Source organism: Nymphalis io, chromosome 3, assembly GCF_905147045.1.
Source record: "Nymphalis io chromosome 3, ilAglIoxx1.1, whole genome shotgun sequence".
In the NCBI taxonomy this organism is placed as follows: domain Eukaryota; kingdom Metazoa; phylum Arthropoda; class Insecta; order Lepidoptera; family Nymphalidae; genus Nymphalis; species Nymphalis io.
This window is the reverse complement of record NC_065890.1, coordinates 6438403-6711908: the sequence shown is the minus strand read 5'-3', so window position 1 is coordinate 6711908 and position 273506 is coordinate 6438403. Positions and strand designations below refer to the sequence as shown.

The following is a 273506-nucleotide window of genomic DNA, read 5'->3' as shown; positions in this document are numbered from 1 at the left end:
TCCTTAAAATAGAAAGACAATGATGTTATTAGAATTGCCACAAAACGTAAGGAACGTATTTGTGTCATATCGTGTAGAGACCGTGTATGTGTCATACATTTCTGAGAACATTATTTTTGTTCCTTTGAATAAAATGTAATTGCTCGTTACGACGAAATGAGTTACATAAGAGGGTCCTTGTTTTTGTTCCTCCAACAATTTTATAGCTCTTTTCGGCGAAGTGACGAACTTAAAATATAATACTATACTAGAGCTCTTGTTCCACGCTTAATCGTTAATAGGTTACTACAATGTTAGTTTTTTTTTATAGTAAAGGAAGGCGGACGAGCATATGGGCCACCTGATGGTAAGTGGTCACCAACGCCCTTAGACATTGGCATTGTAAGAAATGTTAACCATCGCTTACACCACCAATGCGCCACCAACCTTGGGAACTAAGATGCTATGTCCCTTGTGCCTGTAATTACACTGGCTCACTCACCCTTCAAACCGGAACACAACAATACCAAGTACTGCTGTTTTGCGGTAGAATATCTAATGAGTGGGTGGTACCTACCCAGACGATCTTGCACAAAGCTCTACCACCAGTAAAGTTTATGGTTTGAACAGCCAGAATAAGAAAAACTATGCAGAAAACAGTGGAGGGTTTACTTGGTGGTTTGTTCTAGCCCGTATGGGTACCACCCACTCATCACATATTGTACCGCCAAACAGCAATACAATATGTATTGTTATATTCCGGTAGGAAGGGCAAGGAAGCTAGTGTATCTACAGGCACAAGGAACATAACATATTAGTTCTCAAGGGTAGTGACTCTTTGGCGGTGTAAGGTATGGTTAAGATTTCTTACATTAATGAATTTTAAACACACGTAATACTAGTTTCAATAAAAAAAACATTTAGCGTTATTTATCCCAAGAAATGTTAGACATAAAAGGTCAAACAAAAACGGTGACTTCCGGAAACGGTAGTAAAAAAAAATGAAATACTTGTATTTAAACAATTAGTTAGAAAGTTAACTGTTTTGATTTAAAAGTTCGTGCAAATCAAATAATGTAATAGATTTAGATAAAACTTTTTGAGTTCTAGACTTAAGTATATAAATCTGTGTAGTAAATTTTACGAAATACGAGTAAATCTTCGTGACTCCGACCGCGTAAACTTTTGCGTTTTTGACAATTTAGCAAAAATATTGCGAAATAATGCGAAATTCACGTCGCTGCAACCGATCCAAGGCCTCCTGTAGGTACATAGCGGAGCGATCCCAAAAGTGCGAGCTATATTTAACGCAAGCCGCACCTACGTTTTGTACAACAGAAGCAATTATTTTGGCGTGAAAAAACGCCGCACCTTGTTCAGAACCCCGAGCTTCCGTGAAGCTATTTTGATAACAGCCTCGATAAATGGATCAATTCGTTATTTAAGATCCATTCCATCACCTTACAAAGTACTAAAGTGATAGCTATTGGTCGATAATTTCCACTCTTCTCCAGGCACATATCCTATAGAATGAGAAAGCTGAAACAGGCGCGTTGACACAGAAATCAGCTCCACTGAGCATTTCTTCAGCACTATAGCTAGTATTCCATCGGGATCACTAGCTTTCCGTAGATCAAGTGATTGCAGCTCTGCACGCATATCACGCTGCCTGATTTTAATATCAGGCATTGTGTTGCCACACGGAGCTATTTTTGGCGGCAGCGCTCTACAATCATCGATCAAAGAGTTGTCGACACAGAGATTTGCCAGAAGATCGGCTTTCTCCGGCGGACTGTGAACTAGCGATCCGTCCGGATTTTTGAGCGGTGGCAGCGAAGGTTGGTAGAAATTGCATAGACGCCAGAAACTACGGGAGCCCGTAGGATGCGAAACAAGGTGATGGCCAATCCGCACAATGAGTTGAACATCCGCTCTTATATATGTATGACTTTTTACAGTACTTGGAGTCTTTGTTGTAGGTTGCTTTCAGTGAGTCAATGTTAGATGCCTTACTAACGCAGCCATTGATCCACGCGCGATATGCTGCTTAGATGACACAGCATCGGCACAGTCGCAAGCGAACCAACTGTTACGCGTACCCCTACAAATGAGATAAAATTAGGAATGTAGTATTCCATCCCCAACAGAACCTCATCAGCAATATCAGCGGCGCTAGCTGTCGTCCCAGTCTGCTGACTTATATTGTCAAACGCGACGTTTACATACTTGTGCTGTGGTGGCACCTTTGCCTGTAACAGTTTGGTAGATATGCTCATGCTGTGATCCGAAGAACCAAAAGGAACCCGAACTTCAACCCGATATTCTACTGGGTGTGTAGTCAATAGAATATAAGTTCAGTAGAGGAGGTGCTTAACCCTCAATATCTGGGATCCTGGTGGTCTGATCAAACAGTTCGTCAGTGGGTCGTCAGGCGTGTGAACGAAAGCATGAGCGTCCTCCCAGCATGGTCAGTTTTCAAGGTGTGTACGTAATTCATGGTGAGCATTGAAGTCCCCCAAAAGCACCAATTCCGCGTTAAGAATCTCGAAAGATCTCGAAACGCAGTTGTAAGCAGTCACGTTACGAGTTATTTACCTTGCATATGATGGTAACAAGCCAGGCGGATGATAAATATCTTACCACCAGATGAGTAGATGGTCGCTCAGATATCCCTAAGTCGCCTCTTATGACGCCCATGGGAGAAAGAGAGGCAGTGAATTGTAATCTTTCTCCGTCACTGCACGAATAAACTGACCTGAATTTTCACGTACCTAATTTGTGTTTATAATTCATCTCGTGCTCGGCGGTATTAGAAACATGCATGTGTCTAATTTCACTGAAATGTTGTCACGTGTATACGTCAATACATGTTACAGCAGCGTAGTGAAATAAGCTCCAAACCTTCTGCTTTAAATGGAGAGGAGGCCTTACAGTAACAGTAACAGCCTGTTAATGTCCCACTGCTGGGCTAAGGCCTCCTCTCCCTTTTGAGGAGAAGGTTTGGAGCTTATTCCACCACGCTGCTCCAATGCGGGTTGGTAGAATACACATGTGGCAGAATTTCAATGAAATTAGACACATGCAGGTTTCCTCACGATGTTTTCCTTCACCGTTAAGCACGAGATGAATTATAAACACAAATTAAGCACATGAAAATTCAGTGGTGCTTGCCCGGGTTTGAACCCACGATCATCGGTTAAGATTCACGCGTTCTTACCACTAGGCCATCTAGGCCTTAGCAGGGGAACAATTACAGGCTTTTACTTTATATACTAGATATAAATAGTACAAAAATTGGGTTTCTTGAATATCCAAGGAGCCAAGGTTGGCAACAATGTAAACTGTATTAGCATACTTATGTGTTTTTATGATATTTTGGGGCAGACGGACAAAACTTGAAAAATAACAAAAATTTTATGACTCATGCTAGCGCCAATTAAAACTTAACTGTTTGTTGTTAAGGTGTTTAAATTTATTTTATTTAAAATAGCTTTATACGTGTTTTTGAAATAGTCTTTGTATTATTTAAACTTCTATGTATTATTAATAAATACACAAAAAAATCATTAATAGATATAATATATATAAGATGAGTATATAATATATATATAAGAATTTACTTTGTCTTTTAATTGTAAATAGGGATTAAAGTTCAAAGATTAAAGAATGAAGGTCCGATGACACTGCGTTTTTGAGTCACGGTTCTTAGAATTTATAAAAAAGAAAAATGGGTATTAAAATTAATTTTAATTTTTAGAAATTAATTTAAGCGAATATATGTGATCGATTGATTTTATGTAACACCAATATATCATTCTATAATTTGTAGATGTAGATTTTTTTAATTAATAATCAGTACAATAATTCTACATATATGTCTTAAGATTTTTTTTTAAATAAAACATCTTTTAATTGTACCTATGTAGAATATAATACTTAGTCTGCTCCACCGATTTATTATTTTTTATAAAAATTAGGAACTCAACTCCAAGAGCCCAGATCACCTCACAGTTTATAAATGTTTCTAATAGGTACTTCTAATTTATATAAAAAGGAACGATGCTTATTTTTTTCGCGTACATTTCAATTTATCACTCATCCGATTGAGTTGCAAATTGTGAAGTTGTTGATACATAAGTGACGGTTACTAGTATAATACCATCAAACAATAGACAGTGCATGAGTCAGATGAAATTCGCAGAAAACTGTTTGTATCCACCAACTCACATTAGGCCATAAGTCAGATATTTGCTGGCTTTTACCTTATTAACATCACATAGTACTACACTGTTTTGCCAAATTTTACATTATTAATATTTCTAATACTAACGTGAAATTTGTTTTTGCGCAATGAGACAGGCTCACTCTACAATATTTTTCATAGGTTTTGTATGCATTAGAATTTTTTGAAATTAGCTTTCTTTCATTGCAGCTAAAAGTACAGATAGTGAAAAAAAAAACTATTATATTAAAATTTTGAAAAAATTGCTTTCCGAATTTGTACTAAATTCTGGCGATATCAAAATTTTTCATAAATTTATTCATCTGTTCATCTCAACAGCATATAAAAATATCCATAATTACTGATGTCGTGCTTGCTTGAATATGGTTAAGCATTAGACTACTACCTAATTGTTACATACAATAAAACTGTATAATTATAATTGAAACAATACAATTATCTCACACAACTTTCTAACAAAAGTTTAAATTATAGTCTTCTATGTTATCACCAATTCCTAAAGTCCATTATTGTTTGACCTTTAACGTCTTATGTTGAAATTATTCAAGGTGCGACAAATTTGTCGCAGAAGGAGGCCGTGGAGTGACAGCGCAAGACATTGATTGATTGAAGCAATAGACATTGTAAAAAATATTAACCATCCCTTACATTGCCAATGCGCCACCAACCTTTGAAACTAAAATGTTATATCCCTATACTGCAAGTACACTGACTCACGCACCTATCAAACTGGAACACAACAATATTGTTGTAGTGAAGTAATGCTGCTTGGCGGTAGAATAAGTGTTGAGTGGGTGCTACCTACCTAGACAGGTTTACCACCAAATAAAGATATGTATCATCATTGGCATTAAATTATATAATAAACAGCACTGACTTTAAAAGATCCACGAAATATTATTGATCTAGTTGTCACATGACTTTCAATGTTGAAAATGGAAACCAAGTTCAGTTTCAGTAGATAGGCTAGGCTATAATTTTCAATTCAAATGGTCAATAACCATTTGATTTTGAATGATATTTTCAATAACTAACTAACTTGATATTACAAACGTATATATAAATGTATATATATATAACGTATACATATGACATTGTATACATTCGAGACACATTCGGACTGATTACGTCAGTTATAAGAAAAAATTGACAAATTATAAAATTCAAATAAAAGTTTTTTATATAAAGTTTTAAATATAAAATTTTATATAAAATTCAAATAAAAGTTTTTTATTTGAATTTTAATTGAGATCTTGAACAAAAAAGTACAATAAAAAGCGTCGGATAAACAGGAAAAAGGGATTACTATATCAATAAAAAATAAACGGGCTAAAATACTGTCAGAAAGAGGATAATATGCGAATTATTTATACATTACTATGATGATAATCTATTAGTTTTATTAATACCATATCTAAAAAATACCGGAGGGCGAAAAAGTTTAATTATTATCAAATATATTTTTCTACTGATCTATTGCAAAACTCAATCATCACATTATGCGGTATCATGGTATACTGCTTATCAGTGCCTGACAGAACCGTATGAATTGACACCAAATTAAATAATTGTACATAAATCAAACAAACAAACATCGTGAAGAAATCTGCATTTCGGATTAAAATCTGCTATAATTATGTTTCTTCCAATCCGATTTGCAACGTGGTGGATTAAGTTCCAAGCCATCTCCTCAAAAGGATCCGTGGGACATTTACAGACTGTTACTGAACTGTAGTGTACGTCAATTGACACACATTGACAATTAATCAATGATTGCAATGGAGTAAATAACTCTATGCAACATTAGTTTTTTTTGTATTTTACTAATCATTGTTTTTTTATTATACCCATTTATAAAAAATATAAATAAGTTTAACAGATTCTTGATATGAGATATAAATAATACAAATAATATGAGAGGTATTGCTTTATTTACTTCCATTATAGCCATAAAGGTTGTAAACCTTTAAATGCTTGAGCTAGAACACGTATAAAATAATATCCTAATAGTCACAATCACAGGAAGGTATATTATTTTAGAAGAAAAATGAACTCAACATTAAGAAGACTTAGTATTACAGTAAACATCTATAATATCAAGAATAATTCTAACATAAATAAATAGTAAATATATGACGAAGCGTGAGATTTCCCACGTAGCATAATGTTCTACATCACACAGATCCTTTTTATTATTAAAACTTTAAGTTTATATCATGTATCTACTTAGGCTAAAGTATCTAGGCGGCTACTAAAACCACAATACCTACTATTGTACTAAAACTCTATGGTTATATAATTTTATTGCACGATCTACCTGATGAACTAACACTAAAGTAAGCGACATCGATACAAATAAAGCTATACACCTAACAAGAATATCACAATATTGCTACTTAGTACTCGAAGATGAAGATGAGGCAACAACTACAAATTTATCCGCAAACCGATCTTATGTAACAGCGATTCGCGTATCCTTGCACACGCATGACTGCATCACACTATACCGTTGCGACTTATGAAGTAATATTAACGGCATAAATAAATAACGTAGGTAGTACCTATATATGAAATAACATCTGACATACTTTTTGTTATCTGTTGCTTGTAACAATAGTCATACATTTAAGTCGATTCATCTGAAAATTACATGCTAATGAATTGCATTAACATAACTATCGAGATCGAGATAACTCGTTAACAACAGCGATTAATAAGAAGAAGAAGAATATTTTAAATAATTTGTAAATACTAACCATTACTCGTTACTTTCTAGTCGCTACCAGATATCAATTCTTATTGATTAGGCAAGAATTTCATAGTAAATAGATGTTTATTTTAAGTTTATTAAGTGATAATATAATGTAAGACATAATATGACATCGATTGTCTACAACGCGACGTCAGTATTACTTAGAAGTTATGTAAGAAATTAGATAATTCAAAAAATAAAAGGTTACATATGAAAATTTTATTTATGACAAAGTTAATGTCACTAACAGTCTATTTTAAATATTTTGCCGAATTACGACGATTGCATTTATATGCATTTTTAATGGTTACTTGAAGAGATATCAAGACAAAACTACTAATGTCGGTTTAAAGTCATGAATATTTTAATATAATAAGTGAAAAAGTAGACTGTAGAAGCGTCTATAGTAAAAAAACTCTTATTAAATAGAAGTAATACATCACAGTTAATAAACTTTAAAAAAAGTCAACAGTTTTGTATAGTCTCGATTACAACCGAAGATTTCTAGAAATTTCACTAAAGACGTGACGCCGTGTTACGCCATGTTTTAGCACGTGGTTACAGGTTCTACACTAGACTAGGCTAGGCTAGACTAGACTAGTGTGCGTTTGTGCTTTGTTCTATGTAGGCAGCAGCGGATGTGCTAATTCTTCGCGACTGTGCTGCTGCGGGGAACACGCGACGGCATTCGCTCCACCATTCGCTAATAAAGCGTCTCTGACACCTGCTTCACATTGCTCATCCATCTGAAACATTTATAACATACCATTAATATCAATTGTAATATGTTTGCCAGAATATGGTAATACTAATACATATAGGATGGAAATTTATTAACACTTATCAGCATATTCTACCGATTTACCGGTGTAGAAATAATAATGTTATGTTTTGTCACATAAATAGCCATTAACATTATAATATAATTTGTTTAGAAGAAAATCAAAAAGGCTTTTCTTGGACAAAGTGATTAGTAATTCTTTAAATGAATCAGGAATAAATGTATTATTGCCTTACAATGAACATTTTTTTATATAAAACTTTTTCATAGGTACATAAAGCTTATATTTATATCTGGAGTTAGTAACCAGTACTTCACTATTTGTTCTGAATAAATGTAATTTTTTTTGGTAAAAAATCAACCTAAAACAGAATTAAGGTTTTTTTGGTCTGATTATTTTTCATGTTATAAATAAAGAAACAATACCTCACAAATTAAAATCATCGCTTGGTTTCAATGTTCTGAAAATAATAAAAAGCATCCACAGTTTTGTTGCAACCATCACGCAACGTTAATTCTAAATCTATTTTAGAGAAATGATTATATATGCAAAGATGTTTATACAAGTAAACGGATTAATTGCCGTTAAACTAACCGATTATATTCAGTTAATTATAACTTAATCTAATAGCTGTAATATTAATTAAAGAGGATTAAGTTAGTATTTTTTTATTTTAACGGTAATATATATAACACTTAATATTCCAAACATCCTTTCAAGTTAATATTAGTAATTGTTCCGTATTTTTGTTTCTTCTTCATCTGCGTTGAATCCTTTTCTCTAACAGTATTGCGACAACAATCCGGACTGCCTATCCGGACAGGGCGATAGAGCCAAGTCGGCCTGTCCGGGTAGACTGTCCGGATCATAGCGACCAGTTTTCCGGCTCTTCAAGTTTTTTTTTTCTTGGTTACTAGAATGAATCCTAAACATCAATGCAAAATAATAATTAATACATAAAATAAAACATACATAAAAGGGAAATTAGACAAACCGCTGCCTTGCTAAAGAGCGCGTGACAATATTAATTATGCTGCTGACTTCGTTTTGCAAGTTTTATGTTGTAATGTAATTCAGTATTTATTACATTTGCACCCACACTTATCACCCAACCATTTAAAACGTATATATTTTAGTTATCATATTATATTATGAAATTTAAAATTAGTATATAAATCAGATCGCCTTGCAAATAGGTTATTGGGTAGGATATTATTTCATATCAATATTAAATTAATAGAATAACGAATGTACGTAATCTAAACAGAAGCATCTTATTCAAGGTGTTCGGTTCATCCAATCTAAACCACATTCAGGTCGGGGTTAAGTGTAACAATATTTGTATTCACAATATTAAGGGTATAACTACAACACAGTGAAAATAATAAAATAAATTTAATACAAATATATATATATTTTTAATTAGACATATGAAGATATACCATATTTTATATATTTTTTGCAAAATCTAATTATTTTTATAGTTACATATTCCAACGAATGACCATATTTGATCGCCGTGGTATGCATAATATAAAGATATCTAAACTGGTCAATTGAATAATGTATAAGATCGTTAGTTACAGCATTCCTCTTAAAATTAAAATTACACAAAAACTTCAGTGCGTCTTCTCTAAATTACACGGCTCTACGTCTTATAGTATAAGGTGTGTGATTATTGTTCGGCCTGGTAGTTTTAGGCCCTTTTTTTAGTTACTAACCTGCGCGACCGAATTTAGCTTGTTTTTTTTGTGAAAATTGCGTCTTTTCAGGAAAAATACATATAATATAAATAAGCTTAAAAAGCTTATATAGAATTATACATGTAAAATAGGTATTTAAATAAATCATTAAGTAACAGCGGTAGTCTAAAATAAAAAATATTGCTTTAGTAGTTAATTTTTACACGCAAATAGCCATATCAACTTTTCTTCAAAATGTACATTATTCAAGTGGCTTTAATAAGCACTTGAATCGTCTTTTTATCAGATTATAATAAATGACCGACTCGGAATGTATAATCTACCGAAAAGAACTGGCAAGAAAAATATTATATTGATTATTTTCAGAGAATCCGTGACAATCATTGTACAAACATGAGAAGGTAAACTGAAAACATCAAGTTTCCGAATCCGCAATATCAATAAATCCTACGGCAAGGCATTCGTTTCCATACTATAATATCGCAGATTTACCAATTCATAAAATTAAACCTTATCTTTAATTTTATTAATAAATAAGGCGAATTACTCAATACAAGATTAATTAGATGATAAAAAAACATAAAGTTAATTTTCATTGCTTATTTTTAAATTTAATTTTTTTAACCAACCTATATTATTAAATTGGTGGAAAAAAGTAAGTACTGAGCTCGGTTCTTATTCTCGAGTCAAAGGTAGTGGAAGTATAAATTTTTTAAAAATCAATATAATTACATAAATCATTCTTAATTCCCTACATAATAATTGTAAGCGTGCGTTATTAGAATGTGATAAATATTTAGATTTATGTATATTACTCATAGGTAAACGTATACTTACGACTGGATTGTCTGTTAAGTCGGTGGTTCCTTCGCGTTTGCCTTGCAAGTAATACGTCATAAGTTGCCCTTTTCCTTTGACGGCCACAAGTCCACGCTGTTCGAAATAGTAGCCAAAACTTTGTAGGATATGACAAGTTTCTTCCGTCACCTAAGAAAAAATAATTCATTGCTTTTTATAGACCAAATCAAATACATATATATAATAAATAGTTAATTATTTTTAATTTAATAAACAAACTATTTCAATGCAATGAAATAAAGAAAAAAATACGATAAATATCACTGAATGTCGATTTATTAAAATAAGGATGCCGAACTTTTAATTTAAAATAAAAATTACATGAGCATTTAATAATAAATTTATTAAGCATTTAAAAATAAATGTCTTACGCATAAGTTATCAATTTAAAATATCTACAGTCAGTTTGAAAGCGAATCGTAAACAAAATAAACCTTTTATGTAAACATCACTAATGTCAAAAATTCATATTTACTTATTAATACAATACTATCATAAAAAATACTCATAAGGAGTCAATTTAATATTTCCAAGATTTATATACGAATAATTCTCAATATACCTTTTATTTTTAAAATATACATACATAAAATGTCGTTAAATTTTTTAAATAATATATTTCAATAACTATTTAAAAAATATATTTGAATTTAAATTTAAAACAGTCGAAATAACCCAGTGGTTAGAAGACCGAAATGTTAACCGAAAATTGCGGGTGCAAACGCGGGCAAGTATAACCGAGAGGCATACTTAGCTCAGCAGTGGGACATTTAAAAACCAGACTAGATTAACTTTTTTTAATAAATTTACGATTAGATAAATACTTTATAGTAACATTGACAATTTTTTTAACGTATTTTTAAATGTTAGATAATGTTTTTTTCTAATTCATTATTTTACGCATATTGTAGTGTCTTCAAACTATCAAAGCATAGTTCAATTCAATGAAATAAAATAATGTATTCACTTTAAGATTAATTGTAATAAGTATTTCATTGATTACAAAACGATGCACTTATTTAAAATATTAATTTATACTTATTTACTTTAAACTGAAACTGGTTAATGTAATGTACATATATAAGAATCATTGCTACCGATGTTTTTTTTACAAATTTCCTAACAAACTAGCTGTATAATTGTAGACTTATATTGTAAAGCTGAAAGGATTGTTTGTTTGAACACCCTAATCTCAAAGACTCTGTCAAGACTCAGTCGACTGGACGTTAATTGACTAAGATTTTAATGTATATAAGTTCATACTTCGACCCAAGGGAGCGGCGTAGCACCGTTTACGCGGGTAAAGTCGCGCAAAGAAGCAAGTCTGTAATAGTTCTGCTAACGTTCGCCACGATACCTCCCGCTATGACCTTTTCTTTCCCATTGTGTTTGGGAAATTAAATATATCTGATAAAATACACAACATATAAACATACTTAATTAACTTATAAAAACTATTACGAAATGTTAGTGTTGTGCCAATCGTATTTGTTGTTTGCACATGAAGTCGGATAAACAAACAAGTAAGCATATCTTTATTTTAATCTTATTATTATTAAGAAAATTTTAATATTTAAAATTTAATCTATAATTATTACTTAATACAGATATAATATAAGTCCGTTATTATAAATGAAAATTTATGGTGATGTTTGAAAAAAAAACTAGACAAAAAAAACCTAGCCATGCAATGCACTTTCCAGTAATGGAATAGGCATCGCTAGCATACACATTTTCATCTCCAATGGCTCTCAATAATGAAATGAAGATATTACGACTACGATACGCAACTACGACTTTTGTATCACTGTTATTAAACTCATTTCTTTCAGTTTTACCTTTAAAATTTAGCCTATAGAGAGGGTAGAGGCTGACTGATGATATCATTAACTAATTTAAGTATTCATAGAAAATATTATATGTTATATTATAAAATCCCAAAAATTACTTAGCAACCCATATAACGATATGATATTGATGGTTGTTAAAGACAACCAGTTCAGTGGACAAAACCGAATTCCCTTATACGTCATTACACTGTCCATGTATTTATACCGCATAAAAAATAAACAGAGAAATTTGGCAGAAAAGAAAGTAAAAATACATTGAATATATATTTTTAATAACATTGTACATAGTCATTCGAAATTTTACATAGGATACATGACAAATGTTATTAAAAGTCAGTCAAAGGCAAAAGTCAAAAAACTTTATTTAATATAATAGTCCGACAAAGATATTTTTTTTGGCGCGTGGCCAAAATCGGAACTAATATCGACATCTTGATAAATGTCATATCTTAGACATCGCTGCAACAGACAAGTGATATCATATCTTTTAGGAAATCCTAAATTCCTATCCATAATATAATAACTAATGAACTACATTTTATGAAATATATTGTGTTGTTGAAACAGTATGTATAATTTGTGTTATTCGGGTGTTTTTACGTAGATACTTACGAAAAATGCATCAACCGGTAAAATTGTTACACCAGGGAAGAATAGAAAAACAAGGAAAGACAAAATACTGTTAGGTAGATAATTTTGATATCGATGCATGAAGACTTCGACAATGATTACAAAACATAATTATAGCAAAATAACCTGAAATACACTGTGTGGTTTTTAGACTATGCACCATTACCTGGACATAATACCTAATATTCTATTATATGTATTTACTATAATAGATATTTGGTTTGATATTAGGTATTCAATATCAAGAATGATGATAAATTATAAGGCCTCTTTTTAATTCAATTTTAATATTATTCCCAATTTCCTTCAATTAGATAGAACTCAATAATAAGAATTGATGTATTAGCTAAAATTAAGGAAATTTTATTAACTGGTATATCTTAAATTACAACCTATCAGACGTCAGTATCATTGGATTGTCACAAAATCCTGACAGAAGAACTTAGGTTCTGATCAGACTGTTATAAGTTAATCTACCACCAGTTCAAAAAAAAAACATAACTGACCTGAAAAGAACACGTGAAGGAAACTGCGGAATTTTTATTTATATTCTCTATAACAATTGTATTGACAATGTAATTATGCATATTACTATTTGTTACGGCCTAGACGCGATCGCGACCAAGGATCATCATCATCATCATCATCTAAGAAGTCATTAATTTTATAATATCCTTTAACACAACACGTTCCTTATGGATTTTTTTGAATTTTGAAATTAAATAATTTTTAACGTTTTCTGGGATTCTGACGTTAAAACGTGTACATTGCCCAATAAACATGTTTTAACTCTGGGTAATAATAGTAGTTCCTACCTTATGCTCAGTATGTATGTCATAATTTCTACAAAAATCTATATTTTTTTGTTTACGAACATACATCATATATGTCAATAATTTAATTTATTTAATTTAGTGGTGGTAGGGCTTTGTGCAAGCTCGTCTGGGTAGGTACCACCCACTTATCAGATATTCTACCGCAAAACAGCAATACTTGATGTTGTTGTGTTCCGGTTTGAAGGGTGAGTGAGCCAGTGTAATTACAGGCACAAGGGACATAAAATCTTAGTTCCCAAGGTTGGTGGCGCATTGGCTATAAGCGATGGTTGACATTTCTTACAATGCCAATGTCTAAGAGCGTTGGTGACCACTTACCATCAGGTAGCCCATATGCTCGTCCGCCTTCCTATTCTATATAAAAAAAAAAGTTTCTTAAACAAACCTAATTTAATAACATCGATACCTGTATGCAGCCCGCCTTGCCCGTGCTCTCCATACGCGAGGCCACGTTGACGGTGTTGCCCCAGATGTCGTAGTGCGGCTTCCTGGCGCCGATGACGCCGGCTGTGATGGGCCCGTGGTTGACGCCCATGCGCAGAACGAAGTGGTTGAACGACTGCTCGTTGATGGCCGCCAGCACTCGTTGCAACTCGAGCGCGAACTCCACCAAGCACGCCAAGTGCGCCCATCGGACCAGAACCCCGTCGGAAGGCTAAGCGGTGTCAATAAAGTAACATACGCTTAAAATACCGTCGGACATCGGAATTGTTTAAACGTTTATGTTACAGTTTTACTTTTTTTATAGACAATATTAAATAACGTTTTATCTAGTATTCGACTAAGTAATCGAAGTATCATTATACGCATCTGTAAAATGCAAATATAGCTTAATAATTAACTGGTTTCATTATTAAGCGTTTGAAAACACAACTAAAATAAATGAGCATAAGTTTGACTCAAAATAATAGTCACAGATTGAGACGAAAATAAACCATGGGTTTTCTTTGACTTATTTCTCTCTCGATCTCGATTTTAGTTTGATTGATATATGCGAGGTGAAAGAAACACTCACGATCATATAAACATACACAGCCATATACACTTCGACCAACAAAGTTTTTTCGAATAAAACAGATTCAACCCTATAGGAATTTCAATTGATAGTGTAAATTCAAATGGGAATAGTTTCATAGTTCCATTTATACCAACATCGATTATTTCTATACAGTTCATTATTATTACTCTAATTTAAGGCTTACATATTTCGAGTAAAATTGAATGTCAAAATAATAATGGAGTTAAAATTGTATATATTTATGTTTGTGAAATAAATTACGGGAGTAGGTAGTATGCACATAATACCTACATTATTAAGCAGTACCAATCGACATTTGTTTCCTAAAAATATATTGATCCTGAAAATTGATTATAGAGTACATATTTTTAATAGATGATAAAATAAGTCAAAGAAAACCCATGGTTTAATTTTGCCTCAATCTATTATTTTGAGTCAAAATTATCTTTATTTATTTTAAAATTTTGTATTCAAACGCTTAATAATGACACCAGGTAATTATTAAGCTATATTTGCTAAAACACATTTTACGTCACTCGTGTCCGTCGTTACCGATTTATTAGGCTATTAACTGCATTAGTCGGATCTCCAAAGACGTAAATATCAATAATAATCTAATCAATATTTTAATTATCATTCTACAGCTCAAAAGGAAGGAAGAAAGGAGCTCAAATTATACGAATAATACCATTTACAGCACGGAGCTGTTATTATTTCATGATTTTAATTGACTCATCAGATCATATTATTTTACATTATTATCTTATTAAAAATACAAAAAAGAAGTTTTTTTTAATGATTTTTATTATATACCCACCTGCATCTGTCGAGTCGGATTTAGGCCTGACGCAGCCATGTAAGTAGAGCTTATTGTTTTTATTTTTATGATGTCTTTGCTGAATTTGGCGTCTTCTAGCAGCTGAAACGTAAATTATATTTGATAAAAATATAATTTCAAAGTACTATTGCAAAGTAAGCATTTTAATGACTACAATTTATCATTTTAAGCCAATACTCACGAGATCGAAGTCCGATATAACTTCGTTGAGAAATCGTAAACATTCTAGGCCTTGGTTATTAACCGTCTCTTCCGAGTAAAACTCTGCAACGAGCAAAACACCGGAATTAGAAAATAGTGGCGGTCATCGATCGCGCCGGCGCTCCGGCTCGGCTAACATATCGACCTGTGAAGTTGGGCATGGAGGCGAACAGCACGCCGACCTCGGCGTAGCTCTGGCTGTACAGGTCGGCGTGGTGGTGGCGCGCACCCATGAAGTGGCGTGCCACGTGCGGCGGCAGCACGTTGTGCACCAGCGCCTGGTTTCGGCGCCGCAGGTCTCCCGCCTGCTCCGCCTGCGCGCGCATGCGCTCCCCGCGCGAGTGCCGCGCGCGCTCCAGCGCCTCGCTCTGCCGACAACGACGCGCTATTAATAGCCGAGACGCGACGCGAACATGGTATGAACGATCCCTGTACTCACGAATCTGTTGAACACGAGCAATGCGATCGAGACGATAAGCAGCATCAGAATGTGTCGCCCGGTGTGGATCTGAGCGCTGAAAGAATTTATATTTCCATGTAAAATTAAAATTTTATTCTCTGTAGAATACTTATATCCGCCAATAAAAAAGTATCTTTAAATTATAATTATTTTAAAAAGAGAAGGCTCTCACAGGACATCGTAGAGCGCCTCGTCGTAGTCGGAGGTGGCGTTGTAGGGCAGGCGGAAGGGGTCGCGGTCGAGCGTGGGGCGCGAGGTGAGCAGCGCGGGGTGCAGCGCGGCGGGCAGCGCGTGCGCGGCGGCCAGCGCGCCCAGCAGCGCCGCGCGCGCGCCGCCGCCCAGCGGGGACACCCACAGCGCGCCGCACAGCGCGCCCGCGCCCACCTGCGGCAGCTCGGGCTGGTCACTATCTTTTCGAAGAAGTCGTTCGACGCCGTCGAATATGTATGAGAACGATCGAAACCTTTGTATTATTCAGTTTCGTTTCGTAACACAGCGAGTGATTGATGACACATCGTTTGCACGGTTTCGACGGTTCATAGTAAAATAAATTCTCTTCGTTGAAAACGTATACAAAGGATATATTTAGACGACTGGACTTTTCGAGCGAATAGAATTATTCTCACTGCTGTATGTTTAACTTTTTTAACAGTGAGGTATAAATTTACTGAAATTACTTATAATCCATATAACTTACGTGATAATAATATGATGGATGTATACAGCGTCGCGCTCCGCTATGAGCGGGTGCGTCGTCTCGTAATTCGTCTTCCAATAACGTCTCGTAACTACCGCAAATTATCTGTATTGGAAATAATTTGATGTATAATGAATATTTAAAGATAAAAATACCAAAATTCTAACAAATCAATCGCTACCTTTATAGGACGATATGGTCCACATTTTATAATCACTTGATTAGTAATTATATCTATAAACTAAAATGACAATAATATTCGAATTTTATATAATATAGACAGAGAATTTGATTTTCCTATAAAGACACATAAATAAAAATGTATTCTTGTCTTACCTTTTGAATTTACATAGATGATATGGTTTATTAAAGAGCAATTTACAAACAAGCGTGTAACGGTTGAGTTTTTCAGGAAGTTTTCAATTATAGGCTACCTATATTTATTCTTATACAATACTTTTTCAATGTTTCAATGTCGATATTGTATCATACCCCAACACGTTTTCATTTCGCACTAGCTATATTTTATAACAATTATGATATCGATCTTTAAATGAGATGGATGAATAGTTTGGCGCAACAGCCAGCGAACATCTCCAATAACGTTTCCATAACACAATTATAATCTTGTTTGACGCGAATATTTCATATTTTCCAAAGTTCCTTAACTCCAAACGTTACGTGTTTGTTTTCTCATAATGTTTCTTTCCTTTGTGTTTATAATTCATCTCGAGCTCGCTGTTGAAGGAAAACATCATGTGGAAATCTACATGTAGCGGTTGAAAATATGCCACGTGTATTCACCATCCCGCATCGGAGCATAGTTCCCCTCAAAAAGGCAAGGACCCCAGTAGGCAGGCAGAGCAGTAGAACATTTACTGGCTGTTACTTACTACTTACTTTTTACTTATAATACTTCTTCTTTCAAGCGCGACTACCTTTTGCGCTTATCACAAACGTATGATTGTAAACGATAATTTTAGTTAGAATTATTTTAATCCAATGTGTTACTGGTTCGCGGATTTCGAGTAATGAAAGACAGATGATACACAAATAATACTATGAACGTGGAAACTACTAGCGTAGAAAACTAATGCAAACTCTAAGAAGAAAAACCATACACCATGACATACCAACATAGATCGTTTCTGTTAGTTTACATTCGCGATATTTTTGTAAAAATACATAATACTTAGTACTAATAACATCATTGGGAATTTAATGAAAATATATTATATTTAGGAAAAATCTTCCTCAAGTCGACGCCTAAGGATATAAATATATAAAATATAAATATAAAATTAAGACTGTTGTTTTATCCGTAATAAAATTAAGTTACAGTATTATTATAACAAATTTAATTTAGCTTGTTAGTAAAGTTTATGTTTTCAAGTGAGTGCTGCTACAAGCTGGGCGAAAAACTGAAAAGGCATTACAATTTGTAATTTATTATGTAAAAAACAACCAATATGGACTACCTATTGTGATAATACATTTTACTAAACTTTTACTGTGTTTTCTTCATAAATGTTTATTTAAAATATGTATATGTTATGTATATATTATGTACGATTAGTATATTATAAAACAATCATTAGAATAAACCTACAACGAAACGGGATTACCTCACCTCACGTCTTTATTTTCTGAAGTGTAGTTCTATTCTTAATAGTAAACCGTAATATTTATTTGCAGAAAATATTTTTAATTAATATATTATTAATTAACATTAAAAATTATAACGGTGTGATAAATATTATATGGCAGAAACTGTAAACCGTTGTTTACAGTTTCGTCGTTTGTCGTTTCGTTTGTTGTTGTTTTGTTTCCTAGTTATATAATATAACTAGGAAAGTATTAAAGCGATTCGATAAAAAAAGTTTCGATGTTACCCAAGTCCCGTCATATAAATATAACTATCATATAAATATAACTAAGTTTAAGCAATCTCAATCAGTGTTCATGTTATTAATAAATAAAATCTATGAATATCATATATTACTGATAATTTTTCCTTATTTTTACACAGGGAACCTCTTGGGGACCTCTCGGTAGAAAAAAAGTGGATGTATATCGTCCAAATCGATCTAACGATAGGTGAACATATAATATAACCTCCTTTTTTGAAGCTAGTTAAAAATAGGAAGTTAAGGCAGATAAAATAAACAATTTATATAATACTCACCAAAGGGGCAATGTTCGCAGCAACAAACATTGCTATGTTAAACACTCCACAAGTCAATTTCCAGTAAGGTGATATTGTTTTTTTCTGGAAATAAATATTTTATGAAATTTACGTGGATAGTAAGCTCAATTTTATGAGATTAATACTATCTGTCATAACAATGAAGCACACGAAATTAGAAACTCCATACGGTTGTCCAAAAACACTACGCGATATTAGATATATATATTATATAATGTTACTATTATTCATCCACGGCTTCGCACGCGTTGTGCTACATACAATTTTTTCGATTAGTACAAAAATAGCACACCCAACTCACACATAAAAAAATTAAAGTATCATTTAAACGTTAAAAATAGAGAATAATGGTTTTCTTATACATATTTCATATTATCAAAGATAAGCAGTTGATAATAATATGAAATCTGCTTTCCTTCTCTTCCTTTCGTAAAAAAGTTGTTGTTACGTTTAAACAACGCAAAACTTACATCGCCGTAAGTATAAAAATGTAAACACTTAGACTAAATAGTTTAGCCGGTACTTACGCCTATACATCGAAGAAACGTACCTTGTACTGTACATATCTGTAGCAGGCGTAGTAGACGACGTTGATGAGGCCGGTCTCGAGTACGAGCGCCAGGTAGACGGCGTGCAGAGACCAGGTATGCGGTACGGCGAAACTGGCCAACGCCACGACCGTAGGCAGCAGCAGCAGCGGCGGGGCCACGGCCGTGAGCGGGCACGGGTCGCGGCGCCGCGCGAAGCCTGCCTCAGCGTCGCTCGCCTTGAACGTCAGGCACAGCGTCGTGGCGTCGGCGAGCTCTCTGCGCACGGGAATTGATACCTTCAAATCCTTGCCCGAACGCCACGCTTCGCGAACTTCGACCTCTTACTAGTATGGTACAATGATAGATGGCAAAGACCGCCAATACAGTTTAAGGGATATTTTGTAGATAAATCATGTCACAGATAAATCGTTAGATATTTTGGAAAGTAAATGACATACACGTACAATTTGACAAATAATTACGACTCATGTGTTCTATTTATTCTACTGTAACTGTAGTGGTGAACTTTCAAAAGCAGATGAACAAAGCCAAGTAACCTTTTAGAACGCAAGAAACATGCTGATTATTTTTTCTCTGTGTTTTTTGTCTATTTTTGCCATTCAAAATATAAGATACGATAAAATGAAATAATCGTAATTTATACTTACTTGTCGTCATCTCTATTGACGAGTTCTTCCTCTAACATAGCGAGAATTTTCACGTCTTCATTGTCCTTGCTCTCATCTTGCGGTGATAGAACCTACGAATAATGTACGAAGCGTATCTATGTAATCGAAAAGCAACAAATTAATATGAACGCTCGTGGTCGATAGCTCAGTCTGGTGCTCGAATGTTTCTAACAAGCTTTATAACTTAGATGAATGATTTTTTCTTTCGATAAGCAATGGTTATAAACGGATAAGTAGAAATGTAAACTAATGCGGACCGCGGACCTAGTGGCCTAGTGTCCTATATTCGGCTGCAGCCGGAAGGGGCCGGGTGGCCGGGGGTAGAACGAGTGCACTCACAGAATCCTCGTCGTCGTCTTTGAGGTCGGAAAGCGCGTCGGCATCCCCTCCCTCGCCCGCCTCTCCCTCCGTAGCACTTTTATCTTCGCTGCCCTGATACTAAAAAGTTTTCTTTTCTCTATAATCTAAGTATATTTCAGAATTTAAAAATAATATTGAAGAACAATTTCTAAATTTAACACAGGAAAATTTTAAATTAGAAGTTCATTATATAAGTATAGTTATATGATATCTATCAATAAACGTTTAGTGAGCCAGTCTTTTTACTAACAAGCATATCGAGTGTTGCCATTCAATCGTGATAAGCCATGCTTCATCTTTTCTTCTGACCACAACACTTAAATCGATATTTGGTATATATTTCAATATGCACATTGTGTTTTGAAACTTATTAAATATCTCATGAATAAAAATATAACGCTCTCCATGCTCCATTATTTTAATTAATCAATATTTAAAATAGCAGATAACTGAAATCGACGACAAACATTAGATCAACATAAAATAATATTATCTAGTGAAACTAGATACAGGTGTAGTTTGGTAAAATCAACTAACTAGTATTTAAGACAACAATACACTTATTGGTATTATTTCGATATAGACAACAGACGAACAGAAAGGACACATACCTATTTATTTTTAATAAATAATTAATTAATTAAATGGGGACGAAGTAATTAAAAAAATGTAAATGCTACGCTTTACTCTACTATTATGTAAATAAGGTTAACCAAATGACCTATTTCATCTCCTAAAGCTTTCTACGAAATTGATTTGCTTCGTATTTTTATGGGTTTTTTGTCAATTCAACTTCGGCAATCATCAATTCAACATATTTAGGCTGACTAAAACAGCATAGTTAATTAAAACAATCATTGTTTTCATTAAATCGTATTTAGTAATAAGAATTTTTAAATGTTATAATTATATACATATGTTAAATTAATAAATATGCTTATCTATTTTATACATATAATAAATGCTCATCGCTGTGTGTACATGGAAGATATATGAGTAAAACTCTTATCGGGGGTCTTTATCAAGACAATAGAACCCAAAACAATGATTGTTAGAATTTTTGTCTGCTTGTCTGTGCGTTTGTGCACGCTAATCTTAGAAGCGTCTTAACTGTTCTGGTTGCGATTTTCACTAATATATTGTGGCAAACTTTACTAAAAATTGAGTTTTTGTTTTATTTCAATCTGCTAATGAATAAAAAAGTTATGTCCATTTAAAGAATCACGTTGAACATTTATTCGATAAAAATGCTTTAAAATAATTGTTTAGTTAAATTGGCTAAAACTTTAGCTACCTATAAATGATAATCTATGAAATGATGATGATTGAAAGTTTATAGGCACAAAACAAAGTTAAAAATGGACAGTCAGATATTTAGATTATTCCAATGTAAGTTGAGCTCAGGTCTATATTATCAATCATATTCAATACGGTTCAGCTTATGGTGGAACTATAGCATTGAGTTATTTACTTCAAAACCACTGTCGGTATTCGTTTTTAATATATTTTGTTAGGTTAGGATAGTAGCTTATTAAAAAAAACTGTACATATTACGGATTAAAAAATATATATCACAATACATATATGTAATACACATTTCCTTTGTTTTTCGACACTATATATTTAACTAACTATTGCCCACGGCTTCGATCACGCGTAAGTATATAGGTAAAGGATAAAAGTGATTTTAAAGTAAGAAGCTTGAATTTACATTCTGATTAATTGTGTTTATTAGCGTGTCATTAATTCAGAGAGAGATCATAAACAGTGTTTAATGTTTTTTATAGCTTTGACATATTTCAACAAGTAGTTGAGTAGGTTGTTTGAAAATACTCATACATACATAAGTATTTGTTTTCGGTTTGTAACTTTGTAAGTTAAAGTTTGTAGGTTAGGTAAGTATTTCGTTACGTCAACGCATTTCTTTCACAGTTTTGTTAAATGTATACTGAGTCGGTTAGTCGATAATAAGTAGTTTTAGTTTTAAAAGGACACAATTTCCTGTGAATATATTCACAGGTTACAGTCACAATAAATAAAGAACAGGGAAAGACATTGAAATATGTCGGAATAGATTTAAGGGAATTTTGTTTTTCTCATGGCCAATTGTATGTTGCCCTATCTACTAGATACGGGTGCGGCGAAAACCAATAAATACTAATATCCTACATAAATAAAACTAAAAATATTATATATACTGAAACATTTAGTCTTCGATTTCTTTAAGTTATACGCCGGTGTAACCACCGGCACAGCTAGTGGATAATATGAGTGTGAGTCATATAGTGTGATACACATACTTGAGTGAATTTATATATTTTGGGATACAAAGGATTGTTGTTTAAATGTAGATAAGTAAAAGATCGACTGACCGGCTTGAGAACGCGAACAATGAAGTAGGTCTTGACACCCGCTTGCCGCAACATTTCCTCCCGGCGTTCACCGTGCGCCGGCTCTACTTCGAACTCGTCGTTCAGAAAACTCAAAGTCACCTCCGATACGTGCACACGCCTGAAAAACATTCACTATATGATCGTAGACCTTTGAATGTCGTTCCCTTTTGTAATATTTATAGAATATATTTTATACTAATAAATAATTGCTGAAGTATCCATTATATTATAACGTCATTATTGCCGCTGTTCAATTTTTATGTATTTTTATATAGAACAAAAATACCAATTCAATTTTTAATCAATGTTTCTACAATATGTACTCTTTATATAATTATTTTAACGATATTAATATTAGAAACACTATATAACTTCTAATATTGCATTAAATAAAATATTTAAAGAAATAAGTTTTACAATTTTGAGTACGGTACACGATATAAGCAAAATATGCGTAAAATTACAAATATTTAATCAATTATTTATTTGGTAATCATTCAAACAAATTCATGCATTTTATAATTTCGGTTTAAAATTTCTGATAATTATATGTCATTTTTCTAATATTTATCTCAACGAGCATGTATATTGAATAAAATGGAATGTTATCAATGATTTAGGTCTGTGTTTATATCCAAATGTAATATATAATTGAACATTAAATGATTTTCATTAACGAATTCTGCGACGTGGAATATCACCATAAATCTTCAATATAGCGCGGAGAATTCGTAACGGAAACTCGTCAACTAGTCCCGCTATGGCGTTTATAGATGACTGTGCAGAGAGATAACAGGTCAAGGACGTAGTTACGTATTATTTCGACCAATCGGCAATATGAAAGATGCCGAGAGCTGTCGTTAGTTAAATTTACTAAAGCATGCGCGCTATCACTTACAAATCATGTACTATCATTAACTATTTTTCTTTTCCTTATATTTCTGAAATGAATATGTAAAGCTTAGGAAAAAAACATTTGTTTTTTATTTAATACACGAATTCGTCATCACTCACACATTGGGATTTTAAGAAATATTAACCACTATGTAGTGGTCGTCCGTTGGTCCAAATTCGACCATCATTCATTATTAATGAAAATATAAGATCTATTAATTCGAAACTTGAGAAAAATTAGGCTCAGCTGGACGATACCTTGTCATTATTATTTTTTTTTTATTTGACATGATGAGTGTTATCATTGGCAGTATGAACATAAACGAATGTTTTATTTTATTTAATATAATGTATTTGTTACACATATTTATAACACTTTAGCTTTCTACTCTACTTCACACCGTAAACGCATTAATAACAATGCACAACGAATCATGGGATATAAGATCCCTTTTGCTGGACAAACCGGTAGAAATACAAAGTTAAGTTTTTCTTTATAGTTTTAGAGTAAACGGTGAGTACCACCTAACTACACAAAGCGGCATCAACATATTATAAAAATAAAAAATATATATTTGATTCAACGTAATCTCATTATATTAATAATAATTTTAAAAACGAACCCAGCCATTCCACTGCTTTCCATTTTGTTTGCAAGTTCCACATCTCGCGAATACACATCGAACTGCCACTGCCGTTGTCCTAACACACCCGCTAGCACAGCACCCGTATGGATGCCAACTCGCATGTCGACGGGTGAATTAGTTTTTTGTTGAACATATCTATTTCAGAAGTAGTATTCAAGTTAAGAAAACTTTTCTTATTTTTAATAAAAACATTAAAATTAAGTACCGTCAATTAATGTGTTAGATATGTCTAGAAGACTGTTTTTTTATGGTATTGTATGTATACAAATTATTCATATATTTTAATGAAAATAATATGCGTATATCATTATTAACAAAACAAACTACAAATACCCAGTAGGTGAAATTGTTTTCTGGTATAGACCATACATAACACAAGAATGAACGGACTGTAATGAAACTCGGGCAATAAAAGGGTTTCCATTAAATAGTCAAAATTGCTAGGTACCTGTTTTACGCGAGGAAAGTGTACGGTTATTTAAACTAGATAAAGGCTATTATGTTAGTATTGCCCCTAATAGGTCGTTTAAATAAACTATATTGTTTTTGAGGATTGTATTATATTGAGCGACCAAACTATCGTTAATGAAATAATGTAATAACTACAAATCAATTTCACAAAGTTATTAGTTAATATTAATTATACTTACTTAATTGCTTTAACCATTGATAATCCCATGTGCACACAGAGGACGGCATGGTCCGGTCGCTCCACGGGAGCGCCGCTAATACAATAGTAACAATCGCCCAGAATTTTAATTCGCAACTGCTGATATTTCTATGAAAAAAAATATATGTCTTCGAATTATATACATATATTTTATACATATTTTAAGATAAAATAAGAACACTCACCTCAGCAAGGCGATCAAATCTTGCAAAGAGTTCGTTTAATATAGCAACCAGATCTTGCGCTGAATAAGTTGAAGATATTGCTGTAAACCCCACAATGTCAGCGTACAGGATGCTGGTATGACGTTAACGGCAGATTAGTAAGCAATCATATAAAAACTGTACATAACTTTAACAAATTTTCTATTTAATAACATACCTAACATTTTCATGTCGTGACATGTAGATCTTTTTAAATTGTGTATCTATAAGGCCTAAATCCTGTCGCATTTGCACAGCAACGTGTTCTGGTAGTACCGACAGTAACAATCTTTCCTAAAACAAAAGTGATTGATTGTTTTGATTTTTGGTTTACCTCTAGTACAAAAGTTTCAGGAAACACACCCATAAGATAAACTTATCTCAATACAACATTTGAGCTAAGTCGTTGGAGTCGTTTCCGCAATACACGAAATAAATGTACATACATATATACAAAAAGTCGCCGTATAAACTTACTTGTTCTTTGCTTTGTTGTTCAATTGTTAATTTATCTCGCAAACTTCGTTTAGTCTCTCGAAAAGAGCGACGCTGTTGTTTTTCGCTTACAGTATAAGCGGTGCCTCCCAACAACGTAGCCCCTAATAAGAGGCAGCCGTTCGCTATTTGCTGCCAAAGAATTGTACTTCGTTAAAAAATAATCACGCAACAAATTCACATAATCTTCTAAGAAAAGTTAAGTACCTGTAAGTAAAAATCATCGGCGAGTCTACTTTCCGCTGTGGAAGCATTGTAATACTGGACCGCTAAATATGCGGCGAATGATGATATGCTATAAAATACCAGAATCGTGAAATGAAATGGTAATGTTGCAAATGTGAAATATTGCAGCACAACTGCCCAACCAAGTAACTCGTTGTAGGAATCCCCAAGGCGTCGCGAGGCACTCACTAAAAGTTGCATCCACAAAACGAACCAAGCTACATGGTTCAGTGCGGATCGAGCGCGGCTAATAAAAGCGTATATAGCGGCCAATAACAGGTTGGCTACAAGAGCTACTGCCATTAACGCATAAGCGTAATGGAGGTCTCGTTCTCCAGGTACAAGAGCCGCGAATGTTTGAAATAGAACACCGATCACGAGTAGCCGGAGTATGGCACGTTGTCGTTGTCGTCGTGTGTATGCTAAATACAATTTCTCTTCGGATAAATCGGAAAAGCTCCATGGTGGCACGCAACAATACCATAAGAGGCTCTTGTGTAATACTTGCCCTTCCACAGGTTGCTCCATAGCTCTAGCGCTCTACCATGTTAAAATAATTGATAAATGACAATCATTTTTATTATACAACTTTTCTACACTTCCACGTTATTTTAATATATTGATTTCTTCAATTTATTCACTCAGTGAAATTATAGGTAACATTTTTTATTAATTAAAATATGAACTTATATTTTTATTAAGCCATTCATAGAAAGCTTATAAAAAAACCTATTATATACTTTTAAAGTGTTAGCGATCAAGTAAAATCAAATTTTAATAGTAATATTTAGAAGTATGTAACGCTATCGCGAATAAAGCTATTGTAGACATATCGTAGCTCACAAAACATCAAGCGGAGACTTTCCGTTAGCAGCGGCCTGATCGAGGACGCCTGTGTAATGAATAAATTACACGCTGAAACATTGTTCCGATATCCGTTCATTAACTCGGCCGTCTACTAAACATAACTCACTCGAGGTTTTCTCCAAAGCAATACGTAATACCTACTAATTTCAATATTGACAATCGTTTTGACTTGAGCATACATACATACCTACATAAATAAAAGAGTGACCGTGAAAACCATAACAGACGATATTTATTTAACATATTTCTGCCATTGCTAATGCCTATGTTACAAATTAAATTTATTATTCAAGCAAATCTTATATATTTTTAATTTATTGAACGTATGTTACCATATCAACAAATCATTTAATTTTCAGTGTTCATTTGTACTGATTACATTTAAATATTTCATAATATAATTTAATTAGCTCCATCATCATCATTCATATTATTATGGATGTATAAATTACACGTTATATTATTTTCATTTAATTACATTCACATATCATATTTTACAACATAATCTAGATTATTTTCTTAATGGAGACTTAATTTTATAGTCATATGAAAACTTGTAAAGTTACTTATAAAATAAATACAATACACATTTTTTGTATAAATTATGCATTACAAATGGTTATTTGATATACAAGCAGAAATTAATAAAATGTTTCTTTATTGCATTAATTAAAAACCAAATAACTCTAATTAAAAAAATCTGTTCCCTTTGTATGTTCGCAAGTGCCTTTAAGAGTCACAACATACAAAGTATTATTTTCATATTCAAATATCTGAAGTCATATTAGTCTACCTTACAGAAACTGTCTTTACACGGCCAATATTTCAATTTAACTTAATATTTTAATTATTTTTCAATAGGAACAATTTTCATTGTAAATGCTGATGAGCTCAAAGTAATTTAATTAAGTTTTTGTAAATGCAATAGATTTTTGTAGAGCTCTTTAAAATTTAAGAAACAAAAGAAAAAACTAGCTCTGCTTTGTTCGTTTATTCATATAGAAATTTCGTTCGGAATTATCGTTTATTCTATGTAGAAAGAACTATTTCGTTTCGTTCTTCTATTTGAGCTTTTGTAAAATAGGTGCTTAGATTGGCAATGTCCATGATGCTATTAGTAAATACATGACATTAAAATAACAATTTAAAATTCAACCCTTTTTAAATTATTGATATTAATTATTTTTTATGTTTACGTTGAAATATTTCCCGCCGAAATCGTTGTTTCAGTGATGTAAGAAGGCAATCTCGGTAAAAGACTCTTGTCATGCTATTGACCCATTAATTCTTAGACCACTTCACGCAGTATACAATAGATCGAAATCGATAGTTTTTATGTGTAACGGTGTTTTAGAGACTTAATGTGATTTAATGATAATATTATACTTGGGAATATTGAGCGATAAGGGATATAAACGAGGACGCGGGCGGTAGGGATCGCGGCAGCGCAAGACGGTATGCGCACGTGCTCGCGCGCGACTGCCGCGCCAGCCGCCGCCCTCCGCAGCAGCCGTGCACCTCGCCCGCCCGACCCGCCTTGCCGGCCCTGCCGATACCGCCCTGTCGCCCTGCCGCCCTGTCGCCCAGAGCAGCTCTTGTCCGATTCATTACATCGATTCAAGCAATTGATATTTAAAAAACGCTTAGAAATATTCAGTGATAATAGTGTATATACTACTTTGACTGTTTTAAAATGTATGAAGGTTGTTATGATCAGGGTTATATAACCATAACCCTGATCATAACAACCTTCTATTCTATAAATAACGAAGAACATTCGTAAAATTCCAAAAATAATAGGTACTACGTATAAATTACATGTCATAATCATGTGAAGAAAAGTCCTCATTTATTTCTGAACGGATGTTTAGCTTCTAAAACATAGTATTTCTAAGCACTAAAACCCTCTACAGCAATGACCGCTTTTAATAGCAGTGATTAAGATTATCTTTATGAATAGCATACTATTATTTAAAATCGTGTTTATGTGCAAGATTTTGTCCAATACTGCCAGTAAATAATTAATGCTTACAGTTTGCCTTTCCTTTAAAAATATTTGAAATATTCTGTTTTAAATAAGTTTCTAATAAACTTTAAAAGGGGTTCATACAGCACAATATTATTATAATTATTAAGTACATCTAACTTAACTTTATAAGAAATTTTTAATTATTATCTTTGCGATTCAAAGGGGAAATGTCGCTAGCATTCTTGCCACTATTTCACGTGTGACGCGGTCATGATTTATGTAGTAGCAATTTTTAATTTTTATTCACATATATTTAAGGCTTTAATTTATTAAAATAATATAATTATTAGTATTTAGTATTTTAAAAGATTATATTTTTTCTGTAGTGTTTTTCAAAAATTGTAGTACTTGTATAAACTCGTCTGAGTAGACCATCTATCATTCATTCTAATTACTAAAAAAATAGACATTTTATTAAAAAAAGACACAGGTGCATTGCGGTTTTAGATCAAGTGCTAATGGTTTAATATTTCTTGTAAAAAATCTGCAAAAAAGCAATCAGAACCACGTATACGTGCAAACGGATTTTTAATAGCGGTTTTTTAATCCTTTAAGTCCCTATTAAAAAATTTTAATAAACCGTCACTAAATTTTTAAAGGACTATCTTGAAATAAGGTATGCGACATAGAAATCACATCAAACACAGCACTACAAATATATTACAGTTTATGTCACTGACGCCACTACCCAAGACGATAGACAATATTACATCCAGACTAAAGACGCGATGAATTTAAAAATATATTACTTATGTATTTTGGTCTTGGATTATAGAATTTTGATAATGGAAAGATAAAATTTGTGTTTTTGTTTTAAGGGACTGATCTGAAACGGATCACATCCAATAGGATGGCTTATTTACCTTCTGCCCACTGTAACAAATAAAAAAAATTTTGCCAATAGACAATATTGTAAAATGTCAAAAATCATTTAAGCTCTGACGTATTTTATGAAATTGACATGACATACATATAATAATAAAATTGTTTTATGTTTTGTTGTTTAATATCGTGAATTGAACAAATTTACAAAATGAGATTTTAAAAAGAATTAAGATGACAAGACTTTTTTGTAGTGACAATTTGTAATAATTTCTGTTCTGTCATTTTTAAAACGACGTAACAATGGAAACCGTTTTTATGAAACCAGTGCAACCACACGTGTTTAAAGCTTTGAAAGATGTTGATATACCGACTTTGGTTAAGTGCTCCTCTGATGAAATAAGACCTATAATACCATGTCTTGTTCGTATGGCTCTGATAGCTCCACTGGACGTAACAAAATACTGTGCGGAGGCAAAGAAAGACATACTGACTCTGTTATCAGGCATTGACTTGGTAAATTTTATAGTGTCTCTCCTCTCCATCGAATTTCATGCACTTGAAGTAGATCTAAAAAAAGAACAGCAAATGCGGTAAGCTGATTGAATAAAACTGAAATAATGGTTACAAAATTTTATATTGAAAAATAAATTAAGAATGGTTGAAACATTTATAATTCTTTTCAGACAAAAAAGTGGTTCACAAAGTACAGAATCTTTTTTAATTCAAAATATTGTTAATGGCATAGCAAATGATTTTGAGCAGTCAGACTCAGCAAGGAGAGTTCGTCTTGTTCTGTCGGAGTTGTTACAAATGCAAGCACAATTATCTGAGTATAACCAAAATAAAAACTCTAATGTTGAATCTTCTGTGAAGCCATCAGAACTCTTTGATAATGAAGTTTACCTTGAAGAAATTACAGATGTCATTTGTATTAGTCTTGCAGAATTGCCAAATTTGCTGAATATTTGTGAAATTGTTGAAGTTTTATTATATGTTAATAAAGGCCCTATAATTATTTCTTGGGTTGTAGCAAATATGCCAGATACTTTACTAGAAGGTAAGTAAGCAAAGGTTTAAATAAAGGTTTTCATTATGACAGCACAAGGATACATCCTAATAAAAACCATTTGTTAACATTAAAATTATTTACAAATTATAATTATATTTTAGTGGCTGACTCACTTGTGATTAATGCTGAGAGAAGTGAGGAAGGTGGTATTCGAGCCAAGGCTCTTTCTACATTATGTGATGCCTGTCCATATATTGCTGCAGCTGTAAGAGCAAAAGCCGTTTCTTCTTCACGATTACCATCTTTAGTAATCAATCTAACTTTAACCCATCATTCAGAAGACCTGGTAATATTAATAACAATTAAATTTAATTTGGTAAAAAAGTTAAATGTCTAAATGTCTTGCTTTTTTTAGGTTTCTTTTATATCTGGACTTTTATTAGGTTCAGACCAAACTTCGAGAGCATGGTTTGCAACATTTTTGCGTAATTCTCATAAGAGGGGAAAAGGTGATGGTAACACCACATTGGTGAAATTACGTCAAGAATTGTTAAATAGACTTAAAGAAGCAGCTGCCGGAGTAGATGCTTCTGCCTTACTGAGATTGTATTGTGCTCTCAGAGGCATAGCAGGAATTAAATTTCAAGATGATGAAGTATCTGGATTATTAAGATTAGTCACCCAAAAGCCTCCTCCAACTCCTGCGGGAGTACGATTTGTTTCTTTAAGTCTTTGTATGATTTTGGCTTGTCCATCTCTTATGGGTTAGTATGTTGTTTCAATACTACATAAATTTTAAATGTTTCATTTTGCTAATAACACAGTTTTATACATGTTACAGCTGCTCCTGAACATGAAAAAAAGGCTATTGAGTGGGTACAATGGCTTGTTAAAGAGGAAGCATATTTTGAAAGGTGCTTCCTTTTTTATATATTTCTGCTATTATGTTGTTAACATTTTACAACCAAGATCGAGTCAATATTTTAATTATTTGGAATAAAAAATATATATTGTAATTTTCAGTAATTCTGGAGTTACTGCTTCGTTTGGAGAAATGTTACTTTTGATTGCAATTCATTTTCACTCTGGACAATTAGCAGCTGTAGGTGAATTGGTATGTGCAACTCTTGGAATGCGTGTGCCCGTTCGCCCTAATGGTTTAGCTCGTATAAAACAAGCATTTACGCAAGAAATATTTACAGAACAGGTATAAAAAACTAAAACATAATGGAGTATATTTAAAGTTTCAATCACAATCAAATATTATTCAATTATTTCAGGTTGTAACTGCACATGCTGTAAAAGTACCAGTTACGGCTAATTTAAACAGTAATATCTCCGGATATTTGCCTGTGCATTGCATCCACCAATTGCTTAAATCTCGAGCCTTTTCTAAACACAAAGTGCCCATAAAGAACTGGATATACAGTCAAATTTGTAATTGTATAGCTCCTCTACATCCCGTTATGCCGGCACTTGTAGAAGTTTATGTTAACTCTATTCTTGTTATTAATAACAAAGGAACCAATGAATACTTTAATAAGCCTATAACAGAAGAAGAAATTCGAAGAGTATTTAGAAATTCAATTTTTGGTGTTAACTTTGATTCCCATAATAAGCAATTTACCCCTATGGAGACTGATGGAGAATTATCTGTTGAAATAAATATAGAAAAACCAACATTAGCATCACAATTGTTACTGATATATTATCTTCTGCTTTATGAGGATGTAAGATTAGCAAACTCTGCAACGCTTATTGCTAATGGTAGAAGAATAAAAAGTTATTCAACTGCTTTTCTTTCTGAATTGCCTATTAAATATTTATTGCATCAAGCTCAAAAAGATCAGATGAGCTATGGTGGGCTTTTCAGTCCATTACTTCGTTTGTTGGCTACACACTTTCCACAACTATCTCTTGTGGACGACTGGATGGATGACCAAGTTTTTGGAGATACATGTCGTCATCAAATTGCCATAAACATTTCAGATACATCAATAGATGAAGCATTTCAATGCATAGAGGAAAATCCGTACAAAACAGGAAAAATCCTAAAAGCTATGCTTAATAAAAATCCTACCGATATTTGGCCATTTGCAGAAATATTTGTCAGATATATAAGAAGTGTGCTTGGTGATCAAGTTCCAAGACATATTCAGGAATTATACCGTGAGGTTTGGCTTAGACTCAACACAGTTTTACCAAGGTGCTTATGGATTATGACTATCAATGCATTGCTTGATATCAATAATGGCAATATAAAAAATGTTACAATAACACAAGAAAATGTTTTGGTAGACCCTTTGCAAGTTTTACGTTGCGACATTAGAGTATTTAGATGTGGACCTATATTAAAAATAATACTCCGAATTTTAGAGGCAAGTTTAGCAGCTTCTAGAAGTCAATTAAGTCGTCATTTATTGGACAAGCCACTTCTTGAAAAAAGTGGTCAACTAACCTCAGATTCGGAAAGAGAAGAGTTAAAAAATGCTCTAGTCGCTGCCCAGGAAAGTGCTGCACTTCAAATTTTATTAGAAGCCTGCTTAGAAACAGATGAAGACCAAACTAAGCCAGAACTTATGTGGTCATTAAGAGAGGTCAGAAGCATAATTTGTTCTTTTTTACATCAAATATTTATAGCAGAACCATCATTGGCCAAACTCGTACATTTTCAAGGATACCCACGAGAATTAATACAAGTTACAGTACAAGGTATACCCTCTATGCACATTTGCCTTGACTTCATACCAGAATTGTTAAGTCAAGCTTCACTTGAAAAGCAAATATTTGCAGTGGATTTAGTGTCACATTTGTCAATACAGTATGCATTACCAAAAGCGATGTCAATTGCAAGATTATGTGTGAACACGCTTTCTACACTGCTATCTGTCTTGCCGAGTGATTTGCGTCTCGAACTATTCCAGCCGGTTTTAAAATCATTTGTTAGAATTTGTACAGCATTCCCTTCCCTCCTAGAAGATATCACATCCTTATTACTGCAACTGGGAAGAATATGTGAATCTCAAGTTTCATTGGGTCACTGTTGGAATGACACGAACATATTAGGCGAAGGTGCTTACGTAGCTTCTGACGTTCAAAGTGACAGCAAAGTTTTAGTAGCAGAAGTCCTATGTCGAGACATTAAAGTAACTATGTCAGAAATAATACAGAAGGCTCTTTTAAACGATAAGCTTTATTAGAAGTATTGCAAGATCCTATTATATTAGTATGAAATTAACTATATATTGAAATGATTATTCTGTTAATATAATCATCATAGAAGGGTAATATTTTATAAAAGTTAGTTTTAAAGACATAGATCCCCCATAGTATATACCTAATTATGTTTACGGTAGAATTTTGGTTGTTATTGTGCAAAATATAACGTAAACATTAAATCAATATAAATATGTAGTTTTCTTGGTTGTAATTAGCAGAAAATTAATATTTTTTATGGCATTTTCTGAAAACAAAATATTTAATAATAGCTATTACTTTATGTTTTAAAAATTTACGTTTCTTTTTTTAAACATATAATTTAAATGTTTGTAAATTTAAAAAGTAGTTATACTTTCTTTAAAATCTAATAGATGATATTTATTCAAACAATAATTCTTATAAGCGACAAACAGCAAACAGGGTAAGTACCACCCACTCATCAGATATTCTACCGCAAAACAGTACTTAATATTGTTGTGTTCCGGTTTAATGGGTGAGTGAGCCAGTGTAATTACAGGCACAAGGGACATAAAATCTTAGTTCCCAATGTTGGTGGTGCATTGGACATGTAAGCGATGGTTGACATTTCTTAAAATGCCAATGTCTAAGGGCGTTGGTGACCACTTACCATCAGGTGGCCTATATGCTCGTCCGCCTTCCTATTCTATAAAAAAAAAAAAGACTGCATGTTCGAAATAAAACTAATAACATAATTTTCTACTTTAACAATTTTTTGATAAATAATAATTAAGGAATATAAAGAGAAGCCAATGTTCAATACTTTAATAAACAATATGTAACATATTCATGGGCTCTACTGGATTTTGTGTTTCAAGCTGTCTGTACATCCAAGCACACTGATTGCGAGCTACTGTATTTCCAATATCATTATAGAGTTGAGCCTGAAATTTATAATGTTTATTTTATAATCTATAATAGTAAATACACATAAAAGAATTAAGTAGTTTTATCTTTATAACTACCTGTAAGTACCACGTATGTAGGAGACGCGCTTGTGCCCCAACTTTAGCGAAGTTCTCCTTAACCGTATCAAGTGCGTCACAGCACGCTTGCAGCACGTGCGTGCGCGCCTCGCCGGCCGGCGGCGCCGTGGCTACGCGGCACTTGGTGTACAGCAGCAGACCTACACACAGACAAAACATAAAAAAATATATATATACAAAAGTGACTGGCTCCTCCTTTTTGAGAAGCTTTAAATTAAAAATCTCCACGCTGATCCAATGTGGAATGATAAATACAAGTGTGGAAGATTTACATTCGACGCATGTAGGTTTTCTCAAGATGGTTACTGTCACCGCCGAGCGTGAGATAAATTATAAACATAATTCATACATGTAATTTCAGCGGTGATTACTTGGGGTTTGATGCCTCAACCATCGATTAAGATTTACGGGTTCACCACGGCCATGTGGGCTCCAAAAACAATAATTATTAATATTGTAGGCATCCGGAAATTTATACTACATTCACACTGCTTTATTTTCGCTAAACCGAGTTCTCTGCTGTAAATCAGCAGCACGGTACATAATACGCGAAAAAATTTAAACGTGATGACGACATACTCATTAGTTTTAAATTTAATAATCCATCTATTAAACTATTACTAAGTATATCTCAAAACAGTCTTTAATCTGCCCAAACATAAACAATAACTCCATAAATAAAATTGATTAATATTATTATCATCAACGGCATACTCGAGAACCGAATAATAGACGATTACTACGCACAATGCTAATAATTTTAAATTTACATAAACGATATTAGTGAAAATATGTAATAAGAAAGATACCTCTGCCCATATCGTAAGCGCTTCCGTGTTCCATAACAAGGGGTAATACTTTTCTCACAAGAAGCAAGGCGTTTTTCGTACATCCCATATGAAGTTGCACATTGGCTATATGCATTTCTGCCGTAGCGGCGAGAAAATGTAAATTGTATTTCCTTGCCAGCGACAAGGCTTCGTTCAACAGCATGATGTTCGTGGAACGAACGCTGCTAAAAGTATGCTGCACTTCAGACATCATTATCATCGCTTTTATTCGCAGAGACATGTAATGCAAACTATCGTCCTCTGTTTTGCAGTAATCTAAAATGTCGTGGAGAGTCTCTAGGGAACCTGTTGCATCTCCTTTTAAGAAGTACATCTCCGCTCTCAATAGCTGACTTTCCCATCGATCATAAGATGCTAGCTGTCGTATACTTTGATCTGCCTCTTCCCATTTATCTGAAAAATAGTTCAATAATAATTTTTTTTGCCAGATACTCGATACGATGAACTCGACTGGCGAATGTTATGTATTCGTCAAATATGTTTCGGCATCAGGATTCGATTTAGTAAAGCTTTGGGCAGTTAATGTGTAAATGCCAAAATTCTTGACCTAAATATTTTCATACAGTATCTTTTTACCCTTTTATAGAACAAATTTAAATATCTAGTAATAAAATTTTCCTCGGATAGTTAGTTAAAATCCCTGGTTGGGACGAAAAATGCACTAACGAAGTTAAAAAATGAATTGAGCTAAAAAATATATTTTTGAATTTCGCCGTAGTTGGTATCGAAACTTTGGACATAAAATTATTAAACTGGATAATATTTAAGTAGAATAGTCAATCAATCAATCAATCAATCAACAGCCAATCGTTGTCCACTGCTGAACATAGGCCTCTCCCAAGGTGCGCCAAAGCTCCCTGTCCTCCGCCTTCCGCATCCAGTTGGTGCCCGCCACCTTCTTAAGGTCGTCGGTCCACCTGGCTGGAGGGCGCCCTACGCTGCGCTTGCCGATTCGCGGTCTCCACTCTAGGACTCGTCTGCTCCAACGGCCATCGGTTCTACGACATACCAGCCCGCTGCCACTTTAGCCTGCTAATTTTGCAAGCTATGTCGGTGACTCCGGTTCTTTTCCGGATAATCTCATTTCTGATCTTATCCTTCAAAGATACTCCGAGCATAGCTCGCTCCATAGCACGCTGAGCGACTTTGAATTTGTGGACTAGTCCCGCAGTTAGTGTCCGCGTTTCGGCACCGTACCGTTGTCATGGCAGGTAAGACGCATTGGTTGAAGACTTTCGTCTTCAAAACATTGCGGTATAGACGACGACGACTTGACGAAGGTTGCCAAATGCTGCCCATCCCAAGCGAATTCTTCGATCGGGCTTCCTTCTCGAAGTTGTTCCTACCGACTTGTATTATCTGTCCTAGGTAGGTATATTCACTAACAACTTCGAGAGGTTTCCCCTCGACGTATATCGGTCCCGGTACGACATGCCTATTGAACATGACCTTGGTCTTGTCCAAGTTTATACCGAGACCGACACACCGGGAAGACTCGCCTATGCTACGCAGCATTTCGGTGAGTTGTTCCAGCGACTCTGCTATGATGACGATATCGTCGGCAAATCGAAGGTGTGAGATGTACTCGCCGTTTACATTGACTCCATACCTAGTCCAATCCAGCGTCAGGTGAACAGTTTCGGAGATATTACATCCACCTGTCTCACCCCTCTGCGCAGTTGGATCGCCTTCGTCTTACAGTCCTGGATGTGGACAGTCATTGTAGCGGCGTTGTACAGACATCTCAGTACCTCGATATATCTCCAGTCGATATGACATCTCTGCAATGAGTCGAGCACTGCCCAGGTTTCGATGGAGTCGAAGGCTTTCTCGTAGTCCACAAATGCCATACACAGCGGCTGATTGTACTCTTCGGTCTTCTGCACAATCTGTCGAACAGTATGGATGTGGTCCACGGTGCTGTAGCCTGATCGAAAGCCGCCTTGCTCTGGGGGCTGGAACTCGTCAAGTCGTCTGACGAGACGGTTCGTGACGACTCTTGAGAACAGCTTATACACGTGACTCAGGAGGGAGATTGGTCTGTAGTTTTTCAAGAGGGTTTTATCACCTTTCTTGAAAAACAGTACCACCTCACTCCCGCTCCACGTTTCCGGGGTCTTGCCATGTTGGATGATGGAATTAAAGAGGCTTGCTAGCTCTTTCAGGACCGGAGTCCCGCCTGCCTTAAGCAACTCTGTTGTGCTTCCGTCATTTCCCGGAGCTTTGTTGTTTTTAAGCTGTTCTAGAGCCGCCCTAATCTCGCCTTGGTCAACGACCGGGAACTCCTCGGAGCAATGGCGCATAAGAGGGGCGCGCTGGTCATCAATGCTGATTTCCACGGGTTTATCCGATTTTGAAGAGAACAACTGCCCATAAAACCTCTCTACTTCTCCGACAATCTCAGGCCTAGAGGTAACGACCCCGCCATTTTCAGTTTTAGTTTTTGTCAGACGCGGCCTCCCAAACTTGCGAGCGAACACTTTCGATCCCCGATTTTGCTCAATCGCAGCCTTGATGGCACGGGTATTGGAGCGCCGGAGATCGCGTCGCGTCAGCGTTTTTATTGTTCGGTTTAAGGCCTTATCTGACAAAAACGATGGTAGTTCTCGTCGTTTTCTCATGAGCTCGAGTGTCTCAGCAGAGAGTTTTGGTGCGTTGTCTCTTCTCTGTGGCGGAAAACACTTGCGGGATGTGTTTTGCAGTATTTTGACCAGCGTGTCGGTTTTCTCATCAATGCTGCTTACGGTTTCCAAAAAAGAGGTGAATTGATTTTGAAGTTCCATTTGGAACTTTTCGGAGCCTTGAGCAGCTTGGAGCATGGTAGGTCGGAGAGAAGACCTCATCATTCTCGATCTTTCGGCTTTGAAGTCGATATTTAGAGTGCCTCGAACCAAGCGGTGATCACTTCCGGTATTAAACCTGTTGATCACCGAAACATCTCTAAATATGTGCCTTTTATTCGAAATGATAAAATCTATCTCGTTCCTTGTCACGTTATCGGGGCTTCCCCAGGTCCACCTCCTGTGAGGCTTCTTTTGAAAGAAAGAATTCATCAAAAAGAGCCCCTGCGCTTCGAGAAAGTTTACCAGCATTTGCCCCCTGTGATTTCTGCAGCCCAAGCCATAAGGTCCGACTTTCGATTCACCGCTATCTTGTACTCCCACTTTAGCATTAAAGTCTCCCATAACAACATTGTAGTGGGCCTTCGAGGTGTCGTTGAGGGCCTTTGCGATGTCCTCGTACATCGCTTCGACCACATCATCAGAGTATGTCGAAGTTGGCGCATATACCTGTACGACCTTCAGGGAGTACCTGTCGGAAAGTTTTAGGACAAGGTATGCTACCCGGTTCGACACACTACTGATTTCCACAATGCTGCTAATGAGATCCTTTTTGACTAGAAAATCGACACCACCCTGGGAGAGGTTATCACCTTCGCGGAAGTAGAGTAAGTTACCGGACTCTAGAGTTATCGTGTCCTCCCCGTCTTCGGACTTCAGATAACCCCAGTATATGCCAGTTTATATGACTTAACTCTACTTCTAATTCGGCGAGGTGATGGTCCAGCCTCATCGAGCGTCCATTGTACGTTGCCATGTGAAGTCGTTTTATATGGTAGCCTGCCGTGAACCGGTGATTCTTAGCACCCCCTGCCCTGCCGATACCGCGACCTTGGTCGGGCCTAGCGGGCTTGCCGGTAACTGGGGGCCTTTTTTTGGGCGCATCTGCCATTAAGGAAGGTTTGCCCATACTCGCCGCGCTGGGCAGGCGTGTTGGCAAGCGCAGTATGGGGGGTAAGATGTTTATGGGGGGGGACGCTGCTGCCCATCTTCCCTTTTCCCCGTCCCTCAGTCGCCTCTTATGACACCCACGGGATGAGATTGGGGGAGTACTATTCTAAGCCGGTACTCCACGGTGGTATGGTATAGTAGAATAGTATTACATTATAAATAAAGATATTATATTAATTAAGAGCTGCTTGTAGAGCAAAATAACGTAAATATAAGGTTTGTTTATGTATAGTGTAATCTATAATCGGAGCACACAAGCGATGGTATGCAAGTGGCGTACCCGCTCGCAGCGCGGCGGCGGCCCGGCAGGTGGCGGCGGCGGCGAGCACCTGCGGCGCCACGAACAGCGAGGCCAGCGCCGCCGCCAGCGCGCCGCGCCCGCGCCAGCCCGCCGCGCACAGCGCGCCCGCCGCCGCCGCGCCGCCCTCCGACTGCCACACGCTGCCGTTGCCCACGTTGCACTCTGAACAGACGACGGTTATTCCTTTAATGACTATTTTGTATTGAATTTCAACTATTTTCCCACAAAGTTTGGAACGCTTTTGAGAAGATACTACACTTGAGTTACATTGGTTGCTGATTAATACATAATAAAATAAAAAGTTAATTATATAAATAAAAACAAAATAAATTAAATTTGTCAATAATGGTTATTTAGAAACTATGTCACTCGTATAATTTACGTTGAGGTAATTGATAAAACTTGGGTCTAAACCATGGATATTCGAGAACCAAATATTCAATCGAAATCATGTAAAGTTGTTCTCGAAGGATAATGATGATTAATAAAATATATTTATTATAATCATATACTTTAGTACTTAATTATATAAAAGAAGAATAAAAACAATAAAAATCTTACTTGTATTCAAATTTAAGAGTAACTGACAATTTATTGATGCCATTTCGGTTTTTCCATAGAGACCCCACAGTGCGGCTGTGTTCGCTAGACCCGCCATAGTTAAATCGGTCATAGAATGGCGATAATTAATGAAATCACCTTTGGTAATAATCTGTAAGCGACAAATTATTTTTTATCATCATTAAGATTTAATTTAAAATATTGGTTACACCTTACACAACTAAAATACCCTTGAAACCTAAGAAAAAGAAAAGAAGTTTTCACCTGGAAGACTTCGGCAGGCTTGACGGCATTAACGGCTGCGTGTTGCGCCATGAGCTGCATGGCGGAGGCATCAGCGCGTGGAGGGCGAGGAACGCGCGACAAGAGCGCGGCGCGACGCGCCCGTCCGCCGGCCAGCGAGCCCCACGCGGCTGCGTGAGCCAAGCACGCGCTATCCGCCGCCTCCTGTGCAGTCGCCAGCGCCTCACGAACGCCTTCCATTGCCACCGACCTGAGCGGGAAGTGATAATATACCATATTATTATTATTATGAAAACCAAATCTCCTAATACAACTTTAGAGCTAAGTTTCTAGTACAAAACTATTACGATGTTCAAAATTCTAAGTGATTCGAAATTATAAATAAGAACTAACCAGTAAAAAATCTATGAAACATAATTAATCACTTTAAAAAATATTGATAATATATTATTAAGTATTACTTACTTATGACCAAATTGTGTATGCATTGCTGCTCTATTTAGTGCTGCGTAGCGGAAGTTCTTATTTCTATCATTTATCATGCTTCCATTTCCACACATATTAAAGACAGCACGATCAAAACAGTTATATAGGGAATCTTGAGCACCACAAAACTCTTTCATCCTTATACAATTTAAAAAGCTAAGGAAATGCTGAAATAATGAATAATTCTTTTATTCCATATTAAATATAAAAATAAAACACATATTACAAAAACCAACGATCCAGCCTTTTTTTAATTAAAGAAATATAAAATAGGTATATTTCATTTTATCTACTTACAATATCTGGATATTCAGGTATATCATTCATTATCTGCATAATAACTTTTTGAAGCTGTTTCGCCGGCATTGCTTTTTTTTCATTTATTTGCATTAAATTAGCTTGTTGAGCTGTGAAGAGTTCTGCTTGTTTTCTAGACCACTGACATTCTTCAAAACTGCTATTAAATATATTATTATAGTAAAATAGTAATTTGCGCTTCACAAAAAAAATTAAATTATAAAATTAAACAATTTAAAGTAATCTTGTTACTAATAAAGAAAAAATCGTAACAATAAAATATTACTTGTTCTCTCGCCAGCACTCTCTAATTAAATATCTTATTAATTACTAACTTATCCCTCTCAATAATGTTCATTTTCATAAGCAATTCTTGAGGTTTTGATTCCTCTGGTATAACTGGAGATGTGGCTGTCCCTACTGTTGGCACCTCTACATTGTTGAGTTTCTAAAATTTATAACAAAATACTCATTCTAAAAGTCTTTTAACTTTTTATTTTGCTTAATAATACCAATTAAAATAATAACACTTATTTAATTATATTGTCAGTTTATATTCTTTAGTCAGTCAGTATGCCTTACATGAAATTAATATTTTTTAAGAGATTTATGATTTTCCTATTTCTTAGAATACAATATAATGATATAATTCCTAGGAAGGTTTATACATTAATTCTAGTATAAATAGTTGATTTAAATGATTAGACTAACCTCTTTACTTAAAGATCTCATCATTAATCCAGGTCTTCCTTTTTGATAATAAACACAAAAGGATTTATACAGTGAAGCAACTTGAACAAAAGTAAGCTTATTCAAGTACAACATTATCCTACGTAGGTAGAAACCTATAAGAAAAGTTTTTTGGTATAAATTCATATATTATTCATAATATTTATTTAAAGAATAGAATTGAATAAGTAGTGATGAAATAGAATAGTGACAAATTAACAACAACATACCTAAAACACTGCATCTTGTTATGACACAAGGAATTGTTTCACTTTGTTCAATCATTAACTTATCAATGGTTGAAGTAACACAATCCATAAGAGCATTAATTCCATTAACATATATATTTTGGAGCCGGACACAAAAATTCTGAAGATGAACACTTAATAAGTTGTATCTTCCATCAGTCAGAAGTGCTTCCAACTCCTTAAATTCCATATCAGGGCACTAAAAATTGTTTTTAATTAAAATTTGTCTTTCTTCCTTGTACAATACTTGACTTTTGAAAAAATATTTTACCTGAATTAATTTAAGTGCCAGAATGCAAAAATCTTTTCGATATTTAGGCGCCATTGTGCAGTCGATCATATCTTTTGCTAAAAATATATTCAGTAAAGTACTAGTCTAAAGGTAAAACTTAAAAGTTACAAATTTGAAATGATTCATACCCTCCATTTTTAGTAATCCATATTCTCTAATGAAAGCAACGACAGCAATTTTGTGAGGTGTTATATTGTCCACATTACCTTTGATATTTATTAATTTTATAAAATCAATATTTTCATTTCCTAAATCCATAATGTAAAGTGAAAAATATAATATAATAGCTTTTTTTCGTTCTTTCTTTCTACTAGTTGAAGAATCAAAGTATGGATCGATCTTGGTATTTTAACCTTTAGGTTCACTCAAAAAACGAATGTACCTTAGCAATAAGCAGTAATTATTAATACATTTATTATTTTTAATTCGATAACCATTTAAAACTCTACGTTTCAATTCAAATATTTGCCATAATATTGTGACATTTGATTTTGATGTCATGACAGATAACTTATGTAACTAGCTTATATTATCTATGTATTTTACATAAAGCTATAGACAACACCCATCAATAACTAAAATTTAAGCAACTGCCCCAGAATGTTTTGTAATATTACGATGTATAGGAATTGAATAATTTACATCTGCAATAAAAAATATATAATGTGCTTAACAAGTTTACTTTTGGGTTTGTCTTTTATGTATCACGTAAAAAAAATTAAAATACCAAACTTATTTAACCAGTATCTTAATAAAACTTATAAATAAAATTTATTAAATCCTTATAGTTTTTGCAAAAATAAACCAAAACATATTTCCTTGTTTTAAATTTGTACAACTTCTGTTGAAAATAACCTTAATTCATTTTTCCTCTATGTCAAATGTAAACTTTTAAACGAGTTGAATCGGAAATATGGCCTCTGTATTCAGATTTTTGTTTTTAAAATAACATGGCCTTTTGATCTTGTTTTCACGAGCTTAATATTAAAACATGATAGTTTTCGTACTTTTATAAAAAAAAAATATTAGTTTTACGTTGACTTTTATAAAATGGGAAGAGTTTTCGTTTTATATATTAGTGCATTGTTTCAGTTGTTTATATTAGTTAAAGGTTCAAGTGTGACGGTTTACCAAGGCGATAGTTTACCACAACATGGACGATGTGAACCGATCACAATACAATTTTGTCAACAGTTAAGATATAATCAAACAATTTTTCCGAACTTGCTTAACCACGCCAAACAAGAAGATGCTGGCCTTGATGTCCATCAATACACACCACTTGTAAAAGTTAACTGTTCACCTGATCTAAAATTCTTTTTATGTTCGGTGTATGCTCCTGTTTGTACTATTTTAAATGAAACAATACCGCCTTGTCGTCATTTGTGTGAATCGGCTAGACATAACTGCGAGGAACTATTAACACATTTTGGATTGAATTGGCCAAAAGATTTGGACTGTTTAAGGTTCCCAGTCGTAACTGATGAAAATGTTGTTTGTGTAGGAGATAATAATGTTACTCATGAATCTAGAAAGACTTCTGTGTCTAAACTTCCTAAGGTTGACTATAAAACTAACTATGAAAGAGATCCCACAAAATTGCATGGAGCCAAAAACATAGGTTTTGTTTGCCCTGTGCAATTTAAAATACCGGAAAGTTTAGACTTAGAATACTCTCTAAAAGTTGGGGATAAAACTGAATACAATTGTGGAGCTCCTTGCAATGGAATGTTTTTCAGTGAAGATGAAAAAATATTCGCCAGATTATGGATTGGTATTTGGGCTACACTGTGTGCAATAAGTTGTTTATTTACTGTTATGACATTTTTAATAGATACAGACCGATTTCGATATCCAGAGAGGCCAATAATTTTCCTATCAGTTTGCTATCTTATGGTTGCTGCTGCATATGTGATGGGCTGGAGTGCTAAAGACAGTGTTTGTTGTCAAGGTCCATTTCCTTCAACCATTAGTGGTACAAGATTACCAAATGTCTCCGTTATCACTCAAGGAACTAAACATGAACCATGTACAATTCTTTTCATGGTAGTTTATTTCTTTAGTATGGCTTCAAGTATCTGGTGGGTAATATTAACTCTTACATGGTTTCTGGCTGCGGGTCTCAAATGGGGACATGAAGCTATTGAAGCAAACTCACAGTATTTTCATTTGGCTGCTTGGGCAGTACCCGCCATCAAAACAATATCAATTTTAGCTATGGGCAAAGTGGATGGTAAGTTCTGGTGTGTCATCACAGTTGAAAGTAAACAAATACTATTTATTTCCTAAAAATAATTTAAATATATTTTTATTTGCAGGTGATATTTTGTCAGGGGTGTGTTATGTGGGACTGTGGGATGCTGAAGCTCTTAGAGGATTTGTGTTAGCGCCATTATGTGCATATTTAGTTTTGGGCACAATATTTTTGTTTGCTGGTTTTGTTTCACTTTTCCGAATAAGAACTGTTATGAAACATGATGGAACCAAAACTGACAAACTAGAAAAATTAATGATAAGAATTGGTATTTTTGGAGTACTATACACAGTTCCAGCTCTTATAGTAATTGCTTGTTTATTTTATGAACAAGCTCATTTTGATAGTTGGATGGGAACTTGGCATCGTGATATGTGCTCTACTCCACTATACTCCATACCATGTCCATTTACACATCAAGAAACTGAAAGACCTAAATTTGAAATGTTTATGATAAAGTATCTTATGACAATGATTGTTGGAATCACATCAAGTTTTTGGATTTGGTCTGGAAAGACTTTAGTATCTTGGCACCAGTTTTTCGATAGAATAAAAGGCAGAAGAACTGAAGCATATGTATGATAAATAATGATTCTTCATTGGTTTTAAAGAAAGTTTTAAAACATTTAATTGCAAATGTTGACTACAATTATTAAGTATAATACATTCTATACATAAAATAATGAAGATAGCAATTATTAAAACCAATGCAACTTACATATTGACAAAGAAAGAAACTTTTCAGGTTTAGCTTCTTTTAACTTTCTAGTAATAAAAGAAATCTCAAGATTGTCAAGGCTGATAGTGTAAATATGTTCATGAACTCCTAGTTGTATAAAAGCTAATTTTAATATGTTTTTGGTTGAGAAATCTGAATACATAATTATTAACTCCAGGAATATAAAGCTATATCTTTACATTTCAAACATACATCTTAAAATAAAAATATTTATGTGTCTATTAAAACTATGTATTGCTAGTTGAAGTTCTATAATTCTTACATATCATTTTTTTTGTCAATCAATATGATAATCATGTGTTCGAGTTTTGAAATAGTATTAATAATCATGATTTTTTAATTACTTTATGCTCGCCATATTCTTTACATTAATTATACAAAACATGGAAAGGTTGAATTTTATAAAAAGTTTTTGAAATAAATAAGGTAAATAAATAAGCACAAATTCTGATTGGTAAATTTGTAAAACTAATTAAGCTTAAGCCATATGTGTTATAACTTTAATGATATATGTACTTAAATCTCAAATTTAATAATAAGGCTGATAATGTATATACACCGAAATGAACTCTTAGATTGTTATAATAGTAACAAGTAGCACTATGCCTCATAGATGTAAGTGTTTAATAAACAGTATTTTTATACATAATATTAGTTTTTTTTTGTTTAATAAAAAAAATATAGATGCAATGTTAATAATAATAAATAAGAGTAGGTTTTATTATGTAAAATAAAAAACAGATATGTTAAAGGACACCCATTTGGAACATAATTTCTTTTATCTTCTACCAGTAATAGACTAACAATTAAACTTATATAAAATTTAAATTTTTAATTAAAAAAATTATAAATTATTTAAAAATAATGAAATATTTGTTGGGTATTTGTGTAGAACTGTACAGTTGTCTGCTGCACGTATAGTGTGCTAAATTATAAATTAAAACAATTATACTATTACAAGTCGGAGGTATTTGTCACAATCAACAGACTGAGATAAGGCAACCTATGTCTACATCATTTTTTAAGTTGAAAAGTAAACTGAATTTAAATATTTTGTTATAAAATAGACAAAATGTTTCCCACAATAACACAATTTAATCTTTTATAATATTATTTATGGTTACTTATGGTTACTTACTGGTGGTAGGGCTTTGTGCAAGCCCGTCTGGGTAGGTACCACCCACTCATCAGATATTCTACCGCAAAACAGCAATACTTGATATTGTTGTGTTCCGGTTTGAAGTGTGAGTGAGCCAGTGTAATTACAGGCACAAGGGACATAAAATCTTAGTTCCTAAGGTTGGTGGCGCATTGGATATGTAAGCGATGGTTGACATTTCTTACAATGCCAATGTCTAAGAGCGTTGGTGACCACTTACCATCAGGTGGCCCATATGCTCATCCGCCTTCCTATTCTATAAAAAAAAAAAAAAAATGCAAACGTGAGTTTGTTATGCTTTGCACATTTGAACAACTTAACCAATCATCAAGAAATTTTGCATACATGCTGGCGGGGTTGCAGAGAAAGACATAAGGTACTTAACACCTGCCCCCTCCTAGTCTTACACACAAAACTAAAAGGGAGCTTTTAATATAAAGTATAGTTACTTATGTATTTTGTGAAAAAAACTACTTTTATGCTACATGACTAAATCAGTAGGGTTTTTGGGATAATTTAATATTTAGTAGATATGAATATGTATTTTCTTTTTTTTTTTAAATAATTCATATTAAATTAGTATTTGTCTCTTAATAGGTAGGGTTAGGTTATCTACATTGCACCTGTAATAAAACAAAAATTGAAATACTTAAAATTTATAATAAAGAACAAAATAATTTATTCAAATTTAAAACTAGATACTTTCATGTATAATAAAAGCACTTCTCATAACATATTCTTTCACTCTCTTATTATAGAATTATAATTAATTGTTTATTACATAAACTCAACACAGCTTATTTAAGCTCTTGTGTATTTTCCCCAAATATGCAACATAAATACAGATGCAATGAACAACAGAGACATAACCAATACTGGAACTGGACCCCTGAAAATAAAACCATTTATTAGGCCTTATTGTCTGTATACAAAAAAGTTATAATAAAATATAAATATCATCCTGTTACTTACACTTTGACGCCGGGAGAATCATCAGTGTAGAAACGCCACATTCCACCGGATCCAGCGCCAGTGGTACGATTTCGGGCCGCTGTAGTGGTTGTAGTGGACTTACGTTGCCTCACAGTACCACCACTGGAAGATCGAGGAGCTGCGCTTGCCTTGCTCGGAGAACGACTTCCTGATCCCACCGATGTAGAACTTGGTGCGGCTGGCTAAAATTAATTATTTCAATATGAAAACAATATTTTTATTAAGTTTTTAAATTAAGCTTATCTTAATTTATTTACCATTTTGAAGTTTAAACTAGTGAATAATAAAACTTTTCACAATAATCTAGGAATCTAGTTTTATGTCGACTACAATGCAATGTAAAAGTCAGGCCTTACGGAAATAATAAATGCCACTAAGTTCGAGTTGGCGATCAACTCTGCAACGCGTATAATGAAGTTGACACGTCGACGTCGTGTGGTAATGTTGCCAAATTAATGTCGCAATGTACAAAAAATTAATAGAATAAATATATATTTTTATTAAATTAATTATGTACATCACCGCTTTTGAGACTAGTAAACCACTTTCAGCTTATTAACCTTAATAACATAGATAGCTCCGCTTTACGTTACTCAAAAAGTTTTTCGGTTATGACGATGATGATTTCTTCCGAAGTAATTTTTTTCGTTCTAAATTATAAATTGCAATGCTATATGATATTTTCATCTTACTAAAAGTGGCATACAAAACTTGTTAAAAAAAGTCAATTTAATTAATTTGCTATTATAATACATAATTTGATTTTACTACGGGTAAGACTGTTTTCTTTGTAAAATCGGATTAACAATTACTAAAAAGTTCAGATGTGTTTGAAATCGATTCTTTATTAAATAAATGAATAAATAATGTCCCCCGGACTGATTTTGGCCACGGCGGACAATGTCAAGATTAACGAACAGAGCAGGACAAAATAGTGCACAAGTTTGTGGTCTAACACAGATGTACTCTTTTTAATTTTGACAGCAGCACTGACACTGAAGATGATGACTGTCACTATCAGTTGTCACTTGTAATTGACATCCTGATTCCTGATACATGGATTACATATTATAGTGCTAAAATTTGCCAGAATAGCATGGTTAAAAAGTGCATTTGTTTATTTCGTTCGTTTAATTCTTTTTTTTCGATTTCTAAAAGTAACAATATGAATCAAAATAAGTGCTACTTTAGGTATATTAAAAATGACGGCAAAGTCGATATTTCATTTCTTTTAAATAATAAAGATAATGTACGACAGTTTAACCTGAGTAGAAAATCTTCAGAAACTTTGGAAACGTTATGTATTCGTATTGCTACAAACGTACAAAAGGTTATTAATAAGAAATCAAAGAATAAAGGCCTCAATAAAGATCAAGAAATAGAGGTAAACATTTATGATAATAAAAAGAATCCAATTTCTAAAGATGCGACCTGTTCTGACCTATTTTCTTATCAAGAACCGATTTTAAAAATTTCGGAGAATTTTTATGATATTGTTCTAAATGCACCATGGGTTATTCATTTTAATTTACCAAAAATTATATTAATGGGATTTCCAGTTTTTCCGGAAAATTTCGAAACTCATTATACAGATATTGAACTCAGCATTTTTAATTGGTACCGAGGTAAAGCATACAATGAAAAAGGAAATGAAGTGAGTGATATACATATTGAATGGGAATTTATTACTAACAGCTTCTATTATACACCAACAAAAGAAGATGTTGGTATGAAATTAAAACTGGCATGTACACCAGGTAATATTTAATTATGTATAAAAGATATGTTTTTAATTTTTGCCAAAACTAGATATAAATGTTATACATATATTTTACAGTAAATACAAGTAATACAGGACCTATAGTGGAAAGTGTCACTAAAACTAGTGTGGAAGCTGGACCTGGCCCTTGTCCATTTGAAAGTCGACAAGTTTTCACAGTAAATAAATTAAAAGAGAAGAGGTAATTTAAATGATTTGTAATTTAAAATAACCATTTTTAATTATGTTTCTGTAAGTGTGAAGTATTATAAGTATATAATAAGTAAAAATCTTTTTCAGTTTTCGCTGTGTTTCATATAACATTTTAGCAGATTTATATTGTGACTCTGACTTCAGCCGAACTGTTTTACACCCATATTGCCCACCATATGCTTTACAAATTGACTATAGAAAACAGCTTATCTTAAAAGAGTTAATAGGTAAGTTAAATAGTAAGAAGTGGACATCAACAATCAATAAATCATATGAAGTTAACTCAAACAAATTTTTTAAAGAAAGAGCTAAAGAAAAATATATTGAATTCAATCATATTAAAAAATTGTTCTATTTGGTAATATATATAAACCTAAATAACCTGCATTAATATTAAGCCATTCAATTTAAGAAGAAGTAAAGATAAACAAACCTTAGATTTACATATAATATATTAAATTTGCTAATACAGTAGAACCTCGATTATCTAAGTGGGACAGAGACTGGTTTGGATATTCAAAATATTGATTTTGTTTTGAGACGAGATCAACAAGACCTTTCTAAATAAAAGCGATATATACAAATATATTAAAAATTTACATACATATTAATGTTGAAATGCTTTTTATATATTTTTTACAAATATTCAATTTTGAAGCACTTAATACCCATAGCCGTCTTGAACCATTTGAGACCTGTCTCAAAAGCGGCAAGTGCCTCCGCATACAAAGATTTATGCCAACATTCAAATAATTGAGCTTTTTCAGTTAATTGAGAATTTGGATAAACTATGTTATCATTTGGATAATCCAGGTTCTCCTGTGACTGCTATACCCTACAAACTATTCTTGATCAATATTTATTTATTAATGTTACAACACTATTTAATGACACTATTTATATCCTTATCTCAATTCAATGTCAAAGTTGTTTGTCTTCACTCCTTCAATTGTAATAATAGGTTATAGGCAATTGTGGTTAATGCTTGCAATGTACATATTTTTTTACTTTTTTTACATAGTTATTAGCAATGAAAACACAAAAGTTGTTGTTTAGCAATTAAATTAAACAAAAGCACAGACACTTAGTCCGTGGACATTAAACGAAAATAATAAACTTTCTTAAAGCAGTAAAATAATGCAAAACATCATTTTCTTGTAAAGATGTGATTGTATTGAAGTTTGAATTTTGATTATATTTTTAGGTTATAATGCTGATATAATTTGTCTTCAAGAAGTAGATTTAAAAGTTTTTAATAGCACTTTAAAACCATTATTGTGGTGTGAGGGATTAGAAGGATTGTTTTATAAAAAAGGGAAGGCTGTTGCTGAAGGTTTGGCATGCTTCTATAGAAAAGACCGATTCAAGTAATTTTTTATTTATGTAATACTTTACTACTACTATTGCATTTCAATAGAGATTACAAGAAAGTACTAACCTATGATCAACCTATGATTTAAAACTTAGAATTACTAGATATATATGTGGACTATAAAGTAAAATACTAAATTATACATAATATGTAATACAAAAACAGATTATAACTAGTAAAGAGATGTTTTATAAATGTAAAGCTCCATACACACATATTGTGTATGGAGCTAAGTATTATTAATAAAGTGCTATTATATCCATTTACTGGGAATCCAAAGCAGTCAAACAAAAAGTCTAACTATATTTAAAGTATCTGTTCCTACTAAAGATGCTTATAATAAAAATGAAAGGCACAATTATTTGCATTGATAAAATTTCATCATAGCAAGCTTGAAGAAGTTGACATGAAATACAATAATTAATATTATAATATTTAAAGTAATTATTTCTTGCAATTTTGATTAGATTGAGCCCCGCACTAACTTATTGCTATACACTGGTTTTTATTCAAAAAATTAAATGACTTTGTAATTTTTCAGGCTTATAGGTGAAAACAATATATTTTTAGCAACAGCCCTAAAAACTGAAACATGTTTAAAAGGAATCTGGGAAGGAATTAAAGACAATGGACCTTTATTGGAGAGAATATTGGATAGATCAACTGTAGCAAGTGCATCTATATTTCAATCTATTGAAAATCCAGATGAAATTATTTTAGTTGGCAATACACATTTATATTTTCATCCTGATGCAGATCATATAAGATTACTTCAGGGTGGAATTATTATATACTGGTTGGGAGATTTACAGAAAAAATTAAAAGAACAGGTATATTTGTTACAGTAAGGTTGAAATTTCATGTCTTATTTATAGTCTGAAAAACAAAACAGCTTCAACACATTTATGATTTGATTAATATGAATTTATCTGTGAATGTGAAACATTGCATATGAAGTTTTGTGTTGCCCAAATTAAGTCAATTTTGTGTCAGATTATGAATAAATTGGTTTATACATGTACTCCTAGGGGTTAATGTTTTGTACCAATTGTATATCTGTCAAATTCAAAAAATGTCTTAAAACAATTCTTAGCATTTTCATAATAAGTCTATAATACTACCAGGTCTTACTTACCCTTTTTTTTAAATATTCTGTTTTGTTTATATTTATCAGAGGAAAGCAATCAATAGAAAAGGTTCCTTATTTATGGATACAATTATATACAATTTCATTACATTCATTGTTCTATTACCTTTCTTTTTTAGTATCCAGAAAAAAGGATCAGTCTCATTTTAAGTGGTGATTTTAATAGTGTTCCATCGTGTGGCATTTATCAATTGTACACAACGGGTGAGGCACCTAGCAATTTACCTGACTGGAAATCAAGTAAGATTTTAATATACTACCTAATTACAAGGTTAATGCTCTGCCTGCATTCTTAATGCCTTTAGAATATGACATTTTATAAAAGTATTCTGCAAGATTATATTAATTAATAATAGCAAAACAATCACATGAATAAATTTGAAAGGTATAACATGTACCTTTTAAAGTTTAAGAAAGTAAGGGTCAAACCTATGCAAAATTAAATTATAAAAAGTTAGGTATTCTTTATCATTTTAGTAACTAAATAACGCAATGCTCTAGTACTAGTAAATTTATGGGTAAAGCAAATTTTGAATTAGTTATCTACACATTAAAACAATATAAACTTTATCATCTTTAAAACATGCAACACTGGCAACACTTCATGATGCTAACAATAACTCATGTCATAAAATTCTACTAAATTTAAATTTTCATTATGTAGTTAAGATATTAAAATTTTATAAATATTAGATTTACAGATTTTATATATAATAAATTAATTAAATAATCATTTCAGATTCAAAGGAAACCATTACGGGATTAAGTTTGTCACAAGAAATTTTACTGGATAGTGCTTGTGGAACACCTCAGTACACAAATTTTACTGACGGTTTTGCTGATTGCTTGGATTATATTTTTTATGAAAAGAACAATTTGAAAGTAGAACAGGTTTGTCAAATATTTACCCCGTAAATATTATCTTACATATCTAACATATATAATATAATTTAAAAAAAACTATTGTACTAATCATTTCTTTTTAAATGCGTTACATTCAATTTGATTGTTAAACGAAAAAACAAATATGCAGAGAGTTAAAGTCAACATAATTTGTAAAAATGAAAAAGTATTAATGAATGTTTTTTTTTTTTGTAGGTCATACCATTTCCCAGTATAGAAGAGCTGAAGACACATACTGCATTACCTAGCATTGTTTTCCCATCAGATCATATTTCTATTGTAGCAGACTTACAATTTATGTAGAATATAAATATATTTTAATGTACACAACTACAATTTTTTTTACTTTATGTCACTATACATATGATAAAAAGACAAAACAATGGCATAGAGGTTTTGTTTTATAGAATAAAAGTACATATTTGTCAAAAAACAAAAGAGTAATTTCATTTAAAATTAGTTACAATTAGCAATAGTTTTTTTTTCATATATACCGGGAAAGCAAATGACTCCTCTCCACCAGATGGTAAGTGGTAGTGGAGTCCAAACGCGATAATAGCCAGTACAGTCGGGAAGAATGTTCTGTACTAGCCGCCCCCGTTTTGTCGGCCCGCATGAAGCCGCTTCACGCCTCCTTTGAAGGAACCCAAGTTGTAAGAGTGGAACACGTGTGGTGGTAAAGAATTCAATTTTTTAGTGGTGTGACAAAGAAAAGAGTTGCCAAATTTCTTCGTCCGCGATGGAATTGATGTTACAGCTTAACGGTAACATCGAGAGCCAGCACGCGTAGACTTGTGAAGGAAAGGGGAAGCAGGAATAGGAGAAAATAATTCCTCAGAGCACTCGCCGTGATACATTCTATAGAAAGCACTTAGCGCTACTATCTCTCGACGTTTGTAAAGGCTCGAGGGTGTTAGCCACTTTTACGTCGATCAATCAATCTGCCGACTGATAGTGCCAAACGCGACGTTTGCATACTGCTGGTGGCGGCAGCTTGACTTACTTGTTGTAAGAAACAACATTGCTGGCCATGCTGTCTCAAGATGGTGGTTGAAGCGTTGAGGTTAGTGTGGAGGCCACGGATGATAGCGAACTCGACCTCAAACAGCGTAGGTGTGGTGTAGGTTATTTCTTACATGACGCGCTACCATAATAGACAGTAAATAAAGGACGTGAAGTGAGCGGCGCTTTGCCGCGACAAAGACGATCAAAGTTTGGAGGTGTGTTTCCCCAAAAAAAAAAACCGCCTAAAGGGAAAATGCACTGATCCGGACGGAAAGGCCCCCAACCCCCCCGGATGTGACCGCCGGCACCCAACCGGCACGACGGTCCACACCGAGATTATGCGTAGCATGATGAGGCTGCCACGCGAGCTGATTACGAACGCTTTGGCCCCTGTCTATGCCACTGGCGGCCAGTGGAACAACCGTTTCTACGGGTGTCTCTGTCCGGCAGGTCAATATAATGTCCACCGGCATTGGTTCAACAGCTGTCTCCACTGGACCATTGGTCACAGCATCCCCGAGCGCGCATTGGCGCGACATATAATGATATGTCGCGCCAATGCGCGCTCGGGCTCTGGCTGTACGCCGGCTGATTTCGAAACGCGGCAACAAGCAGCCACTTCATGAGACATCCTACCACCAGATGAGCAGGTGGTCGCTCAGATATCCCTAAGTCGCCTCTTACGACACCCATGGGAGAGAGAAGGAATTGTATTCTTTCTCCGTCACTGCACGAATCAAATGTATGTAGTATGTCTTGAATTATAATTTTCAGATGATCTTTTCGTAAAAGAGTAATAGATTTTTGATTTTGGTTTATTAGTGCCATTAATTTAGTACTAGTACCTCTATACCTTTGATACCTGCTAAAATTAAAAAAATATATTGATTGTTTTACCTGAGAATTTCCTACTTCTAACCTTTAAATGCCAATAAAAAGATTCTTAACACTTTAAACTCAAAATGTGTATTGTTTTAAATACTTATGACAAATGTCCCAGAGTTAGCGCCATTGTCGAAAGCTAGTATATATTTTTTATAAGAATAAGTAATAATAATTTAGAAAAAAATGCTGAAATATCAATAATAAGGTAATAAGCCATAACCTAATTATTGTTATTTGAGTATTGTGACTCGGCCCCATATTTGAAATAATTACCTACAAGCGCACGGTACGTAAACAAAATTTTAATTTCATAATTCTTTCTAGATCTGATTGTAAATATTATATTTTTTATTTGAAAAAATTAACTTCTTTGTAAATGAAATAAGAAGTGTTCAATAAAAATACATGTTGTGTTTTTAGGTTTTTAATTAGTTGATTTAATAAAAAAAGTCTTATGAAAGCTATGGCGTCGGCGTATTTAAATTTTAAACTAATCTAAGCTAGTATTTGTCACTTATTACGCAGATCAACCAATTAGTGCACTTTTGGCATGGCATAGACTACCTAACCAAAGCAAGTAGACAGAAGGTCAGAAAATAATTTTCGGCCTATTATTTAATATCATTGGTCGAGATCCTGAATAATCTACAATTTTACAATACTCGTGAAAAAATAGCGATTTCGAAGCATCGAAATTTAAATTAATGTGCTTTTTTAAAATAAAGTTAAATAAATCAAGAACTGTTTATAGTGCGTAATATAGCAGAACAATTAGAAAATCGCATTCAATTTGTAAATTTACGGATTGTTTACCTTTATTCTTACTCCGATTGGAATAGGTTTAATGGGCGCCGTTTTAGTATACACAGGACAGCTTAGACGTCCCAGTTTAGACGTATTTAAGTCTTCAATTTGCGGACGCTAGTAATTCTTTTTACATGTATAATATCATTGCTAGGTATTAATATTGACACCTATTCGATATCTTATAATAAGCCTTCATTGTCTTGTCTGTGCTTTATTGCTGTTTTGGTGTCAATGAAATAATGACACCTGTCAGAAGCTTACTAATAAATGGCAAATGCAGGTATTTATTACTGCACATATAGATGCCTACCTGTTGTATTGTTTTACTTGACTTACTTTCATGTCTTTTGTGCCCTGTGATTATTAAACGCAGTTAGTTTTCATATTTGTTTTTGTAAATCTAAGATTTAAACATGTTGAAATTGTGTAATAAACCAAATTTTAAGTCATCTAATCAAAAGTATGTTAAGAATACGTTTTTTGGTAAGTTAAATGTATTTTATTGGTGTCCGCTTTTGCTTACAAATAACTGTAAACAATGATTTGTGTGATGTTGCTATGTAAACAGGTATTGCAACTGGTATGGAAGTTTCCGTTATTATTACACGTATGAGTATATATGTATATGCCGTTATTAAAAGTTTTATGTTTTCTTTGTTAGGTGGCAATGCTCAAATCGGCAAGCCAATTCATAATACGCCATCCGTAAAATTTCCTCAAGTTGCGTCTCTCAAGCTGCCTACAAATGTTGTTAACATAAATGAAGCTGAAATGGCTAGATTTTCTCCTTTGAGGGAAAGAGATTTATTAGGACCTGTCATAAATACTTATAACATAAAGCATGAGATGCCTGTATTTGATATAACTCTACAGTATGATCCACATATTAATAAATATGACTGCAGAGGTGCTGTTAGTTTGTCTTCATCTATGCAGAGTAATGTCCCAAGTCCATTCAGCGGTAACCACACTCATTTGAACATGCCAGGATCACAGTGGGGTCAAGGGTATAAGTATTTATCAGACCACCTGCAAAATGCCCATTACCTTACTTTAAGAAATGAATATCGTGGAAAATTGTACACTAAAGGTATAGTTTCAATATTAATTTATATAAAGAGCAAAGTTTTAAAATATTTATATTTTTAAGTTGTTAATTTATATTAGTTTATTTATAATTAGTAAATATTTGTACAGAACACCTTAAACAGTCTCCATATAGTAATAATATCCCAACTTTCCTTCATATTACCTTTATAAGTATGCTTTTCAATTTGATCTATGAACAAAGAACATAGTTTTTTTTTATTATTAGAAAATAATTCATGTTTAACAACAAATATTGTCATGACATTTAAAATAATTTTAACAAGATATTAATTGCTTAACTGAAGTTTTTTTTGCCATTATTGATTCCACAGGATAAATAAGAGAGATTTTAATCTTGCACAATATTTGCTAACAGCTTAATTGCTTATTTAATATTCATAAGATAATGTTAATTTCATTATGTATATTTGTCCAAAGCATAGTTATAACAATTGGAGCAAGGAACATGAGTACAGAAAACAGTCCTCCATTGAGTGCTAAAGAAAAATTAAAAAAAGCAGTCAAAGATTATGGTTCAACAGTTATAGTATTTCATGTAACAATATCTCTTCTATCTCTGGGTGGATGTTACATCCTTGTTTCTAGGTATGTGGTGTTGTGACTATTGGCTTATGAAATCATACTATTAATTTATGGCCTTACTTATTAAGAGTGGGTGATTAGTTAAACAATGCTGTGTCTGTTCTTTCCAATATCAAATCCCTAATGACAGAATGAAAGAAATCATTGTTTTACTAACTGCCTCTAAACAATGTTGACATGTTGACATATAACAAACTAGAACTAAAAAATAGAAAGTAAAAATAATTGCTTATTTTGCCATTTTAAATGTAATCAAAACCTTGCTGTTATTTTGTATTAATTTCACATTTTATTTCTTTTCATGGGAGTTTACAATAATGTTGTCGTTTTATACTTTCAGTATTTGCATGTATGTATTATTTATGTGTTTGTATATTTCTATAAGCATTCATTTTGAATTACATTATCTTTGTTCTAGTTTTCCATTGATTATATATGTGGATATCATATTATGTAGTATAACTGAAAATACACTATATAAAAGTTTTATTAGAATTACATAAACTAAATTTTTTTAACCATTTCAATATTTTCAACTCCACTCTTTTTTTATGTTTCAGTGGAGTAGATGTTATGGCAATTCTGAAGTATTTTAATATTGGTGAAGGAGCACTACTAAACGCAGTTACATCAAATGCAGGAACTTTCGTAATAGCATATGGAGTCCACAAAATATTTGCACCTGCAAGAATAGCTATGACATTAACAGCAACACCATTTATTGTTCGTTATTTAAGAAATATTGGGTTTTTAAAGCGCAATGATGGACTAGGTGGCGGGAAATAGAAATATTTATGAAAAAATATGTTTTTTATTTCACTTTTAAATTATATAATATTCAACAAAAAAATACACACAATAGTTTTTTTTTCCTCAGTAGGTAAATCTCAGACCAATTCAATTATAAATAATAATATGTAGGTAAATATAAATTTACCCTGTATATCCCTATGATTATCAAAATATGAGCCAAAGAAATTGTTGTACTAACATTTTTCATTGTAAAATAGAATTTTACTAATGAATCTGATAAATGTAATTTGTAATATGTTAGTGTTTATTTATATATATATTATTAACAAAGGTATGAAGACTTATACCATACCTTTGTACTCTTAGTATTATTTTTACTTCTTACAAATATTTCATTAGTAGGAAAATTTCAGCTTTGGCCATTTTCATATATTTTATGAGGGAGATAATACAATAAATATTTTAAAGTTTATATAATAAATAAAATAATTATAGATTTATCATATAATCAAAATAAATCATGCTCTTTGAATTACATATTTGGATAAGCAGTTTTAGATATATTAGATGTTGAAAGAAAAGAACTCGAGCAAAATATCTCCATGTGGCTTGCAATGCTACCTGTGTATAATAAGAAAATTATTGCATAATACATTAGGGCGAATAGATTGCTAAGCGTGGGATAAGACTCGGATATAAATTATTATTGTTTACATAAATATTCATTCTCAACACAAAAGCTTAAATAATGTCCTCATAATGACAATGATGAGAGATGAGACCATTTATTAATTAAGAATTTAAAAAATCCTACGCAATGAGATACGATCTCTACAGAGTACAGACAATATTTTAAGAGTTTTAATAAAAACTATAATCTGTAATAATCCTTATCGACAATAGTGTTTTCTATATCTATCTAAATTTAAAAAACGCGAGAATTAGCGCGATTCTTAAGTGATGAAGGTGATAGATGACAGATTCTGTCAAAAAAAAACACATCGTTAATGCTCATTATCAAGAATGCTTTAGTGTGTCATATATGAAAGGCTGCTTAATTAGGTCTAAAAAACTAACCAGATGCATTTAATATTTTGATCGATATGAAATTTAACCGCTAACACTACAATAAAAATTCTCAAAGTAGGTATTTCATACAATTTCTCAAACTTAAAAAAAGATCTAGTTTTAAATTAGCTTTTTAAATCCGAAGACTACTTTTACTTTTATAAACGTAATTTTAACAAATACAATGCTAATTGTTGATGCTGTGGATTTGTTTAATTTCTGTTGACTGACACAGCTTTAATCCAGTCTTCTTTGCTATTTATTGTATTTGTCAATCGAATGGTAATCAAACCATTAGATACTTTTGGCCCAATTGTTTTTTTTAATACTTACGTATAACAAAATATTCATAGCACATATATTATATATTATTACAATATCAAAATAGGCCATTATGACCTACATTAAAATCGCACTTGCTTGTAATGATTCCGTACAAGAAAATAAGAAGCATCCGAATTAGGAAGATGAGCTTATTTTCTTATGATCTCAAAAAATCATATTTAAAATATAAAAAATACTGGTGAAAGAATTTTTACGATATCTACAAAAATGATTTTTTTACAATTTTTTAAAGTTCTTAAATTATTTTCTGGAGCGATCGATCGACGCGTGACGTCACATTGCCCAACGTCGCTCGCTCGCCCACACATTTTCGCCTGTATTTCCGCGTTATTCTTTATCTATTTTATTTATATTTCGGTTAGTTTAAAAAAAATCATTCATACATATATTACCATAGAAAACTAATTCAACAAATAGAACTCGGGAAAAATACTTTTTCCATATATATGTTATCAACAAAAACATGTAGATATTTTCGTGATGAGCATTTTAATTTAAGTACTATAGTAGTAAAATTTATCGTATTCATAAGTTTTTAGTTTGAGGATCAAACAATTAATTTTTACAGGCTAGTTATAGGTATTCGTTTAATATTAACATAATTCAGAATGTTCGTAATACGGCCTTGATACTTTGAATACCGATAATGTTGTCATAAGAGTTTGTATCGATGAAAAATGCATTGTGAACAACGCCGTATCGCCAATGGTATTCGTTGAAAAAATCCTTAATGACTGGATCCATTGAAATTAATTTTTACCATATTATGTTTCTTTGAAAGTCAAATATGTAGTCTAATATAGTACGTATGATACAAATGAAATCAAATAATTATTTATTCAAATAGGCTGATAAGGACACTTTTGAATCACCATGTTACAGTATTGAATTAAATGTAAGGCTACAACCGGTGATCTTCTAGTTTACCTGATCGATGGGCTGAAGCTGTTGAATCTAAGAGGCCACCTCTTGGACTCAACTACAACAAAATTAACAGTTAGTCTGGATATAGAAAAAGCCTTTGATTGGGCTTCCTAGGAATTAATGCAATAGATCACCAATTTTGCCAGATCGGACCATCAAGGTCATTGTCGACGGTGCATGCTCTTACTTAAAATTCGTCAATTCTGGTGTTCCATAAGGCTTTGAGTTATCACCTACTCTGCTTCTCCTGCATATTAATGACATGTGCAAATTAGAAATATTCAATGTTGGCAGATGACAGTACAAACAGTACAGACAGTATAAGTAGGCGTCTACAACGCCTTATACACCGGCCGCGCTAATATTTGTCGGGAACACGTCGATGAGTATAAACTTGTGTCTGAAATCACAAGTGCTTATTAACCACTGTCAAAGATTGGGACTAACCAAACTTTACAACCTATTTCCTACCTCGCAAATGCGGAACCATATTTCCCAGCGACTTTTTTGACCCGTTAAGAAACCTTCAAGAAAAGAGCCTACTCATTGCTTAAAGGTCGGCAACGCACCTGCAAGTACTTCGGTGTTGCAGGTGTCCTTGGACAGTTGTAATCACTTTCCATCAAGTGAGCCTCTTGCTTGTTTGCCCCCCTTTTATATAAAAAAGGTTTCTTCCAGTAACAGTTATTTCATTACAAGTAAGCTCCACAAATCGCTATGTGACCAATGCCATAGTATGTTTGCATCCTTCAAATTCGAGATTGTTAATTTAATTTGCACTTTCATCGCAAGCAAATTAACAATAATATGCCGTGACTCTGTATCGTAACTATCGCGCCCCGAATTGTGTTTGTAAAATTAAAATGTAGGAAATGTATATTATGTTCTATATCGATATTATCTTCTATCGAAAACGGAAAGCACCAGTATATCTACATGAACAGTACAGACTTTTTCACGATCACAGTTATGATCAATCATTACATTAACAAAAGATTAAAATAAACAATAATAATAAGCTCACTAATATATTTCGCGTGATTTGTGAGAATCCGCAATCATAAGATCGACTTTCGGTAGATTATTTGTTAGCCTACGTGAAATTTTTTTTTTTCAGCCTTTTGCCGTCCACTGCTGGACGAAAGCCTCCCCCATAGAACGCCAACCATCCCGATCTTGGGCAGTCCGCATCCATCCCGAACCTGCCACCTTTTTTAAATCGTCGGCCCATCTTGTCACAGGGCGTCCTACACTACGATTGCCTAAGCGTGGTCTCCACTCCAACACGTGTCGGCTCCATCGGCCATCAATGCGCCTGGAGACATGACCAGCCCACTTCCACTTCAGCGAGGTAATTCTAAGCGCGATGTCGGTGACTTTAGTTCTCTGGCGAATGTCCTCATTTCGGATTCTATCTGCCAGAGAAACCCCAAGTATCGCACGTTCCATAGCTCGCTGAGCGACCCTAAATTTGTGGACCAGACCTACGGTAAGTGTCCACGTTTCGGCACCGTAAGTCATTACAGTTAGCACGCACTGATTAAAGACCCTGGTCTAAGCGACTGTGGGATCGACGATTCAAAAATATGACGTAACCTCCCGAATGCCGCCCAGCCCAAACGTATTCTTCTTTTAGCCTCCTTCTCAAAGTTGTGCCGGCCAAGTTGTATAGTTTGGCCCAGGTAGATATATTCCTGCACAACTTCAAGTGGAGAGCCATTTACGACCACTGGTCTCGGGGATACATGACGGTTTGCCATAATTTTGGTCTTTTCAATGTTCATCCCGAGACCTACTTGTCTTGAAGAATCGCTCAGGCTGTTTAGCATCTCTTTCAAATCCTGCAGAGTCTCCGCCATGATGACAATGTCGTCGGCAAATCGCAGATGTGTAATGTGTTGGCCATTTATATTAATGCCGCCTCCGTTCCAATCGAGCGTCTTGAAGACGTCCTCCAATGCATTGGTAAAGAGTTTCGGTGATATTACATCTCCCTGTCTTACCCCGCGATGCAATTGGATTGGTCTTGTGCTCTGATCTTGTACTTGGACGGTCATGGTTGCGGCTTCGTACAAACACTTCACCACCTGGACATACCGACAGTCAATTAGGCATCTCTGCATGGATTCCAGAACAGCCCAGGTCTCAGGTGAAAATACTGCTCTTATTTTAGCATCAAATAATATATTAATAATCGTTCTAATATTATTATAAGTGAAAGAACATATTTGGGGCGTCAAAGTACAGAGGGATAAAATAAATACGAAATTATCAACGCGCGTATCGCAAAAGAGTCGCCCGTGATAACGAATGGGCGAAGTGACTTCACCGTCAAAACTCGGACGGAGCAGGAATTATACGAGAGCGCCCAAATTGATTTGCTTATAAAAAAAAGATTACATGATATAATCATAATTTTTCACACATGTTATTATAATCATTTAAAGATTATTTTAGATTTTTAAATTTACATCTTCCTAATTCCGAATCCTGGGATGAAACAAATGTTTGTTCCTAGCAACACTGGTTACTATTCATTGTATGATTTCTTCATTGGCGTAACTTTCAACTCGTAATTCGTATATGTTAGAGCATTTGTGCATCGAAAATTGTTTTAATTTCTTTTTAATTAGACAGGAAATACAATACTTATGAAATTGTAAAACTAGTAGTTTAAAAATTAGCAGTTTTTGCAGCACACACAATAAGGCATAGTGTCGCAATTCATATTTTTACATTAACTACTTCATGCGCTGTTGCTTAGTCGCGATTTACTAGTTACTAGCAACGTCTGTCTTTATAAAAATCCAAAACGTTTTAGATTAGCTGTATCTTTTTTAAGCACCGGTGGTCCGTATATACTTTTTTATTTGTCTAAGAAAAATATACTAAAAAGCGTTTAGTTGTTTAGTTAAATTAGATAAAATAATGACAGCACCTAATATTTGCGTAGGAGACACTAATTTATTAATAAATTCCAACTTAGACCAATGGTAAATAAATAATAAATTTTAAATTTCTATTGGATGATTACATTTAATTACCTACTTATATATAACCCGACAAAAAAAATAATTTGAAATTGAGCATTGTGATACTGCTAGACGTCAATAACATTAAATATGATAAGAATGTCAAATGCGGGTAAACATGTAATATAATTGTTTATACTTACTGATAATACCTATATGTATACATTACTTACATTCTTAACTGTAGTATTTCATTCATTAAAATTCAAGTTAGTAGGTCTTACCAGTAATTATTTCTACTTAGCTATGTTTTGACGTATTTCTCTCTTGAATATTTTTACATTACAATGTTTTATTTTATTATTATTATATATAAGTATCACGGGTGCTAATAGGTAAGTTTAGGTTAAAAAAAATTGATACACCAGTTTTTTTTTTTGTCTTCTTAAAGTACGTATCTAGTGATGATTTGGGATTTTGTATGATATATATGTACCTAATACTATACAGTTATATCCAACTAGATATATAAATTACCTTTAAACTACATATTTTTAATTGCATCAAAATATTTATAGAATTCATTTTTAATCATTACAATAAATATTTTGCATTCGTCAACATTCAACAATTTTCAAATATTAAAACCTATTTTACAGCAGTATTTCGAGTGCAAATGAAAAGTACTTATTTGATTTTACAAAAACCGACGATGTTGATGGTTGGCAGGAACAATCAGATACGGTTCGCAGTGTTGGAATGTCGAAAGCAGCATTCGTGATACATAAAAATTCTGAATTTAGAAGAGCAATATTTTTTGCCTTACTAAATCCACAGCCAAACGGCGCAGGATTTGCGGGTATACGAGCTCTTGGTTCATATGACCTATCAGGATGTACAAAATTAAGCCTTCTTTGTCGAGGTCAAGGTCAATTCAATGGGTTTAAAGTAGTGTTGCGTCACAAAGGGTTAAATAATGAGCCCAATTTTTCGTTCGAACAATATTTTCAGGTTTGTATAATTTTATAGCGACATATTAATAATTCCAGAAAGCGTTTTATGAATATTTTAAATATATTATGTAAAACAACATTATTTGAAAATTTCAGGCTCCCAAAGACGAATTTGCTGTACGCACATTACCATTCTCGGAATTCAAAGCTTATTATAGAGGTAAACGTGTTAATAACAACGAGACATTGGATATATCACAAGTGACCAGTATTGGTATACAGATGTACGGTGGAGTTTATCAAACCATCAAACAAAAAGGACCAGCAACTTTAGAAATTGATTGGATAAAAGCTGAATAATTTTATCAATTTGAAAGAATAATTGATAAATCACTCGTTATTAAGTGTCATATTATGATTAATGTAGTAAATATTTTTTTTTATTAAAGCAATGTTTTTTAACTAATGACTTGCGTTTCTTTTATCTAATTAAAAATTTAAACCTTTATTTAGTTTCTGTAATTTATGTAATCAAATCATTATATTTTTTGAATTAGACGTAGTAATTGTCCATGTGATTATCTATTTACACCATAACTGACTAGGATCTATGCACAAAGCTCTTATACCATTAATGATTTTTAAAGAGTATAAATAAATCACTGAGACTAGAATCGAGTGCGATAACAACACAAGAACAATATTTACTTATTTCTGTTATAATATAATGAGAGCTTATATGATATTAAGCACTCAATAATATGCTTAGTATGTTATATAAATAATTTAGTTAACTGATACTTAATCAGTTTAAATTCAATTTAACTTTATCCCATTAGGTGATAAATATTTATACTATAATATTTATTATAATATTTTTTACAGCAATAGATAGGAACCCACGATGAAAATAAAAAACTTAAAAATTTGATGAAATCACATATAATGTGTTATTATATTGCCTAAAATACAGAACACCACTAGATATCCTAAATAAAAATGTTAACTCAATAGTCTTTATTATATTTAAATTGCTTTGCAGTAAATGCTAAAATTGTACGTAGTTTATCGTTGTCGAGTTGGTAGAAGCAAGGTGAGCGCGGTCATTGCGTCAGGAAACAAAGAGTGATAATTGACAAGAGGCACATATGCTGCAGTAATGACGCGACCTGCAAACCATCGCCCGTGTAGGGAGTTGACCGACGCAACGGCAGTTGCTATAGTTGGACATTTGCAATATACATTGCCTTGGGGCGAGGCTTTGTCAACATACACATGTAATACACCTCCATGTTTATTACATTCACTGATAACATCATCTCTGATTTCAATGTCCCAACTTGGATTTGTTTCTCTGTAAAAAAAGATAAAGAATAGTTAAATTACTTCATATAATAAAAAAGAAATTGATGTTTGTTCCTTTTTTATTTCTGTGATCATTAAGGATGATTAATCAATCAAATGATTGATCCCTTATGTCAAATATATATTAATTTAAGTCATTAGTAAAATATTAAAATTTTGTAAAGCAATAATAACTTAAATACATACGTGGCTGGGTCAAACATGTTATTGAGCATGAAGCATTGAGTTGCAATTGGTGGAGCTACTTGTGGTTGTGGTGCAACTAGTGTTGAGCCTGCTCCCATGAGCACAGAAGCAGCAGCAGGAGGAATCTATTAAAAAATTACAGCATTAAAAAAATAAAATACTGAGAAGTTCTTGTTTTAATTACTCATTGATTAATCAATAATTAAATTTAGGTAAATAATGTAGAACTATAAATAATGTTAACATAAAAAATATTATACTTATTTAATTGAATAAATCTTCACCAATATTCAAAATACCTATATGTTTTCTTTTATAAACATTCACAACTTACTTGTAACCCAGTGCCTTCGGCAAGTTTGAACATGAGTTGCAAGCGTCCCGTTGCACCAAGATCGACACCAGCTCGGTCTAACTCATCAGCATCAAAGCGTGTACTAGAACCTCCATCCGTTCGTTCTGTTACATTACCCACTTTCATAGGTCTGCCTGCTAACTCAAATCCATTTAGTTGTTCCATTGCCTTCTTTGCATCAGCTGCATGATGAAACTGAAAAAAAAAACCTGACATTTATTTCCTTGAAACATTCATAATAAACACAATTATATAATTAATAAGTAGGTTACTGTTAGAAATCCATAGCCCTTGCTTTTCCCAGTGTCAGGATCAGTCATTAATTGGATGTGATCTATTTTTCCAAAAGGTTCGAATATTCCTCTTAACATATCTTCAGTGATATTAAAATGTAAGGAACCAACATACAATCTTGTTGGGCCATTGCTAGTTTTTGGTGCTAAGTTCGGCAATGTGTTTCCTACTCTATTTTTCTCAGCCTGTGTATGTTGAACAATTATGGGAACACCAAGTAATTTTTGCCCTGTCAATCCAAGTGCCTAAAATAAAAACAATTATAAATTAGAGGAAATTCATATCACCATGAATAAATTAACAAATATTTATTTAAAATAATAATTACCAATGGAACAGATTCAGCATCCTTAAATTCGATATATGCTATTCCCTTAAATCTTCTGGTTTTGTTACATGTAATAAGTCTGACATCTCTTACTTTACCAACAGATGAGAAAAATTCTTCTAAATCCTTGGCTCGAATACGTTGAGATAATTGCATGCAAAACACTGTGCGTAAATCTCTCTCTTCAGGTGGCAAGTCATCAAGTTTAGGTTCTACACCTCTTGATTTAGACCTGTATTCTGTTCTTTCTTTCTCATCACTACGCTCCTTTTTGTTTGTCCGGCGGTCTCTACTTCTGTCTCGTTCTCGACTGCGCTCTTTATCCTTACTATTACGTCTTTTTTCTTTTTCTCTCTCACGTTCCTTTTCCTTATCGCGATCTTTATCTTTGTTACTACGGTCTTTATCGCGATCACGACGTTCTCGTTCTCGATCTCTATCTCTATCACGATCTCTGTCCTTCTTGTCGTCTCTGTCCCTTGAACGGCGCGAATCCTTATCCTTATCACGTGATTTTTTCCCATCTTTTGATCGGCTTCTTCTATAAAATTGTAAATTTTTACACTTAATTTCAAATACTGACACATTTTTTTTTATTCTTGATCTTAATGATATAATCAACTCTTACCTTCGACTGCTTTCCTTTTCTTTGTCTCTGTGTTTATCAGAATACTTGTCCGACCGATGTTTTGAAGAGGACGTGTTATCCTGTCACACAAAGCACAAGGTAGAAGCAGCGCCACAGCAACACACGCCGAGTGAATAAATAAAAATGGCATTAGTTTATTGAATAAATTGTATGAAATAATCTGTGAGTTTTCATTAATGACATAGAATTAAATATTGTCATTTGATGAAAATCACAAATGTGGTTTGTTTCCTATACTACAGACGACTGCTTTCACAATCTTTGTTCATCCTAGAGGTGGTTGTTCAAGTCGGTCCCTGGTCTACACTTACCCTTTGGAAAACCACTGACTAATGATGTACACAGCGCTAACATCACACAGGGATACTTCTGTAAAAGATTTACGACCCATCAGCGCATGGTCTGTTTCAATTTTTAAATACTGACTTGCAATGCATTTTCTATTAAAATGTTATGTTTAAATATATTTTATAAATTAATATAAGATGAAAAAATTAAGTATATAGTCGATACCTCATTTCAGTCAGGTCGGTGAAGTATGCTGGACAATTACCACAAAGTTCTATAAATACAAGAAATGATTCGCAGGTTTAATTTTGTTTTAAAAGTTTTCAGTGCCTACATAACTGTTTAAAGATGCCATTTCTACTCCATTTTGGACATCTTTAATCAGTTTAACCCATAGAGTTAAAATGTATAAAGCACCAGATGCTTAATATTTCTCATAAAAAGTTTATAAGTAATGACTTATTATCATAGGTCTACAAATTAACTATGAGTTTATGTACCATATCATGTGTTAACTAAATAATTAGTAATGAAAATTGTAATATTACTAGAAATAAATGCCATTTGGAAAATAGCATTTTTCAGATAGGAAAATTTATATGAGAGAAAGTAATTTTAGTTACAATAACAAAATGTATATTTTTATATGCACCTAATAATATATCTATAGAAAATAAGTATATTTTTGAAACACTTGATAAAGTTTACAAGTTACGATATTATTTTGTATAATATGTTATAGAAATTTAATCAATCTATTATTATAATTACTTTTACTACATTACAAAACTTAGAAGAAAAAAAATCATAAGGATAAAAAAGATCTATTTCCTTACCGATTTATTATACGGCGCTTCTAACATGGCCTCAACGTCTAAATCTTCAGCCATCCTGAAATAAAAATAGCTAATTAATTACATGAGTTTTCTATTTAAGGTCAAACAATCTAATAAAAAGCACATACGTTAAAGTTTATCGTTATTTTGTTCTGTTTAATAACTTTATCTCTGGAAATATTATATCAAGAACAAAATTGATTACAACAATTTAGACTTTTGAAAACCTCATTTAGGCTTATAGATGAACAATACAATGATAAATTAATGTAAATATAATTATTACAAACAAATAACAAAACCCAAGAAATGAGTTTCTGAAATAATGCCATGTTGATGTCAAAATTAGAATTACAAAATGGCGTACACATTGCTGGATTATTCTATTGCTACAATTATTTTATTTATACATCAATGAATTTAAAAACATTTTACCTTAGAGTATAATTATCCGCTGTTAGTTGGACTAAATTGTTATATTTGAATGTATTACTTTGAGCAATAATCTGTAAAAAAGGTTAGAAACGCTTTCCTTAAAAAAATATTAGGTATAGGTACGCGTTGACGGATGACAGTGTGTTGACAACTTGACACTACAATCTATCTATAATTATACATAAGTGCCTTATAGTAACATAGTCATAGACACAGAGAACATAATCAAAGACTACTAACTACTTTTTATAAGAATACGTAGGTCATGTTTTATATTATCAAATACATTTAATTACTAATGAAAGACTCAATAATTACTAATGAAAACTAAATTTTATAATACACGTGCAGCACAAAAAAAAAACGATTTTTCATAAACTAGGATAAATTTTATGGCATAAATGATATCTATTTCTTATAAAATCGTGTTATGTATAAATAGCTACTTTGATGGTACTGATTAATTAATTTATATTATTTTAATGTATAAAGTAATATAAATTAAATAAAAAAATCATCATAAAATAGATTAACAATATAATACCATTTAGAAGTTTTCTTAAGTTTTAAAAGTTCTTTTTATATCTCATCCGATTATTTTTCCGATAATATGACTGTGTATAACATATGCACAAGTGTATAATGTAAATTACCATTAAGAAGGTAGTACGAATATCCAGTTTTTTAAATATATATAGAGAATAAATAATAGTTGATAGGCTTAAGTATAGTAACAAAACATAAAACACATTATTATAATAAAAATTTACTGTTGAAATCAAAACAATATATATTTCAAAATCTTCAACTTATTTAAAAACGTAAGAGTGGCGTATTTATTTTATTTATTTAATAACATTTTTTATCTGTGTTAAGTATTCTGTAATTTGTTGTCTCGTTAATCGTTAGACGTTACTCACATTGTGACATTTCACATAATAATTCAGTAATCATTAATTAATTATCAGCTTTCGGAACATTATTAAGAAATTGATTAAATCTATCCCACTTTGATATTCTAAGTAAATATAGTGTTTTTTATTCTTAGCATTACCAACTATTTAAAAAACATTTGCACTATCATACGAATAAATATTTACAACACTACAATTGCTTAATATTTTAGGTGAACCACATTGATTCAAATATTTGTTTTATAAAAAACTCCTAAACCAGTCTTGGTATTGCCTTTGGTTTGAAAATAATACAATGACTACGGCCGCTAGACCCACTTTTGATCCTGCTAGAGGTGGGCAGGGTCGCGGCGAGAAGGATTTAAGTGCAATATCTCGTCAATATTCAAGTAGAGATCTTCCTAGCCATACAAAACTAAAATACAGGTATGTTATATAAAGTCTAATAATATTAGGAAATATTTTATTTAAGTTAGATTTCGATTACTCTTTTCGAACGAATTTATTATTATAAAGGGAGCAAGGTCAAGGAACTACAGAAGAGCTACGTTCAAGAGATTTTCGTAAAGAGCTTGATGAAAGAGAAAAAGAAGTGAAAGGCGCAAATACAAGAAGACAAACAGAACCATCTGTAAAACGGCTAAAAATTGATCAGGTACCAGCTGCCAGCTTAGATGCTGATGACCCTCTAGAAGGAGACTCAACTGATTCTGATGACTCTGATGATGACACAGCTGCTTTGCTAGCTGAACTGAATAAAATTAAAAAGGAGCGAGCAATTGAACAGGCCAAAAAGGTAAGGAACAATATATATGTTTCAATTGATTTTGTCTACATATTATAGCAGTTATTTACATTCCCTGTCCATCCTTATTCCACTTATATTACCTTATGTTAGCTCTCTTATGATGTCATGGCCCCTCTTTGCTGCTGTACTTATACTAATCCCATGTGTGTGCATTGTACCTATACTATTATTATAAGAATAACAAATATATATTGTTTAGATATTTTACTCCAATAATTATCAATTTCTATGTTTCGCATCTATGGATGCCTTGTGACAATTCATTACATTGCCAAGCCAAGAACCTCTTTCCACCAGCCTACTACACACAGTGTAGTTATGTGATATATTTATTGTGCTCCTACAGTTTACAGTATTTTTTTCAGTCTCAAAATATAATGATATTATGAAATCCCAAATTAGTAAGTGTATGCAAGCAGGCATCAGGGTGCTAGGACATATGTGTAGAACAAAGTCAGAGCCTTTAAGACATCATAGGGCAAAAACTTACATACATATAGTTTTAATGAGTTACAAATATCAATGTAGGGATAGGAATACATAGGTATCCCGAATAACAAATTTTTGGGCCTCCTCTTTTACTTAAGGCACCTGTTTCTTATAAATATTATATGAATACATTAATTCCAGGAAGCTGAAAAGAAACAGGAAGAGGAAAGAATAAGAATGGAAAACATTTTGTCTGGCAACCCACTTTTGAACTATTCTGCGGCAGGCCAAAAAAATGACTTAAAGGTGAAAATTTATTTGTATAGATACATGTCAATATTGCTTACTATTCAGTTCTATTCTATTTACTCATTACATACATTCATATAATATTCAGAAAAAATAACTCAAGAGTTTTAAATTTTTTGTTATTCAACCTGATTTTGGTTGAAGTCGAGATGGCCTAGTGGTTAGAACGCGTAAATCTTAACTGATGATCGTGGGTTCAAACCCGGGCAAGTACCACTGAATTTTCATGTGCTTAATTTGTGTTTATAATTCATCTCATGCTTGACGGTGAAGGAAAATCATGAGGAAACCTGCATGTGTCTAATTTCATTGAAATTATGCCACATGTGTATTCTATATAAATGAATAAGCTCCAAACCTTCTCCTCAAAAGGGAGAGGAGGCCTTAGCCCAGCAGTTGGACATTAACAGGCTGTTACTATTTCAATCTAATTTTACATCATTTGATGTATTAATAGTTTGTTAATTACATGTGTAGAAATTTGTAAAGGTATATTTTATTGTATGGCATTTTATTTTAGTTTTTTTAATATTGTTTTTTTTTTGTATTTTGTCATAAACAGGTGAAACGCAGATGGGACGATGACGTCGTTTTCAAAAATTGTGCGCGCTCCGAACCTGAAAAAAAGGCAAATTCATTTATAAATGACTCCTTACGATCAGAATTTCACAAAAAATTTATGGAAAAGTATGTTAAATGAGTAGAATAATTATTGATTTATATAGATTCTAGTAATTAAGTCATTGCACACATCCACTTGTGTACATAAAGGTTTTTATTTGTAAAAATACTGACATTAAAATGTATTACACATCTTTTTTCAATTGTTTTTTTTATAAAAATCGATTTTTTTATGTAACAAAATAACAGTATGTAAATAAATGTAAATTATTAAAAACAAATAAAAAGCAAGTTAGTGTGTTAAGGAAGTATAATATGAAGTAATATTACTGAACAGTTACATGAAATCATTCTTTTGTTTTGATGAGGTTCGTAAATTGAAAATGAGAAAAAAAACTTTAATAGTTATATTTACTTCTAAACAGATTTGCCTGGTCTTTTGGGGCTCTAACTTTATTGTTAAAATCGTTATATAAAGCTATTGAGGAACATTAAACAAAAAAGGATGGATTAACAATCTGCTTTATAAATCCTATCCTATCTAATGTATCCTATATTATACAACTTTATTGGTCAAAAAAACTATATTAAGCACAATCTTAATACATCCAGATTAATTCAGTAAGAGCCTGTAAATGTCCCACTGCTGGGCTAGGGCCTTCTCCCCCTTTTTGAGAAGGTTTTGGAGCTTATTCCACTATGCTGCTCCAATGCAGGTTGGTGGAATACACATGTGGCAGAATTTCAGTGAAATTAGGCCTCTGCCTCGAATCTCGCGGGCAGCGGGGCGGCGGCGGCGGCGGCGCGGGAGCGGCAGGATCTTACGCGTATAATCAAATGGACCGGCCCTCGAATACAGCGGTGCAGGAGCGGCGCGGGGGCGGGCAACGAGCGGTGCACTCCAGTCAAGCGGTGACCGCCCGCGTTGCGCGTCTGCATTGTAGGTATAGGGTCCGTTCACACAGACCGGCTCGGAGAGGAGAGCAGATTTTTATCACGTTGGAAACAGTGTTTTGAGTGATTGTAGTAAAGTTTATTTTTGCATTTGCACCTTTTTTGTCATTAAAAATGCCTGAACGCGCTTCGTGTGAAGTAATAAAAGGAGCCGACCGGCTCCGCTTGCGTGCTCTTTCTCGCTCGCACCCGCTTTCAGATCTCTTCCAGCCGGTCGATGTGAAATAGTTGGCGGCTCCGCTCCGGCCAATTCCAAGCGTATACGACCCGGTCTGTGTGAAAAGAAAAAAGCAGGCCGATGCTCTCCGAGCCGGTCTGTGTGAACGGACCCATAGTGTTGTACATTTTTTTTGTGACGTATCAAAATGTCTTCGGACGTGCAAGAGCTAATTATTTCGGCAATCTTTGAGAGGACACCCATATGGAACAGCAAAGATGTGAACCATAAAAATAGAAGAATAATTAACCAATTATTAGTCGTAGAATTTGTCGGGATTTTGTCTCTGTTCTTCATAATTTCGATAAAACTCGCCATTTATTTTCCTTGCCCTATAGTAGGGATCCACTTCTTCTTTTGCCCACAATAAATCGAGCGTTAGGAATAAATTTGAATCAAAAAGATGTCGCCGTTTTTCAGACATTTCGTTCGCGAATAAAAACAAATATCTCGACAACACAACCATGAACACAACACTACACCGCTATAGTGCCGCGCGATCTGCCCGCTGGTTTGGAGAACAGGTATGCGTTGCCCGCCCCGCTGCCGCGCCGCCGCCGCCGCCGCCCCGCTGCCCGCAAAATTCGAGGCAGAGGCCTACGACACATGCAGGATTCCTCACGATGTTTTCCTTCAGCGTCAAGCACGAGATGAATTATAATGACAAGTTAAGCACATGAAATTTCAGTGGTGCTTGCCCGGGTTAAACTCACGATCATCGGTTTAGTTCACGCGCTCTTACTATTGGGCCATCTCGGCTGCCAGATTAATTATTAATTTATAAATTACTTGATTAATTTCATAGTAAGCAATATAGTTTTACTTGAATAGCTCAATATCTTAACAGATGTGGGAATAGCATTTTAGGCGTATAAACATGCATGAGAGAAACCATAAAATGTAATGTATGTGCATGTTCTGTGATTTACATAACGTTCTTGATAGTGTGTGACATGAAGGGTTGGAAGTTTCCTACTAGTTTATTTTTTTTAATAATCGGAATGTTGCTTCTGCTAACTACTCACTCTGTAGAATATCAGATTGAGGTGCAGGCACCAGGGTTCTTCGAATCACAGCATTATATATACCAAAGTGCCACAGGCCAAGCTGCCGCCACCAGCGGTATGCAAACGTCGTGTTTGGCACTATACGTCAGCAGATTGGGAGGGTATGCGTGATTACTATGCATTACCCGATGAATGACCCGACAGCTATCGTCCCTGCTGTGTCATCTAAGCAGGCGGCATATCGCGCGTGGATCAATGGCTGTGTTAGTAAGTGAAAACACTGAAAGCAACCTACAACAAAAATTCCAACTCCTGTATGTTGTGTATACGGAACGTATGCAAAGCGCATTATGTAGACTGGCCATCACCTTGTTTCGTATCCTACGGGCTCCCGTAGCTTCCGACGTCTTTTTTTACGCTGGAAAAACGCATTACGCCACGGGATCGTTTTCGTATGCTACCGTGAAGCGCTGACGGCCGGCCCGCTTGTGCGGGCCTCCATTCTCTAGGGAGGGTTCCCAGGGTATCAATCAATCAATCTGTGCAAAACAAATTCTTCCAACCTTCGCTGCCACAGTTCGCAGGAGACAGCCAATCTGGCAAAATAAAGGCTAATAATTGAGATTTTACTTATGAGTAATATAAAAAGAACGATTGTCAGCCGGGATAACAAGACCTTTAAAGACCTTTTAAGTAAAGTAAAAGTAACAGCCTGTAAATGTCCCACTGCTGGGCTAAGGCCTCCTCTCCCTTTTTGAGGAGAAGGTTTGGAGCTTATTCCACCACGCTGCTCCAATGCGGGTTGGTGGAATACACACGTGGCAGTATTTCGATGAAATTAGACACGTGCAGGTTTCCTCACGATGTTTTCCTTCACCGAAAAGCACGAGATGAATTTAAGTAATTTACTTTTTATAAAAATTGGCCCCGATCGGCAAATCATTAAATCGTGCGGTTTCGGCAAGCCAGGCATAACATGTATTTACTTAATAAAATTGGGAAAGGTTAAGACTCAATTATTATTACAGAATGTTCAGATTGTATGCAATTTAACAATGTTGTATCATTCGTTTGCTTCTAATCAGCTGCTTCCTACGCCTACGATGCCTTACTAATTGTGTAATGCTCCGAGTAAATTAAAACGAAATGAAGGTAAAACACATTTTTTGTCATTTAAGTAACATTAAATAAATATTAATGGTATAGTAGATATAGAAAAAAATGTATATTCGTTAATTTAGGCTGGTATCTAGTAATACGTTCTCCCTTTTAGAAATTATCAATTACTCTTTCATAAATTTCACTGAAATTCGTATGAAAATGTGCTAAAATATATTAATTTAATCTCTCTTTGTTCTTTCCTTATCACTGAAATTTATCTTGTCTCAATTATAGCTTATATTTAAAGGTTTAATTTTTTCGGAAGTCCACAAAATCTATTAATCTGTTTTATAGAGTTTCTCATTATGTCTAGATTGTGGTTTATATAGGATAGAGGATATAGGCTATATAGTAAGTTGTATTATTATGTTACGTACCTTGTAAAAAAATCGTCTATAACTTTTTATAAATATTACACACCTAATATTTCAAAATTATGAACAGAAATTTTAACTTGACTTTATCTACTTATATTAAATCAATTATATGTAATTTTAAGAAATTTAAAATAATTAAATTATACATACATAATAAATAATGAGGTTCTTTTTTACCGTTGCAAATTTTAAATGAAAAAAATTGTTGTTTGTTTTTGATCATGACTTTCCCTATCTAGACAGGCATTTTTTTCTTTTAAATATATCTTTGATTTTTAACGTAGGTACGATTAAAATGTTCAAAGAACATTATAAAATATAATTTAAAGATATTAATTTAAAGGGCGCCATTAGCTAAACCTAGGTGTATAGTTGGTTTGCGGATCTGACTAGCATTTCTGTAGATTATTTTTAATCGGTAATCGTGTAATCGAATTTAGAAACCGATCAACTGTAGATACAGGAATGCGCTCGACTGTTCGGCTGCCGCTGCGATGTTTACATTATTTCATACGTTGTATGGTATAGAAGGTGAGGGAGGGGAGTCTGTGGCGAGCGCGGCGGTCGGCGGCCCACCTTGAGTGGGCAGGTTCAGTCATCAGTGGCTGCGGTTAGGTCCCGTCTCTAGCGTATTTGCGTCTTGTGCCGGTTTACTCGCCAGTTCAATAAGTGCGTTCACAGCGTTCACTAGAAGCTAAAGCCAGCGAATATGATTAGACTGAAGACAGCGTTGTTATACGCGAGTTACATTATATTATTTGTCATCGGTTCGGATGCTGCTCTGTCTGGACTTTATATCGATAATGGTGTCGATCAAACTGTGATACATCATTCCATGACGCGACATGAACGGCAAGCCGTTGAACACGAAATCTTAGAGCTTTTGGGTCTAGGTGAGAGACCCCGGCGATCACAAGCCCCTCCTTTAGATCGCTCGGCACCGAGTTTCCTACTTGATGTATACAAACAACTAGCGGAGGAACATGAGCAGGCCAGACCTACTCGCAGTTCCGAAATGGCTCTCAGTGGTGAGGAACAACAAGCTATCGATGAAAGTGATCTAATTATGACATTCCAGAGTAAAAGTAAGTATCTCGACTGTTTTACTAATAGTTTTAATAAAAACGCATTCTTTGTTTATAATATGTATTGTTAATAAACATTATTATACAACATTGCAAATATTATACTTATTTGCAATGTTGTATATGTATATATATGCGTAATGAGTGTTTTCTCAGAAGGTTATTTATGTTTAACTTTATCAGTGGGTAAACAGTACTCCAGTGAGTTTATATCGTGTATTCGTTAAAATTAATTAGATAGGGTGTTTAAATTATAATAAATAATTACTATAAAATGTCATAGACTGAATTTTGCCGTATTGTCGTATAAATACATGTATCTAAAGTATAAAAAAATTCTTTTCCTTAAATTTTAAGAAATGAGAACATGTGTTAGTTCAGAAACTAAATTGTCACATTAGATATATTTTAAAATTTAAATAATTATTAATGAATATTAAAATGTTAATATAAAATAACATGTTTTACCAACATACAACTTAAGTTTTCAATAATTTTTAATTACATAAAAAAGATACCCCAGGTAGGTATTGGTTTGATGAATTTGAACGAACCCTGACTTCTTGACACAATAAATAAATTAAATTTTTTAAATGATTTCTTAATATAGGATTAAAGTTAAAGTTGCAATCATATAAAGTTTTCTAGTTAAAACAAAATTTCATAACTCTGTCGTTTTTATTTGTGTGATTGGGCTTATACATATATATTTAAAATAAAACTTAGTTGCTTCCTACTTTGACCAAGAAAGCTCAAATCAGGGCTATTCGATATTAATAAATACATTTTTAGAGACAATAATATGGCGTTACATGTCTTATTAATAAATATTGGTTACCGTAGGTAAATAACTTCGTTTTCGTTTTAATTTTCACGGAACTCAATTATAAAAAAATCTTGAAACATACTTGCTACCTTTTGAGTAAAAAATACTTACCTAGTATTCATGATACAATTAAAATTTAAGTCGAAACTAAGCCGTTCCTTGAAAAAGTAACACCAATTCACTTAGTCCATTGTCATTTGTCAATATTCATGGCATTTTTGAGCATTAACATACATTTAAGAGTGCGTAATCCTAACATTAAAACTGGACCCTGCAGGTAAAAATGAGTCATTCTTGAAATGCTCCGCATACCGTTAGCGAGGGTTAACGATACACATTGTTTTTTGAAACATTTATATTTTATGAAATTAAATGTAATATTTAACGTACTAAATATTTGAACTGGCGGATATTATTTTTTTGTCGTTTGCGTTTTAGCCTGCTGTGCCAGTGATAATGTCCAATTGTGTAGGTAAATATATTTATTAGGTACATAATTTTTTTTTACATATTTCGATGATATAATTACAAATGTTAAATGTAAATAACATTAATATATAGTATAACATTTATTTGGTAGCCCTATAGTTTGGTAGTACTATACTTTACTATTGATATCGACATTGGTCCAGTATATTATTTTATATTATCTACAGGATTCAAACATTCATCGTCTCCCTAATTGGTCCTTATTGTTCTATTAACATGTTAAATGGCCTTGTAAGAAATACAGTTTTGATACTTCTTTGTTCGCCTTTACTTCAAAAGTTATTTTATAATTTTACCTTGTCATGGTCATGTCTACTTATTTTAATTTCTAGTTTTTATTTATTTAACTAAAATAAGTAGCGAAACTACCAAATCTCATACTTAGTGGACACTATTGTCCATATCTACTGTACATATTTCGTAAGAAATATTATATTTGGGAATAAGATATTATGTTTCTTCTGCCTGTAGTTACAAAGTACTGCTTTTTGGCGAAATAATGTTATGAGTGGGTAGAAAATTTGTCATTGATCATTTGGCTTGCACAAAGCTTCACCACGAAATAAAATTTATATAATTTTATACATTAGTTAGTACTTCTGTTCTTTTGATTTTTTTTTAACAAACTTATGCTTATAGATATGTACAATATATTAACGCTCTGAAAGCAAACAAATTGGTGTGAAAATGAATATAGACTTAATAAAAAATCTACAAATTACACTTATATCGCAACGAGAAAAAGAAAAAGAAGAAATCTTTGCGAATTGTAAATAATTTTAATGCACTTACTCAAGTTACGCCTAATTGACGTGATAATGATGACCTCCTGACCGATTTCGGCAACGTGGCATTCTTAACGGAGATCAAATAAACGGGAAATATTAAGGTATACAGTGCGTATACAAATGCAAAAAAAACTTATAATCCGATTGGACGGCAATTCGATACTATATACGTATCTTAACTGTAGATGTTTAATGTTTATCTTACATGGAATAAAAGTTAATAAAAGAAAAGTAAAATGCTGTTCATAGATTACTGCTTGGCTAAGGTTTCTTTTCATCTTGTGTAGCTTTCTTACAATGCCGAGCACGAGATGTATTATGAATCATAAGAAAGATGATGATGAAGATGAACGGACCATCTCGATGTCGATATGACCCATAATGCAAATGTAATAAGGATTTGCATGAATTTTATATGAAAGTACATATGGTATCGTAGTAGGTTGGAAAGACAAAGGAACAAAATAATCATATTCTAAAAACTGCGTGTTATATTATCTGAATTAATATTCATTGAAATGTAATCTAAGTATATAATGAGTAATTATTATATAAATTTAAACAAAAAAATGTATTAAAAATATCGTTGATCTTATGTTAAATATCCTGTTTAAATAATGATTAAATTAATCAAAATTAAATGGAGAACGTTTATAGTAATTTATGCCAAATTCTTTAACGTAAACATGTACACGTGCATACAGAGTCAAGTTACATCAAGCTTGGTAGAGGACACGCCACCTGCGACGAAGTATTTAGTAATTAGCATATTATTAGTATTTTCTCGTAGTGATGTTGACAAATCGATATCTTTGGTTGGCAAAGCATTATCTTGGTACTGGTAATGTAAATTTTTCAATCATTCAATCTTAACTGGAACGTCCAATAACAAAAAAATAAAGAAAATATCAGATTTTTAGTTACTGTTAAACTTAATATTATATGAGAAATAAGTTTAATGTTTAAACGATATCTAAAAACAATATCATTACATATTATAAAACAATGTTACCACCCACGTTTGTGTGTCTGTCTGCCTGAGCGTGATAAACTCAAAAACAACTTAATGGATTTTCATATGGTTTTCACTAATGGACGGATTAATTCATGAGGAAGGTTTAAGTATATAATTTAAAAAGATTTTGAGAAAAAATGCTGAAATATGATGATAAATGTTAGAAAAAATAAGTAACCATTAGATTTATTTAATAGGTATTACGAAATGAACGTTCTATGTAGACCCTTATTTTCCTCGTGAGAAGCCAGGACGGGTAGCTAGATAATTATAACAAGACGGAGCCACACGGACGGAGTGTTAATTTATAAATCCGCATTGGGTTAGTGTAGATAATAAGGCCCAAACTTTAATTAAAGGATGGAAATGTTTTACTTTGAGAAATTTAAGGAAGAAGCATCGTACTGTTAATGGTGTACAGACTTTACTTTAAAACAATTCCAGAACATCACCTGGGTGCATTACGACACGGACATGGAAGACATGTCTGGTTTGATGTAGCGAGTGCTCCGGGGGACGCCTCTTCTCTCCTCACGGCAGAATTACGCTTGCATCAAGCTCCTGTACATACAGAAGACCCGACGGCATTGTACACTGTTGTCGCGCATCGAGTTATAAGTGTTGATAATCTGGGGTAAAATTGGACATTATAAAAAGTAATCCAGTAATTCACATACTTCAGAATAGTAACTGAATAACTTGTTATAAGATATTACATTATCAAACTTTGATCTACCTATAGTAACATTATAAATGCGATCTCTGAAATCTGTTACCTCATCACGTTCATTTAACCGATTGAAATTTGAAATTGAGCTCTCCTAGAACTTGGACAGACGTAAGAATATAAAAGATGGGATTTTTTGGAAATAAAAACAGCGACGAAGTCACATGAAACAGAGTCAAGTCCTAAGGCAAAAAATTCAATTATAATTTTTTCATACACTATTGTGCTTAATTCAGTGAAACTAGAACGTGTCTAATAAAATAATCTGTTGATTTTCAGAGGCATTGAAATGGAACGTATCGCTGCAGTGAACACTAGTATAGGAGCTGAAGGCTGGTTGGAGCTTAATGTAACGGGAGCGTTGGCAACTTGGCTTGGCGCACCTGCTGATAACCGCGGTTTCTTTATAACCTTACACCCGCATTCGCAACCAGGTTAATATTTAACGTTGTTTTGTCATATGTATGGTATAGGCTAAGGTATTACTTAGTCCATTGTGCTTTGGGTTCGTAACTACCAGGTCCAATTGTACGTCTGCCTTTCTAAATTGAATTAAGAATGGTTAAAGTATTTAGAAAATAAATATCTCTTCATGAAACTTATGTCATTTGCTTTTCGTAACATATGTATTGATATAATATTTAAAAAGAACACTGTTCTTACAGAACGAAATGTGAAACCAGAAGAAATAGGATTAGATGAGACCCACGGTGCTAACTCTGAGGGAAAGCAACCTTTTATGGTAGCATTTTTCAAGCATGGTCCCAAGCTTGGTAGCTCTGATACTGGCGCTAGACGAAAACGCGAGGCAAGACGTTGGCGGAATAATGGATATTCTGAAAACTATTTGAGGAATCCTTTAACAGGCTAGTAACATAACTAAGCTGTAAAATTATTTAATTCCTTTTTTAAGTTTTGATATGGTCTAAGACATTAAATTCTATGAATTTCTTTTATTATTTTTTGAAAGTAGTTTTGTAGCAACTAGCACTTAGCATTATATTGAAAACGCCTCAAAAATATTTCATAATTCGAAAATTTTGATCTATTGTGAAAAAAATGTCAACTACATTTGTTTTTTCGATACACTATGTTTTTATCTTATTTCTGACATATACTCATCGATACTCTCAAATACTACTAAAGTAAAGTATTTATGTGTAGGTACAATATACATATATATTTTGTTCATTAAATTGTTAAATAAATTAATATAAAAAGTATGTACATATTGCTAAAAATATAATAACATGCAACAATATAGGATTCGTATTAAACGGAAATGAATATTTCATGTTTAGGCCAAGGAAAAACAATTAAGTCGAAACTAAAGTGCCCTAATTAAATAAAAAAAGTTTCACTCAGTTAACACTCTCTGTTTTGCACATTTTTACTTGCAATTAGCAATATTTTCTATTTTTCAGAAACAAACCGAATAAGACGTTTATTGAAATTCCAGATACGTCGCATTGGACAACCAGAAGCTGCGAAATACAAACACTTTACGTTAGCTTTAAGGACTTAGAATGGCAGGTGAGATAAAAATACAAAGGTCTTTACATATTAACTAACTAACTAATAGCTTCATTAATAATTACTACAAATATATAATATTAATTACCTTAATATATAAATATTGGGATAAATAATAATAAATAAATATTGGGAAATTACGATGTCACAAGCAGTTCAATATAAGCAATATATTACATACGTATAATTGATAGTAAGTATAAATTAAAACACTATCAAGAAAAGATCTGAATTGTGCTAAAAATGCTGTACATAATTTTAATTGTGGACATGGGGTTCCTTTCTTTCATGTATTACAAAATACTTACTTGTAAACTTACCGCAGTAAAATACCAAATGTTATACGTTCATTTATTGTATCTCTAATATGTCTTTATATATAATATATATAGACAGAAGAAGTTTAAACTTCGTCCATATATATATTTTGGAATATATTTAAATGTATTGAACAAATATTTTTACTTACGTGTGATTTTTTTTTATATTTATAATAAGTGTATACAGGCCACTGTATACTATTTTGTATCGAGGACAAAAAAGTTTTAATTTGTTTATTTAATAATAAATCATGCTCGCGTTCATGTTCATACTGATTTCAAAGTCAAGGAAGGGGAAAGCAGATGTAGAATGAATCTCCGCTATCATTTATTGTATTATGATAGAAATAACTAGTATAAAATGATTAATTTATACAAACACTGTTTAGATTATAAGAGTGTCTATATAAAAGGGGTAAAAAGTCAGATTAAAAATAGGATTTAAAGTAGTTTTAGTCTTATTTTAAAATTGTTTAATAATCTGTATATTGTTTTTTTTTTTAGGATTGGATCATCGCGCCTGATGGTTATGGAGCTTTTTATTGCAGCGGCGAATGCAATTTTCCACTAAACGCACATAAAAATGCAACGAATCATGCAATAGTACAGACATTGGTCCATCTTTTAAATCCCACTCAGGTTTGACTAATCAATTAATTACTTTTTCAAGGATTTAGGATTAGGATTTGAAATAACTAAAACAAATAATTTTACATCGCTAGGCGGCAATTACGCTATTGACAATAATTGACATTATAACACCGTTTGGGGGCGCTTACAACGCGGAGCGCCCCATGTTGGACACTCGTTAGGACGTGGTATGTAATGCGTATATCCACTACTTGAATTAACGTTTCAGTTGGGTGGCTATATATAATGCATTCGACAATTGTTGAAACAATTATGAACATTGATTTTGTCTTAATTATTAAATTTAATACGATCACATGATAAATCGGATACATATGATGTCATATCCATTATATACATTTTTAGATTTTACTTCAAATGAAAACAACAATCGCTGTGCCTTTGGACCCGCTGCCGCTCTCTCGAGCTGATACCATACTGTATGTTTAAATATAATTACGACTTGTTTTCAGGTTCCAAAGCCGTCATGTGCTCCAATCAAGCTTTCTCCAATTTCAGTGCTTTACTACACAGATGATTCAAATGTTATATTGCGCAAATACAAAAATATGGTAGTAAAGAGTTGTGGGTGTCATTAATTTACAAGAACAAGATATTTTTTAATTAATGTACAAGAATTGGTGATTTTATATGTTGACGGCCAAAACTAGTCGTGATGTTTTAACAAATTGAATTAGGTAGCTTATTATAGATTATCAGGTTTTAATCAAACATTTATTTTTAAATTATACTTCTACTCGCACAATAATTAAATGAAGTCAAGTAGCTTTTAAATTTGATAATTATATCGAAGTAATCATATTAAACACATTTGCAATTAATAATGAGGGATTTTTTCATTAGTTGATAGTATTGAATGTTGCAAGATAAAATTATTTAACTAAAAAATTTTTAATCTGCAAAAATAAATACTCAATGATATCATTACTCTGTCCGATTATTTGATAGAGTATTTAATTTTTCAAGTGTCATAAATCATTTAAATGTACGAATAAGCTCATCTTTGTCCGTATGTTATACCAATTTACACCAGTGGTTCTCAATCTTTTTGATATCAAGGACTATACTATGATACTAAACTTTTATATTTTTATGAGTTGAACATTTTTAAATTCAAGAATCAAAAAGGGAGCACTATTTTTAATATGGAATAATAATAATAAAAAAATCATATCACGTCTAATTATTAATTTTCATATAAGAAATTGTACCATATACGTTTTTTTAGAAAGGCCCGTAAAAAAATATAAAATTTCTTTTGTGCTTAATTTTCATGCGTAACAGCTTCACGGAGAATCGATGTTTTGCGGAATATGGTTTGAGAGCCACTGACGTGTAATATAAAAACGTGACCTTTTTGGAGTCCGTGAACACTTGTTAAGACAAGTCCGCAATGAACATGTATATTGCACATTCACAGAAGTATCGTATGAAATATATAAGTCAATTATTATCCTATTCTATTAATGACAACTTTAATACTTTTTATATATTTTCTTATTATATATGATAATTATGTATTGTAAAATATATTGTATTTAAGATAAAAGTACAAATAAATATGATTTGAATTTCATCAACGATACAAAGCATTAGTAATAATAATCTTGTAACATTTATATAATATGTTATATATGTTAAAATATTGTATTTATTTGCATTCACGACAATAAATAAGGCCTTTCGACTGATGGTGACTGATGCTTTAATATTTACGTAAAAATTCGTGACAATTTTAAAAAGCATTAATACTAATCGAGTGAAAAATATCTTTCTAACTTTTTAATTATCATTTTAATGATAGTAATCAGTGTTCATGATTTTAATTTAAGTATTGTCCGATTTTATTTTTAAATTTTCGCATCACAATCAATAAATAATTAGTTAATAGGTTTTTTAAGGATAAAGATGTATTTATGTAAAAGATCTGAATGAACGGCTAATAAAAATAAGAAATTGAATTTTCGTTTTATTGACTTTGTTATAAATTTAATAATAGCAACTATATTTACATATTTTTAAGTGCTAAGGTTCATACCAATCTTAAAAAAACTACTAACTACTAAAAGGAAATTAAATCATGCTTTTTTTCTAAATTAACCAAAAAAAAATGGAAATGCTCTGGGTAATATGAAATTAAAAACAATTGGAATAAGATATATTCCTGCGCTAAAATGGAGCCTATATTTTAAGTTAGTTATTTACATTTAATTCCATGCAGCAGTTTTTGCGTGATGCGGGTACAAACATACAAACAGACAGACAAAAAATCCTGAAAACTTGCTTTAAAAGCCCACCAGTATTAGTTTTTTTTCCAATATCTTTAATGTACAGACAAAAAGTTTTTGCTGCGAATTATTTAAAATTATACCTAGGTTTACTGGTGGTAGGGCTTTGTGCAAGCTCGTCTGGGTAGGTACCACCCACTCATCAGATATTCTACCGCAAAACAGCAATACTTGATATTGTTGTGTTCCGGTTTGAAGGGTGAGTGAGCCAGTGTAATTACAGGCACAAGGGACATAAAATCTTAGTTCCCAAGGTTGGTGGCGCATTGGATATGTAAGCGATGGTTGTCATTTCTTACAATGCCAATGTCTAAGAGCGTTGGTGACCACTTACCATCAGGTGGCCCATATGCTCGTCCGCCTTCCTATTCTATAAAAAAAAAAAAATAGGTACCTCTAGCAATTCTGCTGTTGTCCATGTTTCTATTTTAACAACTTTATTTTACCATACAGTTACTATAAGACATAACAAGCATAGTTTTTTTATATTTATTAACGTTGTTTTAATCATAATAGTCAAATAATTTATTCCTCTGATATATGCTTCCGTGCCTTATGTTACCTGGATTTCTTAATATTATTTGCACTTTTGTTTCGAGTTAAAAATTCATAAAATAAGCAGCTGGTGGTAGAGCTTTGTGCAAGCTCGTCTGGGTAGGTACCACCCACTCATCAGATATTCTACCGCAAAACAGCAGTACTTGGTATTGTTGTGTTCCGGTTTGAAGGGTGAGTGAGCCAGTGTAATTACAGGCACAAGGGACATAACATCTTAGTTCCCAAGGTTGGTGGCGCATTGGTGATGTAAGCGATGGTTAACATTTCTTACAATGCCAATGTCTAAGGGCGTTTGGTGACCACTTAGCATCCGGTGGCCCATATGCTCGTCCGCCTTCCTATTCTATACAAAAAAAAAAAGCTGTACTCATGTTACTCGTGTACATTGGCGACTTATACAATTGAACACGTAATGTTACAACTTATATATTAAGATAAATATATAAACATATCCACCCAGGAGCGTAGCTTGTCCTTGATGGGCCCTGTATCAAAATTTGTTGGGGGGCCCTTCTTCCTAACTGCGGTGAAGCCCTTTTTTTCCAACATGAATATGGGGGGTATGTGGAACTCACCGGCGTGGAGTGTGCTGGAATATCCAGTAAAAGACCATCGGTACCCTCTTCGTCTTTTCAGGGAGCGTCACGGGGTAGCTTGCGCATGCTACCGTGATACCCCAACGGTTTTTATTTGTGGGTGGGTTCCCGGATGTAGGGAATTCATTCATTAGAAACAGAATCATACAGCCAAATAAATTAAGAATTAAGAAACGGTAGCGGTAACGGAAAAGAGAATTTACTTCGAAAAATAGAACTGCCTATATTATAATATGTACGAGTGCGGTAACTGTTAACCGATTGCGATCTAATCTAGCAAAGATTATGAACGATGAAAGAAAAACGAGCTATATTATTCGTCTTATTATTCAATTGCCCCCGATATATCGTTACGGTAAGCAAACAACAAATTATAATCACTTAACTGGTAAACAACGTATCTTGATTCTTATTTGGTTATATTTTAGTTATAATAATATATATATTTATATAATTATGTCATCAGTAAGAATTATATTCTTAATAATGAATTCACTTGTATGTTTATATTAGAAGCTATATTATAGCTTATAAGGTATTTTTTTTATTATTATCTCTATTATCTTATTTGATATTTGCTTTGTTGTAGGTTAATTATTAATTGAAAGCACAAATAATTTGTTAACGAAACTCAGGTTTAATGTTTGTGCCTTAAGTTACGAAATAGTAAATACCAAACCTATGTGTTTTTTTTCAATCTATATAATACCTATAATTAGTATGTGAACTTTATATTTTGAATTTAAATAAAAATATATATATTATTTTTGAATATTTTTTGAGCGCCATTGAAATAGTAAAACACAATATTTTATACTTAAATCTACAATGCAAAATAAATTTTATGAAATTATTATTTATTTTTAGTTTGAAAAGTACGTATATTTTGTTTACTTTAGTTTCGAAGAAGTCAATCGGCTGGTTGGCGATTATCGGTATTTGATAACGATTGAATCGTCATCTTTGTCGCAATATCTATGATTCCACGTATCATATACGATTGCAAGCGTTTAGTCGTAGAATTGTTTGGCCTACACATTAATCAATAGTATATCGTATAGGAAATAGCGTTATGTTTAACAAAACGCAACTATTAGAATAGATATGAGGATGTTAAAGTTATAACTAGATTTATCACATTGTATAGTGCGTATTTGTGTATGTGTGTGTGAAACTTGCGGATACGACTTTAGTGGGGGAGGAGCGGAAAGTCGAGTCAACAGCTTCAAGGGCGCTGCAGCCTCCCGCGAGTAGTACTGATCATAGGAGCTTCGCAGCCGCCTTCATTCAACCGTCGCCGTTCAGCTACATCGCACGTTCCATATTTTTCTCTTAAATAAACAATGCATTCCGTTACGATAGACATTCTCCACCTGTTATAAGTTTATTTATTTGTGAAAAATCACCGGCTTGAGTTACGGTTAAACGATGTGGTCTTTGATTTTAGTATCTATAATTGTGTTTGCAGTGCCGGGCACTATGGGTGCACTTCAAACAAGTGATGATCAGGAACTAATTTTTCGTAAGTGTTGTCCTAAAGGCCAAAGCTTAATTAAAGAGTCTGAAACTAATGAAACACTAAGTGAAAGCTACGAATGTGTTGATGGTGAAAACTTAAAGAAAAGTTATGAAATTTTTAGTGAACCTCTTTATGTTAGCAGTCACGTCGTTATCAAGAATGGTCTTCCTGTAGATTGTGATGAGTTACAAGCGGTTCAGATAAATATATCTGAAACTGAAATTCTACCCTGGGAAAATGATTGCTATGACAGACTCGTAGCTGAATTCGTTAATGGAACTCTAAAACAAAATATCCCTAAGACAGTGGCTATTACTTGTAATCGGAGTGAGGTAGCAGTCTTAAGTGATACAAAGTTAAAAATACATGAATTTCGCAAATGTTGTCCACGGGGACAACGTTTTGATACAACGTACCATGAATGTAGGGCCAGTGTTCCTCGAAGTGATGAAGATTGGTTAGTACAACAACTCAATGAAAGTTCCGGTCACATATATGAAATTGAAAATGGGCTTCGTTGTAAATTTGACGAATACGCTGTGGAGTTACGTGAAAGTGCTTACTTATTATCAATTGAGGGAAGTACATTATTTGCTTTAAGTAGAAGTGGAGAAAAAGATGGCAGATCAATGCCAGGTGAATGGTGTATGGAACAAGAATACGAGACTGATAGCTTTATAGCCCAAGTCTGTACCCGAAATTGTGATACTTTCAGTGCTTATTGCGTACGGAAATGTTGTCCTCTAGGACAACATTTTAAGCTCCGCCGGTGTGGCAGTTTTGCTAGTACTTGTGTGCCAAACGAAGATCAAGAAGTATTATTTAATATTTCCACTTACACAGATCCATTACAAAAAGATTATGAAGATTTATTTGGTAAGTGTTATTTGAACAAAGTAAAATATAAGATAATTAAACAAAAACAAATGTTGTCATATAAAAACAAACACCCCTCGGAAGATGATAAGAGATCATGGAAATATTATATATGTATACTTTATATTAATAATATCTAGAGATTTTGATTAAAATAACTTAGTTGTATTTCATTCCCAAATGGCGTATGGCAACCCGTACTCTCTACGGGCTAATAACTATATTGAAAAGAAAATTAACAATTTAATAAGTATAATAGAAAATTAACATAGCCAAGTCAAATATTAAACGAAAATACTCGAGTTAACTTATATTTTAAATTGTTTTCCCTTTTCTATTAAAAAATGTTTTAAGTTTAAATGTGCGAATTTAAAGTAATATAATATGTTTGATAATAAATAACTACCTATACATATTATAAGTTATAAAAATTGACGATCTGTATTCTGTATTAGGAAATATAAGTATATATTAGACAATATGTTATATTTCAAACACTTTAATTCTGTTAGTAGGTAATAAAAATACATTAACAAACAAAAATATGTAACATAGCCGTACATCCGTTGTTATGACTGAAGCTTTTATTCCAAAATATTACAGTCGCGAATGGCGACCTAACTTACAAATACGAACACCTAACCTTATACCCGCGGTCTAGTTTATTAATGCAATTTTCAAAACAAAACAGTTATATCCTAATGAATCCAATAAGTAGTATACTGCATCAGTTTACAAAAGTCGTAGTATGAGTATGAAACCTCGAAGAATTGTAACTATATTTGAAGTAAATTATTTATTGTAAGAAATTTATTTATACCTTCGCAGTAGAGTAACAACTTATAATACGTATTATGTACTTATAGGTTAATGTTAACCATTTTTTTAAATATCAGCTATATTAAGTTTAGGAAAAAATAAATACGGATAGTATTCTATTTGACTGTCAATCAGAATCTATAGAGATTCTAAATTTGCTTTCTTCTGTTCTCGTTCGTAAAACTATTGCTATATATCAATGATAGGCTTTAATAAAAAATTAACTAACAGCCGATTTAGGGATCTAAAACGGCTGTCGTTGGACAGACATATCCGGCCGTTTTTGAATATATTATCAAATATACGCTTGCTGAAATAATAATACTTAATTTTATGCTCTTGTATATTATATTGTGACACTTGTTTAAGTACAAGTATTACCTGTTAAGATTTTCCATTGCATTTAAAAAAAGTACAAAGTGTATTTATTCAAGGAAAAAATGTTATAAAGTTATAATTTAAAGTAGAAAAAAATATTTAATTTGTTATATGAAGTTGACGATGATGATTAATTTCCTTCGTCTTTGCGGCTAAGCGAAGTCGAGCATGCCACATTGTACTAAGTTTCCTTTACTAATAAAATAATAAAGGAAAATATTTTTAGTTTTTCGGTAAAAACGAGACGAAATAATTTTACTGGTTACAATTTAATAATTAGCAGTTTTTTTTTAAAAAAAAGCTATTTAAAACATTTTTTACAATAAATAATCTTTGTAACTAGAAACCTTTTCTATTAAAAATGAGCAAAATTTCAACTTCGATCGTGTGGAACCGGATTCAAATTCAAATGCAAGATCCACACTTATTAACATGAAGTTAAATATTATATAATTTCGTTTTAGATGTGTTAGGAATGAGAATAGGCTTGCAATGTCCCGCGGGAAGATTCGGCCTCAATACGTCACTTCCTCAAGACCAACATCGTCTGACTCGAGACTCTTACCTGGAGACGCCCACCGCTCTTACGAACAACTATTGTCTAGAGGTGTTTGATCGGCGGGAATGCCCTGGCAACAATGATGTCATCGTTAGCGGCGTTCTTTGTTTTTTACCAGCTGGACAAACCAAGGACTTTCGCGTTTCTTTTATAGTAAGTAATATTGAGTTGAGAATATCATTTTTTTTTTGTAATAAGCCATGAAAAGGTGAATTCTAAATACCTAACTATCACATTGTAATTTTTAAGCAAAAGCAACTAAATCAAATCCATCGTAAAAAACTATCGTACGCGTACTTTATATATTTTAACAATCTCATGTATTAGAAAAATGTTATAACTGTACACTTATATTTCAGTTCTGATAATCGCTGAGTAACTATAACGGTAAACATTAAGAGGTTACTTCAATCTCGTGTCATTTGGATTGGTAATTAAACAAGGCTAGGTAGATAACATTAAAAATATCATTTTTTAATACAATAAATAACCATAAAGTTTTGCATATTGAAATATTCAAAAACATATTTAATATTAAAAAAAATATTCATACTGTTATTTCGGTTTTAAAATCTTATTATTTATTTTAATTAAAAAACATGTTAACATCGATTAATTGTTTCATATTTGTGTTAAGTACCTATTGCCGATATGATTTTCTTATAATTTTCGTCGAAAATAGGCTATATGATAAAAAAAACCATTGACGAAGAGAATACCACTTGGTAATTATTAAAATCTTATTTAAATAGCTTATTTCAATATTACTGATGAAAGATTTTCTTGATTAAAATTCTATTTACACTAAATCTTCAGAAAAGATAATCAAAAAAAAGAAGATGTTGATGTGTTATGTATAATATTGTTTATTTAATGGTAAATCAGTTTCGACTGCGAGCACAGATAGATATATGCTAAGTATACACATTCCAATTATGATGTTTGTTTCAGTAATCTTTTATTTATAATAAATGTTATGCATTTATAGGTACATTAATCAAAAATCTTTTTTTGGTAGCGTATATTATTGATCCTAAGCCCGAATGATAATATAAGGCATATAAATTTGTTATATTTAATTATTATTTATGTTAAAATTTGATACGAGATACTTACAATTTTAAAATAAATTTGTAAAAATATACATATCTGTTTATAAACGTAGATGTGAACTGTATAAAATTAAATTTTTGTGACGACTCCCTTCTACTTGTGAAGAGTTCTATTTGCTGCTGGTTAAATTTAGCTTTTAAAGAGAGATTTAATGGAATAGGCATTTTAAGTTACGTATTGTGTCCGTAATATATACGTGAATCATGACGGCATCATGAATAACATTCCTATCATTGAACCGTTATTAAAGCGGTTTTAAATAGTAAAACAAGTTTTGAAATAAATTTACTATTATTGGGTACAACAATCCGATTTTTTTATATTTACTTTATTTTGTAGATCATAACAATCTCGAGTATATGCCTTGCATTGACCTTACTCGTGTACTGCGTTTTGCCGGAGTTGAGGAACTTACATGGACGAACTCTGATCTGCCACGTGAGCATGATGCTGCTAGCGTGCTCTTGTCTAGCCAGGGTGCAACATAGTGCCGTTCAAGACTACCGGTTCTGTACAACGCTTGGTAAGCTATATTTAAATAATAATAACTGTATGTATTTCTCATCATATCCACATAATATCCAATCAGAAAACATGGGATTAGAATTATCACAATGCAATGCTAAATCAACAACAATACTACGATACATACGATGCGATATATGCATACTTACGATACTTACAAACAATATTACGATCATTTAAAACACAAACTTTGATAAATAAGGTTTAATACTCGTTAAAAGACCTAAAATGAGAGAAAAATAGTGGATTTAGAATCCGTTGATAAATTTCCACCATGATCCATTTCCAATAGGAAAAGAGTAACTTCTGAGTTTCTTGCCGGTTCTTGTCGTTATAGTTTACATTCCTCACCGGTGGTACTTTGTATTTAGTGTAATACTAAACGTAACGACTCAAAAATGCTTTTGTGTTTCACTCGAATAAACAATATTTATACATTTTGTTTTATTATCATTAAATATGAATACCGAATTTAGGTAAATTGTTCTAGAAACAGTGTCACCCTATGTGTTGTAGTGATAACATTAATGTACTAAATGAATAAAATGGACGTACAAGTTTTAATAACTGACTGAGCTATCCAGATCCATCCATCCAATCAAAATATTCTACCAATTTTAATAATGGAACTCTACAAGATATATTTTTGTTTAATACATTTGTTAATTTAGTGTCATTGTTTTGCTTTCACGTTTTATTTATTCAAACAGTCTTCATAAAATTAGCATAGCCCGTATTACAGGGACGGGCAATGAATACATTGTATTCGAGTAAGTGACTTAGATTCTTTGGTAAATAGAAAAATCAACTGATACCTGCTATTACGGCGTGCTTATGTTTTATTAGTTAGAATTTGTAAAGTACGCTAAAGAAGTATATTTTTACATTTAAATAACAATTAAATATGTAAATATGTAATGCATATTTATCATTTAAAGTTATATAAACATACAACATAATTTACGTATTTAAATATTGAACTTGTAATATTTATCTAATATTGCTTTACAATGACGCAATTTTCAATAGTACCTTGTTTTAGAGTATGCTCGCTACCCGCCTCTTCTTCGCTAGATTTTTTTGCGAGTTTTATGCTCTTAGTTCTTTTGAATGAATATATACAAGTATAAAATTATAATTAGGAAGTTAGAAATGAGTATCATGTAAAGCAAAGCATATATAGTAAGCATATATCTCCTACTTTAAAAAGTTTAGTAAAAAGGTGGTGCGTTTGGTTAAAGCTGCTGTAGCAAGCCGGCTAGTATGTCAAATTGTCAATGTAATATACCAATTCGGATTTTTATTTTTGATGATTTTTTTTAAAGATATCGTAGTTTTATCACATTTAACAAACACTTATTTTCGATTTTCCCGATCCCGATCATAGTTTAAAAATGTACTTTAACTATTTATATCGCCGTGTAATTCGTAAAACATGAATGTCGTTACAAACACCCACATTATATTTAAAGATATATATTAATATTTAAAGATCATAATAATTTTCATACTAATCTCACGAAGTTAAAAATGGCATAGTAAAAAATACGCGAAAAATGTTTTAGATGCATTCAATTACATACTTTAAATATCGTGTTCACGAAATTTGAAATATTAATGTTTTTGTCGTTGATATATAATTTGAGTAAAAATATACATATGTATATGTTTTATTATAAATTACAAATTGGCAATATTACAATACAACACAATAATATAAGCTTTATTGATTAGCAATAAATAAAATAAAAAATTTAAATAAAATAAATGTAGCAAAAGTATGTAAAAATGCGGTCCTGTGGTTTACCGAACGGTCTCATCTGTAGCGTAAAGTACTTAAAGTTGAATAAAGCGTTGAGGAGGTGTTCAAAATTTCATTTGTATTAGTTAAATAACTATATCAAATATACATAAAATAATAATATTAAAATAAAAAAGATTTGAAAAAAAAAGTACTAAAAAATTAAAAAAAATGAATAACATTTTGTTTAATACATACCAATAAAGAAATTAAGCAAGTACCGATATGAATAAAGCTAAATAATAACGGTCTTACTTAAAATTTTGTTTAGCGAGTTATTAGTTAAACAACGCTGCCTTCTTCTTGCGAATATTAAATCAACAATAACAGAAAGAGCGAAATCAGTGTTTAACTAAACAGTTGTTACGGAACGTTAATAAGTAAGGCCGTAAGCTTTTTCTTGATGTTTAATGAGGTAAATAAAATTAAAAACGTTTTATGTTTATTGGTAATCAGTTCCATAAACGTGTCACATAGCTAAACAACAATGTACATGGAAGAACAATCAGAAGAAGTTTGATTAGGACGATTAGGATTTCATCAGACTAAACAGTAATTTGAAGAATTCAAACCGTTCCTTTACATAGTATTAAGAGTAAAATAAAGTAGAGGAGGAGTAAGAATATAATTTCTTGCCTAAGTTCTTTAGTTAGCTTCAGGAGGTATCATTTAGGTGAAATAAAAATAAGATCAAGTTACGAATGCGCAAGTGTAGTTAGTATATTGATAATATTTTTCAACATGTGCAATTCGGGCAAAATATAATCAAGAACTCTTTACTCCAGTATTGCTTTAGTCTTGCTTCATCATTTTTGGAAGAAAATGGGAATATTATGGCAGAGATTGATTGACGACAGACGTTAAGAGCAATGATCTTGTGATGTTTTTGTGAAGGCAGTTAGTGTTAAGTTCTCACATCAATATCGTGTGTGTGTACGAAGATGTTCGAAACTATTAACATTTTTTTTATAGAATATGTATTCGGAAGAGCACCTGATGGTAAGTGGTCACCAACGCCCATAGAGATCGCCTATGCGCCAACAGCCTTGGAAACAAGTGCTTGTTATTACACTGGCTCACTCCAACAATACCAAGTACTGCTGTTTTGCGGAAGAATATCTGATGAGTTGGTGGTACATATCCAGACGAGCTCGCACAAAGCCCTACCACCAGTAAACATATTTTCAAATGATTAATAAGTAGTTCATATTTTAATTAATATGTTATTATAAAACATTATCTTTTTATCAGAATTGTTCAAGGTTTGATTGAGATGATTCATTATAATTATTAAGGACTTAATTTAATAATGAAGTGTTATTGGTAATTAAGTTGCAAAAACAAAACAAAAAGAAATTTGCTAAACAAATTTTGTTTTATTTAATATAATGATTTAATCAAATTCGGTGTAAATAATTATTATATTTATAAAAAAACAAAAATGTATAGTTTGTGTAATTATGAGAAAAAAATATTATAAAATTCAATTATTGTTATAACTTTTAAGTGATTGATACATAACATACTTTTCTCTAATACAGACAACATTTTGTAAACATTGTAAATATGTTATAAACATGCAAAATGAAAATAATCCGTAGGATGAAGTGTTTGAGACCAAATGTATGTTATTTTACCGTTTGCCGATGATTTGTTCATTGTTTGTACAGGGTACGGCATATACTTCGGTTTTGTGGCGGCGTTTGCTTGGCTCAACGTCATGTGCTTCGACATCTGGTGGACATTTGGGTAAGATTGCTATTATAATGTAAATATTAATATCTGAATAATATTAATTGAAGTAATATTTTTAAAGGAGTGACTACCTAATAATCTCATATTATTATAATAGGTTTTAAAAATAAATACATCCTTTCACTTTTACAAACATATAAAATAGATAGTGAAGGTAACTTCTAGTCCTTTGGTTTTCATTGAATATTCTCATGAAACGTTGCGTGTAGATATATCTATGGCGCTTATTTCAACGAGACTTTTAAGAAATTGTAAGCAATATCGTTAGTTTGTGTTTACATTTGTTCGCAAAATTTCTCAGTAAATCTACAGAACTTCTTCAAACGATCGCGCCTAATGTATACGATGTAATTATAGAATTATGAGATGGTGAAACACACACAATTGTGTCAATGTTTGATATCAAAAAGTGGAATAACATTTGTGGAAAATTTAAAAATGTATTTTCCATAGAGAACAGCGGTATCATAATTTTATCTAAATAAGTATAATCTATTTAATAACAACAAAACTTTTAAAAACGAAATATTATCAGGTATAATAGTAATAGCTACTTTAAATCCAAAATAACAAGATTGCCTACTTAAGTAATTGTGTCATCAATTCTTGGTAAGGTGTGGGAGGTTCACGATAATCTGTTTTATCTTTTTACACCCTTGTGCCTCAATGTTAGACCAACGCCTATCTCTAAACTAGCCAAGTGAGTGTTCTCTACAAATTAATAAATTGTTTGTGATGTATTTTTTGTAAACGATGTTATTGATAATAATAATCTGTGTTACAAAGATTACTTGGAAAACTAATCAACTCAACTGATGTCATCATTCTTTTGTGTGTTTTATGTTTGATGAAACGAAAATACTTCTTATTAGTTATATGATTGATCATTCGTTTTTTTAGGGGTCACGGTATCAAAGAGCTCGGTCGTTATAAAATCGTTAGAACGTGTGAATCTTAATCGATGATTACGGGTTCAAACCTAGCTCCACTGAATTCATGTGTTTAATTTGTGTGTATAATTCAGCTCTGTAAAGGAAAACGTCACGAAGAAACCTGCGTGTATCGAATTTACTGAAATTCTGTCACATGAGTATATATTAATCCGCATAGAAGCAGCGTTGCGTAATTAGCTCCAAACCTTCTTTTCAAAGGGAGAGGAGCCTTAGCCTAGAAATGGGACATACTAATAGACCTCTGCCCCAGAGTTCGATATTCAGCTTCGCCAATGCGATTGGAAAACAAGAGCTATTGAGCTATTGAGCCATTTCGTCGTCTCTCCATCTAGCCCTATGACGTCCTGTCTAACGATTGCCAAGACACGGTCGTCACTTATGAACTTGTCTATCCCAGCATATATCGCTTTTGCGCAGATGTGGCCGACCCACTTCAGCTGGCCTAAATTAATAAATAAAGTTACTTATATTATTAATTTAATCAAATTTTCTTAATTTTTACTTTTTTATATTTAAAATTTAATTTTTTTAATAATAGCGTATTTTGTTAGTGTTAGATTAGTTTTTTTTAACTGTTAGTGAATGAATCATGTTAAAACGTCTCACTATTTGCCGAGAACATTAGATACGAAATAAATATGCGTTAAAATACAATTTATGTTGTTTCTGAGTAAAGCTTTAATATAAAATTACGTTTCGTCTTGATTAAATAATAAAATATTAATGTTAAAATGATTAAATTCGTTTGATATAATAAGAAAAATATAAGAATGTTAATTGGACGATAGGTTTGTTTTGATTAATATATTATAGTATATATTAATATGCCGTTTTTCACAATTAAAACATATTTTACTACCTTATAACAATATGACGACGAGCCGGTTGGCGTGGTTGGTAGATACTTGCCTTTCACGCCGAAGGTTGGGTTCGATTCCCACCCAGGACAGACATTTGTGTGCATGAACATGTCTGTTTGTCCTGAGTCCGGGTGTAATTATCTATATAAGTATGTATTTACAAAACAAAAGTAGTATATGTAGTACATCAGTTGTCTGGTTGCTTGCTTGCTTGTTGGGATCAGATTTTGGCCGTCTGTGAAAAATGTCCCAGGATATCATTATTATTTTTATTATATATTTTAGCTTTATTTATGCCTAATGCGTATAATTTATGAAATGGAATACAGTCAGATCAGTTTCGAGGCATTTTTGCGTTTGCAGTAGTGCACAGTCAGCAGATAAATAAATAAATAGTTACTATACAGTTATTTTTTAGTTACTAATCATGAATTTCTTCAACTCCATACATTTTGTAGTTATGCGCATCTGCACTTTTATCCCATAAATACTGTATCTTAATGATAATTCATTCTAATATGATATCTAAGACCTCGTCTCTACCCTAAAATTACTTTTCCTCTTAGAATAGAAATATTTTTATAATTTTATTTCTATAATATTTTTTTGCGACGTTAATTTTTATTTTTCTCCATATATAATTAATGAGAAAAAGACAATTCTAATACTTACACGAAATTCGTGGCGTGTGTCTAGCGATCTATTTCGGTTTTACTTACTGTGTGTACTACACAACTATAAACACAAAAACGTCTTCAAGCTGATTTGAAGTGTTTTTATTCAACTTTAATAATAATTTCCATTAGTATTTTTTGACATATTAATTACTCACTTAAATACAACTAAATGGCAGATGTTTTATTTTTTTCCTGCAAAGCTTTCAGAAGATATACTATATCAAATGTTATTATTCTTATCATCAGCCTGGTGTGTCCAATTGCTGGTCATATTCTTAATTCTCTTTTAACGTCTCCTGGTTTGTGCTAGATAAGACCAATTCCTTTTTCCTTCGCTATTTAGGCATTTCGGATTAAGTTGGCATCCAAAGATAATCTTATACACTTTGTATTTGCCTAGCCTAGTTTCGTTTTACTAAGCCTCATCTCTCTCTCCGCATGCTAAATGACATCAATGATTTTACCCGATTGACCGTTTTTAAAACGGATTGTGGCACTCAACTTAAGCTCATTTGTATAATATGCTAAGTATATAAAAATATATTCGCAACCAGATTTCTAAACATCTGCTTAACAGTCGTTCATTTATTTTTCAATCGAATATCTATAAAAAATTATGTCTCATTTTTAAGGATTGCACAACTCAGCAGCAATAAAAAGTATATGAAATAAATAATTTCGGCAAAACTAAAATTGATTACCTTATTATATAACTTTTTTTTATTTTACGGACCCTCTTTTATGTTGAGAAAAAATATTGCAACATACATAATAACAATACAATGAACTATAAAAACATTAATTAACCATTAATGTTATATTAAGGATTGGTATGAATAGGTTTTCTTCTATATTTGTACTATGTTACAAATATAAGTGAGTCATTTTCTCACGCATATAAATAATGAATCAGTTTGAGTATGTGCGTATGTTTGTGTAGGCTATCATTCAATGTCATATTTCAATTAACAAAAAAAAAAATGATACCTATTTAAATTTACCTTAATGAAAACCGACATTCATTTTACTTATTAGCCATAAAATAGGTAGGGCTCTAATTAATAAACATCGCTGTCAGTGGGGAATTTTTGGGTATTACACATTAATTTGTATAGGTCAAATAAAAACACTGAGCTAAAATTAAATCATGTCTGACGTGTGGAAGTACGTATCATAAAATTAATAAATGCTAAAACATTTGGTATATGTTAACGTGCGCGTTCAATTGTTTATAGTAGCGATACCTACGGCGTGAATATTCAGGTGAAGTTTCTTGGGCGTACTATAATAGGCTATTCGTTCATAACTATAACAAAAATACCGTATGTTGAAATATATAGTAAAATATTTACAAATAACACTACTAATATAGTTATTAGTTTAATTGAAATCAACTTATATCCCATCCGTTTATATATTACTGACTACAAGCTCGTAAATCGTATAATAATCACTTAATGATATTGAGTGCTTAATAGTATGAAAATAGGCAAGGCGTTAAATTTTATGAGTATATATTAATTATAAGTAGTCTTGATTTATGATTTTATAGGTTTATGCTTACTGATCGGTAATAATTATCCAATAACAACGTTACTTTATCGACACTTTTTGTTATCGCTTATTTGCCCACTATCAGATAATTATCGCAAAGCTTTTCGTATCGTTGAGCGCTTAATATCCGTGACTCACGGTGAAGGGAGAGTGGGTGGTAGTAAAATTATATTGATGTAATACAAAATATATCCATTAATTGTGACTATAACACCTTTAATGTTTTTAACTGATAACCTCGAAATCATTTTCATCTGTTTCACTGGAATGTTTTTGTATTTTGTTTCACTGCAAAAAATTTATATATATATATCCTGTTACTTACAATATTACTTTTCTTTTATATTACAGAAATTATGATCATTACATAGGATTTGATTTAAATTTAGATTATTAATTTTTATTATTTTAGTCAAATTTTAAAATAGTCCCTCCCGATTCCCACCCGACGCAAAGCTGCCCATAATGCAGGTCGTATTTCCGCGTTGTATGGCAATGGACAACCTTTGTGCCAAGTGTGACCCGGAGCGACTGTCAAATCCCCTCTCTCTAAGGCGACAGCCAATTTCCCTTATTAAACTGAGGGCATCCGACCCCCAACATCCCGACGTCTCAACCGCTAGTGACACAAATAAATATTTTTTTAAAAAGGGGGCATACTTCTCCCGTTTCCTCGCTGCTGCACTCTCAGCAGCCGCCCCAGCCGTCCGTGTTGTGTGGGCCAGGTGAGAGGCCGCGAAGGTATTGACACAGGTAGCATCCCATATCAAACTTCTTCCCCTTTACCATGGGACCAGTGTCAAGCCATCCGGTCTCTTGCCATCGGAGCGACTGAGACCTGGTGGTTCCAGGACGCATGGGACATTCGCCGAAACCAAGGCTCTCCGGACAATGTCGTTTAGAGCGTGGTATCGGGGAAATCTCCCCGAGCATCGTCCGCAACTCAATGCGTGATGACCGTTGGCACCCACCATGGATCCGCAGATGCATCGGTGTGGTTGACAAACATCGCAGCCAAGGCGGAGAGCCACAGCCATACGCAAAGAGTCACTATCGAGAAGAGTCCCAAAGTAGGGGGAAGGCAAAGCCTGCAACCAAGCTCCAGACTCCGCCCTCGACACCGCTCTGAGTCTGGCCAAATCCGCTCCCCCAGCCGCACTGACAAGTCGGTCGAGCTCAGACTGTTCTGTTCTGTCCTGTTACTTTACCTATATCACGTACCTGTAAAGTGCAAGCCTGTAGCAGGTACCATACACTCATCAGATATTCTACCGTAACAACAATCAACAACAGCAATACTTAGTATTGTTGTGCTCCGGTTTGAAGGGTGAATGAGTCAGTGTAACTACAGGCACAAAGGACATAACGTCTTAGTTCCCAGGGTTGGCGCATAGGCAATGTAAGGCACAGTTAATATTTCGTTAACATTTTTTACAGCGCCAATGTCAGTGGGCAGTTGTGACTATTAAGTACTAACAAATGGCTCATTTGTCCGTCTGCATACCCTTATTATAAAAAAGTCAAACACTCTTTTTTTCTTTCTCTTTTTTTGTATACACGCAATGGAATCGTTGAAAATGTGCATAATATAACTAACATAAAAAATAGGTTTTTACAGGTATAACATTTATATAGATCAATCATTAAGTATCATAAATACCTTCTTTATTAGCATTGATAATGATATTTTTGAATTTTCTTTAAGGAAAAATTTGAATACTTATCAGTTATCAGAGTCAGACAAAAAGTAACAGTTTGCAAAGTTATATTAAGCTTCTCGCCTGCGTTCTCGAGGTTACGTCACATACGTTGCTAGTTCATTAATTATGAAAAGAATATCCATCTTATGCTTACGCAAACTGATGCTAGTACGTTTTCTGCGTATTTTATATGAATACATTGATTATTCTTTTCGGACATGTTAAAATAAAGACACACTCAGACTTTTATAAAATAAAAAAAAACTTTTGATATGCAGTAGGTATACAGGAATTTGTAATAAAAATAATAATACTTGGTGGTAGGGCTGCATGCCTGTCTGATAGGTACCACGCACTCGTCAGATATCAGTGTTCCGGTGTGAAGGGTGAGTGAGCCAGTGTAACTATAGACACACAAGTGACTTAATATCTTACTTCTCAAGGTGGTTGGTGGCGTATTAGCGATGTACGGAATGTTTGACATTTCTTCCATGGCAAATGTCTATGGGCGGTGGTGAACACTTACTATCAGGTGGCCCATTTCCTAGTCCACCTACCTATTACATAAAAAATAGTATAATTAAAAAACTATAATTTTTTTCATAAAAGCATCTCAATTACAAACTAAAATTGATTCGACTAATACGTAATTTAATATGGTTATGTATTGTTGGTCATGACTGAATCTTTTGTAATCGTGGTAAGCTTATAAGGATGTAGATGCCGGGTTCCTGTGTTTTTAGCCTTGGTCAATCCAAAAAAAAAAATATTGAGTCGACTAGAAATTCTTAAGAAGTTAGTAATGTCATACTCTTGTACCTCGTAAAGCAAGTGAAGACTACTTGGTCATACATCTCTCCGGTTGGCTACGGTTTGTTTTCCTATTGAATTATCTGTGGGAACAAGTGTGTTTGCGCAAACACTCGTGCACTTTACCATCTGCTACACTAGTTAGGTCTTGAGTTGACCGCTTTAGTGGAAAGTAATTCAGATATATTCTAAATACATTTTAAATTGACATTAACAGCATTTAGTAAAATAATGTTTGCTGTTTGTTTTTTTGTTGTAAAATAAAATATTCATTCATATATTAGGAGTGTCCGTACGGTTAAACCTCTGCGAAAATCCGGTTCAGAACGACGCAGGTTCATCTGGTATTCTCTATACGCTTGGAGCATCACGATCCTGCTTACTTTGACGATGTTTCTTTTGGATCGATACCCCATATCTCCTGTATTGGACGCTAATATTGGCAATGGTGCATGCTGGTTTGGAGCACGTAAGTTTTTGTTATTAGTGTGCAATTAGTACTTAATATAATAAAACCCAAGGAAAATATTTACTTTATCAGCCTTAGACGTAAATGTTATAAACTTAAGTTTATTCAGGTCATATCAGTAGTAGGTACATAAGATACTATTAATTATTTTAGTTTTTTATCGATACAATTTTGATACATAACATTGAGACGTATCGTTAGTCATAGATGTCATGCTAACAATTCAGACAAATAGTCACCTTACAATTTTGATAACATAATAAGTGTGACTTAATTATATTTACAACAAATTCAATGTGTATATGTAACTTGTGTTCATTTACTTTCTTCATTTCCAGTACAAAATACGCAGTCGGACTGGCCGCATTATATATTTTTTGTAGTACCAATGGGCTTGGTGACGTGTACTAATTTTGTATTGTGGCTGCTTACGGCACGACACTGCGCCCAAGTAAAATCTGAAGTCCATCGCCTCCAAGCTGGTTCGGTTGGAGATCGCGCGAAGCGAAGATTTAGAATTGACAGAGCCAAGTATGAAATATTCATTTGTTTAAAAAAACAGACAAAAAGGTTATTAATATTATTTTAAGAGAGAGAAAGTTTCAAGAGAGAATTTTATCTATAGATAATAATACATAAGCATTCATTTTGAACTTTTTAAATTTAGATTTGAACCGTCATCGAAAGACAGCAGGATAGTAATGCAAATCGAGGATTATAAACGCCACCTCTAGTATAATTAAAATGTATCTAACGATAATCACGTATATATACAATACACAAATACAGTTTTAAAATTTGAATGTTTTATCTAACTTTTAGTAGTATCAACTTTTATGTAACATAAATGGAACTTCGAATTCGTACTGATATTATTTATTAAGCTAACGAAGTATAGAGACTTTCTAATATAGATAAAATTATATATAGAGAAAAATTTACATTAGTAATTCCTAACATGTATCTACGTGAATTTTATACTAACATAAATGGTGCATATATAACTATAAAGACGTAACAAGATAAAATTGGTACTAAAATAATTTAACCGTCTCGATCATTATTAATGGTCTCTTTGCTCGTTAAATTGATTTCGCTGTCGCAGAAATGACATTACTCTTAAACTAATGCTTGAACTATTGGAAAAACCTTTCACAATACTTCAAAAGTTTCCTTAACAAACACTACAACATATTAGCATATTTTATCTGATCTGAAAGCACAGAATAACTACTATATATATACTAATTACTGCAAATCCATCTGCTTGTTCCCTCATTATGACTGATGGATCCACTGAAAACCACTAAACCGATTTTAATAAAATTTGATATAAACGTAGCCTCAAAGGTTACATCGGTAAATTTTATTAACGAGATAAAAAATTGAGAGTGGTCAAGTTGCGGCGTTAATCAGCTTGTCATAAATTCATATGTTCTATCTACAAAGTCTCGACATAAGAGATAAGTATTTCAAGATGAAAACAATTTCCTAATGATAGTGTTCAAGTACCTAAGCATAATATCTAGTTATATGTGATTGCATAGATCGATGTTACGTCTGAGACTTTCTAACAATAATAAAATACATATACAGCTATAAAAAATATGATTTATAGATATATACTTACTGGAAAATTATGGGTGGTGATGGGAGCCGGCTGGGTGTCAGAACTGCTCTCCACCATAGTCTCCGAACCACAATGGCTTTGGAATATCTTTGATCTCTTTAATGAGTTACAAGGCGTATTTATATTCCTTATTCTCATTGTGAAGCCGAAGCTTTATTATCTAATAAGAAAACGACTTGGTAAGTGTTTGGGTGATTATTCAATTATTATAATAGTAGTGGATCGTAAGGAAATTTTACAAGTAAATTATTTTTATAAGTAAGTAACAGCCTGTAAATGTCCCACTGCTGGGCTAAGGCCTCCTCTCCCTTTTTGAGGAGAATTTAAATGTTAGTGTCTATTCTTTGTCTAATATATGTTCATTACTAAGGTAGGGTTTATTTGTAGAAGTGATAAATTGAAGTCTTTACATAGTACTAACGTACGGCAACAATGTATGAATAATTCATCATTTTGATTGATGGCGATTCTTACACGTATTTAGTATCGTAATGTAGTGATGAATTTTAAATTTATTTAATTTTAAATTTTTTACATACATTTAACCTTGGTACTTGATTTCGTGTAATGGTGGAAGGTTTGGCCTAACCAAAGCTCTCAAAATATCTATGTACATTGTAATAATATGTACACTATTTATTATGTGTATATTTTTTGCAGTTCCTGGTTTATCTCGGACTCCGATTGACACAAGTATATATTAATATTAATCGCTGTTGTTATTTTTTGCTATTAATAGCTAATAATATGTGCTAAAAAGCAATTAAAACAAAAAGCGTTTAACGATGTTTTTTTGTTTTTTAATTTTAGTTTCCTGTATTATTTAATACTATAATAATAACGTAATATAATTTAACATTATAAAAAAATAACGTTTTTGTATGGGAGATTTTATTGTTTATATTATACAATCTAACTAAACGCACATTACTACATGATAACTATAACTGTATCGCTATCGCGAAGGTAATGCGTTAATCATACTTTGATATATATCTATATCTTGATATATCTTGCTTTGCAATCATATTACAATAACCGCGACTACGATGTCAATTTACTGATATTCGGGCCCTAACTGATACTTCACACCTACGCATTTAATTCGTAGAGATTAACTTGCATGGTTACATATTTTATTTATTCTTACATTAGTCCAGTCATTACTTACGTCGGAAAAAATGACATATGAATGCATGTAAGCCGAGAAGGGTGATTTTTAAATACTGTGCTTTGAAAAGCTTAAATTGAAGTTGGTGACCAAGATTTCATATGAACTTTTTTTATATATAATAGGTAGACGGACAGCCGAGTGGGCCATCTAATGGTAAGTGGTAACCACCGCCCATATAAATTCGAGCTGTAAGAAATATTAACCATTCCTTACATCACCAATGCGCTACCAACCTTGGGAACTAAGATGTTATGTCCCTTCTGCCAGTAGTTTCATTGACTCATTCACCATTTAAACCGGAGTGTGTATGTGGTTTTTTGTGATAACACAATATTCAAAAATCAGTCTCTTTGGTTCACATGCATTTTGAAATGTATATAATGACTGGACTATATAAACATAACATAATTAACTGTTACTAATATCACAGGGTTGGAGAAACCGGACGCGCGGAACAACGCCACTTCATCGGGTCGGACTTCTTCCACCTTCTTATCAAGAACTATCAGTTCAGATGAGCGAACAAATTTGCGAATATCGTTACCAAATAACATTAAGCAACCTTAAAAACATTCGTATATTTTGTAAAACACATGCATTTGCGTATATTTTTTAATAAGTAGAACACTTGTCATATGTAAGCAGGTAAATTTTTAATTGGACATGCCACTTTATAGCTCTAATAGCACGTTTTATTGATCACCTAATTTAGTAACAGTAGGCGAGCTATATATTATACTTGTGTCGGCGTGTGGCGTCTGGATGTGTGATGTTAATTTTAAAACAAATATTATTTTTATAAAACAATATTGGTATTTTTTAGTATGAAATACTTTCATTTCCTGTATTCATTCGTATTTACTTTTATAACATGATGTAAAAGTTTAGATTTAGTGAAAGGTTTTTCAATAAGTATCGTACATATGTTAAGGATAACTATGGTTGTTTCAAAATGAGCTACGTTCTGATATAAAGCTGCCATGTTATCAGTGATGTTCAGGTTCTCAACCTAGTCGATCGGTCTCGATGAGATACAACCTATTAATAATTTGATGTTAAAAGATAGATCCACCAATCCAATCGATTTGACTTAACAATACCATCAAACAAGTCTGTCGAGGCCGATAGCGACTGTTTGAAGTCGATCGATTAGGCGGAGAAGCGCCTTTCTATGTTTTGCTTAATATTTAAAAGACGAAAGAAATACGACCACCAATAATATATACAAACGTATATCATTCTAGTTTGTGGAGTTGCGAGTGTAAATTCGATGTATATAGAAGCTCATAAGCAAGCTACGAGTATGTTAATGATAGATATTCAAGTTACGTTTACAGTTATTAAAAATAAATTTGATATAAATTATTTTTAGACGGAAACACTACGCCCCATAAAATAAAGTATAAAACGTATGAAAAGTACAATATTTTTATTATTTCTTATAAATTGAGCATTTTTTGTTATGATAGTGTAAGTATGGGATTAAGTGTTATAAATAAACGTATGTTATTAGTATTCTTATACGAAATTGCTGGCTTTTAATCTATTTCGTTCAGAGATTTTGTTAAGAAATATAAACATGCTTGTATACTTATCTAGTCATAGAATAAGATATAAAATTACTTAACGATATTGATCTTGCACATAATAATTTAATTCAAATGAAGGCGTTATGCTCTAGTATTGCAATGATTATAATAAATTTTATCATTAGAAAATTTCAAATTGTTTTTTTTACCTCTGTAGTTTATTGCAATTACCATTTAAACAAATGTGTTTTTAATATAATGAAACAACATCAATTCCGGCTGCTGGCAGTCTACTGGCCTTCAGAGTTGACTAATGGTATCATTAGGAATGACAGAAATGTCCACAAGCCGCAAAGTGATTGAATTTTTGTTATTAATTAAAAAATATTTACATTTTTTCGCTATTGTTTGTATTTTATGACATAAAACATTTTAGTTTAAAACTTTAAACTTATTTGAATAAATAAATAAGTTTTTGCAGAAATCAAAGTCAGACTACGAATATTTTATTTTAGAGAAAGCAATTTAAAATATTGTTTTTGTATAAGATTATACTTAAATCTATACATATTTTGGAATTAATTTCAATATAATTAAAAAAAAAAGAAGTTATGCATAGGTAATTGTTTTAATAGTATTTCAACACATCTCGATTCTCGGGCTATTTAGCACCATTCCAACAATTAAGAATATGACACATTTATTACAATAGTCTATGTTTAAGTGGTCCCAATTAGAAATGTGTGGTACAAAATTGGTTCTTTATTTCTAAAAAGTCGCGTATAAGTTTAATATATTTCACATTGTATAAGTACCACATTGTTTTATCTCGAATAAGAAGAAATTTTTATGTAGCTATATGTTTATATGATAATTTATAGTAATTATTTCACATTATACATATTACTGTGCAACAAAACTACATTAGCACATTCGAGTAAGCGGGTTTTGCAATACGATACATTAATTTAATAGGTTTTTGTGCAAACATTATGTCAAATACGTAACGTTTTGTAAAATAATTAAGCTCCATATTGTTCTAATGTCATGTTCAAATAAAACTCTTATATAAACACTGGTAATTTTTATAACACATATTGATAACCTCAAATACTCGTTATATAATCTTATTTTTGAGTAGCAAATTTTAATACAAAATAAAAATCTATTTGTACATTTTTTTTTCAACTAAAAGTAACTAATATTTTAAATAATAGTTAAGTAGATAATCACAATACTGTTTATACTTAAATCTATATTTATTCTACTGCTAGTTTCAAAGTGCATTTAACTAAGATTGGTAACATATTTTGACTTAACTGGGTTTTTCTTTAAATTTAACTTTTTTTATTTTATAATAGTATTTTTACTGAATAAGAATGATCAAATATTATAAACCATCGACTATTTACATGGACGATTTTTGTTGTGTGTTTTCTCATTTAGTTGCACTTTGAATTCTATTTACTATTAAATAAGATACAATTCATTTATTCACATTAATAGTTTAAATTAAATAATGTTTTAAATAACCTAAGTTTTAATATGATAGGGATAGAAAGTTTTTAGCGAGGTTTTCTCTATGCTAACAGGCAACTGCTTGAAGTATTCATACTATCACATAATTTTAAGATAATACTTCTATTTTTTCCCCTTTTCATTACTAGTGCCTAATAAATTAACAATAACAATTTCATAGCTCATAATAGTTTCGTTATTTTCCGAAATTTCATTAAAAGGCGGACAAACTCTTACATTGTTTGTTATTTGTAGACAAGATAAACTTGTTGGTCGGTATAAACATTTTTCCTTAAGTGTCTACAAAGCCATTATCAACGCGTTACGTATTATTAATTTTAGGGCAAGATGTCATAATAGTATTCTTTTTAAGTTTCTTTTTTATACACGATATGTTGTGGATAAGCTGTTGAGACATTAATATTACACGAGAAATAATTGATACGTTCAGTAATATCTGAACAACCAATAAAATATATACGATGAAGGAATTCTAAGATTGTATTAGCAGCTTTTTTGTGGCTTTTGATTCGTTTAATTTATATTCCACCGCTACAACACGTATTACCCATAAAAGAGCTTGTTTGAAATATTAAAGAGTCTACTATTATAAAATTTATTTAAGTATGTGGACGGGAATTCAACTATTAACAAACGATTTTAGTCTCATGTACGATGATTTGGTTGTACTGTGACCGGATTGGGTGTGCTGTATGCATTGGGTGTTGCAGTCGGCACGGGTGAGACGGGAGGTGAGTTTTGTACTGCAGCCTCCGCTTCTGCGTCTCGTTCTGCAATTTCTTCTTCGTCGATAATAGAAATATCACGGATAGACGGTCTATGCGATCGTCGCCAACCTGGAAATAAAAGAAACGGTTATAGTTGGTAATTTACAATAAACGATTTAATTATTTTTACACTTCTTAAGTCCCCCATAGTTTTTCTATTTAAACTGATAAAAATATACAGGAAATAAAAAAACGGTTATAGTTGGTAATTTACAATAAACGATTTAATTATTTTTATACTTTTTAAGTCCCCCATAGTTTTTCTATTTAAACTGATAAAAATATACATGATAACCATTTTTTAATTTCTAATAAAATTTTATTTTTTTTAACGTAAAGTAACATTTCAGAACGCAAAGTAAAGTATTAACAGCTAAATGACTTTTTTATAGATTTAATAATTTATAAAATACGCATAGTAAATAAATTGTCAACAACAAATGATAACAAGGTCAAAGTGTATCCGTGTGTCGCTTTTTAGTAAAATTTTCTCAGTCATAAATACGTTAGTTTAATTACAACAATGATCGTGTTTAAAATGGTGAAATGTGTAGCTATATCAATTTTAGCAATACTGTTATTTTGTGATAAATATTCAACCGTTATAGAAGCTAAATTAAATGTAAATTTCGTAAAAACATATGACCAAGAAGAAAAGACAGACATACATCCTCCGTCATTCATTAACTTATGGGAACGTGTAAATATTTTAAGTGATGCAGTGAGAGACAAGAAGACTCATGAAGCTGAAAAAAGTATAAGAAGTGAAGATGAAAATAGGATCATGAATAGCGTACAAAATCATAAACGAAACACCCGACAGATCAACCCTGGATATTCGTCAATTTATCCCGCCTTGACGACACCATATCCGAGCGTGCAATTTAATCCCACACCGTATAGACAACCAGCAGGTCAGCAATATGGAGCCGCACAATATACGAGTAATTTTAATAACTATCCTGTTCACCAAAATGTTAACAATAGCTCTGTATCTTATCGAAGAACATTTCAAAATACAACTTATAATTATCCACCATATAATTCCGTTAGTTTTAGACCAGCACAATCACCAGGACAAAATTTATTTTATGGAAATGCATCTACTATGAATAAAAATCAAGCTCCGAGGCCCTACAACCAATCTAAGCCTCTGTATCCAAATGCAACATTTGCACCACAAAATAACTGGTCTTCTAAGCCTAATTATTTTAATTATAATAATCAAATTACAAATCAAACAATGAAAACCCCTCAATACAACCCTCTTGGTAATTTAATTTTAAACGGTTATGGGCCGAATTATATGCATCATAATTTAAATCCTGCGACTGAACGTGTATCTTTTTATTCGCAAAATACGACACACAAGGCACCATGGCTTAATAAAACATCTTCAAGCATTCCAGCTTACGGTATAAATTATCAATCATACAATACCTTCAATCAACGAATAAACAGTACAATGAACAACTATCAAAATAATCTACCAGGATCAGCGTTAAATGGCTCACGTCTAAACTATCCATCTTATATTACAACTAGTACTGTACGTAACAATACAAGTGGTCCATATCAATGGACGCCAACTAATTTACACAATACTACACGTTTGAACATTCCAATCCTCCCGCAGAAAGGATCGTGGCCAAGCAGTTCAATTCCAATGAATCCAATGTACAATCAAAGTAATTCATTCAACAGAGGTAATAAAAATCAATGGTCTTACAATAACTCGATGGACCATTCTGTAAACACGAATAGAAACCCATCTTATAAAAATGGTACTCAATCGAGTTATCATAGCTATCCTGTTAATAATTCCAATCATTCACAGCAATATTTTCCGTCTAATTATCCTATAAAAACAGATTCCCAAAATAGTACGAGATATCATAATATTCCTAACCAAAACCACTACATGGAACCAAATCATTTCTTCTATACACCAGGACATAATCTATCACATTATGATCTTCGCAAGGATTCAGCTCAAAAATTCTCCTATGCTTAGTGCATATAGTAAAGTAGAATGTACTCATATCATAGTCATAAAATCAAGATGAAAAATGTTTTCGTGAAATTTGAAAAAATAAGAAAATAATGTTAATGAATGTTTGTAAATTTAATAATAACGCATATCATGTTACTGTGATTTTATTTTTATTATAACGTTAAAATAATAGTTTTAAAATAAAAAACAAGAACAAAATAATCGACATAGAATTTACCTTCAAGTACAGGTGGCTTAGAAGTCTTCGAAAGCAATCTCGGTCCTGTGATTGTGATGACAATGGCTCCAAGTGGGGCTGTGATGACGATAGACATAATACACACTGTGATGATGATTTCAGCGTAGTTCGTAAATTCAGTCATTGTTTCATCATCCAGTGTCATTTTGCGGACCTCATCCAATGCAACCGGTGCTAGAGCAGCCTATAAATGAAATTTACATTTAATATGTTTAATTGTTATACAAGTTACTATAATTTGTTGCATTTTCCTCCGTCGCACACGTTTTATATGGGTTTTTTTTATGTAGGGATAGAGTTATAATAACTACCCAGTAGTTTTTGCACTATTTTGGTTGGATTATAAACGGTGATAAAATAACTCAATCTCATTTACTTTACTCGTTTGCCGTTTATTTTGGCACACATGTTCAAAATGTAAATATGCATCAAATGTTTTTTTAACCTTAGACTTTTCATAAAACTATTATAAGGACAAGGAAATCTACTAGTATTTTACAATAGTAAATCGAGTTCATTTGAATTAGGGCAGACATCTGAAAATGTGAACTATATTTGCTGCTCTGCCTGTGGTATTTGAAATTGAATATTTCAAATAACAGACGTATATTTCTTGAACACAATGAAATAGTACATCAAGCTTAATAATATTTTTATAAAATGTACCTGAACAGTGGCTTTAGCCATCCAAGCAAGCCCTACGAAAATCTTTTCCTTCATGTTAAGATTACTACGGACCGCAGAGACACTGGTGAGAAGAGCACGAACGACAATACAGGTGACGATGATCCCACCACCTACTAACACTAAATGAGGAGGTAGGTCTGCAATCTGGAAAAATAAAGACAAGTAAACGTGAAAACCATGCTCTAAAATATATAATATAGTAATTAAATTGTAAGGGAAGTCAGGCGAGATGGTATAGAGCACGTGGATCCACGATGGAACTAGAGATAGTAAGTTCAGATCAGAGCCCTGGGTTTACTTTTAAACTCCTATAACAGGTAGGCAATAAATGTCAATAACAAACTTAGCCAAGGATAATAAAATTAAAATAACGTATTTAGCGTATAAAGAATTATAAACCAGATATATTTATATATATACTGATAGACATATACAGGACTCCGCTCCTATTTATTACAAACGTTAATAACTTTATGACTGCAATTGATCTTCAAATAGTGTTGTGGAATAATATTTTAACGAAAAACGACTAGGTAGCTCAGTATTTAACAACGTTATTTGACATTGGTATTTGCCAAATGGCAATGCTATAATGTTTTCAACAAGACCGTCTTAAGCCAATAACCATAAAAGACGCAGCGTTTAAATATACAATTAAAAAATTCTTGCTTAACAAATGATATTCTAGCATACAATAATTTTAAGCAGACACATAATAGTTACAGGGCATAAAAGGAATCATATTATTCTCCAGACCAATTTCGGCCACGGCGGCCAATCTCAAGAGGGTTTAGTCAACTGCGCAGGATATATTATAGTGCATAAATGTATGCGCAAACATAGGAGCACTCTTTATTTCATAACTCTCATAATCCGATGGGACGGCAATCCGACACGACCGGAAAGAGTTCAGGCGCAGGACCAACGGCTTAATGTGCTTTACGAGGCACGGGAGTGTACACATCTTCCAACTTCCAGACTCCGGGCTGTTTTTGAGAATTTTCAACTGAAAACCCAATAACTTTTTATTGGCCCGAACTGGGATTTTAACCCAGGACCTCCGGGTCTGCGGCCTCACATCTAGCCACTAGACCAACGTATAACCAATATATATTTATGACTGCCTAGTCATAAATATATATCTACAAAATAAATATCTATAAATTCAGCATCCATACGTGATCAAAAACAGATACTTAATCTGAAAATCAATCATATAACACTGCTACTAGCGAAAATTAATGAATGTATTATATTATGATTTAATTCAATATAAAATAACCTAATATACAATAATTCGATCTTATAGTATTGGTGAAGAATAATAATAATACATTTCTAACTAAATTTTACTTTAACTCTATAATTTTTATATAACCATTGTTGTGCCATCGAGGAATAAACGCTTAAGAAACAACTTTTCATTTAATCAAGAGTTGACTCGTAAATTGTATTGTTAGTATCCATTCGGAAGTAACTAACCGGTGACTGAAGGTCATTTCTTGCAATATTTAAAATATTGGAGCCTTTTACTTGTATTTTGAATTTTAATTTTTGAGCTTTAAATATAGACTCCTTATTATAGATTAAAGGTTTTTAAAAAACGGTTTTACAAATTATATTGTTTTGTGCGAACCCTAGTCAGCGGTATGTGTTGAAAGATAATTTAATAATAATATCTGAGCGTCAGTATTAAAATACAATTCTCCTAGTAACAGTCAATTGCGTTCAATTACCACAGCTAAGATTTAAAGAAAAAACAATTATTTAGTTCGATTTATCCGTTACCTTTTTCCTGGATTTTATAATTACTGACGTTGCATTACTTTAAGATAAATATAAGTTCAACTTACAACAACTTGAGCGCCAGTAATGGCGAACAACATAGGTTCGAAAAACATCCAGAATATTTCGAATGCAGTGGCAACGGGATTATCATCAAGTTCCCATCCTTGCTCTACCCACTCCTTGCAGGCCACGAAGGCAAAAGCTATTACGGCTAGTGGTCCTGGAATCAATCGTTTAAATATAAAATAATTTTATAAATAAATCGGTCTATTATACCGATTATGTAGCTGAGATGACTCAGTAATCTTAACAGCAGGGTTTGATCCCGCAATCCTCGGGATCAAACCCGGCTGGCAGCACTGAATTTTCATTTGCAAAATGAGTGTTTTAAATTCATCTCGTATTTAGCGAAGGGAAATATTGTGAGGAAACCTGCATGTGTCGGATAAAAATATGTAAAATGTGTATCCACCAACCGAAATAGAGCAACGTGGTGCTGCTTTAATAATTCTTTTCTAAATGCGACTAGGCCTCAGCCCATCAGTGGGAAAGTAATGAGCTGTTACATTTTTACTTTTAGTTTAAATTTTACTTACATGTTTCAAATTAAATGTAAACACTAACGAATTCAACAGAAAACAAAAAAAAAACCTATACTGAACTAACTTGCAAAAGAAAATAAATAATACAAAAATGAGAGGGTTTTGTTACACGCTGTTATATTGCGTGTCTCCGTTTGTACTTATAACATGGTATTGTTCGAGTGAAAGTACATAGGAGGTAATCTAAAAGTGTGCATACAATCATGAATCAATCACGCTATACGCATGTGTGTTACTAATGAATCGTTTAACGAAACTATATTCAAGTTAGAAAACAATATTTTTTCGGAAAAACTGAACTTTGTTGTGTTTTATTGATTTAATTATTTAAAAATTGTTTTGATCATTGGTAAATTAAGAATAAGTAAAATGTGTGTTAGTTTTATAAATATCATATTTATGTACAAACGAATGAAACAATATTTATCTGTTTAAGAAAATAAACCGACATTTCTTTTTTAATTTAAAACGAATTTTCCAAATCGGTTTATAAATGAATGAGTTTTGAGGTAAAAGACATAAAACCCCTTTTCATTAAGTTGGTTAACAAAATTTTGTGAGATAAAAATACTATATATATAAATAAAATATACTAACCACCGCCACCCCAGCCAATTTCTTCGGAGCCGAGCACAGACATAAGACCTCCAGTAAGCAGTAATAGTACTCTTATTGGTACTAAGAAAGCATCATTTCTTTCCGGAATGTATTTAACGAGATATCCACAAAACACGCCAAAAGCAACACCTCCTATAACACTAAGTGGACCCTGAAATTTCAAAGATTTGACGCTATCATAGTGAAAATACAATATTTAATATATATAAGTTACTTTGTCTAATCAAACATACCTGAATAATATTCGTAGTAAGAGAAGCACTGGAGAACATGATAGACGATACAATGCCGAAAATAGCAACACTGGCAGCGTCATCGATACCCGATACTGCAAGTACTAATGTTGGTATTCCCTTAGATACACCGTAGCCTTTTTCCCGAAGACGGAATAAGCAGGGAACAATTACCGCCGGCGATACTGCAGCGAAAATCGATCCCAGGAGGAAAGCTGAAACAATTGTTCTGCTAGAAATAAGGTCAACACACGATGCTTTATCTTGACACTATTAATGATCTTATATCGACTCACCCCAGTCCCAAGGCAATCCAAGTAAAAGGTTGCACATAACGGCACAAAGACCGCATTCAATTGCCCAAGGTACTAATGCAAGTTTAATAACAGTTAAGAAGAATTTTTTCATTGCAGTTGGATCCAGGTCGAGACCCGCTCGTGTTAAAATAATGGTTAAGGCAATTTTTCTGAAATATAGAATTTATAAGATTCATGTCATTATATTCATATAACCTAGTAAATGGTCGTTTAAGAATTATTAAATGATATCGTTTTTATATTTAAAACTATTATTACATAGTGTTTATTATTGCATAACATGTAATTATTTAATGTGTATATGTCCTCCATATACACATTTAACGGAATCAATGAATAGTAACTTATTCAGTGACGAGACATTTAATAAAATGTCTAATCACTGAATAAGTTATATGAAAATAGTTATATAATATTATTGTAATAACTTTAGGTGTAGTTCTAAGCTATTCGATTTATGCGAATGTAAATCGTTAATTTATATGCGGTACAAACGATCTGTCGGACGATTACAGTGACGGAAATTACACGTCATTTTTTTGGTTACTGGTTTAATTATACATACCGTATGTAGGATGCGACGTGCTGATAATCCGCATCAAAATTGACAAATCCGATGTTCTTCATGATTATTCCTACAATAAGCATGCCTATCAGCGGTGGCAGCGTAGTAACTTTCATCATAAGCCAGCCTCCGAAGTGCGCGGCAATAGTAAGTACGGCCAGCATGAATAGTTGGCCACCTGGCGCCGCTGTATCCCCTAATATTATCCATACCAATACCCACACCATTATACCTGAAAGAGAAAACATTTTTAACTGATTTGTTGAAAATGTCTTATATCTAATTTCGGTCACAATGGTAATTCTTAACGGTGAGCCAACTGCGTGGGAGATATTTTAGTGTATTACGTTACACAAAAGTGTATCTAGCACTCTTATAATACTTATAGGATAAAATCAGGCGCAGGACCCACGGTTTAATGTACTTAATACGCTCCGAAATTAGCTCCAAGAGACTAAAGATCTTGAGAGATAAAACCCAATAATATTACTTTTTGTACCCAACCCAGGTTCTCATGATCTGCACCCCTATAAGCTAGCAAATGGGCAATCGATGCGGTTACACCACTAAAATAATATATAATTATTAATCCCGCTAGTTTAAATATCCGCAATGACAACAAACAAAGTTATCAGTATAGAAAAATATTAAAATCTTTGTTGTACACGAGACCGTTATGGTAAATTATAGTTCGGTTTAGACATACATGTTAATATAATTACGTTTTTATTTCGATTTGATAATTCAAAATAATGCGCAATAAGAAATTAACAACAATGAGTCTGAGTACACAGGTAGTGTAAATAAATTACACGCACATAAACAATAAACCTCAATGTTATGTAAGTCATATAATATATATCTTATAAAAGTTACAATTTATGATTTTTAAAACAAAAGACAATAGGTACTCACCAATAAGTAATATAGATAAGTTTTGAGCAAACCTCCTGTAAGAAGGACACAAAGGATAAGGGCATATTTTTTGCCAGTGAGGAGGTTCCCAAGAAGGAATTCCGGTTTCTTCTGTGTGACACTTTTGACAGCAGGCGTACCACCAGGATCTATGAATAATGAAGCATTTTGTCATATAAATTCAAAGCTTATTGATTTTATTCAAACAGTCATATTTAATATTACTTATATAATAAACATATATATGGCGTATTCGTGTGAAACGAATGGATTATTGTTTTGTTACCTTTCGATATGTTCACTTTGATGTGATAAAGCTTTCTTCGAATAAATAGAAGATGTTGTTGAGTATTTCTTATATCTTCCTTCGATGTGGGCTGGTCGATCTGAAGAACAAAGATGTAGTTAACTCGCGTTGAATGTCAATAAAGTGCATTCTATGATGGATTTAAGCGTGTGATATTACAGGTGTTCATTTATAACATATGTTTGTTTCACATGCAAAATGGAAGTGTATTGTACACTTTCTTCAAAGATTAAATAAAAAAAACTGGAGGCATACTTAAACCTATGTCACTTTTTGCGAAAGGACTATATTTTCAAGTTTACGTTTTTAATGCATTTATATTGACTTTATTTTATACTAAAATATATATAATAAAATATATATCACTTTTATACTTATAGTAAAGTTTATTTCAGTCAACGTTCAAAACTTCGAGAAGATTTCTAAAATTATCTTTTCTAAGTCTTCTTAATTACTAAATACTTAAAATGAATGTTACCCCATGATGTATCAATTTCTGCCGCCATGGCATTGTGAAGATTACTTTTGCGGCGCGATGGCCCTTCTGCTTGAGCTGATATTCGGCCATTCCTGTAAACATAACTTGTAATTAATAAATAGAATTATTTACAATTTCGTTAGATAATGATGAAATAAGTTGTACGCTCAACTTTCAAGATTATTGGCGCAACGCCAAATTACGATACAACTTTTTAAAAACTAATTTACTTAAACGATCACCAAAACCAGTTTTAATTAAAAATAACAAGATTCAAATTGGGGTCACAATTTTATTTGTCGCACTTCTCACGTCTTAAGGATCAAATCTAATACCACGAGGTATGAGAATACTTAAATAATATGCTCGATTGAATCGATTTCATAATTTCATGCACGAATAACTTACAAAGAGAAAACGCTGTAACCTTTAACATTTGTTATGGTGTTCTAAGGAAGACTACAAAATAATAATTTATTGACTTTGTAATACCTACCTATATAAAAAGAAGTAAAAAAATAAGTGAAGAAAAGAAGTGAAGAAGTAGCATTCGTTTAGAAATGATCGTGTTCGATTTAAAATGTAACGATCTTGCAGCGTTGATAAAATAAAAGATGGTTAATTATTGAAGGATAGATAAAGAATTTCTATCAAGTTCCAAGTTCCTAGGCCATGTACTTGCATAAGGCCAAACAGCATTGCCCATAAAAACAAGTAGCATGTGATTACGAAGGTTCAAACTAATAAGACTGTAGGTACCTGTATTTCTTGACCTTCTATTTATTCTATAAATAAGTTGAATTTAGATCACTTTTAGTTGTCGATTAATCAATATGTAGTTCTATTTTTTATCTTTCTGATATTATTGTATTAAAATTTAGTTTTATGTCCTGTTTTAAAAACAGTCTTAATAAATATTATACAGTATCAAAATACTAATTATTATTAAGGTAGCATGTTATCATTTCTACCATTTGCTACTTAGTTAGCATGTTTTTGAAATTATTGATTGAAATAAGCGTCCTTGTTTCGAGTATACTTATAAATTTGTTTTGTTTCATTATTGATCGTGCTACCTGAAACCTATTCACTGGTGAAATTTGTTTGTTCTGAGTGCACTGTACAAGTTTGGTTCTATACTGAAATGAGCATGCTTATATTATAGTTAGAAAATATGTACAGCTGAAGAGCATGCTAGTCTTGTGTGTGCTTTATTAAACATGGCGTAAAAAGTAAGGTGGGTAGAATGGGTTTAGGTTATCGGGACACACATTTATCTTGCATACTTCTTCGATCCACACATATTTCGTTTCGTTGTTACACGATATTTTTTTCTATAATATTGTTTTATCGATAAGTATAAAAATATATAAATGCATTTGTATACTTAAATCGCAGTGATTGCGACGATTATATCTACATTTTATTAAATGTTATTCAGTAGGAAAATATCATTTAGAGGTTAAACCACGAGCAAATTAATAAAAGTTGCCTTAATAATTAAAATTATCTTTATTTACCATTAATAATAAAACTATTTATAATTTATTATTACATGGTCAATATTATTGGCCAACTTGTAATACAAGGTGATGCATGACTAAAAGTTTTATCGCTAAAAACTGTGCAGTATTATGGGTCAATGTTGATAATAATAATTGTTTAATGTGGCGAATGTCATGGCGAATGTGGTTAACACGAGTTTATCGGCTACTGTCTGTGTGACGGAAGGATTGTTGATAAGCGATAGGCGACTGGCGACATGTCGAGTCACCATACCGTCATATCATTAAAAATAAATAGGGACTAATCATATGTGGGTCACATTGGAGATTTTGTGTGTTCCAGTGCGTACGCTATGTGACCGGTACAGTAATACGTGCCAACATGTGAATGATTCTAAATGTCACGGTTGCGATCGCTTTATTAAATTTATATCAATGGAAAATAAACCTAGGACTAAGGTAAGGTAACAATTATGTGAAGGTTGAGCAGCTGGCCCAAATCTATTGTAAAGGTATGATTTGTCATGTTCTCACTCGTTTTAATAGTATTTTTTTTATTTAAAAAAAAAACTGTAACCAGTCACCTTGTCTTCGGTCGAAGAAAATAATGTCTTTTTTGTACATTAGTACTAGTACTACATGAAATATTTATACACAAATTTATCTAAAGCTTACACGCTTTAGCGCTTAATTGATCTAAAATGTAAACCATGTAATAATTTACTAATAAAATATATTGAATTATTTATATATCTTTTGTAAATATTAACAACATGATAAACGTTATATTTAAACTTACCAATGTCGGTTAGTGAGTGCATCTGTTTCGAGGGATGAGTCTGATGGAAGATAGCTGTCATAGTGACAACTTAAGCTGCTGTGAGACATCCTACATGGCACTCAGTGAGTCTTATTTAATAAACTAGGATATTAACGTGCGTGTGTTACAAGAAGCTTGCGCGGGGGCATGCCGTACGAGTCAGCACGCTCCACACCTATGTCGCGGCGAGTGTGCATCTTATAAGAGAAGGTTCGGCTGCGAGTCAAGCCGCCCGCCGCGCCTCACCCCGGACACGTGACTGCTTCGGTGCGCTCAGTTTCGCCGGCCGGCTGCTCGGTCATTGGCCGTGCAAAAAATGGCTTAACCACGAATGTAAACCCTCAGATATAGGAAGCCATACTTAAGCACCGCCATAAAGGCGCCTCTATCTTGATGAAGTGTCGAGCTACTGAACAGTGAACACAGACTGAATGAACGCGCTGACTATGAGCTGACTGTTTAAAATTCCTCTTTAAACATTTGTAATACGACTCGTGTGCCACTATACGCGCAACCATCGTCACTTTTTTGCTTATCTACACACACCGACACAATTCAAAACTCCTAAGATTCGAGTCCTCAGTTTATTTTTTATTATCCATCATTTTTAGTAAGAATCAATCGTAAAAATATAAGTTTTATTTATTGTATGCAATGCGCTATATTATATTAATTTTAACTGAAAAATTAAATGAGATATGTTTTAATTTTACGAAGCGACTGAAATTTTCATCGATTTATGATAGCATGTGTACGTAGCTGCGCAAGCGATAGAACAAATAATAGGAACCCATCCATGTCGAATGGCCATGAAACGTTAAAATATAACAAAGACATCGTGTAAGTATATTATGATACGAAATATTTATGGGGTTCAGTATTTTAAGAACCTAATCACTTCCTTACGCCGCACATTTTTACTTGTAAATAAATTATAAATAACTAAAAAAATACTGTTTGCAGATCCGAGAATTAATGATGAATAAGAAACAAAAAATATACTAATATATTTAACATAATACACGTTTGTTTAATTGTCATTTAACTAAATATAGATTTCTACTATTACAAGATTTCTCTTTATTTATTAATTTGAAAATTTTGTCTACGATTTTAATAATTGAATGCTTACAAAATCGTGTTTTAAGTAAAATAAAATAATTAAAACTGACAAATATGTACACTGATATAAAATTATACTTAATTTCATGGGGTGAAGTCGGTAATTATAGTTAGGAAAAAGGTTTAATAAGGAAAATTATAAACGGATTCTTCAATTATTTTTACTTAAGCCCTCAAATTAATTTTTAGAATATATGAGTAATCATTATTTCAGTTACATGTTTAGATTAGAATACTACTATCAATTTTAACTTACAACCATTATGTTAGTATGATACAGGTCTACCGCATTCGAGGTAAGATTGAGGTAGGGCTTAATGGCGTATTTATAAATAAGCTTTTCCGCAACTTTTTGATAATTTCGGTAAAATAAAACATCCACATAAATTCTCGTTATAATTTAATTATATTTTTATCTAATTTCGCTAAATTAAATAATAATTTCTACGATTTTATCCGAGTCATGTTTCTCATTCATAATTAACATAAAATTCAAATGCTAAATATTGTTCAGATGCATGCGTAATGTGCTATTGTGCGATAGGAGTAATAGGACATAGTTGGTAGGTTGAGCTTCGTAGGTATTTTAATAGCGGTAATGTTTACCGGCTGTGGGTATATATACCGATAACAATAATACTGGTATGGCGCATTTATGCTATCGTCTAAATTTGTATGATTGTAATCTTCAATAATAAAAAAATAAAAAATTAGATTATTTTCAATTAAATTGTATTATTTAAGACCTGTTGGATAGATTACATAAATCTTAACTGACATCGCGGGCTTGTAACTGGACAAGTATAACTGAGACTTCCTCGTAGATTTTCTCAAATAGACTTTCCCTAGGAAGAGAAAAAATAGACCTATTTACCTTCAGGTAATAACCGCGAGGAAATCAGCTTCCGTGAGCAAACACGCAGTGCAATATGAGGAATAAGCTCCAAACCTTCTCTTTTAGAGGAGAAAAGACGAGGCTGGCAAGACATTTATGGGTTGTCATTTTACTTTTAACATTTAGATAAAAAAAAAAACAAAAAATAAGCTGAAATTAAAACTTGAATTACATATAATAAAACTCGATAATCCTGGGGCGTAGTAGTACCATGACGCTGACGCTATTACTTCTCTGAATTGCTAGGATGAATTTAGCCCTTGAATTACGTAAGCACAACGTGACCACGACCATAACTTTAGAATTTCAAAACAGAATATTTTCTAAAATCAAATTGAACAATATACACCCTTCAAATTACCTAAAATATGTTCGTAAAGAAACAAAACAAGAAAAAACGTTATTAAATTAATTAGAACTAGAAATTTCGTTTTGGTTCATGGACTATATTTTTTCTCTACCAGTATATATATATAAAAAAATATTTTTTCTCGGCTTACAAAAAATCCATGGTAATAAACGACACGATTTGACGATTTGTCACGTTCGCGTTTCAAATAAACGAATAAACTGCTTTATCAATGATATCTAAGTTTCCAAAACAAGTTCATACAATCAGCTCAAAAAATGGGTGTCTTCCCCGATTTGGCTGATTGTATCGACAATAAAGTGAGTCCTTGTCAAGCCATGGTCGGGTTTCAAAGTCAAATAAACTTCACGAAACTTTCCATGATGTATTTGAAATATAAATGTATATATAAATAAACATAAAAGTAGACGGATACGTTACACATGTATCGCTGAAACCTATTTCTCATGGTTTTCACAGAAACATACATATGTACGGAAAGATTTAATATTATTTGCTTCGAATGATTATTTTATAATTTATGTGTTTCAAGTTGTAAGTCTCTATTATTTAAATCAGTAGTCATTTTAAATAAAAAATCCTAATTGTGTGTTAAGTGTGTTAAGATTTACTTTTAGTAATAGTATTATCATAAATCGACGTTATTTTATCCTTTAGATTTGTAAATGTTAAATATTATTATACACAGTAATAAAATATATTTTAAATGATGAGCAAATGGTACACGTGAATAAGGTAAGTGGCTCGTTAATATTAAAAAATAAAATAAAAATATGGAGTCAAACTACCAACTAGGCTACCCGATGGCAAGTGGTACCACCGCTGGTAAACAGTGGCACTGTAGAAAGCATTATCACTTACTTCGTTTATGCGCCACCAATCTTTGGACCTAAGATTTTTTGATATTTTGACCTTGTGCCTGCAGTTACACTGACTCACTTGCCCTTCGAACAGGAACACAACAATACGGTGTATTGCTGTTTGGCGATGGAATATATGATGGGTAAGTGTTATCTACCTAGACGAGTTTCGATAAAGTCCTATTACTAAATAATAAAAGGGTTCTATGATGTTCTTGTAAAGTACTGGGACACAGTAATACTAAGCATACAACCTATTGTTTTTTGGCGGTGAAATAACTGTTGAGCTGAACCCAGAACCCATCCGGATGGGTTTGCAAATTAATATTGGGAAAGTAAATATTCCCTGAGGAGAGCTCCGCCGAGCCACGAGCGGAGCAAAGCACGGGAGCGGCCGCGGATGCGTTATATCAACACGATCCCGTAGCCTCTCCGATTCGTGCCGAAGATGGCCATCGCAGTGGTTTTAGTGAGTAAGAATCCCATATAACCCAGTTCCTCCCCCCATGAAATGCGTGAAAAAAAAATGGGTAAGTAAATATAATAATAGTTGTAACTTATTTAATTTCCTCTTTCTCACCACAATGGATGTCGTATGCATATATGGAAAAGGTACCTTTTTTCTATATCTTACTGTCAAACTATAAACATGAAAGTTTGTATGTTTTGCTATTCGACTCATTAATTATTGTAGTTGTTAAAAAAATAGCAATAAAAGTAAATGGAGTTATGATATTAGAAAAAGTAAATATATGAATTTTTATTGATTTAAATCATTTGTAAATAAATATTTAGTATTACTGATGTTTTTTTTGTAAACTGTTTAGTTCAATGATGTGCGGACCGAGCAGTAATTTGAAAGTGGCAGGTTTGATTCTGACTTCCTAGCTATTATCGTCTCCCCTAGCACAAGTTTGACGCATATTTGGTCGGGTAAATAAGCTCTGAGGCTTCTCCTCTTCTCGAGGAGAAGCCTCAGAGCTTATTCCACCACGTCGTTCCAATGCGGGTTATTACATATTCTATATATTATCTCCCAGTATATTAATACTAGCGCTTTTTCAATATTATATTATGAATCAATTATAAAGTGATAGATCCGATTACGAAATTGACAAAAATGTCTGGATTGTCATAGGTTGTTACATCATATGTCATGTGACATCATCAAAAAACTAATATGGCGGGAGGCATATGTGTTGTTGCGAGGCGTTTGTTAGTTTTTTTTTATTATTAATTAATTGTATTTCGTAGACATGATTTTTTGAATTTTTTTATTCATGATCAAGATTTTGTAAGAAAACTTTAAATGATTTTATTTTTTCATTAATGAGATGCGAATATTAATAAATAATTTATAAGTTATATTTGGTTAAATAATACTTGATTAAACTGTAACGGCTTTATCTAGTATTAAGTCTTCTTTCAAATATCAGATCAATGTTTTTTTGTATATCAAAGGTACGCGGACGGGCAAATATGCCACCTGATGGTAAGTGGTAACCACCGCCCATAGACATTGACGCCGTAAGAAATATTAATCATCCCTTCCACCGCTAATGCGCCACCAACCATGGGAGCTAAGATGTTATGGTCCTTGTGCCTGTACCGGATCGACGAGTTACTCTGGGTCACTCACCCTTCAAATCGGAACACAACAATAGTATAATAAGTATTGCATTTTAGCGATAGTATATGTGATGAGTGGGTCGTGTCTTCTCAGACCTAATGATGATGAAAGATGAAGAAAGAGATGAAGGAAAGAGAGATGAGCATTTAAATAAACACCCGTTAAAGAACGTTTATAAGTAAGCCGAGAATTTGAAATACATGAAATAAAATAATCGATAATCGAACTTTAAGTGAATATTCTAATATTGTTTTTTCTGATCATACGCTCGTCATCGAAATATTCTGATTCATCGAAGAATATTATCATTCTATAGGCCAAGTCCTACACGGCCGGTAGAATAATAATTACGATCGAGAATATTTTCCGCTATTGACAATAATGTTTTCCTGACTTAATTTCAGTCATGGCTGTCTTCACAACTAGCTGTTGTTGGGATCACAGATCGACACGACCGACGAGCGGTTAGCCGTCGGATCAACGGATTAACGTGCTTTACGAGACACTGGAAGGGAACACTACCAACTTCCTAACTCTTAACTGCTGCTCAGAAAACCTTAGTAGAATAATTTAATTACTGACTCCACCGGAAATCGAATCCAGAACCTCGATGCAGTTTAATAATTACTTATTTTGACGAGGTAATATGTACTTACTATTGAATATTATAATTATTAGATATTTTGTGCAATTAGATAATTCAATTAATTTAATTGTCTGTCGTATCAATTTATAAAATGTCAAATACATTTATCACACAAATTTTTGTTATAGATTAGGAAGGCGGACGAGCATATGGGCCACCTGATGGTAAGTGGTCACCAACGGACATTGGTTTTGTAAGAAATGTTAACCATAGCTTACATGAACAATGCGCCACCAACCTTGGAAACTAAGATGTTATGTCCCTTGTGCCTGTAATTACACTGGCTCACTCACCCTTCAAACCGGAACAGAACAATACCAAGTACTGCTGTTTTGCGGTAGAATATCTGATGAGTGGGTAGTACCTATCCAGACGAGCTGTACAAAGCTCTATCACCAGTGACCACACATTATACCATACATATAAATGTGGTTCAAATTAAGAAAGGAAAAGTGTATGTAAGGAAAAAGGATAATGTATAGTTATAATTAGCTCAATTAATATCGTCGCCACATGGAAACAAGTAAAAAAAAATCTCGCTTTACAATATATACGACTTACGTACGTTTATTCTACACATACGTCTTAACGTAATATTAATTATATTTATAGGTAGGACTTGTAATACAATAAATAGCAATTCAGGTTATAAAACTCGTTATGCTTGTTACTTGACTACATACAGTAACTTTTTTTTGTTATAGAAACTATACGCTGTTTTATTAAAAAAAATAGTAAATATATGTTTGTGTGCAAAAAGTAATACCGATACAGTTAGCGACTTTAAATACGTCTGGAATTAAAAAGCGTGTGTATATTGTGAAATTAATGAAAAAAAAAAATGTATGTATAAGTAATTGCTTATTTAAAAACATCAAATAGTTACCAATATTTATTGTCATAATTTGTCTATTTAAGATACGCAAGATAAACGAGCAATGACATAAAAAGTAATTGAAATTTTATGAAAAAAAATGAAAAAGATGTATAGAATTATAAAATATTTATTTGCCTTTATTATTGTGATCTGATACATATAAAAACAATCACATTTATTGCTGCAAATCAGCGATACTCAACCTTTTATTAACAAACATGTAAATATTTTAGTAATGATTTCTTAGGTTTCGGGATTGGTACAAATTAAATTAAACAACTATGAACGGATTTATGCAAAATCCGCTTCCACTCGCAGTTGTTTAATTCAAATTATTTAGTGTTAATAAAAACCTTTAAAATTAAAAATAGTTCAAAATAAAGTAACATTAAGTGGGCGACCCAAAACAGGTTGAGTACCGATGCTATAAATGCTTAAGTAACTCCGTCATAAATATATTATGTTATCTTATATACTTGTTACTGAACCGATTGTCAATTTGACTTGTACTCGTAATTTGGGACCTGGACTGCACATTAAGTAGGAAAATAAATTTGACGCAATCGCACTCGGAGGAACACTTAGCAATAGTATAATTCATTGTTGTATGATAGACAGCAAAACGAAAAACAAAAGTTATGATAGGGAAAAATAACAGGGGTTGATTTTAAAAATAGAATTTATTACGCCAAATAATATTACTAATGTAAAAGCGCCTACTAAAAATAAGTTACTATATACAAGAATAAAAAATTGCGGTTAAAACTACTACTATTTATTTACTATTTCATAATATTTTACATAAAGATATAAAAAAAGATAATTATTTATTTGTACTCTTTTAATTTGAAACTATTAACCTACCTTTTGTACATTTTAATATGTTTGGATCATACATCATGTGATTGAAACAAATAATCGAATTAAGGCTTTCAAACTATAGACAATCATAATTCATAGTATAATTTTAATGATATATAACTAGCCGAACAAGCACGTGACTTAAGTATGTATATACATTACGACAGCCTTGTTCGGTGAGTCATGACGTTTTGTTTCGTACGTGAACGAATGTTGGAACGTCTAACTAAATAGACCTCCTCTCCCAGCTTAAAACAGTTGCAATACAAACAAGACCTTAAAGAAGCAGTCCGTCTGCGCGGGTCATAGCAGATTGGACAATGATACTGCTTTTCATAAAATACAGTCACGTGATGGTTGTAAGAGAAGGATGTAAATTATATAAGTTAAACGTTATTGTGTTACAGCAATGAGTGGGTACGCATTCAAGTTAATATAAAGCACGTAAAGCATACAACTGTATCAGTCTAGTATTACTCCCTAAAGGTATAAGACGTACAAGATTCAAAACATATAATATTTTTTTGATAATAATAAATAATTTGAAGAAAGAAATAATTATTTATAAGAAACAAATAAAATAATCTATATTAACGTAGTATAATTGCAATATAGTATTACATTCCAATTTAACATTAACGTTACATTCCAATTTATTTAAAATTTTCATATTAGAAGTTAAAACTATTTCACTGTTTTCTGTCATTGAATATGGCAGAAATAATATATCAGTAAGAGCGTTGAAATCTTTTACTCGGAAGTAATTATAATATTGAATACGAAAAACCGTAAAGCCTGAAGACATGGTTAATTCATCGCAAATCTTATGTTGTAATAAAATATAATTTTAGAGTAATTATAAATTACAGATAAAACTTAATATACGATATGGATTAAAATACATAAGAAAAATGTATTCCAGTAAATGTTATATATAATTTTGGCTTCATGTCATACTGTACTAATTGTAACATTTATACAATATTACGAATATTAAACATAACTTCGATAGGATTTGTTGTACAGAATTTTTTTTTTGCGGAAGAAAAAGATTTTTCTTGAGGAGTGACGCTTAAATAATAATATAACACGCAATTGCAAATTTCGTTCGTTTTGTGTTAAATTAAGTAAAGATATACACATTATTTCCAAACTCATCATAAGAAAGACATTGAATAACGACGTTTGTGTTAAAAATATGGTAAAGTTTTAGTTTTTAAAATACTATTTTCTGAAGAATCCATTCCGAGCCGGTGGGAACGTAAATTTTAATTCAATCTCGTAAAATGACGATAAACAACTTGTTAGAGATTATTTGAATAAAATATATTTCGAGTTTGATCCATAGTACGTAAACTTTGATTAACATAATACCACAATTATTCTACTAATTTATAAAACGGTTTTAACAATTTATTTTGTCAAAGGTCAATAAAACCGTTTTCAGTTCAGTGTTCAGTTTTCACAATATCATTTTATTTTTGTAAGCAACTACAACTGATAGTTATTATTTGATGGAAATATTATAAAAATGTATATATATTTGTGTAAAACATTAAGAACTAACGACCAGTCCCGGCTTTACACGGGTAGAGTGTGCGTCAACATAAAACGTTTATATTGAAGGTCAAAAGCACATAGAAAATTACTTGTTTGGGTCAGATTGCGGATGTACAGAGAACTACTCCCCAAAGTTTCATCACAGTCGAATAAATGGTATAGGGACGCATAGAGGACAAACATTCATTTTCATTTATATTAACAGATTATAAATTGCTGCCAAAAAGTTGTTGATGTGTTGAAATTAATTATTAAAAGGTACATGCTGTATAATTATTTTAATACGCTCTAAAATATATTCAAATATTCTTTTATGTTTAGTGATATAAGTCTTACCGTTCTGAAGGCAGATTTTCTCGATCTTTGCTTCCTTCGTCGGCCATGATAGAAACTTTTCTTTTACCGTCGTTAGAGGGAGTACTTGGGGTTATTGTAAATACTTGATTTGATGATAGTTGGTCGGTTGGTTTCGATGTACGTGTGTCGTTGTTTTGATTTTTTAAATCACTCAGGTCGAAAGGGTATTCCTTTATCGCAGTCATTCGGACGCTTGTTTTGCGAACCTGAAATTGCAATATTGAAATTTTATAATTTAAAAATATTCGATACCTACTTACCACACGGAATAAATATAAAAAGGATGATTTGTTATTCAAAAAAAAGTATCTCATAAAAATATTTTAAAACCGAACAAACAATTTCTCATCTTATGTTTTTATTATACGTTTTTAAAACTAATAATATAAGACAATTTGTATTATTTAATTAAGTTTTATGTGTCGTACTTAACTAATTTCTACATACAACACTTTATAAAAACTGGACATACACCAAAATATATTACTGAAATAGTATGTGCAATGATTATGTTGTGTTGTAGGTATCATTAAACAAATTTAAATTGATCCGTGTCATGAATTTAACAAAACAGACTAATAAAAAAAATACTGTACTAGATAGGTAGTTAAATATGTAATGATATTTTGTTTTTTTTCTAGTTAATGTATATTTCATTGAATCAAAGATTAAAATAATGTATTAAAACTTGATGTTTTAAAGTATAAACACAACGATTAAACTGAGCAAAATAAATGTCATGTGCTTAAATAGTAAAAACTATTATATTTTAAAAGGGGTTTTTAATGTTTCCATACTTATATGAATTTTGTCTAACATATTCTTATATTATCAACGAGTGACACTTTTATTTACCCAAAGTTTTTCAAGTCTTCAATTCAAACACATTTTTATCGAATTCCTAGTGTTGAATTTTCTTTTTTTTTAATATTTTCTTTCTAAAATGATATTATTATATTACCAGTGCTATCATAATCTATTTGAATAAATTTTAAAAAAATATACTTAAATTTTTTTTAAAAAAATATAGCACGTTTGACCGATTTCTTATTTAGTAAACAGTTTAAGTAAACCATCAAAGTTAGACAAAAATAGAAATTTAAAAAATAGTAAAAATATTTCCTTTAAAAACGTATTATTTGAATAAATATAAATACATAAATTTATTTTAATATTTTAAGTATAAAATAACAGAATAAAAATAATAAAAGTATATTTAACGCACCTCAGGGAATTAACTTTGCACATTTTAACCAAACACGAGATATATATTTTTTTATTTGTAAGCTAAGTTTTGCCGATGGTTAGTTCGCGCGCGCGCTTCTCTATTGCAGACTGAATACTGAAATAATGTCTATATGTTTCAGGTTCATTATTTCCACCGCAAAACCTAAGTAAAGTGTTAAGTTGTCCGTTCGTAACGACAATGAAATCAGTGATACGTCAATTCGTTAATAACTTGTGAAGATAGACACTGCGATATAATTCCAAATTCGCACAAATATATATGTAAATGTGAATTATTTAGTCATGACTTGCTGGCGTCATTGTGTTGCTATTATTTAATAGCAATTATTGTTTTAAAATGTATTCGATATTAACAGCTATTTTAAAGTATAAGCGTTATAAATTTGTAATTCAAATAAAATTAGACAACGAAAAAGAATTTATAAAACGAATAATAATAATTGTTTATTCAAGCGCCCACAAGATTTTTAATACAGTTTTACTTTATGCTTATTTGCTTATTTTCGTTATTTTAAGTGTATGCCTTAAGGCATTTTAAAGGTAGAAATTATTATCTAGAATATTGGACTTTTTGTGATTTATAAAAAGCGCTTTATTAAGCTTAAGGTATAACAATTTTTAGCAATTTGTACTTTCTTTAGTGAATAAATTTGGATATGATATTTTTTTCACCAATGCCTTTAATACTTGTAGTGTACGGGTGGATCAAGTGCTTTTGATCTGCATGTAATTTATTGTTGACAACTTAATAATTAATTTCAATAATTACGCAATGGTTTAAATTAAAGTATAGATGTGCAAATTTTTCGATGATTTACAAGATCTCGTCTGGGTAGAAGTTGGTTAGTACGACTATTTCATATTTAAAAAATTAAAGTATTAAATAAATCATAAAATGGTAAAAAATAGCAGATAAAAAAGGAAATAAATTGTCACAAAAGAATAAATTAGTCAGGTACATATTTTTTGCACTTGTAAATTAATGGCAATCAATTGATATTATTCAATTTATTGAGACGTTTTAGTAATGATATCTAAATGGTTTTCGCACCTATGTAACATAATAAATACTCGATTCTTCACTTCACATAACTATAACGCTCCAATAAATTGTTCGTAAACAAACCAAATGTTGACAATAGTTGTTCGCGGGTAGCAGCCGGGTATTTATTTGCTTAAGTGGTCTCATCACAATCACATGATCACTCACGAGGAGCCGGCCACGAGTTCCCAATAATGAAGCGAGAACGTAATTCGTGGTAGTTTACTAAGACCGTATACACCACCGCCGCACTGACGCTATGCGCTTATCACTTTCCTACACAATTAATTAAATTGTTCAATGTTACATTATTGTGAATATAATTTTAATAGATACAGGACGATGCCCTTACAAATGATATTGCATCAAAAGGAGTTAATTAATTGTAATTGCTTTAATACATAAATCGATTTTAATATAGCATCTACATATATACTATACCTATTTAATCAAAAAAAAATTTTTGAGTTTTAATATTTTATTTGTAAGGAGCGAATTATATATAGATAATTAATTTAAGCTGTTAAAGTAAAATGTTCATATGACGTTTGTAACACTTATTAAAAGAAAAAAAAAATAACAATTACGGAACTAAACTTTGAACAGTAAAGTTATTTTGTTAATATTACGTACATATTCAAATGTATAAAGGCTAGTTTTAAGATGCATTTCGTGGAGTACTTAATAGACTCAGCTACATTAAATATATTTTCTATTATTCTTCAGTTTTCCTCATTTACACCTCTAATTGTGACTACTTACTACTTTTATGTACATATTATTATGCAATGGTTACCATTATTGACTGAGTGGATAGATAATTATTATTGAAAACAGCGTTATTGAGATCGCATCAATGGGATATTGCCCAAGAAAGGATAAACGCGATGTAACAATGTCTTTTCAAAGATTGTTAATATTGTATTCAAAGGAAAGTATACAAAGAAACAATTTCTTAACTGCACGTTGGTAATATTACGACATTCATTGAAATTAGTCTTTCGCAGTTTTAGTTACAAATGAGGTAAGTATATAGTTTTGCATAATTTATATTATTATCTGGGCATCTTTTTCATGTTTTAATTTAATAAATGTGATAAATATTTTTGTTTGTAATCATACTTTTTGTTGATAATACTTATTCTGGTTCTAAAATATTTTATTCGTATTTGGGTCATATTATTATAATAACGTTCCTTTTAAAATTGTATTACTATATATAAGATTTTCCACCAACACGCATTGGAGCAGCGTGGTGGAATAAGCTCCAAAACCTTCTCAAAAAGGGAGAGGAGGCCTTAGCCCAGCAGTGGGACATTCACAGGCTGCTACTGTATATATAAGATTATATTTACATCTACAACCTACATATATAATACAGCTGGAGAGTATAGTTGAACACGCGTTGAATTAATGTGTTTTATTGGTGTGTTAAAAATGTGTAACTACTGGTTTCATGCCATTTAATGAACCCAATCCGCAAAAAAATATCTCAAAATTCATATTAAGATCCGGTGCGCTATTTTGTTTAATTTGATAGTAGAAGAATAAATATCTATGCTGGTTCAAATATCTTCTGCTAAGGAGTGTATTTGGGCTTATTTCACAAAGTAAAAAATGGTTTTGAATTTTTTTCAATTCAAAGGCAAAATCTTTATCAATATTAAGGAATTGAATTATTGATTGTCAAAAATCTACCACCAGTTCGGAAAGAAAAACCAGATCTGAGAAGAACCAGCGAAATAAATTAAGCGGAATTTTCTTCAACAACTGTATTTTCCGAGTGACTATTCGTTTCTCTATTTGGAAGCGATCGTTATATTCCCAATGTATGTTATTTAAATATCCTTTAGCAAACAAACACTCCCTAACATTTTTTTTGAATATTGCAATTAAACATTTTTGTACGCTTTCAACAAATCCAGATATGTATATACAAGATATATATTTGTCTCACGACGGAAATTATAAACGCGTTTAAAGAATTTCTTTTTCTATTTTTCAGTTTCTATGATTGTTAAAAATAATGACCTTTAAATAATTGGTTTTATATATTCCTACATATCGCTTCGTTATGTTATTTCTCAAGAAACACAGAATATGTTTCGACGAAACTTGTACTGAGTACCTGCGAATACTAATAGTCAATCAAGTCTTTAACTTAATGCATAGTTAAAAACACTGAATATTGGGGTGACGATTTAGAGGCAATTTAATCCTACCAAGACTCAAGCGTGTTTTTTCACCTCCGAGAGGAGTCCATTTCCCCTGACTCTGAATTTCTGAAATGCATCTGTACCCATCACCGACACTATTGAGCTTATAGGAGTAACCTTAACATCCAAACTCAACTTTGGGCAATTCATTGAATTAAAACTGCTGGCAAAAAACTTGGTATCCTATATAAGGTCAAACAGTACTTCACACCGGAACAGTTTCTGACCTTATATCAAGCCCAAGTCAGATCATACTGCAGCCATTTACGGGACAACTCTGCTAAGTACCAGCTTGAAGCTTTAGATTCTAATAATGCTTACTAAGGGAAGAGAAGACGACGAGAAAGAAGGAAACATAAATTCATTTTGAAAATTATGATTTTGATGATGTCCTTCTTTCGATTTCAGTTACATTCTCAACGGATAATACCTAAACGCGCAGGAGTTATTCAACTATGTGAGCAAACATAGGTACATTCTCTATATATACCCTCACTTTCATAATCCAATGGAATGGCAATCTGACATAAACGGAGTGAGTTCAGAAGCACGATCAAGGTGCTTACGTGCTTTCTGAGGTACGGGAGTGTAAATATTTTTAACTTTATATCAGTCTTCGTCTGCACATTCCACGGGGATGGGTTCAAAAAACACCAAAATAAATAAAAAAGTAAATTGGACGACGAAGTCTTTAATTTCACTCAAGGTCTGAACACCGGCACAATAGCACCGACAACACATTTGCAAGTGTTATGTTCTTAGAACGATGAGCGTGCCACGGCCCCTCTTGTGTTCAACACTTTTAGTGCACTCGGAATGGGCGCGCTTTCGTTGAACAAAGTAGAACGTACTCGTAGATGTGCCTTTAGATTCTTGCGTCATATTCGCCACAATGTCCAAAGGCAGAAAGTGCGGTAGGACAGTTGGCGCCTCATAGGATATCATGTGATGTACCCGAACATATGCGTTACTACTTAGTTCTTCAGCGGAGAACGCTGGACAGGCTGTGGGCCCAAATAGGCACCACATAGAGGGCCGTTGATCGCAATATACAACACTACCATAAAGTTGGCGAACTTCCTCCCTTGGTTCCACAAGTTTTGGTTAGTTTCCTTCTCGATACAGGGAAGTTCCCTTTGAAACCAAAAGAGGCCCAAATATGTCGCTTACCTGGACACTTGATAATTATTTTTTTTTTCGAAAAATACTTTCCAACGTTATATACACAGTTGTTTTTATAAATATACTACAAAGTGTTTGTCATAATGAAGTACTATTGTTCTTACATACCGATAATAATAATATAATGTAATTGAATCAAGTTATAACCACTTTATCGCTTGATTTTTACATGATTAACATTGAAAATTGTTCATACACAATTACAATTATACATACAACAATACATATTATAATACACAAACTCATTTAAGTGCTGCAAGTAATAAATTTTTCCAAGATGATCTTATTTTGCGCGTCTAGAAGGTTAAGCAAGAACCTATAGCTTTTCCTTATCTGTATTGTTACGACTATGACTTCTGGTGTAAAAATAAATGTTTAAAATGCCATTATATATCTTAGGCTTTCGGGACTAAGCTACAAAATCGATTTTAATGAAATTTGGTATGGAGGATTTTAATATGACTATGAAACTGAATTTCAAGCAGCCATAAACGCAAATTCAGTTAGTCTTTCATATTGCACGATGAAATAAAGACAGACACTCAAAAGACATTGCACTCACTCGCTTATTGAGTTTCAAAAATCTACCACCGGTTCGTGAAAACAGAATTACGAACAACCTGAAGAATATTGTAATTATTATTATTTTTTTGATTTTGAGTTTTTTATTTAAAACGCTCTGAAGTCGTTTATACTATATATTTAGATACAGGTATCTAAGTAAAGTAGGTACCACTCACGACATATTCTGCCACCAAACAGCAACACCGTGTACTGTTGTTTAGCTATGTCCATGGTTTGCACATTATCATATATATATCATATCATATCAACAGCCAATCATTGTCCACTGCTGAACATAGGCCACTCTCAAGGTGCGCCAAAGCTCCCCGTACTCCGCCTTCCGCATCCAGTTGGTGCTCGCCACCTTCTTAAGGTCGTCGGTCCACCACTGGCTGGAGGGCGCACTACGCTGCGTTTGCTGATCCGCGGTCTCCACTCTAGGACTCGTCTGCTCCAACGGCCATCGGTTCTACGACATACGTGACCAGCCTACTGCCACTTCAGCCTGTAAATTTTGCAAGCTATGTCGGTGACACCGAATCTCATTTCTGATCTTATCCTTCAAAGATACTCCGAGCATAGCTCGCTCCATAGCACGCTGAGCGACTTTGAATTTGTGGACTAGTCCCGCAGTTAGTGTCCACGTTTCGGCACCGTATGTCATGGCAGGTAGGACGCATTGGTTGAAGACTTTCGTCATCAAATATTGCGGTATAGACGACTTGAGGACTTGACGGAGGTTGCCAAATGCTGCCCATCCCAAACGAATTCTTCGATCGGCTTCCTTCTCGAAGTTGAATTATCTGTCCTAGGTAGGTATTTTCACTAACAACTTCGAGAGGTTTCCCTTTGACGTATATCGATCCCGGCACGACATGCCTATTTAACATGACCTTGGTCTTGTCCAAGTTCATACCGAGACCAACACGCCAGGAAGACTCACCTATGCTCACCTATGACTCTGCTATGATGACGATATCATCGGCAAATCGAAGGTGTGAGATGTACCGTATGTATGTCGCCGTCATGTATGTCGCCGTTCACATTGACTCCATACCCAGTCCAATCTAGCGTCTTGAAAACGTCTTCCAACGCGTTGGTGAACAGTTTTGGGCATATTACATGCCATTCTTGCCATGGGTCTTGCCATGTTGGATGACGGAATTAAAGAGGGTTGCTAGCTGTCCTGCAGGACCAGAGTTCCGCCTGTCTTAAGCAACTCTGTTGTGATTCCGTCATCTCCCGGAGCTTTGTTGTTTTTAAACTGTTCTAGAGCCGCCCTAATCTCGCCTTGGTCAACGACCGGGAGCTTCTCGGATTAATGGCTCGTGAGAGGGGCGCGCTGGTCATCAATACTGACTCCCACAGGTTTATCCAATCTTGAAGAGAACAACTGCCCATAAAACCTCTCTACTTCTCCGACAATCTCAGGCCTAGAGGTAACGACCCCACCATTTTCAGTTTTAAGTTTTGTCAGACGCGGCCTCACAAACTTGCGAGCGAACACTTTCGATCCCCAATTTTGCTCAATCGCAGCCTTGATGCACGGGCATTGGAGCATCGGAGAACGCGTCGCATCAGCGTTTTTATTGTTCGGTTTAAGGCCTTATCTGACAAAAACGATGGTAGTTCTCGTCGTTTCCTTATGAGCTCGAGTGTCTCAGCAGAGAGGTTTGGTGCGTTCTCTTTTCTGTGGCGGAAAACATTTGCGGGATGTGTTTTGCAGTATTTTGACCAGCGTGTCGGTTTTCCTATCAATACTGCTTACGGCTTCCAACGCGGTAAATTGATTTTTAAGTTCCATTTGGAACTTTTCGGCACCTGGAGCAGCTTGGAGCATGGTAGGTCGGAGAGTAGACCTCATCATTCGCGATCTTTCGGCTTTGAAGTCTTTTTTTTTTTTTTTTTATAGTAAAGGAAGGCGGACGAGCATATGGGCCACCTGATGGTAAGTGGTCACCAACGCTCTTAGACATTGGCATTGTAAGAAATGTCAACCATCGCTTACATATCCAATGCGCCACCAACCTTGGGAACTAAGATTTTATGTCCCTTGTGCCTGTAATTACACTGGCTCACTCACCTTCAAACCGGAACACAACAATATCAAGTATTGCTGTTTTGCGGTAGAATATCTGATGAGTGGGTGGTACCTACCCAGACGAGCTTGCACAAAGCCCTACCACCAGTAAAAAGTCGATATCTAGAGTGCCTCGAACCAAGAGGAGATAACTTCCGGTATTAAATCTGTTGATCACTGGGACATGTGCCTTTTATTCGAAATGATAAAGTCCATCTCGTTCCTTGTCACGTTATCGAGGCTTCGCCAGGTCCACCTCCTCTGGGGTTTCTTTTGAAATAAATAATTCATCAAAAAGAGCCCTTGCGCTTCGAGAATGTTTACCAGCTTTGCCCCCTGTGATTTCTGCAGCACAAGCCGTAAGGTCCGACTTTCAATTCACCGCTATCTTGTACTCCCACTTTAGCATTAAAGTCTCCCATAACAACATTGTAGAGAGGGCCTTCGAGGTGTTGTTGAGGGCCTTTGCGATGTTCTCGTACATCGCTTTGAGCACATCATCAGAGTATGCCGAAGTTTGCGCATATACCTGCACGACCTTCAGGGAGTACCTGTAAGAAAGTTTTAGGACAAGGTATGCTACCTGGTTCGACACATTACTGATTTCTACAATGCTGCTAATGAGATCCTTTTTGACTACAAAACCGACACCACCCTGGGAGAGGTTATCATGTATATATTTAAATAGTTAATTAATATCGTAAAAAATTTCAAACGCATATGAAATTCTCTAACAACATTTTCCTCTATATAATAAATTATATAAATTATTACCTGAATGAGTAGTTGTGTACTTGTGTACTTGACACAAGCAAGTCCTTCAGTCTGTTATTATTATTCTTGAACAATATTTCAATGTTAAGTGTAACCAAATAGAATAGCTGATAAAAATTAAGTTCCTACAATTTTAAATAAATATAATATAACTGTAACGAGGTCATTAGTATTATTTTTTTATATAATTCATAATTGTTAACAAAAATAAGCTTGATTTTCGCGTGACTATGTGTCATAAAAAATAATAATTAATTAATTAATTCTATTCCTACGATTTATCGTTTTTTTTTATAATTTAATTATGTTAAGATATAAAATACAGCTCACTTATTTTGAGTTATTATGTTTTTTTCAAATGCCAATATACTTAGTAAATACTATTTATTTAAAAAAAAACAGAAAATCCCACTTTTATCTGAAACATTTCAAGTGGTTAAATATGGATGAAAAGAAGTCAACATAATTAGAAGTTTTGTTAGTGGAAATAAATGCACATTCTGCTTACAACAATACAATAATAATTATTTTGTACCATCGGGTGAACCTGATGATAGAGCCAAGATAAGGAAAATATAAGTCACCAATAACTACTAAACTTGAAACTATTAATTACTGCAGTAGTACAAGTATCTGCTTTTCTTACGGAAGGTTTTGGAGAAAGTAAAACTCATTTATAAATTGTAAATTGACGATGAATCTTTCGTTCATTCAATCTTATGAAGATGGGGCATGCAGAGTTACGATTAAATTAGCAATTGTATACCGACGCCTTTGTCTCGTAACCCGTTCGTCTAATTAAATGTGGCATGGTTCAGGCAAGTGATGTGTGAACACAAGGACCGTCAATCAATAGTGCGGTTAATCTGATCCAGACGTTACTAAAATCGTAAATAAATTTTATGCCTATTTTGTTTATCTATCGCTTCGCACCTCAATCCGTATGCACAGCTTTACCGCGTGGTCACGATCATAATGTTAGCACGAGTTAACAAATTTTAAAATTATAAGGAAAAATTTCATTCGTTTAATAGTACTAATTGAATCTACAATTTTGCATTGTGTCAAAATACCACTGTGTTTGATGCAATCGGTTTACTTGTTAGAATATTTTAATGTATACATTTTAAAGTTTAAATACAGGGAACATGCTCGTCAATAATAAATAAATGTATAAACACAAACCATATTCTATGCGGATGAGTCGGTAACACTTCACAAAGTTTCGTTTGCACACTGGAAGATTTTTTTTAAATATTGGGAACGCACGGAAGATCCCGTCCTACACTTTCAATTCATAACAATGTTATGTGCGCCTCACACTGATGCTCATTGTTATGACGCTTGCCTTGTCCATGTCAATTATCCCAATTGATATGTTATTGAAAATAATCGAGTTTCAAAGGTAAGTCGCTATCTTTTAATTTTTTTTTTAAACTTATAAAATTTTAATTTAAAAAAGCGAAATTATATTTAGAAGGCCAAATGTTTGGGTAGAGCTAGCACAAATACATATATGTAAGTATTTTGCAAATTAATTATTATTTAATCCGAAATTATTTCATCCTAGACCTAATTGAATAAACTGGATCTGATTAAGATTTCCGTAATTACTTAGTTTTATTTAACAAAATATTTTTATTTATAAAGACAGAAATAATAAATATTCTAAGACATATCTTTTAGGGCTGTCAAGTCAAAAAGGGATCAAACCGTATGAAGTGAAAACTTGATTATGATAAATAAAAAAAATATTTGTAGTTATCATTTAAAACAAAAAAATATTTATCAATGTATTTCAATTTTTATTACTACTCGTATTAACTATTTTTATTGACTTTTAGTATTAAATAACATAATTTATTTTGATTTCACAATTTTTTGATGAAGCATGAGGAAGATATCTCTTAATTTTTTTATATTAATAAAAAAATAATGAAAAGTTTAATTTTTTTGATACATCAAGTATGAATATACATAGGAAAATGGTATCAGTTTGTCTTTACTTTTAATTTCCTTGGTAATTAGCATTCACATCTTGTACCGAGTAATATCTTTGCGTGACAAATAGCATTTGAAGGTAATGTATTGAGACATAGTTAAAGTCGACTCAGAGCTCGGTCTGATTTAATACATATTTTTTTATTATAACTCATAAAACCCGGCAAATGTGACGTTGCCCTGCATGTGTATAGAAGTTTATGTTCGATAGCGCTATCTGGTTACAATAAAAAAATAAGTATAATTGTCATTGGAATTGTCGATGGAAAACATAGTATATTAAACTCAAACAGATAGACAAACATCAACTTTTATATATTAAAGGACTAGAAATACCGGGAGTAGTTGACTTGGAGAACAATTCTACTTATTTATAACAGCAACGATACGTTACCGATTCTATTCCGATCGAACTTCGACCCAATCGCACTGGATCGTTGTGTTAGTAGAATAGGAAAACGGTTACAACGATTACTTCGTTATAACTAAGTGGATAAGAATCATGATAATTGGTTAAACGGTGTCAAAGTCTTTAAATCTTATACATGAATACCAATATCTATTTTCATGTAAGGTACCGATTAAAGGTTACACCGTCTAAAAGATTTTAATAAAATAATTAATCTCATTCATATAACACAATGAATTAAATATTATGTGGTCTATTTTTTTAATTAACGACAAACGTTTTGGTATCTGTTTAATAGTTGTATTTGTTAGCATATACATTTGAGGGCCGCGTGTCAAAATATTAAAATGGGCCAAAGTTGTTTGAAACTAATTTATCGTTTTTGATGATTTTATATTTACGTTATAATCTGAAATGTAGAGGAGATAAATTAGATCTCGAGTAAAATAAAATATTTACTTAAATATATAAATATTCCTGCAGGAAAGAATACTATTATATAAAGTATGGTTCGTAAAAGACTAAAGATGTTCACCTCTCTAATTTGAATTTTTGGGCATTAAACACTAACTTTTAAAAACAAAAAAATGGACAAATATTTCTTTATTAGGCATCTATTTCAGTAATCGTATACATAATAATGGTGTTTAGGATATTTTATAAACTTTATTAATATCTTAAATATTACATTATTGTAGACAAGTGCCTACAGCACTTGGCACAAACACCCCAAGGTTCTAAACTATCGTTACTGTTTTATATTTTTCTAACTACAATTTTGATTAGGCCATTGTATGTAATGTATGGCGATATAATAATTTGTTACCATCTTCCATCATCAGATGATGATGAAGCCGGAATCACTTTAATAAGATCTAATGTCCTCGAGTTTCAGCTCATTTGGTTTATTTTGATGAGTCCTATAGACAACGAGGAAAGGCGCAATAGAAAGACAGACATGCGTTCCAATTGTTTAACGACATTTGAGTTAATTATTGAACATAAGGAATTGACAAGTTTATGAGGTATTGAAAACAAAGATATATTTTATCCACTTAATATGCAATGAAGATAATAAAGTTAAAGGTACATTATTTAATATTTTATTGTAAATTATACAAATACCGCAAATAACGAGTGTCATTTTAAAGTTATGTACTTATTTATATCATATAGGAATCGTTCTTAATATAGAATAGAGCGACCCCAGCGTAACTCGTGGGTGTCGTTGGAGTTGAATAGGGGATTTGTAAAGTGCCTCCGATCAAGCACGTAAGCGCCTCACTCATTCTTATGGAGAGGGACCCACCCACCACAAAAGTGTTATTGGAAATTTAAGTTTCCTTTATCTACCGCGCAGGTATTTCGAAATAACTTAATTTATCTTAATTAAAGTTTTGTTAAAAATAAAATAGCTAAAGGTTTTTTAATAACCACATGAAATACTGCATTTAAATATTTATAAAAAGAAGCATTCTTTATCTTCACTCTCTATTGGTGGTAGGGCTTTGTGCAAGCTCGTCTGGGTAGGTACCACCCACTCATGAGATATTCTACCGCGATACCCGCGAACCTGGTATTGTTGTGTTTCGGTTTGAAGGTTGATTGAGCCAGTGTAATTACAGGCACAAGGGATATAACATCTTCCCAAGGTTGGTGGCGCATTGGCGATGTAAGCGATGATTAACGTTTCTTGAAATGCTAATGTCTATCTGCGTTAGTGACCACTTAACATCAGGTGGCCCATATGCTCGTCCGCCTACCTATTGTATGAAAAAAAAAAACGTAAATGAAATTTAAATTATATAACGATAAATTTTGTTTACTCTGAACAAAAACAGTACCTCGTAAAGTCGACGGAGTGGCGTGTGCTATAAAGTATTCTATTTGTCTCGTTAATAGCATTGTTGTATTTAACGATAGTATTTCATTTGTTACTGGTTTCAGTTACAAATATTATTTTAAATAAATATATATCTGAAGTAACTTTTGTGAGAGTATTTAGACATTATAATGATTACGGACTTTTTTATATAAGTAATAAAAATATAACAGTTAATGTCTCATTTCTAGACAAAGACTTCTTATCTCTTTATGGAAAAGGTTATTATTATTTATTTGCTAATATATACATTTATTTACTACTAATGCAATGACAAATAAATAGTCTATAGCGAAATGATTACTATTAATATGGTATATTTTATTTATTGGCATTAATTAATTAATAACATTAATGTTAAGCGATGATTTTGTTAGTTGTTTTTAAAAATATGATGTTGAAATATGTTTTATTATCCGATATTTTTTTATTACAAAGCAAATATTCGGCAATTAATAAAAATATTTTGATTAAAGAATTTATAATTAGAGTAAAATATTTAAAAAAACATTATTGAAGTTTTCATATTATATGTTTCAGGGGCGCCGTTCACTTATCGTCAAAATAATATTTATTTTTAAATTTATTATTTATATATTTTATTTTAAATAAATGTTGCTAAAATTATTGATATAAATTATGTTTCAATCAAGTACTTCAAATATTGAAATATAACCTAAAACTTATAAAACTATTTAGTCTTAATAATTACTTTATTTAAAACAAAATATATTTGTAATTAAATATTAATATTAAAAATACGAACCGTAAATAATAATGTTCAGACGCACTGATCACTACTTAATATTTATAACCCTCCCGTTAGACCGTCAACATAGGTGATTTATGGAAAAAATTGCACTTTACGCGTTAATTCGGTCGATGATGTCGATAACATGTGAAACAAATAATATAGACAGGTGTAAGTGCGGTCTTCGAGTCACGAGGATCGAGTGGCTAAGATAAGGGATAAGGGCGAGATGAGGCACGACACTGAAATGACCAGCGAAGTACTGTCAGCGGCGACAACAACGAGAGAACTCACTGACCTACGTGTCAACAAAGAGACATTGTGTAACGACATAGGTATCTTTTCAATTTTTTTACGGTGTTGTTTTTTCGGAAAACAAGGTCTACGTTTTTTTGTTAAACAGTAAACTATAGTAATGTGTGTATTTATACGTAGGTATTGTGATTGTGTGTTGGTAGATTTCTATCATTGATTCAGATATGCTTACTTTATTTCTTCTTTGGAATGTTGTAAGACTGATAGAGGCCACTGTTAGGAAGCCACAGTTTGGGGAACACTCTAGGTAAGATAAAGCGATGAACGATAAAATTACGGTTAAGTACTTATAACGTATTTATAATCTTGCGTAATATTTTAAATTATTCTTTTTATATTATAAATAACGATTCGAGAAAACACCGCTAGCTGAATCCGCGGCTTCGCCCGTGTGGATTTATTTTCGGTGGCTATAGACGTTTGTGTCCTTTGACGTGTAACAGGCATTCGGCGAATTTAAAATTATCTTTAAATGACAATAATTTTGCTTACTGTTATCCGATATCCGAGCTTGATCTACCTGTGAAAAGCGCAAGAAAATCCCTTCAGTAGTTTCGGAGATTAGCGTGTACATGTCTATATACATACATAATGTAGTATGAAAAATAATATTGATAAATGATAATTATAAAAAAAAATTTTAAAAATATGTAATAATTCGATGCAAATTTAAAGGAGTATCAGACCCGATAAATGTAAACCGCTGTTTAAGGAAAGTTGGCGTATGAGGATGGTAGAGTATAGTATAAGGACATGACATACATATTTCTATGCAAAACATTGGCAACCACTCTAACAAGTTATATTTATTCCTAATAATTGCTTATCGAAGAAAACTTGAAAAATTTAATCCCATTGAATTATACAAGCATAATACAGCTTATTTTTTTTACTTTGTACACATGTATAAAGTGAGAATAATAATATAGGTATTAGAACTAGTTTCCGCCCGCGACTTCACTCTCGTGTTCAGTGACAACGTGTATGCAAAATTTATGTGGTCATAAGTACTCGTACTTTAAATAAAAAATAAATCAACTACATTATTGGTGAATTATCATAGACATACTTTTACAAATCATTATCTGTACTCCATATTGGAACTGTTCGTATGTAAGACTAGTTTCTTAAAGACGGGGGGATAATCAAAGTGGCACACTTCGCAGTTTCTTATAAACTGAAAATTACTTTTTTATATATATATTTTTTTTTTTTTTTTATAGAAAAGGAAGGCGGACGAGCATATGGGCCACCTGATGGTAAGTGGTCACCAACGCTCTTAGACATTGGCATTGTAAGAAATGTCAACCATCGCTTACATATCCAATGCGCCACCAACCTTGGGAACTAAGATTTTATGTCCCTTGTGCCTGTAATTACACTGGCTCACTCACCCTTCAAACCGGAACACAACAATATCAAGTATTGCTGTTTTGCGGTAGAATATCTGATGAGTGGGTGGTACCTACCCAGACGAGCTTGCACAAAGCCCTACCACCAGTAACAAAGCCCTACCACCAGTAGCAAAGCCCTACCACCAGTAACAAAGCCCTACCACCAGTAGCAAAGCCCTACCACCAGTAACAAAGCCCTACCACCAGTAACAAAGCCCTACCACCAGTAACAAAGCCCTACCACCAGTAACAAAGCCCTACCACCAGTAACAAAGCCCTACCACCAGTAACAAAGCCCTACCACCAGTAACAAAGCCCTACCACCAGTAACAAAGCCCTACCACCAGTAAAAATATATGAAAAAAGGACAATTTTTGTTCTTTTTCAGGCCATTCTTGTTCATAAGGCCATTACCATACTATACGTTAATATCATATTTGTATTTATATAAAGTTTAGCAAAACTCGCTCCTTTGTCAGTGTGGAATTCAGTTTGTGACGAAAATCCTTCAAAATATGCCACTTGAACGAACAAAATGTTCATTAAAATGGCAATTGATACAAAATATTTAAATTATTGGGTAACAGCGGTAAACTAAAATAAATAAAAACGGTGTTCTGAATTTGGTACAAGTAAATAGTCATATTAACTTAAAAAGAGGCAGTTGTTTTGGAATCACAGACAGTTACTTCAATTTTATATATTTTCTCAGAAAAGACTTGAATAGTGGCAACAAAGATACGCACGTAAACTTTAACTTGTTATAACTTTTGATAGACTACCTTGGAATACTTCGTACTTCAGTAATTGTAATTTTTAGCCGTTTTGAAGATTAGCCCGGATAAAGAGACAGGCAGACAGACAAACACTTCAATTTATTTATATCTCTAGAGTATATATTGTTTAGAGTGTGGATTATAGCGTAGTCGTATAGTTTATCAGAAAAACACTTACCAAGGCATTGTAAAAGAGTTTTGTAGATCTTCAAAATGTTTAAAAAAACTGTGCAAAAGTATTTATATGTATTTTTTTAATTTCATTATTGTACCTAGCCACCTGATAACAATTAGTTTTTACTACACATAGACATTGGCTCTGTAAAAAATATGAACCATTTCTTACATCACTAATGTGCCACCAAATTTGTTTTAAATTTATATAAATTACTTAAATAAAAGGGGCCAGTGCACGCATTAAGATGTATTCAACCTGGGGACCAATTCTACTAATTTATAATGGTCACGATACGTTCCCGATTCGATTCCGATAAAGTGACAATTCGTTAGTAGAATTGGTTCCCTGATTTGGTGTAAGGGAAGTGATAGGCTCTATATTGATTGATTAATAACGTCTGCTTGTAGAACTATATTAAGAAAATATATTTACTATACATTAACATTAACGTACGAAGCCAGGACTTCGTATTTTATTATTAACTGTCACGTGTTAATAATAAAATACGAAGTTCCTCAGATACGAGAATGTTAACGGCTAAACTAAGTACATATTTATACTTAGTAATTTATATTGTAGAAATTTAGTTGCAAGATGTCCGTGGCCCTATATTGAATTGCTAGATAAAGAATACTACAAAACATGTTTACTCTTTTAGAATTTAGATTTTCTATCGAGATTTTATTATCAGTCCGAGATTAATATGAAGTGAGATGGATTATCAATAGAGAAGTGCCATGTTGAGAACTTTACAATAAGCACTCGCATTAATCATTATAACTAAGCGATGATAAAAAAATAGACAAGATGATATTGAAACCATTAATTTAGTCCAGACCATTAAATACTGTCTTGATAAATAAATTGAAATAAACGATTGTTATCTATTGAAATATTCTTAAATGTTTTATTTTCTTTTTTATATAATTTCTTTAAATTTTTATATTAGATCTATAGGTATGGTATCGGATGACATTTCTCTTAATACTTTAAATATATATTTATTTCATATCCCTCGTTGGTTTAGTGGCTAGATATAAGACCGAAGACCCCGAGGTCAAATCCTAGGTCGGGTCATTAAAAAGTTATTGGGTAAAATGCTTATTAGCCCGAAGTCTGGAGTGTACACCCCCGTGCCTAGGAAAGCACATAAAGCCGTTGTACCTGCGTCTGAACTCTATGATCGTGTCGGATTGCCGGCCTATCGGATTATGACAGTTAGGGAACAGAGAGTGCGCCTGTTTGCGCACACACTTGTGCACTATAATTCGTCCTGCGCAGTTGCCTAATCTTTCTTAAGATTGGCCGCCGTTGCCGAAATCGGTCCGGAGGACATTATATTTATTTGCTTACACGGTGATTATTTTTTACTAGGGGATATAAAAAATCGAAATATTTTATATAGACAAGGAAATGTCTGTACTTTGAATACCTATACAAATTTAAAGAAGTTTTTTACAAACATAAGAGTGCATTAAGATTTTCGGTTTCTAGGTACCCTTAGAAGTCTAAAAATGGTCTCGAATAAGACACATTACCAGTCCACAGACTACAGACTACAGAAGCCGAGATGGCCTAGTGGTAAGAACGCGTGAATCTTAACCGATGATCGTGGGTTCAAACCCGGGCAAGCACCACTGAATTTTCATGTGCTTAATTTGTGTTTATAATTCATCTCATGCTTAACGGTGAAGGAAAACATCGTGAGGAAACCTGCATGTGTCTAATTTCATTGAAATTCTGCCACATGTGTATTCTACCAACCCGCATTGGAGCAGCGTGGTGGAATAAGCTCCAAACCTTCTCCTCAAAAGGGAGAGGAGGCCTTAGCCCAGCAGTGGGACATTAACAGGCTGTTACTGTACTGTAGACTACAGACTAAAAAAAATGCCGACAGTTTAGTCGGTTTGTTCATGCCAGACATTCACGCACACGGTACATGTGCATGCTTGACTAGATTGTTCGATTAGAGCAATCTATTTGATTTTTTTTAAGATTTAATCTCTATCGATATTCGTTCATTGACATAGATAAAGGGTTTGTCAAAAAGAATTTAAGTGAGATGATCATGAGAGACAAAAACATATATATCCATATATATATCATACAAACGAATTCCTGAAATTTTCCACGGCGTCTCTCACAATGAAATATGTTTTTGTTATTGAAACATATTTTTTTTTACATAATAATGAACCAAATAGTACATTATCACAGTATATATCTAAACATAAATACACTTTTATTAATACTACTACTATCTTTCTGTTTCGGCTTCGCGTAGATTAAATAAATATTTTATTTCATGTATCGTTTTAACGAATGACCTAATACTTAAATAATTAAAATGGAGTAAAAATAACGTCAACAGTCAAATTTAGTTTAATTGTCACACAGTACTAATCCTTATCAAAATAAATAACATATTCATTTTAAACGTTTTATGTAAATAAATGTTGCTTTTTATACTTTGCAATTCGAACCGGTAGTTTTAGAACAATTATAGTGTATTTAAATAAACGCGTGAAAAATTACGTGGGGTGTTAATAATGTTGTAATAAAATATGTATTAGCACAGCATGCGGATATTACCGGTTTTCATACGAATGGAACTGTTGGCGATTGTTTATATTAAATCTTGGGAAATTCTTGTTTTACCCGTACGAAATCGAGCCTGTTGGGGTTTTAGCAGCGTTCGCTTTGCATCTGGACCGACAATTTCCCTTTGACCTCGACTGCATATCAAGCTACATCTCAAAAAATATGCAACACATTAACATTCTAAGAACTTAAATCCGAACTGAAACTATAAACTAAAATAATATGTAAATTCCATATCAATAGGATTAGTAGTTTGGAGTGAACACAATAAAATATATGAACATAACTTGCCTCTTATGATATTAGTTTCATGTGTGATATTTGATTGCTAATTAGATGAAATCATTGTTACGAAATAAATGAAAACTTAATATTACAATCCTACGCCTACATAATAATTACGCATAGGTTATATACCTGTGAGGAAAATGGAAAACTATTGACGTATAAAGGTAACGACCAATTCATATCACAGGCGGAGTAGAGATAAATAAACAATTGTACCAATGAATTAACATGATACCATTGTAGCACGAGAGCCCATGCCCAACATCATGTGCCACCATTTTAAGGCAAAACAATACAAAATCGTTTCAGATTAGATGATTCTGAACCCGATTAAGTACCACTACTAGTAGTAGTAAGAGTCAAAAACGTAGCAGCTAGCTGCGCACGCATTTCAGCTATGTCGAAAAAAATTGGAAATTGGTATTAAAACATATTATCATTCCATGACGAAAGAGTTCTTTGCGGAGGTTGCTTGCATAGCACTTGGCGCGGGCATACTTTTGAAAATGTCATCTAATTTAACTCAACTGTTATATAGCAACACGGTTCATTATTTTTTCAACCTTTTGTATGGTCGCCAGAATAATTTTAATACTGTCTTTTGAATGTCTCCTTTATCGCTCTGGCGCCTGTTTCGTGACTGTCACCAATGGGTTTTTAAAGGAAACAAATATACACTTATAATCATATAATAAAATACAAAATAAATATAAAGATAAAAAAAACTATAAAATAATAATAATTTAACTATAATTTATTGTTGCAATGCAACGAATTAGTACTAGGTAGTAGTTTTGGTTTTGATGTTTTCCCGATGTTTTATCAATGGTATCAATTTTTTTTACATCATTTGCATTATAGATACATACACGGATTTTTCATCAATTTATTTTTACTCCGAAAAATGTTTTACAGGCGTTTCTTATAATAATGAAAAATTTTGACTCAATTTTGAATTTTGAAATGGTCTTTATTATAATGGTACTCGCCCGACATTGAAAAACGTGATCTTGGTATTTTATATCGATCATTCAACTACATTTCGTTAATTGGAAATGCGGAATTGTATGATGTAGTTCGGTAAACTCGTTGACATTTTTGATAATTCGGTCAGACGATACGTGGAAAATTTCTTATATTGATATGTTCAGGATAATAAAATTTATAGATTAGAAGTTAATTTTATTTCTATTGTGTCGTATTAAAAATAATCCGGGTTTTTAATTCAACACTACTCCTTCTATACATTTATACTGCACATCTCTATGTTTTATCCTGTGTCTGACAACTGCAACACAGTTTTTTATTAAAATTATTGGTTTTTGTACAAAATTGTAAAAGTTCCTGAATAAATTTTATCTTGATTATAAATAAGATTATTAATAAGGCTATTAAATCGCACAGAATAAGTTAATCTAAGGTTTGTTTATCATTACTCTTTCGATTGGAATAGGCTATATATAGTTATGTTTACTGCCTCGTTGGTCTAGTGGCTTGATATAAGGCCGCAGACCCGGAGGTCCTGGTTTCAATTCCCAGGTCGGGCCAATAATAAGTTAATGGGTTTTTCTGTCAGAAAATTCTCAGTAGCAGCCCGGAGTCTGGAAATTGGAAGTGTGAACACTCCCGTGCCTCGGAAAGCACGTAAAGCCGTTGGTCCTGCGCCTGAACTCTTTCCGGTCGTGTCGGATTGCCGTCCCATCGGATTATAAGAGTTAAGGAATAGAGAGTGCACCTGTGTTTGCGCACACACTTGTGCACTATAATATCTCCTGCGTAGTTGGGTAATCTCTCTTGAGATTGGCCGCCGTGGCCGAAATCGGTCTGGAGGACATTATTATTATTATATAGTTATGTTATTAGAGGTACGGTCATTACCTAATAAACTTTTTATAGTAACTATTGATCTACCTCTACTTTATTTGAAAAAAATAATTCTCATATCAATGCGAAAAAACGAATATAATTATTTTGCTAATCTTGTTACAAAAGTGGAAAAATTATATTATAATAAGTCTAAAACAAATGAGTTGATAATTTTATGAATATTATCTCACAAGTATTTTGTAAACAAAAATGAAATAAAATCGAGAGGCTGTCACATGATGGAAGATAATGGTAAAGACAGAATTCTTTATAACAATAATTGTGTTGATAGCATGTTGTCTTATACTAAGAAGTAGTTTATGAATACTTTAAGCAGTATTTCAAACTATATAGTAACACGGTTTCCTCTACTTTTAAGGAGAAGATTTGAAGCTTATTCCACCACGTTCCTCCAATACGGATTTACTTACACGTTTTTCTTAGGTCTTAGCCCACCAGTGGGACATTTCCAGGCTTGTTATTTTTTTATTAATACAAAAAAAAAAGATTGAAGTCGGTTCCTATGACTTATTATAAATATAATTTAGAAAATGCCAAGTTACATTTCTTATAATCTTCTACTAATAAGTAGTGGACTTTGTTAAATATTATTCTTAGTTCATATTCTTAGTAAGGTGTTTCATATTAATTGGGTACTAAATATTAGCTTTCAATTGTTTTAAACTGTCTAATGAAGAGCTGTATAATATATGGAGTCAACATTGTATGTTGTATTGTGTTGATCATATGTGCATATTTACTTTTAATAATAGTACTCTCTGTTAATGAATAGATCATTAGTTTAATTATACTAAGTAATATTTAATTTGTGTAGGGAAATTAATCACGGGAATATATATACTCTAATTATATACATTTTAATGTACATAATAATAGGATCATAAGTTATCGAGGTTCAAAAATATACGAGACAAATTATAATTGGTATATTTTTATGAAAATTTTGTTAAAAATGTTTTTTTTTTTTTTTATAGAATAGGAAGGTGGACGAGCATTTGGGCCACCTGATGGTAAGTGGTCACCAAACGCCCTTAGACATTGGCATTCTAAGAAATGTCAACCATCGCTTATAGCCAATGCGCCACCAACCTTGGGAACTAAGATTTTATGTCCCTTGTGCCTGTAATTATACTGGCTCACTCACCCTTCAAACCGGAACACAACAATATCAAGTATTGCTGTTTTGCGGTAGAATATCTGATGAGTGGGTGGTACCTACCCAGACGAGCTTGCACAAAGCCCTACCACCAGTGATATGTAACAATATAAATATGAAGCTACGTATTTTTAATAATTTAATTTAATTTATTTATCCATTTAAAATAACAGTTTTAAATATTGTATTTAACATAATGATAGCAGCTAATAAACCACTAAGGTTTATACGTGTGCTATCAATAGTCTACACTACAAATTTATACATTTAAATACTATCACTATACTACTATTACTAATATATTTATAATATTTTTGACTTCTGAATTAAGATGATGAATGTAAATGTAAGCACAGCTACTTATGACTCTAATCGGTCTTGTGACCAATACAATGAAATGCAAACGCCATTTATGAAATGTTTTGCAGGACTGTGAGATTTAAATAAGATATTACCGTCGTTATTTTACTGATTATAAGGTGTTATCCCCAAGGTGATAATATTTTTACAGGTCGATAATCTTTCTTTGTCACGATCTCGGTAATGTGATAAACGAATCACATGGTTTCGCTTCACGGCCGAAGTGTAGGTATTGACGCACTCGCGGAGAACATTCGTTATTATTTAGTATTCAACACCATTCTTGGCTTCTCAAATTGTAGTATTGTCGTAACAATTTAAACTTGTTTTTAAGGACTTTCCATATCTTTACAAGATCTTTAAATGCTATAAAAGGTAATAAAAACAAATACTTCAGATGTGACCCAAATTGTAGTTTTTTTGCAATATGTTTAATTTTTATGATATAAAGATGTGTTATCAAGTTGTTAGAAGGTAAATATTATATTATTTTGTTTTGAGGAACATATTATTGATTGATATATTGTTGATTGACCAATTTCATTGAATATATTCAAGTGTCAGTAGGAATTGCATTACAATTCTATAATACTATGGATATAAAAATATTGTGTTTACCGCCGTTGCTGATCTGGATGTCCTGCCTGTGCCACCCGTAGTCTCCAAGTGAAGTTTTACAGCATCCACGCCGGATCGCTTCGTCCGATTCCGAGGTGGCAATACCGGTGAACGCTTTCCACTTCGACTGTCTTGTTTAACTCCTTTTTTGTCCCGTTTAGTCACAACTTTATCTGATTTTATTTTAAGCGGCTGCTGCTCTTTGGGATCCCGAGTTTTCATTTTGTTTCTAGAACATATGTCTTAGGCGTATTGAACATAAAACCTCATAATGCTATCAAGTGTGTATCTTAAAGTTTTAAAGCACCCAAATCGCTAACGTTGATAGATAAAGCAAATTTGATCGGAAGTATTTTGAACTACCTATTGACAGAAATTGATAAGATATTTATCGAAGGTGAAGTGGAAAGACTACTGATAAAAAATAATACAGAAGTCAGCTGTCTCGACTACGTGATCGTGGAGGTCTCTTTTGTTAGCACCTCGACGCGGTCACGTAGCTATGTGGAGCCTTGAACCGCAGCTGCGACGATGCCGTGGTCTGGTCAGTTTCAGGATTTACACGAACACTTAGTATGTTTTCACATAAACGATTGCAGTATTAATCGTAGTGGACAATGTGTACATACAGACGCCAGAGTCCGTCCGGAGCGCGTCGCGTACTACGCCACTCTTGATGTTGTCTCAAATTAATTAAGGGATCTTGTGACACTACTAACCATGCGCTATTTGAAGATCGTTAAAACTAATGCATATTATTATTAACAATGATACAAATTATGTTTCACTCTGATTATTTTGTTAGCGTTCTGATTTATATAAGTATCATAAATTTATTACTTTTGGAATTATTCTATTATTTTTTCTGTCTCTATATCTTATCAATATATGTTATTTGCATTAATTTATTAAACCAATGCTAATATTATATGATATCGTACTTACAAAGGTAAATATTTTGAATAGTAATTAATTAAATTACCTAAAGATTAGATGGTTTTTTCGTGTATATAATTTTAAAAACAAAAATTAAAATACTTTAATAGGCTAACTAGACTTCTGATTAACGTAAGTAATCAGAAGTCTAATACCCAAGTATACCACATACAATTGTACGCATGATTTACTCACCATTCAGTTACTTACCATTGAGTTACTCACTTTAATACTTTACTTTAATACTTTATTGTACATCACACCACAAAGAGAAAAATACAAAACATGTATATTGCCTAAATAAATGTACAATTATGGCGACCTTATCGCTACACAGCGATCTCTTCCAGGTAACCGAGTGTAAGTAATTACAGATAGGATATGGGGTAGGTGGTGGTATGAATAAAATAATATTAATATTTAATTAAAACAAAACCCATTATTAAATGTAAATATAAAATACACATATTATACATACATATATAATATAAAACAATATATATATATATAATATAATATACACATACTATACATATATCCATAAATAAATTATATTATCAGTACATATAAAATTATAAGTATATGATATAAATACTATATACAGCAACAACGAATAAAACGATAAGTCCTCAAACATAACAAAAAAGAAAAAAGAAAAGCAAATGAATAATACAAGAAATACTGAAATAAAAGAAATTATTGGTGATAAGGCATTTGAGACAAAAAGTGATCTTTCACAAGTTTTTTAAAAATATTTATAGATTTGGCCTCCCGAATATTTATAGGAAGATCGTTCCAGAGTTTAATAGCCTGAATTATAAAAGAATTATTATAAAATGATGATTTATGTTCGGGCACCTTTAAAATCCATCTCTTTACAGAACGAACTACTTCTCCAGGATTTCCTAAAAATAAAAATTTCTCCTTCTAGTAAGGGGGAGTATAAGGGTGAAACAACACGCAGTACAGAATAGACAGGATGTGCTTATTCCGGCGAAGTCGAATGGATAACCAATTAAGACGACAACGAAATTGTGAAATGTGGTCATATTTGCGTAATCCAAATATAAACCGAATAAATGTATTTTGAAGTCTCTCAAGCTTAGTGAATTGGTCTTCGGTTAAGTCAACAAAGCTTGCGTCAGCATAATCAAGGATAGGAAGGAGTAGAGTCTGTGCGAGCATAATTTTAGTAGGAATTGGAAGAAAATGTCGAAGACGACGCAAAGACCTCAGCGCAACAAACACCTTCCTGCTGATCTCATTTACATGGGGAGTCCAGCTAAGAATATTATCAAGGAAAACTCCCAAGTTTTTAACACAATCGCAATAAGGGATGACAATATTGTCAAACATTATTGATGGCAAGGAAGACCAGTCAACTTTTGATAATTGTTTCCGGCTGCCAATTATTATGGCTTGAGATTTGCTAGGGTTAACATTATGACCAAAAGATTTGCTCCACTCAAGAATGGTATTGAGGTCGTTATTCATCCTTGCGATAGCCAACGGTAGATTCTCTAAAGTCTGGGTGTAAATCTGGGCATCGTCTGCATACATGTGGCAGAGAGAGGATAGGTTATGAGTAATCGAATTGATGAAAATAGAGAAGAGTAACGGAGACAACACGCCGCCCTGCGGTACGCCAGCAGAAATATCGCGCTATGATGAGTAAGTATCATCAGTGCCACCACGAAGGTAACTGTTAAACAAGTCAATGACTGCAGGAAATACGTTAAGAGAACGCAGCAGACTAAGTAGGACATCAAAATCAACACTATTTCAGCAATGCTTTTAGCATTGCTGAAATCCAACAAAGTCATAAGGTGCATAAGGTGAGTTGCTTATTGTCCATACCCCAATGAATGTCATCAGTAACTTTTATAAGGGCAGTAACCGTACTATGTCCAGGGCGAAAGCCAGATTGGCAGGGATTGAGCAAATTCTTCTTATTTAGGAAGAGATTTAATTGAAAGTGAATTAGTTTTTCAAGAACTTTCGAAAGGAAAGCTAAAACATAGATAGGACGAAAATCAGAAATACTCATGATTTACTCACCATTCAGTTACTTACCATTGAGTTACTCACCATTTAAATCAGATGGATCTATACAAGTATTCTTGTTTGCGTGCAGAATGACTAATTAATTTTTGGTACCCACCCAGTCCGGCTTAGACAAAACCTACCAAAAATATTACAAAAAATATTACAACAAAAAAAGTGTTGATAACGATCTCATCAAAAAAAAAAAAAAAAATACTATTATTGATTCTGTTTCGAGTGCGTAAATTAAATAATTTCTTTCCCCACAGACTTCGATTTTTCATTATGTACACATGTTTTGACCTTTTAGCTCAGTTACTTCTTCTTATCGATAGTTAAATTTATATAAATTATGGCTTTGTTATCGTCGCTAGCGTTGCTTGTTGCAGTCTTACACTTCCAGATGAAGAGGGTTGTTGCATCACCGCAGGTATCTGTATCATAAATGCATTTTCAAGATATTGCAAGATTGTGTTGAGAAAGCTATCGCAAAGCTGCAGTTTCACTGTATGCATAATTTCCGCTATCCTGCTGCCTCCTAATCCGGCAGCAATTTCGACACGACCGGGACCTGAAATAATTTGGAAACAGGAACAGCGGCTTTACTTGCTTTTTGAGGCAGATTAAATTCCTCCGAGCAATTTCCAGACTTCGGGAATGAGAATTTACCAGCGGAAAACCCATATAAACTTTTATTGGCCCGACCAGGGGCTTGATCTGGAATCTTATAAATTAGGCACTGGATCAACGAGGTAAGACGGAAAGGGTACCGCAGGTTTTTTAGAGGGTATTCCGATGTTCGGGGCGCACTCGACGCCTTGGACACCGCTGAGTCCCCATTTTTCCCGTGAGGGAAAAGCGAAATGCGTTTTTCCAGCGTTAAAAAAAACGAAAAAAGAATGGTATAATAATGTAAAAAGTAAGAAAAATTCTATGCTTAGTCTATTATTAACCTAAACCTTTTATTAGTAGTAAACTAGAAACAGTTGTATAGTACGTTTTTAAATTTAATATTCTTATATAATTTAAAACTTTAAATAGCTATATAAAAAATTAAGTAGCCGCGGTAACCTTTTAACTTTAAACATTAAAGTATAGGTATAATATACTTAATTCAAGTTAATATCTTAGGAGTTATATCATATCATATCAACAGCCAATCATTGTCCACTGCTGAACATAGGCCTCTCCCAAGGTGCGCCAAAGTTCCCTGTCCTCCGCCTTCCGTATCCAGTTGGTGCCCGCCACCTTTTTAAGGTCATCGGTCCACCTGGCTGGAGGGCGCCCTACACTGCGCTTGCCGATTCGCGGTCTCCACTCTAGGACTCGTCTACTCCAACGGCCATCGAACCTACGACATACGTGACCAGCCCACTGCCATTTCAGCCTGCAAATTTTGCAAGCTATGTCGGTGACTCCGGTTCTTTTCCGGATAATCTCATTTCTGATCTTATCCTTCAAAGATACTCCGAGCATAGCTCGGTCCATAGCATGCTGAGCGACTTTGAATTTGTGGACTAGTCCCGCAGTTAGTGTCCACGTTTCAGCACCGTATGACATGGCAGGTAAGGCGCATTGGTAGAAGACTTTCGTTTTCAAACATTGCGGTATAGACGACTTGAGGACTTGACGAAGGTTGCCAAATGATGCCCATCCCAAGCGAATCTTCGATCGGCTTCCTTCTCGAGGTTGTTCCTACCGACTTGTATTATCTGTTCTACGTAGGTATATTCACTAACAACTTCGAGAGGTTTCGCCTCGACGTATATCGGTCCCGACACGACATGCCTATTGAACATGACCTTGGTCTTGTCCAAGTTCATACCGAGACCGAGACACCGGGAAGACTCGCCTAGGCTACGCAGCATTTCGGTGAGTTGTTCCAGCGACTCTGCTATGATGACGACTTAGGAGTTAAAATATTTGTAATTGAAATTTTCGCGCAAGAAAAAATATTGGGGTGGTGGCCAACGGTCCGGTGGCGAAGTAGTATTGTTGTGTTCCGGTTTGAAGGGCCAGTGTACAGACTCAAGGGACAACAATTTAGTTCCCAAGGTTAGTGGCGCATTGGCGATGTAAGGGATGGCTAATATTTTTTATAGTGGATGGTGGTGATCAGTTACATAATATTATAATAAAAAAAACATTTAACGGACACTTACACATAGAAGTCGTAGACAGACACTAAGAATATAATCCCTACTAATCTGTATAATAAATACTATCTGTATAATAATACTAGTCTGTCTGTTTGTTACGCTTTCATGCTTAAACCACTCAACCGATTTTGATGAAATTTGTTGTAAAGATAGACTAGTCCTTGAGAAAGAAGACATAGCCTACCTTTTATCGCGAAAAATGCTGGAAGGGGTTGAAATAGGGGTGAAAGTTTAAGTTTTTAGGTTATGGAAGTTCGTCATTGTCGAATATAAAGCTATGAAACTTTGTATTAAGGCACTTAATAAGAAATAAATAATTATTTGTGCGTTTTTAAAATAAAAAAATAGCGTTTTTAAATTGAAAAAATATCACAAGGAACTTCGTTTCTAACGGGAGTTTCCTGACCGTATAATTTTTTATACTTTAAAAGGCTCTATAAAAATACATACAATGTAACTATAAACACATAACATCTTAGTTCCTAAAGTTTGCAGTACATTGGCATATAATGAATGGTTAATATTTCGTATATGTGAATGATGAACCACTTACTATCTGGCCCACAATCAACCAGCCACAATAAATCAGCCAGTCAACCTGGACTAAGTCGATATATATATATATGATAGTAAAATTGTAACAGGCCAATCTGTACATTATAGATATTGAAAAAAAGTCTAATATGGGGCTCTTTATTAGAGCAACAGAAGAGAAAACAATTTTTTTTAAGAATTTTAGAACTTTTGTCTGTCTGATGTACCCGCACCACGCAAAAACTACTGCATATAATTAAATGCAGTTTTCGCCAATGTATTGCATAAGGTGTAACTTAAAATATAGTCTCCATTTTACAGCAGGAAAATAACTTATTTTAATCGTTTAAAATTGAGTATGGCACGGAGCTCAGGTTATTTAATTGGCTTAATGCTAAATTAACAGAATTTGAGAGAACTATTGCAGCATTTACATTAAAAGACAAGTTAGTTGTTCTGTATTGTTGTTACTCAAAAAAAAAAAAAAAACATAGACGGCGCTGTTTATAATTATAAAGATTTTTTCAACCGATTACAACTCTTTAAATACAATAATAGAAAACAAAACAATATTTCCTTCACGTTCTCTAGAAAGTTATGAGGAATGAGTGTAGCGTTTGTCTGCTGATCGTACCCAACACGAAATCATGCACCAAAACAATATTAAAATTATTGGTAGGAGTTAATTTCTCAACAGTCTCTGCAAAAAAAAAATAGATACTTGATTCTATATTCCACGCGTACAACGTCGCGGGCATAAGCTAGTTTAAAATAAATAAAATTGCCTTCAGTGCTTTATTGAAAGGGCGAATAGATCGAATGGCAAATGTTTACCTATACCTTATTGACTAAAAACTGCACGGGATAAAATCCTTATTATACCCGTACGAAGTCGGGACGGGCAGCCTGTAAATTATAGGTGTGGTTTCCCCTTTTGAATTATATTTGTTAATGATAATTACAATTATCGTATTTTATAAATTGTATTTTTTGACAGAACGCCATAAATTCTATGATTTTAAAATTGGATGCATAAACAACAACGGCGTATCCCACTTCTACTACTTAATAATTCGGCTTCTGTGAGCATTTTTCGAGGAAAGATTAAAATGTTAGCAGTATTTATGTTTATATTCACAATAAACACCAATAACACAAGATAATGCATACATTAAAACTGATAAATTTTACTTATTAACCAACTTCAAAAATAAAATTATCTTATATTTAACGCCAAGTTTTCTTTTATATATTTTTACTGATTTTATTATTTGTAAATGGTCGATTTCGATAAATTAAGCTGTATTCCATTAAGGTAGGCCTCCAAGAGATTCTACTCTCTCCTACGTTGTTTTTCTTGATGATAAGAATTTATGACATCAATGTATTTTATTCGTGGATTTTATTTTATTTTTATTTTTGCTTAAAAACCTGGCAACCAATTTAATCTAACTTTTATATAAAGAGCTTTGGGTAAAATCTCATTTATTTTTAACAGAAATCTTAATCTTTATCAAAAATAATGACTTTAATTTCAACCGTTTTCAGTTTAAAATATAGAGTTTACACTTTATAATGTGTACTAGTTCTTTCGTATATGACGACGGGAGCGACGGCTGAGCGATACTACTGTCTCCATCTTGAATAGGCGGTACAGGATCCATTGCGTAGATGGCGAAAATGATAGTGTACACTTTGTATAACCTTACTTTATTTTCTTATGAACACAACAAACACACTTAAAAGTAAAGCTGGGTTAACCGACAGTTTCGCCTTGGACTGTTTTCTCAAACGCAAGTGTCCCCCCACACTCCCCCCACTCTCCAACACCGCGTTTACCCGTTGCTACTATAATCAGGTCAGCGACTAATTATAATTATTGCTTTTCCACGTCATATATATTAAGTATATGAGTTTTCAAAAAAGTCCGTATAAGAAAGAGAAGTAAAGGACAAATATTTTAAATTCAGTAGTTCTCACTTACGAGTAAGATGTGTAAAAACAAATTTGACTTTAAAATGAAGAACCGTTATAAAGGCGATTTATTCTAAGCTTCAATGGGGCTCTCATATTATTAGATTGGTAGTGTCAGCTCTACAGCTGCTGCCATTGGGGTAAAAAAGGTGACTGTTGATTGAAGTAGGTACGGCTCGCCTTCCTTAAAAGTTAGACTGTCATTTCTCAATATATTTGATAAAATTATGTATGTACGCAAATACTGAGATAATTACAATAACATACAAGAGTTTCTTTCGCCGGTTTGTGGTAGACTTTTTACAATCAATAAGCACAGGCAAAAATTATCTTTGATTGGGTTATTTATTAAATACTATATGTTCGAAGTCGGACCCAAATCCTTGAAGAATTTTGTATATATTAGATAAAATTATAATGCTGTCCGTTTTTAATAGTTGAAGATGAAATATACTATGTGAAACTATTACATTAAATTATTAGGGCTTGGAACCGACTTACAATAATATGTGGTACATAAAACACATTAATAAATTTCTCTATTTAGATTATATATTATTAGTGTATTTTTAGTTATATGTATATTGAAGTCGGTTTAATTATTGAAGCGAAAACTTCTTTAGTTGCGTTGCGCTGGTTTATCGTAGGGACTGTTAATATAATGAAGTTGTTGAAATTACAAATAATTTAAGTATTATGGAAATTAACGAGGGTAATAATGATTGAAATTTATGTAAATACTAACAGTATACAAATAATATAAGTGTATATTAACTATTATTTATTCAAATGATTCTGTATTAATATTTTGTACCGAGTTTGCGACATACTGTGTATATTGATGAATAAAAAGCTATATAATAATAAGGGATAGAATTATTACTTATAGTGCCAATAGATGTGAAAATTGGACAAATATATTTAACAGTTTCAAGTTTTCATTTCTATCGGCTAGTCCTATGACTGTTTGTTTTTTTTATTTAGTCCATCTGTTCTAGGCTATTACGTAAAAAATATTTTCATAAGGGTCCGTTCACACAGACCGGCTCGGAGAGGAGAGCAGATTTTTATCACGTTGGAAACAGTGTTTTGAGTGATTGTAGTAAAGTTTATTTTTGCATTTGCACCTTTTTTGTCATTAAAAATGCCTGAACGCGCTTCGTGTGAAGTAATAAAAGGAGCCGACCGGCTCCGCTTGCGTGCTCTTTCTCGCTCGCACCCGCTTTCAGATCTCTTCCAGCCGGTCGATGTGAAATAGTTGGCGGCTCCGCTCCGGCCAATTCCAAGCGTATACGACCCGGTCTGTGTGAAAAGAAAAAAGCAGGCCGATGCTCTCCGAGCCGGTCTGTGTGAACGGACCCTAATTGTTGTAATAATATCATCCTTTTAATTTAACAACGCCATCTAGTAGACTTTGCCTTAAAGAACACGCTACGAACCGTATAGCTAAATATCTCTGATGATAGCTAAGCGACATCTTTGGCAGAAGAACTTAACTGTTTAATTATACACTTTGAAGAACTTGTAGTCATTTATTACAGTAGATTATGTAGTAGTTCTATTATGTATCAATAGATGTCAGTGTTTAGAATATTTAAAAAAAATAGGTTAATATTAATATTGCATTGATTTAAAACCTTTTTAGGTCATGCAATAAAATAAAAAAACAAATGGTTCTCATTTTAGCTTTTTTTTGTATATAAAAAATGTGTCGATAATTTATTTGATAATTGTTTTTTATTTTAATAACTATCGAAAAAAAAATGCTCGTCCGGCCCTGTTTCTTTAACATGTTTTTATTTATTTCCCAGCTGCTGAACAAGACGCTGTTTATCTGCGAACACTTAAAAATCTAGTGTTCATGGAACTAAATGCTCCTTTTACTGATTAATAAATTAATTTAGCCCAGCCTGGGCTGAAATAGTTCTATGTACATTAACACCTGGCCAACAGTCTCCAATTTGACCAATAAAAAGTTGATTTTCAAAATGTACGCTTGTAATGTTTCATAGAAATTGATGCTACGACGGCCGATCTCAAGCGAGATAAGCCAACTACGCAAGACATATTATAATGCACAAATGTGTGGACAAACACAGATGCATTCTCATATTCCGATTGGACGGCAATCCGACATGACCGAAAAGAAGAATCGACCAACGTATTTATGTGCTTTCCTAGAAATATGGATACCGTATTTTTTATTTAGATAAGACGCTAAGTTACATATTGTTACTTATAAGCGTGGAAATTATGTTAAATTCTAAAAAGTACCAATACGTGTATTTAAACTCTATAATATAAGCGGTTATTGATTAAAGTGCATTCAAAGTTATAATTGGTATTTGTTTTACTAGGCAATGTTCAAATTATACTGGTTCGTGTTACATCTAAATAGCATTTTAAATAAATACTTTTAAGCTTCTTAAAGTAATACAATGTGATCGTATCCGAGAGAAACCATATAATCATCATAATCCCATTTTCTCGTTCACCGCCGGACATAGGTCTGTAGAAAGCCATGCGACTTAGCTCGATCTTTAGCTCTCAATATATATAGCCGTTGAAGACTTTTGCGTTCAAGCATTGCGGTATCCGTAACGAAAAGGGTTGATCAAGTTCCCTATAAGCTGCCCAGCCAAGCTGTACTCTATTACGTGCCTCCTTCTGGAAGTTGTTTCGATTCAACTGCAAAGTTTGCCCAAGGTTACTCCTGAACATTTGCGAGAGGAACTCCGTTAAGAACTATTGGTTCCGAGTTGACGTGTTTATTGAAGATTATCTTGGTTTTGTCCAAGTACATCCGGAGACCAATTCGAGCAGAAGAACCAGACAGGCTGCTCAGCATATGCTGTATGTCTGTTGCACGGTTTCTGTCACGATAACGATATCGTTTGGAAATATCTGTGTGAAAGGTACTCACCGTTTATGTGTATGCCCTGCCCTTCCTAGTGCAGCGTCTTGAACATTTTCTCTAAAGCATTAGTAAAAAAGTTGGTGGAAATGACATCCCCTGAGACAAGGGGATTCTTCGATACATGAGGATAGGCTTAGACCGCTTATTTTGTACTTTGAGGGTCATAACAGCTGCGTCATAAATCAATTGGTCAAAAATATTATTTTTCGGTTTTTAGTTGAAGTGTACCAGCCATGTATGCAGGTAAATTGTTGATGTCGGTTTTGAATTTATTTTATAAGTGATTTTATTTTTTAAATTTATTTTGGGGTTCAATCCGATTGGTGTGGAACTTTTGCATAAACGTATAATAGATTAGTTTCAAGATGAACACAGTTTCTAATATTATAATATTGTTTTCTATGATTTAGATATAACCTTAACGTCTATGTGATAATTGTTCTTTACCGTTTAGATCCGCTTTCTTGCTTAGGCCGGTATGGGTGATAAATGGGACCAAAACCACTATGTACAGTGTATATGACTGAATAAATATGTCTTTTAAATTCTACGGCTGTCGGATTCAACTTTTTTTAAAATGTATCGTAAATACAGTATATAAATATAGTTAAGAATATGTCTTTTCATAAAATAAATAAAAAAAAAACAAATTTAAATATTATACAACAAGTTTAATAAACATCAACATTCATTGCGAACAGCATTTATACTCTTATCATTAAAAATCAATTTGGTTTTCAATTTGGTTTCCCTACATTTTAAGTAATTAAAGAAGGGCTATTTATTTATTTACAACGTTATTTTTTTCTGTATCTCTTTTGAAAGTTTTATACAATTTCTTCCTATTTTATTTGAATACATTTTAATTCATATGTAAGTCAATAGTTAATTGTAATTGAGCAAGAAATATTAATCAAACATATTTCGTCACCAACACTTTGATTAAAGTATAGAATCTTTATGGTATCACATTTTATAGATCTAGTTATTTGTACATCACAGTTCTAGATTAAATACTATAGTACAAAATATTTACACTTTATTAATAATAATAATTATTATTAAAGTAATTTAGTAAATACGTCTAATATTTTTTTTCTAAATACATCGATTTTTAAGTAGTAATATGCTTAAAAAAAACTAACGTAGTATAATTACACATTTTTAATTATACATAATCAAATATAAACATATATATTTTAAGTGCGAAATCACGAGGTTAAGGAAGATTATAATTATCTATATTAATAACGGGTAGGATTCGTTTGTTCATTTACATTTCTATTTGTAGTATGTTTAACATTTCATATTTAATCTTACATCTACAAAATCAGCTTCTACGTTACATAATACTGTTGCTATTTTAACGCATAAGTAACATGATGTGTTACTTATATGTTTGTAAAAAACAACCGCAGCAACAATACTAGGCATAATTTCATAAAATTAGTATAATTGCTTCTTTCCTTGGTAATATAAAGTATTTTTCAGATAGTCTAGTTACCCATGAGGATTTATTGTGAAAAACTGAGTTCCTTGCAGGTTCTTCTCAATGGAATCCGTGTTCCGAATTATTAATATTGTAAAATAACGATTCGAATGCGCTAGGGCCTACTATATTTTGATTTTATTTTTTATTTATATCAAATAATTTTACAGGAACGAGGAAGTAAATTTCTTTTAAATTATAAACAAATATTGTAATTAACAATTTTTTTTGTCTTGCCAATGAAAAAGAGACTCTCATATCATGTTTTTAGGAATCTCTTATCTTTAAGAGATTATGTATTTACATACTGTGTTGGTTTATTACTTACATTATTAATATATATGCAAAATTTTATTAATATATAAATAACTCCGAACTTGTTTATTCAAGATATTATAGCGCTAAGTTGTATTTGAAATTCTTGTGGTTTATTTTGTACGTTTACTCTTAACTGTTATTATGTATTATAAAATAACTAATTTTTCGCAGTCTGGATTATTGACAAACATTTTTTTTGTAGGTATTTCCAAATACAATATTGTCAAACGTAAAACATGATGTTTGTTAAAATAAGAAATTAAGACTTCGAAAATAATCTATTTACACAATTATTACATACGTTTATTTATTTTATTATAATATTTAAAAATAAGAAGTGTAGTGTCAAATTCAATATTAAATTTGTAATCTAATAATTTTAGCTATTTTAATAGCTTTTTTTTTGCTAATGTTGAAACTTTATTACGACTAGACTAGACTTAGTTGAGTGCTCTGAATATTTATTACAATATCTTATTGTTTTTGAAAAATAAACTAGGTACTTTTTAACATCGATTATTTCCTCCATTTTTTCTATTGAATAATTTGCATCCGACCCGCGGAAATGTATAATATTAAAATGAAATTAAAATATTAATCTGATTAGAAAACACATCATTCTACTGAAGCATTTTTAAGTAAGAACTCAAAAGTCAGGCTGGAGATCAGTCACGTGGGCAGTCATTTCATCCAAAAAAAGATTCGTAGTTTACCTACTTGATTTAGGAATAATTTTAAAATCTCAGCGGTGTTTTATTTTAAAACGTAATTAAGTACTTAAAACTCATTCACAAAACCATTTATGCCTATGATACGATTTATTGCTTAATTCAATTCCAACGATACTGTCCTTGATTCTAATTCCTATTATCAAGCCCTTAGAACGACTCTCATGGAGTAGTGTCTAACTGTATACTTTGCAACTTTACTGGAATGAAGATTTTACTTAGTAACATCTCCTTATGAAATATATTCCTATATCAATAAGAGTCATATCAGAGTACTAAATAAAATATAAACTTATACCGATATCTCTTTGATATACAGATACGCAGATGTTGAGTAATTTGGTAGTAGTTATTGGTTGAAACTTTCATGAAAAAAAAACCACTCGCTGTCATAACTCCTGGCGTAGTAGTAATATTTTGATCTAATTTAATTAACATTAACTAATTCTCGTTAGTTAGAAATTATTCAACCAAAATCACGGAACGATACAAACGTTCTTCCATTTCGAAAGATTCGAGTACATCCTTTTCCGTTATCAAATATAATGGTAAATATTGATTTTTAATGGTCATTGATTTGATTTTTCTCATAACCTGCTGTTTTCAGGTGATGCGCTAGATTTTCTTGGTGTAAATTTATCTGGAAGAAAATTAAATTTATTTTATTTATTTAATAACACAAAAAAAGCAAATAACAATCAATTGTGGCATTACAAAAACCACGAAAGCTTATCCTGAGTGCCTTTCCGTCTCTGAATTTGGATAAAATATCAATAAAATTGTTCTAAAAAAATCTGTTTATGAACTTATACTTAATATTCTCATTGTTTATGTTAACGACTATAGTGCATCAGTTGTACCTCATTTGACACGAAATATTAAAATACCATATAAAAAATTAATAAAATATTTAAAGACATTTGGTTTGTATTTAATAACGCAATGCTGTGATTTTGGATTTTTCATTATTCGTTTTACCGTCGAGTATTAAATCAAAAAAATATATTTATATTTAAAAAAAATATTGTATTTATATAATAAATCAAATGTTACATATTACTTACACATTTAAACGAACATAACAAAAGTCTCGTTAGTTAAAAGGTATTTTTAAAACAAAGCATTAACTTTAATAGAGTGATATATTGCGTTGATTACTTACTATTCTCACAGTCAGTTTGTGTATTATTAAGAAGCATTGGGCCCAAATTGTTCGTGAGGAGGAAGCCGATAGGCGTGGTGACGAGTATAGCTTGTACAATCAATCTCATCAACTCTTCAGCATAAACTAAGTCTGGGCTTTCGTGACCACCAGACATTAATACAGCGCTGATTGCTGTTGGACATAACACTGCCTGAAAAAAAATGTACATTAGAAAAGAGTGAAGTAGTTGTCTATAAAAATCACTGCTGGGCTAAGGTCTCCTCTCCTTTTGACGAGAATGCTTGAACTTATTCCACCACGCTATTTTAATGCGGATTATTGGACATCAATGTGGCGATGTTTTCCTTTAAAGCCGATAATTAAGTATTAACACAAATTTTATCCGGAAAAGAACCGGAGTCACCGACATAGCTTGCAAAATTAGCAGGCTGAAGTGGCAGTGGGCTGGTCACGTATGTCGTAGGACCGATGGCCGTTGGAGCAGACGAGTCCTAGAGTGGAGACCGCGAATCGGCAAGCGCAGCGTAGGGCGCCCTCCAGCCAGGTGGACCGACGACCTTAAGAAGGTGGCGGGCACCAACTGGTTGCGGAAGGCGGAGGACAGGGAGCTTTGGCGCACCTTGGGAGAGGCCTATGTTCAGCAGTGGACAACGATTGGCTGTTGATTGATTGATTGAAGCACATAAAAACACTAAGCACGATTGAAGTGTCTACTCGGGTTTGAACTCGCAATCTTCAGTTAAGATTCTCAATCAATCAGTCAGATGAAACTCAATAAAACTTACCTTAAACATTATAATTCAGTCAATTTAATAATTAAATTCTAAAAATATCAAAAGCCAATTTGATGTTTCATAATAACAAACATTCCAACGAATGTCCCCAATTTTTAACTTGATATAAATTGGTTTCAATGCATCTGATTTATATTGTATTAATGCCTCAAACGATCGTAGTGAAATTTGGCACACGAATTGTATGAGAAATGGAAACGGAAAAAGAATTTTATTCCCATCGAAATGTATGTAATTTTTATTCAAGCAAAGTCGCACTGAAAGCGTCGTATAAAATATAATATAATATCTAGCAGTTTCTACAGATACTATGAGCGTCAATTTTGTTTTGCTTACATTTCGTAACTTATATGCTCTTTTCAAGTACTTAAACTACCGCAATGTCAAATTTCATAACGGTTCAGGTTTTGGTACCAATAGACAGATAGAAGATTGAATATTTGTTGTAATATTCGTAATACCTCGACAATGGTTTTAGGTGTCCACGCGCAACATACAAAGATCTTCTGTTTCAGAGTGAGATTCCAGCAGGCCAATGACGCAACAACCAGTCTAACCGTTAAACATACAAGCAGGATGCCTAGTCCAATAAGCATTGTGTCGGATATTGAACTGTGTACCTGTAATCAATTTAATTACTCCAGCTCAATATTTGTCGAGGGTACTTAAATAACGTAAACCTATATTATTAATTAATTCAATGTTTAATACAATAATTAAATTATCATGCTGATAATTTACTTATTATTTATTTGTTATTTAGGAATACTACAATACATGAGTTGTTATTTCAGAACCAAAGGTTTATATCGTGTCCCAAATTATTTTGTATCTCATTAAAAAAGGGATCATCTGATATTTTAATTCATTTATTCAGATTTCAGATCCTTTGAACCATCTTCAAATATAAGCTAAAATAAATTATGAATACGTTCACTACCTATACCTAACTGTATATAAATAATTGGTAAGTTAGTAAGTTTAGTTAATCGAATCGAAAAAAAAAGTAAAAACGTTGGTAAGTTTGGTTATCAAGTTTACTTTATAATTTTTTTAATTACATGTATTTATAATTCATTTATAAAACGATAAACGATTGCATTGTTACCAGTATCTACAACACAAAATTTTAACTATATCGATTGGGTAGAACTTTTTGAAAATCCGTTGCGAGATACACAACCTAACGGTGAAGTTAAATATAATCTTGATTTTTATTTCGTATGTATAAATGTATAAAAATAAAATAAAATATATATGTATGTCTATCTTAATCGTCTCATCTAATTTACTTAAGCTCCCTTATGATACAACAAGTAGAGATGTCTCAATGGATAGAAACCGTTGACTCTAACCGATGGAATTGAAATTGCTTCAGTGAGCATTGATGAAAAAACTATTGTAAGAATCTACCTCTGAAATTATGGGACTCTAGTAATATAAATATAAAAGAAAGTTTTTCCTTTCTCAAATGTTTTTGTCGAACATATGCTTTGATTTTTAATCTCATAATACCAACCACGAAGAATGTTCCGGTGTACGCAAACAAAACTGGCTCGCAAGCTGACCACAGCACTCGATACACAGTAGCGGCCGGATTCTGGTTCAGCTTCCATCCTTTCTTCGACCAGTGTGTCGCTGCCGTTGCGTTACATGCCAATACAGCTACACCACCTATGAAAAAGAAAAGAATTGCTTTATCGTGTCACAATAGGGGTAGAATATATTGAAATCGTCGTCTTTTATATCGGATATATTGTAAGTTGTAAGCGGGGTATTTTATCCACTTTATTGAAACGATCGGTAAATGGAAAGGAATCCAACCAAACGCCAAATACTTTCAAAAGGAAAGTAATCCGTATTGCTGGGCTGCTTGCTTGGGCTTGCTGGCTTTGGTTAAATGTGTAGTCATTTTTATTTACATTTAATTGCGTTTATTTTATTCATAAAATTAATTAATTAAATGCAACATTGGATGAATATAATTGCTAATCTTATCTTTAAGGTTGTTTATTTTTATATATTTTTTATTTTATGTTTAAAACGCTAATTAAAAATGTATTAATAGAAAACTTCAGCTTACCAGTCCCGCCCCATCCAATAGAAGCGGTGAAAACGTTGCCAAAAAGTCCTCCGGCGAGAACGAATAAAACTCTCAGCTCAGTAACATAGGTATCCTTTGAATTTGGCACGTACTTCGCCAGGCTCCCAAACGCAACGCCTAAGGCTACCCCTACAGGTAGTGCTAATATTGCCTAAAACGGTATTTCGGTATAAAGTAATTTATTTTAAATACAGTTTTAATTCAATTCTTATTTATTTTAAGCTTTATAAAGATTGACTTGTTTATAAAATTTCTTTTATAAGTTATTATAGAATAAATTATTGACAATATGTATTTAAGTATTAAAATACATTCAGAGTGAATTTCTATACTATGTCAATAAAACACAAATAATATATTTGTTTTTGTGACTTACTTTTGCTAAACGATAACTTTCGTGAGTTTCATAAAATATATAACTAAAAATCAAGCCAAACGTGCCAACGCTCAAGGCTGTGTCTATACCGCCTGCAGTGCATATAAGCTGGGGCCAGTTCACTTTTCCACCCGCATTCTTTCCGTGTTTCAATACTGAAGGCATCACCACAGGACACGATACGGATGCATATATAGAACCCAAAAGAAATCCTGAAAAAATAATCTGGTAAAAAACTTATGTTGTTGCAAAAAAAATGTTGGAATGTCAGTTTTAATATTATAAAGGCAAACGCTCAAACTAGTAACTATTGTGAATATATCTGCCCGTAACTTATGAATGTAACGTATAAACGGATTTTTTTTTGTTTCATGACGAGCTTTAAATGTGCTTTAAAAGTTAGTAAAGAACGATACTTACATTTCTCGTTAAATATATTTCGAATTAATGACATTGCTTTTGTTTCAAAATGACACTTTTTTATTAAAGATGTGATATAGTTTTTCATGAATGATTTTTAAACAAAAATATAAATAAAAAAAGATTTTATTTTGTTATTAATATCATACCTAGTTTTCATTTAAGATTTATGCATGATATAGGGAGCATGCCGATAACGCATTACCAAAGGTATATAAAGGTACACCGTGTATTGAAAATGCATTCAAATCTTTTACAAAACGATTTCTATAGAAGAATTTATTGAATTGGTTCTACCTCACATTGCCATTCTGTTTTGCATCGTGATATATTTTATTTTATTATGTGAACTTGCTGCAATATAATTGAAATTTGTTTTTTTTTTTTATATTATATTACCTACTAAACGTTGTCGTGATTCAATATGGTTTAAAGAATAATTTAAAGAAAAACGTACATTTTCCTATGCTGCGTTTATACTAATCAATATTATGCATTAACAGTCAGTCAGTTTGTTTTTTTACGATTTCACGTCTTTACTACTACGATAACATCATGAAATTTTTATTAAATTGTCAGGGATACAGAAAGGGATATAGGGTACCTAACAACTGTCCCCCTATTCACACATGGGCGAAACCGCGGGTGGGAACTAGTTGAAAAATCTCGACTATACGAGTTTTCAACTAATTATATATATGATTGAAATTTGATAGGCTAGCCATATTATGCAATTGCATTAAATTGGTCGATAAGTTAACTAATATTGTTCTCAAAACACAAATCAACAAACGGTGAGTATAAACTCTTTGCATTTATAGTTGGCAGAGAAAATTGAGAAATTCGGATACAGATGCGTCGTATATTAAGAACTACATTCTTAAACAAGATATGGTATGAATTCTCTGTTTCATGTTATATATAAAAAAAATATTTATTCTGGAAGCAAAAGGTATTATTATATTAAATAAATTAAGATATATAATAACAAAACTTAACTAACAAACTATTATTACTATTTCTAAATTTTTAAAACTATTACAATATTAAATTTACGTATTTTCTTAATAAGGATTTACTTTACTTTGTTATTTTAACTTCATTTTCTATAAGTTTTCTGTATTCCTAATTTGTACCAGGCAAAATATCTCCCAAAAATTTAGTACATATTTTTTCCTTTTTTCATTGTACGATTACATAGCATAATAAATATACTTATAAATAAATTTATATAAAAAATGTGTTGCTACGGAGTAAAATGGCTCTATTGTGTTTAATAAGAAAAAGCAATATGTTATTGTCATATTTCAATTTCAATTGCTAACTTTGATAATTTTCTCATGTTTCAGGACCTAGGTATGTATATTTTAATACTGTGTTATTATATGTTTACTTGTGAGGCCGAGATGGCCCAGTGGTAAAAACGCGTGAATCTTAATCGATGAACGTGTGTTCAAATCGGGCAAGCACCTCTGAATTTTCATGTGCTTAATTTCTCTTTATAATTCATCTCGTGCTTTTCGGTGAAGGAAAACATCGTAAGGAAACCTGTATGTGTCTAATTTCACCGAAATTCTGCCACATGTGTATTTTACCAACTCGCATTGGAGCAGCGTGGTGGAATAAGCTCAAAACCTTCTCCTCAAAAAGGGAGAGGAGGCCTTAACCCAGCAGTGCGACATTTAATTTAATGCGTTTAATTACACATTTTAATTGAAATTTTACGACTACAATGTAACATGCGCCTTTACACTATCAATGAAAATAAATAAAAAATTATTACAATAATAGTTTCAATGATAAGAAATGCCTTAGAGAGAAATACTTTATTAAATATTTACATTCAGTATAATCTCTAAACATTCACCTCGAAAACAGAGTATAAATAATATTAAATATTTTTTTATTGTTTTTGATAGTTATTTAGGAATGTACTAATATATGTATGAATTTACTCCTCATGAAAGTCTAATGAGATCTAAAATGTACGTAGAACAAGTGTCGAGAAGAGCTGGGACAGTAAACAATAGTGAAATTAATATATTTGGTACATTAGACAAGTTATGAGAGCGAGCGGGTTCCGAGTTACAGAATGAAGAATAATTTTAAAGCTGTTTACATAATTTTAATGTATGACTTATTGATCGCAGAAGCCTAAATATTGAAAATATACGGACGAATTTAACTATGTACTAACCTCGCGATATACCGGCTCGAAAATATTATTGAATAAGATTATAGACCAAATAACATCGCGTTACGAAGGAATCAGATCATTGATATTCAACACGGGTGTAATTACACGAATCAGCTAGTTGTACGTAATTTAATAAATGTGTTGTTTAATTATATCTCGTTTCAATAGATCGACGATATACGTTCTGCGATGTTAAAATCGCAGGTTCATTGTAAAGTCCTTGGACTCGAGCAGGAGTCTTTAGGAATGAGGGCTATCCTTATAATCCCTATTATATTATATCTTAACAAAAGCTTTACGCTTAACTTAATGCTAGCTAGGGTTGTTAACTCCTTCAAAACAGGAATTAGATTTGTTTTAAAATACAATGCGTGCGAAATCAAACATTGTCTTATTTTTAAATGTTGCTCAGCGGCCGTTAAGTTTAACACTGATTTCGTTATTATTATTGATTGGACAATAGAAAAAAGAAAACGCAACCCGCTAAACAACTTTTATAATAAAAGCCGTATATATCTTTGTTGATAGATATTTTTTTTCTAATTTAACTTTCTACATACATCTAATTATATTATGTGTTTTATTTTAATCAATATTTTTGATATTATATGTTTTTTTATAGTAATATTAAATGATATTCTAATGTAAAACTAATACATTTTTGCAAGCCAATGATTGAATGAAATTAAAAAAAAATGTGACACTTCAAAAGCAGAGCAATAAATATTAAATGATTTATATAACATTTAATTTCATTATGCTAACTACACTTTAGTTTGTTATTTTTATTATGTGGTAGACGAATCCTGCAATTTTATACTAGTTTCTAACCGATCCATTCGCTCGTAGGTACACTGCGAAGTTTGTGTATTCAGATAATACACAAACTTCGCGAAATTCGCGAACTCTCTTTATAACATTAGTACAGATATCTCATCCTAACGTTAAAAACTCTCACTGAAAATGGTCTATGAAAGTCTTTGTTTTAGCGTAGTATACGTACCTACTAAATTATAAAAGAAATTAATATGTATATACATACCCCAAATCCAAGGTAAATCGAGAAGGAAATGTGTACACGCTGCCACTAGTACAACTTCTGTGCTCCAAGGTAAAGCTCCCAAGGCTAATATTTGCCTCCAATTTTGTTTCATGAATTGAACATCCCAAGCCAGAGATCCCTTGCCCAGAATAATAACTGGGTATATTCTCCTAGTACAAAAAATATTCTGTTATTAAAAGGTTGATTGACACTGAATGTTAAAGATATTTAAATTTTGTTATTGTTGAACAGTTGGTGTATTTCAAAATATAAAAAAATAAATAAGTTCAAGTTACGTGATCGCACGCGCATTTATATTTTTTATTCACCATTTACGTAAACAAGATCAACGAAAAAGGTTTAATAGCAATTTTATTACTTGATCAGTTCAGGTGGAATATTAGGTTACAAACTTGATGTTATAAGCACGATGTTCATAATGAATGGCGTGAATAGGCATTATAGCAATGTAACGGACATTGCTATAATTCTTTATTCTTCGCTGGGCGGCGCATAAACCATTGCGTTATTGACCTTTTTAGTGGCGGCGCTTTTATTAGTCATTTTGTTAAGTACCTAAAAATTTTATTATATTGTTACCTTAAGAATGTATCAATATGTGGGAACGTTCGCATGTCAATAAATCCAAGATGGCGGGCGAGAATACCCGTGAGTAAAGCAGCGAGTACCGGAGGTAGTGTTGTCAGCTCTTGTAGGATTAGACCGCTGACCCAAGCTATGATTGCCACGATTGCCAGTCGAAACCATTGCCCGTTCACTGCCCAGTTGTCGCCCCATGTATACCAAAGATATCCCCACGTTAGTGCTCCTAGAATAGACGTAAAATTATTCAACAGCCAAAATCGTTTGGTTACGATTTAAGCTGTTAATTGATATTGTTGCCTACCCTACAAACAATATCAATTTTCATTGGATGTTATATTAATCAGGCGTTGATTATGCGTAGAATTAAATTGGTTTGGATTGATGTAATCGTCTGTTATCAATAGATACAAGAAAACGCACACATAGATATTTACAAACTTGCCATATTTCTAAAATATACCCATACTTTATTGGGTTTGGGAACAAGACTTTAGGGAACTTAGAAGCTTAGAATTTTCAAACGTAAAATGTAAAAATAGTCAATAGACAACAAAATTTTGAATAGATAACACAAAAAAAAGGCCTAAGATATTCATCCGTAGATTTTATGATTTTTGTCTTGCATGTTTTTGAATACATTACGTTTGACATAACTTATAAATCATCTTTTTGTAATTTAAAAATAGATTTGTTGCTTTAAATGCTGCCCGTTTATATTTAATTATGTAAATTTATACGAAACCATCTTATTGAAATGGCTTCTAATTACAAAACCCCGATATTAAAATAAAGGGTGAAACAGTTACTTAGGGCTTGTGTTTTTATATTATAAGAATGTAATGTTTTAAATATAATATTAATTAATTATATTTATTATATTAATTATTTATTTATATTCATTTTAATTTACTAAACTCTTTTTAAAAAAAAGTTTAAGCGTTTTAAGTAAAATAATAAACACTTTACTTACCTAATATAATTAATGTGATATAATGAAAAATTGTTGGTGTTTTTGATGAGATCCATGATTTCTTTTCAGCGAATCCATCTTTTTTGGGAAGTTTATCGATGTTAATTACAGGCGTAGGTTGTGCCGATCTGTAATAATCGATAGAATTAATAATATTTTTTTTCTTTTTACATATATTACACGTAGATCACAAAAATTCTCACAAACTCATTTTAGTGTCACCCTCACTCCCTACATCCGCGATTCTGACTAGCAAACTGTCGTCTTCGTTCATGAGAATTTGATTTATTATTATAAAACAAACTTCAGTAATTACCGCTCTTATAAAGATATGAAGAGCAATGAGATACTAATTTCATTCGTTTAAATAGAGATGCTTACTTACATTTTCTCTTCCTCCTGGTGTACGAGATAGACACCTTTATCGATAACTGTCACGGTATGCTTATCTGAAATAAATCAGGTCGGATGTAACAGAAAGGCTTTGTAAATAATATTCAGCATACATTTTGATGCGCGCTTTAATTGATAGCAATTCAGAGGGCATCATTCACGGTCACGACGCGACGCGACGACGTAACATCGAGCAGGTTGATATTCACTATCATTAATTTTACATTCAGTACGCTTTAGTATTGATCATTATTTATCATTGAATGTATTTAAGTTTTGTGTTCAGATCGAAGCTAAAAATAGAGTGAACATATTTATAAATCAAGATATATTTTTCATACTTATTAAGTCTAATCATTTAGAATTAATTAGAATTTTATTGAAGTAGAAAAAATCGGTAGAATGTTCACCATATTTGACGAATAGTCTGATTTAAATCGTTTTATCTGTTTTTTTAAATATCATTGCTTTGTAACGCATTTATCATGTAATATAAATATCTACAAATTAAGTATTCTTTGAGTTCGTCATAAAATAAAATACGTAGTTGTTAAGATTACTTGTTATCGTACAATGTTCGATATTATTCGTAATAATTTACAGATAATGCGCGATGTAAAACTGACCAAATGAGAGTCGTAAAATTCATCGTTTTACAGGAGGATGGTTTTTATTTAAAAGGGACTAAAATGTCATTACTTAGTCTCTTTTAAAGAATTTTTTTCCAATTTCTAACGCCATTTCAAATATATACAATAATTATGAATATGAAGATTTAGGGGAGTTTATTTAATTTGATTCGATTAAAAAAAATTGTTAAGATAATCAAAATTGATTAATCGACGGCTGACCTGAGACTAATCAGGTAATAAAAATAGCCAATGCCTGTCTCTTGTCTTCTGTTAGCCGTGGGAAAACATACGATTGGCGTGTGAATAATACAAAATTTACCATTTGCTTTTACTAAGTTACATTGAATTTAGCAGTAGTAGCTAAATAAACAATATATTTATAAAAAATATATATTCATTTATTATAATTTTAGGTATATTAGCTTTATAGTTAATTAAATTTCATAGTAAGAAAAAAATAGTAATTCATATTTAGATATAAAAGTTTCAATTTGAGAATATCTGTTGAAACTTATTCCATTTATTTCGTTTTATATTAAGGTTATTAATCAGCGGTTCTTGCAATTTTCGGTTAAGAGTAACATGTTAACTTTGTCACTATCTCTATTTAAATACAAGTTGAAACTTGTAAAAATTATTATATTATCCAAACGTCACCAATATGATATAAGACTATATTTAAGCACAATGATTAATAATAAATAAATTATTAATTAACACAATAAACGTATATTTATCATGTTGCTAACATCGCTATCTTGGCTTGCGATTCTATTACTTGCATTGAAATCCAATTAAAGTTGATTTTGTAATGTGATTACGGTTTAATTCTAGTTGTAAATGTTTTTCTTATTGCTTTTTCCAAAGGATGTATACAATCGTATAACAATATAGATCAGTATCAAAATTAGTCCATGCAAATTCCTAATTTGACGTAGGTCTGTTAATTAAATTATAGTTATTACGAGTCATCTCGGCTTGAGATGACTATGTACTATACTATGTACTATACTATATACTATAAATCTAATTCAGCCCAACGCTCATTAAGAATTCGTCTATTAATATTCAAATAAAATCAGTTAAATATGAATTTATTATTTAAATTACGGAATTGTCCTAAATAAGCAACTCCGATAATGTTCTCCTGGCCGAATCTGCCACGGCGTCCGATCTATGAGGAGCAAAAGCATAAGTGCGCTCTTTATTCCCTAACACTTAAATGCTTTCGGGACGCCAGTTTGAACGGAGTGCAGAAATGGAGGCTTTACGTGCTTTACGACGCACACAAGTGCATCATTGCAATCTCCCTATCGGGGCTGTTACGCAGTATTTCTTTGACAGAAGAACTCGAATGCGTGCTTATACCGCTTCCATCTTTTATTCTCACTTGTAATAATCATTTGACCAGAAACTAGAACCCCTGGTGTAAAACCTTGGAATATACAATTATTTATGTATAAATTAAATATTATATGAAATGAGCTTTTGGTTCTATATGTATCTATATATACAATTATTTCTTGTATATTAGAAACAGCTCTAACGTATTGGCGCAAATTTTGAATTGAGATAAGGTTTTGTGTTTTAATTTTATCTATTTAGGTGGCTTTCATTAAAAATCGCAATGAAAAAAAAAATTATAATTATTAGAGCCGAGTGGACAGCTGGTCGGTCGGTCGCTGCGGTACTATACATTTAAATATGTTGTTATGACATAAAATTGCAAGGGCATTCATAACAAGAATAATCTATTCAATTCAAGTATGGTCCTTAACAAAGTACTCGTAGTGTTAGTAGTTTTAATTAAGAACTTCTATCGTATATAGCTCAAATATTTACTTCCTTCTATTCACGAGATTAAGGTAAGCTTTGTGACTTAAATTTGGCTACTATCATGTGTTTTGTGTATACAATATGATATGTATAACAGCGTCATTGACTTCAATTTTCCAAATATTGATAAAAGAAAGCCTTGTTAACTGTTGACTTGTCCGCTATTTGTACATGTGTCACATGGTCTTTGTTTTTTTAAATTTATTTTAAAAAAAAAACTTATAGAAACATATCAGTTTCTATAAGTTTTTTTTTTTAAAGTTATTGTCGTGGAAAAAAATTAATCTTAATAACTTAATTTACTTCCTATATAGTTCAACTATTGACCGCTTCGTTGATCTACATGTAAGGCCGCAGACCCGGAGGTACTGGGTCCAAATCCCAGGGCGGGCTAATAAAAAGTTATTGAGTTTTTGAGGTGTTTACATGGGTTTGAATTTACAATCAAGATCCACGTATTCTAGCCATCCCGGTTCCAATATCGACAACGCGTAATTTTTTTAATAATAGAAAACAGACATTCAGTGACGAGTATTAAGACAACAAAAATATTGGTATGAAATAATCATACCAATATTTTTTATACTGTATTATAACAGTAATAATACAGTAAAAGCCTGTTAATGTCCCACTGCTGGTCTAAGGTCTCCTCTCCCTTTTGAGGAGAAGGTTTGGAGCTTATTCCACCACGATGCTTCAATGCGGGTTGGTAGAATACATGTGGCAGAATTGCAATGAAATTAGACACATGCAGGTTACCTCACGATGTTTTCCTTCACCGTTAAGCACGAGATGAATTATAAAAACAAATTAAGCACATGAAAATTCAGTGGAGCATTTATGTAAATTAAGTTTCAAATCACCTTAAACAATTAGTATACATTTTCAAATGGATATTATTCACGTGTTCTAACAACTGCGCTATATCCGGTATTAGCATCCGTAGCATCCGTCCATTATCTTTTAAAGATTAAAGAATACAGTATTGACACTTTTTTAAAATCATATATATTTTTGCTATAAAAATATTTTTGTTTGGCTGTAATTTTTATTAATAAAATTTATTCTTACATAGTACGTATATGTATATTAATTACATATAAGATTAAATGTAGCTGTGGCAGTTCGTATATGAACTGAACCAAGCGTTCTATAGTAAAATGGGTCAAAGAACTCATAATTCGGGAAAAAGCATCGAGTTTTTGATTCAAAGATTTGCTCGACTGACAAAATTGACTACTACTTCTTAGAAAGCGATTCACTTGAAATTATATCAAATTTAAACACGACGATAGACATAATTTGTCACTCTTATTGTGCCATTATTCATAATAGTGTATTGTGCTATTATTCATAATACAATTCATAAAATTAAAGTGCCTCGAATATCGTTTGGATTTAAGTTGAAATAAAGATATAAAATTGTAATGGATAAAAGAAGAAATTCGTGCATTCGACGTCAGAGCAGCTCTATTAAAAAGTCAGACAAAATAACAAAAATCTGGATCCGTGTGAAAGAGATAAAATACAACGTGAAAGTATACACTGTTTATACTTTAATAAATTTATTAAAAAATATGTAGGTATAACCAAAAATTACACAAGAAATCGTGATTAACAAACAACTCATCTGTTCTTATCAGATCAAGATGATTTGTTATCCGAACTGGTCTTTTGTACTATACTACTCATACCTAATATATTACGATTTTATATAAAGAAATTAGCAACACAGGAGTTGGAGTTGACGCATTCTTTAAATATATTTATCTCGTCATAAATATTTCTTTTATGTAAATATATTAAATAGACAGACACTTGCACGTAATTTATTATTATATGATGACTGGTATTTTATAATATATATATATATATATATATATATATATATGGTATTTTATATATATATATATTATTTTATGTATCTCATAATAATAATAATGTTCTCCAGACCGATTTCGGCCACGGCGGCCAATCTAAGAGAGATTAGCCAACTACGCAGGAGATATTATAGTGCACAAGTGTGTGCGCAAACACAGGTGCACTCTCTATTCTCTAACTCTCATAATCCGATGGCACGGCAATCCGATACGACCGGAAAGAGTTCAGGTGCAGGACTAATAGCTTTACGTGCTTTTAGAGGCACAGGAGTGTACACACTTCCAACTTCCAGACTCCGGGCTGCTACTGAGAATTTTCTAACAGAAAAACCCAAGGACCGCCCTTGGAATTGAACCCAGGACCTCCGGGTCTGCGGCCTTACATCAAGCCACTAGACCAATGAGGTAGTCAAGTATGTATATTATATGAACAATACATATAAACTGTCCTTACATGTTTTTTTTAAGTTCCTTCATAACATGACAATTGATTTTGATATGTTAAGCTTTGTTTTATAATTATAGAGTTGGGTATAGTTTCAGGCAGGTTTCTAGAACAAATGCCTGTTAAATATTTTAATAAATATAAAACAAGAAAACTTTTTTAAAACAATATTTTATATATAATTTCTTGTCTGTGTTTGACCCTTGAGGAGCTTATTCGTCTGGAGTCAATCCTAGGTGTCGCATTAGGTCATAGTTACCATGGTTGTAACTGAACCAACATATAAAATTCTACTCCATAGGATAAGAAGTGGTTCGAATTCAAGATTTGACCTAAACAAATTAACAAACATTGCAAGTTTAATAAAAAAAGTTTAGTCCATTTACTGTTATTTTTGAAGTATATTTTTTTTTAATTTATTTGTATAGCAACTGTGGTTAATTATTATATGCCTAGTAAAGGTAGGTGATATTCATTGCTAGTAATACACATTGTAAGATAATATCTGAAATTTATCATCATCCAAGATGCCATGCCTTGTGGGCTAGCTGCTACATTTCTTTGAATTACTTTCTTAAAGTCGGCAAGTTTGTGGAGCCGAAGTATGTAAACCTTTTTGGATTGACCTTAAAGCTATAGTATGACATTTTTTGACTCGTAATTATCAGGTATCGTCTTTTCAAAATATAGCTCATAGAAAGTTCTAATACTTTTTGTACATTTAAAAAGTACGGCATTTTTTAAATATAAGAGACTGATCGAAATTGAGTTTTAAATGTATAGTATTTGTATTTTTACTATTGATTTAATTCTTTATATGATCCACACGAAGGCAAGAAGTCTGTTAAGGAATGATGGGTTTAGATAAGCGTCAATGGATGATATGAATGAAACAGAATACATTTTACGTTAAAATATCAGTAAGTCGTGACTTGAGATTCGCTGGTCGATTTGCTTTGCAATGTAACTAACAATAATGTACTAAAATTTTAGTGTGTAGTGTTGTTAAAAATCATTTTTGATACATAAATTGTAGATAGCTTACGTATATAAGTCTCTTTTATGTTTTTATTAACTATTCAATTGAAGATAAGAATAATATATAATGCGATATCCGCTTTAGTATTTAATCGTAACTGAAAAGGCATGCCTAGTCGCAAAGAACAAATTAACTACTATATTATATTTATAAGAATACCTAAAATTAAAAAAACAACCAATGATTGCTATTTATAATTGAGACAATCGAGTCTAAGTAGACTGAGAAACGTCTTCAATTTATTAAGATGGCACGCTAAGATTAACTCCAATCATATTTTTAGACAGAGAACCTAACAAACATACAGTTTTAGTTGCCTTAATAGGCTACTACATTATTATTATTAATAATCTGGAATATATATTAATAAAATAAAATTATCATTTAATTAGAAGTATAAAATTATATAATTATTGTATGTTAAAATTCACGCAATTATTTTCACTTTATTATAACGATTGGAATCCATTTATAAACAATAAATACGCCGTGGTTAATACTTTATACGTCTTTAATATTTTCTTATGATATAAATTTTAAGGTTATAAATGTTTAGTTTATTACACGATCAAAGGGTTGCGACAGGTCATGGAAACTCTAGAGTTAACAACGGATTATAGTTGTAACAACAACTAAAATAATACTAATTTTAGTGTTAATTCGCAAATCTAGAAAAAAAAAATTAATTTCATCGATAAATAAAATAAATATAAAATGTTGAATTTCTTAATTTAAAAATGTTTATATAATAGCAAAAATAATTATATTATATTTAATTTATTTAGTTATTACCATGAAACTTTTAATGGGATTTCTATTTTATTTATTTTTTTTAATTATGTAATTTAAATACTCACTCTCTTGCATCGCCTTATGCTCAATCCTTAGGAAACAGCTTTCAAAAATTTCCACTGAATTAAATAATTAATTTTTAAGTGGTAAATTATTTGAGCGACACAAAAAGATGACCACAGGAAATGAGAAAAATCATTTAAATGACCACCGGCGACTCGTGCGCAGGGTAGATGATGCCGCGTAGCGTACTGTTAACAGTGGACACGTCATGAGCCGAATCAATAAATAAATAATTGTCGTTTGCCGCTAAGGTTCTTAACTGCCTTGAAGAAAGACTTTGTAATTGACGCTTGAATACACCAGTTTTTGCATACTCTCATTGAGCCTCTCAGAGCTATTACGTTTTATAATGTGCCACTAACTTAATTATATTATTGTATTGCAAAAATACATTATGTTTAATAAATTAGTACACAATTAAATGAAAAAATAATATGTTAATTAATTAAATTATTGAAAACATTAAAATAAAAATAATGAATTTCGTTAATTTTAATTATTTTAATAGAGTTGTTAATTTTTTTAGCGCAAGTGATACATAATAATATTCCTATACTTTATATATAAAATAACCACTTTAATGGTATATTTAATATTTATGATTTATTATATTATTATTTTATTTTTAATTATAAAACTCCATTAAAAATACTCAATTATTATGGACAAAATAAAAATAAAAAAGCTAACTATGTTTTTGAAAACAATTAGGATTTTTTTTTAGGAAGCTCTGTAATTTATTTTATTAAATTATATTAACGTAATTATAACTATAATAGTTATAACTATAATGGTTATAGTTATAACTATAATAACCTAACCTATATAAATTATAACTATAATCTTAGTGTTAATTTTTACATAAGTAGTGTATATTCATATATTTATATTATTAGTTAGTTATGATCTATATATATCAATCAGTTATTCTTTTATATATATAATATGACTGTGAAATATGACTGACATATCAACGGACAGCCCAAATTACTTAGGCTAGCACCATGAAAATTTGCTCACAGGCTCCTTTTACACAGTAGGTTAGCAATAGGAGATGATTTTTGAAAAATTTAAGCCTAAGGTAGTGGGGAACAAGGAGGATAAAAATTGTATGAAAATTCTTAATTTTTGAAGAAAGAGCTGTTCTTAATTAAAGAGCTCCTTCTGAATTATGACGCCAGTGAAGCCGCGTTTAAAGCGCTAGTTACTAATATGTTAGTGTAGAACGGCATACAAATCTAAAACATTAATATAAGTAAGTAATAATATAAGTAAATCATAGACAACATATTATGATTCAATCAATCAATCAATCAATCAACACCCAATCGTTGTCCACTGCTGAACATAGGCCTCTCCCAAGGTGCGCCAAAGCTCCCTGTCCTCCGCCTTCCGCATCCAGTTGGTGCCCGCCACCTTCTTAAGGTCGTCGGTCCACCTGGCTGGAAAGCGCCCTACGCTGCGCTTGCCGATTCGCGGTCTCCACTCTAGGACTCGTCTGCTCCAACGGCCATCGGTCCTACGACATACGTGACCAGCCCACTGCCACTTCAGCCTGCTAATTTTACAAGCTATGTCGGTGACTCCGGTTCTTTTCCGGATAATCTCATTTCTGATCTTATCCTTCAAAGATACTCCGAGCATAGCTCGCTCCATAGCACGCTGAGCGACTTTGAATTTGTGGACTAGTCCCGCAGTTAGTGTCCACGTTTCGGCACCGTATGTCATGGCAGGTAAGACGCATTGGTTGAAGACTTTCGTCTTCAAACATTGCGATATAGACGACTTGAGGACTTGACGAAGGTTGCCAAATGATGCCCATCCCAAGCGAATCTTCGATCGGCTTCCTTCTCGAAGTTGTTCCTACCGACTTATATTATCTGTTCTACGTAGGTATATTCACTAACAACTTCGAGAGGTTTCGCCTCGACGTATATCGGTCCCGGCACGACATGCCTATTGAACATGACCTTGGTCTTGTCCAAGTTCATACCGAGACCGAGACACCAGGAAGACTCGCCTAGGCTACGCAGCATTTCGGTGAGTTGTTCCAGCGACTCTGCTATGATGACGATATCGTCGGCAAATCGAAGGTGTGAGATGTGTTCGCCGTTTACATTGACTCCATACCTAGTCCAATCCAGCGTTTTGAAAACGTCTTCCAACGCGTTGGTGAACAGTTTCGGGGATATTACATCCCCCTGTCTCACCCCTCTGCGCAGTTGGATCGCCTTCGTCTTACAGTCCTGGATGTGGACAGTCATTGTACCGGCGTTGTACAGACATCTCAGTACCTCGATATATCTCCAATCGATATGACATCTCTGCAATGAGTCGAGCACTGCCCAGGTTTCGATGGAGTCGAAGGCTTTCTCGTAGTCCACAAATGCCATACACAGCGGCTGATTGTACTCTTCGGTCTTCTGCACAATCTGCCGAACAGTATGGATGTGGTCCACGGTGCTGTAGCCTGATCGAAAGCCGGCTTGCTCTGGGGGCTGGAACTCGTCAAGTCGTCTGGCGAGACGGTTCGTGACGACTCTTGAGAACAGCTTATACACGTGACTCAGGAGGGAGATTGGTCTGTAGTTTTTCAAGAGGGTTTTATCACCTTTCTTGAAAAACAGTACCACCTCACTCCCGCTCCACGTTTCCGGGGTCTTGCCATGTTGGATGACGGAATTAAAGAGGCTTGCTAGCTCTTTCAGGACCGGGGTCCCGCCTGCCTTAAGCAACTCTGTTGTGATTCCGTCATCTCCCGGAGCTTTGTTGTTTTTAAGCTGTTCTAGAGCCGCCCTAATCTCTCCTTGGTCAACGACCGGGAGCTCCTCGGAGTAATGGCGCATAAGAGGGGCGCGCTGGTCATCAATACTGATTCCCACGGGTTTATCCGATCTTGAAGAGAACAACTGCCCATAAAACCTCTCTACTTCTCCGACAATCTCAGGCCTAGAGGTAACGACCCCACCATTTTCAGTTTTAAGTTTTGTCAGACTCGGCCTCCCAAACTTGCGAGCGAACACTTTCGATCCCCGATTTTGCTCAATCGCAGCCTTGATGGCACGGGTATTGGAGCGTCGGAGATCGCGTCGCGTCAGCGTTTTTATTGTTCGGTTTAAGGCCTTATCTGACAAAAACGATGGTAGTTCTCGTCGTTTTCTCATGAGCTCGAGTGTCTCAGCAGAGAGTTTTGGTGCGTTGTCTCTTCTCTGTGGCGGAAAATACTTGTGGGATGTGTTTTGTAGTATTTTGACCAGCGTGTCGGTTCTCTCATCAATGCTGCTTATGGTTTCCAACGCGGTGAATTGATTTTGAAGTTCCATTTGGAACTTTTCGGAGCCTTGAGCAGCTTGGAGCATGGTAGGTCAGAGAGTAGACCTCATCATTCTCGATCTTTCGGCTTTTAAGTTGATATTTAGAGTGCCTCGAACCAAGCGGTGATCACTTCCGGTATTAAACCTGTTGATCACTGAAACATCTCTAAATATGTGCCTTTTATTCGAAATGATAAAGTCTATCTCGTTCCTTGTCACGTTATCGGGGCTTCGCCAGGTCCACCTCCTCTGAGGCTTCTTTTGAAAGAAAGAATTCATCAAAAAAAGCCCCTGCGCTTCGAAAAAGTTTACCAGCATTTGTCCCCTGTGATTTCTGCAGCCCAAGCCGTAAGGTCCAACTTTCGATTCACCGCTATCTTGTACTCCCACTTTAGCATTAAAGTCTCCCATAACAACATTGTAGTGGGCCTTCGAGTTGTCGTTGAGGGCCTTTGCGATGTCCTCGTACATCGCTTCGACCACATCATCAGAGTATGTCGAAGTTGGCGCATATACCTGTACGACCTTCAGGGAGTACCTGTCGGAAAGTTTTAGGACAAGGTACGCTACCCGGTTCGACACACTACTGATTTCCACAATGCTGTTAATGAGATCCTTTTTGACTAGAAAACCGACACCACCCTGGGAGAGGTTATCACCTTTGCGGAAGTAGAGTAAGTTACCGGACTCTAGAGTTATCGTGTCCTCCCCCTGTCTTCGGACTTCAGATAACCCCAGTATATGCCAGTTTATATGACTTAACTCTACTTCTAATTCGGCGAGGTGATGGTCCAGCCTCATCGAGCGTCCATTATACGTGGTCATGTTCAGTCGTTTTATACGGTAGCCTTTTTTTTTTTTATAGAATAGGAAGGTGGACGAGCATATGGGCCACCTGATGGTAAGTGGTCACCAAACGCCCTTAGACATTGGCATTGTAAGAAATGTTAACCATCGCTTATAGCCAATGCGCCACCAACCTTGGGAACTAAGATTTTATGTCCCTTGTGCCTGTAATTACACTGGCTCACTCATCCTTCAAACCGGAACACAACAATATCAAGTATTGCTGTTTTGCGGTAGAATATCTGATGAGTGGGTGGTACCTACCCAGACGAGCTTGCACAAAGCCCTACCACCAGTAGCCGTGAACCGGTGATTCTTAGCACCCCTTGCCCTGCCGATACCGCGACCGCTACCTTGGTCGGGCCTAGCGGGCTTGCCGGTAACTGGGGGCCTTTTTAAGGGAGGGGTTGGCCCATACTCGCCGCGCTGGGCAGGCGTGTTGGCGAGCGCAGGAGGGGGGTAAGATGTTTATGGGAGGGGGGACGCTGCTGCCCATCCCCCCTTTTCCCCGTCCCTCATTCGCCTCTTACGACACCCACGGGATGAGATTTGGGGGAGTACTATTCTAAGCCGGTACTCCACGGCTAATAATATTATGATTCTGATGTAAAAATAAAATGCCTTAAAAACTTTTCATTCACTATCAGAATAAAATTTACAAGCTTATAAAATAAATTAATAATTGGGTGGGGAGCTATTTTTAATCGTTATCGATTTTACTAAAATAGATTTTTCGTATATATGTAATTCTCAAAAGTATTAATAAAGTATTAAGATATTATTGGTCTTTTATTGGGTTTTATCTTATTGTTATTTAACGAGCTCATTGATATAAATAGAATCAGAAATTCAATTGTACCTTTTAATATACACATACAAACGTTACTATTTTTATTGTTAAAAATAGTAACGTTTTAATCTTTTTTATGAAACGTCTGTTCTTTACTTATCAAAAGTATATTGTTGATAATTTTACCTTCGTACTTTGCCCGACGAACTTTAAGGAAAAAATATTAAAAATATGGATTACGGATATTGACAGTAAAGGACAATTTGCAAATTGTCACGAAAAAAGGGCAAAGGTTCACATAAATAAAAATTAATTAATATCCTTGACCTTGATTCTTTACATCTTATGTTTGGTTTACTTGAATGATTATTATTTAAGCCTGCACTATAGCTCAATATGAGAGCGCAATGATTTTTTGAGAACGATTGGAGACAAAATAATAAGACCAACGAGCCAGTTAACGTATGCATATATGCATAATATCATATATATTTTATGAAAATTAATAATGAAGGCCTAATAATTGTCTAAGGTAATTAAAGTTTTCAGAAGTGTTTTAGAAAATTTGAGTCGAATCGTGTACGTGAAAGATCATTTAGGATGAGAATTTAAATAACAAAGCATGTTGTTGACGTAGTTATTGTTTTGTTAGGTATTTATTTTAAGTTTGGTTTCCATAGAGCTGTGTTTCATTCAAATTGATGAGATGTACTTAACTTCTTTGCAATAGAATGTAGTGCAGCAATAATGATGTAATAGAAATATCATGACATTCATTCTAGAGTGCTGTAAATGCTGAAACGTTTAAAATAGAAAATGCCTATTTCGTTACTTATTCTTTATTGAAATCCAATTAACAAAACATATAATATACACACAGTTACACAATAAAGTGTCGGAATGTACAAAGTTGTATTAGGTGCAACAGTTGGCCTTATCGCTAAAGATATGAATTCTTCCAGGCAAACTTTGGACAGAAGAGCATGTAAGCAGAAGGCAATTGAAACAAATGATGGAGACAATAAATAAAGTAAATACATAGTTATATAATGTATATTTATGCATAGTATAATACTATAGTATATCAATTATGCAGTCCCCGACATGCTTTATCTATTTGGGTTGAATAAAATCGAGGAGGAAAAGACAACGTGTAAATTCCTGCTGAGGCGAATAGGGAGTTGTGTTTTTTTTCGAAATTCAGAAACATGGTCAAATTTATGAAGTCCAAATGTGAACCAAATAAGTTTTGTAATTCAATTATATTAAGTTGATCTGCATTAAATTTACTTAATTCTTGTCAGAACAGCCGAGAATCGGTAGGAGTGATTGTGATGGCCTGTGATAGCAGCAAATACCTGTCTACTAACTTTTTTACTTTTTTTTACTAGTAGTTATTCTTGAGACTGGTTTGTCAAAAATACCTAGATTTTTAGGCTGAAATGAAAAATCAAAAGGCTGTTAGTTGTGACCAGTCAATCCACGAAATAAGCGTAAGACTACCGATAACATTTAACTTAATTTTTAAACGGTTTACATTAGGACCTCTAGATAAATGTGATGGATACAAGAAAGATCTTTGTTTAAATTAAAATAGTCAGATTCATTTAATTTTTTTAAATATAATCTTTTGCATTCTATAAAGTATATAAAGTTGCATATTTCATTCAAAAAAAACAACATACGAAATTGTATTGGGCAATCATTTACTTTCAAAATCTTTATTACTTAGCACTGAGAAACAAAATACGAATGCAACTCTCACTTAACTTGTTTATTAAGTGCTGTTCCGGTTTATGAAAGAATATCATTCTTCGAAAAATGTAACAATATTTATTTTGTAATACATTGTTGTTTGTTAAAAATATAAGAAATATGGAATTTATTCTAAGATAAATAAAAATGTCTCTCGTTTTTAACATTTTATTGCGCGTCTATGTATTGTAAGGTATCTAGGGTATTATTTTCTGTAGCAAAATCGGAGTGTTGCGGCACAGAGCGTGTTTGCGGCTGAAAGAGATCTGTAACAAGGAAATGGGATATTTCTTTAGTAAGACTACAATTTACATACAAAGTATTTTTCAAGACAATAATTTAAAAACAGACTGTTTAATATTTTACTTTAATTTAATGAGAACGAGGGCAAAATTCTTTCGAGGGAATTAAATTATTTGAAACCCCAATTTTAATCGACGATTAAAGCAATAATATCGGTAAAAAAACAGTTAAAGTTCTTAACGGAAGTTGAAATTGCATTTAAAAAGCTTTAAATGTTATTCAGGACGTGTAATATTGGTATGTGACTTACCTTCTGGGACAACTTTTGCATCATTAGAAAGTAAAATGGGACCCAAAACGGTTGTTAATATTGAACCTAATGTAGACGTTATTAAAATAGCAATAACAATCATATTCGCATGTTGTTTGGCGATCCACCTATCGTGAGCTGTGGTGCCTTCTGTCCATAAGGAATCTGTGGCCACTCGGACTAACACAGCCTGTAAAAGTAGTAATTTTATTTACAAAATTATATATCTTAAACATTTTATTTCTTATATCATCACAGCATAAATGTATTTATATTAAATATAAAAATTGAATATATATATAACTTTAAAAGGAAGTTTATTATATATTTTATACAATAATATACAAGTGTCAACTCAGAAATAATGTTATGTCTGTTTTAATCTTACTAAGCCATAAGAGTGATTATGCAGTACTATTAACAAAAGTAAATTTAAATATTATCTTTTACTTTGCACTGTTAGTGTTTATTCGAGCATTATAATCGTCGTTCTGACTATATGTCTCAGTATTTAACCTCTTTAGATCCAAGGATTCAAGCGTAAGAATAAAGATAACAGTTTTATGGGTAATAAGCCTAGCCTTAATTTTGTAACACAGGTAGTATGCTTACAAAAACATTATTAAGTCTTTTATATGTATAAAAAATATGCTTGTTTTTTTTGACTGACAAATGGACCACTTGACTCTTAGTGGTCAACAACGCTCTTAGACGTTGGTAATGTTAGATGTATTTGCTTTACTTTAGATGCTCCACCAACCTTGGCGATTAAGATATTATGTTACTTGTGTTTACGATGATGATACCCTCCTGACCAATTTCGGTCTAGGCGGCCAATAACAAGGAAGATTAGCCAACATTCTCATAAACCGATGACACCTACATACCGATACTACCGGAAAGGGGACCAACGGCTTTATGTGCTTTCCGAGGCACGAGACACACCAAACTTATAGACACCGGGCTGCTACTGAGAATCTTCGACAGAAAAGTTTTATCGGCCCGACCTGGGGTTTGGACCCAGCGAATGAATGAACCTGCGACCTATAACTAGTCACAAGACCAACGAAACAGACGAAGCAGTGCTTATAGTTACACTGGCTTACTCACCCTTGAAACCGGAACATAATAATAATTATTACCGTTTAACGGTAGAATATATGATGAGTGAGTGGTACATACCCAGTAGGTTGGCGCAAAGGTCTACCACCAAGTTCTTCGTATTAGTGACGTGGATTTCATTGAATTGAAACTTTGTATAGTTTGTATTAGCACTTGCGTGAGGCCGTCATAGCACAATAAAATAGATGATACGTGAATCGTGTCAGAATTTTATTAATATATTTAAAAAATATTAACCAAAATAGGGTAGTAATAAAAAAGGAAAACTTAATGCCTGAAGGCATTTTCTGGCAGCCAATAATTACGCAAACCAGAAATCCTCCATGAATGCGATTTTACATCTATTAAGATAATATCTATGTAACCGAATTTAAAAAATCTTACTTTAAAAAAAAATATAGTTACTACGCATGCCGGGTAAGTCAAACTCGTAAAATTACAGAAATTAATTCGTTAATTTACAGAAATATTTACTAATGAACGTAATATTCTAAAATGTAGATACGTAAGTTTTGATACTTTATACTGTATTGTATGCATTACTCAGGGAGCAGAAGTTCTCAAAGTAATATACACATTGCAACATATTATCTGAATTTACAGACTAAAGCCAAAGATTATTGGATGTTTAATCTACATTAATAAATTGCGATTAAAAACAAAAGAAAGTGCTTATACATTTTTCGTATTTTTGACGTCACATTAAGATAAAGTGCGCGCCGTTTATGGAAACACTTTGTTAAGATATCACTAAGACGATAAAAATCTATGCAGTAACTTCGCGTCGCTTCCCCGTATCTATAATTGATAACAGGCTGAATGTAGCTGAGTCTTCGAATGAATACAATAACAGTAATTATGTTTAATAAAAACTTTTCTGTACAATGAGCTTCGATTATGATAAGATAAAATTTGTAAAGAATTGCTGTATTTATTAGACAATCGAGATTGCAATTTATTACCAGTTCTACTATTCTGTATGTTTTGTTTGAAACACGTGCATATTTATTACTATGATGAATTCTGCTATCATATAGCTTGGTGCAAGTCCACCTTGGTAGGTTCACCATCACTCACTCATCACATATTTGTTGTTCTGTTTAAAGGGTAATTGAGGTAGTGTAACTAATAATAATAATAATAATATCCTGGGACATTTTTCACACACGGCCATCTGATCCCAAAGCTTGTGCTATGGTAACCAGACAACTGATATACTGCATATACTACTTTTCTTTTTGTAAATACATACTTATATAGATAATTACACCCAGACTCAGGACAAACAGACATGTTCATGCACACAAATGTCTGTCCTGGGTGGGAATCGAACCCACAACCTTCAGCGTGAAAGGCAAGAGCCGGTTGGCGTGGTTGGTAGAACCAACCACGCCAACCGGCTCTTGCCTTTCGTTCGTCTCGTCAAAATGTATAAGCGATATAACATCTCAATTCCCAAGGTTCGAGGCGCATTGGCGATGTAAGGAATAGTTAATATTCATTACAGTGCGAATGACTCCATAGTCATTCGCACTGATGGACCACCTGGACCCTATGTGCGGCATGGCCGCACATAGGACCACTTACCATCAGGTGGTCCATTTGCCTTACATATTTTAAATTAAAAAAAATATGTAACTTATTTTCAGCTTATAAGTTAAATCTTCACGGTTTACTGTAAACGAAGCCTTGTAAGAGGCAGATTGTTCTTATATTTAGCCTTAAGAGATTGTATATAGATATCGGTAACAATTCCTGCGAATGTTTGTTAATTAAGTTTCTTTTTGCTTTTTATCGCAATAAATATATTTCATGACTTATTCAAATAATCAAATTAATAATATTTAATTATAGTATTCTATAAATAAATTGATGCTATTGATTGATTTCATCGAGTGTATTACTGTTTGTTTAAGTCACAGATAAAAAATGATTATGATCATATTTTTAATTAAAACGGCATAAAATAAAATACATTTCATTAATGATTTGATAAAGATCAATGAATATTTTTCTAATTATATTGTTAAAGGATATGATAGTGGAATGCTACTGAGTAAAAGATAAAATCTCTTAATAAAATGTTTGAATAATCATATATAATTTATATTATAAGCGTCTGCAGATGTGTGAGAGGCAGCTCTTTCCCAAATTACTGGCATGCGGCTCGTAAGTAAATTAAATTGGAGAGTACTGGCGAGTTCGAACTGGTTATAAGTCGTTAACGAAAAGGCCGTTCGAGTGTTGTATTAGTATCGGTGATGTAAACACTTAATATTTCTTTGAAACGGACGGGCATTTATTAAATGTAACTTTAGTTTTATGATTAATTACCATCGCGTGCTACGAACACTAAAACATTTAGACGCATATTAGAAAATGCATCATATATTTGTAGGAAAACCTTGGGCACCAAACGATCTATATATAGCAACGACGTTAATATAATTATAATATGTGGGTAAATGATAAATGAATGTGTAAATATTATTATTTTTTACAAGTATGTACCTCGACAATGGCTTTAGGTGTCCAAGTTATAGCAATAAAAATACTTTCTTTTACAGATAATCCATTAACGACTGCGACTAAGAAGGCGGTTAGCATTCTTATGATAAGAGCTGAAAATATGCAGGCCACTATCAAGCCGAAATCCTTCAGTGTAATTTCTGATACCTGTGGGATTAAAAAGTTTTATTACACATATTTATAAATGAATATAAAATTAAACAATTTAGCATAAATATAAACTGAGACTCTCTAGTGAATGAGTGGGAATATTATCTAAATATTGCTGATACAAATCGGACGAGCCCCATTGAATTTTAATTTTTTCATCCACGGTGTTCCATTACAGGTAATGGAACACCGTGGATGAATAAATCAGAATCGTTTTCCTCAAAAGAATATACGTAGGCCAACATCAGAACATGTTCAGACTGCTATCTTTCTTTCTATTAATTTATATTAATTATTCAATTTATAAAATTAGCCGTTTTTCTTAGTAAAGTAGTTTCTAGTATATTGTTTTATAGTAATGTTTAACCAGCTTTAGCCATGTAAGCGAATGAAAACAGTTTTTTGAATAAAACAACCTCAAAGTTCAGTCAGTTTATACAAAATATTTAAACGTTGTATAAGAAAACCTGTCTCGCTTAGTGCTCCTTCTATTAGTAAAAAACTGTCTCATTAAAATTCGTTGCATGGTTTATAAGAAGAAAGAGAGATACAGAGAGACAGGGAACAAATTTGTTTTATACGATATTATTTAGAGATGAATGTAGCTGTCGTTTTCAGTAGGTATAACTAAACTTAAATTACATAAGAAGTTTCACTAAGTAAATCATATATGTATATAAACGGGTTACCGACACAATGTCTTCGACAAATTGGTCTTTGTGATATCTCTGACACAGTGTTTATTTAAAGCACAACGTAAATCAATTTTAGTATAATGCTCGTATCACACTAGCGAAATATGTGTTATTATTTAGTGAGATAAGGTGCCATATGGTTTATCTGCGAACTGAAAAGAAGGCTGTATCTACCGCGTGTTTTAGTTTTTTTTAAATGGTTATGAGTCTTATTTTGTTTTGTATCTTATATACATAATATAAATGTTACATCAAATGAAACTATAAAATCGCTAATTAAAATAAATATGATTATACCAAAATAAAAAATCTTTTTTATTTAATTAATATTCTTTAAGTTTTGATACTTACAAGGCATGCCTTTTAAGTTCTGCCGTTTCCATATTTCCCGACAATTTTGAATTTGGAACTGTTCTATATTCGAATGTGTTAAAATTTTGAATCTCAAAACAGTTGAAAGTATTAGGATTAATGATATTGTTTAGTCACAGCATCGATTGGAATCTGTCAAAAATATTAGTGCAATAATTTTCTACAACTTTAGAAGAGGCCTGACACGGCTTCAGTGTTTTGAAGAGTTAACATTTGTGTTTAGTGATGAAGCCCCATGTCTGCGGACTGTCGAACGCTGGTATTTAGAATTCCAGCGTGGACATACTAGTGTTAGTGACAAATCTCGCGAAGGACGCCCAAAATCCGCCTTCACTGAAGATAATATCATTGTTGTGAGACAACTAATTCTCAAAGATCGTCATGTGTCGTATCGAGAGATAGAGGCTCTATTAGGCATCTCAGGGGATTCAGAAGGCCATTCAGAAGATCTTGCATGAAGCGCTTGGTGTGAGAAAGCTAGTTTGCCGTTGGATACCGCATCTGCTTTCCAACGATCACAAGGCGGCCCGCGTCAGATGGTGTAATAAAACTCTGCAAAGGTTCAACCGAGGAGAGTCAAATCACCTCTACAACATCATCAATGGTGGCAAATCTTGGATCTATGCCTACGATCCTGATTCCAAACAACAAACTGGGTCTTTTAAGACGAGCCAAAGCCGAATAAAGTTGTTCGTTCTCGAAGCACTTCAAAGAAGATGGTGGCCACATCCTGCACCACGACAACGCAAGCTCACACAGCGCTCGTCAAACGATTGAGTATTTGAAGCAGGAAAAAGTAGAAATTCTTGACCATCCTCCATACAGTCCTCACCTAAGCCCTAACGATTTATTTACATTTCCTAAAATTAAGAAAAGTCTTTGTAGTCAAAGGTTCCAGTCAGTTGAAGAAGCAGTCGACGCTTTCAAGTCAGCCATTTTGAACACCCCCACTTTAGAGTGAAATAAATGTTATAATAACTGGTTTGAGCGAATGGAAAAGTGTATTAAGCTACGTGTAAACTACGCTAAAGTATTCACACTTTGAAAACAATAAAAACTACTATAAGGTTCTAGTTGTATTTTTTTCTTCAAACGAAAAAATTTAAAAGGCATGCCTCGTATTTCAAATCTACAGTAAACGTTTTACTTCTTTGAAACCTCATCGGACGTTTACATTTTAAAAATAGAAAAAGATTTAATATTTATGTAATATTCTTTTGGAAGATTAATTCGTGATAAAATCTTTACATTTGAAAACGGCTTAGCGTTCGTTGTGGGTTCATTGCACATTCGCCTCGATGGCGCCACTCCATCAAATCGCCAGTGTGAAATAGCCGTAAGCGGCGTAGCGCATCAACGTAACATAAACCAATTATGTATCTGCGCATTTGTAACATAATTATAATAGACTATATTCATATATACAATATTCATCTCCTACTGAAAAGTTTTCATAGACGAGTTATAATACCTCTTTGTTTTATTATGTCTAGTTTAGAAAAGGTTTTTTGTTGTATGTCTATTTCAGTTACATAACTACTGTTTAGTTTCTGTTGATTTGAATATGTAAGAATTAAATCTAAATAACTACCTCCAAAAAGTAGCCACTCAGAGTAAACAGCATCGGTTCAAAAATTGTCCATAGTAGTTTGTAAACTTCAGAGACGGGATTGTTATTGATTGGCCAATCGCATCGGGCCCATCTTGTAGCTGCTGCCCCCGCGCACACCATAATTGCTACGCCAGCTTAACAAAGACGGTAATTATTATTATTAAAAACATTAGACAGATTAAACTGTATGATATTATAATGGAATTGCTTAATAAAATTGAAATGTCAGAACAATAAAAAACTTAAGAGTTTCAAAGGTCTCGACTTAGTTCAACACCATGTCCCACGATGTTTTCCTTCATCGTTAAACAACAAACACAAATTAAATATAAAAAAACTTAGTAATGTTTGCTTGGACTTAAACACGGGACTTTTCGTTACGAGAGAATTTTAATGACATAATAAAGGGACAAATTTATAGTATTTATTGAGAGGTGCAAAAAAGGTATGAGGTAAAAAATGTAGCCTATGCACTTCCTTTAAGCTTATTTATTGCGTAACAGAAATACAAAGTTACTTTCACGTTTATGATATTAGTATATTTAAAAAAGTTTGGATGACAAATTTACTTAGAGCTGGCGATTAATTAACAAGATTAAAAAAAATCGATTGTATTGTTATTCTAAGACATGTATGTGCGAGTAGAATAGAGTATTATGGCGGATTATATCTGATGCCTAGCCATAAAATAAGCCTTTGGTCTGCAATGAATTTTTTAACTACTTAATATACATCATATATTATTTTTTGCATGTACAATATTTACTGAATATTTTAATTGTTATATTGTTCCATTGGATAAATGTTAATCCTCTCAACGTTCACGGTTGTTTTCAGAACAAAGCGGTTATTTCGAGTTTAATTAAAGGAACTTCAGGAATGAAATTGCTTGAAACTCGCGCGCACAAAATAATACAGTTGATTGGTTGTAATTGAAATGAAGGCCGATTAAGGAATATTGCAATGAGTATTAAGAAGTACCGCACTTGTCCTAAATGTGGCGATGTCTAGATAATATTTTAAAAGGTCGTACAAATTTATTACATTATAAAAAACAAAACGTTTTTTAATTTGTGGACAACATTTTTGGCGGCTATTCTTTATTTAATTTGTTTGAATTATTTCATACAATAGTTATATATTTTGAGGTTCAACCTGCCAATTAAAGGATAAATTTTATCATTAAGAAAGGTGTGAAGGTTAAGGATACACCAACGAATACATTGTACTTTATATTATAGTAATTATAAATGTAAGAGTTTGTATCTTTCGATGTTTGATGCTCAAATACTCCTCCTATGCCGGTGAAGCTGCGGGTGAAAGCCAGTAATAAATATATAATGTCAAAAAGAGCCGAGCAACTACCTTACGACTATTACCAAAACTGTTACAGTCTGATAATCCTAATTATAAATATGCCCCGTAATTAAATAAAAACTTGGGAAATACTAATTTTCTTGAGATATACAGTGTAATTAAATATTTTTTGAATATACAGAAAAAAATATTTAATATCCAAAATATATTATATTAGTTTCTACCCGCAACTCAGACCACATGGGGGGTGTGGGGGGTGAGGTGTTAGGTACTCTATGTCCTTTTTCTATCCCCTGACAACAAGTATGCTAGATATCATAATGATCGGTTGAGTAGTGAAAGCGTAACAAACAAATAAACTCACTTTCGCATTAATTATAATGTCAATAAAGATAAAGATGGAAATGCAGTATAATTGGTAATGTTACTTATGACATTTTTATTAAAATACGTTTGCTGCAGAAATAATGGTTAAAATTATTTAAAGAAAATTTGTGCGTAGTCTTAATTTTTCTTTTCTTTTGTACGGTTATTAAAAACCCTTGTAGGATCACGCTCGTGACTGCTTAGCCGGCTTTCGCAACCTAATTTATGTGATGCTTATGTGCAATAGCGTGTCTTTTTAAGTTATGTATTTTAAAGAATTCTTTTTAAATGTGTATAAAATCACAAACTAGGTGTGGTATAGTTTTTTGTTACTTTAAATAAAAAGTAGAAATGATTAGTTTCATAAGTTGATAGTGACGTTGAGGCAAACATCAAGAATAGTCAAAGATTATATATAATCTAGCTGATCCCACAGTAGAGAGAGATTTTATATTATGTGCCCTTCAGCGATTTACTTTACTGGGGTTAGGGCTATGTGTAAGCTCGTATGGGTCTGATATTGTTGTGGTCCGGTTTGAATGGTGAGTGAGCCAGTGTAATTACAGGTATAAGGGAGATAACATCTAAGTTTCCATGGTTAGTGGTACATTGGCGATTTAAGCGATGGTTAAAATTTCTTACAATCAATAAATAGATATGTCTATGGACGTTGGTGACCATTTAAGATCAGGCGGGCCCGCCTTACTATAAAAAAAGTAAAATTTAAAAAAAATGTTTCGAATAAAGACTCGTATTTAGAAGATGACGGGCATTTTGGTAGAGTACGTTGACAACTCTTGATTAGAGCATTTAGCTTAAATGAATATTAATTAGGTTAATACATTTTTAAACGAAGTATTTCGTCGTGTTCGCTGATTTTAAATGAAGTTCAAAGAGGGTGTAATGTAGTTTTATAACCAACTGGTGTTTATCAAACTTTTCTAATATTCATACAAAAGGCAATGTCAATTACGTATGTATGTCATTACAAATTCAGAAAGGATTTACATGTAAATCTTTTACCATTACATTCAAAAGTTACATAAAAAAATACCGATGACTTAAAAATTTAAATGATGTAATAAAATGTATAAATTTACTACGTATAACCGAAATTGAATTCACAATGTATGAGGAAAGTTTTATATACCTACTAGAAGTCATTTTTATGTTGTTTATTATTAATGATTTAAAAAAAATTATTACACGTACTACGAATTTTTTTATAGGTAATATAAATTTCGTTTTAGTATTCTTTTTATTAAGCTGTGCATGTTTGAGTGGTAAAAAGGTAAAACTATTTCTTACAAACTACACTGTTCAGAATATAGTCGTTTAGAAACTAGACACGTAGATTGTACTCCGGACACCTGGATTCACCAAGGAAGGCAAATTAGGTTTTTGTCAAATATATAGTCTTAGTTTTGCAAACATAAAGTGTTGTGTACTCTTATCGAGTCTGGTTAGCGCATAATTTTACGAATAAATTGTAGATAAGTAAGTGCAGTTGAATAATTCTTTGCTCTTAGGAAAATATACGAGAAAACTTGTATATATTTTTGTCGTTCAATAAGTAAATGGACTTTGTAGAACTAAAAATAAAAAAACCAACGATTTTATAAAAAAATAAATTAAATTGTCGACTTTATTTGTGAACAACTTTAACGGATTCACTACAATTTTTATCATCATCATCTTCTTTAAAATGACCCTTTAAGTATTGTATTGCATATAAAACTAAAGAGGCATCACAGTGAAATTAATGGTGATAATGAAAAAAAGTATGTTTATGTATAAGGTAATCAGATAAATTTTAAGGTATTTTTTCGCATTGGCAATGTAAGGAATGGTTAATAGTTCTTACAGCGCCAATGACTATGGGCTATAGTAATCACTTATCATCAGGTCGTCCGCCTACTTAGTTCGTAAAAAAATACAATCATTTTTGCAAGGAGAAGGTGTTGTAAGTTGATGATGATGATGTCCGTCCGGACGATTTCGGCTCCGGCGGCCATTCTCAAGAGAGATTGGACTAGACTAGACATATAATAGTGCACTTGTGTGTGCAAACACAAGTGCGCACTCTATATCCTCATTCTCATTGAAGAGACGGCATATTTGACACGACCGGAAATAGATACCTTTTTAGTTTAAGGAAATGCGTTTTAAGGAAATTAATAACACTCCTATTTATCCCTACAGCTTAAGTTCTTGTTAGGAGTGCAGACGACGATAGCCCAAGAGGTCAGGATCGAACCCGCAACTTTTACATCGCTAGACGGCCCATACACCAATGCGCTTTTGACGCTATTTATCTACCCAAACAGTTTCTGAGGGCAGGCGTGTAAGCACTACTACTTTCCAGACTCCAGTATGCACCTGAGAAGTTAGTTAAATAAACGAATAAAGTAACTACTCTCACTTGTGAGTTTTTGTTTTTGTCGATGTATACACACAGCTGCTATTGCTTTTAACGAAAGAAGAACGAAACTGAGTATTCATGGAAAAAATGGTAACTAAATTTCATTAAATTTAATTACTATAAGATTTGCTGAAATTAAAATTTAAGTTAATAATAATAATCTATGCTAACGAAGTTGCTTCCCACAACTCGTCCACAAAGTCGCGGATATTATTATCTAGCTAATAACCTAAGTATTTAAGCTTGTTAGTTTTACCTCAAAATGCGTGCAATAAATATGAACTTTAGTGCTTATGAGTATAATAAAGCGTTTCTGTGCTATTCAGCGTCTACAGCCTTCAGCTATAAAGTACTATGGATATTATTTCAACAAAATTCCTAACGGTCTCTAAAAACATTTTGAAGCAGTAATTTTCAGAATATTATCATATCATCACTTATTAATTCGGTTTAAATGTATTTTTAATACTTAATTTATACTCTTTCTAATGATTTATTTGTTCAAATGAAAAACGTCATTTTGTTTTTTTAAACTTACATATACCACCCCAACTGAGGTATCCGGCCGCGTACGTGATAAAGATACCTCCAGCAAAAATATGAAGACTTCGAATTGTTGGCGCATAAAAATCACTGTGGTTAGGCAGAAAATCCGCCAACACTCCCCACGTGACACCCAAGCCGATGCCGATGAAAATTGCAAGCAGCGCCTGTCACAATAATATAGCATAATTTAATAGTTTACAGAACACAGCATAATATTTCATTATATTTTTTATTCGTAACTAACCTGTTTTTATTAATGTCTGAATTGGGGGAAATAACATATAAAAGAATTAATAAAAGTTAATCATGGGTAAGGTTATATATAATTGTCTAATTTCCGTTTTTGTTTATTTAAATTAATTTAGTCTCTATTATTGTTTATGTTGGTTTCAATTTATTACGCAAATTGATATCACGTTTGTCAGATTATAAATTACGAACGAAAAAATAAACTTTGCTTAACCACAAATATTTACATCAATATTGATTCATAATTTACTTTAAAGAAAATAGTTATTGTAAATAATATTTGCATGTGAATTTAAATAAATAATGATGAATAGTTTGATTATTTTAATATAGATAAAAAACGAATAGCTTCCGTAAACGTGATTAATAAAAGTAAATAATACTGTTAGTAAATGTGACGTACAATCACAAGTCTTTAAGTAAATATTTATCGTTTCTATTCGCTTCAATTATTACCATACAGAACATGATAATTGTAACATTATGCTGTGATTTACAGGACTATTAAGTAAATGCTTTTACAATGCATATCGAACCGTGATGGCGCAATGATTGACATAATATTATATACTAATACATAGAAATGAGTCGCTGCTGTCATCGTGATAGTTGAACGTTAACAACAAATAATTATTATATTTTATAAATGTTTATTAATTATTCAATTCTAATTGAATCTTATAATTGCAAAGAAAATTCGAATGAATTAACTTTATGACGTCATTTGGTATATTTAATGTTTAGGCTGACTCAGCTGATTAGCTATTTGTTTGTGACATAGCGTAACCTTTTACGATATATTCAAACTTTTAAAAGCTGATTATGTTGTAGGTTTGAACATAAAATGTAGGAAAAATTGCTTTTCCATTTAATTCGATTTCCTCATCGTCAGACGAGGATGACGGGAATTTTAATCGAGGTCGGTTTCACGAGATTGTATTAAACGCATTAAAGGCTATCTGGCTACTGATAACATCCTATTACTACTTAGCCCATAAAAGCCAGGCCAACATCCAAAGTACTTAAGAGTATTAAAACTAAGAGCGATATTGAATATTACCTTAACTATGCGGTATATGGGCGGCGATTGAGAGAATATAGCGCTGTTGATAACTCCAAACATGCCCTCGGTAAAGGCTGTATCTAAACCACCCGCATTTGCAACCAATAGTGCTATTTGATTCTTCACACCAAATCCCTTTGAACTGAGTTGTATGGTTGTAGGTACTATAACTGCTGGCGATACTGACGATAATATGGCTCCAAGGTGTATACCTAATTCAAAAAAAAAAACAATGTATTTATGGATATAAAATAAATTGAGATGCCGCAATGAAATAGTATATATATATAGAGAATGTTAATGGACCATTTAAGTCTTATGTGATAAATTTGCATTTACAAATCGTCCTGTGTTCGGTGGAGAGGAAAACATCGCAAGGAAACCTGCATGTGTCGGTGGAAATTCTGAAGTTCGCATAGAGTATATATTCATTATCTTTTCAATTGGAAGAGTAACATGAGTAGTGCCTGTATTCATAGGGGCATCTAAGAACATATATTTTTTCATTCAAACAGAATAAAAGTATAAAATATATATTTTACCGTCTCAGTTTGCATTATTTGGAATTATTCGATAATATTTTCAATAAGTTAATAATTTATTTTATCACTTACAGGTTAATATTTATATTCTATATAATAACCCCACTTACCCCAGTACCAAGGAAACCCGAAAAGTACGTGAGTAAGAAATGCCGTCGTCAAACACTCGATAATCCAGGGGAGTGTTGCCAATGTGAAAACTTTTACCGAATTTCTCTTTATATATTTCCAGTTCCATGAAAGCGGACCCTTTGTTAAAATTATAACTGGATAAATACGCCTGAAAAATTGATTCATTGATTCTTGACTTTTCATATATAGAATAAGTTAGGTTAGTTTCTTAGTTTGGTTGTAAATACTGCATGCAATTCAGAATGCGAGATAGAAGTGATTCACCAGAAAAGCTTAATTTTGAAACGTTGTATTCAAATTCGAATTTGAAATTAAAAAGAGATTATACTTCAAAAAAGTACTGAAAAAGGCTACTTTTTATTTCCAACAGTGAAATAATTACTTGCAACAACCTCAACCGCAGTACGGAAATAAATATTTAATATGATTTTTTTTTCGATTGAGTTACAAACTTTAATAGGATTAACGATAGCGCACTCATGTTTTAATCCAAGAGAGTGTCATTTTATTTATAACCAATTAAAAAACCATTATCAATATATGTAGTCAAATGTCATAAGGAAAAAAGCATCAGTTATTTATGGATTTTTTTTATAATTTATAATTAATGAAGAAAAATATCATTCTGCAGATAGTTGTGTTTTTTTCTTAAATCTAATATAAAATAATAATAATAAGTTGACTTTGAAATAAAAATCACTGCTAAAGTTGAAAATTAATAATCATGAGTCAGCATTAAAGTATCGATGTAATGGAAAATAGTGTTAGGTTATAAAGTTGTCGAAATGCCGATATTACTGAGACGTTACAGATTTCAGCTGCGGCGGCCATTCTTTCGGAAAATAGACAACTTCGTTTAAGATATTTTAATGCACATGGGCTTTTAGAGGTACTACCGGCTTCTAATGAGAGTTTCTTAACAGAAAAATCCAGTAAGTTGTTATTGACCCAAATTTGAGTTTCATATCTCGGTATATGTAATCTTATATGCTAGCCATTACACGAACGAGGCATTTACTCCATCACTACCGTCTATCGCCCGTGCTGTGACATTAACGTATGCCATCCTGACACCCTCGCAGCTTTATTGACATACCTTGACGTTAGTGACTATCGGTATCTGGGAGACCTTTTTCAGTGATCTTCTATCAAATCATTTAGATCATGAATATGATTGCTTCTATAAATGCAAGTAGAACGATCTATCTCTTATGTATAATCTATAGTAACAGCCTGTTAATGTCCCACTGCTGGGCTAAGGCCTCCTCTCCCTTTTGAGGAGAAGGTTTCGAGCTTATTCCATCACGCTGCTCCAATGCGGGTTGGTAGAATACACATGTGGCAGAATTTCAATGAAATTAGACACATGCAGGTTTCCTCACGATGTTTTCCTTCACAGTCAAGCTTGAGATGAATTATAAACACAAAGTAAGCATTTAGCTATTTCTTATGTGATTTGCAAGAATACTTAATACACTACTCCATATACAATATATTTAATAATGTGACATTTTAATATTATTATAATAATTTGGTGATATTTCTATTTAAAAAGCTGTTAGTTGTAATAAAAACACGCTAGCGTCTTGTATAGAAATAAAACTTTCAGTCGCTTCCCATTGCGATTAAAGCATTTGTCATACATAATATCGAATATATATTTGGGTAGTATGTAATACATGATATAAAATATAACGTCCTCCTGAAGGGATTTAAGAGTTTTACAAGGATCCGATTGGAGGGGCGATAGGCGCAGACTTTACGTAGCTTTCCGAGGTTATAACACTACCAACCTCCTAACTTCGGACTGCCACTGAGAATATCTCGACCGAAATATAATGCAATCTTGTTCATATTTTCAGTTCATAATCCTTGAGATTGGTCATCAAGGTCCAGATTCGGTCAGAAAAAAATAATGTAACATTATATACGATAAAATATATTATATAATACTAAAACTAATGCTTGCACACGATTGTAAGATTCGTGTTGAAATAATTGAACGTATTATGCATTCGAAAGATAGATAAACTGAAAAAAAAGTAGTTCACAAGCGATTATCAATACAACAGTATTTTAATTAAGTAAAAACGATATGATAAACGAAACTGTTATTTGTTGTATATTTATACAGTTTTTAATTAATGAGGTTGTCAGATAAAATGTTAATAAGAAAATATTTAGTGTCGTATTTATATTATTTACCTTAGATGAAAATCAATAACATTTGCTGAAGGATTATCCAGAAAATTTTTCGGACTGAAGGTCCGGCACAGAGCACCTACAAGAGTCATTCCAACAACAGGGTTAATTGTTGTATATCTTTCTAGCGTGTGCCCGAAGACATAACCAATTACAACTAGAGTTATCATGGTAAAAATATCAGATCCGGGTAGAACGGCTTCTTTAAATACAAACCAAGATGTTCCCCATAATAATATGCCTGTAACAAACAATGTGACAATTACACATGACACGATAAATATTAATAAATACAATCTTCGTGAATATAACGAAGATTGTAATGTTTTTATGTGTCCATGGAGTAATTAATACTCTTATCATATTTCACCGTGATTAATCTTTTTAAAAATACACATGAAGAGTGTTATGGCGAGTTTTTATTACTTTTTACTTTTATTTTAATTTTAAGTTTAATAATGCTTAAGCGTTAAACATAAATTATAAATAATTTTTTTTTTCAGATTTTTACTACAATATTTTCAATGTGCTTGATTTTTCGAGACAGTTGCATCTGCCGTGATCACGAGCTGATCAAATTAATTTACATAATATAGATCGCATATGTAACACAATCCGTTAGAAAATTCAAAGCTCAATAAAAACTTGTAAGAATTTTCAAATTAATGCAATTAAAAATTCCAATAAAATAATAAAAATTAAAAACTTACCACATATAACGACTGATATGTACTGTTTAAGTTCTGAAACTGAAGGTAACATTGAAGACATTTTTTGATGACAACTGTTTTTCCATTCATTATTTTGTATTCGGTTTCTGAAATAAATATAAAAAAATTCGATCGACATACTTCTGCCCAGAAACCAAACAAATTTAATACGCTTACGCTAGCGCCAGATATTCGTGCAAGACATTATATTTGATAAATAATTTATTACGAGTCGATTATATGTTCTTTAAGTAAACACGAATATTTATTGTAATTCGCGAATTGTTATCTTACTATATTGTTGCCAATTGTAACATGTGTAGCGGCATCTGTTTGAAAACCGGTTACCGCAGCACCGGTCTGAATGCGCGCTATTGCCTTTCTTTACCGTATCATTTAAAAAGAGCAGTTTTACCTATTACTCAAGATTCAGTTCTTAATATTAATGTTCCTACAACTAGTTACTCACATAAGAAAGAAATTGTAAAATAGGAATAATAATTCAAGGCATATAATAATTTACCAGAGTAGTATCTTCTTAAGAGTATATACACGGATATTAAAAATATAAAATTGATCATACTAATACACAGGAAGTGTTTGTTTGTTTCATTTAAACTTAAAACAAGAATTTTGTTATTACGTTAAGTATTTTAAAAAAATATCAATGAATTACATACAAAGTGTAAAGTGATTATTTGAATAAAATGTGACGGTTTCGACATTGTTTTTGTCATAAAATAGCATATTTGGTTTTAGGTATTATTAGAAATGTATAATTATGATTCATGTGACATTTTTTACAAAAACTTTATTTTAATAATAATAATTACCAACCTTAATGGCAACAAGCGACCTTAAGAACAACTTTATATTTATTTATATAAAATGTTTTAAATATGATTAAGTGAATATTAGGTACAAACAATTTTTAGGATCTTTACGTGCTAGACGCGCTAAACGCGAAACTCAATGAAAAAAAACTTACTTCTCGATATTAGTATAAATAAAATTATTGCCTTGGACTCATATTCCTATTAATGTTATTAAAAAAATATTTATACTTACTCACGTTTTGGAGTTCATTTCGAATGTGACTGTTAGTCTATTTCTTTTGATTTTATTGTGATCTAAAAATTAAATGCATACAAAACTATAAATGTTTAAATTTTGTGCCTAAAGAATTAAATTACAGATAAAAAATATATAACTTAAGTTGTAATTAAATTAAAACTTACCAATTTCTGGGAAGTCAGGTGCCATTTTATGCTCTTTCGAATTATCTGTTATCTTCACGCAAAGATCGCGCCGATTTATCGGGAGTACGACATATTTTGTAAACAATCGGCAATTTTGTCTTTACTATACACCCGTGTGTTCTCAGTTACAGTGTCTTTTATAATACAAGTTTACGCATGCGCATTGCTCTCAATTGATGTAATGGAAAACACATTAATCACTAGTCGTCGAATAATGAATAAGAATGTATACATCCATAACGTGATGTTTGAAAATAATTGACTGTCGATGAATATTATTCAACAAAATCGTTAAAGGTGAAACATATAATAAATGCTACATAGCCTCCGTTTTATCTGTTCGTTTGTTAAAACTAAAACATTTTTATTTAACGGTACAATATCAGAAAAATTAAAATATTTAATAATTACTAGCACGTGTGAAGACCGATAGTACACAAGTAGATTACTGATCCATGTTTGTGCAACCCACTTGGCGCAAATTCAATAGTATTTTTATTTTTAGTTTTTCGTGTCGCTAAACCTTGTAATTATTGTTTGAAATAATGTCTCGTGTCGAGCTATGAGATATTATGCAATCATATACGTAATTGATGTGTTGCGAAGCGTAAGCAAATTTATTACAAGCGCGTGTATCAAAACAAAATATAAATAGCGTCATGAGAGCCTGAAAGCTATTTTCCACACAAAACAAACTATTAAACTACAGCGTTTCACGTTGATGGGTACTTCTTGACGTCGTATTAAAAAGACACGTAGCCTTATGCTGAGTAACGTGCAATCGTGGACGTTCTGTATTCTCTTAAAAGAAAGTCATTATGCTGGTAAACAATAACGTACGGTCGGAAGCGTTTTGCACGCGAGACCGGCTCTAGCTAAGTTGGCAAACTGTAGGTCTTTAAAGAGTGGGCAATTTTCTGTATAACAGTTACCGGATACTGGCTGCTCATTAACTATGAACGCCGTCATCAAGACGCTTCTTCAGTAGAAAAAACCACATTTAACAGAAGCACTCTCCACGAATAAATGCTCTAGCGAGGTGCTTTTGAGCGGACACGGCTACAAAGTGCATATAAATTGCGCTGCGAAATTGAAGCGGAAGATATAAAAGGAACTCTATAGTACACTTTTGAATGACAAGCTGAGGGCAACCCGCGTTGAAATCCACGGGCTCCATAAAAGAGCTCAGAAAAAGGTGTACTTGAAAACGGGAACGCATTATTGTTCAAAAGATTTCTATTACCAGTTACGATTTCTATGCGAGACTTTTTACATAAATTTAAATAGGTTTTAACTGCAACTTGTAATGCTTAATAGATACCATATTGTTATAGATTCAATCTTGTTACACGCGTAGCTTATATTTAAATGAAACAAACATAAGAAAATGTAATTTTATTTCAACGGTTTAAAAAAATATTTTTATATATATATCGATAAAACTCGCCTGCCGCGTATTATGTTATGTTGATGGGTTTGTTCACTCCAACTTTCAACTAACTGATCAAAGTTTTATCTTAAAGCATTAATTTTTAAATTTCATATATTTCTGTTGACTTTATCATAAGGTTTTAATAAAACGTTATTATTTATATATTTACGTTTAATGACGTCTTGACGAAGTGTTAACGTGTAATGTTTACCAAACTTTATAATGTATGTTAGATTATTATAAAAGTAAATCATGTGATTTGGGTAATTTGTAAAATTGTGGGTATGCTAAATTGCACCCGTGACTATTTAATTTACACCTCATTTATTTTTTTATATATTGCAAGTGCCATCTTTATCGGTTTTGACCAAATAAAAAGAGATACATGATATGCATTTTTTTTTGTAAACATTGAGTGATCATTATACATTTTTACACTTTTAGAATACTTTCATGACTTCTTTTTTGGATTTAGAAAATGTAAATATGTCTTTGTTTTAAAATAAAATGTTTATTTTTCTTATGTTTGGGTAAGCTTCAATTGAAAACCCACCGTTATCACCGCTGTCAGGGGATAATCATAATTATTATCCTCCCATAACATAACAAAGTCGCGAGCAAAGCTTGTCAAATTCACAACGTGCAAATGAATGAATGTAAAGTGCATGCATGTTATCTTATTTGAATTCTAATAAATACATCGTTTTATGAAATAACATTTAAACTTTTCGTTCGCTTGTTTAAGGCTTGATAACATTGTGCGTGTTTACTAGCTACGAGGCTACTCATCGACTAGCTTTTCACTAGCTGCTAATAAATTTGGTCTGTGATTGCCCATCATATATTAATAGACCATTAAAAATCTTTGAGAAAGCTTAATAATGTTTGGGTACTTCACTCATTACGTGCTCATGTGTAGGCTTGAAAGCTATAGTCAATTAGGCGTATCTGCTTCATAGTAGCGAGTATTTAAGCAGTTCGTGGTCTCTGTTGTAAGTTACTTTTATGATATCTTCTAAATGACGCCAGAGTGTTTTTTTTTTTGTTTTAGCTCATAGCATTAAAATATTTAAGTAAGTAGAAAATTAGTCACTATAGCATTTGTTGATACGCCGAGTAAGCTCGCCGGCTATTATCGATTGTGTTGATTAGACAGTTTTACCACCCAGAAGCAAGACGAATCATTTGATATAATTTGATATTATAATTATATATTAGGTAACATTAATTTATTGAAACATAATGTTTGTTACGTGTTAAATATAATTGTTTAAATTGTGTTCTCTTTTAACCGTTATTTGTTCACGGAACACTTCATTTAAAGATCCTGGTCATTATTAGGAAAAAGCAAACATTAAATACCTATATAACAACCAAATTTATTTAAATGATACTAATAATGTTTTTAAATAAATATCCATACATGTGTAATGTTTATATTAAAAGTATTAGCACAGATTTGCGTAAACTATTTGTATATATCATTGGATTTCAATACATGCAAACCAATTTCATATTACTCTCATATTCTTTCGTGGTTGAAATACGTCAAAACGAACATTTAAAGCGGTTATCAATTTAAATTAAGCTTTAATTATATATTTTGTTAAGGGAAAGAATATTCCCGACTTCACAAGGATTATTGTTATGATATTTTTTTGAAATTATGTGATATAAATAAATATTACAATGCTGACAGTATCGTGTCAAGCGATCTATCCGCTTGTATTGTGTTCATACATCTCACCGTACGCCCCACATATTTTTCTCATGTAGTGATAAAAATATTTCTATAATATTTCGTACTTCGTTTGATATAAATATTTTTTATATTAGATTGGTATACTTATTGTGTCCACACATATTTGGTGCTACAACAGAATTAAAATACCCAGCCGAAATTAATATTTCATATAATTAAACATATAATATCAATATATTTATGCTTTAGTATATATTAACAAATGATTAGAATCATTCACACAATGCTCAAATGAGGTTTCAATATAAGGCTAAACATATAATATATTCATATGCCTAATTTACTGACTAGTCCAATCCCGATTCCACATAATTAAGTTTCAGCGTTTGACTGTCCAAGTTAGTCAACACAAGTTTACAATTAGTTTGGACTTTGACTAAGACTTGTCAGACCTGAGGATTGACTAGCTAAAGCTAAGGGTGACTATAACATATACGTCATCAAGTACGATAGTACTATGGTGAAGTCAATGATCATATCAGTATGAAAATACTGGTGTTTAACGTTATTATAATCGCCACCGTGATTATTTAACAGTCAATATAATTGTCACTGAAAATGTTGTACATGAAAACATACTCGAAGTAATGAAAATAAATGTTTTTTTTTCATGCTTTATTTATTTCACTTCTAGTGCAGCTCCATATAAAACTGAAATATCTCCCTGCAGTCAGAAAACTAAGGCACTTAAGTAGAAACTAAATAAGTCGTGGCTTAAGTATGCATATTTTTATTAATTTATATAAGATAACTAAATACACAATATTATATTTTCTATACATTAATATAAAATATTTTTAGCAGTTGATGCTAAAAAAGATTAACATGTATCCGTACGAAAAATGAATAAAAACCCCATTTTAATGCTTTAATCTATACATATAATAAAAATCTAATTGATCGTTGTTTGTACATGGAAGACATTTGAGTAAAACTTTTATCGGGGGCCTTTAGAACCCGAAACAATAATTGTTAGAATTTTTATCTTTTGTCTATGCGTTTGTGCACGCTAATCTTAGGCTTAACTTATTAGGATGCGGTTTTCACTAATGTATTGAGACGAACTTCACTTAATATGTAATGTTTATTTTATTTCAATCAAGGTGTATAAATAAAAAAGGTATGTCAATTTAAAGAATGTTGTTTCTATAAGCATGGTATTATTCTTATGAAAGATATCGAGATAAGATCATACACAGTTTTTAGTACATTTTATAGTTTAGATATATTTCAACAGGTAGTTGAGTAGGTTGTTTGAATATTTTCAAATACACATACTTAAGGTTTTTTTTCTGTTTATAACTTTGTAAGTTAAAGTTTCTAGGTTAGGTAGGGATTTCGTTTCGTCACTGCATATATTTTTTCTCGTTGTTTTGTTAAATTTATACTTAGTCGGTTAGTTGATAATATCAATCAACAGCCAATCGTTGTCCACTGCTGAACATAGGCCTCTCCCAAGGTGCGCCAAAGCTCCCTGTCCTCCGCCTTCCGCATCCAGTTGGTGCCCGCCACCTTCTTAAGGTCGTCGGTCCACCTGGCTGGAGGGCGCCCTACGCTGCGCTTGCCGATTCGCGGTCTCCACTCTAGGACTCGTCTGCTCCAACGGCCATCAGTCCTACGACATACGTGACCAGCCCACTGCCACTTCAGCCTGCTAATTTTGCAAGCTATGTCGGTGACTCCGGTTCTTTTCCGGATAATCTCATTTCTGATCTTATCCTTCAAAGATACTCCGAGCATAGCTCGCTCCATAGCACGCTGAGCGACTTTGAATTTGTGGACTAGTCCCGCAGTTAGTGTCCACGTTTCGGCACCGTATGTCATGGCAGGTAAGACGCATTGGTTGAAGACTTTCGTCTTCAAACATTGCGGTATAGACGACTTGAGGACTTGACGAAGGTTGCCAAATGCTGCCCATCCCAAGCGAATTCTTCGATCGGCTTCCTTCTCGAAGTTGATAATAAGTACTTGTGTTTTAAATACACATATTTATCTTTCAATTTTAAAAGGACACAATTTTCCGTTACAATCAATAAAGCACAGGAAAATACGTTCAAGTATGTCGGAATAAATTTAATGGAATGCTGTTTTTCTCGTGGCCAATTGTAACTAATAAATACTAATTTCCTAAGAAAATCAAACTAAAAATGTTGTATATACTGAAATATTATAAGTATGCTCTTAGTGATTTTTTTAAGTTATAAGTTATACGCGATTGAAACCCCGGGCACAGCCAGTAATCCAAATATAATCATTGGAAAATTTTATAAGATTATTTTATCTTAATCTCACTTAAATATTGTTACTTGTGTATAATAAATATATATTTTTTATTGTGACGTATTGAGTTAAATTACGAGTGTAATAAAACAATACTATATCGCTTATAAGCCGCATAATATATTAATAATTTTTATTTAGTATTGTTTTTCGGACAAAAATCTTGGCCATTTTCTATGAGTCTGTTTATGCTTGTATTTATCATTGCATGTTATTATCTTAATTTTTTTACGACTTCGTATTTGTTACCTGTTTATGTGAATGATATAATTTAGCGTGCAATATAATAAAAATAAAACAAAAGATTTTTTTATAAGCGACTGCTTTAAGTTGTAAAAGTTAAAAATAATTGAAGTTGTAGTGATTTTTTTTTCATATATATGGGTTTTTCTGTCAGAAAATTCTCTGTAGCAGCCCGGAGTCTGAAAGTTAGAAGTGTGTACACTCCCGTGCCTCGGAAAGCACGTAAAGCCGTTGGTCCTGTGCCTGAACTCTTTCCGGTCGTATCGGATAGCCGTCCCATTGGATTATGAGAGTTAGGGAATAGAGAGTGCACTTGTGCTTGCGCACACACTTGGGCACTATAATATCTCCTGCGTAGTTGGTTAATCTTTCTTGAGATTAGCCGCCGTGGCCGAAATCGGTCTGGAGGACATTATGTATTTTATATAAACCGGGAAAGCAAACTCCTCCTGGTGGTAAGTGGTAGTGGAGTCCAAAGGCGACGACGGCCAATACAGTCGGAAAGAATTCAATTTATTCAGTTAGTTTTTAAGGTCACATACATGTACATGTAGGTAATGTTATAAATTTGCTAGAGACTGCTTTTATCATTAAACTAGTCTGTCGTGCATATTTTTGTTGTTGTATAATATAGTATTTAATAAATAAAAAATATTTTTTGGTTTCTTGTATATAATTTGTATACTTATAATTAAAATCATTTGAATTAAATTAAGTATAACAAGGTGTCCATGGACATATTATTTGAGGAATATTAACAATGAGTAATATAAAATAAATTATGGTTAAATGTACTGTTAATAAATATTTACAATAAAATTGTGTATTTTGACAATAATACTGATTATCTTGTTAGAATAAGTGACAATCATTGTATAAATACGAGAAATAAAGATAAACGTATAACAAAATTTTTCCGATTCCGTAATGTCAAAATGTTAGTCGAAAGTCCAAATGTTATAAAACGTTGATAAGTAACAAGAATAATCTTGTACATACGAATATTGCATGTAATTGATAAATAAATATATCGTATTTATATGATAAATAGTTTAGAGTTATAGTTCGTTGATTTCCTTATAGGACACATAATAAATTGTATAAAATTAGTCTTCATTCAGAACCGGCGGTAGTTTTACATTTGATTTAATTCAGTTAAATGACGATTTTACATCTCATCCAAACAACCTAATTATAATTCGATCGATTGATTCGGTGCAGTTTGTTCTACTCTGTAGGAATCGACGAATTACCTACAAAATTTTACAAGTGGCGAGATATTATATCGTGATATTGTGCATATAATTATAATTAATTAGTTCGAATTTTTTTTTTATATTTCCGGGTGGGCAAATGACTCTACTCCACCTGATGGTAAGTGGTAGTAGAGTACAAACGCGACGACGACCAGTACAGTCGTGAAGAGTGTTCTATGTGATATCCATAATTTACATCATCGGTATATTTTTTTTAATACGAGTTATCTTGGTTTATGTATCATATTATTATGCACGTTTATATACATAACATAAGCAAATTAAAAACGATTTAAGCTGAAGGGTCTGTAGGCTGTCGACCCGTACTGCCACGTTGACGTCAATACGCAACTCCATTTAACTCGTTCTTAAAATGGATCCAACAAATAAATAGTAGTATTGAAATAAATTATCCATAAATAAGGTAAAAGTTAATTTAATAATGAATCCTTTGTACACTTTGATGTTGAGATGGCCTAGTGGTTAGAACGCGTGAATCTTAACCGATAATCGTGGGTTCAAACTCGGGCAAGCACCACTGTATTTCCATGTGCTAAATTTGTGTTTATAAATCATATAGTTCTTGACGGTGAAGGAAAACATCGTGAGGAAACATGCATGTGTCTAATTTAATTGAAATTCCGCTACATGTGTATTCTACCAACTCGCATTGGAGCAGCGCGGTGGAATAAGCTCCAAAACCTTCTCCTCAAAAGGGAGAGGTGGCCTTAGCCACACTTGGGACATTAACAGGCTGTTACTAAGTACTGTAATAAACTCAAGTGGCTCCCTATTCGCCTTCGCAGGAATACTCACATTTTATCTCTTCTCTATTCTATTCTTTTTAATCCAGCGACACCCTTCTATCTTAAAGAGCATTTCACTCTCCTAAGGGAGACTCATAAGCGCGCTCTTCGCTCGAATGAAAATTTAATTCTCTCCATTCCTTCTCACTCTTCTTCCTACTATTCTAAGTCCTTCACAGTTGAAGCTTCTCGACTTTGGAACTCATTATCCTTAGCTACAAGGCGCGCACAGTCATTGGCCGTTTTTAAAAGTATGGTTAAGGACTTGTCGCATTATTAATACTAAGCAGTCGTTGTCGTTGTTAATTTTTTGTTTTGTTATATCTCCTATTTTTATTATATATATATTATGTATTTATTTATGTATGTATTTATTATAGTATATATATATATATATATATATGTATGTATGTATTGCACCTCATGCAGCTTTTCTTTTTTTTTTTTTTTGTTTAAAAATTGTAATTTTTAGTTCTAAGTTTGGGTACAATAAAGTGTCCATAAATAAATAAATAAATAAACTAATATGCTCATTTAAGTATTAATGATAAAAATGAATCACATGAAATACGAATCCTTGTAGGATGCTTATTTTATGTACTCGAAACACTTTATTCAGTTAGGAAAAATATGTTCGAATCAAGATTTGTTATAATTGTAGTATCAAAAACAATATAATTTTGAATGACTTTTATTTTTAGCCAACTTTTAGTATTAAATATCAGAGTAAGTATATTAAGCTATTTACGTGTTATGTAAAGTAATTTCGTACATATTTATTGGTGGTCAATATTTCTTTGTTGTATATTTTGAGTCTAATTCATGTTTAAATTTATTAAAATGTAGGTGCCATGTTGTTATTATTATCATATCAAATTTCATCATGGCAAATTTTGTTCTACTGAAATTGTTAATAATAATGAATGATATTTTATAACCAGATAACATACTAAATTTTATAGCCTGTTCATTAACTAGTTGTTCTTGTTGTAGAAAGTGTAATATACATTAAGATGATGGTCATAAAAAAGTTTTAAGTTTTTGTAGTATTTAATACTAAAAAGTTAGCCAATAAACATTTACTTATTGCACACGAGCATTTTTTTAATAAAGTATATTTTTGGCATAAAAAAAAACCAATAAGACATGTAAAACCTTTGGAAAAATATAAAACTTATACAAAAACTTTGTAGTACTGCTGCTGATTTATTAAAATTTTGTTATATTTTTTGTAAAATGAGCTAAATTTAAGCTCAATCGGGTGGCACTAGTTCAAAATTTAGATGCAAGGTAAGTCCCTCGTATGTGTGTACTAACAGGTGAAGCTAAATAAAGGCATGTGAAAAGAGGATTGAATAATCCACAATTGTGGAGGTACAGTTGATGTCACAACTAGAAACACGTTTCACATTTCGATTTCGTGCAGAACAATTTACTGTATGTCCAACTAGTCGTGTACGTCGTAAAACGTATATATTTGTGGGTAACTAATTATTAAGATCACGTGATTCGTTAGTACGGGTTGTGGTTGTGACCTCTAGTCATAAAACTGCTTTGCGGAATAAAATATAGCTTTCATATAGTTACTATATAGCTATGATAATGTAGTACGTACATCATTGACTGTCTATGCTGTGATACTTCACTTCACTTATTTTGTATTTCCCTCGTGATTCATGATCCTGATTTTATCAATTACCTTTGCCTACTTAAGTACATAACGACGCTATTGATTGTTGACATAGTATATAAAAAAACATTTTTAGGGATTTGTAGAAGACCGTCTGAATAGGTTCACCCACCCAATTCCTTTTTATTCTTCCTTTAGACATTAATATTTTGTATTGCATTATTTGACAAATAATAATCAAGATTTACACTTTAATTTAATAGCAAGTTGATAACTACTTATTTTTATAATCAAGCGATAGCCGACTTTCTTTTTAGCTGGTTTTATAAGGATAATTTGGTCTTGTTGATTGTATAAAGGTGAATTTTGTTTATTTATTTGTTTGAACACGTTAATCTTAGGATATACTATCAGAAAAGCCGATTTGAAAAATATGTTTACATTTATTGAGAAAGGTTATCAATACTAATAATATAAATGCGAAAGTAACTGTGTCTGTCTGTTTCTTTTCAAGACTAAATAACTGATTCGATTTAGACAAAATGCTTGAATCTCAAGGAACGCCACATACTACTAGTTTATACATAACATTCGTCTATACGTGGGCGGAAACTAGTAGACTATATAACATCACGCTATAACTGACTGTTGCGGAGCAGTTATATTAAACGCTCTTAAAACCGTGCAAAGCAGCCGGTAGACAAATACTCAGCAGAATATCTTCAAATTCAATATAATTAAATTAAATTATTGACAACAAACCGACATGCCTGAAATGTGTAGTGAAAAATTTAAAATACTACTGATTCTCACGATATGATGTTGAAATTGGTCATTGAAATTTTTTATAAATATATTCCGATTTAAGAATAGATGTAAAAAGGAAACCGGAGAGTTACCTTCGATATTTTAATCGCATATTACTAAACAAAATTAAACGTTCCTTTGAATCTTTCTGCCGACGAATATCACTGTTAGCTATCCGCTAACGTTTTTTTTTTGTATTGAACAAAAACAATTTATTCATTCATTCAGTGTTACATTAAATTCGTAAGCGTTAATACGTTTGCTGACAAAATTCATTCATTTATTCTAAACACTGGGCCCTGTCTGGTTTGATCTAATATTTAGTGTTATCATGACTACACAGTTTTAATAAGTTCTGCAGTACGACGTCTGTATGTTAAATTTTTTTAATTTCATTTAGATTGTTAGATAAAAAAGAATCGTATGGATTTGTTTTAAGCACCATATGTTATCTTCTTAAAATTTTTTATCACTGGGTTATTTTTATGCAAGATTAGTTTATTTCTACACCAAGACAACTTAACAAAAGTTTCTAATTACGTAGAGAATTTAAGAGACGCTGATATACCTAATAAATTTTATGAAAGGCTATCCAAAAACGTCATGAAAATTAAGTTACAATTTTATATTAATTATATGACTATTGATGATAAAACAGAGCTTCACGGCATTCATGTTGATCTTAACCCCAAGGTGCGCCAATAGATATTTCACATGAATAAAAATAGTTACAAATTAGTCAAGCAGAGTTAAAATAACATGGTCTACCAACGTTTCTACTCGTAGACCAAGTTTTATCTGTCAGTTGTTACTTATTGAAGATAAAGATAGATCTTTTTCTAAAAGAAAAGGAATTTATCAGTGTATACAATTTTCAATATTTATAGAAATTACATATATATAAATTACATACATAAATATTCTATCTAACCCAAAAAAGTGTTATTTTGTTTTTAGGTTGACTCATGTAAAAAATACTAATCCTTTTGAAATTGTGTTGTGACTATTCCATGCTTATCTAAGATATAATAATACTATAGAATTGTATGTATATATTTTTAATAATTCAATATTGGATTGACTCGTGTTTTTGTTTAGTTAGTAAGAATCCGTGGAATATTGCTTATGTAATACCTATACCTTTTACTTTTAGAGCTTCAGAGATCATAAGTTGAAATACACGAACATTTCCAACATAAATATACATAAAAAAATATATTGAAATATTATCCTTTTCATTATTTTTTACATTCTATGTATGTATGTATATTCATTTATATAATATTTATATCGCGTATAATTTAATAAAAGTAGATTTAGTTCAATATTTTTGGTTGATTAATATTACTTACACTACCGATGTCTATGGGTGGTATTTTATATAATATAAAAAATAAGCCACTAGATTAACGAGGCAGAACTAAGATGGTTTGTCCCTTATCCCTGTAGTTCTCACACGGGCTCATTAACCCTTCGAATGTGAACATAACAATACCAGGCATTCCTACTTCGCGTTAGAATATGTGATATGTGGGGGTTCCTACCAAGACAGCCCAGCATAAAGCCCTATCACTACACTATATAAATAATATGTCGTAGGGTAAGCATAAAAGTCATGTTAATAGCTTAATTATTTAATAATTATAACTGCAATATTATTCGCAAGTTTTGATTAATTTATTTGATACTTCAGTCTTTGTCATACTAGGTGAAATGACTCTACTGATTGCAGAAATAATAATAAGATCTTATTAATATTAAGTAAGCTGCTATCCTTCTCCTAAATTCATCATATCTTATTGATTCATCTTCTTATACATTTAAAATGGGCAAAGACAAAACAGCTTAGTGCTTTGTTTCGTCTTTTTAAATATTAAAAAGCTTTAGTGCTGTTCATACAAGCATTTTGAAAGGAATAGCAAAACAAACATTTTCAAATAATTCAAATTTTCAATACTGTTCATGGTCAAATTTCGACGACTGGTCGAAAAATAGACTATCAGGCAAGTCAACGGTCAAACGCTGGCCTATTAAGAGTAAAAAATAAATAAATAAATCAAATTCATCCCTGATGTTGTATGAATTGAATATGATTTATATTGTTCTGAGAAACTAAACAAATATCACGAGTGAAATAATAATATCACGGTTTTGAAAGAATTTTAGTAGTTATTTGTATTGTAGCGAAGTAAAGGTTGAAATTGATTTTTGTCGGAAACCCGTTCTGATCGCGTATTTTTTAATTGGATATAATGTACCTATAACAGAATATCCCGTTATAACATTAGTTAATCTCATTTTTCAGACAAGATCGTTACGAAAATTGCTCTGAAAAATGTGTTTTTTTCATAATTCGTACAAAATATATGATAATTCATTCCAGTTCATTTAATGTGGCAAGAACAATAAATTTCCATACATTATTCTTTAGAATTTTGACATAAGAGAGCATTGACATTGACAATTTAAGATGCGATTAAATGATTCGAGAGAATTGCTGTGTCGGAGAATAATCATCGCATATTGCTGAGTGTAAATTGTGTTGGGGTTCTCGGGCGATTGCAGTCATCCACTCAGAATGTTGTCTTAACCAGCTGGTGCCCACAAATTGTATGATTTTAGGATTGTACTGTAAAAAGCTATATTCTAAATTTAAATTTAGAAACATAAATATTAGATATAGGTCAGACATTTCTATGCACTAAAACATAAAAATTTTATAAATATTCACCAAACGATCTATTCCCCATACAGTAAAGTGCTAGGGGCATATATATATGCATAAAGCACCGCCTTGGGTATTTTTTCATACATTTATTTATTAGTGTGTTCTGTTTACGACTTCTATGTGTGAGTCTGGCTCATTCGTCCCATATTATGAGACAGACCTCGTGAAAAAGGTGCCCCGTTATTTGTTTTCTTTTTAATATTGGTAAATGGTTACTACCACCCATAGACATTGGCACTATAAAAAATATTAACCGTCCCTTACATTGCCAACGCGCCACCAACCTCGGGAACTAAATTGTTCCTAGTGCCTGTAATTACACAACAATACTCAATATTGCGGTTTGGAGGTAGAATATGTGATAATCATGGTACATGGCCATTGCATCGTTGGCCACCACCATAATATTTTATTTTTGCTGTATTCGTAATAAGCTTATACTTTAATATAAATTAAACTAATATACGTATAGATAGGGCAAGCGGCATACTTTTTTTGATAACGTAAATTAAATTATTGAAATCAAATACATTTATTGTATATACACAAGTACTTATATATTTTCATTGTATAAAACTTTCATTTAAGTTACTGTCGCAGTGGATGCCTTAATTCATTAAGTTAAGATAACTATAAGACACATAATTTGCAGCTTCAATTCGAATGACGGTGGTCAAAAGAATTTATATCAGTACTATGTATTGAGAAAAAACTGTTTTCTGAATAAAAGGTCTCGTATTTTCATCAAATAAAATAAGTTTTCCATGTAGTTTTAATGCTAATATTACAAAACTAAGAATACGAAGCTAATATTTTCAAAACGAAAGAATGGTTTAATCACATAAAAAAAACAAAAGTACTTTAATTATTTGAGGTTTTGAGTTTTTTAAATAACATTATGTATTTATCATAGCAATACATTGCGATTGCATTTTATAGGTGCTGCCATCTATTGGTAAGAGGCAGTGTCAAATCAGCGCAAGAGTCGGATAAGTAAAAGTAAAGTAACAGCTTGTAAATTTCCCATTGCTGGCCTCCTTTCCTTAGGCAAAAGTTATGGAGCTTCTCAAACCACGCTGTTCCAATGCGTGTAAAAAATATATGAGTAAATGGTTGATGTTACCTATAATATATGTAAATGATTCCACTTCCATACGCACTTTTATAGGGACCGTGCTAGAGTGGGACAAGTCACATGTCAGTACAGCTTTAGATCTGATAAATACTCAGGTATTTATCTGTCTAGAAATCACTATGGATTATCGAATAATTTAATACATACTATGGTTTATTCAGCAACCAATAACACTGTCTTGTTTTTTTTTTACATATTACATATGTATAGAATCTTGGAAGTACATTCTTAATCCATAATACTTGTTCATCGATTAATTTTGCATATTAATTGAGTCTGGGTATGTTCTTGGAGATGCTGCCTTAGTTGTTAATGTTACAGTAACAGATGCAACAATCAAATACAAATTAATTCAATCGTTGACATAATCGATTCCATTATTACTTGAATTTCAATTCCGGACAGTTGAGTGTTTCATCCAATTGCCTAATAAAATTGACTGATGCATTTAAATATAAAATATGCAAAAGATCATCATTTTTACGTCATATGTGTATGGATATAGAATTAGCTCAGTTGCATAGTCAGTCAGGGTGCGGTGAAACTATGTATGCTAATCTTTGAAGGATAAAGACTGCGAATGAGATTATCCAGAAAAGAACCGGTGTTATCATCATCTTTTGTAAAATTAGCAGACTGAAATGGCAGCGAGCTGTTCACCTTTGCCAAAAAACCGATGACGGTTGAAGCATTCGTCTGCTCCAACGGCTCTTAGAGTGGGGACGTCATGACCTTTGCCGTCACGGCACATGAGTTAGTCTTACTCCAGACGTGCGACAAGAGGTTTTTTATGTTATAGATAGCCAGGGTCAAATGGGCCACCTGATGGTCCACCTCCACCTCCCACAGACATTGCTGATGTTAGAAATACTAACCATTCCATACAATCACCAATGCGCCACCAACCTTGGGTACTAAGATGTTATGCCCCTTGTGCTTGTAGGTACACTGGCTCACTCACCATTCAAACCAGAATGCAACAATACTAAGTATTGCTGTTTGGCGTTAGAATATCTGATGAGGGTGGTATCTACCCAGACGGACTTGCAAAAAGCCCTACCACCAAGGGTTCATATCTAACCTACCCACACGGGCTTGTACAAAGCACTATCACCAAGTAAACGTTAATAACATCACCACATAAATGTATATAATATAATTATATGTATATAAATAATATTAATTTTGATAAGATTGATGTGTTTAGCATTAATAGTCACAGCAATGATAGCCAATATCTGTAATAATTTATCAACTTATTACAACAACGATCGATAACAACAACAATCTTAAGTATATTATAGGCATATTTCCCGCTCTTTGTATTGATATAAAGTTTTACAATTTCACAGACCAAAGACTCAACCGTGTAATTGTTCTTCCACCTCGCGCTCTCTGGCAGAAGGGGAGACAAGTTAAAATAAGTACAACAATAATTAAGGAAGGAGTCACTTGTACTTTGACACTCGTAGCGTAACAAATTATGTCTATTCGACTAAGAAATTAATTAAAAGAGAACAATTTTTTAAAGATTAAGGGAAGTTATTTGTAATATTGAATTGTATTTACAGTACCAAATATTTATAAAAATAAATAGAAATAAAATACATTCCTAATGGTATGTATAAAGTTAAACAAGTTATAATGTGTTTTTATGGGACAAGACTTTGCTTGTTCTCTTCTATCATCGTTTCGCATTTGAACCCACGATCTTTGTTTACTGTTTTGTAACCACTGAGTCATGTCGACTATAAATATGTATAAATTATAATTGAAATGAATAACTTTTTCCTTTTGTTTAATTCTAAGGAGCAAGTTGTAGTATATTTCCACTAGCAAGCTTTTCAAGTTTTAGTAAGTTATCTTAACAACACAGAAGTGTTAATAGCCACTAAGGACACTACGCGTACTCCTTTAGTATGTGGCCTCTATTCAAGTCTTTCGAAAACTAAAACAACGAAAAAAGCTACTATATTTAAAAAGTTATTTTTAAAGTGAATTAAATATATAGATAATATAAAACAACGATGAAACAGACATAGTTATATATAATGTATATATCTTTTACACAATTAAAAGGGTGTTTAGTGTGTTTTATTGTATCTTATACGTCTAAATGAACATTAAAAGAGACCTCGATTTAATCAAATTGCCGGTCATCCGCAAGTTGGTAATAAAGGTCAGGAATTCTACTTAAACGAAATCGTTGTTCAACATACAAGTACATAGGCTCCGCATATAACAGCGAGATACCTTTCTTCTACATTTGGGCCAAATAGTCGATTATCAAACTCTACTGACGTAATTGTTGCTTGTAGTCTTTTTTTTTATAGAATAGGAAAGCGGACGAGCATATGGGCCACCTGGATGATAAGTGGTCACCAACGCCCATAGACATTAGTAGTATAGTATAGGATTTGTACATAAGCTATTTTTAATTTTAATCCTAAATATAATTCATTTATTATATATAATAAATTTTAAATAAATATATTAATTAAATATTGCACGCCAAAAAGAAAACCATCAGTATTTGGATTTTAATAATAGCAAGTTGTGCTGGGTTAGGTCTACTTTCGTCAGAACGTCACGGTATCATGCGAAAGCGATCCCGTGGCGCTCCTCGTTAAGACGGAAAGGGTAGCGCTGGTTTTTTAGTGGGTATTCCAATGTTCTGGGCGCACTAGACGCCTTGGGCACCGGCGAGCCCCATAAACCTCCCCACTGTTCCCGTGGGGGAAACGCGTAATGCGTTTTCCCTGCGATAAAAAAAGGGTTAGGTCTGCTGAAAATACCATTTTGTGAAAACATATATGTTAGCATAAATAGCTCAACGGTTATTCATCATCTATATGCCTGAAAGTCAAGTTTACCTCTTAATTTCGAATATTAATAATTCCATATCAATTTCATAATGAGAGCGAACGTTTCATTTTTAGCTTTGAAAATAGGTTTAAGCTTAAATTTTTGACTATTTTTAATGTTTTTTATTTTGAGGCAAATTTCAACAACAAATTCGTGTTTTGATAAATATTTTGAAACGAACTTACTTCGAAATATTACATCTGAACGCCCCATGCGTTTCAGATGAGTGATATGAGTCACTCGTGATTATGACGGATATTTCATGATTCACAGATACATGAGTCTGTACCGAGTTAATCGGTATATATCTTTGAGTAAGAGTTATTTTTTAAGTTGTTGTTGTGTTAAGATGAACTTTATTTTTTTATGAATCAATTAATAAAACAGATTTTTTCTTCAACTTCGCATTGAAATAGTGCATAAAATAAATTCCTATTGCATCAAAAAAAAAAAAAAAAAACAAAATGAAATATACATATATATATAATATCTGAACTATTAGCCAGAATAAAAATATGGATATTAAGCGTCAGAAGAGAAAACGGTAAACGTCAAAAAGGATGAAAAGCTTTCTGAGATAACTCGCTAATGAAAGTGTAAAATTAAAAGTTTAGAAATAAAACACAGAATTCAGCGAGGGATTTTTATCTGCAGAGTAATAAGTTACAAATGTTCTATGTGTAATATTAATAAAACGTACAAACTTTAAATAAGATAGTTAGCTCGATAGATAAACGCCAAATGATTCCGTTATCAAATAGTTAATAAGCTAAACTAAAAGTACTCCTACTAATTAGTTGAACCTATGGCAGAAACTTAGCGCAAATGACACAACTTTACAAATCGCTCAAAGGAAAAGCGAGAGACATGCGGGAAAATTACAGTTTCCGAGCAACATGCACGTCGACAGGGAAATTAACACCACTTCAATATCAGCGCGTTTAAGTTTGCTGTGACACTAAATACATGAACACAAATATATATAAAGTTATTATATATATATATTTTTGGAACAACAAAAAAAAAAAGACTAAAAATATATGTCCTCTTCATTTTACCTTTCCTCTTATATATTAAAATGAATGTTAGTAATTGTTTGAGATTAATAGATTTCGACACTGTTTGACCGATCATCATGAAAATTAGCACCAATATTTATTTTTTCATGTTGATAGTTTTTACACTATACTATCAAATGTATATCACTAGTCACTAATCATCAGATGGCTCATTCAACCAACAAATGAGCTGCATGTCTTCATGCCGAATTAAAAAATATATAAAAAGAACTTGTTATGATACCGAATACCATAAAATATTTATTTTTTAATTCTATGTAACGTATAATCTTACTCGCTAATGTGGTTTTGTGTTAAACATATAAGAAATACGGGTTGTAAGATATAAATCATCGTTACTGAAATAATATTTCTAATTAATAATCTTTTTGTCTATTAATCCCTTATAACTGCAGGCTAGTTAAAAAATGCTACTTAAAATGAATAAACAAGTATTGTTTATATAACCTTCCATTGTTAAATAAAGTGCGCATATATATGGAAAAGTAGAAAGTAGCATCAGGTACAATAGGCACCTATCTTATATAAATAAAGATTTATCGCTAAAGCAGCGACTTCTTTCAGGCCTTTCAGCACAGAAATGGAAATACGATATGTGGGTAGAGGCCAAATAATTTGTAAATACAAGTTAAAAATAAAAGTATTGTAACGGGCTTTAAAAAGACAAGCAAGCTGGTTGCTTGTAAGCAAGCATAAAAAAAATATTTTCTAAATACTTAAAAATATATTTTATTATTTCATATCTTTATTATTATTAATTTAATTAGTAGTGCATAATACTAACGCTGTCTGTGTATACATTGGTAAAATTTTATAGTCTATATTTTTGATAATAATGTTTTAATAAACATTTTGTTTGACACAAATATAAAATATATATAATTTAATAAAAAAATTTTTAATTTTTTTTTTTTTAATTTTTTTTTAAATTTTTTTTTTTTAAATACTTGTGAACAATTTTTTGACACCATTACTTTGTTACTTTGATTATTCAATGGAATTCTTATATAGTTTTATTAGCTTTTTTTCCTTTTTTACAATTTTTATTTTTTACATAAATTAAGATAAATCCTGTATTTTGTAAGCATGTTTTTTTACGCAATTGAATATCTATTATTTTTATTAATGTAACTGTTAGTCGATGATTGCCTATAACAAATTGCATGCTGTAATTACCTGTAAGTAAAAGAACAATTGAAATGTATTACTAAAAATTACTGCTGTACACGAATTATTGTATCTTTTGTTGGTAGTTCTAAAATAAAAAAAAAAATAAAAAAAAAAATAAAAAAAAAAAAATCAATGGATAGATATTTAGTTCCAAAATTATAACTGCACAGAATTTATCACCGATTGCTTAAAGATTGCGAAGGCTATAAATAGAGCTCCTTATTGACTTTTTTTTTAAATAGCTCAGTTTTGGTGCTTGATCGCTTCATAGATAAATGTGGTGAATTCTAAAGAGGCTAACTTTAACAGTAAAGAGCCCTCAGGAAAGATATCAGTGGTTGAATTATATTTTAATAGTGGCATTTTAAACTTTTCTTATCAACAAAAATTAGGATAAAAAACATACGATTTTTAATTTTTTTATTGAAAAAAAAAACAGACAGACATTGACAAATAGACACACTAAAAACAATAACAATAATGTTATCGATGGTGTTAAGAAGCCATATTTGAATATGTTGCATAAAAAGTGATCATTAAAATCGGGGAAGATATCAAGTTACATACATACGAAATAACCGAATAGTAATCCCTATTTTGATATTTTAATTATTTTCTTTAAATGAAAATAAACCTTTTTAGGTTTATTTTTATCATGATCCCAATGACTATTTAGAAAGTAAAATAACAGCCTATATTCCAAAAGGTATCCTCTCCTCTTAAGGAAGTTTTTGCGGCATAATAAATGTTATGCTAGAAACGAGATAAGTCATAGACACAAATTTAGCATATCACAAAATTAGACTGCAGATTTATTCCAAGATCTTCAGGTAAAATCTACGAGTTCTATCAAGCTCTAATAAAAATACACCTTACAGAAAAAACGGTGGTTGAGCGGTGATATAATAATATTAGCAAAGAAAGTTGGCGGGCTGGCTAAGAGCGTAGCGATCGTTTGACACGATAGTGATTGTGCTATTATATTTATTTCTATCTCAATATTTAAAGAAAAATACAGCGAGTGTCGGGTACAAAGAATAAAATGTTTCCTGTTTAAGACCACCGAGGTAAATCTTGACTTCATTTTATCTTTGTACAGTTTTCTGAGTACCTACTCTTTATTTCCGGTATAAAACTATCGTTATATGTTGATTCAGGTTAAAAGCTATCACATTTCTGAGTGCTATTTAAATCCATCAAGTACGTTTCTATTGAGAATAAAAGGGTTTTTGTTATCAATACGAATGCTGAAATCACTTAAATAAATCAGTAAAATATTATGAAAGATATTTTAAAACTGCCACAAGCCTTTTATATGTAGCGCCTATTCACGTGACTATTAACAAACAAAAACATAAATCAAATACGGTTTATCATTATATAGAATCTTATCATTATAACTTATCTTAGTTATATTGATTATAACTAAGAAAAAGTAAATGGAAATAAATTTGACGAAAAGATTTGCAAGATACAATTGATTCCATTATTTTATTAATTGGAGTAGCAATTGATGGAAATCTGCCACATGTATGGCAAATTTTCATACAAAACGTGCAGGCTTTCTCATATTATTTTTCATCACCGCCGAGTATGAAATTAAAAAATCAAAAAACTCATGAAAATTTAGTGATGGTGACCGGGTTTGAATCTGAAATCTTTTGTTAAGATTTTAGAAGACTTAAAATTATCGAAATATATGAAAAAAAAACGAATACAATGTCGCTATCAAAAATCATTCAACAACAACAATGGTATATGTTTTTTCACGCCTAAAGTCCACAAATAAACGATAACACTACTTTAATTAAACTTTATTGAGTTGTCAATAGTTGTTCAAATGTTTGACGCGGAATCGAGAGATTTGAAATTCGTGTTTAATATTGAAACTATTATAAATTCAGTAAATAATAATGATTGAACCATTATTAATTGAATGCTAATAAATATAAAATCATTTGTGATTAATATCAATTGTATTATTAATTAACCTTAATAAAATTGATATAACATTTTGTATGATTCAGATATTGTTATAAATTTTAAGTTATAGGTTGTATTATCTGTAGCATGTAATTATTTCAAATATACATTTTATCCCACTTAGCCATCTCAGCATGGCTTATAACCAAGCATGACAAACATTCCCTAGATGTTATCAGGTCAGGTTATGTTATATAGGTCATTATAAAACATCGTAAAGTTTTTTTATAAAGAATCTTTGCTTCGAAATATCATTATAATATTATATATTTAGATCTCCTTAAAGCTTTGTCACACCTATTTTTTTTGTTTTTTTTTTACGCTGGAAAAACGCATTACGCGATTCCCCTACGGGAACAGTGGGGGGTATGTGGGGCTCGCTGATGTCCGAGGCGCCAAGTGCGCCCCAAATAACGGAATACCCACTAAAAACCAGCGGTACCCTTTCCGTCATAACGAGGAGCGCCACGGGATCGCTTGCGCATGCTACCGCGACGCTCTGACTCCATTCTCTATGGGGATTACCAGGGTACTGAGAACCCCCTAGTCCCAGCGACGCCTATTGCGGCGGAGGGAGAAGGTGCGCATAGCGCCTCATTATTTTCCCCAGTCTTCTTCGGCGGAGCAGGTTTGCAGCGGCGTCCTCTTCCCGCTCCCGCTCTGCGGCCTCCTTCTGCGACATTACATTTTCAGAGAAGGAGACCATTTCCGACCAACATTCATCGCTTCCGAGCATCGCGTTGATGATGCTCGGCAAGGAGAGGTCTCCGCCGACAACTGCCGCCAGAGAAAGCCTCTGGGGCCCCCACGCGGCACACTCCGTCAACCGACACGGCGCACACCCTGTGTTGCGCCGTGTCGGTTGGCGCACCACACTCGTGGCAGGAAGGTGACATTTCCAAAGCTTTGTCACACCTAAAATTTGATATATTTAATATTTTTTGGTCTTGTTATCCCGTTTACCTGGATTTTCGATTATTTTGGGCGAAGCCTCGGGTGAATCACTAGTTTATATATATAAAATGTAAAATAGTAAGCGGAATTTTGTTATAGAATCGAATACTCTGCTCCAAGAAGATTGTAATAACTTTGTGAAGTTGAAACGTAGTGTTACAAGTTTATATTTACTTCTTGAGTTTATACAATGTTTGTCACTGTTTCTTTCAAAATCATTGATGTTGTTATGGACATACATGATATATATTACAGTACGTGTTTATATTTAAATCGAATTTCATACGTACTGGTGGTAGAGCTTTGTGCAAGCTCGTCTGGGTAGGTACCACCCACTCATCAGATATTCTACCGCAAAACAGCAATACTTGATATTGTTGTGTTCCGGTTTGAAGGGTGAGTGAGCCAGTGTAATTACAGGCACAAGGGACATAAAATCTTAGTTCCCAAGGTTGGTGGCGCATTGGCTATAAGCGATGGTTGACATTTCTTACAATGCCAATGTCTAAGGGCGTTTGGTGACCACTTACCATCAGGTGGCCCATATGCTCGTCCACCTTCCTATTCTATAAAAAAAAAAAAAAAAAAAAAAAAAAAAAAAAAAAAAAAAAAAAAAAAAAAAAAAAAAAGTACATATTTTGGAAAGATTTGAAGCTATATGCGCTACAGAAGATCGTAATTACAATACATCGAAGATTAGTTTGAGTTTCAACACGCATATATTATGAACACAAAAGGTGTCGTCTCTTCTCGTCGTGGACAACAGTTCGACTTTTAGAAGTAAGTTCGCTATGTTGCTAGATTTGTTTATTCAAGAAGCGGTAAATCTATCACTGTCAACGCTTATTTGACAAATTGGTTTCTTTCAGTAAATAAAAATCTTAGCAACGACTTTACTTAACGTTTTAAAACAATTTTACTGTCAGGCGTAGAAGGTTATTGTTTCTAAAGTATGTGCCTTTTTCCTAAAATTCAAAATGGTTATTAAAATATTTAAATGCTGTGTCATCGTTTAAAATCTTTCTTAAAATTTAATATACCACAAAATATATTAAATTTTTTGTATTGTTAGCAATTCGATGAAATGTATCGACATGCGAATAATTAAGTATGCACACAAAATACTTAAGTTTAAAAGATACAACAAGACAATACAACTTTCAAGATTAATTCAGAAATTAACGATAAATAGCAATTAATATTTTATTATTTATTAACATTTTTTATATTCTTTTGTTTATTTTAAGAAAGATGAGTAATGAATATGTACAATTATTTTTTAGAAACTAAAATCATTGTGGTTATATTTTTAATGAAATATAAAAAAGCTGAAATAAAATTATATTAATGTTAGCTATTTTTTAAGCAATAATGTATAATTTTTTTAATCCCGTAATGACACTGGTACATGATTTCAATTTGCTTGAAATATGCAAAATGACAGCCCTTAACGAAAGTAATTAAAATTGAAAAAAATATATTGGAAGAGCTCTTCTGTATGTTACATTCGATGTTGAAAAAATAGGTTAATTTGTAAACTCTTAAATTAGTTACTCCGTAAGCATGTATATTTTATTTTATTTAAATAAAATTAAATATCAAGTTAGCACTTATCTGAATTTATATACAAGAATTTATTTTTTGGTGTTGATAAAAGTCATTTCAATAACTTCATCATTATAGTGTAGATGCTCTTTTAAGCAAAAAAATATCGTCACCTTTAATTGGTGTTGATTATAATTAGGAGCCTGGCACGATGCCCATTTGATAGTTTCAATACATACTGCCATTTCTACCTTTTTTTGGAAGTTTATTGTATGAATTGAAAACATATTTCCCACGTATATAATATATTGTAGTGTAATAATATATAGGGTCGCTGATCCCGAGGTCCTGGAATCAAATCCCAGGTCAGGCTAATAATAAACTTATTAAATAAGATTATGAGTAGCTAGCAGCCCAGAGACTGGAAGTCGGAAGTGTGAACACTCCCGTATCTCAGACAGAACATAAAGCCGATGGTCCTACGCCTGTTTCTGGTCGAGTCGAAATGTCGTCTTATTAGATTACGAGACTTAGGTACTAGAGAGTGTACCTGTGTTTTCCGCAAACACTTGTTCACTTTAATATGTGATGCACAGTTGGCTAATCTCTCTTGAGATTGGCCGCCGTGGCTGAAATCGGTCAGTAGAACATTTTTATTATTATTATTCTAGTAATGAAAGACGGAGTCCATCCGGGCGGTTTCTGAGAATTTTCGACAGAAAAACCCAATAAATTTTTATTGGCCGTTGGTCTGCGGCCATCTGACCACTTGACCAACGAGGCAGTCATTAGAATAATGTCTCGCACAAGAAAATTATTTTAATTTAAGTAATTTCCCGAGTACTGACGAAAAACCCTGTTGACTGCTAAATAAATAAATTTTATAATATTAGTTTTAAGTATTTTTCATACAAAATTAAAATAAAATAAATTGTCGATGAATATGTGGCGCAGGTTGTTACAATTGCAAAAGGGTGTACTTGAAGAAGAGACATACAATTAAAAAAAAGCTTTTGCTATCGATGTTATGATTTATAGAGAAGTAAAGGCATAATTATGGAAATGCTTTTCTTATATTCTGTCTGTGCATGCATCACACAGGAACCACCAGTTGGATGGAAACTAGATTCAGCATGGAGATAGATAATGGTAAATTAAATAAAGTTGTATATCCATTGTAGACTTGAACATATGTAACATAAATTTTTTCGTTAGTATAAAGCACAGAGTGCAAGTTAACTTTTTAAGTACAACTGTAATTATAAAGAATTATATATATATCTTATCGGCGTAAAGTAGCTTTAAGTTATCATAGTCTGTGACATTTGTATGTATAATATGTATAGTATATACCAAGAATATCCTTTCAGTTTATAACGTAAACTAACATTGATCAAAAAATATAATAACTTGAGCTTTAAGATGAATATTATTCCTGTATTGGTTTACATAAAATGCGTATGTACCGGATGTATTTCTAAAAATATGATAATCTATTCAACAACACAAGTTTCGAAATCAAATGGTTAAGCTTTTACATATTCTATTATTTTGATTAAAAAATACTAGAAAGTCAAGCGCGTCCACATTGAAAATTTTTAATTGGTTTTATAAGTGTTATATTGTAGAGTGGATATATAATGGATTCAGTGAAAATGCTATAATTGTGCAAGCGTACACGGCGGCCATATATCAACGTCGAAAAAATGAATTTGTGGATATATGTTTTACCATGAATATAAATGGTTTTTCATACGCTAAAACAAATTGCTTTGTAAAACTAAAATGAAATGTATGTTTAAATGAAACTTTACGATTCCACAAATCCTCTGCTAGTTTTTTTTAGATATTTTTTTATGTTTTTTAATAATGTTTTATTGTTAAATGAATAAATGTTTCAAAAGGAGGCAACTATTCAAATTTCTATAAATGGAAAATAGACCATTATCGCTTTTATTTGATTAATGACGAATCGTTTAGCTTCATTTCAATAATGTATGCTATTCCTGTAGTAATTTAAGTTTCCGATCAGACAATTCAATTTGTTCAGCTTCTAGTTATTTCAGTATTCGCAAACAACATTGGATATCAACTTGGGAGTGCAATCGGAACGCCAAATATATGTATGTGCTCAGCCATGTCTTAAGGTACTTTAAATTCAGATTAATATTTAATAATAGCTGCAGCTTCCGTAACATGTTTTCGTCGCGAAAACTTATTATTAAGAAAAAATAACTTCTAGATAATTCGTATGTGACATAATAAAAGTCTTTCAATGTAATTTCTTAGCGGTCAGGCATCTTATAAGTAGATAACTTCTCATTATCATATTAGAAATTACTACTCTGGGGTGTAAAAGCTTTCAGTGCATACGCTGAATTTATTGCTCCTGAACTTCGTCCTGTCGTTTCGGATATACCAACTAATCATATTAGGAGAGTGAAGGAATTGTGATTGCACTTGTGTTTGCGTATACACTGGTACACTAAGTACGTTCTCCGTTGACTAATTACCCTTGAGAAACCTTTGAATGTACATTTCATTAGTGTGAAGGTGTTGTTACTGTTGCTAATTACAAAATATATTCGTCATATTATCATTATATTAATTACTCTATTAATATTAATTATTTCGTTAACAAACAAAATAATGCCACCGAAAGTTTATTATATATAGACACAAAATACTTTAATTGGATAATTGAAGGCGTCTCAAAGCTTCGAGCTGAGATAGCTTAACAGAAAAATGTGTCAATCTTATTCGACGGTCATGGGGTCAAATCTGTGCAAGCACCTCTTCTTTTTCGTGTAGGTAAATTGTGTTGGCCTTTGTTTTTGATGAAATTTTGGAACATGTGTCCGTATTATAGTAACCCGTATTATAATAGCGAGGTTGAATTAGCTCTACACCTTCTCCATATTTTATATATTTATTATTTTCTAAATGTCCTGCACATTTTAAAATTTATAAAAAAAGAACTCACGTTATATTAAAAATGTATACAATGTTACGTTTATATGAGTATGTAAGGGATCATTCAATTCAATTTAATATTAATGGTATTATTGTTTGTGGTTTTGCACAAATTAAAATGTGGTCTAATAACGAGGTTACAAAAATAATAATTTCAGTTTTAGCGTTTTAGCGCACACTGAAAACTACATTTAATAATACGGCAACATTATAACTATAAAAGCGTTTTAGTAATAACTCAACATCATTAAAGGTATTGGAAATATTAAACTCTCTATCTCTATAGATATATCTCTTTAATTTCATACAAACAAACATTTGTTTTTTCTATTCTGTCTATTCCTTATATCGTCAACGTCCCACCAACAAAGATGACATGACATCCCTTATGCAATACTAAGTATTGCTACTTGGCGGTAGAATATGTGATGATTGGGTGGTACATACCCAGATGGGCTTGCACAAAGCCCTACCACCAAGTAAATAATCTTTAACTGACAGCAATGAACAGAGCACAACTGACTTTCTCATCATTACCATAGCAGTTTTCCGGATTAAAAAAACACAAGTTTTTAATTTTAGTTGCCCTGCTTTTCTTGCCATTACTAATACTGTTATTGCTATTGAAATAAATACAAATCTAATGAAGAAAGCCTTACAATCGATGAAGCTGTTTAGTTCATTTTTTAAATTAAAACATACGAGTTGTTTGTTTCTCTACACAATTAAGACACTATTAAAAATATGGTTTAACGGATTCGTAATCAATGGAATGTCCGGGAACGGGTGTACGACGCCTCGTACCGCAAATCAACCGATCGGCTTCGCTCTACACGCACGGCTGGGCTCGCTTTGTTTTGTTTTCAATTTGGAAAAACGAGTAAACCAATTCAAACAAGACTACGTTAAATTCAACTCGAATATTTTATGATATTTTCGAATTTCATATTTTATGATACGATTTTTTCAGGTATAACCGTCACGGATTAGTTCATGTACGTGTCTATATTTTTATTGTGATAAATTTATTATTAAACAATTGTTAGATTGATGATATTTTAGTTTTAATACACACATATTTAATTCTATTTTCTTTTGTATTATTATAAGTTCTTGTATACAATTGCTTACATCATACATATATTTTTTTGGTAAATATATGAACTGTTATGGTATAGCGGGGTTACCTGACACAAGTATCAGTAGAATTACTGGTATTTTACTAAGGCGATCGCAATGTTTATATAACAACAAAATATAGAATTGTTCCCTTAAAGCCTTAAAAATCTACAAATAAAAAAATAGCTACTGTATAAATCATGACCGCGTGGAATGGTGACAAAATTAAATATGATAATTGTATAAAAAATATGGTAATGTAATGTTTATATTTTTAATTTTTTGTGTTCATACGTTTTTTTATGAGAGTTATTCACAATGAATGAATAGATCAGTATATTTCGAATTAAAAATAGCTTTTGCATAAATCATGAACGCGTGGAATGGTGATAAGAATTCTAGCAGCTTTTCCCAATTGAATGGCAATTTCGATTTCCCTGAACGAAAAATGAACCACCCCGTCACTAATGTAGGCAATAAAACGGCATGTTTTTTGTTTAAGAAATGCTTTCGCACTATTACTTTAAGGCGTTACATCAACAGACGGCACAAAAATATATTGAATTGAAATGAAAATCGTTTTCGAAAATAGATCTGATATTTTTGTGTAATTACAATTCGAAAGTTATGTTTCCTTGTGTTAATATTATTATATTTATACAATTTACCACTATTATACAAGATAGAGTTTGTACCTATACTTGTAGTTTAGTCGTAATGTAAATAATATTTTAATTTATTCATTATAATATTTATATGTTACGAACGTTATTTTACTTTAAAAAAAAAATATTTTCATCAAAAATCTCTGTTAAGCTATGAATAAAGAATTATCGCAAATCCGACTAATCCAGAAAATAATAAGCGTGAGTATATTATCTATTTTGTTCGCATGACTCGCGCATCTCTTATATGAATACTTTTTAATTGCGTTTTGTTCAATAAGGATCAAGGCTCGAGATTAAGAAAATATAAATATATATAAATTTAGTATAAGTACCCGAAAAACACTAACTGATATAAAGCAAAATATTAACTGCCTGTAAAATATTATAATGCTCAGATTTAATCTAAAGGTTTCTTTACCATTTGTTGAGAAGTTTTGAAGCTCATTTTTGTATCCAACATATATTGGTGCTGGTTTTCATGTAACTTATATAACTTCAATTAAGTAAGAATTTTTCACTTTCTTCAACACCGCGTAAGAGATTTATAATAAATAAAACTTAAGCACATGAAAAAGCGTTGCTTTCTCGGGTTTGGACTGCAATGATGATTCACATATTCTTCCCACTGTGCCTTCTCAGTTCTTTTTAATTCAATACTTAGTTCTATTTATACTGTGTCGAATGTAGATGACGCTTATGGCTGAATTGAATGATGAAATATCTTTGTTAATAAAAGTCAACGGATCGAATTAAATATTGTTTCTTCCGTAACAACAGTTTATTTTTACATAATTAACCAATCCGCATGGAGATAGCATGAGAATAATCGATATTGTACCTCTTTATGATACTAACTGCGCAGAACATATTATAGTGCACAAGAATGTGCGCAATCACAGGTGCATTATCTTTTCCCTTACGCTCATAGTCCGATGGGACGGCAATCCTATACGACCGGACACAGCTTAGGCGTGGGAGCAACGGTTTGACTTGATTTCTGAGACACGGAAATGTACACACTTCCAACACCCAGACTCCGGGCTTCTACTGAGAATTTTCGGCAGAAAACCCAATAACTTTCAGTCGATAACATTTATTGGCCCAACCTGGGGTTTAAACCCAGGACCTCGGGGCCTGCGGCCTTATATCTAGCCACTAGACTAACGAGGTAGTACCCCTTTATATAAAATATAATTCAATTTTTATAGTTTATACAAAATATGCAATAAGTATTTCTCGCAAATTTATATCATCGACTGTAACATATTCTCAACCGTTATTAAGAATGTTACTCCACCTGGCGACATTTGTTTCTAGCAATTGGTCCAATTAAAAATAATATTTAATTGGTATGCTACTATGTATTTATTATTTTAAGCATTTTACGCTATATCCCTATAATTACATTGGCGCACTCACACTTGAAACCGAAACACAGCAATACACAGTGATGTTTGTGCGGTAGAATAATTGATGAGTGCGTTGTACCCACCCGTAAGCGTTTTTATTTACGGCAACAGTTTTAAATTATTAAATGGTAGTAATTTATTTGAATTAGAATAATATGTTTGGAATTGTTTTAAGCGTAGTATTGATATTTTTAGGTTTGATGAATTTTTTATTTTATTTTTAATAAAGTTTGATATTTTTCGGTGCTTTGTATTTTGTAAATGTATGCCCGGCATGACGATTATCTCCTTAAGTATGTTAAAATGACTACCAATAAATAATAAAGCATCTTATTAGTACAGAATGACGAAATACTACTTGGTTATCACGCTTACATGATTACTTATTATTGTTATTTTAGGGGAGAGTTGCTTCAACTATTTAGAATTATATTATGTTGTAAATAAATCTGACATTGTTTTAAAATAGTTTTGTCATTTAGAGATTATTTAAATCGGTAATACAAAAAATTAAAGTAGAAAAATATGGTTTAAATACTATAAATAAGATAAAAGAGACTAATACACTAAGTTACGTTTTAGTATACACATATTCATATTAATTTCATATTTATAAAAGGTACAGAAAATAATAATAAAAAAAAAATACTAAAAGTAAAGAAAAAAATACTTTACTACACAATTTGTTCGAATCCTTTATTTCATAAATCTTATATCTTTGATATATAGATTAGATGTGATTTGATGGATGGTTTATTATAGAAAACAGCTTTTAACGAATAACAAGAAATAAGAACAGCAATGTCCATTTGGATGTAATTGAATAATATCGAAATAATAATGTCTTTCAATCAACATAACTACAGGCTCTTTTATTTAAACGTATCAAAATATACCTTATCTAAATAGGAGGCATATTTGAATCGTTATTTCACATAATTAAATTAAATATAAAGATACCGCCGGTTTTAAAAGTAGATTCTATCGAGGAAAACTCTAGAATACTTGGTGATAGGACTTCGGGGTTGGTACCATCAACTCGTCCGATTTTCTACCGCCAAACAGCACTACTTAGTATTGTCATGTTCCGATTTCTAGGTTAAGTGAGCCAGTGCTACTACGGGCATAAATACATCTTAGTTTCCAAGGTTGGGGGAGCATTGGCGATTAAGAAATGCTTGAAATTTCTTTAAAAAAAATGTGTCTAAATTACTGCATTTTGCTTAAAAAAAAACTATGTAAAGAAAATGTGTAACTTTTTTTATAAAATAGTTTGGCGGGCGAATGGGCTATGTGATGGTAAGTGATTGCCACCTGATATATTTTTATTTTTAATACAATTTTTGTCACTGTTTCTAACAAAGTAATCAATATTATTACACATAACATAGTGGTGATCTGTGATACCACTAATTGCAATATGGTCAAAAACATCCCGAAGTTACTTTTGAGCTTAGATTGCAATTAGAGCGAAATAAAGGATTTTTTATCGGTACCAAATTATTATAAAATATAATTAGAACAATTTTGTCGAAAAAAGAGCCAAATTTATATTGAAATTTTCATGTTGTCATAAAAATCAAAACATCAATTCAAACTTTGTTTTAACGGGATTGATGAACTAACCAAAGCTTATTACCGTAAAAAATATCTATTAAGTTTGTAGCCATTTTTTTCGTATTAAAATTTACATTCTGAGCCGGTGGTGGCTTTCCAATAAAATCATGTAAAATGACGATTCAAAAGTGTTCGTAGCCTACTTGAATAAAGTATATTTTGATTTGATTTGATAAATATTTATGGATGATTCAAATCTAATATTAAGTTTATTTTACTTTAGAAAACCTTTTGTATGAAATGTTACCTAATAACATTTTAACATGTTATAATATAATACTTTTTAAATTGATATTCTTTCAAAGAGTTGTTTGAAAGAAAATGCAATTTGTTGCAACCCGTTACCTAATTGACTTTCATTATTAGTATCCATTAGTGGCAAATTTCCCGAGAAGGAATCTAAATGGTTTTCTAACTTACTTTAAAAGTTTTTATATAGTCATCAACTCCCAAATCATTGAAGAAACATTACTTGTGAGAATTTTCTTTTTTTTTTTAATTCCTTTGAGGTAAACCGACTACGGATTTTCTTTTGTTAAGTGCATCCATCAACATCCACAGCACTTAAGGCTTCAACAATCCGTATGGAAGCAGGAAACAAACCCATCAACAAAATGATTCCCAAGGAGAGTAAGGAGTATTAGTATCACACACACAAGCAAGCACACAAATTGGATCAAGCATTATTATTTTTTAAGTGTAAAAAAAGGCAGGTGGATGATTATTAAAACGTCATGATCTCATGAAATTTACATTTTGCTTAAAAGCCACGTTAAAAGCATTATTAATAATGCTTTAAATAACATAATATTCTTATTGTCTAGACATCATTAAATATACGTTTTCTTAAGTAATACAATAAATAGTAATAGTAATATAATATCTTAGTTTTCATTTCCAATTGAACTTTTACTGAAGCCACAGAAAACCTTCGCGAATATCGTCTTAAAATGAATAAAGAATAAGAAAAAGTCAAGGTAACTTTATCTTGCAACCAAAGTTCATTTAAGTCAAACTTTTGCAAACAAAATTAAATCAAAATCTTACAACAATAAGAAGGTACAAATGAGTGTTTACAAAGGCGATGGTAAAAAAGACCGCACAATTTCGAACTGGAGTGGCCATTACCCGCGTCGGCGGTGGAATAGAACGTTCGCAATTGCATTGAAAATGTCGCTTTTAATTTTTACAAATGCAAAGCGTAAATTCGCATTTGTAGATGGCACGTTAACTACCCGCCTAAAAGCTCCGGCAGTATAAGTCTCCGGCTTTGTTGTTCATACAAAGCAACCGCTCACACGTGCCCTAAAGAAAATTTCTCTTCACAATTCTCCGTATCCTGTATGTGGTATTAATCTAAGCATTAACCGATTTATTTAAGTAAGTTAATATCGAACGAGTACAGTTTTCATTATTAATTAAAACAACATAAAATATTTGCTGCAAATCACGTTGTTAAATATATAATTCAAAATTCGATGGCGAGGCATGATCTCTCGGGCATCCACGACCTGCTTCTTTATATTACTTGATGTATTACGAACCGCTATATTCTGACTTTGTAATATGGCAATGATTTATTCTAACGTCGTAGACAATCCCATTGTAGAAAACGCGGTGTCAAGAAATGTGCGTCACTTGATTAATGTTGCTGCAATACTACATTTATTTATAAATTTACATTTTCTATCATTATATTATATTTATTAAGTATAATTTATAAAAAGGAGCATATTTATATCAAAAATATTGCTTACAAAAAAAAAAGAAGCTGGTTATTTGTTTTACGTAGTCACATTCAAGGATAAGCAAATAAACCTTTTAATTACAAGTAAAACCAACCAGGCGTATCTGAGGAGCATTGCGCTTTTGTTCGACGTCTCCAGAATTAAAAGTGGGACAGCTACAATGAGAGAGATATGGGTGGGGAGGCGAGAAACATTACAATAGGAATATGACGGGTCGCATACCGTCTTTTTAACTTTAGCAGGCTGCCAAGAACTATACAATCTGCCGAAGATTCATCTTGATTCGAATCAAATATCATCGCTATTTAAGTCGCTTAGCTTAAAATTTTGTTTCTATACTTGTTTACCGTATGTTTGCGTACGTAGTAATTAAGATAAATATTTTTTCTAAATGTTATGATATGTTACGTTCGAAAGTTTTACCACAAAGATAATGCTAGCAGATATTATGTATTGCACTTAAAAATAACAACTTTTTCGGTTTTACGAACTAATTTTGGATCATTTCACTTTTTTTAGGATTAATTTTACCAATTCATTAATATTTCAATAACCTCAATGAGTTTATTGACGATATATCTACAGTAGGTGGTAAATATAAAATAAATACGGTTGATTATTAATTTCTTGCTCGCGGGTGAAGGAAAACATCGTGAGGAATTCCTCATGCGTCGGATGAAATTCTGCCACACGTGTACTCAACAAACCGCATGGGACTAGCGTGGTGGAATTGGAATGTACCAATGTAATATTTACTGGCTATTACTTTTTACATTTTAACTTACTTATGTATACAAGCTACCCGTCCCAACTTTGTAAGGGTAAATTTAGGTTTTACCTTAATACTCTTTTAATAGTAAAACCATACCCACGAACTATGATGATAGATTCATATTAACAGGATTTGTTATTTGAGAATGAGAATAAAAACAAATCAAAAGTTACCTTTCTATATTATAAGTATAATTTTCAACTTCCAAAATTTTACAAGAGATGATACAAGCGGCTGGCAATCGCAACGTTGCTACTAAATTGGTTTTTATTATTTAGCATTCGGTAGAATCCCATTCAAGTGAGATTTTACAAAGAGAGAGAAAGCCGTGTTGGTTTACGAGTGTATTATGCATATGTTATTTATTTCATACTATGTGGAAAGTAAGACTATGTTAGGAAATCAGCTAGGAGATATTTAAAGCCAAAGACATATCTTTGGTTAAAATATGTAATTTATTGTGTTGTCACTTTTTATTGGGACCAACAATTGGTAGAATTAGGCGTGGCAAAATTAATTTCATTAATTTTGTATAACTTATGACATTTGATAAATACTCAATGTGAAAGAATTACGCACTGTTGAATAATCTATCCAAATATATGTCAGGTACATGTGTAAATTCGAATGTTTCTGTTTATAATAAAATTTGATGTAGAGAATTTGGTTTGTAGATCCCCAAACTTTGAATTATTCAGCAGGAGTTTCAAACTTCGCTATTTATCGTATTCAGTGAGAAAAAATATCCCGAATGCATAAATTCAATTGGGGAGTAAGCCAGTAATAAAAAAGTTGAAGTTTTTTTAGCAATGTAAAGAATAAATATGGTAATCAAAGCAGCGATAATTGTTTGTGAATATTAATCGATGCCTACATCATTTACTTATAATCTTATAAGTTTATTTATATTCTATTCATTTATACACGCTACTATACCATTAAATTTTATTTCCCAATATAAATATTTATGTATAACATAAACATTTATTAATATATATATATATATATATTCCATGGTAAAAAATGTTACATAATATCAAATAAGTTTTTATATTTCAAATAATTTTTTTTTTTTTTTTTTATATCGCCGGGAGGGCAAATGACTCTACTCCACCTGATTGTAAGTGGTAGTAGAGTCCAAACGCGACGACGGCCAGTACAGACGGGAAAAACGTTCTGCACTAGCCGCCTTCGCCTTGCCGGCCCGCAAGATGCCTCTTCACGCCTCGTTTGAAGGAACCCGGGTTGTAAGAGGAGGGGAATACGTGAGCTGGTAAGGAATTCCATTTTTTGGAAGTGCGACAAAGAAAGGAGTTGCCAAATTTCTTTGTTCGCGATGGAATTGATGTCACAGTTAGGCGGTGACATCGAGAACCAGCCCGCGTGGACTTAAGAAGGAAGGGGGAAGCAGGAATTAGAGAGAATAATTCCTCAGAGCACTCGCCGTGATACAGTCGATAGAAAGCGCTCAGTGCTGCTATCTCACGACGCAATTGTAAAGGTTCAAGGGTGTTTGTGACCTTTACGTCGCCAATAATGCGTACGGCACGTCGCTGCAACCGGTCCAAGGCCTCAAGTAGGTACTTAGCGGAGCCATCCCAAAGGTGCGAGCAATATTCCACGCAAGACCGTACCTGTGTTTTGTACAGCAGGCACAGTTGTTGTGGCGTGAAAAAGCGCCGCACCTTGTTCAGAACTCCGAGTTTCCGTGAAGCTGTTTTTATAACAGCCTCGATGTAATCCCTTGGACTAAGGTCGCAGCGAACGTCAATCCCCAGCATGGCGATTTTGCTTTGCATCACCAGCGGAGTACCACAGAGGGAGGGAAGAGGGGAAAATGTTGACTTTTTCGCCATGCAAAATAAAGCTTACGTAGTATGGAAAAAAAATTCAAACTTGTACATACGTTTTAACTTATGCCATAATTATAATTGTATGTACCTTAAACATTTATTAAAAAAACATATTTTAGCGTTCACAGCGGTACGCTCTAGCACTTTTAAATGAACATTTTATATTAGGTGCAAACGTTGCTTGTGGGAAAATATTGTATCCGCTTGTATGAGTATGGCGAAGCCGTTTTTTAATATGAATACTATATCAAAAGCTTGTTCATACAAGACTAGGCTTCGCGTAATAACGTGATTCTTCAAATAACTGTGGAAGAAAAAGTATTCTTCATCGCAGGAGAAATTATTAGGGTGCTTGCGTGAATATTAATATATCGACGAGAAAATTTTAATATTTGACGCAGGTAAAGTAAGGAAATTTATGTCAACAGTACCTAGGGAATTTGGTTTGAACGTAACGATGAATGTAGTTCTATTTAAATGCTTGATATTTGAAAATATATCGAAAACAGACTTGCAGGTTATGAAACGTGACATTAAGGCGATGCCCATATCGCAAGAAATAAGTTATCAAATTTATATTATATTAAAAAAACATATCTATAATTAATCTATATTATAATGTAATAAAAAAACAAAACATACTTTATTGAAGTAATATGTTACAAGAATTCTTGAATCGTCATTTTACAGGGTTATATTAAATGTAAAGCCACCAATTCGGAATGTAGATTGTAATGAAAAGAACCGCCGCGAAACTCAGTAACTACTCTTTTCCACCAACTAAATTAAATAGGTGTAATAAAATACAATTCATTTCATAAATATATTGTCGGAGAAACAACAAAAACTAATTTAACGATGTTTGTAAGACAAAAAAACGAATATCAAAAGTGTATGAATTACAGCTCAGTCGGTTGATGGACATCGAAGTTAGTTTGCAAGATACGATTCATTTATACGTGAAAAAGTTAAATAAAAGTTCAATATGCTGTTTCTGTTGGATTATATACATTCGTACCCACGGATACATCTAAAGTCTATTTCGAATAGCATTAGAAGAATATTGACTAGATTACGTCTCCAACTAACTATTCCTAATTACTACTACTAGTTTTAGAAGCGCTGACCCTTCTTTACTCCCAGGGCAGGGTCTAATTCCCAGTGCTCGTATGATCGTAAATCCTTTTGAGAATTGTTGGCAAGAAATCCGTTTGGAACACGACCAAATTTAAATATCCACTTCTAAAATCATAAAGATCACATTATCTGTGACAAAGCACACTGCATTATCTGCTTTTGGCTAATGTGGATCTCAATATCGAATGATTTTAGAATAGATTATTGTCCAAAACTGTTTGAGAACTTTTGTAGTCTTTCTTTTTCTATGAAATAGGAAAAAGAAATTAAGAAGGATTGGCAAATGCCACCTAATGGTAAGTAGTCACCACCGCCTATAGACATTTGCGATGTAAAAAATATTAACCATTCCATTTCTGCAAAACTGTTTACATTCAATTTTAATATTTGGTGGTGGTGAATACATAAACAAATATAAAATAGAAAACACGCTTATAATATATAATATTCTCTTCCTTTTTTATGATAACGTTTTAAAAAATCAATTACAATTTATACCTTTTTAATTGAGATATGATAATTTTTTTACTTATTTGTTTTATATATATGAATAATGTTTAATCGAGTAGTAACAAATATTATTATGTAATCATCATTTATTAAATATGAAATTAAATTTTCATAATTTAACCGATATTTTATTTATTATTAATTTATTATATAGGTGTGAGTTCTTGTATCTTATGAGTTCTTTTTTAATTTGTTTTCTAAAATATTTATCCTAACTAATAATACATTGTACAATGATTTGTCAATTGATTTAAGTCAAATAAGTTGAAAGCAACCAACCAATTTGATTCAAATACACACCGACACGTACAATTTACACACACAAATAGAACAAAGAAATCAAGACTAAGCAAATGAAATAAGCAAAAGCAGAAGTGTCTAAAGCCAGTCTGGCCGGCCGATGAGCTCGGCAGGGCCAGTCCCTACTATGATGATCATCACGTGATCAAGCCGCGCCACTAGGCCACGCCCCGGCGGAAGACATTCTAAACAATATCAATAAAATGAATAGAAAAGCTATTAATTTCCTTAATACTAAGAATTAAAATCTCCTCGTCTCGATCGTCTCCTACATGATCCTGGTTTACAATATATTAACGGACAGTTAAATAGATAAAATTATATCAAATCCATGCATCCCATGAATTTTATATTTACATTTAAAAAAATTAAAAAAATATGGCTGAAGGGCAATTTTCAAGTCCGTTCATTCATAAATAATAATAATTCCACTAAGTAGCAGATTGATATGAAGTAATTATTGTAAGTAATAGAATAAATTTAATATTATAAAATGATGTGAATCTGTTGAACAAGAACCTAAAAATATCAGAAGTTTGAAGAGGATAATAAGCGATTTAAATTAATATTCATAGATGACATAAAAGTAGAATGAATAATGTGATGTTGCAATACAAAATCATCAATAAATCATTACATCATACTTTTTCTAAAACAGCTTTTAAAAAAATGTTATGCTATAAATTGAATAACTGAACAACAATTTATATAGCCTTCGTATTCTTCTGTCAAGGGGACTTACTTGTTCATTTTAAATGGTTGTATTCTGAAAGAACTGACTTCGTATCTCACTTGTGAAATATTAAATTTTGATAACCGAATTACGGTGATATAGTATTTTGATATGAGTATCTTCTAAATGTTACCAAGCTTCCGTTTAGCATTTAGCGCGAGGAAAGGGAGAGGGACAGGTATTAGGTACCCTGTGTGTTTTTCTGTGCTCCTTATAACGTATATGCAAATTTTCATGGTGGTCGGTTGAGTAGTAATACGTGAAAGCGTAATAAAAAAAACTCACTTTAATAATAAAAACACAATGATAATATAAATAATCTACTCTAATTAGTCTAATGCATATGTTCATGTTTATTCATTCCATAACCAAACTATTCTTCATGAGTTCATGCGGATATACCGTTTCGTTGTCTATAAAACTGTTTCATAATATAACTGCTCATAATTTGGAAGAGCTTAGAGAAGAACTGCAATATGGAGTAATAATTTTTATAATCATTTCTTACCATAATAATATTATTATAACGAATTTAAAAAAAAGGTAAGTTTTGTTTTATTTTTTCCGGATTTAATTGAAAACTACTTACGTGATGACTATCACAATATAGTTTTCATTTTCAGGATGGACATACGCTATACAGTCTGCTTGTATATTAGTGTTCGTATATATTTTAAAGATATAGCTCATTATGACAACGTAGCTAGAGAAAATTGTCAGTCCCGGCGCTTTCTTAGTGAACGTTGCCAAACTTTAACAAGTACGCGAAAAGTTTCTATCAATGATTTATCTCTCGAGAAAAGTCTGAGGCAGCAAATATCCCGTCATTTAAATGGTAGTCAAACTAGAGTGTTATTAGTAGTATCTAATATTTTTATGTTTGAAATAAGATAAATAAACGATTATTCTATTAATCACTAGTTGCAGGCTACGGCTTGGCCCGCGTCTTGGTTTTTTTTTTTTATAAAATAGGTAGGCGAACGAGCATATGGGTCACCTGATGGTAAGTGATCACCAACGCCCATAGACATTGGCATTGTAAGAAATGTTAAACATCGCTTACATCGTCAATGCGCTACCAACCTTGTGAACTAAGATGCTATGTCCCTTGTGACTGTAATTACACTCACCCCTTACTCACCCTTCAAACCGGAACACAACAATACCAAGAACTGCTGTTTTGCGTTTGAATATCTGATAATCGAGCTTGCACAAAACCCTACCACCAGTAAACGTATTGCATTTGTTTTCAAATTAATTCTATTAAGAGTAACGTTAGATCTTGTAGTATATAGAGGGTATTTTTGCGAGCAAATTACTGCAGTTAAGTGTTATTGGAGTACTTCATGGCGGAAACGCAAGTAAGATTACTGTTTTGTTTGTTATTTAATTATTTCAGATAATTTACACTTAAATGTTCAAAGCGATGATTGCCAATATTGCTCGCTACCAAAAAGTACTCAGAAGACTTAGAAAAAATGTAATCGGCTTAATTATTACGATAACAATGTGTTTAATCTTTAATCCACCAGTAAAAGTTGTTAGGTTCCCTATATCTTTTTTTGTATCCCTGACAACGGTTATGCAATATTTCATGATGATAGGTTGAGTAGTGAGAACGTGAAAGCATACAAATAGACTTACTTTCGCATTTATACGAGTAATCTTAGTAAGGATTTAGCAAAGTTACTACCAATAATGTCAGTATTTAACTATTTTATTTATCTGTATACCTTTTGTTACTAGCTGTATGTTTTTCTTGTTAAACAAAATAAAAATAATTCGTCACACATTATTAATTCTTAGCAACATTTTTAACACAATAATATAAGATGGAAAACAATTTTCGGAAAGTAAATAATTAAGGTAAATATGATGCCGTCACGGGACGCCTGGCACCTGAAACATCGATTTTATTAATATTTTTTAATATTTAATGTATATATTATTTAATATTTTTTATTAATTCATTCTTGCACTCGTTAAACGTTGAGAACGCAATTGCAAGCCCTCAGGTGTTGCAGATGTCCATGGGCGGTGATAATCACTTCGTTCAGGTGAGCTTCCTGCCTTGTACATAAAAAATAGAATAAAATTAAAAGCAGATATACTTCAATACAATGCGGTAGCGGGGTGAGTCATGACGGCGAATGAATATGATTATTGGTCTTACACCTAAAGCGCGCTAATAGATGGTCCACATAAAATATATTAAAATTATTTAAATAAACGCACGAAAAGCTGAGTGGTAATATTATAGTTATCTAGCTTTAATCATCAGAATAAGATGCTTGGTTAAGTGTGTTATGTTAGCACGGGCGGATTGGATTGATATTGATTGTACTCGATTGTTTATTTATTTTATTTCTCGTTATATTTATAATTCAGGACGGGCTATATGTATGGACTCTGTATAATATAAACATATTTTTTGTTATAAATTATCGTTTAAAATACTACAAGACGTTGAAAGGTTTCTGCAGTAATGGTTATTTGCAATACACTTACACTGGAGATTCGAAGATCTCTAATAGACATGAAATTGCTTTATAAAGTATTTAATGAAAAAATCGATGACGATGACGGTTGAGTAGATTTGATATTAATGTTCCTAGAAGACCACCTAGCAACCCATGTCCGTTCTTTAAAATTAACCGCACTCGAACGAAACTTGGACAGAATGCTCCAATATCGCGAATATCGCGAGAATAAATTATTGTTTAAAAAACACAGTAACACTGGACATTGGTTGTGACGGGCGCTCATCGTTCATGAAAAAATGTGATGTTTCTTTTAGTATAAATTGTTAATTTGTTTTAAAAATTTAATTAGTTACTACATTTTGTTTCTGTTTTTGTTTTTTGTTCTTTATTTAAATATTTTTATTTTCTGTTTTGTAGCTTATTCTACAACCATGCTTTATTGCGGGTTGCTGGATACACTTGATTTTCATCTAACATATACGGGGTTCACCTTCACTGTCGAGCACGAGATCAATTACAAAAACAAATTAATTACATGAAAATTCAGTTGTGTTTGCCTTAGTTCGAACCTGCACTTATTGGTTGAGATTGACGTGTTCTAACAACTGGGCCATCTCGTCTCCTTTTCAAGAAATAATTTTGCGGTATCTGCAAGGTCGTATCGGATACTGTATATAATATATATTACAATAATTAGATAAGCTTTTTAACTATATTTTTAAGAGATATTAAAAGTTATCCAGCTTGCTATTGGACAACATTAAGAAATTTCGTTGAAATAAAGTTAATAACAAATCTGAAATAAAAATAATTTAATGGTACTAATATTAAGATGACTTGGAATTAAAGTATATTTATATATAATTCAGATAAGCTTATCTTATAGCAGATTTGATTCTGAATTTCGGACTAAAATCCACGTGATTTGTTAAGCGTTTCACCTGGGTTCGATTTGTTTGCATATACATATTTATGTCTTTCGATATGAATTAGATGTCAACTTATCGGACGACCGCTTTAGGTCATAACTTGATAACCGGCATTAAGTCTCGGGGGCTGTATGATCTGTTTATCTCGGCCTTTGCTTCTACGCTAATAATAATTTCAGTCAGTTTTAAGGTAAATATCGTTCATATAAAACGCCTTATTGCTAGGTAAATAAATATTAAAAAAGTTATTTAATTACAACCAGATCCTTTGTACTAATTTTTCATTTGACCTTTTGTTTCAAAAGTTGTCTTTTATTTGTTTTCAATCTTTCCATATGTTAATATTGTACACATTTTAGTTTAACTATATATGAATACTTTGTAATCTAATACTTATTTAACTTTACTTTATTTTATTGATGTATTTAAATTTAATAAAATATTAAAATTTATTTATTTTGTAATGAATTGTTTTTAAAAAATAATACTAAACTACTCGTTTACAAAAAAAAAAATACGATTAAAAAATACTATTATTTTTTTCATTTCTATTATTATTTTTACATGTCGATATATTTTATAATAAATATACTGGTCATTGCAAACTGCATAGAAAATAATTTATTCGAAGAGTATTCGAGTGCGGTCGCTGTCATCGAGTATCAGGAGCTTATAAATCAGTCAGCATACATCCGGCTTGTGGCCATACGGCAAATATACAGGAACTTTTCACACATCCGATGGTATTCTGTTAAACGGGACATTTCACGCCCATTTAAAAATCAATAATACAAAGTTTATAAAGCAGAGCAGTATCAGTACGAATAACTTTCTAGGGACTAATATATTTTTAAAAATTATCGATACAATGTTATAAATAAGGATTTTTGTTAAAAATAAATGATTTTTAAAACAAACTTTTGCACTTTGGCTATGCACGAGTTAAAAGGGTCTACACAAAATATTTATAGTTAATGAAAATACAAAATAGGGCATTCCTGTTGCGATATGTAAAATAATAAATATTACTGGTGGTAGGGCTCTGTGCAAGCTCGTTTGGGTAGGTACCTTCCTCATCAGATATTCTACCGCAAAACAGCATTACATGGTATTATTGTGTTCCGGTTTGAAGTGTGAGTGAGCTAGTGTACAGGCACTAGGGTTGGTGGCGCATTGGCGATGTAAGCGATGGTTAACATTTCTTACAATGACAATTTCTATAGGCGTTGGTGACCACTTAACACCAGGTGGCCCATATGCTCGTCTGCCTTCCTATTCTATAAAAAAAGTGAATTTTGTTAACATAGTGTCATTTATTTAAATAATGTAAGACGTTATATATTACATCTTTTTATTTTGACGGAAGAGAAAATACCTTGAGGGCAAACGTGAGCATGGCATTATGTGAATATCACTAATAAGTTATTTTCTTGTATGTCATTTGCGAACGTATCATGAGAAATAGCACAAGTATCGTTGGATTATTTGAAACATAACATATAAAATTGTATTGTTAGGAGTATCTTCCGAAGGGGCGTGGCCTAGCGGCTCGACTTGATCACGTGATGGTCATCGTGGTGGGGACTGGCACTGCCGAACTCATCGGCCGGCAAGGCTGGCGTTACGACACTTCTGCTTGGACTCTCGGTTGTGGAGGATATCTTGTAAATAATATTTCAGTTGCTCAGTCTTGATTCCTTTGTTCCATTTTTGTGTCTAAATTGTACGTGCTGATATACCATATATTTATTATATTTACTTTATTGTTGTACAGTTGTTTTGATTTAACTCTTTAAAAAACCTATTTCCATCTTGATTCTATAATATTCCTAAAAATATTATATATCTATAATGTTATTTTATATATACATATCGCTCAATATGTAAATATTTATCCATTCCATCGTGCATTTGTATAAAAAAAAGTTTTATTATCAGCTTGCTTAGCAGCAACCTATAATACTTTTATTTAATTTATAATGATGGTAAGTGGCTACAGCTTACCATTGTAAGAAACGTTAACCATCCCTCCATAGGACATATACTAATTTGTCTGCTTGTGTCTGTGTCTGCCGCTGAACTATAATACTTAGTATTGAGTAAGCAAGCGTTACTACAGTCACAAGGTATATAACTTCTTAGTTTCCAAGGTTGGTAGCACATTGAAGATGTAGGTGATTGTTAATGTTTCTTGCAATGCCAATGTCTATGTGCAGTGGTGGTGTTACTTACTGTCAGGTGGCTTATTTGACAGACATTTGTTTAGTTATTTTAAATATACATATAGTAGGCTTACAAGTAAACAAGTAGAAGTTATTAGTAAGAATAAAAAATAAATGTATAACAGTAACAGCCCGTGAATGTCCCATTCACGTTACTGTGCTAAGTAAGACCTCCTCTCCTTTTTTTTGAAGAGAAAGTTTTGAACTTACCACCACCACGCTGATCACAGATGTGGCAGAATTTCAGTGAAATTAGAAACATGTAGGTTACCTCACGATGTTTTCCTTCACCATCAAGCACAAGCTGAAATATAAACATAAATTAAGCACATGAAAATTCAGTGGTAATTGCCGGGGTTTGAACCCACGATCATCGGTTAAGATTCACGCGTTCTAACCCCCGAGCCGTCTATTATGTTAGTGTTTATAAGGACATAATTTATTAACGTTATTTGATAATTTTATGTCATATAAACAAAAAAAAGTTGGCATGATATTTCCTTATATGTTAATAATAACAATAATGTCAACAATTTTGTACTTTGAAGGTACTAAGCCTTACAGTACTTAAGTACAAATTTGTCTTAACCAACAAAATTTTTAGGTCAAAAATTATAAAAATAATAAGGTCCTCTAGATCGATTTCGGCCACGGCGGCCAATCTCTAGATGGATTAACCAATTATAGTGTACAAATGTGGGCGCAAACACAGGTGCACTCTCTCTTCCCAAAACACGACACGACTGGAAAGAGTTCAGGCGCAGGTCCAACGGCTTTACATGCTTTCCGAGGCTCGGAAGTGTATACACTTACAACTTCCAGACTCCGCTATTACTGAGGCTGCTACTGAGAGTTTTCGAAAAACTCATTCATTTTTTATTGGCCCGAACTGGGATTTGAATCCAGGACATCCGAGTCTGCGACCTTACGTATGTAGCCACTAGACCAATGAAGTAGTCAATATATTATTATATGTATAAATCATTTCTTTTGTTCATTCGCATATCTTTGCAATTTGTAAACACTATTATTCACTATTATTCAATATCGATAAGAGCATTTAAACTATACATTCGCTATAAATCGTGTAACCGATATATTTAATATCACTAAAAGCTACGCGTGTACATAAATACGAGATAGCAATGTTCTCAGCTTTGAAGGATACTTTACATATTACATTTTTAGCAGTTATGACATATAAACAAAAAAAGTTGGCATGATATTTCCTTATATGTTAATAATTTATGTTAAGGATATTGTTTTAGAACAAAGTGAAGGTGTGTACGGATCAAATATAGCTAATGGAGCTACGCACATTGCACACCTAGCCTGTTTGCTCAAATGCGGAGACGGCACGACTCGAGGCGCGCTTCGCTCCGCACACGAACGCGGCAAGTTATCGGCTGTCTTTTTTATACTGCTCGGTTTTTAAGCGTCCGCACCTCGCGTTGTTTGAATGTGTATTCGAGTGTTATTTGCCTCGGTGTTCATTTCTCACATATTGTATAGAAATAAGCCTTGAAAACTTGTTCACTTATAGTAGTTTCTCTTATGTGAAACGTCTATTGACACGCCTTGCACCAACTCGTAGTTATGCCTGACGACAAATGGAATGACGCTCTCCTTAGCGACAAGCAGGGAAGGGCCCTGCTGCCGCTGATATTTAGTAGACATTATTTTAGTAATAAAAATAACAGGAATATATTTGTTTTATTAATGAAATTGTTTATTATTGTTTATTTCACTATATATTTATTTATTGGTTTCCTTAATTTATTATTTTAGTAAGTATCCTATTTGAACTTACACATCTGCCGGGAATCGTCCCTTGACGGCCTATTTTTTTTTATTTTTTAAATATATAGTTTGACTAGCGCTTGTTTGTTATCACACCTAATGGAAAGTGATGATACTGTCTAAGGTGGAGCGCGCTTGCCTAGAAGATGTCTATTAACTCTTGACTCGAATATGGGTATATTGTAAATAGTGGGGCAAAATGGGGGTCGGGATTCCAGAACTTAGCGGTGCATATCAGAAACGAGGAAGTAAGGATGGTATTGTTTGACTTTTTCAACAAAGAAAAGATTGATTTCAATTGTATATTTTGAAAATTCAAAGAAAGCTTGAGGAAAGCTTTTCGTAAATAATCCCATTGATTTTGCAGAAAAATATTAATTCCTCAAATTTTTATCGCTTTGATAAGTAATCATAACTCTTAACTCCGCCATTTGATCGTATTAATGGGGGCTTTTAAATAATGTAGGTCTACATTAAACTCAATTACTTCGTCTATGGTAACTCTTAGCAATCAAATCTACGCTACTGGAAAGCCATTTAACGCCAATATTCCTTTCATTGAATTATCATGATTGACGTAAATATTGGAGGTTTTTGAAATAATTTTTTGTCGTGGTTTTTTGTTCTCCTCTTTATTATAAAATATAATGTAAATCAAGATTTGGGCCGAGATACTAAAGTTGTTAGAAAGTATATATGTTAACAGAAGATTGCGTGTTAAAATATGGGCAAGCACCAATGAGTTTTCATGCAATTTATAATTTATGTCGTGCTCGGCGTCGAAGAGATACTTTCCGAGGAATGCAGGTGTAAGATGATTCTGCCCTGTGTATCCATCAACCCGCATAGAAGCAGAGCGGTGGAATAAGCGTCTTGCCTTCTTCGCAAAAGCAGAGGAGATATTATACAACTTAGCAATAGCAACATGATCTAGAAGACGTTTATTTAACATTACAAATAAAAGCTAAAACTTAAATACATTAGACTGGTTTTTATTATAATGCTTATTGGATAGATGAGATAGATCTCCTCAAATATGTCGAAGATTGCAAGTTAAAATGCGGCCTAGTGATACTCCGTTTTCATGTGTTCAATTTGTACACATAATGCATCTCGTACTCGGCTGTAAAATAAATTATTGTAAGGTAACTTGCATGTCTCTGATATTATTTTGTAGCGTCGTGGAATAAGTTCTAGCTTTCTTATCAAGAGGAGTGGAGCTTTGACCAGCAGTGGGACATTTATCGGCTGTTACTTGGGTTTATTTTCATTAATATTTATGAGTAGACGCGCGTATTAGAGTTGTTATAAATTTAAAAACTTAAATGTAAACTCCCTACAGCGAAGCATGGATAATATTCCCATAAAACAGGATTAGCTCTAAAATGAATTTCCTGGTCGTAATATGCTGAGGTAAAATCGACAAAGTAGTATTTAAAAATTGATTAACAGACAATGTGAAGGTAACTGAATTTTTTAAATTTATTTATCTTTTAAAGAAAGGCAGATTGCCGATCTAATGGTATTTAGGTTTAATAAGAGATTAGAAAAAATACGTTTCCACTAATCCTAACTAATATTATGAAAGCTAAAGTGAGTTAGTATGTTTGTTACGCTTACACGTCTAAATTAAACTACCAATCGTTATGAAATTTTGCATACACGTTGTCAAGGGTACAGAAAAGGATATAACTGCCCCTTCACACACACACACACTCATAACCGTCACGGATACTAATTATATTATACTTATTAATTATATTACACCTGTACAAATGAGAAGAACAATTGAGTGCTTGAACTTTTGACTTTTAGTTAAAATCCACCGTAGTACTTAGCTATTTCTTTGAGCTAAGTAAACAAATCTTTCATGTTGTAATTAAGTATATAATTAGCCTAAAAACTGTGCACCTACGTCACTACAATCAAAGTTTATAAAGCAAACTGACGTTATCAAAATTGTTTAACACGTAAATACAAAGACGATACAATCTACAGACTTCTCCACTTTATATGTATATTAGCAGCGGGTATGAACATAAATTAGTAGAATATACTTAGTTTAAGATATAAAGCGAGCTACAAAAGCTTGCGGTTGGTGGCTTAAAATATGTCTTGACTTGCAACATTACCTTAACAAATTGTATACAACAAATATTGTTGTAACAATAACAGAATGAGCAACCTGTAAAACATTGCATACTTCAAAACATTCACAGATACTTAAAATGCAGTGTAAATTATTTGTAGATCTTTTCAAAGTTAAAATGTATCAAACTACAGCGAAGCTCGAAGAATCGGCCAACTAAAGGAAAATTCGAGGAACTTAACAACATTTCTTGCATACGTCAAATATTGGTAAGAGTTACATTGCTAGCACTTGAATTTTGAAATATTATTTAGTCCAAAAAAAGATATATTATAAAGGTCTATAATGTAATATTATTTTATTACATATTTACCACATGTCCAATTGCTACTTCAGTTACAAGCGTAACGTCGTCGTATTCTTTTATGAGGCTGTAATGTTGAGGGTGATATTGTAATTTTCAGGCATTTCAGCAGTACTTTTTAAATTAACAACTATGAAGACGAAAGTATGATATTTGATTTGCTTGTTTTATAAGGAGCTGATTAACAATTTTTGTTTTTTGATACAGATTATTTGATATTAATATAAGAAAACTTGTAATTATTTCTAGGAATTTCTAATACTTAATAGCTTCCATATGTTTTGAATGATTAATAAATTTCAAAAAAAAAGTAGAAACATGTTTTAAATATTAGTAATTTAGCACGTTTCTGCTTTTTTTTTGAAATTCCAAAAAATGAAATTTGCGTTTTACAATAATTCAATAATTTAGGATTTTTGGATTTTGGAGGATTTTGGATTTTTGGAGACTCATCAAACAAGTTTCACAAAAAAATATTGTCAAAATTGTCAGCTAACTAATTTATTTTGTTTATATTTGTATTTTATTATTTTACTATTATTGTTAATTCTTGTCATTTTTAACCTTGATTTACTAACAATTAATTATTTATAAGTTTGTCATCTCCAACTTTATCTTTGCAAGTGGTATTCACCTTAATAGGTAATGCATTTAGTTTTAAGTTGTATTAAAATTGTATACCTTTGTACGTGTTGATGTATTTACCACTGGTGAATCTTAAATAAATAAAATTAAAATTAAAATTTATATTTTATTTAAAATACCTTATCTGACTGAACAAAATTACTAAGTTTTTACAAATTTATTTTATGGTTAATATTAAGTACTATGTGATGGCTTTGCTACGTGTATGATATAAGTAAAGCATTCAGAAATCACTAGTATACTAGAAATTTATAAAATACTTTTAAAAGAGAAGGGATAATCCAGGAAAACATGCTAAACTTCATTGTCATAGAAAAGGGTTTTAAGCCAAAAACGGTTAAAAAATCAAGTCATCTAACAAAAGAAACAAATATTTGATTGAAGTATGGCTAACATGCAACAGGAGATTTTGTTTTTCGCGTAAGAAAATTTAGTAAGCACCAAAAGCTTTTTATTGTTAATAAAAATAAAACATTTAGTTTATCGTCATGTTTATTAACAATAAAAAAAAGGTTTGAAAAAATCCCCAGAGCAAGCCCGATTATTTGTAAACATAATTCATCTTTCAGTTTTTGTCTTAAGCATTACGAGTATAAATAAAAAAAATAAAGATTAGAGGATATGTCGTGATTTTTTTCTAACGAGAAAATTTAATTCTTTTAGGTTTTTGATCCAAAACACCCTTGACAATATAATGTAGTTATGCCTACATACATTATTTTTTTATAACTTTAACTGGATTTACCCATGCAAAAACAGATAAAAGATTAGCAATTTTGTTTTATGGGGTATAAAACTTGCATACCCCTCAACTTTTATTTGCAGCAACACGTTTCATTGATATCCTTCCTCGTTGGTCTAGTTGCTAGTTTATAAAGCTGCATATTCTGAAGTCCAGAATTGAAATTTCGGGGCGAGTCAATAAAACCTTATAGTGTTTGAAATTTGACCGTATTTGCTGTCTTAAGTTCCTTCGGCTCCTTCTAATAGAAGATGAAACCTGTTAGAAGGAAATCATTTTTAATTTCCCAACTGATATATAAAAAACCTAATTCTATTAAATCAAAACGTGACAAAAGTCATTTGAAACATAATGCTAATAAAGCATAAATTGATCAAATTACACAGATGTTACGAGCCGGTACAATGAACGACTCGGTGTTGAATTGTGGTTTGAACATTTAGTTTACAATATCGACTAATGGTGAGTCAAATTGAAATAGATATTTAATGAGAGTATTCGCTATTATTTATGTATTACGATGCTTAAAGAAATGTTTTCCTTTATTTTTTTTTTTTTTTTTTTATAGAATAGGAAGGTGGACGAGCATATGGGCCACCTGATGGTAAGTGGTCACCAAACGCCCTTAGACATTGGCATTGTAAGAAATGTCAACCATCGCTTATAGCCAATGCGCCACCAACCTTGGGAAATAAGATTTTATGTCCCTTGTGCCTGTAATTACACTGACTCACTCACCCTTCAAACCGGAACACAACAATATCAAGTATTGCTGTTTTGCGGTAGAATATCTGATGAGTGGGTGGTACCTACCCAGACGAGCTTGCACAAAGCCCTACCACCAGTACACCATACAGCGTGAAGATGTTTGAAGAGGTGTAGAAAAAGCTAAATAACTAATTAAGTGTTTGATTCTTTCTTTCTAACTACTTATAATTAGTAAAAAAATATAAAAGTAATATAGCAATAACTTAAAAACACATACAATAAAAGATATTCATTTTAATTAGATCAATATTAATATCATTATCATTCATTGCAATTTGTACTGTCAGAGTCTACTAATTTTAAATATACTATTTTGTTATATTATGTACAATGCTATATATATATATATATATATATATATATATATATATATATTCCAGTATTTGAAATCGGTTATGGTCACGCAGTTGTATCGATATTAGTCGACGGCTAGTCAAAAGTTAGAATCGCCATCCAACCATCATACTCCTATTGTTACCTCCCATCACGAATACCCGTTCCCGTCTGTCTCTTTCATTGTACTTGTTCCAGTTTTTAATCTGAGACGTCGAATAAAAGCGAAATATTCATATATTTCTAGTTAATATTGGCGTTGTTTTACTCAAATTTTAATCAAACATTTTATTCCCAATCGTGGGAAGGGAAAAATCTTAATAAAAACTAACTTAATATGTATGTTATGTATGTACTAATGTGTACTGACATGATATAGTACGTTGCAGGTAAAAAAGAGAAAAATAAATAACATAATTGCCAGTGTAATAAACTTCATTCGTGGTCTATTATAAGGGAAATTACCAATATAAAGCTAAAATAAACACTCGGCTGACAAGAGAAAGTTTTTGCGGAGCACGTGTGAGCGAATGCTTTGTACGAACAACAAAGGCAGAACTCGCATTGCTCAAGCTTTTAGGCAGATAGTTATCGTGCCACCCATAAACGCGAATTTACGCTTTCCAATATCAAAATTAAAAATAAAAACATTTCATTTATTCGTGAAGTGACTTCCATAAAGCTATTCCTTTTATTACATTATATAACGTTTGTAGGCTTTTCTATTTTGTTTTAAGGTAAATTAAATAGTTAATTTAAAACAAAAAATATTTTAATAATAATACTTTATTTACATAATAATAAAAAATATTTACATTACGAATTTAAATTAATTAAACTACTGTACAAATAATGACCGCGTTAAATGATAGTGAGAATGATTATTAATAGTAACGTCATATTTAGCTAACAACAACGATTTGCTTCATAATGTTAATATAATAAAATATCATTACATACTATTACGGATGCATTTTTTAAATAATGAATACGATTCAATACAAGACTCGTATAGTAAGAACCGCGTTTACGACTTTGTTCATGATAATGAATGTAATATTAATGAAGATAAGAGTTTTTAATTATTTTTGAAACCCTTTTGTTTCACGGAATAAAAGCTTTTCATTAAAATCCATCGAGTAGTATCTTTCTCATGCGTGTACACGATATTTTAAAATATTGCAATTATGACCTTTGTCGGTTAGAATGGGAACAATTTATGTCTTGTGTATAGACGTTTTATGGGTGTATATATCTGCATTATGTATGTTACTTTTAATCGAAATTCATAAATGATTGCTGATTTAAATAAATTCAAGAAAACGTAGTTTAAATGAAAGTCAACATTTAGTTATTCCAATTATTGAATTTCCCATCACCTCGAATTGTTTAAAAACTTCAGTGGCCGATTCAAATGAAATTTGAATTGAACAACGAGAATCCAAACATTTAGATTTGTGTTTTAGTGTTAAATAAAACTGTATTTTTACTTCAAGGTTCGAATGTTTCTTTAGGCAATCTCGTTTCAAACCAGTTTACATTTGTGTAACAATTGTGGTTATTACTTATATGTTACATCTTAGATCTTGGAATGTGGCCAGTGTTAACTAACTACCCGTCTTGTGTAACAGTAAAAATCAAACAACCATAAGATTTTTACCTTACTAAAATTTATCATTATTTAGTATGGAATGGAAGGTAAAAAAAGCAGTGATGGTAATAACGTATTTTACAAATTACAAACATGTGTTTTTTTGCATAATTCTTGACACAAGTATTCAATTTGTAATCTATAAATTGTTAGAACTGAATAATTCCCAGATCGAGTTTGCGCAAAAAATTTCCTCATTCCGTAAAAGTAAATATTTATACTAATATTACTGCTTACGGTTGTAGCAGTTTTTTTTTAATTAGTCGAATGAAAAAAAATACTTAACAAATATATTATATAACAGCATAAAGTAAATTAAAATAGTTATGAAAACTAGAGCGTCTATTAATTATTACTTCTCTAACAGACATTTAAAAAAGTTAGTTAAATAAACAGCGACGACGAACCTTCGTAAACAGATTCGAAACTACTTAGTTTAAGTCCGGCCGACTTGAAAATAACCGCTTAAGGTATTTAAATTTTCACGAATTTTCAGTCGAGCTTGGTCCAGTAATGAAGATTTTAAATATTACATTTAGCGGTCTTTGTTAAACCGCCTCACTGTAACGAGACTGTGAAATTTATTATTTAAAATAGGTGTGTACATATTTTCCATTTTTATTTTAAGAGGAATGCATAGTCTATCTTTGTACAAGTAAAATTACTACTTTATATCCTATAGTTTTATATCATAATATTATACATTTATATGTTAAATAATATTTTTTATTTTAATATAAGACTGTTAAATGGGCTGCCTAGTGGTAAATGGTCGCCACTATAGACTCTACTAGTGTGGTAGTCATTTCATTTACCGTCGACCAGCGACCATCCATAGGAACTAAAATGTTATGTTCTTTGAGCTTGTGATTACACTAGCGCACCCCTCAAACAAAAGGGCACCAAAACATTTTTTCTTAGTTAAAAATAAAACAAAGAACACACCGAGTTGATGGTAGGGCTAGTTTATTTTTCAAAAACAAAAATGTACGATAGAAATTTTGCATAGTGTTTCTCTAACATTATTTGTATACACCGGAGTGTGAATATGCAGATCATTCCAAGAAGATGCAGACGAATCCGTTCCAATATCCCATGGGATTGTCTATTTTGAATACACACGTAGCTTGTCACATCTATTGCTCTCGAAAGTCGAAAACTGAATTTACTTTACAAATATGCAAATCGATTTACTTGTTCGTATCTAAGATACACTGCATTACATATTGCGTTTAATAATTTATGTCTATGACATAAATAAAAATATTTTTTGTGTAAGTTATAGAAAATATCATTTCATTTTGTGAATAGCGTGTACATTTGCGAAGCAATGCGACGCAACATTCCACTGACTTTGAATCTGTTAAGCCATCAGTAACTCGGTGGAGGTCACTAAAATTTACGAGAATTTGTTCGACTGTGGCCCCAACTACATAAAGTATGAAGACTGCAGAACAATAAAAATAAATCACCGGACGTATCGTTCTACATCCGAGTGCTATAAAATATAAAGTGTTTTTCACATAATATTTCAATGTTGAGAATTTTTAAATATTAGCTGAAATTACCTAAATTATGGGTTAGAATACCCCGTCAGTTCATATGTCTTTAAATTATCAGTAGAAGTTAAAGTTGGCAATGTTATACTCGCGTGTCTCCTAAAGTGCCGTCAGTAGGATTGCAGTATAATGTATCTCCTCAATTCTAATTTCTTTGAGATGGCAGTCATCGATGTAATTCGGTCAGGATAACATATTTTTATGAGAAAAAGGAGAGTGCATACAGAGTATTAGAATACATATTCCTTTTAACTTCGTACATTGACGACCTTACTTATAAACGTTGCTTAATGAGTAATTAGTTAAACAATGCTGTCTTCTTCTTTCAATGTCAAATTAATAATGACAGAAAGAGAGAAACCAACGTTTAGCTAAAATGCCGCTTAGCAACGTGTATAAGTATGTCTGTGACTTTCCTATTTCATTTGTCAAGTAAAATGTTTTTCAATCATCTAAGTCATGAAAATGTAAAAGCGAATATTATCTAAATTTTACAAAATATATTTTTAACTTTAATTACTTAGTTATTCAAAAAAAAATCTATATATTATATAACTATGCTAAGTTAATGTAAAAGCTATTTTAATTTCAACTATTTTTTTAAATCACATCATAGTTTCATATCAATCATAGACGGATTTATTTTTGTACAAATAAAACATCCGAACATACAAACGTTAACATTTTTGATATTACAGTGGGATGACTTCTGGATAACTTCCAGAAGTCATCCCACTGTAATAACTTCTTTTTTTCTGTACACGGAAAAATGATGACTTAATATGTGATGAGTTCGATTACAGTAAGTGCAGTAACAGTAACAGCCTGTGAATATCCCACTGCTGGGCTAAGGCCTCCTCTCCCTTTTTGAGAAGAAGGTATAGAACTTATTCCCCCACGCTGCTCCAATGCGGGTTGATGGAATACACATGTGGCAGAATTTCAGTTAAATTAGACACATGCAGGTTTTCTTACGATGTTTTCCTTCACCGTGTAGCACGAGATGAGTTATAATCACAAATTAAGCATATAAAAATTCAGTGATGCTTGCCCGGGTTTGAACCCACCATCATCGGTTAAGATTCACGTATTCTAACCACTGGGCCATCTCGGCTTACAGAGTTCTCTCTGTCAACTCTTCAAATGGGGTGTGCATCGATCAACAACAAACATTTTTCGTGTTGGCCAGTTCACGACCGGATATCTTGGTATACTAATGATCGATAGTGGTACGATGTGATACGTCACACATCTGGAGTGAGGCCATCGAGAAACATGGGGAGGCACTTGCTGTTTCTTTGGATATCTCGAAAGCCTTTGATAGAGTTTGGCATGATGGCCTTATCACCAAGCTTCCTGCATATGGCCTGCCTGCTAGCCTGTCTGCGTGGACTTCCTGAGGGATCGATCGTTACGAGTAGTGGTTGATGGCCACTCATCGGATCATATGGCTATAAATGACGGTGTTCCCCAGGGGTCAGTGCTCTCGGCGACACTATTTCTGCTGTACATTAATGATCTGCTGATGCCCGGTATCCATGGGTACGCAGATGATTGCACAGTCGTCACGTGCTACAGGTCCAACGCGCGAGCTAGTGAGGCCCAAATCCAGGCTCAGAGAGAGGCCATGGTAGAGCGCCTGAGCGTGACCCTTAAGGCAGTGTCCGATTGGGGCGATGCCAATTTCGTCATGTCAATGCATCCAAGACGCAGGCGTGTTTATTTTCCGCCAAAAAAATGAAATTCCAACTACCTGCCTCTTTCCGAAATGTGTCTGTACCTATAACTGACCATCTTGACCTTCTTGGCATTACTCTCTCGTCGTCTCTAAGTTTTGACTCTTATTGAGTCTAAAGCCCAAATAGCCGCTCAAAAATTTGGTATCCTCTCCAAAGTGAGACGTTACTTTACTCCAGAACAACTGCTCATATTCATATGTTATATAAAGCACAAGTGAGGTTATGTATGGAGTACTGCTCTCACCTTTGGGATGGCTCTGAACCACCTTCAGGCTCTAGAGTTGATTAAGAGGCGTGCCAGGAGGCTGATAGGAGACGACACATTGGTCGAGTCTATGCTCCAAAGTCTTGAACATCGACGTGTGGTTGCATCACTCTCAGTCTTCTATCGGATACATTTCGGAGAATGTGCTCAGGAATTACACGAACTGATTCCTCCCGCCTCCTTTTACCATCGAACGGCCAGGCAAACGTGACCAAAGCGCCATAGGTACACAGTGGAAATTTCCCGCCTACCTACGAAGCGCTTTGAATCCACATTCATCATTCGCACTGCGAAACTATGGAATGCTTTGCATGAGTCCATATTTCCTGATAGGTACAATGTTGGTGTCTTCAAATCCAGAGTAAACAGGTTTCTTATAGGCAAGCGTGCTACATCTTAGACCGTTTCCATGCTTAACATCAGGCAAGTCAACGGTCAAACGCAGGCCTATTATTGTACGTTGTACCTATATTTAAAGTAATCGTACTTTATATTGAATGGTATTTTCTAAGTTTAAGTGGACTTTGTTCTTTTTTTAGAAAATAAATTTCTTAAACCTTATTAGTAGCTACGACAAATTTAATACTATTGTAGTTACTATCATATATATAATTTGTGTTGCGTATTAATTGTTCGAAATGAATAAATAAAACAAATCTACCATTAAATGTTAAAATCTAATGAAATAATTCTTTGTTTAAACGTCTACATATTTGTTTCACTGTTTATAATAAAATATATATTATTGTCTAGTTTTCGCTCGCGACTTCGACCGAATGTTAGAGGCCTAAAAAGCCTGTATCTACCTGAGTTCAAGCTTGCTTTATACCAAATTTCATCAAAATCGGTTTAGAGTTGAAGCCGTGAAAGCATAACATACAGAATTGCTTTCGCATTTATAATATTAGTAAACTAATCCAGTTTACATATATAAGTTTGTCTATATTAATTCAAACCTGAAAGCCAGTCTCCTACCGAAATGATTATTTACGATTTCACGACAATCTCCTTTAAAGACCCTTTCGTGGTTGAACGGCATACATATGTTTGCTTGGGGATATCCTAATGACACTTGAATATTATTATGTTTGTACAAACGATAGACCCGTGGCTTCTTTGGATTAATATTATACTGAAATTATTTACCAAAGTAAGAAATTCGATTCAAGAACGTTTTATATTTCAAATTTAATGTGTATTCCATTTAAATGATTAAATATTATGAACAAAGTTCTAGAAACATTGTTCATTGTACAGCTTTATGTACTTTAGCTGTATGCAGATATTATTTTAATACCTTACTATAAACAATAAACTGTATATTATTTTGTTATATTGATACAGAGTACAAGGTTTATTGTTTGATAATAACATCAATTTTCTTTAATAAAGCTAGACTTTATTAACAAATACATTTCATAGTTCACATGTTAAGGTATTTTTATGTTATTTTTTTTTTCATTATATATTATGCGTACGGTAAACGATGCACCTGATGGTAAGTGGACACCACCCATAGACATTGGCGATGTGAGAAATATAAAGCATTCCTTATATCGCCAATGCGCCACCAACCTTGGGAACTAATATGTTATGTTCCTTGTGCCTGTAGATAACTCACTGACTCTTCAAACTGGAACGCAATAATTCCAAGTATTGCAGTTTGGCGGTAGAATATCTGATAAGTGGGTTGTAACTACGGCACACACATTTTATTTCAGTCTCATGAAAAGTATCATGAAGATTTCTTCAGTATCCATCCATTCAAAAAATCTAAATCTAAATAATTTTATTCGAACATAGTTTTATGAGTACTTTTGAGTGGTTAAATGTTACCGCCGGCTTGAAATTTAGATTTTGTCTAGATAAACTGACAAAAAATCTTAGTAGTTTCTTTTTTATTTATAAATTACTACATAATTTAATTCCTACACGAGATCCAGACATAGTTCACAGAAGACACGAGGTTACAGAATAGGCTTAAATAATGAGGTTATTTGTAATATAAAAATTAAGCCTGCTTAGCGAAAACTCAAGTACCTACTATATGATAGTACCATGACAAGTAGTTTCTGACACAAAAAAGCTTTCTTTTTTGCTTCTTGAGCTACTTTTCAATTACCACTTTAAATATAGTTAGTAACCCCCTCCACCCCGACTTCAACGACGTCCTAAGCCGAGGTCCGGCCTCACAGTATGCCCTTAGGACGTCCGTCTCTCTTGAGCCCCTTGTGTGACTCCCAACATCTAGCTTGAGTTCAACTCCGCCATCCCACCCGGTGACGCTGTAGAGGACACTAGAGCCAAAAGCAATACACAGTCGAAAAAAAAGGTAATAATAGCCTATGAATATTTCGCTCGGCTCAACAGCCTCATCTATTGGATGCACAAATCAAATTTTATTCGACACATGAATATCGACTTCACTTTTATCGCGAAGCGCAAGTTGATTATAACACAAATTAAGCAAATATAAGCTCAGCGATGCTTGCAATTGAATTCCCAATATTCTGTTATTATTCAAGTAGCTTAGCCACTGGGCCATTGGCTCATCTACTATATTATGCTTCATTTATATATATTTACACGTGTACCAACGCTATTTGCTGCAATTTCTAAAGTTGACTAGCTAACTAAGAACTGACTGTCTAAGTAATAAACAAAAAAATAAATAAAAACCGTACCAATCTCTACCCAATCAGTTTAAAATACAACCGCTAAATTAAAACATACAAACAGCGCGTCAATTGCTTCCGTTCAATTTGTTTGAAACAGTATTCTACTAAATATATTTAAATATCAAACATGATTAATCCAAAACATCCAATATTGCTTTTCACGTTCAGAATGTCAATTTAGAGCGCACATATTTGCAGAACAATCGTTCAACAATGACGGTAATGAGCATCTGTTTATGAGCGATGACGTAATAAGTGGACGCTTACAGTCGTTGAATGCCCGAGAGCCCTTCACACAATTTACATTGAGCAATATTTGTTGATGTTCAACTTCAGAGGACTCTTTCGAATCGTTTAATACTTGCCCAAATTGCTACAATGCTTAACAGCAACAATAATTAAAAGAAATATAAAGTTGATAATTCCTTCGTCCAAGTACTCCGTTACAGATAATGTGATTATTGCCGGCGTTTGACTAGTTAATGATAATTATGTTTATCATTAACTAGCTAAGGGTGGTGCGTAACCCCTGGGCAACGGGGTCGACCAGCAATCCGATGTTTTTCCGGAATGCTTGTCGATCGCGGCTGAGACTGACGCGGCGGAAGTGACGCGGGCCGCTCCTGGGACTTCTCTGTTGCGCAGAGTTGACCAGCGAGCGGCTCCGTGGCAAATAGGAGGACTCCGGGGTCCTTTCGGGCCGCCGGAGAGAGAGAGGAGGAGTTGGTCTCCGGAGTCCTTTCGGGCTGCCGGAGACAGGAGTAGAGGAGTAGACGAGGAGGGAGAGGCGGGTTCGTCCAGTTTCGGTGTCGATGCTGGGCGGACAGACTTCGGTCACCGCCTTCTCAAACTCGTTTCCCCATCCAGGCGCCAGCCTGTGGTGGGACCGAGGGCCTTGCCTTCACCGGCCGGGTCGAGAGGAGAAAACCTCAATAAAAAACAACAGGTGGGTCGCTCACCCAATGCGACGGCCGCAGGTGGGGTCGCGGTGGTGTGCTAACGCGTTCCCGTAACCCCGCCACCATGCGGTGAGAAGGAAACGAGGAGGTTTTAGTGGGTAGGACGATGGCCTTCTGCCCCGTGAGTCCCACATACCCGTCCCGGTCGTTTCCGGGCGGCAGGCGTAAATACCTTTCCTCCTCGGAAAAAAAAGGGTGGTGCGTAACGCATTGTGATGCTGGTCATATTTTTTTTGTACAAAAAAATGTAACTGTACGCGAATATGAATAATGATATAAAATCAACAGAGTAATCAAAAAATACAACACAAAAACTAAATGAGTGAATTAATTAATATATGATTTATAGCCAGTATCACTTAAATCTATTTTTTATTATAAGTATTAATAAAAGTGTCAGTAATCATAAAATAATATCAATATTGTAACATTAATTTAACAATTAAAGTCACTGAAATACGTTTTATAGACGAATAATGTAATTATGATTTAATTAATGGATGTCCATAATTGGCTGTATTTATGCCGCATGAACATGCGACGTAGCAAACATTTTTCAATAACAATTAGAATAGTTAACTAAAATGTAAATGTTTTAAAAATAATATTATATTTTGTAACCGAAAGCGAAAAATAACGATTAATTGTTATCAACTTTAACACTTATCTTTAAACGTTATGCCCAGGTTTTTCTTCCACCATCATAAGAAAATAATTTGACTACTAGCCCATCTTGACTTTGTACTTTTAGTATTCTCGTTCGTATTTTTAGTCAATGAAATATAAACATTCGCTATCCGATCCATTCGCCCATACAGTGCTAATGCATCGTACAACATTTTTTTTTCAAGCGTTTATAAGTAACTCGTAATATTTTTAATAATATTAATTACTAAAATACTCGTAATATTACTCGTAATATTAATTACTAAAATTATTGGTTCGAATTGCAAAGTTTTAGTTATGCAAGTTTTTTCTACATGAATAATTCGTTTAATATTAATATGTTATTTATTTTGGTAAGAATTAATAGTTTGCGAACATTAAACTAAACTGCAGGTTGTAATTTTTTCAACAATCAAAATGTTCACGGATGAGACGCATGAGCTATCTATAAATGATAGATATATGCTATTGCGGTCTTTTTTTAGAACATTTCAGCCATACATTATTTTTGTTTGTATTCAATAAGCGACATTTTCATTCTGTACCATTCGCTGTAATATAAATTTTACTCCAGTATGATGTTGGTCATAAATCTTGGCTTACAAAGTACTGACAATATTAACTTACTACTTAAGTTGTTCAACGCTTCTCTTACCTTTTTCTTATGCAGTTTAAACAGAGTGACAGCTTAGCGACCGTTGTAAGTTGTAAGGCGCTGAAGAAAATTAATGGCTTCAACGTCTAAATCCTTACGAGAACACGCTTGCTCGTTTAATCCGGCTAACACGTGATACAGTGCCTGACTCCGGTCTCCATCACGACGGTGAAGTGAGAACCTCAAGCTCACCTATAAATTTTAAAGTCTCTCTGTCCAATTCGAGCACTATTTGAAATTAAAGGTATATCTTGCTTAACTGTGATTTATCCTAATGGCAGTGGAATCGATCAGTTGACGAATAGAGAAAGAATTATATTTCTATTATAATAGAGAACTACATGTACTTCCGTCATGAGTGCAAATAAACCATATAAATATGCTGTGTTTGTATGATTTATTTGTATTCTTTTCTTTATGTTAGCACAATTTTTTCGTACTAATATACATAGAAGGGAATTATCACTTTCCCGCTATTTATATGAGTACGGATACAGTTATATCGTGTACCGCATAGTTACCAAACGTAATTATTATATTTTTACATCATAACATAAAATATATTATGTTTTAGGTAACGTAGAAAAATTGTTTCGTTAGTAAATTACGTAGGGCTGCCGTTGAGGATGCAGAATGAAACCGAACGAATTTAACTTATACGTTTATTTAAGTAATTAAATTTAACAATTAATTATTTCTAATTTCTAATACGTGACAGTCTGTTCGATATCAGAACAAAAAGTGAAGATCTGTAGTCTGAATTACATATTTATAACGAAATCGGTGAATCACTGAATGGTCCCCACGGTATGGTAATTCTTGGTAGCACTCGATGTTCGGGAGGTCTTGCGAAACAAAGCAGCGACGCTGGCAACAGGTGGTAGCTTCAAGGAATGCATGGTGTGATTATTTCTCACGGTATGGTATTTCTTGGTAGCGCTCGATGTTCGGGGAGGTCTTGCGATTATTTCTTAACAACTCCCTCCGCAGGATCAGCAGCTATTTGGAGACTTTTGTCGAAAATAGTGCTGATAGAGACATAGGATCTCTGGGGCTGTCCTGGACTTCTTGTGTTCTGGTTGCCTCATTTTCCTTCTGGTTAGTATTCTTTGAAAGCATACATTTGCGACGAATGAGGACGATGCCAATAGTGAGTACTGATGCACCGATGAGTAGGTAGACAGGTATAGTCGTGTGATAGAGCGTGTCTAAGTTCGACAATTCCAAAGTCACTGGTTCTTGAGAGGCAATCCTGGTATTGGTTGAATGTAAGTGAGTCAAATCTATACTGTTCAATTTCAAGATGTTCTTCGCTGTCGCTTTGTATGGATCTTCATTACTATATTCTATATTCAACATTTTCAAAACTTGTCCTTTCACTCGATCATGGTGGTTAGTGATGGTGAAGATGGACGTTTGTAGAGCACACCCTTTAGGTATTTCAGCTAGATAGCTTCCGAGAAGGTTTTTGTATTGATCTTGAGAACAGGTTAAATGAACTTTCGTTAAGTTGGGAAAGCTCAGAACATAGTGACGATCATCCAATTGTTCCATGGCTTGAGAAGATAAGATTACTGGAGTAACCCGACAGGTTTCATGGATATGTTGCTGGGGTATAAGATGTTGAATGCAGCTCGTTTGCTCTCCATAGTGTCGGTTTAAGTTGTCCTCGCAAAGATGACCGTGACTGTACTTCGGACATTCTGTCTCTATATACAGTAGATCTTTCTCGTGAATTGCTACGTATGGATAGGTAGGGATTTTATCATTACTATTAGGGGCTAAGGACAATTTGTAAAGGATGTAGTTATTGGGATTCATGTTTGGAAACTTAATTACCAAGATTATATCATTATCTTTATAATAATATCCTAATCTTAATAGATCTAAATATTCCCTAAAATTAATATCTAGCACTACATTTGAATTGTATAAACCTTTTAGTTTATTTAACATAACTATATAAGTGTCGTAATCGAGAACGGAATAATGGATCGTAATAATCGGCATATTCATCGTATATAGAATTGTCAATGAAATTATTGTAATTTACTTCTTTAGATTTAAAGTAGTTCGTAGGGGGTGGGTTCCCGGATTTTGCCCAGTTATGTCCTGTAATTGCTGGTTGTGTAGGCGGCGATGGTCTTGTAACATAATGGCTTACTCCACTCATAGGACGTGGTTGGTTAACAGCTTGGTGGTTAAGACGTGAACCTATTTGAAAGTTATTTTGTTGAGGGTTATAATTTGGCGGTGACGATCTAAAAATTTGTTGCGTACGTGTTGGACCGAATTGGCGGGGTTGATACAGATTATGTCTCCATTGCGGTGTAGATGGTGGAACGAAATGAGGGCGTGAAGGGCCAGGTATATTAAAGTTAAAAGGTTTAGGCGCGGGCATTGAAAACTGTTGGTTAGGCTTTTTATAGGCACTTACAAAATGATTTGGTACGGACATAGAATTTATAGATTTTTTGTCAGGTAATCTTTGGTTCCGATTTTGTAGGTACATAGTATTCATCTCCTCGTGTACGAATTCTAATGCCTTTTCGATGGTCTCAGGGCGCATGCAACGTATGCGCGATCCTAAGGGATCGTTCAAACCTCGCAAATACGCTTGAAGCGTTAATTTACGATAAAGATCTCGTTTAGCATTAATGGTGGTCTCAAGGGTATCATGCAGGTTTACATAGGTCATTATAGTACTGTATAGATTCTGGCAACGCTCATAATACTCCTGCGCGGTGCTAGAACCTTGCGATAAAATAGCTAAATCGTTATATAGAGCGGTCTCATCTCGTTGGTCCGCGAAGTTGTTCACTAAAGCAGTTCGAATGCCTTGCCAGTCGGATGGAATCCCATTAGAATTAATTAAGCGAGCAGCAGAGCCTGTTACTTTGTTAAGAATTCCGTTGAGAAGAGCACACCTACTTAATTCACTACTACTATCACTACAAAACTGTCCTACCAATTGGTCACATAATTTTAAAAATCTAGTAAGTACATTTGGGTTCCCGTCGAACTCGGGTACCAACCTTAAGGCTTTATAAATGGTGTCTAACTCAGACATTTCCGTTTGTTCTTCTATACTACTTAAACTAATATCTCTTCTATTATCTACGAAAGTTTGCCTACTACTAATAACTATCCTAGGTTCCTTCGATTTTCTTAAATGAAAAATCTTGGCAAATTTTATTAACAGGTTAGTTAGGCTAGGATTGAGCAACCACTAAAAAGAATCTAGTGTACTCACATGAACATGTTTCGGTCTCTCTGCGTTATCGATGTCTGGATACCTCTGGTGCAGCACTACTCGTAGATTCGGATGCTCTGGATGCAGCAGCTAGACAAGCTACGGCGGGGCTTCACACGATTACGGAAATCTTCTACGCGAAACGTTCCGCGAGCATCCTACCGACTGCGCCAATTACGTAGGGCTGCCGTTGAGGATGCAGAATGAAACCGAACGAATTTAACTTATACGTTTATTTAAGTAATTAAATTTAACAATTAATTATTTCTAATTTCTAATACGTGACAGTCTGTTCGATATCAGAACAAAAAGTGAAGATCTGTAGTCTGAATTACATATTTATAACGAAATCGGTGAATCACTGAATGGTCCCCACGGTATGGTAATTCTTGGTAGCACTCGATGTTCGGGAGGTCTTGCGAAACAAAGCAGCGACGCTGGCAACAGGTGGTAGCTTCAAGGAATGCATGGTGTGATTATTTCTCACGGTATGGTATTTCTTGGTAGCGCTCGATGTTCGGGGAGGTCTTGCGATTA

At 32.6% G+C, this 273506-nt stretch overlaps 15 protein-coding genes across 34 annotated transcripts; 8 read left to right on the top strand and 7 right to left on the bottom strand.

The window, feature by feature from the left end:
• Positions 1-6136: 6136 nt before the first annotated feature.
• Positions 6137-28476, bottom strand: LOC126780236 (adenylate cyclase type 3). 2 transcript variants are annotated; one of them, XM_050504541.1, is made up of 21 exons: positions 28223-28476; positions 26142-26699; positions 25917-26066; positions 25618-25733; positions 25422-25533; positions 25217-25344; positions 24543-24701; positions 23005-23143; positions 20612-20710; positions 20252-20343; positions 19604-19859; positions 19033-19116; positions 16848-16952; positions 16323-16534; positions 16130-16205; positions 15836-16058; positions 15671-15753; positions 15469-15570; positions 14040-14288; positions 10297-10446; positions 6137-7720 (listed from the first exon to the last, which is right to left on the bottom strand). In XM_050504541.1, exons 2-21 carry the CDS (start codon positions 26685-26687, stop codon positions 7595-7597), a joined length of 3207 nt encoding a protein of 1068 aa, XP_050360498.1. In that variant the 5' UTR covers positions 26688-26699; positions 28223-28476; the 3' UTR covers positions 6137-7594. The 2 variants fall into 2 exon arrangements, with proteins under 2 accessions (XP_050360498.1, XP_050360488.1); XM_050504531.1 differs by having other exon boundaries at positions 26142-26888; positions 28413-28467.
• Positions 28477-30026: 1550 nt separating this feature from the next.
• On the top strand, positions 30027-47334 carry LOC126780226 (integrator complex subunit 2). 2 transcript variants are annotated; one of them, XR_007670463.1, is made up of 8 exons: positions 30027-30470; positions 30564-30937; positions 31051-31235; positions 31305-31653; positions 31731-31803; positions 31913-32096; positions 32170-34656; positions 47204-47334. XR_007670463.1 is itself a non-coding variant. In XM_050504515.1 (7 exons), exons 1-7 carry the CDS (start codon positions 30181-30183, stop codon positions 34087-34089), a joined length of 3375 nt encoding a protein of 1124 aa, XP_050360472.1. In that variant the 5' UTR covers positions 30027-30180; the 3' UTR covers positions 34090-34849. The 2 variants fall into 2 exon arrangements, 1 of the variants encoding a protein (XP_050360472.1); XM_050504515.1 differs by lacking the exon at positions 47204-47334 and having other exon boundaries at positions 32170-34849.
• LOC126780277 (anaphase-promoting complex subunit 5) lies at positions 34877-43386 on the bottom strand. Of its 2 annotated transcripts, none has more exons than XM_050504603.1 (13): positions 43040-43386; positions 42891-42967; positions 42602-42818; positions 42354-42487; positions 41978-42090; positions 41643-41802; positions 41325-41512; positions 40881-41109; positions 40617-40767; positions 40035-40217; positions 35922-36356; positions 35092-35252; positions 34877-35010 (listed from the first exon to the last, which is right to left on the bottom strand). In XM_050504603.1, exons 1-13 carry the CDS (start codon positions 43167-43169, stop codon positions 34891-34893), a joined length of 2298 nt encoding a protein of 765 aa, XP_050360560.1. In that variant the 5' UTR covers positions 43170-43386; the 3' UTR covers positions 34877-34890. The 2 variants fall into 2 exon arrangements, with proteins under 2 accessions (XP_050360560.1, XP_050360564.1); XM_050504607.1 differs by having other exon boundaries at positions 41643-41799.
• Positions 43818-46553, top strand: LOC126780355 (frizzled-7). Its single transcript, XM_050504782.1, has 2 exons — positions 43818-45144; positions 45230-46553. Exons 1-2 carry the CDS (start codon positions 43962-43964, stop codon positions 45745-45747), a joined length of 1701 nt encoding a protein of 566 aa, XP_050360739.1. The 5' UTR covers positions 43818-43961; the 3' UTR covers positions 45748-46553.
• A 367-nt stretch (positions 47335-47701) lies between the features above and the next one.
• LOC126780500 (protein transport protein Sec61 subunit beta) lies at positions 47702-48481 on the bottom strand. The gene is made up of 3 exons (XM_050505057.1): positions 48314-48481; positions 48036-48238; positions 47702-47952 (listed from the first exon to the last, which is right to left on the bottom strand). Exons 1-3 carry the CDS (start codon positions 48314-48316, stop codon positions 47865-47867), a joined length of 294 nt encoding a protein of 97 aa, XP_050361014.1. The 5' UTR covers positions 48317-48481; the 3' UTR covers positions 47702-47864.
• Positions 48482-49056: 575 nt separating this feature from the next.
• On the top strand, positions 49057-53778 carry LOC126780348 (2',5'-phosphodiesterase 12). 2 transcript variants are annotated; one of them, XM_050504767.1, is made up of 9 exons: positions 49322-49440; positions 49616-49813; positions 49894-50017; positions 50116-50255; positions 51233-51395; positions 51942-52230; positions 52667-52787; positions 53287-53438; positions 53646-53778. In XM_050504767.1, exons 2-9 carry the CDS (start codon positions 49786-49788, stop codon positions 53751-53753), a joined length of 1125 nt encoding a protein of 374 aa, XP_050360724.1. In that variant the 5' UTR covers positions 49322-49440; positions 49616-49785; the 3' UTR covers positions 53754-53778. The 2 variants fall into 2 exon arrangements, with proteins under 2 accessions (XP_050360715.1, XP_050360724.1); XM_050504758.1 differs by having other exon boundaries at positions 49057-49813.
• Positions 53779-56422: 2644 nt separating this feature from the next.
• LOC126780450 (uncharacterized) lies at positions 56423-58672 on the top strand. Its single transcript, XM_050504947.1, has 4 exons — positions 56423-56630; positions 56809-57237; positions 57680-57842; positions 58400-58672. The coding sequence occupies exons 1-4, from the start codon at positions 56561-56563 to the stop codon at positions 58623-58625; spliced, it is 888 nt and encodes a 295-aa protein (XP_050360904.1). The 5' UTR covers positions 56423-56560; the 3' UTR covers positions 58626-58672.
• Positions 58673-63855: 5183 nt separating this feature from the next.
• Positions 63856-65320, top strand: LOC126780478 (uncharacterized). Of its 4 annotated transcripts, none has more exons than XM_050505012.1 (3): positions 63856-63922; positions 64564-64912; positions 65011-65320. In XM_050505012.1, exons 1-3 carry the CDS (start codon positions 63858-63860, stop codon positions 65212-65214), a joined length of 618 nt encoding a protein of 205 aa, XP_050360969.1. In that variant the 5' UTR covers positions 63856-63857; the 3' UTR covers positions 65215-65320. The 4 variants fall into 4 exon arrangements, with proteins under 4 accessions (XP_050360969.1, XP_050360961.1, XP_050360989.1 ...); XM_050505004.1 differs by having other exon boundaries at positions 64561-64912; XM_050505032.1 differs by lacking the exon at positions 63856-63922 and adding an exon at positions 64016-64296.
• Positions 65321-65780: 460 nt separating this feature from the next.
• LOC126780397 (RNA-binding protein 39) lies at positions 65781-69736 on the bottom strand. 2 transcript variants are annotated; one of them, XM_050504868.1, is made up of 8 exons: positions 69591-69736; positions 69156-69210; positions 68011-68090; positions 67383-67923; positions 67033-67299; positions 66740-66955; positions 66406-66530; positions 65781-66208 (listed from the first exon to the last, which is right to left on the bottom strand). In XM_050504868.1, the coding sequence occupies exons 2-8, from the start codon at positions 69207-69209 to the stop codon at positions 65920-65922; spliced, it is 1572 nt and encodes a 523-aa protein (XP_050360825.1). In that variant the 5' UTR covers position 69210; positions 69591-69736; the 3' UTR covers positions 65781-65919. The 2 variants fall into 2 exon arrangements, with proteins under 2 accessions (XP_050360825.1, XP_050360834.1); XM_050504877.1 differs by lacking the exon at positions 69591-69736 and adding an exon at positions 69284-69407.
• A 748-nt stretch (positions 69737-70484) lies between these two features.
• LOC126780456 (protein CWC15 homolog) lies at positions 70485-72868 on the top strand. Its single transcript, XM_050504959.1, has 5 exons — positions 70485-70612; positions 70717-70930; positions 71021-71300; positions 71943-72047; positions 72613-72868. Exons 2-5 carry the CDS (start codon positions 70800-70802, stop codon positions 72748-72750), a joined length of 654 nt encoding a protein of 217 aa, XP_050360916.1. The 5' UTR covers positions 70485-70612; positions 70717-70799; the 3' UTR covers positions 72751-72868.
• A 4075-nt stretch (positions 72869-76943) lies between these two features.
• LOC126780423 (protein 60A) lies at positions 76944-85782 on the top strand. Of its 2 annotated transcripts, none has more exons than XR_007670503.1 (7): positions 76944-77472; positions 81035-81224; positions 81597-81751; positions 81983-82183; positions 82742-82850; positions 83675-83809; positions 84274-84403. XR_007670503.1 is itself a non-coding variant. In XM_050504909.1 (7 exons), exons 1-7 carry the CDS (start codon positions 77097-77099, stop codon positions 84397-84399), a joined length of 1257 nt encoding a protein of 418 aa, XP_050360866.1. In that variant the 5' UTR covers positions 76949-77096; the 3' UTR covers positions 84400-85782. The 2 variants fall into 2 exon arrangements, 1 of the variants encoding a protein (XP_050360866.1); XM_050504909.1 differs by having other exon boundaries at positions 76949-77472; positions 82777-82850; positions 84274-85782.
• Positions 85783-88324: 2542 nt separating this feature from the next.
• Positions 88325-108365, top strand: LOC126780313 (probable G-protein coupled receptor Mth-like 3). 2 transcript variants are annotated; one of them, XM_050504675.1, is made up of 9 exons: positions 88325-89658; positions 91320-91567; positions 92867-93050; positions 96524-96602; positions 103447-103631; positions 103970-104162; positions 105250-105440; positions 105922-105954; positions 106866-108365. In XM_050504675.1, the coding sequence occupies exons 1-9, from the start codon at positions 88692-88694 to the stop codon at positions 107000-107002; spliced, it is 2217 nt and encodes a 738-aa protein (XP_050360632.1). In that variant the 5' UTR covers positions 88325-88691; the 3' UTR covers positions 107003-108365. The 2 variants fall into 2 exon arrangements, with proteins under 2 accessions (XP_050360632.1, XP_050360641.1); XM_050504684.1 differs by lacking the exon at positions 105922-105954.
• A 208-nt stretch (positions 108366-108573) lies between these two features.
• On the bottom strand, positions 108574-154509 carry LOC126780290 (sodium/hydrogen exchanger 9B2-like). 6 transcript variants are annotated; one of them, XR_007670473.1, is made up of 14 exons: positions 154258-154509; positions 130515-130741; positions 119033-119124; positions 118534-118633; positions 118248-118396; positions 117333-117564; positions 116747-116916; positions 116451-116665; positions 116197-116368; positions 115063-115217; positions 113189-113353; positions 112502-112706; positions 110042-110339; positions 108574-109975 (listed from the first exon to the last, which is right to left on the bottom strand). XR_007670473.1 is itself a non-coding variant. In XM_050504621.1 (13 exons), the coding sequence occupies exons 1-13, from the start codon at positions 154477-154479 to the stop codon at positions 110149-110151; spliced, it is 2295 nt and encodes a 764-aa protein (XP_050360578.1). In that variant the 5' UTR covers positions 154480-154509; the 3' UTR covers positions 108574-110148. The 6 variants fall into 6 exon arrangements, 5 of the variants coding, with proteins under 5 accessions (XP_050360578.1, XP_050360609.1, XP_050360592.1 ...); XM_050504621.1 differs by having other exon boundaries at positions 108574-110339; XM_050504652.1 differs by lacking the exon at positions 154258-154509 and adding an exon at positions 144700-144855 and having other exon boundaries at positions 108574-110339.
• A 10967-nt stretch (positions 154510-165476) lies between these two features.
• On the bottom strand, positions 165477-184300 carry LOC126780410 (sodium/hydrogen exchanger 9B1-like). 2 transcript variants are annotated; one of them, XM_050504888.1, is made up of 11 exons: positions 184112-184300; positions 177415-177478; positions 177030-177157; positions 176054-176282; positions 175454-175623; positions 171795-172006; positions 171398-171569; positions 170834-170988; positions 169776-169934; positions 168518-168710; positions 165477-167995 (listed from the first exon to the last, which is right to left on the bottom strand). In XM_050504888.1, the coding sequence occupies exons 1-11, from the start codon at positions 184119-184121 to the stop codon at positions 167943-167945; spliced, it is 1545 nt and encodes a 514-aa protein (XP_050360845.1). In that variant the 5' UTR covers positions 184122-184300; the 3' UTR covers positions 165477-167942. The 2 variants fall into 2 exon arrangements, with proteins under 2 accessions (XP_050360845.1, XP_050360853.1); XM_050504896.1 differs by lacking the exons at positions 177415-177478; positions 184112-184300 and adding an exon at positions 177233-177329.
• A 6668-nt stretch (positions 184301-190968) lies between these two features.
• On the bottom strand, positions 190969-209081 carry LOC126780374 (sodium/hydrogen exchanger 9B2-like). Of its 4 annotated transcripts, none has more exons than XM_050504830.1 (11): positions 208635-209081; positions 208469-208526; positions 207397-207503; positions 206690-206927; positions 204463-204632; positions 203808-204022; positions 202491-202662; positions 197827-197981; positions 195001-195165; positions 191368-191557; positions 190969-191080 (listed from the first exon to the last, which is right to left on the bottom strand). In XM_050504830.1, the coding sequence occupies exons 1-11, from the start codon at positions 208657-208659 to the stop codon at positions 190983-190985; spliced, it is 1593 nt and encodes a 530-aa protein (XP_050360787.1). In that variant the 5' UTR covers positions 208660-209081; the 3' UTR covers positions 190969-190982. The 4 variants fall into 4 exon arrangements, with proteins under 4 accessions (XP_050360787.1, XP_050360797.1, XP_050360813.1 ...); XM_050504840.1 differs by having other exon boundaries at positions 208465-208526; positions 208635-208649; XM_050504856.1 differs by lacking the exon at positions 195001-195165.
• Between the last annotated feature and the right edge of the window lie 64425 nt (positions 209082-273506).

Bases quoted from the DNA above. Each gene is read 5' to 3' on its own strand.
- LOC126780500 (XM_050505057.1), bottom strand. The intron at 47,953-48,035 runs GTAAGTAACAGG...TTTTATTTTCAG, and splicing joins GATTCTCCCGGCGTCAAAGT to GGGTCCAGTTCCAGTATTGG.
- LOC126780450 (XM_050504947.1), top strand. From the start codon at position 56,561: ATGTTGAAATTGTGTAATAAACCAAATTTTAAGTCATCTAATCAAAAG. The intron at 57,238-57,679 runs GTATAGTTTCAA...TCCAAAGCATAG, and splicing joins TGGAAAATTGTACACTAAAG to TTATAACAATTGGAGCAAGG. The intron at 57,843-58,399 runs GTATGTGGTGTT...TTTATGTTTCAG, and splicing joins TGTTACATCCTTGTTTCTAG to TGGAGTAGATGTTATGGCAA.
- LOC126780374 (XM_050504830.1), bottom strand. From the start codon at position 208,659: ATGGCACCTGACTTCCCAGAAATTG. The intron at 204,633-206,689 runs GTAAATAATATA...TCAATTTTTCAG, and splicing joins GTTATTGATTTTCATCTAAG to GCGTATTTATCCAGTTATAA. The intron at 197,982-202,490 runs GTAAGTTTAAAA...GTCTTTGTTAAG, and splicing joins CCTCAGTTGGGGTGGTATAT to CTGGCGTAGCAATTATGGTG.
- LOC126780348 (XM_050504758.1), top strand. From the start codon at position 49,153: ATGGTTAAAAAGTGCATTTGTTTATTTCGTTCGTTTAATTCTTTTTTT. The intron at 51,396-51,941 runs GTAATTTTTTAT...GTAATTTTTCAG, and splicing joins TATAGAAAAGACCGATTCAA to GCTTATAGGTGAAAACAATA. The intron at 52,788-53,286 runs GTAAGATTTTAA...TAATCATTTCAG, and splicing joins TTTACCTGACTGGAAATCAA to ATTCAAAGGAAACCATTACG.
- LOC126780290 (XM_050504621.1), bottom strand. From the start codon at position 154,479: ATGAAAACTCGGGATCCCAAAGAGCAGCAGCCGCTTAAAATAAAATCA. The intron at 130,742-154,257 runs GTAAACACAATA...TTGCAATTTCAG, and splicing joins CATCCAGATCAGCAACGGCG to GTTCGCAAAACAAGCGTCCG. The intron at 116,666-116,746 runs GTGAGTCGATAT...CAATTGTTTCAG, and splicing joins TGGATTGCCTTGGGACTGGG to CTTTCCTCCTGGGATCGATT.
- LOC126780456 (XM_050504959.1), top strand. From the start codon at position 70,800: ATGACTACGGCCGCTAGACCCACTTTTGATCCTGCTAGAGGTGGGCAG. The intron at 70,931-71,020 runs GTATGTTATATA...ATTATTATAAAG, and splicing joins CATACAAAACTAAAATACAG to GGAGCAAGGTCAAGGAACTA. The intron at 71,301-71,942 runs GTAAGGAACAAT...CATTAATTCCAG, and splicing joins CAATTGAACAGGCCAAAAAG to GAAGCTGAAAAGAAACAGGA.
- LOC126780277 (XM_050504603.1), bottom strand. From the start codon at position 43,169: ATGGATTTAGGAAATGAAAATATTGATTTTATAAAATTAATAAATATC. The intron at 42,488-42,601 runs GTATGTTGTTGT...CTTTTCTTATAG, and splicing joins AACAAGATGCAGTGTTTTAG to GTTTCTACCTACGTAGGATA. The intron at 40,768-40,880 runs GTGAAAACTTCT...TGTCGCTTACAG, and splicing joins AGCCTGCCGAAGTCTTCCAG to ATTATTACCAAAGGTGATTT.
- LOC126780410 (XM_050504888.1), bottom strand. The intron at 175,624-176,053 runs GTAACAATATAA...TTTTTGTACTAG, and splicing joins CATATTGATACATTCTTAAG to GAGAATATACCCAGTTATTA. The intron at 170,989-171,397 runs GTAAGCTGAAGT...TCTTTTTCATAG, and splicing joins TATTGGATGGGGCGGGACTG to GTGGTGTAGCTGTATTGGCA.
- LOC126780478 (XM_050505004.1), top strand. From the start codon at position 63,858: ATGACAGCACCTAATATTTGCGTAGGAGACACTAATTTATTAATAAAT. The intron at 63,923-64,560 runs GTAAATAAATAA...CCTATTTTACAG, and splicing joins AATTCCAACTTAGACCAATG to CAGTATTTCGAGTGCAAATG. The intron at 64,913-65,010 runs GTTTGTATAATT...TGAAAATTTCAG, and splicing joins CGTTCGAACAATATTTTCAG to GCTCCCAAAGACGAATTTGC.
- LOC126780355 (XM_050504782.1), top strand. From the start codon at position 43,962: ATGGGAAGAGTTTTCGTTTTATATATTAGTGCATTGTTTCAGTTGTTT. The intron at 45,145-45,229 runs GTAAGTTCTGGT...TTTTATTTGCAG, and splicing joins AGCTATGGGCAAAGTGGATG to GTGATATTTTGTCAGGGGTG.
- LOC126780313 (XM_050504675.1), top strand. From the start codon at position 88,692: ATGTGGTCTTTGATTTTAGTATCTATAATTGTGTTTGCAGTGCCGGGC. The intron at 89,659-91,319 runs GTAAGTGTTATT...ATTTCGTTTTAG, and splicing joins AGATTATGAAGATTTATTTG to ATGTGTTAGGAATGAGAATA. The intron at 104,163-105,249 runs GTATGAAATATT...TATGATTTATAG, and splicing joins TTTAGAATTGACAGAGCCAA to ATATATACTTACTGGAAAAT.
- LOC126780226 (XM_050504515.1), top strand. From the start codon at position 30,181: ATGGAAACCGTTTTTATGAAACCAGTGCAACCACACGTGTTTAAAGCT. The intron at 31,236-31,304 runs GTAATATTAATA...TGCTTTTTTTAG, and splicing joins CCCATCATTCAGAAGACCTG to GTTTCTTTTATATCTGGACT. The intron at 31,654-31,730 runs GTTAGTATGTTG...TACATGTTACAG, and splicing joins GGCTTGTCCATCTCTTATGG to CTGCTCCTGAACATGAAAAA.
- LOC126780236 (XM_050504541.1), bottom strand. From the start codon at position 26,687: ATGGAGCAACCTGTGGAAGGGCAAGTATTACACAAGAGCCTCTTATGG. The intron at 20,344-20,611 runs GTGAGTGCACTC...CATTATTCGTAG, and splicing joins AAGACGACGACGAGGATTCT to GTTCTATCACCGCAAGATGA. The intron at 15,571-15,670 runs GTGAGTATTGGC...TTTACGTTTCAG, and splicing joins TTATATCGGACTTCGATCTC to CTGCTAGAAGACGCCAAATT.
- LOC126780423 (XM_050504909.1), top strand. From the start codon at position 77,097: ATGATTAGACTGAAGACAGCGTTGTTATACGCGAGTTACATTATATTA. The intron at 81,752-81,982 runs GTTAATATTTAA...CTGTTCTTACAG, and splicing joins ACACCCGCATTCGCAACCAG to AACGAAATGTGAAACCAGAA. The intron at 83,810-84,273 runs GTTTGACTAATC...ACTTGTTTTCAG, and splicing joins ATCTTTTAAATCCCACTCAG to GTTCCAAAGCCGTCATGTGC.
- LOC126780397 (XM_050504868.1), bottom strand. From the start codon at position 69,209: ATGGCTGAAGATTTAGACGTTGAGGCCATGTTAGAAGCGCCGTATAAT. The intron at 68,091-69,155 runs GTAAGGAAATAG...TTTGTGTGACAG, and splicing joins AAGCGCCGTATAATAAATCG to GATAACACGTCCTCTTCAAA. The intron at 67,924-68,010 runs GTAAGAGTTGAT...ACAATTTTATAG, and splicing joins GAAAAGGAAAGCAGTCGAAG to AAGAAGCCGATCAAAAGATG.